We start from the raw sequence: 273,642 nt of genomic DNA, 5'->3' as shown, positions 1-273,642 counted from the left end.
CGGTATTGTTTCCTAGCCTAATCTTTATTGCCCTGCTTACAGAAACTGCCTCTCCGGCAGTGTGCCTAGACTTATCGTCGCTTACAGAGGTTCTCAGAGGGTTTTTTTTTTTCGCTTGACTTTCTTAAAGGGGAAGGGTTGTTTTAAGCTTTTTACACCGCTGTTAGGAGGAAATACTCCCCTGTTGGAGTTCTTCCAGCCAGGGTGCAATGATCAGCACTTTGAAGAAATAATTGAATAAGGAAGCAGAAGCTTTTAATGACAAGGAACCAAGATGAGTGACATTCAGCAAGGCTTCTTGGCTAGCTAGAAAGATTGACATTCAAACGTGAGTTTACATACCCTTTCTGACTTTTGGTCTAAAACTGTTTTTTGGTGAAGTTTAATTCTGTGCTTGGTGAAGTTTAATCCTGTGTTTAGTGATGAGATAATTTTCCCTATTCAGCTTTGTTTGGAAGGAAAAATGTTAATCTCTGTTCCTGAAAAGAAGCAGCTTCAGAAATCTGACTAGTTCTGTGTCTATTTGTTCTGGTAATTGGTTTAACAAGCAACAGATATTCTGTTTGCTCCTTTGCTTCATTCTGGAGAGTTTAAATGACCTCTCTGCTAAAAGGTTTCACTTGGCTGTTGATAGTTATCATTGCATTTTAACTATTTTAATTCCTCAAGGTACTCTGGCACCCTCCCTGATTTGTAACTCCAGTTTGCAGGAATTTCTAATGTAATAATTGGTATTTAGGGCAGCTTTTTGCAAGCAAAGAAGCTTTTTGTATTTTTAGAGAGGTAATCCTTGATTTACAACAGTTACAATGGCACTGGGAAAAGTAACTTATGACTGTTTTTCACACTTATGACCATTGCAGCAAACTGTCATTAGGGCAAAGAAGCGATGCCACATGACCACCTGGCCACAGCCACCCGGTCACATGAAGCACCGCAGTTGTGAAATGAGTGACACGGTTGTTAAGAATGCTGCAATGGGCATAAATGATGACTGGTCATAAGTGCGAGGACCGGTCAAAAGTGCAAGGAACTGTCAGAAATCACTTTTTTCAGCCCTCTGGATATGGACTACTCAGAGGGCTGAAAAAATTATTTTTGACCAGTCCTTGCACTTTTGACCAGTCCTCACACTTACGACTATCCTCACATTTTACATTTTTCACCCTATCTTGTCACCATGGTGAAGAGAAGCAGTTGTGAAATGAGTGACACAGTTGTTAAAGAATACTGCAACGGGCATAAATGTGAGAATGGTCATAAGTGTGAGGACCGGTCAGAAATGACTTTTTTCAGCCCTCTGAGTAGTCCCTATACACATAGCCACAGCCACCTGGTCACATGATCAGCTAGCCACGGCCACCCGGTCACATGACCACCAAGCCACAGCCACCCGGTCACATGACCATCAAGCCACATCCACCCAAATAACCCACACCCACAGAACCGGTTGTTAAAAAAATTGAATCCCACCACTGTGTAGGCTAGAGTCTCCTGCTTGGGTTGGACTAGATCAGGGGTCTCCAACCTTGGCAACTTTAAGACTTGTGGACTTCAACTCCCAGAGTTCTTCAGCCAGCAAAGCTGGGTGGGAGTTGAAGTCCACAAGTCTTAAAGTTGCCAAGGTTGGAGACCCCTGGGCTAGATGGGTCTACAAGATCCCTTCCAACTCTGTTAATCTAACTTGGAGTTCACCATGATTGACTCTTGATGTTCTGCGGGACTTTATTCTTGGAGGTTGTTTCCCTCCCCCTCCCCCGCATTGGCTTGTGTCTACATTGGCCAGTTGAGAATAAGGGGAAGGGGCTCTCCGTCTGCTTGCAAAGGCTTTATTATTTGTTGAGGGGAAGGTGGGGAGAGACAAAGGACTGCAGCTTCCACTGAAGGTAAAGAGAATGTTCTGTGGAAAGTTGCGGCATTTTAAGGACATTAGGAAGTTGCCTTGGAGAAAGTGTTCCCAACTCGGTGATGTCTGCTCTGCCAGAAGCTTCCTGGGAGACTTCTATATAGACTCTTTCCAACTTTCTTCCTATCTGATCTCTTGAACAGGAGGTGCTAGGATAAAGGATGGGAACTTCTGCAGGTAGAACCCAGTTCTGCCCCTAATTGGTGTTAGCATAATGACTGCTTTGAATGTTTCAGTGCTATTTGCTGTCGATCCTCAATGTCTTTTTTCTTGTTAAAGAGAGCTCCACTCCCAACACAAAGAGGTGTGAAGGGTGTCATGTTGACAATTGTTTTCTGTGCAAATTTTTTTAGAAGGCGCTTTCAGCAGGAACGTATCATAGCAGTGATTCATTTTCATACACACATTCAAGTCAAAGGACCCTATAACCTGAATCCAAGGCTCACACCTGCCCTGAAGACTCTCTGTGTTAATTTAACTCAGGGAGTCTTCTCGCCATCCATTTATTCCCCTGCATTTAATTGAATTGGGGAACCCCCATGGGAATTCTGTCAATGCACGACAGAGCAGTCTTAGTCGGGATGAGTCCATTAGCTGCAAAAAAACACAATCATTTCATCGTCATCAATGCGATTGGCAATAACGTGCTTGTCTATTTTACAGAGTGCTCTGCCGTGATAGCTTTGCAGCTTCGCAAAATTGGGGACAAATGGAATCTCCGGCAAAGAATCCTGAATCTGATTTCCAAAATCTTCTGCCCAGGAACTTGAAAGAGTCTTAAAGAAGCAGAGAAAAGGAAATTGAAAAACAACAACAGGAAAGGAAGAAGAAAAAAAAAATGTCTGTGAAGATGCAAACTTTTTCTACTCGGATTTATGAAAGAGAACCATCCTGAGGTGGAAGAGATGAAATGTTTAAAGGGTTTTGTTTGCTTGTTGCTTCCATCAACAACCACAAAAGCTCCTGTGTAATATTCTCAGCTACCATTTCGGGAAGTTTGTGGGTGAGTGCAAATGGAGCTACTGCGAGAGGAGAAAACTGGATGTTACAGTTGACTGACAGGGTGAATTGGTCCTGGAAGATGAAGGAGTCTAAAAGAGCCATTAGAACTGACATCCTATTCAGTGTTGGATATTAAGCAGTTTCATGCATAGGGAAAATGGTTTTTGTGTGTGACTTCTGATTTTCTTGAAAACTACAAATCAGTTCCTCAGCTCTTCTGTTCTTATTTTGGAGTTTCAAACGCTATCTGGAGAAAACCAGGAGAAGTATGTTTGTTACATATGAATTTGTTTTGTTGAAATGAATGTAATTTGTTAGAGCTTCATTGGTTTTATAATTAATTATATTGCAATGCCCTTAAATTATGAGTGAAGCTGGGAACAGCCAGAATACCAACTTTACAATATATGCCCTATGGGTAAGACGTTTTTGGTATATTTATTTTTGTGCGAACTTGTTTTCAGGTTATTAACCATGACTAAAGATTCAGGATGAATGTTCAAAACATTCTGCGTCAGAGTAGATTTTAACAGGTTGTCAAATGTTCTTCCGTGAAAGTAACAGTATTCTTGGCTTTACAGAATGAACCGGTACATGTTTAATTATGAGTTAAGAAAATAGAGTTCTGTTTATACATTACAGGTGATAGATTCCTAGCAGTGTTAGCTTAGAACTATATAAATAATATAAGCTTTAGAAAAGAAAATGCAGATCAAAAGTTACATTAAGATGACAACTTTGAGGATGAAACAATGTGTTGGTTTTTCACTAAGAAAACGAATTATTCAATGTATGTCAGCTGGATGAAAAATGTCAAACACTTTAAAAACATGCAAGAGTTACAGAGTCCTAGTCAGTCTAGAAACTCACATGGATCACATCTTGATATGGATCTGTTTTCATACACTAATTATTGTTTAAGAAGTTGAATTGCACACACACAAAAAAAGAATAACTACAAGGATCAAGTGCTAATTCTGAAATCAACCGCAAAGATTTTCAGCAGATTTGCTAAATTCCAATCACATGTCCGGAGTTGGGGCTCAACAATTTCAGTATTTATTCTGCAACATTCTTAACATAACCTCTAAATATATTTCAATTGCATTCATAAGTAACTTAGTAGTCTGACCATGGTTACACTAACATATATCAAAATCAGGCTATTTTCCCTAATCATTACCCAATATCGGTTGAATAAAAATGTAAATAACTAGAATTGTTGGATATATCATCTCAAAGTTGGCCTTCCTTTTTTGTAAATCTCTTCGACGGCTCATTTTTTTTTTAAAAAAAACCACCTGTCGTCTTAGCATTATTTTGATTGCAGGATTGTGAAGTCTCATTTGAAGGCGATGGTTCTTCAATAAACAGGCCTTGTATTTTTTTTTTATTGAGAACACCCAAGGGGAGTCAAAAAAAGTCAAGATGGCGGCTGTCAGAGCTGGGCCAAAACCATTTGTTTTGACTGAGAGATGGTAACATTTTTTTTCTTTGCATGTTTTTATATGGGAGTATTGCACAATATATTGTTTTGCTAAGCTTGGGTTAGGGTCAGGAGTATAGTTTACAGTAGAAGTCTTCAAACTTGGCAGCTTTAAGACTTGTGGACTTCAACTCCCAGAATTCTCTAGCCAGCTGGCTGGAGAATTCTGGGAGTTGAAGTCCACAAGTCTTAAAGCTGCCAAGTTTGAAGACCTCTGGTTTACAGCATCCAATCTGTCTCATCAAATACATTGAACTTTAATGCCAGAATTTTGACCGGTGGTCGTGCTACCTGTTAAATCTGGGCCTGGACGTTAATAACAGGAGTTCATCACATTGGTGAAGGTGTGTTTACAGCAACAGAACCCATTTGAAGTATTTAAGGAGCACATCCATAAGGTTACATTTCCATGCCAGCTTTCTTGCGAATGTCATACATAGTTTTCCATAAGAATCATTGTTTTTGTCTATGTCTTAAAAATTATTCCTTCTGTGTGGTGACTGTTAAGCTAATAAACTTGATTTGTTATTCAAAAAAAAAATGCTCCAGAATATAATTTCCATGGAATATGAACGTGCCCCCCTGCCTTTCTGTGATTGCTGATATTATACTCTTATTATATAGGGTTTTGGGTTTTTTTTTAAAGTTCTGCTTCCTAGGACATCTGCAGGGATTGAGTTGTCAAAAAAAGTCAGGGTGGTGGCTTTGATCACATCCACATGGCTAGCATTTTGCCTGGTTTAAGCCTCCTCAAGTAAAAGCCAGCTGCCAGTTTCCCATCGGAAGTGAGGGAGAAGTGTTCAATACAAGACAACGCCTGATACTTGCTTTTGGGGCAAATCTTCTTCCAATCAGAGCAATCTGGAAATGTTGAGATGCCACTGATGTTCCAGCAGATCTGGAAGGTGTACCCTGTTTCCCTAAAAACAAGACATCCCCTGATAATAATCCCAATCGGGCTTTTGAGTGCATGTGCTAAAATAAGCCTCCCCCTGAAAATAAGCCCTCCCTAAAAATATTTAAACGCAGAGCTGGAAATCAGGTAAGATGGCAAGAGGAGCCCCATCTTGTTCCACGCACCCCAAAATAATAAGACCTCCCTGAAAAGGCCAAGCGCTTATTTCTGGGTTCAAAAAAAATATAAGAACAGGGTCTTATTTTCAGGGAAACACGGTAGGTTCAGTTTGGTTCCCAAAGAGCTTAATTGTTCTTCAAACATTACCATAGCAGCTCGAATCACTTATACAAATTGTGGTTTACTTTACCCATCCAGGTAAACATTAATTGAGGCTAGAATCTCACAACCCCCTCCCCAGAACAGAACTCTTAAGGAAGGGAGATAACAAACATGACAAGAACATTTTGCTTGGGTGTTGTTATTGTTTGCAGAAGACAATACATCTCCTTAATTTCCACTAGGCCGCAAGGTAATTCCACTTCACAACATAATTCCTAAGAGGCAACAGCATCTGGTTGTGCTTGGTTGAGCTTGGGGGAAAAAAAGTAAGCAGGTTTAGACCCGGTTAGTGCTGGGAAACCACTGGGAGATCCAAAAAGATCAGTAAGTAGGGGAAAAGGTCCTAGTGAAGGCTGTTGCCAACCATTTCAATATTCAACAGTGTGGAGAGCCAGTTTGGTGTAGTGCCATGATGGCGAACCTATGGCACGCGTGTCACAGGTGACATGCAGAGCCATATCTGTGGGCACGTGAGCGTTGCCCTAGCTCAGCTCCAGCGTGCATGCGTATGCCAGCCAGCTGATTTTTGGGCCTTTCGGGCCCACCGGAAATTGGGAAATGGGCCATTTCTGGCCTCCGGGGGGTTGGGGAAGGCCGTTTTCCGCCCTCCCCAGGTTCCGAGAAAGCCTCTGGAGTCTGGGGAGGGCAAAAAACAGGCCTACTGGGCCCACCAGGCCAAAAGCAGTGGGAGCGCGGGGGGTTGTGTGTGCATGCATGGACGGCGGGGCACACTGAATTATGGATGTGGGCACGTGCGTGCTCAACCCCCCGCATTCCCCCCTGCTTTTGGCACACAACGGCACAAAGGTTAGCCATCACTGGTGTAGTAGTTAAGGTGGTAGTTTATAAACCAGGAGATCATGAGTTCTAGTTTCACCTCAGTCATGAAAGCAACCATTCACTCTCTTTCTCAGCCTAACCCACCTCACAGGGTTGTTGTTATGAAGAAAATAGGAGGAGAAAGGAATATTAGGTAGGTTAACCACCTTGAGTTATTTATCATGTAATGAAGGTGAGTTAAAGAGGTAGCAAATAAATAAAACTTTTTATTTTTGAGGGAGGATCAAAATCAACAAGATGGCAACCAAGAGCCACGATGCTGTTTTGTGTGCGCACCCGGACATGGTGCATCTCTTCAGAAAGGTTGCATAAAGACTTGGGTCACCATGCTTTGCCTCCATGCTTTGCCAATTGTGAAGACCACTCTCAGGATGGTTGCCAGGAAGACTACATGGCTGTATTCACGTAGTCAACTGAATTTGAGGGATGACACACAGAGCCTCTGCAGATACAGATAACAGCAGCCCCAGACGGCCAAAGACTGGAGAGGGAAGGGGTGCAAGCGGGGGTAGTATATTACTTTTATCACTCCAGAAACAGCTTTTCCTTGAACCTGAGGGTATGCCACAATAGAATTACTACACTCCCCCCTCCCTAAATGACAATGTTGGAACAAATAGTGGTGAAAGATAGGAGAGGCCTAGATTTGAACTAATCAAAGTTGAATGAACAGGTCAGGCTATCGTGCTTACTTCATCTGGATGCAATCATTTCCCCTACTCCGCCGTGTTAAAAATGTCGATCTGAGGCAACTTTTTGAGAGGGATCTGCCCTCAATTCTTCGGAGCCTCCCTCGGATGTCCTGCTTCACCTGGAGGTGGCAAGAGGAAGAGGAAGGAGCAGGGGAGTCAGGGAGTTCAGCAAAGGGGTGGGGAGGTAAGGCAACTTCTGCAAACTTGCTTTGAAGTCGCCATCAGCTACTTTGTGGGCAATAGTCTCCTTTATCCGGCTGGGTGGGTCAAACCACAGCAACCTGACGTACATTGTCTCACTGCTTTGAATCTTCTGGGGGGAACTGAGGAGAAGTCTACGCATCCCTCAGCCCTCCCTTCCCCTGCTGCCCAGCAGAACTTCAGGTAATCCTCGCCTTATAACCACAATTGAGCCCAACATATTTTTGCTAAGTGAAGCCGTCGTTAAGTGAATTTTGCCCCTTCACGACATTTCTTGTCACAGTTGTTAAGTAAATCACTGCGGTTGTTAAATTAGCAACACGGTTGTTAAATAAATCTGATTGATCATATGACCTCGGGACACTGCAGCCATCATAAATACATGCCAGTTGCCAAGTGTCTGGATTTTGATTACATGACCATGGGGATGCTGCAATGGTCATTAAGTGTGAAAAACGGCCATAAGTCACTTTTTTCCAACTTCAGTTACTCAATGAACTGCTGTAAGTCAACTTACTAGCTGTACAACGTTGCAAAAGATTGCAAACGTTGTCCTTGTTATTGCAGGGAAAGGCCGACCTCCATTTAAACATGAGTTTTTTTAAAAAAAACAAAACTTTCCAGTGAGGCCTGTGAAGAGATTTCAAAGGCTCACATCCCCATCAGGTCCTCAGTAGCTGAAGTGGCCAATGTATTGGCTCTCCAACAGAAGTTCTTAACGTTTTGGGTTTAAAGGATGAAATTTTTTGCCACACCTATTTCCTATCAACCCAGCTTGCTTGTGAAATGGCTCCAATTTTCCCCTGAATCCTCTCCCCCCACCCTCACTTTTATGAGTGCCAGGCAAGCTGGCAGCAGAGAAACAGATTCAAATTCGGGGAGATGAGTCACATCTGACACCTCCTGACTGCTGGGCATTTCCCGGTTCCCTGCCATCCAAACAACAAGTGACTCTTGCGGCTGAAGTCCAAAATCCAAACGAAGGAAGCAGCTCAGTGGCAGAGAGAGAGAAAGCTGAAGGGTCCCCTGGCCCAGACATCTTTCAGGAAGTCCCTCGGATGCCCAGTTCTGTCCATGCCACCCTGCAGTGTCCAGCTTTCCCCTTCCAGTACTTTCTCTCACTCTCCTCCTCACCAACAAAACCTCTTCCACACTCTTTCATGCCCATCGGGACACGGCATGTGTCAAAAAGGGATGGGGTCACATGCAGGGGTGGGTTCTAAAATTATTTACTACCGGTTCTGTGGGTGTGGCTTATTTTGTGGATGTGGCTTAATGGTCATGTGACAATTATTTAGGATTTAGCAGAGGTACTGGTCTACCAGGCTTTTAACTGCTTGCAGAGCTGTACTGATCTACCCATTTATTTTTTGCAGGCACTGGTCTACCCATGTATTTTTGCAGGCACTGATCTACTCATGTATTTTTGCAGGCACTGTCCTACTCATGTATTTTTGGAGGCACTGATCTACTCATGTATTTTTGCAGGCACCGATCTACTCTTGTATTTTCGCAGGCACTGATCTACTCATGTATTTTTGCAGGCACTGTTCTACTCATGTATTTTTGCAGGCACTGATCTACTCATGTATTTTTGGAGGCACCAGTCTACTTTTAACACTGATCAGCTGTAGGGCGGCCCTTTGAAGCCCCGCAGCAAGAGTTTAAACAGTTTTTTCCCTCTAGCCATCAGCTGGGACTCAGGAGGCAGCAATAGATTGGGGGTGGGGCCAAATAAAAGGTAAGAATAACGTGGGGGTGGGTGGGAGGGGGGTGGGGGGTGGGGGGGGTGGGGAGGTGGGGGAGGCAGAACCTGTTCGGTGACATATCGTCACCACTACTGGCTCGGGAGAACCGGGCCAAACCGGGAGGAATCCACCACTGGTCACATGGTTGGAGCAACCATCTTCACTTTTTGACACAAACACCTGGCAGGGACAGTAGGGAAGATCCTCAGGGCTGAAGTTAAGGTAAGGGGTAAAGAAGTCCACATGGATTTTATTCTCCTAACATAGAATCCCTAGTTTCGCATAACTGGGTGAGCTCCCATTACTTGTCCCAGTGGGAAGGTAACAGCGTTCTGTGCACCTTTGGCGTTTAGTCATGCCGGCCACATGACCACGGAGACGTCTTCAGACAGCACTGGCTCCTCGGCTTTGAAACGGAGATGAGCACCGCCCCCTAGATCCAGAAATAACTCGCACGCATGTGCGGGGCGAACCTTTACTTTTATTCATCGCCGCTTCAAGGACTTTGAGCCAGCTCAGTCTGAAGATATTTCTGTGGTCAAGTGGGCAGCATGACATTACTCTGCAGTGTAGAGTGTGTAGCAAAACACGGAATGCTATTACCTTCCCACTGAAGAGGTACCTGTTTATCTACTCACATTTGCATGCTTTCGAACTGCTAGATTGGCAGGAGCTGGGGAAAATAACGGGAGCACGGTGCAGTGCTCTAGTCTCAAACCTGCCTGTCAGTTTTCCAACTGACAAGCTCAGTTTCTTAACCACTGATTATTCAGAACAGCAGGCTCCTCGGGAATTATATTGGTCGTAACAGTGGTGGGTTGCCCCCGGTTCGGACCGGTTCGCAAAAACCGGTAGTAAAACCGGTGGGAGGCCCCACCCATCATCCCAGATGTTGTCATCAGCGATCCGCACGCACGATCCCATTGCAAACCGGTAGTAAAGGTAAGTAGAACCTACCCCTGGATCGTATCAAGCAGTGGTCATATTCCTCTTGGCAACTGTTTTTCAAATGCATGAGACACCGGATTACCCTTTTGTCAGAGCATCCAGAATCTATTCTCACAATCCCCTCCACTCAAGTTGCGGGTTTCTGCCTGGCCAAGCAGACTTATGTAATGGCATGTGGGAAAGACCTCGGGAGACTGGGCGAATGGTGGCTGCCTAGGGAACAATCAGATAAGAGACAGCATAGCCTGCAGCTGCATAGTGGGTGGGGAAGGGGAAGGCACAGAAGAGACCCTCCCTAGTTTCTCAGGCTGTATAGGAGACCGTGGGAGAGTTGTACTTTCAGGCTTGCAGGATTTTGTTAATGTAGCTTTACAAATGAGTAGACTGAGCTTATCTGGTAATGTTTCTTGTCTGGCCTACCTAGTAAGGTTGACACCTGAAGGTCCCAGCTCTAGCACAGGTGGAGATTCTCAGTGGGGCAAGTCCTGGTGTCAGCGTTCCAGAAAACCCCCGACTTTACTGGGAATCGGGGGTTTTCTGGAATGCTGACACCAGGACTTGCCCCACTGAGAATCTCCACCTGTGCTGGAGCTGGGACCTTCAGGTGTCAACCTTACTAGGTTGTCCTTCATTTATTTGTCCTTCAAATGCAATGCCCCTTAGAAGAGAATATTTGTAGCTTAGGGTTGAACTGTGGGATCCCTGGTGCTCTCTGAGCTCGGTTGTTTCCTTGTAGACATTTTATTACCAAACTAGGTAATATCATCAGTGCTAGAAGCGAGTTGGGTTTGGTCTCATTTTATATTCTAATGGCATGCCCTATTGATGCCCCTCCCCCTCTCTAAAGGGCCAAGCCCTTGTTATTGACTGGTCAGAAGAGACGGTGGGATGGTCCTTCCTTAATCTACCTGCCATTGTTTTCAAAGGAGTTCATTGACCTGTTGGGACAGCTATTATACTTTGGAGTTTCCTGTTTTCTGTGGTATCGGTTCAAACTGCAACCAATTCAGGCTATTTTCGCTTCCTGCTCTGGCACTCTGGTCGGTCTGTTTGCGCCTGGGGAATGCCCCCCCTCCCCAAGTCATTCAGGAGCAGCTGTTTTTCTGAGACACTTCTCCCTCCCTCCCTCCCTCCCTCCTCCCTCCCATCACTGAATAAACAGGAATTAACATGGAGATGACCCTTCAGCTAGCCACGCCTCCCTCAGAAACGGGTATAAATATTCCCTGTTGCTTTAATAGCCACATCGCGTCATGCTTCTCACAACTGTGAGCTCCCGTGCCTTAGATATGACTCAGTGCATAACCTGCTAGTTCACTTTTAAGCTTGGCATGGCAGAGTCCATCGGCAGGTGCCCTCAGGCAGGGCTTGAGAATCTGTGTCTCATTTTTGTGTCTCATTTCTGTGTCTGCGGCCCATATTCCTCATCTGCTGAGATAGAATGTGTTGCGGGAGTTAATGTGTTGAAATAGCACAATGTAGAGCAGGCAGTGGTGAGTTCCTCCCGGTTCGGCCCGGTTCCCCCGAGCCGGTAGCGGTGACGATATGATGTCACCGAACCGGTTCTGCCCCCCCACCCCCCCACATTATTCTTACCTTTTATTTGGCCCCACCCCCAATCTATTGCTGCCTCCTGAGTCCCAGCTGATCGGCTAGAAGAAAAAAAACTGTTTAAACTCTTGCTGCGGGACTTCAAAGGGCTGCCCTACAGCTGATCAGTGTTAAAAGGCAGTGTGCTGGTAGACCGGTGCCTCCAAAAACAAATGAGTAGACCGGTGCCTGCAAAAATAAATGGGTAGACCAGTGCCTCCAAAAACAAATGAGTAGACCGGTGCCTGCAAAAATAATTGAGTAGATCAGTACAGCTCTGCAAGCAGTTAAAAGCCTGGTAGACCCGTACCTCTGCTAAATCCTAAATAATTGTCACATGACCATCAAGCCACGCCCACAAAATAAGCCACGCCCACAGAACCGGTAGTAAAAAAATTTAGAACCCACCCCTGAGAGCAGGGGTATGGAACGATGGCCCTTTTATGACATGTGGACTTCAACTTTTGAAGTATTCCTAAGCCATCCATTCTGACTTGGGAATTCTGGCTAGGTGGCTCAGTGGCTAAGACGCTGAGCTTGTTGATCAGAAAAGTCGGCAGTTCGGCAGTTCGAATCCCTAGTATAGATCTCCTGTGTGAGCAGGGAGTTGGACTAGATGACCTCCAAGGTTCCTTCCAACTCTATTACTGTTAAAGTTTCTTTTCCTTCTCCTTTTTCAGTCTGTATGCCAACCATCTTCCTGGTTTGTTTGTGTTTTCAAAGAAATTTTGTTTAAAGCTTCTAATTTTTTGTGCTACCATGTTTCCCCAAAAATAAGACCCTGTCTTATATTTTTTGAACCCGGAAATAAGTACTTGGCCTTATTTTTGGGGAGGTCTTATTATTTTGGGGTGCATGGAGCAAGATGGGGATCCTCTTGCCATCTTACCTGATTTCCAGCTCTGTTTCCCTAACCCTAACCAGAGGACTGGCTGCACATGTGGTGAAATATTTTCGGGGAGGACTTATTTTCGGGGAGGGCTTATTTTCGGGGAGGGCTTATTTTCAGGGGGAGGGCTTATTATCCAGGGAGGTCTTATTTTCAGGGAAACACGGTAGTTCTTCTTTATCTATTAAATTCAGCTTATACTTTATTAAGTCCATCTGATTTTTTACATTCTTTTTTGTAATTCTGTCTCTAACTTCTTATACTCCTAGTTTCTTTCGAGCTTGTCTCTTTTTTTTATTCCTCTTTCCCACATACGTTATAGTTAGTCCTCTAATTTTAGTTGGTTAGACCACAGCTTTTGCTATGTCCCATACATTCTGTAATGAAGTTTCTTCTTTTCTATTCTCTTTAAAGAAAAAGTCCAACTCTCTTTCCATGGATTGTATAAATTCTTTGTCTTTTAAAATTGTTTGATTCATTGTCCATCTTACTTTCTTCTTTTGTTCCTTCCATATAGCTTCTATCGGGTTATGATCTGCCCAGGTATTTGTTTCAATATTTATATCTTGTATATTAGATATTAATTCGGTTGATATCCACATCATGTCTATTCTGGACCAAGACATATGTCTATTAAAGTAAAGAGTAAAGAGTAAAATGTATATTGACTTTTCTCAGGATGCGTTTCTCACCAAGCAACTTAGATATCTAATTCTTCCACCATTTTGAAAAAGGTTTTTGGGATCATTTTTCTAATTTTTTTGTTTATTTTTCTAGTCTTATAATCCAAATCTGCATCCACAATTTCATTAAAGTCACCTACAATGCATATATTTTCATACTCCAATTCTATTATTTTCTTCTGCAATTTACCAGAAATCTTCTTGGTTGTCATTTGGTGCATATATTGCCACTAAAAGCATTTATTTATAGTTCATTGTTATCTCCACCATTAGAATCCTACCTTCCTTATCCATAAAAATTTGTTTAGCCTCTAATGTCTCTTTAATGTAAAACGTTACACCCCTCTTGCTTTGTTGTGGGAGAGAGGCCGCTAAGTGAGGCACCTTGCTGGTTCTAATATTCTGAGGGAGGGGAGGGCGAAGTGAGCAGGAAGAAAATATCTGTGTTTTTTCCCCCCCAGGAGGAATGGAAAATGTACATTGTAATCTGAGAATCTGGGCTGATTAACTTTTTTTTAGGACCCTTTTTTTTCTAGAAAAAAAGAGGAAGAAGAGAGGATTGCAGCATTTGTAAAGGCCCTCTTGCATAATCCTGTTTTATTGTGTCCTACTAAGTTGCAGAAAAACCTCACAGCAAACATTTGAAACGCTTAGGTTTTTTTCCTGGGGGGTAATTATGGTTATCTTTGCATGTCATTAAAAAAAGAAGAGAGAGAGAGAGAGAGAGAGAGAGAGAGAGAGAGAGAGAGAGAGAGAGAGAAAGGGGAAGAAAGAGGGAAGAAAGAAAAAAGGAAGGAAGGAAGGAAGGGGAAGAAAGAGGGAAGAAAGAAAGAAAGAGGAAGAGGAAGAAAGAAAGAAAGGAAGGAAGGAAGGAAGGAAGGAAGGAAGAAAGGAAGGAAGGAAGGAAGGAAGAAAGAAAGAGGAAGAGAAAGAGAAAGGAAGGAAGGAAGGATAAAAAGAAAGAAAGAAACAAAGAAAGAGAGAGAGAAAGAAAGAAAGAGAGAGAGAGAGAATGAAAGAAAAATAAGAAGGAAGAAAGGAAGGGGAAAAAAGAAAGAGGGAGAGGGAGAGAGGGAGAGAAAGAAAGAAAGAAAGAAAGAAAGAAAGAAAGAAAGAAAGAAAGAAAGAAAGAAAGAAAGAAAGAAAGAAAGAAAGAAAGAGAAAGAAAGGCTATTTGTAGCCCCGGAGATATTTTAAAAAATGATTTTCCCAAAGGTCTCTGTACTGCATGTCTAAAAACAATATCAAAGTAGCAAAAGAAGATGGAGAATAATGACACATCATCCTAGCTAATTCAGGAGAGAAGACTTTCACCTGGGCCAGAGATATGACTGCTTGCAATACCGGTTTTTCCTCTCCGCTCAGCTTCACCCAGAGTGCAATTCTCAGCCGTTTTAGTCAGCAGAGCCCCAGCAGGGGGAAAAGCCTAATTGTCAGCGGTGTCTATGATCAAAAGTCAAGACGTTGGTGCAACCGAAGCTCCATTTTGTTTTTATGCATCTTGTATGTGTGTGATGCACATCAAATCCATGTAGAACTTTGATGGTAACATCACAACCACCTTCCTGATTTTTTTCTTACCATATCCTGCAGAAATCCTTACTGTCTGACTTAGTGTGTAGAACAGGGGTGAAATGTTCCCGGTTCGGACCGGATCGCCCGATTCGGTAGCGATGGCGGTGGGTGGTTTGGAGAACCGGTAGCAAAAATCCCTGCGCCCCCCCCACCATGCTCAGCTGAGTTGCACAATCATCAGAGGCTTTTTTTTTTTTTACTTTTAAAAGCATTTTTTCTACAACCTCTTCCGACCAAAAAACGCTTTTAAAAGTAAAAAAAAAAAAAAAGCCTCTGATGATTGCGTGGCTCAGCTGGGATCGTCAGAAGCTTTTTAAAGCATTTTTTTCTGCAACCTCTTGGCCGAAGAGGTGGTAAAAAATTGCTTTGAAAAGTCTCTGACGATCCCAGCTGAGTTGCCTAATGGTCAGAGGCTTTTCAAAGCATTAGAAAAAATGTTTTGAAAAGTTAAAAAAAGAAAAGAAAAGTTGGCCACGCCCACCCAGTCACATTACCCACCACCACCAAGCCACGCCCACAGAACCGGTAGTAACACATTTTACATTTCACCCCGGTGTGGAATGAATGAAGGATCCCTCATCAACCTACATCAGCCTTCTCTCAACACAGCACCTTCCAGAAAGTTTAGAATGATTTTTATTTAATTTTTATTCAACTGCAAGGGCATTTTCAGGATATGGTTTTTAAAAAAATCAAAATGGGAGCCACAAAGATCGGAAGGAAGGTCCACAACCAGATAAAAAAGCAGCCCAATCTTTGCACTGTTGTATTTGATTGCACTTGACTTTCACAACTATCCATGCAGACACTGCTGATGGTTTAATGAGAAGAAGGACTAGGGGTGACATGATAGCTGTGTTCCAATATCTCAGGGGCTGCCACAAAGAAGAGGGAATCAAGCTATTCTTCAAAGCACCTGAGGGCAGGACAAGAAGCAATGGGTGGAAACTAATCAAGGAGAGAAGCAACTTAGAACTAAGGAGAAATTTCCTGACAGTTAGGACAATTAATCAGTGGAACAACTTGCCTTCAGAAGTTGTGAGTGCTCCAACACTGGAAGTTTTTAAGATGTTGGATAACCATTTGTCTGAAGTGGTGTAGGGTTTCCTGCCTGAGCAGGGGGTTGGACTAGAAGACCTCCAAGGTCCCTTCCAACTGTCAACCCTGAAGTGAACCTTAAGGTGGGGTTTTGTAGCCGAAACATAAAAGTTTTCCTGTGGGAACCACGGACGTTTTCACAGGTGGTTGTGGCCAAAAATGGCCGGAAAAAAGGGTCTGAAAATGGCCTGAAAACAGCCTGAAAATGTCCCAAAAAACAGCCTGAAAACAGCCCCAAAAGGTTCAAAAATGGCCTGAAAACAGCCCCCAGAACAGCTAAACATGGCCCAACAAACAGGCCGAAAAATGGGCAGGGGACGGGCCAGCCAGTGGTGGGATTAGCCCCAACCGGCTGAATCCTACCTGTGCCTTTGAGGCTGGGTGTGATGAGTGACATCACCCACCCAGTCACCTGACCAACAGGCCATGCCTACTCAGCTAGAGAACCGGTGGTTAAGTTATTCAAGTCCCACCACTGCCTGTATCTGTCCTGTTGTTATTGCAGTTTCTGAAGTGTGGCTTGGTTAAAATATAGACAGAATACCAGAAGTTGCCTTTAAGCTTAACGTGTTTGTTCAGCTGAATAAAGACGGGCCCCTTTTACAGAAAGGAAGCCCCGAGCAACAAGAAATGCTTGTATTTATACTCTTTTATTACATAAGTAGTCCACCCAGCAAAGCTGGCAAACGGTAGATACAGAAGTCATCCAGGAAGGCTGGCGCACGATAGATAAGATAAGAAGAAGCAGAAATAGCTCAAATAGCTACCGGTAAGTACGTTCTTGGTACTTTTGGGTGGTCCCAGTGGTGGGATTCAACCGGTTCGCACCACTTTGGCCAAGTTGGTTGTTAAATTGCTGGCTGGTCCTTCCCCACCCTTCCTCTTCCAGAAGTGCCCATGTGCCCTGTTTTGGTCCCCAGATAACTGCAAAGAGGCCTACTAGGCCCAAAACGGCACATGGGGGGTGCAACACGCCCCCCCCGTGACCTGATTTTGCTCCCAGGGGGGTGCAGGAGGCAGAGTGCTGCCTGTCACACCCCTGGCCACGCCCACCATGGCCACGCCCACCCACCCGGTCATTTGGGCAGAGAACCGATTGTTTAATTATTTGAATCCTACCACTGGGTTGTCCCTTAAGGACAGTGGATGTTCTTGGGTGTCTTAGGACCCGGGGTTCTCACCCTGGCGATCTTTCATGGCCTTGAAGGTTTGCGGAGATAATGGAGCCTCAACTTAAGACCACAATTGAGCACAACATTTCTGTTGCTAAGTGAAACATCTGTTAAATGAATTTTGCCCCATTTTACAATGTTTCTTTTTTTTTTTTGCCACAGTTGTTAAGTGAATCACTGCAGTTATTAAGTTAGTATCATGGTTGTTAATGAATCGGGCTTCCCCATTGACTTTGCTTATCAGAAGGCTGCCAAAGGGGAATCACCTGATCCCTGGACTCTGTAACCATCATAAATTTGAGCCAGTTGCCATGCATCCAAACTTCGATCTCCTGACTATTGGAATGCTGCAGTGGTTGTAAGTGTGAAAAACGATCGTAAGCCACTTTTTTCAGTGCCGATGTAACTTTGAACCAGTGGTGGGTTGCCCCCCGGTTCGCATCGGTTCTATAGAACCGGTAGTAAAACCGACGGGAGGCTCCACCCACTGACCCCGACGTCATCAAAATGCTTCTGTGCTTGCACAGAAGAGCACGCAGCCCCGCTGCGAACCAGTAGTAAAGGTAAGTAGAACCCACCCCTGCTTTGAATGGTCACTAAATGAACTGTTGTAAGACAGGAACTACCTGCGTGTTTCTCCAGGAGGAGGAAAATCATGTCTCAGACAATAGTGGCAAACAGCTGATCAAAAAACAGTCATTTATTTTTTTCCCTCTGGCTGCCTAGGTTAATAGAGCTAAATTTTGAATTTCTGAGTGAAATTTCCACTAGTACAGGTAGTCCTCGACTTACGACCACAATTGAGACCTGCTGCTAAGTGAGACATTTGTTATGTGAGTTTTGCCCCATTTTACAACCTTTCTTGACCCAGTTGTTATGTGAATCCCTGCAGTGGATAAGTTAGTAACCCGGTTGTTAAGCGAATCTGGCTTGCCCATTGACTTTGCTGTCAGAAGGTCGCAAAAGGGAATCACGTGATCCCTGGATGCAGCAACGGTCATAAATGCGAACCAGCACTTGAATTTTGATCACATGATCATGGGGATGCCGCAAAGGTTGTAACTGTCACGTTTTTCAATGCCGTTGTAACTTTAAACGAACTGTTGTAAGTTGAGGTCTACCTATATTCTTTCACCTGGAGGCAAAGCCTGCAAGGCTATTAATACTGGTGACCTGTCCCTTGCTTTAAATTCTATTTTAAAACAAGTGGTTCACCTGTGCTTGTAACGCTTAAAATAATCTCGCTAATAGCAGCGAGTCTTATGGGTGTCTATCCAGAAGGAAGGCCCTCCGGCTCAGTTCCAGATAAAAAGTCCCAGATTACAGCTTTCAAGGCTGTTTCATTATGTTGGGATCAAATACTAAGGCTCTTTTCTCCAAGCGGTGAGATACTTATATCAAAGGCCAGCAGATAGAGATAAGGAAAGGGTAAGGCATTATTTTCTGCCGGCAATTAACCCACTTGTCTTGGGATTCCATCTTTATTTGTTCTAACTGTAATCCATCTTGCTTTTATAGACTGGAATGAAAGGTGGAATTTTCAGCAATCTGCTATTCAGATCTGCCTTCCAGGGGTGCTGAACTACAGCTCCTGCACAGGGGCAAGTGGTCAAAAAAGTCAAAATGGTACCCATAACCGGGCAGCGTGAAATAACTATACTAGTCTCCCTTTATTTCTTTGTCAGTAAATTTAAATTTAAACATAACTGGGTAATTAAAGCCATGCCTCTTATTTTTTTATATGTAGCAGACATGCAACGGACTTTAAAAGGTGCAGGGCGTTGATCACACCATTACAATCATAATCTTGCAAATGCTCAGATCAGGGGTGAAATTCACTTCCCTTCCCTATCAGTTCGCAAATGTGCACGCACCATTGTCAGCACATGCGTAAAGCCTTCTGCGCATGCGCAGAGGCTTAAAATCATTGCAAAAAAGCGATGTCATGACGTCCGCGCGGGTGGGCAGAGCCTTCCACAGCCGCCGCTACCAGTTTGTCCAAGTTGGATAGAACCGGTTGAATTTCACCCCTGGCTCAGATGCTCACAACCTCCACCTTGCAAATGCTCAGCTCCGTAATATTGCTTGAGACTGGCAGGGCTGGTTCAGACCTCTAGGAATTGTTCTGCAACACCTGAAGAGTGCCACAGGTGCCTCACTTGCAATGTTGAGGCTAATTTATTGGATGATGGCAATGATGGCGAACCTAGAGAGACGGCGTGACCAGCAGGAGAGGGCGTGGCCAGCATCAGGCGAGACGGTGTGGATTCTGGGTCTCCAGGAGAACACCGATATCCTAACCGATTTTGGGGATCCCCAGGGATCATAGCTGTCTTGTGGAGACAGGGAAGAAAGAAGACACTGGCTGGCATGGATAGGGAATGAGCAAGTTCCCTGAAGTGCCGGCTTTAGTCTTTGACCCTTCGGTGAAGGAAGGCAGCCAGACACCAGCTATTCAGCGGTGGGTTTCAAAATTTTTTACTACCGATTCTGTGGGTGTGACTTGGTGGGCGTGGCGTGGCTTGGTGGGCGTGGCAGGGGAAGGATACTATAAAATCTCCATTCCCACCCCATTCCAGGGGTAGGTTACTGCAAAATCCCCATTTCCTCCCGATCAGCTGGGACTTGGGAGGCAGAGAATAGGTAGGGGACGGGGCCAGTCAGAATTTTTAGTACCGGTTCTCCGAACTACTCAAAATTTCCGCTACCGGTTCTTCAGAACTGGTCAGAACCTGCCGAAACCCACCTCTGCAACTATTCCCAAAAACACACCTCATTCCTGTGTGATTTTCTGAGGCTGTGGAGGCCATGCGAGAATGGTGTGCGTTCTCACATGGCCTCCAGACCCTCTGAAATTTGGGAGGGAGGCCCATGCTTTCAAGTGGCCTCTGGAGCCTCTTAAAATGAGAATGGGATGTGTGTTTGCACCGTTTTTGCAAGCGGCAGAGACCGTGAAAGAGCATTCTCTGAAGCAGGGCTGCGTGCGACCCAGAGTAGTCTAGAGCAGGTGTCTCCAACCTTGGCAACTTTAAGACTTGTGGACTTCAATTCCCAGAATTCCTCAGCCAGCTTTGCTGGCTGAGGAACTCTGGGAGTTGAAGTCCACAAGTCTTAAAGTTGCTAAGGTTGGAGACACCTGCTCTAGAGCAGTGGTCCCCAACCTTTCTGGCTTGGCAGCCCAGTGGTGAGAGGGGAAAGATGGGACAGTTCTGTGTGAGTAGCAGGCGTGTACACTTGCACAAGCAACCACCGCTTGCATAAATGGAGCTTTTGCATGTGTGCTCGTCTGCCGCTCGCACGGCCTAGTTCAGAATGGGCTACGGCCTGGAAGTAGGCCACAGCCTGGAGGTTGAAAACCCCTGGTCAAGAATAGACTAGGGACCTTAGGGAACTGCCCTAATAGATCAAACTGTTAAAACTGTGGTAGAAAAATCATACTTTCCCTACTTGTAGGATTCTGTTAACGTAGCCTGACAATAAAGTAGAATTAGTTCATCTAGTCCAGAGATGGTATTCAGCCGGTTCGAACTGGTTCAGGCGAACCGGTAGTGGTGACCTGCAGGTGGGCCCAATGCACCCACCCACCCGGGCGCAAACCCGTCCTATGTTGCTGTGTTTTTGATGCCACACGCCTGTGCGGACAGCATGCGTGAATTGCCGTGTTGTTTGACATCGCACGCATGTGCAGACGGGACCCGCGAGTGAATTGCTGTGTTTTGTGATGCCGCACGCGCTCACATTTTCGGTGCTGGGCGAACCGGTTGCTACAGTACGTGAAGCCCATTTCTGATCTGTCTGATATATAGATAGCCCTGTGATTTACAACCACAACCGAGTCCGAAATTTTTGTCGCTAAGCAAGACGGTCGTTAAGTGAGTTTTGCCTAATTTTCCAGCCTTTCTTGCCTCGGTTGTTAAGTGAATCACTTACAGTTGTAAGTTAGTAACACAGTTGTTAAGTGAATCCGGCTTTCCCATTGACTTTGCTTGCCGGAAGGTCGCAAAAAGGGAATCGCGTGACCCAGAGTCACTGCAATCAGCATAAATCCATGCCAGGTGCCAAGCGGCCGAATTTTTGATCATGTGACCATGGCGATACTTCAACGGTCATTAAGTGCGAAAACGGTCGTAAGTCATTTTTTCAATGCTGTTCGAATGCTCACTAAACAAGTTGAGGACCAGATGTACCGGGGGAGGAGGGGGGCTGACCTATGTGCCCTGTAGCTCTGACTCTTTCCTAGGTAGAATTAGAATAACAGAATTGGAAGGGACCTTGGAGGTCTTCTAGTCCAACCCCCTGCTTAGGCAGGAAATCCTACACTACTTCGGACAAATGGTTATCCAATCTCTTCTTAAAAACTTCCGGTGTTGGAGCATTCACAACTTCTGGAGGCAAGTGGTTCCACTGATTAATTGTTCTAACTGTCAAGAAAATTCTCCTTAGTTCTAGGTTGCTTCTCTCGATTAGTTTCCACCCATTGCTTCTTGTTCTACCCTCAGGTGCTTTGGAGAATAGCTTGACTCCCTCTTCTTTGTGGCAGCCCCTGAGATATTGGAACATTGCTATCATGTCACCCCAGTCCTTCGTTTCATTAAACTAGACATACCCAGTTCCTGCAACTGTTCTTCATATGTTTTAGCCTCCAGTCCCCTAATCATCTTGGTTGCTCTTCTCTGCACTCTTTCTAGAGTCTCCACATCTTTTTTACATCGTGGTGACCAAAACCGAATGCAGTTATTCTTGTGAGCCATAGAACTGACTCAGAGGCCACATGAGCAGAATTGTGGTTGAATGGGAGCTTTGCACTGTGGCCACAGCAATGAATGACACAATAGCACAGAAAAAGAACTGGAAATCGAAACAGGCAACAAATAGGTTTTCTGTTATGAGCTCTGCTTCCTGCAGTTTGCCTAGGCCCAAAGTTAGGGTGAGAGAGGCGAAATTGCGTTGCTGTCTAAACCCAGCAATCTCTCTCACCTAACTAGAGGTTCTAATGCTGTGTTGTAATCATCTGCATAACCTCTTATGTTTTCATAATCTGTGGTTAGCTAACAGGAATACATCTAGTTTTGTAAATGTATCAGAAGCTGTTGTGATTCACCCCACCCTCAAAGAAAGCTGTGTCAAAAACCAAAGTGCATCTCAGTTAGTGAACGGATGTATGCCAATTTGGGGCTGCACAAAATCAGAAAATTGCCACCCTCCAGGGCTTGTAAAGTACTGTAAAATACTGAGAAAATATTACACAATTGCTGGTCCCCCCCCCTTCTATTGTCCAGCCTTCCGAAATGAGATCTCTGTGAACTTGCACATAAATAATATGCATGCCCTGAAATCTTAAATATACTGTTTAGAGAAATAACCAATACACAGAAAACCCCAAATAATGCTGCAATGTGAAATAACAAAACACAGCCCTCTCCAAAGAACAAGAAAATGTAAAGAAAAAGTTAACAAGTACTTAGTGTTAACAAAGAATTATTAGATGAATTCCACTGTTGGACGACCTGAAGGACCAAGTTAGGGACAGATCATTGTAGAGATAATTTATTTGTATGATATCTAGGAGTCGAAAACTAATTGATGGCACATAATCAATTAGCAGAATTGTTAATACTTAATTATCAACACTCTGGTTATGTTCATGAGCATAGATGAATGCAAATCTCCAACAGCGTACAATACATTAGAAAATAGTTGCAAAGCTGCTGTTAGCTTGAGAAAGTGTTTCTCTTTCAGAAAATGTTTGTTTCTGAAGTTTGAGATATACTATTAAATCAGAACTGCAAAACTGTGTCTATGGTTCCTTTACTATACCATTATACCTACCTATTGCTGTATCTGCTGCCACCTAGTGGGTAAACTATTTCTTTTTCTTCTCCCAAAGGTGCTTTTTCAAAGGGCTACTGGACTTCGTCTTGGATGAGAAGCAAAATATCTTCAAAGAAAAACAAAGTCCAGTTGTCTTTTGAAAAAGCACCTTTGGGACAACCATGACCCTGATGACTGAGAATCTCCATAGACATTCTTTTTCTTCTGTTCAATCATGTCTGATACTTGAACATCGCCTGGACAAGACCCTGCAGTTCTCTTGGCAAGTATATATATATATATATATATATATATTTAAACGTGACTTGGGATGAGTGACTGACTCAAAGTCACCAACCCTGTTTTCTTGCCTAAGGTTGGACTAAAACTCACAGTCTCCTAGTTTTCTTTAAACAAATTGAGAATATTGAATAGAGGGCTCTCAATTCTTGTTTGCTGTTCCGTAAAGGTAAAAGTATCCCTCGCACATATGTGCTAGTTGTTCTCGACTCTGGGGGGGGGGGGTGCTCATCTGTTTCAAAGCCGAAGAGCCAGCGCTGTCCAAAGACGTCTCCATGGTCATGTGGCCGGCATGACTAAACGCCAAAGGCGCATGGAACGCTGTTACCTTTTCACCAAAGGTGGTCCCTATTTTTCTACTTGCATTTTTTTACCTGCTTTCGAACTGCTAGGTTGGCAGAAGCTGGGGCAAGTAACAGGAGCTCACCCCGTTACACAGCACTAGGGATTCGAACTGCTGAACTGCCAACCTTTCGATCGACAAGCTCAGCATCTTAGCTACTGAGCCACCACCTCCCTTGTTTTCTATTCCCTAAAAATCTATTCCCTAGATTTTCTATATTGACTGATTTTTTTTAAAAAAATATTTTAATAAGAGGTAAACAAATTGGAAGCTAACATGTTTCAAAGCAAATATAATTTACTGTTTTGCAAGAATAATCTTGGGTCCCCTTAAAAGCACCATAAGACAGTAGAAATATCAGGAGGGTGGAGGAGGGGGAGTTAATTTCCAGGTAAAATACTGTGTTTCAGTGGATATGCCCTCCATGAGGGAAAAAGGCCATTTTTGTAAATAGAGAAAAAATCCATTTTGACACCTTGGTGAGGACACCCCTGCTAACACATGTATGTATGTATGTATGTATGTATGTATGTATGTATGTATGTATGTATTTAATATTTATGTCACCTATTTCTCCTATAAGGTAACTCTGGAAAGCTTACAAATTACACAAGTAGAAAAATAATTAAAATATTAAAACATTAAAACTACAAAGATTAAGATTTTAAAACTATACTGAAACCAGAACTAAGAGACAGATGGGGTGGGGATGAAGTCTTCTTAATCCATCAGGCACCTCCAGCACTGAGCACCTGTCTTGGGAGCCCTTTTTTAGGTATATCCTTTTGGGTATAATGTGGGCCTTTCAACCATCCTATAGTCCATGCTTGATAAGCTAGTACATTTTCCAAACCTAGCCCACTATGATTTAAACAAACCATAACTGAGCAAATTAAAGTTTAGCACAATGTGTCAACACTGTAAAATGAGTAACATGTTGGAAAATAAAAATGACGTTCAAGATTCCTGTATTTCAACACCAATAGTAACCCAATAAAGTAACATTATTATTTATTTTCAGAAGTCACTAAAAAAAAAAAACTGCAGTGAAACTTTTTTTTTTTTTTCAAAGAGATGCTCATTCAGACAATTGGAGTAAAGCACATTTGGAAAGGTACACAGTCTACGTCCTATTATTGCACTTATCTTTTTACAACAAGGCATTTAAAAATAATCTGAACACAAAGGACATATTTATAAAAACGACAGTGTTAATATACAACATCGTACTGGAAGTAATGTGTCGCAGTTTAAAAAAAAAAAAAATCCCACGCAGAATTGTGGCCTGTTTCATACAAAAGGGAAAGAGGCAGTGGTGTTGGCAGGAGAAGTAAAAAAAAGTCAAGATGGCAGCTGTAGCCCCACAAAGCCCCGCCCCCTTTTTTCATGCATTTTGATTGCTTGGTTGTGGAGGCCATTTTGACTCTTTTGACACACACCGCCACACTCCCTGGTTAAGAGGGAGTAGCAAACCCATGTTTGACTGTGGCTGACTGTCAGGTCATACATTGGGAGTCCCATAAATGTTCCAAAGGTAGAAATTAACCTGCTAAGCGTCTAAGTTTGCTTTGTATAATCCATGTTTACTGTCTCCTCAATTGTGGCTTGGTTCTGAGTTCTCCCAACTTTCCATTGTGTTCCTGTACAATTTGCTTTTTCAATTAATTCCTACAAGGTGCCACTTTCTATGACATGATAAATATATATTCCACCCAGCGTCTGCGATATGCTAATTTCAGATTCCACTAATCCAAAATTATGATTATCAAGATGACAGCTCATCAGTAACAGGGACTGATAATTGATGTCTAGAGCAAGGTAAAAAAAACCAACAGCATTAAAAATAAATTTAATCATAACTTTTAAACGATATTCATTTTTTCACATAATTAACTTTTGTGTCTGGCAAACAGATGGACTTACACAGTCTGAATACACTCAGAATACCCTTGTCATGATTCCAAATTAATATTTATAAAATTACAATACATTAAGTTCACTTTTCATGTATACATCAAGTGACTGATGGCGAATTCGTACACGAAGCGTCTTAATTTAAAGCTGTCTTTAGCCTAACAATTTAGGAAAAAAACAAGCATGCCCATAGTTCAATGGTAGACAACGTATCAGCCAGTGCTCAAATTTTAGCTGCCAGAGTGCTCTAACTTAATATTATATCAGAACTACAAAGTACCAGAGTACCTTTGGCCATATTAGGCTACAGAATTTTGGGATTTGTAGTTCCTATGCTTCTGCGTGGCACTAGCGTGAGATAGCTCACTCTTCTGACAGGAAAAAGAAAATGGAAATAGCAAGCTGAGGAAGATTTACAGACAGTGATTCAGAATCAGAATTTAAATGTAGCATTTCTGTATAAAGATACAGGTAGTCCTTGACTTACAACCGGTTGCTTAGCAACTGTTTGAAGTTCTGATGGACTACCTGGGGGGAGTACTTATGATCTGAATGCAAAGCTTTGATGGTCAGCACCCCCCCCTGGTCATATGACTTTTCAAGAACTCCACCACCGGGCCACATTTATGGCCATTTGTGACCATTTATGACCATCCTGAGGTCACGTGATTTGTGTTTTCTGATGGTTATTTTCTAAAAACCAGTGTTTACTTCTCTTTTTCGGCAAAACCGACCCATAGGAAGCCTTGGGTTCATTTAATGACCACACTGGTCACTTTACGACCATGGCATTTGGTCATGTGACCAATTCACTTTAGGACTGCTGGGGAAGGAGGCAGAAGTATTTTATGGAAGCTGGTCTTTTATACAAACATTAATATGGGAGCGGAAATGGATGTTTAAGCTCCCTTCAGCCTCAGATTACAAACTGCTCCAATCCTCTGAGAGGAAAAGAACTGAATAGAGAGTCTGAAAAAAAACAAACTTCGCCTTTGCAGAAAACTCCTCAACCATTGATTGGTTGCAGAGCCCCAAGCTCCACCCTCTGCTGCCTGCCTAACCAATAGGGAAGGGACTGATCGTATAATGAGGCCTGGCCTTGCCAACCTCATTATAGTGATTTGTGGCCTACTAAGACCTTTCCTGCAGAAAGGGAATAGGGCTGCGGAATACAATTGTGCTAACTGGTTGAAATGGTGATTTTTTTTTTTTGATAGAGCTAGCATGATGGTGAGCTGTCTAAGGTGCTGGAAAATATACGACTTGAGTTAGGGGCTAACTAGATTAAATACTGTATGTCATACCAACAGGATTGCAATCCATTTGCAATACATCTCCATTAAATGCATTTTTTTTCCTGAAAGCATTTCTTGTAAATGCCCATATGGATTGGGGTCATCGGTAGGGGGTTCCCCAAAAGCCATGACAGAGACTGTGCTCGTGCAAAGCCCCGCCTTTTTTTAGGTGCATCCTGATGCACATAAAAATGAGGTTTTGCTTGAATCCCATTGGTTGCAGCTGCCATTTTTTACTGTTTTCAGCCTCATCCTGTGAATATGTGGCTTCAAACAAATACACAAAATAAATCCACTCACCACAAGGGCGATATGGCTCGGTGTAGATGGGTCTGTCATAAATATAAATCTCATTTGGTGTTCAAAATCCGGAATTGAGGGTTTGATACTGACATAGGAATTTAAGGCAACAGGAACAAGATATATATTTAATTAATTTCCAGTATTTATCATTTCCTTAAAAATTAATTCCCCCCCCACAATTTATTTAAGGATTATCATACCGCTTTGTGCTGATACCTGCCTCTTCCCAACCACCTCCCCCCCCCCCCCCCCACACAATCATCCTGGTTTATTTAAAAACAAGACAAAATAAAACCAGGCCAACCGCCTTTACATTTAGCTCTCTGCCTAAAATAATTTCTCCACTAAAATGATTTGTCAGGCATGTGCTTTGACTATGTGAGAAGTATTCAGAAGTAGTGCATGTGATACTGTGATGAAGTGTGTACATAAAAGTAATTTTTGTTCATTTTGAGATGGTGAACTAACACACACATTTTCCACAATCTAGAGGGAACACGTACAATCACACAGGATCTTTAACCGTCTATTTAAGAAACTGCTACCACAGAGGCACAAAAAACTGCTAAAACCAACATTTTAGAATAGAATTGGAAGTTATGGCCATGTAGAATTGAAATCCAGAAAACCCACATTTTCAGGCCAGGATTTATAATTCTTCTCTTTGTTTTGAAAGCCGCAACAGGTGGCAGCACCTGGCAGATCTTCAAAAAAGCCATGCAGTTCAGATCTGGTGATCTCTTACATGAGGAACAATCTGGAAATACAAGCTCTAGACTAGAAGGACTATGAAGTAAAAATGAAGTGGGTGACAGCAAATGATTTCATATCATTGCAAAAAAAAAAAAAAAAAAAAACCCAAAAACAAACAAAAAACAATGGATACATGTATGTAGTAATCAGGAATAGAGCACAACTAAAATAATCTTCACTTTCATGACTGAAACCGTCTTATTCACTTGTTCCTTCCATTTCATCTCAGAAGTATTGAATGCGATTTTAGACAAATCAAGAGTACATTTCTTTAAAAATGCGATCTGGGTTTACTGCCTTATTTTAATAACGTGTATCTCCCTCAACATTAGGAAGATGCTAGACCCATTTTTCTAAAATTCCTCTAATTTAAATTCTAGAGGCCAATAACTGTGATTTTGAATGATAAACACTGAACATTATATTCCTACTAAACTGTCCTAGAAACACAACATTTGTTTCTAATTATATTTTCTCCCTGTATCTATTCTCCAATGTGCATATAGTGTCACATACAGATTTGGTGATTTAATGTTGACAGTTGAGACATTTTCATCAACATTCCCCAAGTCTTCAAAAAATTCTTACCTCCACAATAGAAAACACATATCCCCCCCCCCAGACATTCTCCTTTTTTTTTAAACTAAAAGCATGCTGGATCCACAAAAGCAGCTGAAGTCAAAACTACCTGGTATATCTAGAAAACCCTTGCAGTCATCCATATTGGACAATTTCATCACTCAGTTTGAGTTACAAAATGTAAAAATTTCAGACAGACACATTCAAATCATTCAGACATTTTAAAAGACACTCAGGTTTCCTAATACATAGTACGTTTCCCAATAAATAGTTATCGGTTTACAAAATTTACGGCAAATACTTCTCTTTGAGTGCTAAGAGTTTAAGAAGGACCATGAAAATGAGTTCATGGCTAAACCTGAGGTGTCCTTTGGGGGGGTGGGCAGTGGCTTCCAGATCAATATATGAAGCTGTCTTTCACCAAATCAGGCCACTGGTCCTTCTAAGCTAAGCATTTGTTGTTCAAGTTGGCAACAGCTCTTCTGGATCTTTGGCAAAATCCTTTTCCAGGTCTGCAGGTTCTGATATCCAAGACTGTTCAGTTGGAGATGCCCAGAACTGAATCTGAGAGCTTCATCTTCAGTGAGTTACAAATGCTGGGAACTATCACCCCGTGTGATGGAAATAAGATACCAAAACTCTTCATTGTAATAAGAAGAAACCAAATGAAATCCTATTTTGTTTGTTTGTTTGTTTCTTTGCCCCCTGTATTCTACCGAACCTTCCATAGAACCAATGCAAAATATTTTATTGTGCCGTCTTTGGCATTAAAAGCAAAAGACAGAAAGCCATTGATTTAATTTATAAAATGCAGGGATCTCCCCCACCCCCACCCCCACCCCTATTGCTCTGGATTTGTATAGTTGGTATCAGCTATTCAGGCTACATGGCAGGTGCATTTTGCATCCAATCCTTCGTAGCCTTTTCATATCCTATGTTTCCCGCACTCCCTGGGTGTACTGAAGAGGGAGCAGCAGACCATAAACACAAAGCATTTGCTTCTGAGTGCCTGTGGCAAAGACTGAGTAAGAATTCAGCAAGAAGGAAGAAATTATGCCACCTTCCGTGAGGGTGGAAAGAAAGATACCATTTGCAAAACAAGAACACATGAAATCGGTTCCTTGCTTAGGTCAGCTTTTATGAGCTGCTGCACCTCCTATCCTAGGGGTCTGCAACCTTAAACACTCAAAGAGCCATTTGGACCCGTTTCCCACAGAAAAGACAACACCGGGAGCCACAAAACCCTTCTCGTGCCTGACTATTTCTTGAGCGGCCACAAAACTAGCATATGTAGTTGAATTATAAATGTTCTGTTTTCTTCTGAAACTTTTCTTTCCTTGGATTTATCCATGGTTGGCCTACCAGGGGTTGAAAAGCTCAATAAATCGCGTGCTGGCGGGTGTTGCACATTGGCGGTTATGACGCATATTTTGAGTGACTGGGAGCCACAGCAGAGGGGTGAAAGAGCCACATGCGGCTCCAGAGCCACAGGTTGCTGACCCCTGTCCTATCCAGAGAGTCATTGCAGCCAGCAGCCACTGTGATGACTTGCGTTCCTGCTAAGTTCTGGTTTGTTTATCTTTTCTCCGTGAACAAATCGATTGCAATTAAGAGAACCAAACTGTGCCCATAGGCTCTCTAAGGAGGCCCAAACGTGGGGTAGCTGCCTGACCATATGCAAATGTATCGTGATGCTTCTCGGCTGATTAAACCATTCTGACCTAGGAGAATAACATCCCAGATACCACCATTCCGGCTCCTGGCAAACAAAACTGGTTAAGGTTGTGCTCAAAAGGGAAGCGGAACTCAGGGGTTGGGTTCCGTCATTCTGGCGGCCGATGCTTCCTGATTAGCAGGTGAATGGGCCCCTCTGGGACAGACTTGATGACGTTCCACGCATCGTAGTGCATGAGTCCAAGCAAGGATTTTCCTCCAATCGCAAGAATTTCATCACCCGCTTCCAGTTTTCCAGCTTGTTCAGCAGCACCACCTGTTGGCAGAAACATAACAGTGCAGATTGGTAGAAACACTGAAAAATATGCATTATTTCTAGAGTTAAAACACAGCTAGTTCCTCAACATACAACAGTTCATTTAGTGATCATTCAAAGTTACAACGGCACTGGAAAAAAGGTGAGTTATGACCGTTTTTCACAGTTACAACCTTTTCAGCATCCGTATGATCATGGAATCAAAATTCAGACGCTTGGAAAGCTGGTTCATATTTACGACCATTGCTGGGTCCCAGGGTCATGTGATACCCTTTTGTGACCTTCTGAAAAGCATAGTCAATGCAGAAGTCAGATTCACTTAACAACTGCATTATTAACTTATCAGCTGCAGGAATTCACTTAACAGCTGGGGTGAGAAAGGTCGTAAAATGAGGCAAAACTCACTTAACAAATGTCTGGCTTACCAACAGAAATGTTGGGCTCAATTGTGGTCGTAAGTCGAGGACTACCTGTACAGTACATTACAGTTCATGTACAAAAACCTCTATAGGCTATTTTCTTTGAAAGATGCACTGAGCATTTTGTTTTGACCCAGCCTTAGCAAGTAATGATAAGCCACTTACTCACGAGTAAAAACAAAGCCCTTTTCAAACAGGGTAGGGACAGTCTTTTATTCATGTGGATAAACAAAAAAGCCAAACATAACCCCTATTATTTATTTCCCAGCCAGGGAAGGGCTGGCTAGCATTCATGTCTGCCTCTCCCTGAGAGCCGGCTTATTGTTTTCCGTTGTTCTCCTCTCCTTTCCACTCTGCGCATACGCGCATCTCAGATGGGCCCCATCTGTTCCTCCCCCTCACTCAGCTCAGGCCCTGAAGACAGCTGTCTCTCCACCTGGAGGAGGAAGGAAGGCCCCAGCTCTGCCTCTGTCTCTGATGCTGTTTCCTTGTCAGAGCCTGTTGTGGTCTGCCAGCAGCCTGCGGAGCTGACAGCAGAGTCAGACAGTGAGGAGGCTGGGGAGGAACATGGGCCAATTCTGGAGTCTGGGGAAAGGCTCTGCGTTGGAGGCAGAGATGGGGCCAGGGCCATCTGGGAGTTATGCGTGGATTCCGGAGCCTCCAGAGTTGGACATCAGAGAGCCAGAGGAACAGGAGGAGCCTGTTCCTAGTGCGCGCATGCGCAGAGCTGCCAGCAGGCAAGAACAGTTAAAACTAAAGGGACGACTCGGGAGTAAGGCCTGGAGGTGATTGGCCCTTCTCATAAGGCTTAAAAGAGAAGCAAAGGCACGTGGGCCCTTTGCAGGAAAGCAACGTTGTTAATTCTGTTCCCAGTCGGCATCTCTGTTTGATTCTGGACTCTTGCCAAGTAGGTCTTTGGCAGCTTGTCAAGGGAGATAAAGGTTGGTGATTATCCCAAAGGACTTCTCCCAAAGGACTTTTTACAACTAATTGGGACAGCTGTGAATGAACGTAATTCACAGCTGTTGCAATAAAAGAGGTTTTTGGGACGACTCGTGTGTTTTAATGACTCAGGAAGCCTAGATCACAACAGAGCCTTCCAAAGGCTCCGAAGCTGGCCCAGGCTCTCCCTCAACTTCCTCCTTGTCTGACTCTGCTGCTAGCTCTGCTGGCAGCCGACAGGCCACAAAACAGGGTGACGATAATGACATAGAGAAAGCAGATTAGGAATTGGCTGGTCTGTTGAGTGAGATCTAACCAAGCTGGAATTTTGAACAGTACAACTATCAGGAAGTGATTCCAGAGTGCAATCCTTTTGTTAATGCTGACATCAATATTTTGTTTGGGTAGGGGGAGAGGTCTCCTTTTTTGATTCTGCAAAAGCTATGCAGGAAATTTGTGCCCTAAATAGGGCACGTTCAGACTTGCCAAGAGGGCAATGCATTTTCTTTAGTAGAGGAAAAAACAGGATTTTCAGAAAACTGTCCAAGTTACCTTTAAAAATTCTTTTGATGAGCAAAGGTCTGTCTCCAGATACTGAAGCTTTCCCACCATCCAGGCTGAAACCCAAGCCAGCAGAAGTCTTCAAAAGTTCAACACAAATGGCCCCATTCAGATCTCCGCTTGGATCTTTGGAGAGAGAAAGAAAAAAAAAATTCAGAAAAAAACCTCGCTCTTATGATCAAATATAGGTTAATCACCTATAAGAGGTCATACTACAGAGAGCAGAAAACAGACTTGACAGTACACCAGAGGCACGTCTGGTTTTACAAATCTTTGGAAAGTATAAATCGTATTTTGCAGTCATTCCTTCCTTATGTTATTTCTATTTTTGAAATGGAGAGCAGACCATCGGAGACTTCATTTTTAGCTGTGGCAGCAGGGCTCCAGCAATGCTGTTGGAATACTTGAACTTGGAATTATACGAACGCATATAAATCTAAATGTCTCTGGGAGTAAAATGTTCGTATTTATTATCTGATTTATAAACCAAAAGCTGAGAGCCACTGTCAGATGTCCAACGGCCCTGGGTGAAAATCTAGCAGTTCGGTTCTGGATTTGGCCTGAGAGATTTAAGCATCTTCCTATTTTTTCAAAGGATTATCTGGATACTAAAGGATTCCAATTGACAATTGAATGTATTTTCAAATTTTCACCTACTCCATCCAAAAGTTTATAACTGGAGTATGAGTCCTACGGGGGCAGCTCTCCCCACCACTGCTTAAGAGAGTAGAGGGGTCGGTGAATTCATTTCATACCCTACTTAACCAGGGGTGGGCTTCAAAAATTTTAGCAAGGGATTCTCTGCCTGGTTGGTGGGTGAGTGGGCATGGCCATGGTGGGCGTGGCCTAGTCAGCCTTCCTGCACCACGGCGGGGGGTGGGGGCGTTTTTGGCCTCCCCGGGCTCCGAAGGCTTTCCTTGAGCCTCTGGGAGGGCGAAAATGGCCTCCCCAGGCTCCGAAGGCCCTCCATTTCTGGCTTTCCTGAACTTCCGGTAGGCCCGTTTTTCACCCACCCCGAGCCGCCACGCATACCCTGCACTTACCTGCATCCAAAACAGGCCATGTGGGGACTCCTGAGAGGGGCGAGATGGGTGGGGAGGCTAGCCAGGAGTGGGATTTGGGGGTCCTCCGAACTGCACAGAATCTTAGCTAGAGGTTCTCCCGAACCCTTGCAAACCCCCAGCAGCCCACCCCTGTACTTAACCCATATTGTACAGTACCTGCTTCACTTCCTGTGGCTGTAGCCACCAAAGTTGGCCTATCCGAAGTAGGCATTTCATTGCTCCGAGGAGGCATCCTTCCTCTGTCTTTCTCCTTCTTGATGACCACGATGGCATATTTATGGAGCCTGGCCTGATGGAGCGCGTTGAGGACATCCCCATGGACAGAACCCGCCAAACAAGTGCCATTGATAGAAAGAATGAGGTCACCACGGTGAATTTTCCCTTCCTGGGAAGCCACCCCTTTGGAAAACACCCGATGGACCTTCAAGAAAACACATTAGGATGAAGATTGTCAATGGATCAAAGAACTGTTAGCAGATTTTAAAGCTTATCCTTTTCTCAGTTTAACTACCAGTAATTGATTTGTAAGTGCCTTCGAGTCAGTCTTGGCTCTTGGCAACTCTTGGACAAGACCCTGCAGCTTTCTTAGCAATATTTCAGAAGTGGTTTGCCATTGCCTGCTTTTTAGGGCTGAGAAACTGATTGGCCCGAAGTCACACAGCTGGCTTTATGCCCAAGGTGAGACTAGAACACTTGGCCTCCTGGTTTTCTAAAAATCTTCACGTGAACAGAAGTTCAGTAATGGTGCCTTTTGAACTCTTGGAAGAAATGTGAGATAATATCCAATTTAACAAAATCTGGCTCCTATTATTAAGAATCCCGGCTGTAGAATTTCATTTTGTCAATTTACTAAGAAATACAAAAGACCCAATCTAGAGCAAAGCAAATGTTAAAGAAACAATGGCATGTTGAATGATCAGCTGATTAAAAACGAAGGCCAATAAATCTAGTGAATATGTAAATTGGCAGCCCCATTTATTATGGGAAACTTCCCTGATACTGTTAGTTAGAGACATAGTTTTTGGAAGTTGACCATCATGTATTTCAGAAGGTTAAGAAAAGGTAAAGGTAAAAGTTTCCCCTGTCCAGTTGTGTCCAACTCTAGGGCATGGGGCTCATCTCCGTTTCTTCGTAAGGGAGCCAGAGTTGTGCGAAGACATTTTCTGTGGTCATGGGGCCAGTTTGGTTATATGCCAAAGCTGCACAGAATGCTGTTATCTTCCCACCAAAGTGGTACCTATTAATCTACTCTCATTTGCATGTTTTTGAACTGCTAGGTGGGCAGGAGCTGGGGCAAGGAACGGGAGCTCACCCTGTTGTGTGGTGCTCGGGCAGGAGTAGGCTCCTGGGGGTTCCGCAGGGTTCGGGCGATCCTCTAGCCAAGGATCGCCAGGGTTCAGCAAACCCCCAAATGCCATCCCTAGCCACGCCCACCCTGCCCCTCGCACTCCACCCCTCCCCTCCCAGGAGTCTCCAAGCGGCCTGTTCATATTCCAGGTAAGTGCAGGGGCTGCACGGTGGGGCTGGGAGGTCAAAAACTGGGCCTACCGGAGCGACCTTGTTTTCGCTCTCCCGGAGGCTCAAGGAAAGCCTCCGGAGCCTGGGGAGGGCGAAAAACGCCCACCCACCCCCCATGGCGCAGGTGGCCAACTAGGCCACGCCAGCCCAGCAATGGGGCAGCAAACCCATTGCTAAAGGATCGGTGCCTTTAACCTCTGAGCCATTGCACTCCTGTGGACTAAACAACTGGAGCTACCTAAGGGCCAATCTAGGCTAGCCTTCTGTCCTTGGAGAAGCTTCCAAGCCAGGCATAATACAGAGAGCAAAGGAATGCATCTCTTGCCCAAAGGGTACCAACTCATAGTGAAACAGATCAAACCACCTGCCCCATTCTCAAATAGCTACACAATGGAGATGAATTTGATCATGTGAGCCAAGTCTCCATGGAAGTGGATGGAAAGATAATATAGCACTCTGTAGGAATGTCAGCGAAACTCAGAACCCCTTTCCACTCAAAATCATCTTCCAAAAAAGTGTGTATCTGTCTCAGGAATTTGGCTCAAAAATATTACAAGAAGCATCTGTTTTAAACATTTAGAAGCATTTGGTTCTGAGTTACGGGGGGGGGGGGTGCATTTTGGGGTAACAAGATTCTTTGCTCCAGAAAAATGATGCTCTTTGCCTCGTTCAAGGGCAGAAATTATACAGTTTGCCTCCAGGCTGGTTTGAAGATTTCTCCATTTACTTCCAGCAAAGGGAAATACCAGAGGAAATCCCAAAATAATAAGCAAAATAACATGGCAGCTTCTTCACTTTGCTTGCAGCTTCAAAACAATTTCATCCGAAGCTTCACTGAAGCCAAACCCACCTTTGACACGATCCTAGTCTTAGTGTCCCAGCAGGTGGCAGCATTTAGCTGACCTTGTCTGACTTTGAGAAGCTAAGCAGGGTTCGACTTGTTTAGTACTTGGATGGGAGACACCTGGAAGTCCCAAAGCTGATGGGGAAAGTTGTAAAACACCAGAAAGGAGACAATAGCAAACCACTGGACTTAACTTAAGAAAGGCTTTGCCTTCAGTCTCAAGGGAATTCACCTCTACCATTGAAGAATTTCTGTAAAATGCATGGAATCATTCAGAAAAACACACAGAAATACTAATCAGCAAGTTGCACTGAACTTCCAGAATGGACTATAAATAAAAACAAAATAAATTCAAATCCACCCAAAACTATCTTGGGTCAAAAGGCTGTAGCTGAGCAAAAATAAAATCATTGAGGTATACACCTAGAAACAAATTTCAATTTCAAATCTTTATTGTCAGTGCACAACATATGTACAATGAGATTGTTTGAGCTCCCTTCAGTGCACTCCCCACCCCCAACACAATACAACTCACAGTGAAGACAGAAAATCCTTAACCCAAAAATCATATTAACAAAACACCCAGTCCTATTGCACCAGTGAACTTGTTACACGTTGCGCCGGCCCTGCAATCCATCATACTATGTAGTTATGATGTTATTTCTCATTCAGGAGTCTGACAGCCCACGGATAAAAACTGTTCTTCAGCCTGTTTGTGCAGCTGGCTATACTTCTATTATCTCCTTCTCGATGGTAGGAGGATAAAGAAGTGATGACCAGGGTGAGAGTTGTCCCTGAGAAATTTTCCTCACTCTTCCATTTATTGAAGCAAATTCAATAAATAAATTTGGATCACATGAGTAAGATTCCATTTGATATTGCCAAAAATCTAAACATTGCTGTACGTAGGTGGGTAGTTGCAGTTCATATAAGCCGCAAATGTTTAGTTAATGTAATTTCTTTCAGCCCTTTTAAAAGTTTTTTCCAGGTCCCAGTAGAAAGACCAAGTACAGTTTGGGAATCTTGGAATACAAAGCATATGATTGGAACTATGATAAGGCTTGGATGGAGCTAATGTTAAGGATTTCCAGTCTCCAAGATCTGTGTGAGCCTAACACAGAGACTTACCTTGGCAAACTTGTGTACATCAGAGTTTATCTGGCACGCAGGCCCACTCGCCTCTCTGATAGCATCAACAGATGGGATACAAAATGAAGCAAGCAAACGTCCACAATAGGATTGTACCGCTAACACATGACTTAAGAGTTCTCGATCTAATTTCCAGCTGGCTTTGCAACCCACTTAGAAGAAAGATGCAGTCACCACTTACGATGATTGATTTTTGTTCCAGGTCTATTCCTCCAGCGACGCTAAATCCCAGCCCAGAACCTTCCTCTTTATTCAAGACTACAAAGTAAATATCTTCTTTGCTCTGATCCCCCCCCAAAAAAGGGGGGAGGGGAAGGAAGAGAAGGGGGGAGGGGAGAGAAGGAGACAAGACAAAATATGCAAAGATTAAAAACCCTTGAAAGAACATACTCCACAATTTAAACAAAATGCCTGGAAAATGAATCTGGCATTTTATTTTTTTTTAAAGAAGAGTCTAAATCTTAAAATAACTTCAATTTCAGAAATTAAAGGGAAGACGCAAAGAAGAGATTTGAGTATATTTAATGTCACTAAAAAAAGTAATAAGAACCCAAGTAAACCACAGCTTTAGTTTAAACTGCCTCTTCCAGAGTTCAGGCCTGGAATTAATTTTCAGTGCCCAGACACAGACATCCATCCGTCAAGTCAGTAATAAAATGAAAAGCAGAAATGGACTGACAGGCACATGTGGACTACACAAAGCACATGAGCAAAACTTGTGTCCAGCCATTCAATTTTGAGTTGTGGAGGTGCCCCACATTGTACAACTTCACCCTGTGCACAAAGTCTTGGATTGGACTTGATGATGGGAACCCATCTCATTAGGAACTGAGCTACCTCTAAGCAATTTAAAGCACCTGACAGAGAAATCAAAATATTATTTGTTAGGGATTCCTATCTCCATCTCCCATTGGTGCTATGTGATGATATGTGATGATCAACAGAGGATCTTTTTCAGGTTTGTGAAAGGCAAAGTGAATAAGTGGTGACTAGGATCTTTTTTGGTTTAAAAGTTAACGGTAAAGGTTCCCTTCACACATATGTGCTATGAGCACTGCCCCCTGACTCTAGGGGGCGGTGCTCATCTCCGTTTCAAAGCCAAAGAGCCACCGCTGTCCGAAGACGTCTCCATGGTCATGTGGCCGGCATGATTCAACACCAAAGGAGCACGGAATGCTGTTACCTTCCCACCAAAGGTGGTCCCTATTTTTCTACTTGCATTTTTTACGTGCTTTCAAACTGCTAGGTTGGCAGAAGCTGGGACAAGTAACGGGAGCTCACCCCGTTATGTGGCACTAGGGATTCGAACCACTGAACTGCTGACCTTTCGATCGACAAGCTCAGTGTCTTAGCCACTGAGCCACCGCATCCCTTTGTTCTTTTTTGGTGACAGCACCCAATTTATGGAAACCTACGTCCAGGGAAATGCACCAGTTTTTGACTTCAGGTGAAGGCCTATACCTTCTCCCAGTCTTTTAATTTTAGGTTAATATTTGACTACTTTTTCATACTATTTGCTGAACGTTTTGCTGTGGTTTAAAAGAATGGGCTATACCCAAGAGCAGTTTCACCTTTCTGGAAAATATTTCTACTGGCAGGCAGTGCAACTTCTAATGTTTAGCATTTCCAAACCTGTGATACAGAAGAATTCAAAAAGGGGACAGGAACAATGAAAATATGACTTGACAAGTGACCTCTTTGCTTTTTATTGTTCTTTGTTTGTTATTTTAAGTCCAATCTAGAATACCCTATGTTCCACCATGGAGTATAAAAATGAAGTATAAAAATGCTAAAATTCAGGTACTAGTGTTGACATAGTCCAATATAAAGCAGCTGTTCTGACCCAGCTCCCCAAACACGACAAACCCTCTGACGTGAACTCAAAAGATTCCTTTATTAGGAATGCCGGCAGCCCCAGCAAAAAGTTTCTCTCACAGACTAACAAGTCCGTCCGTCCGTCCATCTGGAAGATGAATACTTGTCTGCCATATCTATTCATCTCCACCGCCTACTTTTTATCCGCATAGCTAGGGTGAGGCTTCACTAGCAGCAGTGGCTCTACCTTCCCCAGGATCAGCCCACAGCTTTCCACTGCTCTCCTCTCCTCTGCCTTCTGCGCAGTCATGCGTCACGCACTGGACCCAGCTGTTCCTTCTCCTCTTAATCAACCACCTGCAGACCTGGGGGCTGTTGACTCTCCATCTGAGGGCAGATGGCTGGCTCAGGCTCCGCTTCTGTCTCTCTATCTCTGGCAGTTCCATTCCCTCTTCCCCCTCGGAGCTCCCAGGTTTCCCTAATGCTGACCCTGACTCCCACACTTCCTCCTCCTCTGATTCAGCTGATGGAGGGGCCAGCGGCCAACAGGTCACAACAGCAGCAGCCTCCAATCTTTTGGGCACCAGGGACCGGTTCCCTGGAGAGGTTTTTCCACGGACCAGAGTGAGTTTGGTTGCGTGTGCTGCCTGCATCCCGCAGATGGGGCTTTACTTGTTTGCGCAGCCCTGTTTCTGGCACAGACCGGTGCCGGTCCCATCGGGGGTTGGGGATCCCTGATATAAAGATTTCTATTACAGAAGCAGTTCAGCCAGACCAGATAGGGTTTAACTTGAATCCTAATTGCCAGGAATGTGACCAAATCTGCTAAATAGGCAAACTTTTGTGGCCCAGAAGCCATGCATTTTTTTGGTAAGTTTTTTTTCCTGGTTGTTCAAAAATATATTAAGCAAGGTTGGCATTTTTCAGGTAATTAGCCTTTATTTCGCTGTTTCACTAAAAAAAATAATATTTTAAAAGTGTACTAAGATACTCTGATGCCTCATGCAATTACTTTATTTTGTTCCCAGTTCAAAATATTCATATTTTAACACACGTAAACCACTCAGAATCCGTGAGGATTGAGATGGTAGACAAATAAATAAATTGCACAAATAAAGTCTGTTGGAAACTTGTTGCTTGTTGGTAAATTTCAATGGTACCACGCAGAATTTTGAGAGAGCAAAAAAATGGTGCCAGCGAACCTTGAATGGGCAATTGGTCAGTTCCACATTTGGACATTTTCCTTAAAAACAAAAACAAAAATCTTGCAGTCTTGTACATATTTTGACAGATTCCAAACAAAATGTTCCATTTTTAATTTCTTTAAAAGCAGAGAATGAGCCAGATGACAACCTGGCTCAAGATTCCCGAGATGAAAGACAAGAGAGGATGAAAAATTAGACAACTTTTGAGAATTGTCTTGCTCTGTACTATAAAAGGACAAGTTCTGAATTGCATAATATTTTCCAGCTCCCGTGCCACTTTGGACTTAATAGCAGATGTGAGGAAATATGCAGACATGGCCCATTTTCCAAAAAGCATTGGATTTCATAAATATTTGAGTTCTTGGACTTTTACAAACTGGCATGAATAAACAATTTCTCTCGAGACCCATGTGAAAATACTTAGAATGACTCTGGATTATTCTTGACTGAGAACATAATCCAGTCTTGGTATTTTGGCATGATATGCCAAGCCCACCTGACTCAATTAAACTTGCTTTAATCAGGTCCTGGAATAAAACCAAGGGATTGTGGGAAGTCTCCTATTCGAGGAATTACTCATATATGAACCCTCAAGTTATGGTATGCAGAAATGTCATCAAACAGCTTGAGCATTTACTCTCCTATGAAGAGAGACTGAAGGAGCTGGACATCGTTAAGTGTGAGGGGGGAAAAAAGCCTGCGGAGTAATAATATTTCAGGGAAAAAAAACTTTTAAAAATATCACACAAAGATTAAAGCCTACTGTCTCTTGTTCCAGAGAGCAGAACGCAGAGCAATGAACTAATGTTACAAGAAGATAGACGGTGATTGAAGGCCAGAGAAAACCTTCTTAAAAGCTAAGAGCAGTCTGATAGGAAAACTAGTTATGAAAAGTTGTTGGATATCATCAAATGAAGACATTCAACTGATTCTTTCAGCAAAGGATGGTTTTTGATGGAACCCTAATTGCAACCTCTGAATTCTCAGATTCAATCAATTTGCACAGAGATATACTATCTCAGCGGGTGTTAAATCCAGTATCGGCAGACGGTGGCTTGGTTGAGTCCATAATCCATATTTTTTTGTATTTCTTTTTTTCTTTTCTCCTTTTGCAGAATCTACTCCCCACCCCCACCCATGGCAGAGAGGAAAGCTTACTGAAACAAGTTATCTTTTCCTGAACCTGCTTTCTGGTTAACAAGCTGTGACTTTTATTAGTTAATTAGCACTCTCATCTGGCTTGCACTATTCTGAAACTGGCAAGATCCTAATCAGTTTCACCCAGTGGTGAAATTCAAATTTTTTTACTACCGGTTCTGTGGGCGTGGCTTGGTGGGCATGGCAGGGGAAGGATACTGCAAAATCTCCATTCCCACCCCACTCCCAGGGGAAGGATATTGCAAAATCTCCATTCCCACCCCACTCTGGGGCCAGCCAGAGGTGGCATTTGCCGGTTCTCTGAACTACTCAAGATTTCTGCTACCGGTTCTCTAGAACCTGCTGGATTTCATCCCTGGTTTCACCCTAAAGCACAGGTGACAAACTCGCGGCATCACGTTGCCATCCCATGACGTATCGCAACGTTTTTTTAGACCAGTGCGCTCCAAAAACAAATGGGTAGACCGGAACACTCTAAAAACAAATAGGTAGACCGGTATGGCTCTGCAAGCAGTTAAAAGCCTGGTAGACCAGTACCTTCGCTAAATCCTAAAGAATTGTCACATGACCATCAAGCCACGCCCACAAAATAAGCCACGCCCACAGAACCGGTAGTAAAAAAAATTAGAACCCACCCCTGCCCCACTCCCCCTTAGGATAACTGCAGCTCCGCAGCCCTCCTGAACAGCTTCATCTTCTCCTTGGCAGCAATTCCTTCTTCAGATTCCCGGCTTCAATCCTTCACAGGGCCATCCCACCTCACTTACCACACAGTAATTCTGTGGCTTCTTCCTAAGCCGTGTCTCCTTCTGTATAAATGGTTTCAAATCCATCTTCTCCCAATCCACTTCTCCCATAGCAACATTTAAACAAGATCATTGCTACTAGTTTCAAAACTGTTTTCATTTCACCTTCACAGCTCACAAGGGGATTTAAATGCAATAATGGGATTGTAGAAAAAGGACTGCAAAGCCTCTGGGAGATATCAGTGCTTTTGTTGGTATATTTTTTTTGCAAACATAGCTTCCCAAACATAGCAACCCTACTGATTTTTTTTCCCCAGTTATAAAACACAGACAAATATATTTGATGACCCGGAGCGTGGCACAAAGGCAACACAGCCAGAGAACCAGTATGAGTCCCTTTATTGGCACCAATTTTGACCTCAAAGTCCCTTTTATTCTCTGGCCTGGAGAAAAGTTCTCCCATAAATCTGCAGATACTCCAGTCCAAAGGCTGTAAACAGAATGGCTACAATCAATCACTCCAACAGGGCAAGATAATGAGTTCCAGACTGGAAGAATAATTCCAGCAAGACAAGATAGGCACACAGTAGCATGGTAATAATTACAACAGTCAGGAGGAATGCCAGGAATGCAGGCCACAACTCTCAATGCCAGATTAATTCAGTGTTTGTTCCCAACAAACGGCCCTTCCAACTGCTTCTCCTTTAAACTCCATCCCCAGGTGTGCCTTGTGAAGGGAATCAGGGCTCTTTCCTTCCTCGTAAGCCACGCAACCCACATTGCTCTCTTCTGCGTTCTTCCCTGCGTGCCCTAGGACCGTGATGGCGAACCTATGGCATGCGTGCCACAGGTGGCACGCGGAGCCATATCAGTGGGCACGTGAGCTCAGCTCGCCAGCTGATTTTCAGGCCTTCTGGGCCCACTGGAAGTAGAGAAACAGGCTGTTTCCTGCCTCCAAAGGGCCTGAGGGGTGTGGGGATTGCCCGTTTTTCTCTCTCCCCAGGCTCCAGAGCCTTTCTAGGAGCCTGGGAAGGGTGAAAACAGCCTTCCCCACCCCCCCAGAGGCCCTCCGGAAACGGTCCGTTTGCCGGACGTTTGCAAACGGGCCTTTTCTGGCCTCCCAGGGGGTGGGGAAGGCCATTTTCACCCTCCCCACGCTCTTAGAAATGCTCTGGAGCCTGGGAAGGGTGATAAACAGGCCTACCAGGCCATCACATGCCAAAAGCAGGGGGAGCTCTGCGTGCATGCGCAGGGGGCGGGGCACATAGAATTATGGGTGTGGCCATGGGCACACATGACTCCCCCCCACTCCCCCCACTTTTGGCACATGATGGCAAAAAGGTTAGCCATCACTGCCCTAGGATGAGAAGGGGGTGGGCCTTGGTCTTCATCTGAACCCCCTCTCCTTTGTTCTATCTCTCCCCTGCTCTGCCCAGCCTGACTTTGCCCTTCCTCAGTTTCCTCCCCAGTCAACAAAGCCATTCTCCCACTCTCTGTCAGCTGTTCGTCTTCGGTCTCAGATTCAGACACGAAGGGGACATGACACATATCTACTGAAAACACGGATGTGGAGAAGACAATTTGATTTTAGTTTTGTGTCAATGGAAGAAAGTGTTTCTGTTACTACCATGTTTCCCCGAGAATAAGACCGTGTCGTATATTTTTTTGAACCCTGAAATAAGCGCTTGGCCTTATTTTCGGGGAGGTCTTATTATTTTGGGGTGCGTGGAGCAAGATGGGACTCCTCTTGCCGTCTTACCTGATTTCCAGCTCTGTGTTTAAATATTTTCGGGAAGGGTTTATTTTCAGGGTGAGGCTTATTTTAGCACAGGTGATCAAAAGCCCGATTGGGCTTATTATCAGTGGATGACTTATTTTTGGGGAAACAGGGTATGCAATGGATGATAGCTTGGGACAGGCCATTGATTGAATTATAGTCTTTACCCTCTCCTCTTGGTGAGATGAAGGGAAAGTTGAGGAACACACAATTGACTCATTGTGTTCTTTGCAACTTCTCTGTGTTGTGAGGCTAAAAAGAACTGAAGGTGTTCTCAAACTACTTTCCAACTGCTTTGCAAGGGATTGGAGGGGTGTGTACATACTCACCCCCCCCCAGAGTGGTGTGGTGGCCTAGAGGTGGAGTTCTTGCCTCACAATCAGGAGGTTGTGAGTTCCATCCTAGGTAGGGGCAGATATTTCTCTCTCTGGGAACACTGAGATTATATCTGCTGAATATAACTCCGCATTGGTGACAGGAAGGGCATCCGGCCAATAAACACTCAGCTCCATTCAGTTGCCCAGACTCCATTCCGCAAGGGATTATGGGGTCATTAAAAGACAATGATGATACACACTCACACACCCACACATAGATACCCATGTGCGTAGCTGTGTATCTAGGCTTACCTCTGCTTGTGCTTTGATTTCCTGAAGTAAAGAAGAAACATCGCTTTTTGTTGTCACCGAAGACAAAATGGACTGCAATTTCTGCTGATCCAGAGAGGAAACCAATAGTTCATCCAAGCTAAAATACAACGTATGCAAAATGACATTGGATGAGACTGAAGAAAGAAGATGTCTGGTTTAATATTAACAGATAATACAGCCGCGGTGGCGCAGTGGTTAGAATGTAGTACTGCAGGCTACTTCTGCTGATTGCTGGCTGACTGCAGTTCGGCAGTTCGAATGTCACCAGGCTCAAGGTTGACTCAGCCTTCCATCCTTTCGAAGTCGGTGAAATAAGGACCCAGATTGTTGGGGGCAAACAATCTGACTCTGTAAACTGCTTAGAGAGGGCTGTAAAGCACTGTGAAGTGGTATATAAATCTAAGTTCTATTGCTATAATATCTCGAATGGCTATTTCTAAATATGAAAAAGACCAGGAAGTATAATGGTAATACCGAACAAAATCTGGTTTTATAGAGAAAAACCTAAATTCTATTCACAAATATTAAGACTTTGATTCCCTTCATGGTGATATATACATTGTCAAAGAGAAGGCAAAACAACCAACCCATAAAAAGTGCTTTAACACAAAAAGTGAAAGAAATACAACAGCGATAAAAGAAAATATATGTCATTATAACAATAAGTTACGATTTTATATATAGGTAGTCTTCCAGCTACGTCCACAATTGAGCCCAAAATGTATGCTGCTAAGTGAAATATTTGTTAAGTGAGTTTGCCCCATTTTACGACTTTTCTTGCCACAGTTGTTAAGTGAATCATTGCATTTGTTAAGTTAGTAACATGGTTGTTAAGTGAATCTGGATTCCCCATTGATGTTGCTTGTCAGAAGGTCGCAAAAGCGGATCCCCTGACCCCGGGACACTGCAACTGTCATAAATATGAACCAGCTGCCAAGCATCCGAATTTTGATCATGTGACTGTAAGGATCGTGTGAAAAAAGTGTGAAAAACGGTCATAAGTGTGAAAAACGGTCATAAGGCACTTTTTTCAGAGCCGTTGTAACTTTGAACGGTCATTAAATGAACTATTGTAAATTGAGGATTACCTGTATACATTTCTAATGCAAATATTATTCAAGTATGTATATATTTCTAGTGCATTAAACAATTATCTTTTCATGTGTTCTATTTCTTCTCTTTGGCAATGCATTTTTCACCATCACTATTATTTTTGAAGTTTGCTGTTTTTCTTATTAATTAAAAAACAATAAAAAAATTAAAAAAGACTTTGCTTCCCTTTATATATTATTTTCTTACAAAAACAAGGACTCTCCTGAAATATTCCTGATCTAACAGATTTGGAAATGATTCTCCTTTTTTTTGCTTCTGCTAATTCTAAGAATGTGATTAAAAACAAAAGACAATCTTTTGAGGAATTAGGTAGAAAACTGAAGCCACAATTTCTTTTCTTTCCCTTCTATTCATGCATCTAGGAATGATGGCAACAATATGGTTTTGAACCTTAAAAAAATTGAATTAACAGACTATTAAAATCTGAAGTCAGAAACAAGAGTAAGGCCCATGGTGGAATTTGCTGCAATTCAATTTACAGGAAATGAGACTGGGAAATCAAGGAAAAAGAAAGAAGAAAACGGATAGGAAAATGGATAGAAAAGTACAGAAATGGTAAAGGTGCTTTTGGAGAGGAAAAAGTACAGGTAGTCCTTGACACGATCATTGGGATCAGAATTTCTGTTGCTGAGCAAGATAGTTGTTAAGTTAGCCATGCCTGATTTTAGGACCTTTTTGCAAATTATTAAGCAAACCACTGCAGTTGTTCAGTACATCATGTGCAGAGATGGGCGTCACAAACTGTATCAACCTGTTTGCCCCAGTGGTGAAATTCAAATTTTTTTACTACTGGTTCTGTGGGCGTGGCTTGGTGGGCGTGGTGTGGCTTGGTGAGCATGGCAGGGGAAGGATACTGCAAAATCTCCATTCCCACCCCACTCTGGGACCAGCCAGAGATGGTATTTGCCGGTTCTCCAAACTACTCAAAATTTCTGCTACCAGTTCTCCAGAACCTGTCAGAACCTGCTGGATTTCGAAAATGTGCACATGTGCTTTCTGTGCATGTGTGCAGAATTGAAAAAACGGCGATTATATAGGACGGGATAGCGCCAGGGAGGGTGGGTGGGCCCAGCCGCTGGTCGGAACAACCGGTTCGCCTGAACCGGTCTGAACCAGCAGCAGTCCACCTCTGATCAGGTGGTTGTTAAGCAAATATGGCTTCCCCCATTCACTTTACTTGCCAGAAGCCAGCTGGGAAGGTCACAAAGAGGGACCACGCGACCCTGGGATGCTGCACCCATCATAAATACATGCCCATTGCCAAGCATCCTAATTTTGGTGATGCAACTATGGCGATGCTGCAACGGTCATGAGTGCACGGACCAACCATAAGTCACTTTTCCCAGTGCTGTGTAACTTTGAGTGGTTGCTAAATGAATAGTTGTAAGTCAAGGACTACCTGTACTGGATGTCAATCAGGAGAAACTATGGCAACTCATTCTGCAAGAGTGAAAAAATATATATAATTGGGTACTGGGTGGAGAATACGGCTTCAAATAACCTTTACTTGTAGTTTCTTTAAGTATCTAAGTCTGTGATTCTTAGAGCTCTGAAATGCCCGAGCACTCCTAGTAAAATATTAGGAGCTGACAATTTGTTGACTCAGATCTTGGGGAGCTGGGGTGAGCATTCAATGCTTTGATCAAGTCCTTGGCTTTCACAGAGCTCTGACAGTAAGAATGAAACTATACACATGAAAAGAAAACATACAACTTGCCGACTGTTGCAATATCCCGTTTTTCTTGGTGCAAAACTCAAATAGGTTGGGTTCAGAATTTGTGTCATTTAATGCAAAGTACACAAACCAGGGCAAATCTTTTCGATTCTTTCCTCCACCCGTGAAATATTTGCTTTCGAGTTTTAAACCTTCGCCTTCTCCTACTACGAGAGCTAATATTAAGAAAACGTTAAAACTAACCTGATAGACCAGCTCTTCCCTAAGTTCACTTTATTCAGACCGCCATCATACTGTAGCCCTTCCTCGTCAGATGTTGATCCAGGAGTTCCAGAGCCACTGTTCCAAGGACTGGTTTCTTTGGAAGGTTGTCTGCTTGTCATCCCAGGACTGGATAATCCCGAACATTCATTCATCTTGGAAACATTTTCAATGGGAGCATCGAGGGATCTCACAACAGGGGGAAGATGCAACTCTGTTTTGATGGGTGAAGGTTGAGACTCCATAGAAAAGTCCTCACTGCAGAGCTTATCAAGATCTGGCATGCTCAGAGCTCTCAGCTCCCGGAGTTTGGAACGAGACAAGGGCATGTGTCTAATATGCCCACCTGAGGCTCTGCTTCTTCGGACACTGGTGGTAGATGGTGGTAAGCCAACTGGTTCTTCAAAAGCATGCCTTTCACTCTTCTCTAAGTGAACATCGTCTCTGCTGCTCTTGTGGAAATTCTGTTGCACGTTTGTTAATGTCGAGCTGGTTGAAGATCTGGTGACCCTTGGAGATGTTGGGGCTTCACCTCCACAGTACGAACTCAAGCTCCGTCGCAGGGCTTGGACCGCATCATTCACGCTGGTAGCTGACACTGCAGAAATGCCACTGGACAATCTTCGGCCAATGGGCAGTTTAGAGTTCAGGGTGGTGGAATGGAGGTCGATGGCTTTGACCGTCGGCCTATCGAAATTAGCCAGGTTCTCAAACGATTTGATTCGCTGCTTTACAGAAAAAGAAGAAACGGGATCATGTGGCCAATTGAGTTCGTAGTAGTAATAGTTCCTCCTGCCCTTTTTCAGTTTTTGTGCAGCGGGGCTGCCATCGTCACTGTTGGATTTCAGGACGCCAGCAGATGCGGCTTTCGCATCCTGATGGTTGAGACTGAGGTGGACCACTTTCAGCATGGCCAACTCCGCATCGGAAGGGTTTGCACTCGAAACGTTCCCTAAGATATCCTGGACGTGATGGGCCGGTTGATCCCTATCGTTGCTGTTTTCCCTTAAATGACTGGATAATTGTGCTGGCACCGAATAGGTCCTTGTCACAGGTTTTAATGCACCGAGAGCATCTTCCTTGTGGAAAGTGCTCTGCCGACAATCCAGTGCTTTGCTTCTGAGTTGATTGGCCTTATTGTCATCTTCTTTCTTCTCTAGGGGCAAGTCGGGGATGAAGGAGGAGGAAGACAACCTGACTTCAATGAAAGTGCGCTGAATTTCCTGGCTGGTCTGCTCTTGCCGAGCAGGGGGATAAATAAAGCAGGAGGACTCTTTTTTAAAAAGCCCTGCATTGTCAGATTTTAATGGCTTCATTTCCAATCCATCGTGATTCGAACTCATCCCCTTGTTTTCGGTTTTATCATTCGGACAATCAACCTTGGGTGTGGCTTCAGAAGGCGTATTTGACTTAGAAGGGCCGTCTCTTGGCTCCGTGTTAGCCCTCCCCCTTTTTTCGCTGTTCGTAACTTCCCACTTGGTGACTGGTGCTTCTTTTTCCATTTTAGGAGATCCTGATATTCCAGCCCTCCCAAGTTTTGGTTTGATGATGGATTTATCTTTATTTTTCATAACGTTGCTCTCGCCATTCAACACGGGCAGAGTGGCTGCCTGAGACTCAGACTGTCTGAGCACAGAAGACTGAACTTCCTCCTGCTGCTGAAATATCTTAGAACCCATGGAGAGGCTCCTGCTGGGTGGTTCCAGATGTGTGGCTAAGTTATGGAGTGAGGAACCTTTCTTTGAAAGGAGCCTGGGTGAACCTTGGGCAGGGAAGGTGATCTTTTTTTGATCGGTGCCCTCAGCTTTGGCAGGAGCAGTGCCAAGAGCATCAGAATGAGCCTTGGATTTATTTTTAATATTGGGAGCCTTTCCTTTAGGCCCTGCTTTGTTTTGTTGATTATTTGAAAGAGTTTCCACCGTACTCTTTGGTGGAGGAGCGCCTTTAGTTTCATGATGCAATTTAGGGGAAGAAGAGGGACTGTATGTAATACCAAAGCCCTTGCATTGCCCAGAATTCAGAGTTTTGGTATTTGAAGGTTTCGAGATAACAGCGTTTGCTTTTTCATTTTTTCCTAGTAAATTGTGAGCAGAAGAGACCTTGCCCAGATGTTTTGGTTTGGACAAAAGGGGAGATTTAGGGCTGTTTACTATTTTTTGTATTGTACTCTTCATAGTATAGCTGTCTGTTCTTCTTAACTGGGATGGATCACTGGTTCCTTTCCCTGTCACAGCAGAAGGACTACCAATTACATTACTTCCACAATCCATCACTAAATCATTTTCTACCTGCAACTCTTGGGTTTTCCCCAGTTCATGTTGGCCTAGCATGTTGCCATTCCAGCTATTGATATTTTCTGTCGGATAAGAATGTATATCTGGCGCAGGATATTTACATATTTCCATTAGATTTTCTTGTTTCTGCAGGCCATTTCCTCCTTCATCCCTTGAACAACCATTCTCAATGGAAGAGCAGACTGGCCTGCCTTGAGCCAAACTGTCTACAACTTGTGAAGAAACATCTGGAGAAGATTGAAAAGCTGTTGGTGGAACCATATGTTCTGCACTGGAGTTTTCTGATAAGTGCGATTTTTCGAATGTAAATTTTCCATCTGATGTTTCCAGTGAATCTATTTCTGTTTTGCTTTCTGCCTGCAAACAGTTGTTCAAAGAATGGTAAATTGGTGGATGATTAGATGGTTTTATGGGAGGCTGTTTTTGAAGACAATGTTGGTCGTAATTCAGACTGCAAATTTCTATTTGCTCCTCATCTGATTCAACTAGTTTATGGGTTGCCAAGGGATGATCACAAACTGATAGTAAGAGGGATGAACTGTCTCCAGGATTCTCGGCTAAGGATTCTGTGTCTGAACTGGAATCTTCTGCAGCAGCGTACATAGATTTTGGAATAGTATTGCTCTTAGTTTCAATTTCAGGCAAATGGTCATCATTAAGGCTGCTAAAATTCCTTGAATAGGTACTGAGACAGCTTTGGTTTACAGTTAAAATTTTCCTTGCGTTAATGGAATCCAGGGCAGAAAAACCCAAGGCCTCTTGTGTATTAGTAACAGAATTCGCAGCTCTTTCTACAAGATCATTTTTCATTACGTTTGATACAGAATTTGGCTGAGCTTCTTCTGCCATCCCAAAACTATTTTCCTTGGTATGTCTGTCCTTGATTAATAAACAGTCACCATCTTTTTCTTCTGGGGAATTTCTTTTGCCAGAGAAGTCATCCATCTCTTCTAATAGCACCACAGAAGGGTCTTGAATAGAGTGAATTTCTGAGGGATCTGCTGGTATCGCTTTAGTATTAGCGTCAGATACCAATCCTGTCCTTTCCGCCATGCAATCCAGAGGAGATTCCAAAGATTCTTTCTCATACGCAAAGCTGTTTTCTTCTTTGATCATAACAACATCGCTTGATTCTTTCGGAACCGCCTCGTCTGCCTCTGAAGACACAAAAGAGATGTGTAAATATGTTAAAAAGGCTGCATAAAGAATCAATGAAATAATTCCATCCTCTTAATTACACAGTTATTAAAACTTTACACCAGCTTGTAATTTTAGAGGTTCATCTGGATTCAGCAATGATTCAGATGTTGGAAAGTTGAGTTTTATTAATGATCTACTTATCGCCCTCTTTCCAGATACAATTCAGCATGCTGGTTAGGACCTTTAAAACTTTCTTTTTAAAAAAAAAAATAAAATTATTCATTTCTTATTAAAATATTGGACACAGTGCCACCATCCTGGTGTTATCTCTGCCACACACACTAAAATATAAAACAAATATTGTATATACTCTTCATACATTACTAATTATATATAATTATTCTGCCCAATGTACTCATTTATATTTACATATATTACATCACATTTTGGGTCTACAAATCCTGATTATTTCCTGTTCCAACCACCACCTCTCTGTTCCAACCATTGGTAAAATCTATTCCATATATCATGATATTCTGTCTCTCCTTTATTTTTTAATTCTAACGTCAATTTATCCATTTCTGCGCAAACCAATATTTTCTTTATTATCTCCCTTTCTAAAGGTATATTTTAATTTTTCCATTGTTGGGCATATACCATTCTCGCTGCTGTTATGATGTGTACTATTAAATATGTTGACCCTTTACTATGGGCCTCTGTTATAATTCCTAATAAGAATAATTCTGGTAATTAAATTCTAGTCTTTGTCCAGTGGTCTTATTATACGGGATATAGACATGAAACCCTTGTCATGGTCAGATCACTCACTCCTTCGTCTGGACCTTCGAACCGCTACACCCCGCCGCAGGGAGGCGGACCCAATTAGATGGATCCGCCCCAGGCGCCTGATGGATCCTGATAGGTTCCAGACGGAGCTTGGGCCAATTCCTGAAGATCTGGCACACGACTCGGCCGAGGACCTGGTAGCTGCCTGGGATCGGGCGGCTGGTGGGGCCTTGGATCGAGTTGTGCCTTTGCGGCCTCTGACCCGGTGTCGATCCCTCGCGGCTCCTTGGTTCACCGAGGAGCTGAGGGAGATGAAACGCCGGAAAAGACGCCTAGAGAGTGGTTGGAGGGCCAGTCTCGCTGAATCTGACCGAACACTGGTAAGGTCGCATATTAAGACCTACCTAGTGGCGATAAAGACGGCAAAGTTTAACTACTTTTCCGCCTCTATTGCGTCATCAGGGAATCGTCCGGCCGCCCTGTTCAGGGTAACCCGCTCCCTGCTCCATCCGGGAGCGCGGGAGGATCCCTTGGAAGGCAGGGCGGAGGATTTCGGACAATACCTGTATGACAAAATCGCTCAGATCCGGGGGGATTTGGACTCTGACTGGGTAGATCAGGGCAAGGTGACGAGGAATAGTCTTGAGAATGTTACCTGGGAGGAGTTTGATGCTGTGACTCCGGATGATGTGGACAGGATTCTGGGGAGACTTAGTGCGGCCACATGTTTACTGGACCCGTGTCCCTCCTGGTTGGTACTGGCCTCCCGGGAGGTTACACGAGGCTGGCTCCAGGGTGTTATCAACGCTTCGTTGAGTGAGGGTCACTTCCCCGCCGCTTTGAAAGAAGCGGTGGTGAGGCCCCTCCTCAAGAAGCCGTCCCTGGATCCGGCAATATTGGCCAACTATCGTCCTGTCTCCAACCTTCGCTTCCTGGCGAAGGTTGTTGAGAGTGTGGTCGCGCGACAGTTTCCACAATTCTTGGAGGAAACATCCTATCTAGATCCGTTCCAGTCGGGTTTCAGGCCTGGACACAGCACGGAAACGGCATTGGTCGCGTTGGTTGATGATCTCTGGAGGGCTCGGGACAGGGGTTGTTCCTCTGTTCTGGTCCTGTTAGACCTCTCAGCGGCTTTTGATACCATCGACCATGGTATCATGCTGCACCGGCTGGAAGAGTTGGGGATGGGGGGCACCGTATTACGGTGGTTCTCCTCCTTTCTCTCCGACCGGTCGCAGTTCGTGTTGGCAGGTAGGCAGAGGTCGACCTCAAGGCCTCTTATATGTGGAGTGCCTCAGGGGTCGGTCCTCTCGCCCCTCCTATTCAACATTTATGTGAAGCCGCTGGGCGAGATCATCCGTGGCTTTGGGGTGAGATACCACCAGTACGCTGATGACACCCAGCTGTACATCTCCACCCCAGGCCACCCCAACGATGCCCTTGAAGTGATGTCCCAGTGCCTGGAGGCTGTGCGGATCTGGATGGGGAGGAACAGGCTCAGGCTCAACCCTTCCAAGACTGAGTGGCTGTGGCTCCCGGCATCCCGATATAGTCAGTTGACTCCATCACTGACTATTGGGGGCGAGTCGTTGGCCCCCACAGAGAGGGCTCGCAATCTGGGAGTCCTCCTGGATAGGCAGCTGTCCTTGGAGGAACATCTGACAGCTGTAACCAGGGGGACCTTTTGTCAGGTTCGCCTGATCCGCCAGTTGCGGCCCTTTCTTGATCGGGATTCCCTGTGCACAGTCACTCATGCCCTCGTCACCTCTCGCCTTGACTACTGCAACGCTCTCTACATGGGGCTCCCCTTGAGGAGCACCCGGAGGCTCCAACTGGTCCAGAATGCAGCAGCGCGGGTAGTGACGGGAGCAGCCTGGCGCTCCCATGTAACACCGCTCCTGCGCGAGCTGCACTGGCTCCCAGTGGTCTTCCGGGTGCGCTTCAAGGTGTTGGTTATCACCTTTAAAGCGCTCCATGGCATAGGGCCTAGCTATCTTCGAGACCGCCTGCTGCCACCGACAATCTCCCATCGACCCGTGCGCTCCCACAGAGAGGGCCTCCTCGGGGTGCCATCAGCCAAACAGTGCAGGCTGGTGACCCCCAGGGGGAGGGCCTTCTCTGTGGGGGCACCTACCCTCTGGAATCAATTGCCTCCAGAGATAAGGAGAATCCAAGACCTCGGTGCCTTCCGCCGTGCCCTTAAAACCTTCCTTTTCCAGCAAGCCGGGCTGGCCTAATTTTTTTAAGTGTTTTTAAGTGTTTTGTTTATTGTTTTTAATTAATGGGGCCAAATTTATATATGTATATTTTAACTGTATTTTAATATTTGTACTTGATGTTTTTACTTGGCTGTTCACCGCCCTGAGTCCTCAGGGAGAAGGGCGGTATACAAATTCAAAATAAAATAAAAAATAAAAATAAAACCATTTTTTCTAACCACATCTGAATCCGTCGCTAACATTCTTTTGCTTTTTTGCATGCCCACCTCATGTGGTAATTCGTGCCTGGTACTGCCTCTTTCAGGACCTTTAAAACTTTCATGTTCTGACCTACGTGTGGGTAGTCCTTGATTTATAACCATTCGCTTAGCTGCTCAAAGTTACAATGGCACTAAAAAAAAGTGTCTTACATCACACTTGTGATGTTGCAGCATCCCCACCGTCATATGATAAACGTTTGGGTGCTTGGCAACTGGCATTTATTCAGTTGCACCATCCTGTGGTCCTGGGATTGTCATTTTTGATCTTCCCAGCTAGCTTCTGACAAGTTAGGTCAATGGGGGAAATTGGATTTGCTTAACAATTGTGTGATTCACTTAATAAACCGTCTTACGTAGCAACATAAATTCTGATCCAAATGTGGTCATAAGTTGAGGGCCACCTGAATATTCAACCAGTAAGACAGGTAAGCAAGGTTTCGTTATGAATCCTTCCTCTCCTGAAGCATCTTAAAATCCATACACAAACCACCTCAGAAACTATTTCCTACTACTTTTTCATCTGAGACTCTTTAGCCCAAATTTTCTCAGTTGGGAGACTTTTATTTTTCTGGTTTTTTTAGTGGATTTTAATATTTGGTAGATTTCAATTTTTCAGTAAATATTTTCTTTGTATATATTGAATCCTCCTCTTTGTTTTCAATTATTTCTAAGAAAAAAAAGTAGGATACACATATTTCAAATATAGCAAATCTCTCCCAGAATTTAAGGATATTAATTATCCTAGCAGTGAGAATGCATTTTGGTTGCATCTAGATTTTACTGTCTGCAAAAGGAAGTGCTATTTTCATCCACATACATCTGCCCATTGATCATAGAACAGGAAAAAAAAAGAGAGAAAATCTTACGCAAAACGGCTTTCTGGATATCCAGGGTAATGGATGTGGGAAGGCTTCTTACATATTGACAAGCTTCTTCATAAGAGAATCCATAGATGGGGATAGCATTGATAGAAAGGATCTCATCTCTTGGAAACAGCCTTCCCATGGATGCCTGTTGAGAATGCATTTATTAAAACAGTACTGTCAGAGTCTCACAATTTTAGGATGTGGAATAACATGAAGGTGAAGCTCAATTCCTTCACCAGGAAAAGGGAATGGATTCTATATTCAGGGTCCTTCCGGCAAGAGCACAGAGCGTTTTTGTCATTCTCTGAACCAGAGGAACCACTGACTCCTTAACCTGGCAAAAGTCTAAGAAGGCAAAATCAAGAGGAGCAGGGGTGAAATCCTAATGGTTCGGACTGGTTTGGGCGAACGGTAGTGATGATTGGTATCGGTTCACCGAACCGGTAGCAATCATCCCTGGTGGTCCACGCCCATCCACCCGGTTGCCCGCTCAAAAGGCGCGCTGGGGACACTTTGCCTGCTGCCTCCGTGCACTGCACTTGGAAGGGGCTGCCGCTCTCACCACCCTCCCTCCCTGCCTGGCTACAGACATCCGCCTGCCTTCCTGGAGCACTGCCGTGGGACCGCCATTCGCTTTCTTCCTTTTCCCACCGCAAAATGAAAGCAAACGGCGGTGGAGGTGCTTCGGGAGGGTAGGCGGACATATTCATTATACTTGTCAGCTGCAGACATCCGCCTGCCCTCCCGAAGCACCACTGCGGCGAACAAAACAACCCCATCTGAGGAGGCCGAGGATATACAGATCATTCTCTGCAACATTTTGTCAGGTCTTCTCAAACATTCACTAATGTCTCACATTTTACCCATGGAGTAAAACTCATTCTTATAATGCAAACAAGTGAATGGCCTTTACACCCAAACATAGTTGTTGGATTTTATGCAGTGTAATATTTAAGCACTGTACTGTACCATAATCCAAATACTGTATATATACTGTAATATAATCCAAATAATAGTAACTGCCTTGCTGAATCAGATTACAGCCAAAGGAGCTCAGATAAAGAAACGGGATTTTCCTATTTGTTCCCATTGCAGAAATTCCTTTCTGAAGCCATCACAGATACTTCAACATCATCTATGCTGTCACTAATAGAAATATTTTGACTTGACAAATTAAACTTGGCTTCCCAAAAGATGCTCATTTTGAAATAATCTGAAAATCCCCGAGTGGCAGTATAGTTGTTCAACAAGCTGCATACCTTTTAAAACGTAATACGTTCTGTTTCTAAACGAGTTAAGTTTTTGTAAAGTGAGCAATATTTACTAATGAAATGAACAATATGGTTCCTTTCACAACAGTATGATCTCCTTGCCCTGAGAATTTTAAGATGGTAGGAAGGGGAAGGATCAATTCATTCTCAATCAATTCATTAAGTGCCTATTTGACAAGGGTTATAGTAGAGATATTTTCCTGGGCTCCAAGATCACTATACATGGGGACTGCAGCCAAGAAATTAAAAGATGCTTGCTCCTGGGGAGGAAAGTTATGGCAAATCTAGACAGCATGCCGTGTTTCCCCGAAAATAAGACCCTGTCTTATATTTTTTTGAACCCTGAAATAAGTGCTTGGCCTTATTGCCATGCGCTCAAAAGCCAGATTGGGCTTATTATCAGGGGATGTCTTATTTTGGGGGAAACAGGGTACTAAAAAGCAGAGACCTCACCCTGCCAACAAAAGTGCGCGTAGTCAAGGCTATGGTTTTCCCAGTTGCAATGTATGGCTGTGAAAGTTGGACCATAAGAAAGACTGAGCGCCAAAGAATTGAGGCCTTTGAACTATGATGCTGGAGAAGACTCCTGCGAATGCCTTGGACTGCCAAGTGGATCAAACCGGTCAGTCCTAGAGGAGCTCAACCCTGATTGCTCTTTAAAAGGCCAGATCCTGAAGATGAAACTCAAATACTTTGGCCACCGAATGAGAAGGAAGGACTCACTGGAAGGCCTGGAGGAAAGCTGTCCATGGGGTCGTGATGGGTCGGACATAACTTTGCAACTAACAACAACAAATAGTAGAGACATGACGCAAGACTCACAAAATTCACATTTCTCCTGAGGTTACTATGTCCATTTGTTGCATGATCTCAACTTCCCTCTGAACTGAAATTCTATTAGGGATCATAAAGAGAAAGACATTTATTTTTTACCCTTTCAGCTGCTCCACCTGGTTGCAAGCCTGTTATGACGATGCGCAAAGGGTTGGCATGAATTTCGAGATCCAGGCCAAAGGACTCGTTTTCATTCCGAGATAAAGTAATGGATTCCACATGGCTCTGCTCCAGGGGAATCTCCTGAGCTTCATTCTTCTGGATGGATGGAAGGGCCTTCCCACTGCCTCTGCTGCAGGCACCATGCTCCTCGTTCTTGGGCCTTGGGATTCCGTGGTATTCAATACTCATCAGGCTTTTTACTCGGGTGACTGCTTTATGTTCCAATTTAGGAGACCTCTTAGTTTCTAGCAGTTCTTCCCGAAAGTCCTTCACATTCAAGTAGCCTGGATGAAGTTCTGGAAGATGATGAAGTTCTTTAGCTGGAAGAAAAGGGGTGTCTGATGCATGCTCCCCAATGCTCTCTGTCAGATTCCTAGAGCTGGTAGCAGCTAAGTCACTGCAGGTATTTGTCGCAGATTCCCTCTCTTGGCTGGTATCTCCATTTTGCGCAGAAGGAGCCGCAGGGGAAATATAACAGTCATTATTTCCTTTCCTTTGACCTTTCGACCTCGACCCTCTTTGGAATGAGTCTCCATCTTGTTTGGCAAAGTCATCCTCATCACTCACGTCTCCATCATAAAAAGCAATCCTTCTCTGCCGTTGGAAAGCAGACGGGGCCCCTTTGGGGCTGTCGCTGAAACTAACGTGCCGAGCAGCTGTCTCCCTTGGCTTGCTGAGAGGACCGGGCGAGCTATTGCCAGTAGCCGGTGAACTGCACAGACTGGATTCTTTGGTAGCTAAGAATAAACACATGATATATAATTTGGCAATATTATCCTACAACGTAATGACCTGACCTATTGCTATTTTCCATATATACCTCTCTGTTCTTACTATTCTCTCCTAAACAGCAATAAAAATGACTTTGTAAAAAGAAAAAAAGAAAAAGGGAAACCAGAGGGGAAGGCATCTTTTTAGCAGTAGTAATTGTACTCAAAGGGACGTGGTAGCTCAGTGGCTAAGATGCTGAGCTTGTCGATCGAAAGGTCGGCAGTACAGCGGTTCGAATCCCTAGTGCCACGTAACAGGGTGAGCTCCGGTTACTTGTCCCAGCTTCTGCCAACCTAGCAGTTCGAAAGCACGTAAAAAATGCAAGTAGAAAAATAGGGACCACCTTTGGTGGGAAGGTAACAGTGTTCTGTGAGCCTTTGGTGTTTAGTCATGCCGGCCACATGACCACGGAGACATGTTCGGACAGCGCTGGCTCTTCGGCTTTGAAACGGAGATGAGCACTGCCCCCTAGAGTCGGGAATGACTAGCACATATGTGCAAGGGGAACCTTTACCTTTAACTGTACTCAAGGCCTCAAAACAGGGAACCCCATTCAATTGTATGGTTCTATTTAAGGAGACAGTTCCATCTACCTTCTCAGGTAGGTATTCTTGGGGACTAGGGTAAAACACATTATAATTTGTATGACATTATTTTGATTTTATGCACCGCTTTGTGAGTACCTGCCTTCAAGTAGGTGTTGACATTTCTTTAGTTTTCTTTTTTGGAGGTGATTCGTCCTTGCCTTCTTCCTAGAGTAGAGAGAAAGGGACTGGCCCTAGGTCACCCAGCTGGCTTTGTGCTTAAGGCAGGACTAGAATTCATAAGTCTCCTGGTTTTTAGCCTAGTGCCTTAACCCAGGGGTCTCCAACCTTGGCAACTTTAAGACTTGTGGATTTCAACTCCCAGAATTCCTCAGCCAGCAAAGCTGGCTGAGGAATTCTTGGAGTTGAAGTCCACAAGTCTTAAAGTTGCCAAAGTTGGAGACCTCTGCCTTAACCAATACACCAAACTGTCTCTAACCTCCACCCTCTCTTGTTCTGTTTCTCTATATAAAATAGTTTTTATTCATTTTTATTTGCATGCATTTTCACATATTCTTCACGCTGCTGCCGGTTTTTTTTTTTTTTTTTAAATCTTGCAAATAATTCTGCAATCCACTCAGCAAATTCTAGTTACTGGGCAGATTAAGGCTAGGAAGCTACAGAGCAGGGATGGGGGAACGATGGTCCCTTTTATGATTTGTGGACTTCAACTCCCAGGATTCCTGAACCAGCATGGCTGGCTCAGGAATTCTGGGAGTTGAAGTCCACAAGTCATAAAGGGGGCCATCGTTCCCCACCTCTTCTATAGAGTGATATATTATTGCATTCTATGCAATAGAGAAGGACAATAAACTTGGAAGTATCACCATGCTTCCTGCAGCCTACCTGGAATGCCAGAAGAAAGAAAACTCTCTTCTAGGGAACTGCTCCTACTCTTGGGTCGAAACTGCTCTTCATCACTGGATCCAGTCACAGTAGTCTCTGAGAGAGACAATTGGCTCGCCCCATCTTGTAAGAAGTATTGGGAAAGCTCGGTTTCAGAATTGAGGGAACTCTGCTGAAATAAATACAGAAAAAGAAAATGGGATGTGGCAGCAATCATCAGTCCCCAAGACCAACGGACCCCAAACTTTCTGGCTTGGCAGCTCAGCAGGGGGGAGGAGGGAAAGAGGGGATGGTTTTGTGTGAGTGGCAGGGTATTCACAGCTCCATTTACACGAGAGTGGAGCTTTGCATGTGTGCACATGTGCCTGCTGCTTGCATAAGTGGAGCTAACTTGCATGGCTGGCTCTGAACAGGCCTTAGCCCAGTAGTGAGATGCAGCCCGGGAGTTTGAAGATTCCTGCCCAAGACAGAAGATCATCCATGCTAAAAGTTCTGCTCTCTTTCCTGTTGTTTTTCTTTCTCAAATGTTTCGTTCCTTTAGATCAGGGGTGTCAAACTCAAGGCAAGTGGGCCAGATCCGGCCTGCGGGGTGGTTGGAAACATCCAAGGATGGCCCACTGGCTGAAACGGGCCACATGCAGGCCCCCATACCTCGTTTTCACCCTCCATGGCCTCCTACAGCACTCTGCCGGCCAAAAACGGGCTGAAAAATGGGGCAAAAATGGGCAGAAAACGGGCCGAACTCTGGCTCAAAAACAGGCCGGAAAATGGGCCATAAATGGGCCACTCAGCCCATTCTCAGCCAGCAGAATGCTGCAGGAGGCCATGGAGGGCGAAAATGAGTCCCGCCCCATTTTGGCCAGCAGGGTGCTGCAGGAGGCATCCATCCCCCCTGCTCCCCCCCCCACTGCCCCGCGGAGAACTAGAATGCTGATCCGGCCCTCGAAGAAATCCAGTTTGAAACCCCTGCTTTAGATCAGTATTTCTCAACCTTGGCAACTTTAAGATGCATGAACTACAGCTCCCAGAATTCCTCTGGCTCTGTAGTTCATTCCATGCTGGCTGGGGAATTGACACTCACACATCTTAAAAGTTTACCAAGATTCAGAAACACCGATTTAAGATTCCGCCACTCTTTTTTACTACCATTTGATTTGTTTTCCAAATTTTTCAATTGTCTTTAACATACTACTGAATGCTGCTAGGATAAAAAATATTTTTTTTTTTTAGTCCTGGACATGGGCTAATTGTCCCAGGAAAAAGGAGACTCGCTCTAATTAGCAGCATGAAACAAAGAAAAGACTGGAAACCAAAATGAAGAACGATTGCTCCTTAATGTGGAAAAGTCTGGCTTCTCAACTGAATTCAACGCTTTGTCAGCCTTCTCCCTGAACACATGAAGGCTTTAAAAAAAAAAAAAAAATGAGGGCAGAGAGCAAGAATGAAAACGCAGGCTCTACAATCTCTGTTTCTGACCCTGATACATTTTGCAGAAAAGGACCTTGTGCATTTGCTGGAACGTGCCCAGAAACTTTTAAGACAGACAAGATGACCTTCAGGGACTTTACTATTTGATGTATTGAAGCTACGAATAGGAAGAGGGACTCGGTTCTGTCATGCATGGGAACTTCCTGGCAGGTGTTGTGTTCCTATGTGTACTTTTCTCTTGTGAGAGCATAACCTCTGCAACAGTCTTTTGACAAAAGAAATCCCTGGTGGGACAATACAACCAATGAGAAAAGCCACCCTCCCCCATATCTGTTCCCCTGCTTCTCCCCTCCCTACTCTTAGCTACAAGACAAGAAACAGAAGAATTACCGGACCTTCTTTGCCTTGAAGGACACCCATGGATGTTATGTGTGTGTGTATGCAAGGAAGTCCCAACTTTTTCTAAGCCACAGAAACTCCCCCTGCTTTAAAGTTTTGTGGTGGAATCTCAATAGGTTTTACCCGACTCGCTGGCTCCAAGAAACGCTTCATTGTCCAGCTCAAGGGTGAGGAGGCGTCTGTCTGTTTAGACTTCACGCTTGGAGATGGACTTTTTGGCAGGTTTCCTGTTAAAAAACAATTGGGTTCGACAGAAAAAAACGTTAGCTTGTGAAGTAACACGTCTACAGGCTTTCCGCATTTGACTTTACTCGGGAGGGAAGGCTGGCTTCTTATTGTCTTTCTAGAAATGACCGCACAATTAAGAGTTGTTAGCGTAATCTTGAGAAGCTTCTTCTCTGGTAATATTGTACTGAAAACTAGGGCATACAAAACCTTTGCTAGACCAATTCTCGAATACAGCTCATCTGCCTGGAACCTGCATTGTATATCAGACATTAATACAATTGAGTGAGTCCAGAGGTATTTCACTAGAAGAGTCCTCCACTCCTCTGCTCACAAAAGAATATCTTATGCCACCAGGCTTGAAATTTTGGGATTAGACAATTTAGAATTACCCTGCCTTCGGTCTGACCTAAGCGTAGTACACAAAATTATCTGCTACAACGTCCTACCTGTCAATGACTACCTCAGCTTCAACCGCAGCAATACACGAGCACACAATAGATACAAATTTAAGGTAAACCACTCCAAACTCAATTGCAGAAAATATGACTTCAGCAACAGTGGTCAATGCCTGAAATGCACTACCTGACTCTGTGGTTACATCCCCAAAACCCCACAACTTTAACCTTAGACTGTCTACTGTTGACCTCACCCCATTCCTAAGAGGTCTGTAAGGGGCGTGCATAAGCACACCAACGTACCTACCGTCCCTGTCCTACTGTCCCCATTTATTCGTATCCTTATCCTGTGTTCATAATCATGTTTATACTTATATCTGTTATCTTATACGTGTTTGACAAATAAATAAATTAAATAATGAATAAAAAATGAAACAATTCACATCGCTCGTTGACTTGCAGAGACTCAAAGGTGTTCTTTTTTTTCAAGAGGCAACTGGACTTTCTGGTTTTTCTTTGAAGACGTTTAGCTTCTCATCCAAGAAGCTTCTTCAGCTGACATTTGACTTGCAGAGAATAGCACACAGATCACAGCTAGCACAGCGTGAGTTTTGGGGCTGTTCGAACCCAAAGGAAAACTAGGCCCCTTTGAATTCTAACTCTACCCGAGAGTATTTCAGTGTTGGATCAGTTCTTCCAAAGAGTCTGATGATGCTGGCTAGCCAAGAAAGTTTTCTCCTCCAGGACAGCCACCGTCAACAGAGCCAACAGCGCAGAACAAAGGGAAGCCAGAGCTAAAGAGACAGATGAGACATTCCTTTTCTCCGTTTCCTATTGCTGCACTGACCACATCTTTCCCCTCTTGGCAGTAAGAACAGAAAGAGACAATATTGGCCATGAAAAGCTGGAGTACTCCAGCTACTGTCAGCCAGCCAGCTCTGTTGCTGTACCAGCGAACTGCTCTTTGATGAGTCCAAACTGAGCAGGCCTCTCAATTGTGCAGCATAAAAAGTGTCATAAAAATGCAGCATAAAAAGAAACGAATATGCTTTCTGTTAAGTTTGGAGGAAAATTCCTTTTTGCAGGAGGAGGAGAAGGAGGAAGAGGAGGAGAAGCAGAAGCAGAAGGAGGAGGAGGAGAAGGGGAAGGGGAAGGGGAAGGAGAAGCAGAAGGAGGAGGAGGAGGAAGAGAAGGGGAAGGGGAAGGGGAAGGGGAAGGGGAAGGGGAAGGGGAAGGAGAAGGAGAAGGAGAAGGAGAATCCACCATGAGTCATATTGAGCCGATCTAATTTTAGGAGACTTTGATCCACCGTGACAGGATCTTCATATTAACAAATAGGAGTATTGCCTTAATTCATGGATGCTCAATCTAAAATGTCAGGGTTACATGCAGCCTCCATCATCAGTCGTTCATCTTCATGTGACAATTTTTCATTTTTAATGTGACTAAAAAGGGGAAGCTACTGGAATCCACGTGGAATTATCGTGTTAACTGGATTTATTTATTTTTTTATTTTGTTATCCCTATCAATCAAAGAGAAATTCAAATATATGCAAGAGAAATAAAAGATCTGCAAACCTCGGAATTGACAAGCAGAGCAATAAAGAAAAAGTAGGGGTGGAAATTATGTTATAAAGAAGCCTTCCAGAATTTGTAGCCATATGTAATGTCAGTTAAATCAGATTTAGTTTTGTCCCTATTCACTTCCTCATCAGTTAAAGGGCAACTCTGCTCTCAGCCTGGACAAAGTTATATATCCCCTAACTAGTTCATCATTCTTTGCTGAATACTGATATGCGAATTGCTTTCTATTTTTTGATGAAAAAAGTTGGCACTAAACATTTGTGGACTAATAAATTAGTTCACCTTTTCAGCAAAGATGAAGCTGTTTATAATATAATAACATATGGAAAAGGTGGTCGCTAGGTTTTTAAAACAACCTCCTGTTGTTTTAGAGAATTAAGAGTAAATAAGAGCCAATTTTACAAGCTGTTGTGCTAAGGCAGGACCGTCTTAACAGCATTATGGGCCCCGGCAAAGCAGTGTACTGGGGCCCCTACAACTACTCACAGGAATAAAAATGTAAATGGTTGATAAAATAAAACATATATTTATTTTATTGGCACTTCCAACAAATAAATATGTTGCTGTATTTATATGATACAAGGTGCATTGAAGGGTTAATATGGGGCCCCTATGCTCTTGGGGCTCATAGGTAAGTGCCCATCAGGCCCATGCGTTAAGACAGCCCTGTGCTAAGGTAGAATTTAAGAGATCCAGAAGCTGCAGTTACAGTTACAACTGATCCCTGAAAATTTTCTTTTTCGCTGTGTGTGTGTGTGTGTGTGTGTGTGAGAGAGAGAGAGAGAAAGAAAGAGAAAGAGAGGGAGGGAGGGAGAGAAAGGGGGGGGAAGTAAAGAAATAGCTTCAGTGGAACGATTTGCCTCCTAGAGTTGTTGAAGACTTCATTGCTGGAAGTCTTCAAAAAAAGATTGGGCAGCCATTTGTCTGAGATGGTGACCTCCAAGGTCCGTTCCAGCCTTATGATTCTATGATTGCATAGCTATGGCTGCCATCTCTATTTTTTTTTTTTTTGCTCCCCCAGCAGATATTTCTGCTTATTTGTCCAATTAATTGAAAAACAAGATACTCTTTTGCACAAAAAGTGCGCAGAACAAACTTTCTAGAGATGTATCTATACTGTAAATCAAGAGTCAAATCTGATGCGATTTTAGAAACAGATGCATACCCGAGGAATGAGGAGAAGAGACGTCCCTGTTTTCTCGATGGGTGGTTCGTGTTATGGCTTCATCCATCTCCTGTTCAGAAACCTATTATTAAATTGGGGGGAAAAAAAGGATCTAAAGGTATATTCAGGAAATAACAAAATGTATTACTTCAAAGTTCATGTACAGTCTTTTAACATGGAAAATAGAAATCTTGAAAGTGCTGATGTAGGCTGTGTAACATGGATTTTTCTTTTCTTTTTTTCTTTTTTTTCCCTTTTTTCTTTTCTTTTCGTGATTTTGAAGTAAAGCTTCCCACTAATCACATTTTGAAATCTAGCACTGCATGGAGTGGCATTGGGAGCCAAAAAAAGCCCCTCTCTGAACTAGAAGACAAAAATGAACCCACCAAAGAACATCTTGGCCATCAAACATGTAGCAGCTCTGAGAACAATTCGTTCTGTAAACCATTTACTCATTTTGATGTTATTAATTGTATGGCCTTTGTTTTTCAATTAGAATGGGATGGCGGCACCACTAGTAGACATAAAGAATGCCTCTATAAGACATTCTGTTAAGGCTAGACACTAACGTGATGGTACATAATCAAATTAATCAATGGCCCTTGTTTGTTGTTATTGTCTACATGTTCTGAGGGTTGGATTTAATTACGGCCTCCATTTGAATAATGATGTACAAACTGTGGTATGTACCAGTTCTTTTATCCCTGTGCCATTTTCTAAATTTGCACAGCTGGGGGTGCAGCAAAGGTCCACGTTTTAGCAGTACAGTATTCACATCTTTTTACATGTAGAAATTTAAATGTAATAGGTTGAACTTTTCCTGGATAGCATGCTTTTATTTTGCCTTGGCTCCCCAGCATCAAAATATCAAAACAGAATAACAAAGTTAGAAGGGACTGTAGGAAGAAATATCCTTCTGGGTTCAGCTCCAAGTGGGGAAAAAGACACTGGAAACATGGAGACTGCTTGGAAAGATGGTTTAATGGTGGACAGGATCACATGGCTTGAGTTCCTGAACAGAAAAGGGCAGATACAGCGAGTCTCCGGGTTTTATGCTCTTTCTGGCTTTGAACTTCTTGGAGCCCAGAAAGAGTATCCTGATTGGTTGTCAGACTTCCAGGGGGTGGGGATCTTAGCTAGCTTGCTGGCTGATGTAATCTTCCCAGGTGCCATGTGGTGAGTTTCTGTCCTATAGATGGGTCCCATTGTCTTGCAGATGAGGTCCATTGACAAAGATTGAGTTTCTGCCTCTGGCCCATTAACAAAAGGTGGGGGGCAGGAAGGTGGGAGCTGCTTTGTCTTTAAAACATGCTTCTCCATTTCTCAACCAGGGGAACATAATATTCTGCCTTTTTAATATTTCCCAAAATATTTCATTCTTCTAGGAAAGGGGTAGATGCTAACTTCCTACAGGACCTTGGAGGTCTTGGACTAGAAGACCAAGGTCCCTTCCAACTCTGTTATTCTATTCTATCACTCCATGCCACTCCCCCAACCATCTCCCAAAAACCATCACATATCTTTTCTTGCATGTGTCTCCTAGATGCACAAAGATTGCCATCAAAACAGAGGCTGCTAATGGATCTTTCTCCTGCAGCCCCTTGCTCTCTCCCTCCCTGGATCTTCTCCAGGGAGTTAGTAGGCCTGGATCCTTGAGGAGGAAGGCGAGGAAGTAAATTCCCAGTAGAGAAAAGCAAGCACATCTGCATAATGTGGAACTTTGTAAAACTGTAGTAGAATTTGTGTATTTTTCAAAAAGGAAAGATCGTGAAGAATGGCTAAAGAATCTGGAGGTGTACAACCCACAGAAAAAATTATTGAGGAGGGAATTGCAGAATCTGATGCATAGTTGTATCAGAATATGATATCACAATGCAGATACAAAAGAGGAGGAGCTTGCATCACAATGGTGCAACACTGCTTTTGTCATTTGGACCCCCACCCTGGCTTCTTTGCAGACTCCTCTAGTCTTCTAATATCTGAAAGTTTTCAAAGAGAAGAAAGAATGGATTTAATGTTGAATTCTCCAGAAGGCAGAGCCTAACCCAATAGGTTACAATTATAAGGAAAGGGTATATATACGTCAAGGAGAATTTTCTGGCTCTATGAGCTGCCAATAGAATATAGACTATAGTATGCCCGCCTTTGCTGGAAGTAACAGAATAACACAGTTGGAAGGGACCTTGGAGATCTTCTAGTCCAATCCCCTGCTCTGGCAGGAAACGCTGTATCATTTCAGACAAATGGTTGTCCAATTTCTTCTTAAACACTTCCAGTGTTGGAGCATTCGCAACTTCTGGAGGCAAGTCATTCCACTGATTAATTGTTCTGTCAGGAAATTTCACTTTAGTTCTTGGTTGGTTCTCTCCCTAGATGGTAATTGTCTCCAAGTCAGAATGAAATTCGTGTGTATATATAAAATTCCATTTTTAGAGATCTTCTAATGGATTCTGCCAGTGGTGAAATTTAAAATTTGTTACTACTGGTTCTGTGAGCTTGGGGGGGTAATGTGACTGGGTGGGTGTGGCCATTTTTTTTTTTAACTTTTAAAACCATTTTTCCTTCAGTGAAGAGGTTGTAAAAAAATGCTTTCAAAAGGCTCTGGCGATCCCAGCTGAGTTGCCTGATCGTCAGAGGCTTTTTTTCTTGGATCGTCAGGCATCGTCTTGGATCGTCAGCTTGGATCGTCAAACTTAGCTTGACGATCCAAGCTGAGCTGCCAATCAGGCAACTCAGCTTGGATCGTCAGAGGCATTTAAAAGAAAAAAAGCCTCTGATGATCGCGCTTCTCAGCTGGGCATGGGGGGGGCAGGGATTTTTGCTACCAGTTCTCCGAACCACCCACCTTCATCGCTACCGGATTGGGCGATCCGGTCCGAACCGGGAGCATTTCACCCCTGGATTCTGCGCTAAGAAGAGAGTTAGGTTAGTGCCGTGATGGCGAATCTATAGCACACATGCCGGAAGTGGCACTCAGAGCCATCTCTCCGGGCACAACAGCTGTCACCCGTTGCTCTTATGGGTTCCAGTGCACCAGCCAGCTGATCTTCACATGTGGAAGCACCAGAAACTAGAAGAGCAGGTACCCAGTGTGCATGCGCACACCGGGAAGATGATCTTCCAGTTTCCGGAACGTGCATGTGCACTGGCTGGCTGGTCTTCGCACGTGCATACGTGCCAAAAACCAGAAGACCACGTGGCTGGTGTGCATGCATGTTCCAGAAACCGGAAGATGATCTTCTCAGCGCACACATGCGCACCTGGCAGCTGCACTTGGTGCCGAAAAGGTTCACCAACACTGGGTTAGTGGATTTTATTTTTATTTATTTTATTTTATTGAATTTATATACCGCCCTACTCCCGAAGGACTCAGGGCAGTGAACAGCCATAGAATAAAACATATAAATACAAAATTTAAAATAAAACGAATTAAATAATTTGGCTGAACAAATTTAAAACCCCAATAATTTAAAACCAAATTTAAAATTTCCATTTAAAAAGAGGAAAGACTTAGGTCAGGCCAGCTTGATGAAATAAAGTCTTGAGCGCGCAACGGAAGGTACGCAGATCCAGGATCCTCCGTAGCTCCGGGGGGAGCTCGTTTCAGATAGTAGGTACCCCCACAGAGAAGACTCTCCCCCTGGTGGCCGCCAGTCGACATTGTTTGGCCGACGGCACCCGGAGGAGCCCCTCTCTATGGGAGCGTACTCGTCGGTGGGAGAATATTGGTGGTAGCAGGCGGTCCAGTAAATAACCAGGTCCTAAGCCATGGAGCACTCTAAAGGTGATAACCAAAACCTTGAAGCGCACTTGGAAGACCACCGGGAGCCAGTGCAGCTCGCGCAGGAGAGGTGTTACATGGGAGCGCCACGTCACTCCCGTCACCACCTGCGCAGCCGCACTCTGCACCAGTTGGAGCCTCCGAGTGCTCCTCAAGGGGAGCCCCATGTAGAGAGAATTCCTAAAATACCTTACAAATCTATGGAATTCTTATTGAATTTATCTGCAAAGATCACATTTGTTGTAATAGTTTCCTTTTCCTTGCCCAGCTACTTTTAAAAAATGGAGGTGGGATACTTTAGCTTCCAACAAACCATCCGTAGCATTTTGATTTAAAGGTGGCAACTGCAAAGGAAAGGGTTGTATATGTAGTACCAGTCCTTTTTGTTTGACTTTGGTGTAACTCAAAACTCAAGGCACACTCCTGTAACTGAAAGGAACTGTATTCATTCCAAAGCAAACTTAGTAGCTTAAATCAGCTTTCAGCGCCACATTTACTCAAAAAACAAAGAAAGACAAATATATTCTGTGGCATTGGTTTTGGAAATACTTAAAAAAGAAGAACACCAGGTAATTTGGGAACAAAAACAATTCTGTCTGATGGAATGCAGATTAGCCATAAAAATATGTATATTTAAAGAAAGGGAGTTTGTGTCCATGAAATTGTCTATAAAATGAAATAGAAGAGGGTAAGAACAACACGCCAAATTTAATAAAGGAACAACTAAGAGATAGAATTTTATATATACAAACTAGAACAACTACAAAGTGCAAAATAGTAAAAAATAATCTCTATGAAAAATAGGGCAAATTAAAAACATTCAAATCTTTACTTATTAGCAGGACGTGCTTTGGAAATCAGCCTGACATAAATTTCCTTTGAAAATTCCTTTAAAGGTATGAAAAAAGGCCCAGGCACCCCTCAATTAATGTGTGATCTTTGTATTTAGTTGTTCTTTTTAAATATGTGCTTATATTAAAAAGTGCAGGACAATATCTATTTTTCTTATGATCTTCTATAGAAAAAAGTATCTTCATTTTCTACTGTAAAACATCAAAGGATACTAATCCTTGAACAGAATGAGCCATAGAAATTAGGGGTCTCCAACCTTGGTAACTTTAAGACTTGTGGATTTCAACTCAGACAACAAAGCTGGCTGAGGAATTCTGTGAATTGAAGCCCACAAATCTTAAAGTTGCCAAAGTTGGAGACCCCTGATATAAATAGAACGAGGGTGGAGAGAGGCTTCCCTCCCCTGTACTGAATAAATGGGCAAACTAGGTGCTATACAATTAAATTAACACAATACTAAATCAGATTTATTTTTTTTTAATCCAAGTTTTGTTCAACCTGAACAAGCAACAGATGTTTTCTGGAATCTTTGGAAAACGACAGACTATAAAATGAATATAAATGCCAGCAAATCAGCAAATAACCATGATAGGTTCATACTGTACATATGTTTTAGAGTTTCGTGTGAACCCAGCTGTGGAAGATATAACTTTTGATCCACAGAAACCTTGTAAGTCAGCTTTTGTATAAGAATGTAAATATGCAAATACAACTACAGAAAAAGCTTTTTTTTATAATTAATACAGAGGATAGAAATGGACTGTATAAGTCTTAGTCTGAGGTATATAAAGAGTATATAAGTTACCTTCTTCTACCTTAGGGGACCAGAAAAAATCATAAAATGAGTGGTGTATACAATTTACACAACAAAGAGCAAAAATGTTAAAAAGTATAAAACAGTAAAGTGGTTACTTTCTGAGATTTTACAGTGATCAGGCCAGTAGTGGGTTCCATTTATCTTCGCTACTGGTTCGGAACTGTGAGTGGGTGTGCGTGCTTGCTTCGCTTGCGGCGCTTCCGTGCATGCGCAGAACCTTTTGCGCATGCACAGAGCGTCCGTGATGATGTCTGGGCGGGTGGGCGGAGCCTCCCGCTGTTGCCACTACCGGTTTGCCCAAACTGGGTTGAACCGGTAGAAACCCACCACTGGATCAGGCTGCTTAGGCCCTGAAAATGCCTAATGTGTTTATTTCTAGATTGTGAGAAAAAATTAAAATATATTAACCCAGGCTTTCTAGGTGTCTTGGATGTCGATGATCAACCTCCATTGCCTCAGAGTCTTGCGGAAAAATCAGGTGGAACAATGGCTGATGACTTCATTCTACCAATCCACGATAGAAAGCGCCCTCACATATTGTGTCACGGTATGGTACGCTGGCTTAACAGCCTTGGACAGGAAGGCATTACAGAGGGTGAGGAGCCCAGCATAAAAAATCATGGGCTGCCCCCTAACCCCACTGGATGAAATCACCAGGTCCTGCTGTCTCAGCAGAGTGAGGAAAATCCTCAGGGATGATTCACACTCTGGACAGCATTTCTTTATTCTCCTACCATTGGGCAGGAGATATAGAAGTATAGCCAGCCGAACAAATAGGCTGAAAAAATCCATGGGCTGACAGACTTTTAAATGCAACATAACACCACAGTCAGGCTAATATAATAGACTTGCAGTGCCAGAGTAACGTGCAACATGTATATACTGGTGTAATACACTGCTCAAAAAAATAAAGGAAACACAAGCAGAAGACATCCAAGATCTGAATGAATGAAATAGCCTTATTAAATACTTCGTTTGTTACAGTAGTTTTGTGTTCCCTTTAGTTGTTTGAGCAGTGTATAAACTACTGTATGTAAAGAACAAAGTATTTAATAAGGCTATTTCATTCATTCAGATCTCGGATGTCTTCTGCTTGTGTTCCCTTTATTTTTTTAAGCAGGATATAATAGTGTGTGTGTGTGTGTGTGTGTGTGTGTGTGTGTGTGTGTGTATATATATATATATATATATATATATATATATATATATATATATGTATGTATATATATATGTATATATATATATATGTATGTATATATATATGTATGTATATGTATAAATATAAATATATGTATGTATGTATGTATGTATGTATGTACGTATGTATTAGTGTATTACTATTGGGTTTAGGGATTTCTTTTTACTTACTGATTTATTGAGATGTATTCTGTGTTCTTGGGTGTGCTGCACCAAGGGAGGCTCATTCAATTTCATTGTACACATGCTGTGCATTGACAATAAAGGTTTGATTGATTGATTGATTGATTGATTGATTGATTGATTGACAACCCCAGCCACTGTGGGTTTTGGCCATGCTAGCAGAGTGTTAAGGGGGTTGATCCATTCAGGTGTGTCCCAAATTGGGCAATCCTGCACTAATTTGTAATATCCACTCTGCTATTTTTTTTTAAACTCGAGTCATAAGGCACTTTGCTGAGAAACAAGCCCATGAACTGGAATTGTTAGGAATTCAGCTAAAGATGCATACGTGTCTTTTTGTTCTAATATACCTTTTCACATATAAAACCACTGTGCAAGGCTCAGGGGGAAAATGCTGCAGAGAAAAACTGAATATCTTCCATTCTGTTTCATACCTTTGGGTTAGGATGTCGGCTAACAATAAGGCTAACCGGGCCGGGTCCACATTCACTCAAGATGGCGTAAGCTTCACTCAGCGCTGCATGACGCAAACTGACCGAATCTGCTTCCAGGATCTGATCACCACGGCTAAGGAAAGACAGACATCAACTTTAATGGTGCCATTTCATAGACAGGATGTAGGAAAGAGGGAGACATCTCACCACAAAAAGTTCAGACAGAAAACAGTTACAACCTAACTATAAATCCAAAATGCAAAACAGGAAAACATGATTCAATATTAACAACAACAAAGAAAAAAATTGTGCACAAAAATGGGAAAAAATGATCCAAATATCAAATAAGTTTAACATTAAATATAAAAAAATCCACCCCAGCAGGATGCTTAAAATAAAATAAAAATAAATAAATAAATAAAACAACAACAATAATAATACCTGATAAATTCTCCTCCCCTTACATAACGGGTCTACAAATAGTTTTAAGCTTTCATCTTTATTTAACAAGAATAATATATTATATAAACAAAGTTCCAGATGATCCAGATCTTTATTTAATAATCAAATTGACCCAACATCTAATCATAATAAAAATCTCTATATAATAAAAACAAAGTCAACAGGTTAGGCCAAACATTACAACAGTTTTCAAATCCCTCTGATAACTATCTGTTATTGTATTTAACTTGTAGAAAAAGTCCATAAGCAGCTTCCAGTCCCTTATAAAGCTATCTAGTCCATTGTCTCTAATCAAACCAGTTAATTTCGTGATCTCTGCTAATTCAATCAAAAAAAAAAACAAAACCAACCAAATTCTAAAGATCTAATCAGAAGCAGAATTCCCCCTTAGGTGGGCTTTTCTAACAGCCAGCTAAGCTACAAGCCAAAATCCTTTAAAATCGGAGTTGAAACTCTAAAAATTGCATAACTAACTAGGACTCATTGGAGCTGTGAAATTACTTTTCTAGTTGTGAAATACATTGATCTAGTTGCTTCATAGGCTGTTCTGAGCTGTTAAGATCTTGTTTTGATTCTGTCAATGTGAACCTGTCTGAGAGAGCAACCAGCTCCTGCTTCAGGGGTGGGTTGCTCCCGGTCCGGTCCGGTTCTATAGAATCGGTAGAAATACTGGTGGGAGGTTCTGCATACCTGCCACAACATCATCATGGGTGATCTGCACGGTCCCATTGCGAACCAATAGTAAAGGTAAGTAGAACCCACCCCAGGGTGGGTTCCACTTACCTTTACTACCGGTTCGCAACGGGCGTGCGCGCGGTGCTTCTGCACATGTGCAGAAGCTTCTGCGCATGTGCAGAGCATCCATGATGACATCTGAGCGGGTGGGCTGAGCCTCCCGCCGCCATTACTACTGGTTCGCAAGATCCGGACCGAACGGGTAGCAACCCACCACTGTCCTGCTTCCAAATTAGTTCAGCTCTTCCTTATTTTCCTTTCTCCTTTGGTTCTCTTTTAACTCTATTTAATTTCTCAACCTTTATGTAGATAATAATGACTTGAATCTGACCTGAATTAATGAATCTGACCTGAAGTGATACATATCTAGTCTAAAATCCTTCAGCAGTTAAGTAACCCACTTATTCCGTAGGGCTGTAATGCACAAGTGTTTAATTTAGGAGCATAGAAACAGTGGCCCAAGGTCAGAAAGAAGTCTATAAAACTTTGGATGTGGCTCCCAATGTCCCTCTCAAGTTAATAATACAGCTAATCCTCATTTAATTACCATTTATTCAGCGACCATTCCAATTTATGGCAGTGCTGAACAAATGGAAGTTACAACCGGTCCTCATAATTACAGCTGGTGCAGCATCTTTGCATCTACATGACTGTGATTTGAGACTTGCCCTGCAGATTCCCACAAGACAAAGCAACAGGGCAGCAGACAGAAAGTCACAATTCATGGTCAAGTGAGGTCCTCACGGTCCTCGCTTAACGATGGTAACCAGCACTGCCAGAACTTCTGTCACTAAGTGATGCAATCATATGATTTTTTTTGTTTGACTTATGATTGTATTGCTCCCCAACAGTCCCAATTTCCAGTCCCAATTACCGTTGTTAAGCAAGAACTCTCTGAAATAATAATTAAATGTGTATGCCACTAGGCTTCCAGTGACAAGTTGTAGCCATCTTGTGTCTTAACGTGACAGAAAACAAAGCCTACAGAAAAAAGAACAAACTATCTAGAGATAATCGAGAACTACTATTAGATCGCAGTCATGGCCAAGCGCGCAGTGTCTTGGATTGCCACAAACTATAAGAAGTGCACTTTCTAAGGGTTCAGAAACATGAACTGGATTTCCAGTGGCTTTTTTGAGCATAAAAAAGCTCGACAGCTTCCCCAGTACCTGGATGAAGCTGTCTATTTGGATCCGCTCCAGTCCGGCTTCAGACCTGGGTACAGCACGGAAACGGCATTGGTCGTGTTGGTGGATGATCTCTGGAGAGCCCGGGATAGGGGTTATTTCTCTATCCTGGTCCTATTAGACCTCTCAGTGGCTTTTGATACCATTGACCATGGTATCATGTTGCGCCGGCTGGAGGGACTGGGAGTGGGGGCACCGTTTTGCGGTGGTTCTCCTCCTATCTCTCCGACTGGTCGCAATCTGTGTTGTCAGGGGGGCAGCGGTCGACCCCAAAGTGCCTTGTTTGTGGGGTGCCACAAGGGTCGGTCCTCTCGTCCCTCCTGTTCAACATTTATGTGAAGCCGCTGGGTGAGATCATCCGTGGTTTTGGGGTGGAGTTCCATCAGTACGCTGATGATACTCAGCTGTACATTTCCACCCCAGACCATCCCAATGATGCCTTGGAAGTGATGTCCCAGTGCCTGGAGGCCGTGCGGGTCTGGATGGGGAGAAACAGGCTTCGACTCAACCCTTCCAAGACCGAGTGGCTGTGGCTACCGGCGTCCCGGTATAGCCAGCTGACGCCATCGCTGGTTATTGGGGGCGAATCATTGGCCCCCACGGAGAGGGCCCGCAACTTGGGTGTCCTCCTGGATGCACAGCTGTCTTTAGAAGGGCATATGATGGCCATGGCCAGGGGGACTTTTTGTCAGGTTCGCCTGATACACCAGTTGCGCCCCTTTCTGGACCGGGACTCCCTACGCACAGTCACTCAAGCACTCGTCACCTCTCGTCTGGACTATTGTAATGCTCTCTACATGGGGCTCCCCTTGGGGTACACCCGGAGGCTCCAACTGGTGCAGAATGCAGCCGCGCAGGGGATTATGGGAGCCACGGGGCGCTCCCATGTGACTTCTCTCCTGCGCGAGCTGCATTGGCTTCCGGTGGACTTCCGGGTGCGCTTCAAGGTGTTGGTGATCACCTTTAAAGCGCTCCATGGCTTAGGGCCGGGGTACTTACGGGACCGCCTTCTGCCACCAATAGCCTCCCACCGGCCGGTTCGCTCCCACAGAGAGGGCCTCCTCAGGGTGCCGTCGGCCAGACAATGCCGGCTGGCGACCCCCAGGAGGAGAGCCTTCTCTTTGGTGGCACCTACCCTATGGAAAAATCTACCCCCAGAGATACAAGTGATCTTCGACCTCCGGACTTTTCGTTGGGCCCTAAAAACTTACTTTTTTCAATTAGCCGGTCTGTCTTGATTTTAGGGTTAGTTTTAAAATTTTGATATTGATTTTAAATTGACAAGTTTTAAATCACGGGCCAAATTTATTAACTATTTTAACTCTATTTTTAATTGTAATGTTATGTATAGATGTTTTTATTTTGGCTGTTTACCGCCCTGAGTCCGCAAGGAGAAGGGCGGTATAGAAATTTGAATAATAAAATAAATAAATAAATAAAAGGAATCTCACTGAGCCGCGGTGGTGCAGTGGTTAGAGTGCAATACTGCAGGCTACTTCCGCTGATCACCGGCTGCCAGCAGTTTGGCAGATCGAATCTCACCAGGCTCAAGGTTGACTCAGCCTTCCATCCTTTCCAGGTGGGTAAAAGGAGGACCCAGATTGTTGGGGGCAAGAGGCTGACTCTGTAAACTGCTTAGAGAGGGCTGTAAAGCACTATGAAGCGGTATATAAGTCTAAGTGGTAAGTGCTCACTGCAAACCCTTCCTACCACTGTGATAGCCCACAGGTAGACCAGATGAGGAAATCAACTCTGGGAAGGTACAATTACAATTGTGCTGTATCTCCTTCTTATAATTAGGAAGGCATCTACCTGAAATACTTCCAAACCATATCTCATAGTTAAGGTAAAGGTTTTCCCTGTCCAGTCGTGTCTGACTCTAGGGGGCAGTATTTATCTCCTTTTCCTAGCCAAGGAAACAAGCACTGTCCCAAGATGTATCCGTGGTCATGTGGCCAGCATGACTATTCGCCAAGATGGAACACTGTTACTTTCCCACCATAGTGGTACCTATCTACTTGCCTTTGCATGTTTTCAAATTGCTAGGTGGGGCAGGTACTGGAGCAAGAATGGGCATTCACCCTGTCATGTGGTGCTTGGGTCTCAAACAGCCGACCTTCCAATCAACTAGCCCAGCATCTTAACCATTAGGTCATCCCTATCTCATAGTTCTGAACTTAACTGTTTCAGCTCCTTTTGCTTAGGTAACGGTTCTTGCATATCTCCTCCAGAGCATCTTCCTTAGTCTCTACACCCTGCCAGATAAGAGTTTAAAAAAAGGAAGTGGCAGCAAATAGGTTTGGAGAAGATCATGTTGTGCTCCTAGGCATAAGAAGAGATACCCTACCAATTGACCCTATTACAGCAGAAGCAGGAAGGAGAGGGGCTTTCACTCAGAATAATGGGAACAAGTTTTGCCCTGCTGGCTATTGCTGTTCTGACCTAGGCTTCCTTAAAAAGCACAAGCAGAGTCTTGGTCCCGGCAAAACCCCTTTTATTTATACGACTGTGAATTCCTTTCATTCACAGTCAGCAAGGCTTACACAAACAGTCTTTCAGAGGAATGTTTATCAACACAAACCTTATCTTGCTTGGAAAGCTGCCAGATAACTAGTTTTTGAATGCAGAGTAAGGCAAAACTTGGCACAGAGTCTCTTAGGGTCACGAACAGAACTTTCCACTCTTGAAACGACCAACTGACCAAACAAATGGTTTCCTGCAAAAGCCCACTCCCCATTCGCTCCTCTTTTGTTTCCTATGGGAGGGGCCAATCACCTCCAAGGTGTGGCATTACACCGACGTCAACCCTGCTTTCTTAGTTGTTGTCTTCTGGAAATTCTGTGCATGCGCACATTGGGAACAGACTCCAGCAGTTCCTCTACCTCACTACTGTTTAGCTCCCTCTCTGCCTCTGACGCAGAGTCCTTGTCCGCGCTTTTCCCAGCCCCCAGGACTGGCCCATGTTCCTCTGCAACCTCCTCACTGTCCGACTCTGCTGCCAGCTCCGCTGGCTGGCAGTGGGCCACAACAGTTGCTCTGGTATCTGCCATTGATGCCATGGCTGCGCAGGTGAGGCAGGGAGGGGAAGTCTAAGGTATGTTCAAGTGCCCCACTTGCAGACATGTTCATTGCACTGAAAACAACAATGCAGGTGCCAGCAGAATTTTATCTAATGTAGTATCCTCTGGATGCATACTGTATAACCTTTGTTCCTGGTGCTTTACTGTTCTCTGCTTTTCATGTCATAAGCTACCCAGAGTCTTGTGGAGCTGGGTGACCTCTAAATTGAATGACCGAATGAACGATGCAGTGGGGGGAAAAAAAAACCTTTAAGAAAACAGTTCAGGACTAACCTTAATCTTCCATCCATTTTAGCCACAGATCCTGGAGCCAAGCTGTGAATATATATACCTGGAAGGCTGTTCTCCAAGGTGAGGCAACAAGCACCAATGCCCAAGCCAACCCCAGGTTCTGTGATGAAATAAAAACAAAGTTGAGAATAGTTTAACTTATTGTTCACTGTAACAGCCACAAGGCATAAAAGCACGATTGAGAGCATTTTAACAAACTGCATCACTGTTTGGTTTGGTGGTAGCAGTGCCTCAGATAGAAAGTCCATACAGAGAGTGGTAAGGACAACCGAGAAGATTATAGGAAGCTTGCTTCCTGTTATTCAGGGTACAGCTTATAAGCGCTATGTACTTAGAGCTCACAGCATTGTTAGAGACCCCACACACCCACTTCACAGTCTGTTACTGTTGCTCCCCTCTGGGAGGAGGTTTCAAACTATTTCTAGCAGGACTTCCAGATTCTGTAACAGCTTTGTTCCCTATGCCATCCATCTGGTAAACTCGCAAGATTCGTTTCTCTTGCCATGTACATGTATACATCCAAAATAGACTGTGTTGTTTCTCCGTGTCATATATGTGAGTACATGCATAATTTTGTATTTGTTTGTTTGTTTGTTTATCTCATCATGTTTATGTTTACATTAGAGGTGGAGACCCTTTGAGAGCTGTATGCAACATAATTTCATTTTAATGTATGCCGATTAGTGTACAAAGTGACAATAAATCCTGTTCTGTTCTGTTCTGTTCTGTTCTGTTCTGTTCTGTTCTATATTCTGTTGTTCCATAGATCTTGAAATGGCTACTAAGAGCCTTTGAACCAGATCCTAGTCACCCACTGCAATGAGTCAGGGTGGATCAGGGGAAGTTTCCTCCTTCTACTAAGGATTTTAAGGCTGACTTTAAAGCAGAGGTGGAAAACTATGGCCCCTTTATGACTTGTGGACTTCAACTCCCAGAATTCCTGAGCCAGCCATGCTTTAAAGCAATGAGAAGACTGTGCTCCTCTCAGTTGCTGTATTTTCTTCATTTGGCTTCGATTCTTCCCCCTCATCTCTCAGATCAAGACATCTTGATGAAAGCTGATAGGAAGTGAAACAAAACACAAGAAACATTTGATTCTGTGGTGATTCTTGACATCTCTCCACTCCCAAAGTGCTTACGCCCAAGAGCCAAATGTAATAAAAGAAGCCATTACAAACACTTTCCTTGTTTATTCCCTATATGAAATATACCCTTCTTATTCCTCAGGCTCGAAATCATGATGAAATATCTTTCCAAGGTCTAATTGTAAATTCTCCCAGTAAAAATTCTTTGCAAAAGCTGGCAAGGATTATGTATTATAAATTTAAAACAGATTTAACCTGATTTTCTACTCAACACTTGTTTATTAATCTGAGGTTTTTAATCCGCTGTTTTTCATCAGAGCACCTTTCCCTCCACAAGTCACAACATTAGTAAAAAATATAACATTTCGGCTAATGCCATTTGAAAGACTTGAAAGGACAAAGGAGCCCATGGAAAGGACTCACGGCGGGGGGCGGGGGGGGCAGAGAAGAAGGGAACAGGTTGAAAATCAATTATAAGATAGGAAACTCCAAGCAAGATAAATACCATAAAATTCTTCTAAATCTGAGAAGGATATAGAAGCAATTTTGAAATGATTTTAAGAAACAGGCACCTCATTTTAGCGGAGGCAGGCACTTTTCCTGCCTCTCTCCTCTGCCTACCCCATCATGACCCATTTGAAATTATTTGTCATAAAAATGAATATAAGTAGTCCTCGTCTTATGACTGCAATGGAGCCCAAAATTTCTGTCGCTGAGACAATTGTAAAATAAGTTTTGTCCCATTTTACAATCTTTCCTGCCACAATTGTTAAGCGAATCCCTGCATATGTTAAGTTAGTAACGTGGTTGTTAAGTGAACCTGGCTTCCCCATTGATTTTGCTTGCAAAGAAGGTCGCAAAAGGGGATCACACATGACCCTGGGACACGGCTTCCTTCATAAGTATGAGTCAGTTGCCAAATGCCTGAATTTTGATCACATGACCGTGGGGATGCTGCAATAGTCATAAGTGTGAAAAACAGTCATAAGGCGCTTTTTTTCAGTGCCGTTGTAACTTCAACAGTTGCTAAACGAACTGTTCTAAGTCACGGACTACTTGTAGATTGTTGGCCTTTTCAGTTTCCACGGATGGAAGAAGGTTGAAATCAGAATTTTCTAGCGAATATAAATCGCGCGGCACAGCTGATCATCGGAAATACCAACCAGTAGCTTTTTTTTACTACCGGTTCACCGAACCGGTAGATTTTATCACTACCAGTTCACCCGAACTGGTGCGAACCAGTAGGATTTCACCACTGGTTGAAATTCAGCTGATCCAAGAAAGTGGCTGTAAGAGGATAGTTTTCCTGTCCTGTCCTTCCCCCTCTCTGTTACATCTCTGGTGCTTTTTATTCATCAAAATCTTTGAACGTATATGTCACCTATTTCCCTAACGATTCCACATTTACAAGGAGAAATTTTTTAAAAAAAGAACTCCCAGTTCAATAAAAACCATCAAAAACCCTGAGGAAATAAACATGGCTTCAGCCATGGTTCATCTTTTCTGGGCTATTCTGGGAAGTCAAAATAAAAATTCCCAGGAGAGGCAAACCACTCCTGGAACTTTACCAGGAAAACTCAAGGATATCTGTGCCTTTTTAAATAAATATGCTCTTAGACTCCTTTTCAACTTTAATGATGGGGAGGATGGTTTCAACCTCAGTGGCAATTTATTCCATGACTAGATAAGTTTCTAAAAAAACTTGGACATGGTAAATCCTTGGATTAGAGCCATCAAGAAAACCTAGTGAATTTTTTAAAAAAAACACATTCTGCAAAAAGCAAAGACAAGCCATATTCATAACATAACATGCCAAGAAAACTGTATGGCTATGTCCATAAAAACACAAAGCATCAAGTTCAACTTGAAGGAGACTTTACATATTTAGGGCCAGGAAGTAACAACGTCCGGGTGGGTGGGCGGAGCTTCATGCTGCCTGATTCGCCAAACCATGCACCGCCACCGCTACTGTTTCACCCGAACTGGTGCAAACCGATAGCATTTTACCCCTGCTTCCACCTCAGGAATGACACCACAGGTCTTGTAAAACAGCAGCCCCCAACCTTTGGGGTACCTGGGACCAGTTCTGTGGAGAAAGGTTTTTCCGCGGACAGGAGGGGCCGTGGTTTTGCATACTGTCTGCATCCCGTGGATGGGGCTTCGTGGCCCAGTTGCTGGCAAGTTGCTGACCAGTGCTGGTCCACGGACTGGGGGGTGGTGGGTTGGGGACCCCTGTTGTAAAGGATCTTGAGCGCCAAACATAACTCCATACCAAATATATTGATTACCACAATTCGTCTTGGGGGTCACAAAGATTTCTTGAATTGGCTTCTATCCTACCCAACAGGAAGAAGTCCCATGTGTTTCATTTCAGTGCGGTTAGACAAATACTTCCAGTGGTGTGTTAAATCTACTCATGCAGAGTTCTTGGTATATTATCAGCTTCTATGTGACTATTTTAATATTTTGCATGGGGCAGCCAGAAGACAGCACGTGATTATTATTATTATTTTTTTACATATAATGTTGGAAGTTTCCCACCCACAAATTTCATTGGAATTTCAACAAAACCAATTTGCTTTTATAGCATAGTTTCCATTACCTGCTCCCAAAGCATTTCTTCCCCATTTCGGTTCCTTCTAGACACGCCAGACAAAAAAAATTTGATCACTAACCATCCCAGCTCAGATTTACAGGGAAAGGAGTCCAATAACTTATTAAAATCTTATTATTGTTTCTATTTCCCTCCCCTCTTCTAAAATCTTCCTTAGGAGATTTTCTCTGCCTTGCCAAAGCACTTTGGGCCATGGTTATTTTCACCAGAGTAAAAACAGTCGCATTTTCTCAAACCTTTATTTAGAGTGACTTCCATGACAATTCTGTCCTTTGGTCCAGGTCCTTTACGACTAGAAGAGGAAGTATCTCCGTCTTCACCACTGGGAAATGAGGCTCCTCCACTGGTATTGGAGCTGGGAGAACTGGACCGGCTCAGCAATATGGGAGTTGGGCACGGCGTAAGGCTTGGGCTGCGAAGTCTGGTTCGCACTGTGAGAGTCACCACACCTTTCTTCAGTTGCTAAAGAAGTAACAGAGTTGTTAGCTTTATAAGTTTAGTTTAGTTTAGTTTAGTTTTAGTTTTATTTGATTTGTATACCGCCCTACTCCCGAAGGACTCAGGGCGGTGAACAGCCACAGGATAAAAAACATAAATACAAAATTTAAAACTGAATAAAATAGAATTAAACAATTTGGCCGAAGACAGATTTAAAACACCCCAATAAATTAAAAACGAATTAAAATTTATGTTTTAAAAAGGGAAAAAAGGGAAACAGTTAGGCCAGGCCAGCCTGATGGAATAAAAAGGTCTTGAGAGCGTGGCGGAAGGTGCGTAGATCCGGGATCCTCTGTATCTCTGGGGGGAGCTCATTCCAGATAGTAGGTGCCCCCACAGAGAAGGCTCTCCCCCTGGGGAGAGTAAGTATCACCACTTTTCCTTTGTCTCAAAAACTAAGGCATGAATTACACATCCAGAACTTGGAATATGTCTGGAATCATTAATTGGAACATCTGCTCTTGAATAAAAAAAAATACAGTATGGTGGGAATTGATCACTACAGCGGATCATTCTGTACAATTTGATTTAGAGGTTCTGTTGCCTATGAGTGTACAGGAAGTCCTCGACTCATGACTACAATTGAGCCCAAAATTTTTCTTGCTAACATTTATTAAGCGAATTTTGCCTCATTCTACGACCTTTTGTGCCACAGCTGTTAAGTGAATCACTGCAATTGTTAAGCTAGTAACATGGTTGTTAAAGGAATCTGGCTTCCCCATTGGCTTTGCTTGTCAGAAGGTCGCAAAAGGTGATCATGTGACCCTGGGACACTGCAACCATCATAAATATGAGTCCATTGCCAATCATCTGAATTTTGATCATGTGACTATGGGGATACTGCAATGGTTCTAAGTGTGAAAAACAATCATAAGTCATTTTTTTTCGGTGCCATTGTAATTTTGGTCAGTAAATGAACTGTTGTAAGTCGAGGACTACCGGTACTACCTTATGAACATATTCCTTTACCTAAGCCCGTGATGGCGAACCTGTGGCACGCATGCCACAGATGGCACGCAGAGCCCTCTCTGTGGGCACACCAGCCGTCGCCTCTGCCCAGCTTCACTGTGCATGCGTGCATGCCTCCCGCAGGCCAGCTGGCCTTTGGGTCTCTGTTGTGCATGCATGGGGGGGGGGACCTTCCCCGATCTCCGCAGCTTCCCCCCCCCTCCAGCGTGTCCCTACCTTTCTACTCCATTTCTGCCACCCGAACCAACCTGGAAGCCAAAATAGGGCGTGGGGGTGCCACGCAAGGCCCCTTGCACCCTGTTTTGGGCCTGGAAAGCCTCGTGCACCAACCTGGAAGCCAAAATGGGGCACGGGGGGGGCGTATGCATGGAGGACCAGGGCACATGCACGGGGGCGAGCACATATGCATGGGGGCGGGGTGCAAGTGCGGAGGGCGCTCCCATTGCATTTGGGGGGTGTCGATTTGCGCACTTTGGGCACTCGGCACCAAAAAGGTTACCCATCACTGACCTAAGCAATATTTTTTACCAACCTTGCCTAAAATACCTTTATAGCTATAGATGCCAATGCAAATTATTTTCCTTTGTATTGACATTGCTTTGTCCAGGACCCATGAAAACCAACTCCAAAAAAGATGCTGGAACAAATAATTTTTTTGAACCCATCTTTCCCCATCGCCATGTGGCAATTTGTTTTTAAGACAAAACAAATATAGAAAATAAAAAAAGCTTTCCCCACCTGGATATACCATCCAGATGTGTTGTACCATAACTTCTATTTTTTCCCAGACAACAAGATCAGGCTGGTTCTGAACTTTTGAGAGTTTTGAAGGACATCAATCTACCTACTTTGAATGTTTGAATTGCCTCCTGATGAGTCAGCCCTTGTAATGATTCCCCGTTAACTTCCAGAAGTTCGTCTCCTGGAAATCCAAAGCAAAATGCGTTATCAGCATTTAGATAGGATGAAGAAATGCTGTTTTTAGAAATAAAAGTCATTCTAGTTCTTCCGGTATTATTAAATTACAAGATATTTGATCTCTTTCTATGCTTGGAGAAATTACATTTTAAAAAGTGACACGTTACTTTTGACCTGGAATTTTCATTAGACTGTACAAATTTGGAAGCATTTTGTAGTTTAGTTATCTTGTGCATTTGGAATTTTGGAAATCTAACAAGGAACCAAAAAAAATAAAAAAAAAATAAAAAAAGCTTAGCAGTCATTCTTATCCATTAATGGTAGCAAAAAGAGAATTTGCAGGGATGAATAATGGGCCAACAATACATGGGCCATAAGCAGAACAGCTGAATTTTGTTGGATGAAATCTCATCCAATTTCAGGATTCAGAATGGTTTATGGGTAGGAATGGGAGTCTGGATTACGGTTTCCACCCTTCTGGATCTTGGGTGAAGAACTGTTTGTCACCAAATGTGGTATAGCACAAACTATGGCTTCTAGATATGGTTTGTTACAAGATCATTACATTACACTGCATTACACAAACTGTGGAAAGACCTGTCCCCCTACTCTCCCTTGGCAAGAAAAAAATCTGGTTTATATTGTGTAAAAATAGCAATATTTCAGATGTCTCTCCTTGGAAACATCTGAAATATCGGAAGGAAGTATCTAGAAGGAATAAAACCATGGCTCCAAAGAGGACAGTTTATATTAAACCTTTTCTTTTGCTCTGGGCCACGAAGGAGTAGCACAGGGGTGGGCTGTTGGGGGTTCGGGAGAACCTCTAGCTAAGATATTGTGCAGTTCAGAGAACCCCGAAATCCCACTGCTGGCTGGCCCCACCCACCCCTCCCCTCCCGTTCCAGGAGTCCCCACACGGCCTGTTTTGGATGCAGGTAAGTATTTATTTATTTATTTATTTATTATATTTCTATACCGCCTTTCTCCCGTAGGACTCAAGGCGGTGTACAGTCAAGAAAAATATAGACACACAAACATCATATAATTGCTAATTAAAATTGTTACTTAGTTTGGTCAATTAAATAAAACCCAGAATTAGATAACATTTAAAAAATCATTCGCATGTTTGTATGTTTAGCCCTGCCTGTTGGAACATCAGGGTCTTGAGGGCACGGCGGAAAGCACGGAGATCAGGGATATTCCGTATCTCCGGGGGCAGTTCATTCCAAAGGGTTGGAGCCCCCACAGAGAAGGCCCTCCCCCTGGGAGTCACCAGTCGACATAATTTGACTGACGGTACCCTGAGTAGTCCCTCCCTGTGAGAACGAACTGGTCGGTGGGAGGCTATTGGTGGCAAAAGACGGTCTCGTAGGTACCCAGGTCCTAAGCCATGGAGCGCTTTAAAGGTGATAACTAACACCTTGAATCGCACCCGGAAGACCACCGGGAGCCAGTGCAGCTCGCGTAGGAGAGGTGTTACATGGGCGTAACGAGCTGCGCCCATAATCACCCGCGCGGCTACGTTCTGGACCAGTTGGAGCCTCCGGGTGCTTTTCAAGGGCAGCCCCATGTAGAGAGCATTACAGTAGTCCATACGGGAGGTAACTAGGGCATGAGTGACCGTGCGCAAGGCGTCCCGATCCAGAAAGGGACGCAACTGGCGGATCAGGCGAACCTGATAAAAGGCACCCCTGGCCACGGCCGTCAAATGATCTTCTAAAGATAACCGTGAATCCAGGAGGACACCCAAGTTGCGGGCCCTCTCTGTGGGGAGCAAGATCTCATCCCCTATTGTCAGTGATGGTACCAGCTGACTATACCGGGACGCCGGAAGCCACAGCCACTCGGTCTTGGAGGGGTTGAGTCTGAGCTTGTTTCTCCCCATCCAGATCCGCACGGCCTCCAGGCAACGGGACATCACAGCAAGGGCATCATTGGGGTGGTCTGGGGTGGAGATGTATAGTTGTGTGTCATCAGCATACTGATGAACACTCACCCCAAAACCACGGATGATCTCACCTAGCGGTTTTACATAAATGTTGAACAGAAGGGGTGAGAGGACTGACCCTTGCGGCACCCCACAAATAAGGTGCCTCGAGGTCGACCTCTGCCCCCCTGCCAACACAAACTGCGAACGGTCAGAGAGGAAGGAGGAGAACCACCGAAGTACGGTGCCCCCTATTCCTAACCTCTCCAGCCGGTGCAGTAAGATACCATGGTCGATGGTATCAAAAGCCGCTGAGAGATCCAATAGGACCAGGATAGAGGAGCAACCTCTGTCCCGAGCCCTCCAGAGATCATCCACCAATGCGACCAATGCCGTTTCTGTGCTGTATCGTGACCCGAAGCCCGACTGGAACGGATCCAGATAGACAACTTCATCCAGGTATCGGGGTAGTTGTCACGCCACCACACTCTCAACAACCTTCGCAACAAAGCGAAGATTGGAGACTGGACGATAATTTGATAATATAGCCGGGTCCAGGGAAGGCTTCTTGAGGAGGGGCTTCACAACCGCCTCTTTCAAGGCGGCGGGAAAAACACCCTCACTCAGAGAAGCATTTATAATCCTCTGGAGCCAGCCTCGTGTAACCTCCCGGGAGGCCAGTACCAACCAGGAGGGACACGGGTCCAATAAACATGTGGCAGCGTTAAGCTTGCCCAGAATCCTGTCCACGTCCTCAGGAGCCACAGAGTCAAACTCTTCCCAGATAACGCTCTCAAGACCTGCCCCCGTCTCCTCCCCTGGATCTACCCAATCGGAGTCCAGGCCTTCCCGAATCTGAGCGACTTTATCATGCAGGAATTGTACAAAATCCTCAGCTCGACCCTTTAAGGGATCTTCCCGTACCCCCACCTGAAGTAGGGAGCGGGTCACCCTAAACAGCGCAGCTGGGCGGTTCTCTGCAGATGCAATAAGAGCAGAGAAGTAGCTAGACTTCGCCGCTCTTATCGCCACTAGGTAGGTCTTAATATAAGATCTCACCTGTGTTCGGTCAGATTCAGATCGGCTTGTCCTCCAATCACCCTCCAGGCGTCTTTTCCGACGCTTCATCTCTCTCAGCTCCTCGGAAAACCAAGGAGCTTGACGAGATCGGCATCGGGTCAGAGGCCGCAAAGGCACGACGCGGTCCAAGGCCCCAGTAGCCGCCCTATCCCAGGCGACCACCAGGTCCTCAGTCGAGTCGTGAGCCAGAGTCTCAGGAAATGGCCCAAGCTCCATCAGGAACCTTTCGGGGTCCATCAGGCGCCTGGGACGGAACCATTTGGCTGGTTCCGTCTCCCTGCGGTGGGTGGAAGTGACTTGAAAGTCCATGTGAAGGAGAGAATGATCAGACCATGACAAGGGCTTGATGTCTATATCCCCTATTCTTAGATCATTCAGCCACTGATCAGAGACAAAAATCAAGTCCAGAGTGTGATTCAAGTGCAGGGTGTGCGCGGAGGCTCGGGGAGGGTGAAAAACGGGCCTACCAGAAATTATTGAAGGCTGGAAACAGGCCCGTTTCCAGCCTCCAGAGAGCCTCTGGAGCCTGAGGAAGCCATTTTCGCCCTCCCAGAAGCTTGAGAAATGCCTTTGAAGCCTGGGGAGGGCAAAAACATCCCCCCCGCCGCCATGGTGCAGGAGGCCAACTAGGTCACGCCCACCATGGCCACGCCCACCCAGCAACTGGGCAGAGAGCCCCTTGGTAAAATTTTGGAGTAGCACCTTGAAAACCAGATTCTGTTAACTCACTATTCAGCTTGGTCATGAGTTTCCTTTCTCCCACTTACATGTTTGGCAGGAGGAACAGGTAGGATAGGTAAATCTGGGCTTGGAAAATGGTTAATTTAAACAAGTTGTTAGGCTAACAGAAATCTGTTTTTTTGCAAACATACCTTCTTTTAACCTGCCATCAGCTGCTGCAGCCCCATTTGGAAAAATTGTCTTGACAAAAATGCCCATACGACCCCGGGCAGAATCTTGTCCCCCTACAATGCTGAATCCAAGACCCTGAAGCATAGGTACAAATTAAGGCAGAATAAATACCTCCGTAGACAAATACCCCATAACTTCCCACATCACAAACAACAGGCATCTGATCGAGCAAACAAAACTGGTTTCTTCATCTTTGTTCTTAAACAGTAAGGAAAAAAAAAGAAGTTTTAAAAGGAAGGGAGAATATACTATCTCAGCACAATGCTAGGTTTCAGAAGTAGCAGAAATGCCTTCATGCTATGTTTTCAATGACAGCCTAAGTTTTGGCAAAATATCTTACGATGTGGGCAGACTGCAAGAGGAAGGGACCTGAAATGAATAGGCAAATGCCCAATTAAAATTAGAGTTATGTGGGCAAACCTCGTTGAATTTGTTAAAATGCTGGCAATTAAGTTCTGAACTGAACTTCCTGACGCTTCTTTCAGAGGCAACCCAATTAGAACATTCCCAATAATCCAACAAGACAGCTTAACAGTGTTAATCACCTTGGCCAAATGATCCCCATCCAGGAATGGCCTGGCCAACAGCTGGCCATCCAGGAAAAAAAGTGATATAAGACATTTTGGGCTACTGAGGCTTTGTTTTATGTCTTCCGTTCAATCATGTCCGATTCTCAGAGACTGCCTAGACCAGTGATGGCTAACCCTTTTGCCATCGCATGCCAGGAGGGGGGGTTGGGGGGGTCACGTGCACATGTGCCTACACTCATAATTCTATGCGCCCCACCCCTGCCCATGTGCATGCGACACCCCCCACCCCCGGTCCTGGCACACGATGGCCCGGTAGGCCCGTTTCTCTCTCTCACCTGGCTCCAGAGCCTCTCTATGAGTCTGGGGAGGACGAAAACGGCCTTCCCCCCCCTCCCGGAAGCCAGAAACGGCCCATTTCCCAACTTCCGGTTGGACAGGAAGTGACGTTTTTTGCTGTCCCCAGCCTCCAGAGACTCCTAGAGAGCCAGAGCTGAGCTCGAGTGCCCACTGATATGGCCATAGGTTCGTGCCATACAATTGCCATAGGTTCGCCATCACAAATTCCTGAACTTTTCTTGGCAAGTTTTTTTTTTTCCAGAATCATTGGCCATCGCCTTCTTTCTAGGCAATGTCTAGAACTCATGGTCTCCTACTTTCTAGCCTGATGCTTAAACCACTAACCAAAGCAGCTCTCATCACTGATTAATTTCTAATCGCAAAGAGCGGGCTCTTCAGAGTAAAATAATCCTAAATTGGATATAGTATTTATAAATACCTGAGTCCTTCGGGAGAAGGGCGGTATAGAAATTTAATAAAATAAATAAAATAAATAAGTAAATAAAGACCCCAAACCAATGCTACCGGTTCACACGAACTGGTAGCGGCGTGAGCAGGTGGTTCGGTGAACCAGTAGTGGCGGCAGCGCGAGGCTCCACTCATCCGCCTGGATGTCATTACTTCCTGGTTTTAACCAGGAAGTAACCTGTTTTTGACCCTCTGCACATGGGCAAAAGGCTTTGCACATGCACAGAGGGTCTAAAATCGTACGTGACGCATGCACGCACTTTCGAACCAGGGAAGGTAAGTAGATTTCACCCCTGCCCCAAACCTTTTACCATCAGTGAACCCATATTTTCAAGAGGTGTGGATATCACTTTCCCCCCTATACTGTACCAACTATTATGTGCATCTAAATTCTGGAATAGCATTTATTTTGCTGAAATAGATTTTGGAACAGCCCTCTAACTTGGGTTCTCAAAAGAAGAGTTCTTGGCTTAGATTCCTAGACTTCCTAGACAGACACACAAATATTCAAATCTTTTTTTATTTTATTCAACTTTATTCTTACCTTGCCCTGCCCCTTCATCAGAACAATGTTGGAAATAATAGATGGCTGCGTCAATCGCCAGGGATACTCAACCTGAGCTGCACTCAACGAACGAGTGGATTTCTTAACAATGTGGTATTCCTTCAGAAATAAAACAATCACAATATTTGCAAAAGAACCAGAATGATTCTGTCTCAGTTACACCGCAGGTTGTCTAACTTTGGTTTCTGGTTAGTAAATAATCAATACATCACAGTTACATTTTTTTACATGTAAGTGCTTAAACACAAGTAGTCCTTAACTTACGACCACAATTGACCCCAAAATGTATGTTGTTAAATGAGAAATTTGTTAAGTGAGTTTTGCCCCATTTAACGACATTTCTCGCCACCTTTGTTAAGTGAATCACTGCAGTTCTCAAACTAGCAACATGGTTGTTAAGTGAATGTGGTTTCCCCATGGACTTTGCTTGTCAGAAGGTCGCATAAGGGGATCACATAACTCTGGGACACTGCAACGGTCATAAATGTGAGTCAGTTGTCAAGCAGCCTAATTGTAAATCACATGACCATGGGGATGCTGCAACGGTCATAAGTGTGAAAAATGGCCATAAGTCACTTTTTTCAGTGTCGGCGTGACTTCGAATGGTCACTAAGTGAACTGTTGTAAATCAAGGACTATCTACACACACACACACACACACACACACACACACACACCAAAGAAAACTGGGTAGAAAATAAATCAAGGTAAGTACCAGAGAGAACACAAGGAAGCATCTTCTAAAATTTTCTGCAATACATTATTTTTTTAATTCAAACTCAATAAATATTCTACCATATACAAATAATGCATCACAGTAAGCTTTGCTTGCATATGAATTACAAGTAGTCCTCAACTTAGAACCATTCATTTGGCAACTGTTCGAAGTTACAATAGCACTGCGAAACGACTTACGACCAGCCGTCCCAACATCCCCATGGTCACATGACTGAAATTCAGGGATTTGGCAACCGATATGTATTTACAATGGTTGCAATTTCCCAGCGTCACATGACCTCCATTTGAGGCTTCCCCAGCTGGCTTCCAACAAGCAGCATCAATGGGGAAAGCTGGATTCATTTAATAACTGCAAGATTCACTTAAGAACCGCAGTGATTCGTTTAACAACCATGGCAAAAAAAAAAAGGCTGTTAAATCAGATGCGACTTACTTAACAACCATGCTTGTTTAGCCACAGTTACGTTCCTAATGGTGACTGTAAATCAAGGACTACCTGTACAGCTTTTGCATTCTGGTTCATGATTGAGTTACATTTGTTTTAATCTTTGGTCCCTCCATCAATTACCAATAGTTAAAATGATGAATTATTTGGCTGTAATATCTCAAATGATGCCATATATTTGGTTGTTTTTTTTCTCTTCCTCACCTGTCTGGTTCCTGTGTCCAAATGCTGCGGCAAGGAATGCTTTCTACCTCCCCGGGAATATTTCATTGGTATTTCATAATTCAGGTCTCCATTTTCTACTGTCAACTCATCATCCTCTCCCACAGACTCTAAACGAGTTGCCGCCCCTAAAGAATAACCCAGAGATACAATTTATTATACATACATCAAAGCCTCTTTTAAGATTGTCAGTTCTAATGGAATTTAGAATGTCCATTGAGAAATGATGGATGGATGCATTTCTTAAAGCATCTAAACAACTGTAATAAATTTTATCTTTGCGTTTGTGTGTGCACATGCACGCATGTGGATATATGGGCAGGGATAATTTATTAAAGAAATGACAGAAGACACTTTTTTATCAAAATGCTTATTTAATCACAAACAAACAGCGCTTTTTACTGTTTTTTTAAAAAAAGACAGAATTCTTATTTTGTATCCGAGTTCCGGGTAAAAAGAAAAGAAAAAATAGTTTATGCTATCAAATCAAGTGCAGGTTCGTATTTTTTAAAACCCTCAAAGGATAGACAGTGAGAAACTTGGTGAATTACTTTCTCTCGTGATTTCCATCCTGTGCACTTCAATCAGCACCAATAATCCAATTCTAAATCCCGTTGCCAACCGGAGGACAGTGTGAAGATCACAGCCTTTCTTAATCACAGTCCTAAAATTGTGGAGGACCCACTTTGAAGACTGATACAGTCTTTGAGAGATGTCACTATTGATGGGTTTCTCTGTCCTCTCACAGAAGACCAGCCAGGCGGGTTTTTTTTTTCCTGATGGCTCTTTTTAGACAGCTTCCATAATTATCTTTGTGTTTCATCTTTTTAAAGGCTTTGATCCTTCTCATTATCATTTTATTAAAATCTTACTTGAGATACATGCTCTGACTGTTAAAGATCACAAATCCAGAGACCATAAATACCTCAAATCACTAAAGCAGATGGAAATACAGCTCAGCGAGGAACATATTAGTAACAAGGAAAAATGTAAGTCTTTTGGTCCAGGACTACTTTTAACTTTAAAAAATCTAATTTCATAAGATAAATGTAGAGCAGTGGTCTCCCACTTTTCTGGCTCGGCATATTAGTGGAGAAGGGAAAAAGAGAATGGTTTTGTGCACGTGTGTGCCGCTTTCACAAATGCAGCTTCATGTATGTCCGCGCATACATGCTCACACATCACTTCCGTGCCCAGGTTTCAAACGGGCTACGGCCCAACAGCAGGCCACGGACTGGGGGTTTGGGGACCTCTGGTACAGAGGAATTTGCTGTTGTATTGGAAATGAAATGATACACCTTTCTAGCTCAGTATGATTTAGCTCTAAGTGCCACCCAGAGAGGTGGTATTCAGCCAGTTCGCACCAATTCGAGCGAACCAGTTGTTAACTTTTTGCCCAGTTCAGAGAACCAGCTAATCCCACCCCTGGCTGGCCCCGCCCACTCCCAGGAGTCATCCCCCCCCCCACGCACCCCATTTTGGCTTCCAGATGGTGCAGGCCTTCCAGGCCCAAAATGGGGCGCAGGGGGCACTGTGCGCCCCCCCGCACCCCATTTTGGCTTCCAGGGTGGTGCAGGAGGCCTTCCAGGCCCAAAATCCCAGCTATAGGGTGAGTTGGGAATGGGGCTATTTTGTACCCCTCCCTCAAATGTTCTTTAAAATACAGAGTTTCCTAGCATTCTTTTAGGAACCTCCAACATGCAAACCAGAGGTGGGTTTCAGCAGGTACTGACCAGTTCTGGAGAACCGGTAGTGGAAATTTTGGGTAGTTCAGAGAACCGGTAGTAAAAATTAAGACTGGCCCCACCCCCATCTATTCTCTGCCTCCCAAGTCCCAGCTGATCGGGAGGAAATGGGGATTTTGCAGTAACCTTCCCCTGGATTGGGGACAGAATGGAGATTTTACAGTATCCTTCCCTGCCCACGCCCACCAAGCCACCCTCACCATGCCATGCTACGCCCACCAAGCCACACCCACAGAACCGGTAGTAAAAAAATTTGAAACCCACCACTGATGCAAACTGTGGTTACTCATTCTAAAATGAATCCTCTTTACCTGGAGTTTCAAAATTTGCTGATTGCTGGGTGTGGGGGGGAATGTGTAGCTAAAAGTCAGTCTATATTTAGTGTACATCTGACTTTGGGGATATTTCTTGACAACCAAACAAAAGTGTATTTTCTCTGCAGTTCACACCCCTTGCTCACTGGATCTGGATGTTACACATTTTGTAATTAACCCCTCCACCCCGTTTTGACTGGCAGAGTGCTGCAGGAGGCTGAGTACTGTCATGCCCCCTGGCCACGCCCACCCAGCCGGTCATTAGGGCAGAGAACCGGTTGTTAAATTAATTGAATCCCACCACTGGCCACACACTTTTAAGAACTCCAGCAGAAGTATTTCTCATGGATAATTTTTCTTTATTCTTCTTCTGTGCTATACCCTTTTCTCAAGGAGATACAGCACGCTGGCAAACCTAACTCAATAGTGTTCTAAATCAGGGGTCTCCAACCTTAGCAGCTTTAAACTTGGAGAACTTCAACCAGTGGTGGGATTCAGCCAGTTTGCACCACTTCGGGAGAACCGGTTGTTAACTTTCTGAGCAGTTTGGCAAACTGGTTTTTGGAAGAAATCATTAGGGCAGAGAACCGGTTGTTAAATTACTTGAATCCCACCACTGACTTAAATTCCCAGAATTCCCCAGCCAGCTCTTCTCTCAGAATTCTGGGAGTTGAAGTCCTCCAGGCTTAAAGTTGCCAAGGTTGGAGACCCCTGTTCTAAATCTTTCCATGTTTCTTCATCCAATAAAAAAGAGTAACTATACCTTGAGAACGGCTCCTGTACTTCAAAATACCACCTCCAAGAGTTGGACTCTGGCAGTTCTCTTTGGAGCTCTCTTCTTCTGTAGGATCTGAGGACCTGTCCATATCGGTCATGTGTGTCATCTGAAGAAGAAGGAGAAAGGGATATCTTTAAAAAAATCCAGCTAAATCTTCTAGGATGTGTCATCCTTAGCTAAATTATGTATTATCCCAAGGAAGCTATAAATGAGGATCTCAAGCAGAATTGTTGCAGCTTATTTGCACCGGTATTTGTAACCAGGAAAAACACAGCAGATTTTTCTCCTTGTCCTAGATTTTAGGAGACCGGAATCAACTGAAAGACACAGACGCTTCTGATTTTCTCAGATGGGAGAACTTCATAGGGAGAACATCAGTGCAAGGAAAGATCCACTTTTCTGAAATTTAGATTATTATATTACTACTGCATATCTTTCCTGTTTATTTTCTATTGGTCTGTTTTAACAAGGTGGTTTGGAATAGGATTTTTATTTCTTAGTTGCACACAGACATATTGATGCATATTTGTAAGCTGTTTTCAACATCGCAGATTAAAACTGAATAAATAAAATCAAGATAAATGGTGTCGAACCTGGCTCGTGTCTGGTCCTTAACATACCCCTGGTCTTCCATTCATTGATAAACCTTGATTTCATTCCCACCCCAAGGACTTAATTTCCTTTCCACAACACACTACATGACACTTCTAGCAGATGGAGGCCAGGGGTATGGAGTTTGTTGTCGGTTCCAATAGCTTGCTAAAAGTATACTTTTTAATGTTCCTTTTATTCAATTTGCTAAAAGGATCCTAAGATGAAAAACGGATCCTTCTAATATAAAGTAAAAAGGTATAATTTCTATTTTTTCAGCGCGAAGAAAGAATTTTGCATTTCCTTTTAGAATAAATTGCTTTGTAGAAAACATCAAGTCTGGCATGAGAAGGTGATCTGCAGCACCAAATAATGGACAGATTATTTATTTATTTATTTATTTGTTTGTTTAAATTTCTATACCGCCCTTCTCCAAATAGGACTCAGGGCGGTGCACAGCCTAAGTAAAAACAAAGCATACAAAATTTAAAAAACAGTATTAAAATAATTAGATATTACAGATTACAGTTGAGCGCCTATGGCAACAAATATAATATAGTCTATATAATAGGAAGCATTTTTTTTTTCAGAGTAAAGAACCAAATCTTGGAATAGGGCACTAGAACTGGAGAAGGTAAATGTTTCCCCTCTCTCAAATAAATGCCAATTTTCTGATTGAAATCACTTCATTGCAGGAACAAGTCAAGTGTGATATGAAGGGTTATAGGTCAGTGGCAAAATACATCCCTTACATACAAACAATTAGACTTTCCATTTCTGATATTTCTATCTTTTGTGTGTGTGTGTGTCCCTTTGAATCACCTTTGACATCTACTTACTTGCAGCTTTTTGGGTTGTCTCTTTCTTAGGACTGAGGAAGAATGACTGGCCAAAGGTTACCCAGTTGGCTTTGTGCCTAAGGTGGGACTAGAACTCATGGTCTCCTAGTTTCTAGCCTAGAACCTTAACTATTACACCAAACTAGCATTTGGGGGCAAAGGAAGAAAACCTGATAAGAAGCTATATAGTGACCATAACTTAGTAATCTAAAGCTTCCTAATTTCAAAATACTTCAGCAAATGATTAACTTCCTAAGCAATTTCTGGGGGGGGAAGGTAGAGGAGAAAAAAGGAATTTCAGAAAGAGAGAGAGAGAGAGAGAGAGAGAGAGAGAGAGGGAGGGAGGGAGGGAGGGAGGGAGGGAGGGAGGGAGAGAGAGAGAGAGAGAGAAGGGAAGGGAAGGGAGGAGAAGAGAAGAGAAGAGAAGAGAAGAGAAGAGAAGAGAAGAGAAGAGAAGAGAAGAGAAGAGAAGAGAAGAGGACAAAAAAGTGAAGGGGTGATGAGTGGCCCCATACATTTTGGACACTGGCCCCCCACCAGAGGTGGGCTTCAAAAATTTTAGCAAGTGGTTCTCTGCCAGGTTGAGTGCTGAGTGGATATGGCCATGGTGGGCGTGGCCTAGTCAGCCTCCTGCACCAGGGCAGGGGTGGCATTTTTGCCCTCTCTGGGCTCCAGTGGCTTTTTTTGAGCCTCCGGGAGGGTGAAAACGGCCTCCCCAGGCTCCGGAGGCCATATAGAGGCTGGAAATGGGCCTGTTTCCAGCCTTCCCAAATTTCTGGTAGGCCCATTTTTTGCCCTCCCTGAGCCTCCGTGAGCGCCCTGCACTTACCTGCATCCAAAAAGGACCACGTGGGGACTCCAGGGAGGGGTGGGGTGGGAGGGGGCCAGCCAGGAGTGGGATTTGGGGGTTCTCCGAACTGCACAGAATCTTAGCTAGAGGTTCTCCCGAACCGCTGAGAAGCCCCAGCAGTCCACCCCTGACCCCCACTGAACACCTGTTTTTTGCAACAGCAGGATCACCATATTTAAGGCTGCAAATTCCAGACAACCACTAAATGGTTAAAACTTTGCTACCATGTAATATTTGCCCAGATTTTGGCAGTCCAGATATGGAAAAATGCTAGAAAGTTAATTTTGAAAGAAAAGACCATCAATCTACTTTGAAAACAATACAGTATGGACAGCACAGATGTGGAAAAACTCATTCAGCTCATCTTTAAGTGCCATTTGATTTAATATATACATCTTGATTCAATGCGTAAACCGAAGCACAGTTGCCCTTTGAAATCAATATTTTCCTGATTTTGTTAATGCAATTTGCCAGTTTAAAAAAACCACACATGGAAAGAACCTACCCATAAATGGGGAAAAGTTTTCGGAAATATGTCAGGGAAAATTGGTGGGGAAAATGCATATATAAAGTACGCTTTTAACAGAAATTCATATTAAGTTTTTAAAGATTTTAGAAGACCAAAATGATGGAAACCCTGGTTTGCCTTGGAGAAATAAGAAAGTAGGCCGAATCATAACTGATATATTCATTACTCTCTAACTGAACTACAGAGACCAGAATAATATTAGAATTATTTGGGGGGGATTTAAAATAAGTGCCTATTTTTCCCACTGCCAGACAAGAACATACAAGTAGTCCTTGACTTACAACAGTTCATTTAGTGACAGTTCGAAGTTACAATGGCACAAGTGGTGGGATTCAGCTGGTTTGAGAAAACCAGTAGTTAAATTGCTGGGTGGCCCGCCTCTTCCAGGAGTCCCCACGTGCCCCATTTTGGCTCCCAGGTAAGTGCAGGGAGGCTTCCTAGGCCCAAAATGGGGCGCAGGGGTACGGCGTGTTACCCCCCCCCCCCCGGCCTGTTTTTTGCTCCCAGGTGGGTGCAGGAGGCCGAGTGCTGCCTGTTACACCCCCTGGCCACAGCCACCATGGCCACGCCCACCCAGCCGGTCATTAAGGCAGAGAACCGGTTGTTAAATTATTTGAATCCCACTACTGAGCGGCACTGAAAAAAAGAGAATCATGACCATTTTCCTCACAACTGTTGCAACATCCCCATGGTCACGTGACCAAAATTCAGATGCTTGGCAACTGACTCATATTTATGACGGTTGCAGTGTTGCAGAGTCATGTGATCACCTTTTGCCACTTTCTGACAAGCAAAGGCAATAGGAAAGCCAGATTCTGGCTTAACAACCGGGTTACTAACATCCTGGCAAGCCTTCCTGACATCATTAGCCTCCTGCTATTGGCCAGGTAAGCAGCGGTTGAAACCGCCTAGCCGGGTGAGCCAATCAACCCTGCAGAATTTTCTGGTTCCTATTCAACTAAGACTTTTTTTTCCTCAGCTCTTTTTCTTGGAGATCTAAATACACAAACAATTTAACGAGTTGAGTTTAAGTATTCCATCACCCAAATCAATGGGAGAGAACAAGTGTAACTTTCTATATGACAGGGTCTGTTTCGGATTAAATTTAACCTCCCCCCCCCCGGAGTTAGTTGACCATTAACCCTTTCTGGCATTCCCATGCCACGCTAATCCTCAACTGACCCAGTTAAGTAGGTTGTGGGAACACAGCCAGTTAGTAGCTCTGGATGTAAAGGCTTCCTTATGCAGCGTTTGTGTCTCAAACCAAACTTTCTTTGTGTCTGTTTACTTTATTTTTTTTAAAGACCCTAGGAAGTCAACTCATAGATGTCTTAAAATATATTCAGAAACTTATTCTTATAGGGGAAAACAATGCAAGCTCATCATAATTGAATTGAAATGTTTTAATTATGGGCCAAATTATTTAATTATTTTAAATCTATTTTAACTTTTGTATATAAAGTGTTTTACTGGGCTGTTCACCGCCCTGAGTCCGAAAGGAGAGGGGCGGTATAGAAATTTGAAAAATAAATAAATAAATAAATAAATAAATAAATAAATAAATAAATAAATAAGAGTTAGGGCGAGATTTGTTGACAAAATTATATTTTCGATGGTCTGGAGTGTAACTTAAACATGCATATTAATAATAGTGGTTTAACAAAAGACACATAATTATATTATAACCATTTAACTGGCGCACCTATTACTTGCTGATTTCAGAGCACTATAAAGGAGGAGGGGGGAGAAATGCATACAAAGAACTGAACAGAGTTTTGCCAGGAGAAAAATAACAACAAAGACTCAAAGAGAAAGCATTCTTGATTTCCCCACTCATGCCAAAAATGTACAATGTGTTGTATACACTGCAGCTTTTTTACTTCCCCCAAACCCCAGATATCATTCGGCTCTGAAAATAAACAGAAATCCTACCCGTTAAGCTTCTACGAGTTTCTCATGGGCCCCAGTTTGTAATCTTTGGCTGCCACAGTCCGCTGAAAATGCATGGGTTTTTTTATTTTTTTGCCTAGCCATCAGTGACCAAAGCCTTTTCACAAATTGCCCGTCTGCCAAGACAGTAACCGTGCCATAGGAGGTAACTGATTCTCCAGGAAATTATGCTTGTTCAGTTCTGAATGCATATTGCTAATTAAAAACAGGATTTTAAAGAATTCAGAAAACCTGGCTGATTTTTCTCAAGAGGCAACTTTTCCAAGAACATTTTTTTTTTGTTGTTCACAACAGGCAAGAAAGAAGCTCAAAAGGTTTAGCCTGGTACTTACAATAACTTCATATGTATCTCATCACACAAACACATACACAAACGCAAACACATACACAAACGCACAAAGAGCCCCCCCCACACACACACACAGATCACTGTCTCTGTGAGATTCAGAAGGCATTCGCTATGGTAGCTGAGTGTTACTCTGCATCTCTTCAGGATTTCTGTTACGTAAGGGGAGGAATGAGACTTAATCGGAGTTTACTTATTTTTCCTTGTGAAATGAAATATTGGGCTTCCTCTGCTTAAAGAAACAAAAAGACTATTGGTGTAGGATATGTACAATGATAATATTTATTTGGGAAAAAATAAGGAGAAACTTGAAAAAGGAGCAAGTCTGAAACAGGGCCATTGGGATAAAAAATATAATTGTTTATGGATATAACTTTGTCTTACAAAACAATTCAACAAGAGAGAAGCCAAAAAAAATAAGTAATTAAATTAAATAAATCTAAAGACAGCTGAAATGGACTGTCCTTTACAAAAAAGGAATGTATGGTTACTGAAGAATATGATAGATTTGTCTCTTATTATATCTGATGCATAGAACATAGATATGGATTTTTTAAAAAAAATTTGCTTCCCTGCGATATTAAAGTCTAAAGTTACCTTCTCTAAAGAAGCAGAATCTTCATAGATTCATGGTGGAAAACAGCATTTTACCCCAAAGAATTTACTCTAAAATGATATGGGGATAACTACAAACTGGGATGACATTTTCATCCCTGCCTCTTTTAGAGACAAGTCATTACCACTGTAGAGAGACCCTGTTGGGTGGCCCCCTGGACACAGAACATTGCTCATCTCTCGCCTGGCAGAAGATACAGCCACTTTCCCCCATTACTGATTAGTAAGTAAAATAGGTATCCTGAAAGCCAACTCTGTTGCATACTTCATTTTTCATTGCTGTATTGTATATGATACACTGGGGAAATGAAGGAGTCAAGTAGCCTCTAATTGCTTTTAAGAAGGGCTTTCAAAGTTTTGGTGTGCTTTTTTAGCATTTCCACCTATTCAAATTACAAGGGACTTTTGATGATTGAATCGTTAACTCACTTCCTGATTTTTTTTTTATATCTTTTAAAACAGGTTTAGGAATAATAGGTTCCCATATTTTCCTGTCCAAACAAGGACCTTTTCTCCTGCCAGAAATGTTTTAATTTCAGCTGTTAATTATGGTATTCCCCATTATTATATGTTACTTTTTTTATAGATTGTTGATTATTAGTACTTATACTATTTATGACAGCTGGTGGTGTTGTTAAAAACACCGGGCTAGAAGCTGAGAAAGTGTCAGTTCTTGTCTTGTCTTAGGCATGAAGCCAGCAGGGTAACCTTGGTCCAGTCATTGTCCTTCAGCCCTGGAAGAAGTAAATGGCAAACTATTTCTGAAAATGCTGCCAGGAAAACGTCATGAATTTGTCCAGACAATCACCAGGAGTCAAGTCACTGACTTGAAGGATATACTGTATTTTTCAGACTATAAGACGCACCGGAGTATAAGACGTACCTAGATTTCGAAGAGGAAAACAAGAAAAAAAAGTTTTTGGCTTCCATGCGTCTGGTATTTGCCCTCCCCGCCCCCCAGGAGCACTCCGCAGGCCTCCCAAACCCTCTGCACATCTCATTTTTGCCAAAAACAAGCCCGTTTTTCACCTCCTGAACTCCTCACGTGTCCCATTTTTGCCCTCCCCAGCCCCCAGGAGTACTCTGCAGGCCTCCTAAACCCTCTGCACACCCCGTTTTTGGTGAAAATGGTCCTGTTTTTGGCAAAAACGGGACACGTGGGATGGGCCCCACCCCAAGTAGAACTTGTGCATAATTTGGGGGGGGATGTCCTCTTGGACTCTTGGCTCCTCCTCAATGAAAAGTGGCAGCCATGGCCAAGAGGACTGTAGTCTAAATCAATTCTGGATATACACCAGAAGGTCCTTCTCACCTCACAATCACTAATGCCCTGTGATGGCCTCCTACACCTTCTATTGTAGAAGGACTACTTTTTTTGCTCCCTGGGTTGCAATGATACTAGATATGCAGGATCAATTCAAGGTTTTGATTGTCATCTATAAAGCCTTTCATAGTTTAGGTCTGTTGTGACGGAGGCCCACGTAGTGATTACCAAACAATTCAGTCCTGAACAAACTTATTTTATTAAAACAGATGAGAATTAATTCATTCTCAGCTTTAGTCCAAAACAAATCCTTCGGCCTTATTACCAACCTTTGATGCCTTTGGCAGGTTGCCAAAGGCTTTTCTTGGCAAAAAACCCACAAAGTACAAGAGACGCTGATAAGAAGCACTGGAATCAATGTTACTTTTCTACAAAGAACCCAACAGCTCGTTGCTGCTCTTTTAAGCCTTATGGGAGTGGCCAATCATCTTCTGGCCTTACTCCCAAGTCATCCTTTTTCCTTCAGCTGCTCTTGCCTTCTAGCAGCACTTCGCATGCGTGCACTAGGAACAGGCTCCTCCTGTTCCTCTGCCTCTCTGCTGTCTGCCTCTGGAGGCTCCGGAATCTGTGCATCGCTCCCAGATGGCCCTGGCCTCATCTTTGCCTCCAATGCAGAGCCCTCATCCGGGCCTTCCCCTGACTCCAAGACTGGCCCATTGTCCCCCCCAGCCTCCTCACTGTCTGACTCCACTGCCAGGTCCGCAGGCTGCTGGCGGATCACAACAGGGTCTTAGTCAGCTACAGGACTGCCTTTGCTCTATTGTTTCTGCGCAACCAATAAGAACTGGAAGAGCTGGTGCACTTCAGGTCCAGCTGTAAAGCATTAGGAGATGTCCCTTTCCAGTGGAACATGAAGGATCTGATCCCCAGTAGTAATTGCTGATGTTTGATATGTTTGGTTTTCATCTTCCCAGTGCATACCATTAAATCTTCTGATCCTATCTGGTTTTAGGTGTTACTTATCCAATGCTTTTAACAGTAAGCTGAAGCCACCCAGAATCACTCCATGATTGAATTATAACAAAAGGCAAGAAATGCATAAATAAATAAGCCTAGTAAAACATATAAACTCTGCACCGAAGGGTAAAACGTTCCAGGGAGTGAACGTACCAGTTTGCCTTTGGGTAAACTGTTATGGGGTGATTGGCTGCATTTATTCCGACAATTTTGCTCCCTTTTCATTCTTTAATAAAAAGAAGGACTAGGGGTCACACAATAGCAGTGTTCCGATATCTCAGGGGTTGCCACAAAGCAGAGAATCACTATATGATTGGATGCATTTAATAAAGAACCTAACTTCTGTACATTACACAAGAAAATTCCCATTGGGCATCTTTATTCGAAGTACAGCAATCTTATTTGCTAAAGGTTTGCCCTATGCATTACTCCACATAATTAATTCCATACATTCCGTACATGTATTTTTACAGTGGCAACTACCGTATTTTCCGGCGTATAAGACAACTGGGCGTATAAGACGACCCCAAACTTTTCCTGTTAAAATATAGGGTTTGAGCTATACTCACCGTATAAGACTACTCCTCTTCCAACGCACACCAAATAAAAATTAAAAAACATCAACTGGCTCACCCACAATGTAAAAGCAGCTGTGCTACACCCAAAATGACCCCTGCAACAAGCAGGAACCTCACACAGCCACAAAAAGTCCAAAAAAACAACTTTCACACTTTACACACACACAACACAACACAACTGGCTCACCCGCAATGTAAAAGCAGTTGTGCTAGACCCAAAATGGCCCCTGCAACAAGCAGGAACCTCACATAGCCACAAAAAGCCCAAAAACCCAACTTTCACACTTTACATACACAAAATTCCACATACAGCTTTGTGAGATTTTGTGTGTTTGTGTAGTTAGAGTGAAACACTACAGAAACACACTAAATCTCAGAAAGCTGCACAAATATTATTTTATTTTATTTTATTTTTATTTTTATATGAAAGCTAAATTTAAAACTTCCTAAACTTTAAATGACTAGGTCTAAAAAAGAACAACTAAAAAAAAACCCAATTAACTATTTTTTTTTAAAGATCCCAAAGGGGAAAAAAACTTACCCAATAGAACAGGGGTCTCCAACCTTGGCAACTTTAAGACTTGTAGACTTCAACTCCCAGAATTCCTCAGCAAGCTTTGCTTTGCTGGCTGAGGAATTCTGGGAGTTGAAGTCCATAACTTCCTGCCTGCTTGATTGCAGGCAGGGAGTTGCTTGCTGATGGAATGGATTCAGGCAAGCGAAGCAAGGCAAGCGTTGCGACTAGCAGCTAAGGTAAGCAAGCTGGAGGGGGAAAACTTTTTTCCTTTTACATGGCTCTGGCGATCCCAGCTGAGTTGTCTGATTAGCAGGCAACTCAACTGGGATTGTCAGAGCCTTTCGAGCTGGTCTGCCTGGTTACAGGAGAACAACACCCGGCGTATAAGACGACCCCCGATTTTTGAGAAGATTTTCATGTATTAAAAAGTCGTCTTATACGCCAGAAAATACGGGTATATCAGAAAGTAGGCAGTCAGAAAGAAATAATTTTGAAAAATGCATTCTATTCAGTGAAAATTAGCGGCCTGGGGAGAGTTAAGATAATACAACTGATCCCTTCGAATATAAAATACACAGCAAAATTCTTTGCCTTTTGTATAAATGAATGGTTGCTATTTTAAAACAGTGTTAAATGACACATGTATATCTTAGAATTTTCAACACCTGCAGAAACATTATACTGTATTTTTTTTGCAACTCCACATGGAAGGAAAATGTGGTTTTCCCACTATCATTTTGTGATCAGAGCTTTCTATGAGCAGATCTGAGTCTCAAGATTGATTATTCATATGATTAGTTTTGAAAATATCCCCTTATTATTTGCAAAGTTGTATTACAGTAACTGCACGGCTGAAGGCCATGATGGTTAAGAGTTACAGTAACTGAAGTCCAACACATTTGGAAGGTAAGAAAACCTCAAGGCATGGGGCCAGGCTAACCCAGAATAGCCAAATTAGAAAATCCCACAAGCAACTGATACTTAAAAATATAGTACACATTACATTAATAAGTTAAGATTTATTGATTTTTAAAGGCATCCAAAATTGGTTGCTTAATGGTAGAGACAGCATTATGAATAATCTACAATAAATTGGCATTGTATCTTAGTTGTTTAAATCAGTCTCCTGAAATAAAAATTGGGGAAAATCTGGACTCAATATTGCCATGTTTTGTGTTATTCCAAAGATGCCTTTTTAAAAGGCAATTGGACTTTCTCGTTTTTTCCTTGAAGACATTTCACTTCTCATCCAAGAAGCTTCTTCAATTCTGACTGAATGGTGGAGAATGGAAGGATTTATATTCCTTTTATATTCCTTCATCTGGTCTTTGCTTTCTTTCTCACTGCAGGGCCAGTGCAATGTGTAACATGTTCACACTGATACAATAGGACTGGGTGTTTTGTTAATATGATTTATTGGATTAGGGATTTTCTGTCTTCACTGTGAGTCATATTGTGTTGGGAGGGGTGCACAGAGGGAGCTCAACAAATCTCATTGTACATATGTTGTGCACTGCAGGGGTGGGTTCTAAATTTTTTTACTACCGGTTCTGTGGGCATAGTTTATTTTGTGGGTGTAGCTTGATGGTCATGTGACAATTCTTTAGGATTTAGCACAGGTACTGGTCTACCAGGCTTTTAACTACTTCCAGAGCTTTACCGGTCTACCCATTTATTTTTGCAGGCACTGGTATACCCATTTATTTTTGCAGGAACCGGTCTACTCATGTATTTTTGCAGGCACTGGTCTACTCATTTATTTTTGCAGGCACCGGTCTACTCATTTGTTTTTGGAGGCACCAGTCTACCACCAAACTGCCTTTTACCACTGATCAGCTGTAGGGCGGCTCTTTGAAGCCCCGCAGCAAGAGTTTAAACAGTTTTTCCTTATAACCCATCAGCTGGGACTCAGGAGGCAGCAATAGATTGGGGGTGGGGCCAAATAAAAGATAAGAATAACACGGGGGGGGGGGGCAGAACTGGTTCAGTGATGTCATATCATCACCGCTACCGGCTCCGTGGAACCGGGCTGAACCGGGAGGAACCCACCACTGGTGCACTGACAATAAAGATTTGAAATTGAACAAAGGCTGCTAATGACCAGAGGACTGCAAAGAATATAAATCCTTACATCCTTTCATTCTGCACCATTCAGTCAGAACTAAAGAAGCTTCTTGGATGAGAAGCAATACATTGTTCACATTTTCTGGGTGGTCATAGGGAATTCTTTTATCAGTTCTTATTCTTCCATTCAGCTCTAACTGACTCGGCTACAAAAAAGGCTGACCCACCTTAACCCTTGCCAGAGTTAGTGTGTTGTCTGAATGCAACTGAATGTGTGAAGCAGGTTCTTTAAATAAAACTTCAGGTAGTCCTCAATTTACAACAGTTCTCAACAGTTCATTTAGTGACCGTTCAAAGTTACCATGGCACTGAAAAAAAGTGACTTATGGCCATTTTTCACAGTTGCAACCTTTGTAGCATCCCCATGATCATGGGAATCAAAATTCAGATGCTTGGCAAAATGGTTCATACTTACAACTATTGCTAAGTCAAGAGATCAACTTTTGCAACCTTTCGACAAGCAGAATCAATGGGAAAGCCAGATTCATTTAACAACCAGGTTACTAACTTATCAACTGCAGTGATTCACTTAACAACAAGAAAGGTCATAAAATGGGGGGGGAAACCAAATGTCTCACTTAACAACAGAAATTTGGGGTTCAATTGTAGTAATAAGTCGAGGACTAGCTGCATTGTCTTAACATGTCTTTATTTATTTAGGTAGTTCTTTATTAAATCCATACGCTGCTCATCTCACTGCCAAGTGATTCTGTGTATGTACAAGTCAATCTACTGCACCACCAGTGACCTATTTTCTGGAAGTAGCGAAGAATAGGCAGGTGCTATTTAGCTGGGCATAAATCTATTCAATTACTCAATTATAAAATTTTAATGCTTGGACTTTAATATTTTATTGTAATTATAGACTTGCCTTTCAGATTCTGATTCAATTAGACAGTTAGATCCAATTTGTGCTTTCAAATATGTGCTTGCTCTATTGTGCCTCATTCTCTGAACTAACAGAGTGATTCCTGTAAACCCCTGTGGATTGATCTGTCTCCCTGGGCAGTCTCATTTCTACACAAAATGTGAAGAAAGTTGTCTTACGGGGTGAAACCACTAATCCCCTATCTCAACACTGTCAATACTGCAGTAGCTGACCAAGGTTTAAAATCCTAATAGCTGTTGACACTTTTTGGAGCTTTTTGTTCTACTTTGTTACGGAATGTGATTGAACCAGAATAGAGCTGGAAGAGACCTTGGAGATCTTCTAGTCCAACCCCCTGCTCAAACAGGGGACCCTATATCCGTGATGGCGAACTGAACCGGGGCGACGGCTCGCGTGCCCACAGAGAGGGCGCTGTGTGGCACACAGCGCCCTCTCTGTTGGCACGCGAGCTGTCGCCCCAATTCAGTTCCACCACGCATGCATGCGCACCTCCCGCCAGCCAGCTGGTTGTCGGGTCTCTGCCGCGCATGTGCGGGGGGGCACATGCATGTGGGGGGCACACATGTGTGAAGCGGTGCGTGTGCACGGGTGGTGAATGTGCGGGGTCGTGCAGGGGACCACGTGCGTATGCAGGAAGATGCATGCGGGGAGGCAGTGCAAACATTGCATTTTGGGGGTTCCGGCACGTGCTTGCGTGCTTTGGGCACTCGGTTTGGAAAAGGTTAGCCATCATTGCCTTATACCATTTCAGACTTGTGGCTGTTCAGATTTTTCTTAAAAACCTCCAATGATGAAGCACCTACTTCATCTGCCTAGTTATTCATTCACTCACTTAATTGTTCTAATCACAAGTCTCCTATCTTCAAACTCTTATACTAGTCACCTGATCTCTCCGAAATCTAACACATCATAACCTTTAAATACTTGTATATTCTGCACCAGAAACTGTACCACTGGAGGAAAAAAAACTATTAAGAAAATAAGATGACATTTTGCAAGGAGGCCAACTCTCTATTCCTCATTAAAGCAGCTGCCTCTTTTGCTCTGTACAAATGTAAAAATGATGCAGCTCCTTTAAAGGGGTGTTTCATCTGCATTTTTAACGCGATTCTTAAAGAAGCCTTTAAAAAGGTGTGGCTCTTTAATGCGTAGCAGAAAAATAATCGCACAAATACCCAAGCACTTCTTCTGATCATTTTCCAAGCATGCTTAGCCCTACAAATAGATGGCTAAAGTAGTTAATATAAATAAAGCTAGGTTCCTTATCTTAATTTATTCCTCTATGGTTAGATATGTTTTATCCTTATCCTCCAACTCTAACCCCTTCAATTACTCAAAGATATCCTGCTCTCTTTTGTATTTCTGCCCATAGTCCCTTGCTTGGAATTTGAAATGGCTACAAGCAATTACATATTATAAGGAAAGAGGATATTGGACCAGACAGGTCTCCAAACTGATCAAATGGGGGCTTCCATATCTTCCTAGGTCCAGCTTAATTCTTTGGAGCAGGGGTTTCTATAATATTTACCTCAAACTGAATAGCTCCAGATGGTAATTGATAAATAAATCACTAAAACAGCCATCAAGAGCAGATCCAGAATCAATATATTACACAAAGAATGAGGTAAGAAGAAGCTAAGAAAGAAACTGACTTATTTATACAAAGTACAATATCTTCTACAAAGGTCACAAGGAGTTCGTTGGGAGTTTGGCTAAAATGAAATATTAAATATGAAAATAATCCACAGTGACACACTGAAGTCCAATCACTGAAAGTCAATAAACGTTGGTTTAAGTGGACTGAAATGGAATTGTGCTTATCTGCTCCCTTCCTCTTCTAGTCAAATTAAACCAGTTTCTTTTGTGAGGGAGAATTGTGGTTGATGCTGGCCATTTTTCATTATGCTTTATAAAAGAACAAGAGCATAGTCAATCTTGATCTAATAAGCCATCATGGTTTATTTAGCAAAGAATCTTATGTCTGAATTATTTTTTTAGTAAATTGCAATGATAGTCTTTCTAAAGAAAGCAAAATATGATTCTCTGATAAACCTCTAAAGCAGCTGCAATTGCTAAAAGAAACGACCAACATGTTAATCAATATTTGTTCAAATAGTATTTCAGTGAAGTAATAAATGTCATTTGGTTTGCAATTTTAAGCAAGCTCACATCATTCACATTAATAAGCAAATTTATCTCAACTTTCTGATACAAGGCTCCATACAGTACATGGAGACAAAATACATACTGTACCTCCAAGAACATGTTAAAGGTAAAGGTTCCCCTCACACATATATGCTAATCGTTCCCGACTCTAGGGGGCAGTGCTCATTTCCGTTTCAAAGCCGAAGAGCCAGTGCTGCCCGAAGACATCTCTGTGGTCATGTGGCCGGCATGACTAAACACCAAAGGCGCATGGAACGCTGTTACCTTCCCACCAAAGGTGGTCCCTATTTTTCTACTTGCATTTTTTACGTGCTTTCGAACTGCTAGGTTGGCAGAAGCTGGGACAAGTAACGGGAGCTCACCCCGTTACACAGGTTATTACTAGGGATTTGAACCACTGAACTGCCGACCTTTCGATTGACAAGCTCAGCGTCTTAGCCACTGAGTCACCACGTCCCCTTAACCACGTCCCCAAGAATGTGTACATGTACATAAATAAAACTTGCCTGTTCTTTAAACAAAGAAGAATTTGAGTGGAATTGACTTGTAAAGAAAAGTATCTTTTCAATAGAAGTTGACTCCTCCTTATCATATTATGGAGACATCTATGTATGTACCTTTATTGACATCATTACAAAAGTGATTTGTCACTGCCTTCTTCCAGAGGGTTTTTCAATTTTCCAGATTAGCCTAGAAACCTGGCTTGCAATGATAGCCAAGTACTAACCATTTTCAATGTTTCGGTTTTGGAGACCAGCCCATTTAGCTTTTTGAGACCAACCCAAGTGAGATTTTTAGCTATGCAAAGCTGAGCTGGGCAGGGCATATCCCAATATATAAGTTTCCTGGGAAAGTTCATATTTACAGTCCCAAAGATGCTTTTTCCAAAAGGCAAAGTGGACTTTCTTGGTTTTTTTTTTCTTTGAAAAAGTTTCACTTCTCATCCAAGAAGCATCTTCAGTTCTTGGATGAGAAACAAAACATTTTCAAGGAAAAAAACCAAGAAAGTCCAGTTGTCTTTTGGAAAAGCACCTTTGGGACAACCATGACCTGGATGATTGAGCATCTTCATAAACATCATACTTACAGGTTCCAGGACTTCTGATTCTGGGGCCTTTCCATCCTCTTCTTCCGGTGCTTCATTCTCCTTATTGTCAATCCAGGTGGCCGTATCCTGAGCAGAACAAGTGCTAATTAAGTCTGGCAAACTTGTAGATGGATAATGAAGAACATCTTCTTCTGCTCCTTCCTACAAGGGAAGAACGATACATGCCATTATATATATATATATATTTATTATTTATTGGTTCGATTTATATGCTGCCCTTCTCCAGAGACTCAGGGCTGCTTACAATGCGTTAAGCAATAGCCTTCATACTTTTGTATATACCTGCTTAGTAGGGCTTTTGCCCCCCCCAAGCGGTGTTCTTTTTTATACAAAGTCAGCTTATTGCCCCCACAATCCGGGTCCTCATTTTATCTACCTTGAAAGGATGGAAGGCTGAGTCAACCTTGAGCCTGGTGAGTTTTGAACTTGCAGTAATTGCAGGCAGCTGGTGCTACTTAACAGCACTTTAGTCTGCTGCGCCACCAAGGCTCTTATGAGTATATTCATTCAATAGTTGGTACAGCAACCCTACAAAGTAAGCATCACACTATAGATAATGATCAGTTGCCAAGATTTCCCTTGGCTGCTACAGTAATACTGGAAAAAGGTTTTTTTAAAAAAAGTTAATTTCCATCTTTGATGTACTTGAGATCATTGGACATGTTGAAGAATGAATTAGCTCATTCAAACATAAAGTCCTTGTTTAAGTCCTTTGCAATTGTGATAAAAAAAATAATTTTGTGACAAATTCCTGCATTTACGTTTGCAAAGCAAAGCCAAACTAAGATCATAAACACAATCATGGTTTCACTTAGCGACCGCTTCACTTAATGATCAAATTGTCAGCCCCAGTTGTGGTCCTAAATAAGGACTCCCTATAATCCTTGCATACTTGTAGGCAACCTATTTCCATAATCTCAACACTTTGTTGTAAACTAGGTGAGATGGGCACCACATAAATTTCATAAATAAGCAGCAGCTTCCTATCAAAATAATTGCTTTTCATATAATTGCCATGTAGCAGGTTTCCAGCCACCCACTTTGCTATTTCTAAAGTATTTTAGCTGGTTTTATAAATAGTTTTTTTGGAAAGTTACTCTAGGATAAGGGAATTGAAAGACTGCCTTTGAAGGAGTGGATATCTTGACTAGAGGGAAACCACTGTTTCCAGCATTACTAGCCAAACATTCACAGCTCTTTTCCAATCAGTAAATTCACCAAAAGGTACAGCTAAGAATTGCCTTTTCCATGGACTCCATTTGACAAATGCCATTCAGAGTCAACAGTTGATTCTCCAAGTGATGGGAGATCAAGAACCAAACGTGTTTGGGCAAAATACTCCTTGGTTTCACTCGCAAAAATGGATGCCACACTGTTTTTAATTAGTTTAGTTAGCTTTGTGCTTTTATTGCACAACTGACATATAACTGATAAAATCCATATTGTTACCCACCCCAGTTGCAATAATAAAAGAAACGTATGCTTTTAGTTCACATAAAACATGTTTTGGCAGAGCTACTTCCTCCAAGATTTTAAGTCAGTTCCACAGAAGGTATAAGTGCAGGAAGAATTTATGGAAAGATGGAGCAATTTGGCAAGGAGCCAAACTCCATCAACTAAGAAAAAGCTTACTGACAGCCATTCTAAATGGCTTTAACTGATACCAATCAGAGAGAAAAACAAGGTGTTGCCAAATATGTTGGATAGTTAATAACTCCAACTGTTGCTGAAGTCACTTTAGTGTTGCACACCTTAAGACTTGTTCCACTAAACATGAACGCAATTGGATAGTTGTTCAATTATAGGACTAGAATTTAAATTTATACCAAGTCATCTATAGAGGGTCTCCAACCTTGACAACTTAAAGTTGCCAAGGTTGGAAATCCCTGACCTACAATACATATTAAGTCTGAAAATGTACTTGAACAACTGAAATTATTTTTATTATTCACTTCAAGGATTGGGAATCTTTGATCTTCTAGCTGTTTTTGGACTACAGTTACCATCATTTCTGATAATCAGCCAACCTGATGTGAGAGGTCAACAATAGCTATCTGCTGATTTCCCATTCCCTGAGTTATCTCATCACAAGATAGTAAGTACCTTCTCAGAAAGTCACAGTAGGATTCAATCAATCTTACATATGGTATGATATAGTTGATTAAGACGCCTGCAGAACAGGGAAATGGAGCTTCAACCTGGCTAAAGATTGAACCAGATTTCTATACCATGTTGAAGATGAACTCAAAATGCCTCCACTTATTGGAAGTTTCAGAAATTTTAAAAAATAAAATGGATGCTTTAAACATCTGCAAGGTTTTAAAGCTTCCATTTTACTCTACAGTATAACATCCTGATTTTAAAAAGTGGTCTTATTCCACCTGCTGTCAACTCCAATTCCCAGTTGATTCTCTCCATGGTTTTAATGGCCCTTCATAGAAAAATAAAGTTTTCCAAGTCCTGAACTAATTGATCAAATCTTCTCATAAGGTAGATTTGTAACGTTGATGTCCATCCATTCATTCTTTTCTTCTTAGTCAGTTTTGCATTTTCAACTCTAAACTAAAGGTGGTGATCACATTTTATGAAAAGAACCTTGTAATCTTCTATGCTTTCTTCAACATATGAAATAATATAAATAAAATTACTTACCCTGCTTGCCACTACTAGGTACACAAGGCCTTCAGCTGACCGAAGTAGAGCAACGGCATCTTGATGGGAGAGACCAACCAAAGACTGGCCATTGATCATTAGAAGCTCATCACCCACCTTCAGCCTGCCATCTCTAAGTAAATAAAGAATAAAACAGGCTTTATACCATTCAAAAAGCCCTACCTCATGTGCTTAGCTTCTTCAGACTTAAAAAGAGGACTTGACAAGCTGGAAAACTCATGATGATATCAGAGGTCAAAGGCTGTAGCTAAAATATTCCTTAGTAAATGTTTATCTCCATCCCAAGATTAAGAAATGGACAAATAAGTGGCCATGCTTGATCTGGAAAACATGACTCCATCCCATCCTCTTCAGAGGGAAATTTCAAGGTGAACATCAGAGGCTGTGTCTGCATTTTGTTAATAATGAATATTCAACTCCATGTTTACTTAACACTTTCCTCTGGAGAGTCTCAGAGTGCTTTATAAACTCGAACAGCATCACTAGTAAGTAGGTCAGCTCTACTACTGAATTTTCACTCATTTGTTCTGGAGTAGTTAACTCTGCATGGACTCATTCTGGTCCTGGCCCTCAATCCTTCCCAGCATTAGGTATTGAGATGCTATTCTTAATGGTCAAGTCCCTTTAAGCAATTTTTTTTTAAGTCATTAGAAATGTCCACTCCACGCTAAGGCTCCTAGGCTTGAGAATTTGGTCTAATTTCTCATTTGGGAAAGGAAATCCCACAATTCACTGCCAGAAACTGATGTCAGAAACACAAACAAACAAAAACTTCTTCCCAAGAGAATTCTCAAAGACAAGAATTGTCACGTATCACTTTTCTTTTAAGAATTTGCCTTTAAGGTTTAGTACTTAAAAGTTAGATTGCACCCCACCCAACATGGATTGTATTTTCAATACTTTGATGGGCTGCACCTAGGTTGGCTAATGCCAAGACATTTTTTTTTTCCTGGACAAGGGCAGTCTACAACTCCCAAAAGCTACAACTTTGTAAAATGTCAGCAATTTTTTCTTTCTTTCTTTCTTGCATGGTTTTGGGCTTGGATGCAGAACTAGGTAATGACCTTGAAATCTAAGTTAGGTCATATTAAGTTAAGCCTGGAAAAAATTTTCATAGCCCCTATATAACTATCTACTTTATATTAGACCTACTGGTGCTCGTACAGATAACACATACAATACTCCCTGGTGATCTATATTCCTTTTTCAGTACTAATGAAAGTTTTATCGCAGGCCAGACAGATTACATGCAGTAAATTGTGCTATAAAAGATTGGCTTTCTTTTTTTTTTTTAATCTTACAAATTCTTCCATTCTGCAGAAAGAGGCAGAATGCTGATTCCTAATGCTGAGAGTGAGATTCTATTTGCCCCAAGACAAATTGAGTTGAAGAAGGAAACACTTAGTTACTGTAGTTGTAGTAGTATTTTGGCTTTAGATTTGCAGAAGGTCCTGGACTAGGTGCCTACAGCTGCCTTTCCCAACTTGGCTTGGAATTATGGGAATTATAGTCTAGCAGTGTGAAACTGGCATGCCTCATGCGTAGGCCACACCCACCCCAGCTCCGCAAAGGGAAAAAACATTGTGATACGTCATGTGACAGCAACGCTATGATGCACGTTTGACACCCGTGGTCTAGTGCAATGGGAGGATAAGAAATTGGTGAAGGCAGGCTGGCTTAGTTGTTGAAAAACACCAGTGAGGTATCTAATTCGTGCAATCACAACAGAGAATTTTTTTCTGTGAAATAAGTTGCCTCTGTCCTTCATTCAATTGACAGATCTCCAAAACAGCTTTTTCTTTCATTCCTCTAATCAAAATAACTCTGCTGAGAAATAAAAAGATCCAGTTACCCCACAGATACCTTGGTTCCACCCATGTTCAGGAATGCATAGATTTTAAAACAAGTATGTACAATTTATCTGTGGCAGGTTAAAAAAAAATGAATACAGATAGTCCTCAACTTACAACCATTCATTTAGTAACCGTTCAAAGTTATAATGGCAGTAGGAAAAAAATTAATGTTTTTCACAGTATTATAGCATCCCCATGGTCAATGATCAAAGTTTGGACACTTGGCAGCAGGCATGTACTTATGACGGTTGCAGGATCCCAGGGCCATGGGATCACTTTTTGTGATCTTCTGACAAGCAAATTCAACGAGAAGCCAGATTCATTTAACAACCACGTTAATCACAGAACAACTGTACTGATTCACTTAGCAAACTGTGGTTTTAAAAAAAGATCATAAGGGGGGGGGCAAAATGTGCTTAGCAATGTCTTAATTAGCAATGGAAATTTTGGGCTATGGGGTAGTTGTAAGTCGAGGATTAGTCATATGTACCGATTAGCGTTGTCCTTTTAATATATTTGATATATTTTAATATATTTGAAATATATTTGAAGTCTTAAACTTTTCAGAAGCAGCTCATTCAAAACTGTTCAGTTTTCTCTACCTTTAAATGTCACTAGTAAAACAATCTATGTAGAGGATTCAAGAACCTAAGTGTGTGTGTGTGGGGGGGGGGGGGGTTTGAGAAGGATCATTTACCTTGAATCTGCCACAGGCAGGAGGACACCCCATCAAAAGGATTTTATCCCTTAGCAGGTTTTGTTTTGAGAACAAAGCACGTTCATAATTTTTCTTCCTTATTTTTCAAGTCTTACATTTAGTATTCTTGCTAAATCTCTAGATACAGAGATCTGTTTCTCGGAGGGTATAACAACAAGAAACATGCATGCTTTTCCCCCCTCTACCAATAAGCTACTCGGGGTTACTGGGGCACCTTAGAAAAAAATATTTCTGAGAGGAAAAGCTTAGGAAATATTTTTAGCAAGGAGTTCTTGTGGGAATGCAAAAACAAAAACAAATGCAACATGATAAATCCAGAAGATTTGAGCAAAGCAGTGGTGAAATCCAATTTTTTTACTACCGGTTCTCTGGGTGTGGCTTGGTGGGCGTAGTGTGGCTTGGTGGGCGTGGCAGGGGAAGGATACTGCAAAATCTCCATTCCCACCCTTCTCCAGGGGAAGGATACTGCAAAATCCTCATTCCCTCCCCACTCCTGGGGGGAGGATATTGCAAAATCTCCATTCCCATCCCACTCTGGGGCCAGCCAGAGATGGTATTTGCCAGTTCTCCAAACTACTCAAAATTTCTGCTACCAGTTCTCCAGAACCTGTCAGAACCTGCTAGATTTCACTCCTGCCACCAAGCACAGCAAACGTTTTTGCAACAAGGGGGAGAGGACATTGTTGTCAGTAAAATGTAATGATAATAAAATTATAACAATAAATCACCCCTTCTTTCTGTAGAGATCCTCAGTCATCCAGGTCATGGTTATCCCAAAGGTGCTTTTTCAGAAAGCAACTGGACTTTCTTATTGTTTGTTTGTTTGTTTGTTTTCTTTCGAAGACGTTTCGCTTTTCGTCCAAGAAGCTTCTGCATCTCTGACAGGATTCACTCCCCATTCCCCACTATCCTGTCAGAGATGAAGAAGCTTCTTGGATGAGAAGCAAAATGTCTTCAAAAGAAAAAAAAACCAAGAAACTCAAAGTGCTGAAAAAGCACTTTTGGGATTTTTCCCAAAAAAAGCACTTTTCCCTCCCTTCTTCCCTCCTTCCCTCTCATCAGTTTTCTCAGCAAGATTTTGGAAGTGGCCCGCCATTGCCTTCTTTCTTAGGTTGAGAGAAAATGGCTGGCTCAAAGTCTTCTAACTGGTTTTGATGCCTAAGGCCAGACTAGAACTCAAAGTCTCCCAGTTTATTGATTGCTGTTGTTATATGTTGGATTTTAATACTGAAAGTTACTTTGAGAACCAATCCCGGCCAACAAGCAAGTATAAATCAGATAATGTACACATGATATCTGGTTTTGTTGTCCTTGAACTTTTGATCCCCAGGTGTAATTAAAAGTTGGGACAGACAGATTTGCATTAAAAAACCCACACAAGTGCTACCTGTGAGCTGATCCACCTTCTTCCACTCGGGCAATTATGATGGCATGAGGGGAGCGTTTGGATCCACGGCCTCCAGTGATCTGGATTCCCAGCCCGTCTGTTCCCTTCATCATGGTCATCTTCCATATCCGACAGCCTTCTCTCTGGGAGGAGACATTGAAGAGAGTCCCTGTAGTGTTATTGGGAGTAATTTGGTGGGAAATCCTTCTAACTGCATTTATCTATGGAGATGCTCAGTCATCCAGGTCATGATGGACCCAAAGGTGCTTTTTCAAAAGGCAACTGGACTTTCTTTGGTTTTTCCTTGAAGGCATTTCGCTTCTCATCCAAGAAGCTTCTTCAGCTCTGACTGGAATTTCAGTCAGAACTGAAAAAGCTTCTTGGATGAGAAGCAAAACGTCTTCAAGGAAAAAAACAAAGAAAGCCCAGTTGCCTCTTGAAAAAAGCACCTTTGGATCTAACTGCATCTCTTTTCTTCTGGTTGAGGGTAACTTTTGCAACAAGGAAGGTCACAAAGATGCAGAAAGTTTAACTTCCTCCTTGTCAGCCAAGGAAAGCTATGTGTTGGCACAACGAGAAAGCACCATTAAAGCCAATAAATCTGATGAAAACTGCTCAATGTCTGCTACCTAAAAAAATAAAAAAAATCACGAAACAGCAGCAATTTGTTTTCTCTGAGAGTCTTAACTAACTTTTTAGGTCAAAAGTTGTGTTTCCTTGGTTTACAGCAACCCTGGGAATTCCAAAGAAAGTATTAAAGTATCTGATGTGGGAGCTTTCCAATTCACGAAGTTAGCATTTCGTTTTTTTCTGTCTGTCTGCTATCTTCATTCAAAAGTGATTGATATTAGCTGGGCCTGGAGCCATAAAGGGACCTACCACAGTCAGGCATAATACAACACAGCTTCTTCCGTGAATGCAGTGGTGGGTTGCTCCCAGTTCAGGCCGGTTCGGGAGAGTCGGTAGTGGTGATGATATGACGTCAGCGAACCAGTTCTCTATGATTGTGAGCTGGGACCTCCCGCCCGCCCTCGCGTTATACCTACCTTTATTTGTCGTTTCTTAGGCCAGCTGAAAGGTGTGGCAGAGTGGATTGCCGCACCTCAACTGGGCAGAAATCTAATGCGCTTGCATGGGGCGATTGCACGCAAAGCCCGTGCGCGAAGAGAACCGGTGGTTGAACGGTTGAACCACTGCTTGAACAGTAGTGGAAACAACACTCTTTACTCACAAATATACAGATAATCCTTGACTTACAACCACAACTGGGACTGACACTCCTGTCAGTAAGCGATGGATTCATTAAGTGAGTTGCCTCCGATTTTATGACCGTTTTGCTGTGGTCATTAAGTGAGCCACATCATCATTAAGCGAATCTGACTTTCCCCATTGACTTTCCTTGTCAAAAGCCTCCTAGGAAGTCACATATGGTGATCATGTGACTCCAGGGCACAGCAATCATAGTAAATACTTGCCAGTTGTCAAACTCCCAAATTTTGATTCTGTGACCACAGGGGACACTGTAATTGAAGTAGGACAACTCAACCTGCCGCAGTCAACTCGCAGCAGGACAATTTGCCATGGCCGACTCACCGCTGGACAATCCAAGACAGAATAGCTCAAGAGAGGGGCAAGCAGAACTGCAGATCACCTAGCCTAATTTGAAGAGATTCATACTTACAGTAGTGGCCAAAATTGTGGAAACCTTTTGGGAAAAGTGTATTTTCTAAAACTAGCTAATAACACCACTTTTTTTTGGGAGTAGTACCATAAAATTATATATCAATGGAAAGATAATTTAATCAAGAATGTAATGCAATAACTTTTATGAAGGATTGCTGTTAGAATAGCAGTTACAGTATAAAGAAGAAAAGTGAAACACATAGAAAAAAACGAGACATACAAAAATTATCACATCAGTTAATACTTAGTTGGGTAACCTTTAGCATGAATTACGGCCTTAAAACATCTTCCCATGGAGTGAACCAAGTCTTTTAGTTCCACAGCTGTTATAATGTGAAACCAAGATTGAATGATTGCCTCTATTAACTGGGTTTTATTGCTGGGTCGCTTCTGACTAACAGGTTTCTTTAGTCGACTCCATAGATTTTCAATTGGGTTAAGGTCTGGGCTATTCCTGGGCCATCCCAGCAGTGGAATATGGTTATCTTGAAACTCCCCCCAAAAAAGTGGTGTTATTAGCCATCAAACCTCAAAAATATACTTTTCCCATAAGGTTTCCACAATTTTGGCAAGACAAGGCCCACTGCAATTCATATCTCTCTCTGTTTCTCTCTGTCTCTTTCTGTGTGTGTGTGTGTGTGTGTGTCTCTCCCTCTCTCCCTCTCTCCCTCTCTCTCCTGAATTGAATTGTCCCATGGCAAGTTAGCTGGGATGAGTTGGACGGGACAAGGTATAAGTGCGAGGACTAGTTTTACGTCACTTTTTTCAGGATCGTCATAACTTCAAATAGTTATTAAACAAACCACTGTACGTCATGGACTACCTGTTTAACAATGGCATGAAGGATTTTTCCTAATGGCTCAACAAAGGAAGAAAACAATTTACAAAGATGCAGCCCTGCATACATTAAAAAAAAAAAAAAAACTCTCTCCACCAACACACACCTGAGAGATTTACTACAAAAATATGTGCGCAAACTTTCCAAACTGAATACAGCAGGAAACCCGTGTAGGAAGTTAGCACCCACCCCTTTCCTGAAAGAATGAAATATTTTAGGAAATATTAAAAAAGCAGAATATTATGTTTCCTTGCATGAGAAATGGAGAAGCATGTTTTAAAGACAAAGCAGCTCCCACCTTCCTGCCTCCCCCCTTTTGTCAATGGGCCAGAGGCAGAAACTCAATCTTTCAATCTTTGAACCTCATCTGCAACACAATAGGGCCCATTTAGCAACAGAAACTAACACAATGGGACCCATCTAGCAGCAGAAACTCACCACATGGCACCTGGGAAGATTACATCAGCCAGCAAGGCTAGCTAAGACCCCCACCCCCTAGGAGTCTGACAACCAATCAGGATACTCTTTCTGGGCCCCAGGCCCGAGAGAGCATAAAACCCAGGGACTTGCTCTGTCTCGACCCCGTTTTCTGTTCAGGAACTCAAACTATGTGATCCTGTCCATCTTTCCAAGCAGTCTCCATGTTTCCAGTGTTTTTTTCCCCACTTGGAGCTGAACCCAGAAGGATGTTTCTTCCAACACCCGTATTACACCCTGAATGTTCTGAAGTGATCCACTTTAGGCCTTAGAAATCCCCACAATTTCCTGGCGCTAAGCCCAGTATGCACTGGTGAAAAGAAGCACACCTTGATTCCTGATTTCGCTTTTTTCTTGGTATTTCCTTTTGTGTTGAAAAAGAGACTACAATATGCTTGGAATGCTTGAAAGAGGGTGGGTTATTGGTGGGAAGAGAGGTTGTTTTTCCTACATCCGGCAGAGGGTTTTTCTCAGTAACAGCACAACAGTTGCTTCATAACTTCCTTGTTAGCAATATTTTGCCGGCAACGGGCCCCAAGGACTTAGCCTAATATTGTTTTAGGAGGAAGAGCGATACGTTTGCGGTAATTGTACAGATCAGCTTGCAGATGATAAAGATGTCATTCTAGGGCTAGAAAGCCTTTTCTTCCCCTTTTTAAAGGTTTTCTACTATTCAGGGCAAATTAATCAAAATGCTGATGCTTATTATATTGCATTCCAGCTCCTTTTATCCTCTCCCACTGATATTCATACACTTTACTGAACCAAACAGACATAACAGAATTACAGTACTATTAATGATAAGTGTCATTAATCACACGCCACACTGTTTCTATATTACATCTGCTTCATAGAACACATTATTATGTAAATCAAGAAATTGGCATGGGTGGAAGAGAATATTTTGAGCTCAGGGTTGAATTGTAGAGTCCTTGGTACTTTCTGAGGTTGGCTGTTTTCTTGCAGAAATTTCATTACCAAACTACGCCACATCATCAATGGAGGAGGAGAGCAGGGTTTGTTAGGCTGTTGTTTACCGTTATCTAATTTGGCTTTTGTAGCAAAATAAAGCTATTTTTTCCAATGCCATTCGTCTTCTTCACTGGGTGGAAAAGAACGTAGGAAGCTAGCACCCACCTCTCTCCTAGAAGAATGAAATATTCTAGGAAATATTAAAAAGGCAGAATATTATCCCTCCCTGGATGAGAAATGGAGAAACATAGGCAAGAAGCAGACTCACTCTTAATAGCCCCCACCCTCCTCAATAGTACACAGCAGATGTCAGCACTTAAGAGATACAGAGATAGCTAAAGTAAGTCTATTCGTAAGCAAATGCCCTCACCCAAGATCCAACAAAGGCAGGATTAGCCCTCTACTCATCTAACAACAGAACTCGCCACATGGCACCTGGGGAGATTGCATCACCCAGCAAGACTCAACCAAGCCGGGGACTCAGAAGACAACCTACAAAGTTATCCCTGCATGGCCCCATGGGAGTCTGACAACCAATCAGAATACAAGCTCAAATTCAAAGCCCAACAGAGGAAATAAATCTCTCTCTCTCTCTCTCTCCCGTGTGTTTTTTTGCCCAGGACCTCAAAACCATGTGATCCTGTCCACCATTAAACCAGCTTTTCAAGCAGTCTCCATGTTTCCAGTGTCTTTCTCCCCACTTGGAACTGAGCCCAGATGCCCATTTCTTCCAACAAGAAGATTAGAGAAATAGAGAGTATGAAAATGCTACCCTTTTTATCCTTTCCAGTTCAATAGAAAGTTTGAAAGAAATTATACAAAGGAGAGCTCAGAAGTCTATTAGTCCCTTGGCACAGGGTGTCAAATTCGTGACACATGGACTGAATGTGTCATGCGCTGGCTACGCCCACCCCTGGTTTAGCAAAGGGGGGGAAAGTTGTGATACGCCACGTGACATATCGTCACGAGTTTGACACCCCTGCCTTGGCAGGATAATTCTTGCCAAACTGAACAGAGCAGGATCAAATGTGATACAGTAAGAGAAATTGGGAAAAGTTGAGGAATTGGAGAGAGGCTGTAAAGAAAATACAGATTTCTTGATGATCTGCAGCAGAGCTAGGCTGAGGATGGTAGCTCCATCCTATTGCTCCTTGATCGCTCATTGGTTTTCAAGACCATCAACCAAGGTATCCTTTTAAACTGCTTTTGGTGGCAGTGGATGGGAGGCACTTTTATAGGTTCTCTTCTTCCTCTAGCTGGTTTCAATTGAAGTTCACAGGCAGGGGGAGATTTCACCCATGGCCCCTTTTTTGTGGAGTGCTACAGAATTTGACACTCTCTCCCTGTCTATGTGCAATTTATGACCATTCATTTAAAAGCCATTCAAAAATTCGTAGCTCCTTTGAACAAATATGCAAATGTATCACTTTCCTGCTTTCAGAAGTATGAGAAATTGTTACTAGCACGGAACAAGCCAGGATATGAAGCCATAGATTGAGCTTTGCATAATATCCTGGTTTATGCACCAAGCATATGCACCAAGACAAATTCCTTGTGTGTCCAATCACACTTGGCCAATAAAGAATTCTATTCTATATTTACTTAGTAATATACTACTAATATACTATATATAATATACTTGTATATACTTAGTCTGGGGGAAATGAAAGAAAAAAAGGGGGGGATAAAAGAAAACTGAACAATGGTTTAATTAAGTGGAGAAATATGTAAACAAATGGAAAGATATAAATTGTGGAAAGGAAACTAGGTACCTGTTTATGTTAAATGTAAATAAAATATTTAGATTAAGAGAATATATATGATATACTGGAAATATATGTATAAAAGATAGATTAAGATAAGAAAGACAAAATGTATAAATATAGATTACTGATGCGAAGATGTTGAAAAGAAGATGTAAATATCTGTTTTTTGTTGGTTTATTTGCTTGTATGTTTGTTTGTTTTTTAAATGTTCAATAAAATTTTTTTTTTAAAAAAAAGAATTCTATTCTATTATTCTGAGTGACTGCTGCAACTCAACAGAGGCAGTACTGAACTATCTGAATCAATAGCCCCCATTCAGTCTAGGGCAAATGCTTAACTTTGGATGGGTGACCCTAAGTGTTTCTGAACTTCCCTTCTGTTTGCATCACTTAAAGAGATCTAGATGAAATTTGCATTTAAAAGAGGCATAAATGTCTCTATGCATATGCTACAAAGACAATTAGGTTGGAGCTGGAATGTAATTTTCTGTCTCATTATGTGTGAAAAATGGGTTATCTATCTTATACAACAGGCCCCAAATGAGAATAGCATTTTAGAAAAAAAAAAATCATGTTGCTTCTAGGAGTTATCTGCCTGTGTCAGGAAAGCTATGAAAAAAGATGCATTTATATTGGGAGCAATCTATATCCTGAACTGCAACTCTATGACGCAACTTTTGAGAGACAGATCAAGATTGTGCCCCAAAAAAAACACCAAAAACCAAAAAAAAACCTGGGTTGTAACCTGGATCGGACAGGATGCTTAAATTCTTTTGCTTTTCGTACATACTCCAGCTTCATCATTAATGAATCAAAAAGGAAGGTTGTTTGCTTATTTCCACAAGCAAAATCAGAGCTTATGCTGTTATTTGCAATTCAATAAGGTCCAAAAAAAAAAAAAAACCCTCTAGAGAAGCAATGGGAATTGATTTGAAGAAATCCTTGCAACATAAAATTGACAGCATGTAAAGTTTATTCATTTGGGCAGCCTTCATTAAGCTTCCCCCCTCCATCCCCCCATTTTGTGGATATTGTGTATTTTGTAAGAGAAGTCTGAACAGTATTTAAATTGTAAAGATGGCATATTTTGAATGAATGAATGAATGAATGAATGAATGAATGAATGAATGACAGTTTTTGTTGAAAGTGCAGAGATGCCCAATGTAACATCTGGAATTTACATAAATTGTGCCTTATCTATGGAGCTTTGGGTAGGAGCTCTGCGTTAATTGGAGCAAATTTTAACTATGGTTTATAAAAGTGAGTTGCTGCAACAACTTTCAGTCAAGATTGATCACATTTTAGGGTGCAGCTATAACAATAAACTATGGTTAACCGAAACAGAAATGAAAGCTTTCAATTTCTTCTTCTGGCCATGTCAGAAGGTAGTGGAACTGTTTGGGGAAAATTAAGCTGATCCCCATCCTGACCATACATGTTTTCTTTTGAAAGGAAGAATTCAGCAAAAACCAGTCATGAAGCTGGTTAGACCAGGGTCCCTTCCCACACTGGACAACTGACAATAACTATCTAGCAAGGAGAACCTCAAGAAGAATGGCTGCTGGTTTTGAGTATGGTTAGTCTAAAGAAAAGAAGAATTAGGGGTGACATGATAGCAGTAATCCACTTTTTAGGGGCTGCCACAAAGAAGTGGTGATCAAATTATTTTCCAAAGCTCTGGAAGGCAGGACAAGAAAAAAATGGTTGGAAACTAATCAAAGAGAGAAGCAATCTGGAATTCCTAACAGTGAAGACAATGAACCAATGGAACAGCTCGCCTCCAGAAATCGTGGACACTCCATCACTGGAGGTTTTTAAGAAGAGACTAGACCAGTGATGGCTAACCTTTTCAGTTGGCATATGTGCGAATGCATACACGTGCGCCTGAACCCCCCAAATGCAAGGCGTGCAGGGCCCCTGCACATGTGCCCTGCCCCCACATGTGCGTACCCCCCATGCATGTGCCCCACCCCCCATGCACCTGCACATGCTCCCTGAACGCCCCCCACCCCCGCACATGCACAGCAGAGAACCGAAGACCAACTGGCCGGTGGGAGACTCGCATGCATGCATGGCGGAGCTGAACTGGGGCGATGGCTCGCGTGCCCACAGAGAGGGCACTCCGTGCCACGTCTGGCACGCGTGCCATAGGTTCGTCATCATCATTGAGCAGGGGGCTGCATTAGAAAGTCCTCCAAAGTTCTCTTCTCTTCTCTTCTCTTCTCTTCTCTTCTCTTCTCTTCTCTTCTCTTCTCTTCTCTTCTCTTCTTCTCTTCTTCTATTCTATCCTATTCCTTCTTGCCAAATATGACTCTCCTCGTCCAGTCCAATCTTTGCAAGAGGACCTGATGAAGATCTCACTCAGGATAAATAGCTGGTCTTTTCAGAAAACTCTCATCTGGAGATACAATTGTCTTCTGATCCTCTTTGCATTTCACAAGGCATTAAATACCATATTGGTCATTAATGCCTTTAAGTTGTGATGATTACCAGCAATCACTTCTGTAATCTTTTTCATTATTTTATTTGTGCAGCACCTGACTTTTATGTACACTACTTAGAATTGGTTATGATTATAGCCATTTAAAATATTATAAATCAATGATATAAATCAACACAATGGGAAAGAAATGGCTGAAGAATAGCGCTACCTCTTGACCTAGTTAACTCTTTACACAGAGACTGGATTGGCATAATGTGTAAATATCATGTGTTTCTTGTCACTTGGTTAATCCAGCATTTGTGGTTACTAAACTGTGTTTTATGTAATAATGTGTTGCGTGAAGCCAATTATAACTTGTTAAGCAAATCTTGGTTTAGTGAGAAATGTAATCCCAATCAATGATGGATCAATTGTAACCGCTATAAATTACACTCTGTTTCATTTGGACTCTGTATATTTGTAAACCCAATTATAAGGAGCTTATAAATGAAGTTTTTATGGTTTAGTGTATACTTAGCCAAGTGTAGTTTATTCAGGAAAGCACAATTAAATAAACCATGGCTTAGAATACTATATGAATCCAGTCAGACTGCTAGAATATTCAGCCCAATTTATCTGCTGACAAGCTTGTTGCCAAGATCTCTCTAAAGCAGATAGCTTACAAACATGATACGGAGATGAGATTTTCCCTCTGTTGAAGCAGATACAGCCTCGTAAATGACATGGAAAGGAGTCAGATTTTATTCCCTTTGCAGAGGAAAAGCAAAATACAAGTAATCTTTGGCTTACGACAATTGGGACCAGTACTGCCATCACAATATCATGTAACCACGTCGCTTAGCAATGGCAATTCTATAAATCCCCAGTTCTCATCATTAAGCAAGGACTGCTGCACACGTTGTTAAGTGAGGACCTCATATGACCGCTGTTTCCAACATTCCCTGCAGGTTTCCCTATTGACTTTGCTTGTAGGAAGCTGACAGAAATCACAATTTGGGGACTGTGGGGATACTGCCATGGCTGGAATTATGAGGCCCCATTATAAACACCATTTTTTCAGCACTGAGGTAACAAAGAACTTCAAACTTGGCTGAACAAATGTTCGTAACCCGAGAAGTTTCCTGTATTATTTCTCTGTTATAAAACAATCTAAAAAGGTTGCTTTATATATTTTTTATTTATCATTTATTTACATCTCGCCTTTATTTTTATAGATAACTCAATGCGTCAAACATATCAAACACACCTTCCACTTATTATATACCTTGTATTCAAGTTGCGAGTTAAAATAATGCAATATTTGATTTAGTGTGAATTGTAAATTGATACCAGATAAAGTTTAATTGACTAAAAATGCAGTTAATAAGATGCACACAGTTGTGGTTGGGATTTCAGATGCTGCTAGTCTTCATGTGTGGAAAATGGAGGGAAAAAATCAGAGGAAAACAATCAAAATTTTAAAAAGTTCATTATAACATTAGAGCAAAAATTTGATACAACTGAACAACATGAATATGGTCAAAGCATCACTAAATTACGGCAAGATGTTGGAATAACATGAATTTACAGTAGGATTTTTTTCATTTTTATTTTGCTTTACTCTCTGACATTATTAATCATAAATTTAAACTATAACTACATTCTTTTTGTCCTTAACTGTAATGTTTCATTAATATAGATATAAAAATTACGTTTACATTTTTTTATTGCCTATTTCCATGAAACTGGAACCAATTACTCTATTTTCCATGGAAATGTCACTTCAGGTGTTTTGAATTCAAATATTGTGGCCATTTCATAGGATTCATAAAATACACAAATTGAGACTTATCTGTGGTGACCATAGTAGAGCTGGATGCGATTGTGATTTTAGCACAAAACTGAGAAGGAGGAATGTGAACTATTTTACAGTTGCATATAAAACAAGAGCTTAGCTAATTTGTAATATGGGGCACCAAAAAACAATTAGATGATAAATAACTCGGCAGCTTCAAATCTTCAGATTTGCTAGAGGCATCTGCAATTATTCTGGGAACGAAAAGTATGAATTTAGCCTTTAAGTTCAATCAATCCATTATTCATTCCAGAATATAGGAATAATAAGGAAATAAATCGATTGTGGCTACAACACAATTTGGGGCGATCATTAAAAGGATCTCAATTTTACACAAGTGCTCAGATCCATGATTGGTGTTATTGCTTCCCTTCTTTTCTGAAAAAGATATTAAAAGATTTTTAATGCGATGGTATACTTTTCAATATACTTTTACAGAAACCACTCTGAACACCGGGGGAAAAAATGAAGCGGGCATGAGAATAAAGTTTATTTTCTTATAGTTATTACAATTCCTGCCAAAAACTATAATTAGTTCCAAGTGACTAGTGCAACTATTAGAGAAGTGTTTGATTAAATTCTTAACTTCAGGGTAATTTCATATCAATAAATAGATGAGTCTGCGGGGGGGGGGAGTCAAAATAAAAAGGGTGGAGCTTTGATCATACAATTATGGCCACAATCCTGATTTTTTTACCCCTCTCACTCACACAGAAAGCTCCTCAATAAATATTACTAGACAATTCACATGTTCCCTTCTTAGTGCATTAGTGTTTTAAGCATACAGATAGTCCTTGACTTAAAACAGTTCGTTTAGTGACCCTTCAAAGTTACAACAGCACTGAAAAAGTGACTTATGACTGTTTTTCATGCTTATGACCCAGGGTGAAATCTACTTACCTTCCCTATCGGTTTGGAAGTGCGCGCATCATCATGTCCAATTTTTGACCCTCTGTGCATGCGCAGAAGGCTTTGCGCATGCACAGAGGGTTAAAAACCAGGAAGTAACAACATCCGTGCAGGTGGGTGGAGCCTCACACTGCCGCCGCTACCAGTTCGCAGAACCACGCGCCACTGCTGCTACCAACTCGTGCCAGCCGGACAGAACCGGCAGGATTTCACCACTGTTATGACCATTGCAGTATCCTTATGGTCACCTGATCAAAATTTGGATGCTTGGCAATTGGCTCCTATTTATGTCAATCACAGTGTCCAGGGCAGGGGTGAAATGCTCCCGGTTCGGACCGGATCGCCTGATCCAGTAGCGATGGAGGCGGGTGGTTCGGAGAACCGGTACCAAAATCCCTGCCCCCCCTCCCATTGCCCAGCTGAGCTGCGCAATCATCAGAGGCTTTTTTTTTATTTTTAAAAGCATTTTTTTCTACAACCTCTTCAACCGTTTTTAAAAGGAAAAAAAAGCCTCTGCCGATCAGGCAAGTCAGCTGAAGAGCTTGTAGAAAAAATACTTTTAAAAGTAAAAAATAAATAAATAAATAAGTTAGCCACGCCCACTCAGTCATATCCCCCCTCCCAAGCTACGCTCACAGAACTGGTAGTAACAAATTTTACATTTCACCACTGGTCCACGGGTCATGTGATCACCTTTTGCGACCTTCTGACAAGCAAAGTCAATGGGGAAGCCAGTTTCACTTAACAACCGTGTTACTAATTTAACAATAGCAGTGACTCACTTAACAACTGTGGTAAGGAAGCTCATAAAATGGGTCAAAACTCACGTAACAAATGTTTCACTTAGCAACCTAAATTTTGAGCTCAATTGTGGTCATAAGCCAAGGACTACCTGCATTCCTATAAAAGTAAAACATGAGTGCAATGAGGATATATATATGTACTCATTAGAGACTCGTCCCTGTCCCCAAACCCAAATGATTCCAAAATGACTGTATGCAATGGTCATAACTGCGATGGGTCAGTCATGCAACCAACTGCATTTTGCAATCTTTCTCGTGTCCCAAGGGGGCTTTTCAGGAGACAACTGGACTTTGCTTTTTCTTTTGAAAGACTTTTCGCTTCTCATCCAAGAAACTTCTTCAGCTCTGACAGGATAATGGGGAATGGAAAGAAAAAACCAAGAAACTCCAATTGCCTCCTGAAAAAGCACCTTTGGGACAACTATGACCTGGATGACTGAGAATCTCTACGGAATCTTTCTGGTGGCAAACACAGTAGTCATAAAGCAGCTGCCATAATCATAAAATGAACACCATGGTCATTAAGCAACCCCATGGGCCAGTTTTGCTAAAAACTGAAAGTAAATGAGGGTGAAGGTTCATTCTCCGAGCTTATGGGTCGGTTTCTGAACATTTTGTTACCATTCCTGGTAACATCTTCAGCGGCATTTAGGGGAAGTCAGTGTTCTTCTGTTTATAAGGGCTTCAGGTGTGGGTATGTCAAGTGAGGGTCTTGTGATGGGTCAGCTGTGAGTCCTCAGTGAGTCTTATGATGGGTCTTGTGATAGGGAGGTTACATCAGGTTAGGGCAGTGGTGAAATCTGAACCGGTTTGCTACCCGTTTGAGGGCCACGCATGCGCGCTGCACACCGAGCATGCATGCACAATGCACGCCAAAGGTGCAGTGTGCGCAAGCGCAGTGTGCACCAAAGGTGCAGTGTGCGCAAGTGCAGTGTGCGCCAAACACGTGCTGCATGTGCGCATGCACAGTACGCACCAAAAGGAGGCTTGGGAAGGTAAGTAGAACAGTGAGGGGGGGGGAATCAGCTGTTCCGCGCGATTTAGCTTCGCTAGAAAGCAGGATTTCCTGCTTTCTAGCAAAGCTAAACCATGCAGCACAGCTGATCATCAGAAATACCAGTTTGGAGGAACCGGTAGCTTTTTTTAACTACCGATTCGACTGAGCCAGTAGCTAACTATCGGTTCGACCAAACTGGTAGCTTTTTAAACTACTGATTCGCCCAAACTGGTAGCTTTTTTTTTACTACCGGTTCACCCAAACCGGTAGTTTTTACCACTACTGATTTGCCCGAACCGGAGCGAACCGGTAGCATTTCACCCCTGGGTTAGGGTCATTGGGAGGTGAACTGTTGATGGTTTTTCGTGGATTCGTAACCAGCAGTTACCAACCCACCAGCAGTTCACCTCCCAATGATGCTGGCCTGATGTAATTTCCTTATCACAAAACCTATCACAAGACTCACTGATGACTCACAGCTGACCCATCACAAGACACCCCGACACCTGAAGTCCTTATAAACAGAAGAACACTGACATCCCCTAAACTCCACTGAAGATGTTACCTAACCTGGTAATGAAACGTTCGAAACCCCAATCCACAAGCTCGGAGAATGAACCTTCCCCCTCATCCTACAGATATCGCCACTATTGCAAACCTCAAGTAAATACTAGAATTTAGCAAAAAATGCTGTAAAACTGCAGGATATGATTAACGGCCCTAAATGCAGAATTGGAGCCTGGTTGCTGAGCGCCCAAAGTGCAGTCACATGACTACAGGGAGAGGGGCATGATCATTGGAACTTTGAATCCAGACTGTAAGTATCCCCCGCCCCCCGAAAGAGGCTCCTTCAAAACTTGGAACCTGTAAGTGACTATTCCTAAATTGAGGACTACTTGTATGAACTTGTCCACATTATCCTAGAAGTTAACATAGTTGTATTGCATGTCATTTGCCCTCTTCCCCATTCAACCCTCACGCAAATGCACATAGGGAGGCATGACTATCAATAGCTTCTTACTCAACTGCATTCAATCGTAAATCTAAACCTTTCTTTTTGTAGAATGTGCAAGATCAGCTCTTCAATGTTTGAGCAGGAAGTAATATCAGTCTACGCTTTATCTGCAGTGAATTAATTCTACTGCTGGTAATCTATGGGAAGAAAAGAATTCCCGCAGCTTTCTTCAATGTAGTAAGATAAGCTTTCAAAATTAGGTTGAATGTAATGAGTTGTTGGAGCAGAAAATGACAGGAATAAGGAAAACCATAATGGGGGAGCCAGAGAAGGCATCCAAGACCCTTGGAAACAGACCATGCCACAATAAATCTTGGTTAGGAATATACTGTCATTCTAAATCATGGTTTGGGTTAACCACAGTAGTTTGGTTCACATATAACATAAAGCAGGGGGTATAATTTGTTCCAGGATAAGGATTATATTTGGCCTTTGAGTAGCATCCTGGGACTTATATTCAAAAGAGAGAAAATACTTGGAACAGGGCCATCCCCTAAACAGGATTTCCATTCATTATGAGAAACTAGGTTCGAATGAAAGTTCATCTCAAGAGGAACATTTCCTTTCAAATTAGAAGAATGAAGATTCATTCACAAAGGAAAGTCCCAGGAATTTGGGAGTTAACTTTAACTATTCTATAATTGTAAATTGAGCACTGGACTCTTACTATCCCACCTGTGTAGGCTTAGGGAAAATAGCAAAACTGCCATGTTATAGTCCAAAGCTAAATTCCAAAAAGTTATTTATAGCCAAAGAAACAGAGGAAGAATCAAGTAAGCTGGTCTAGAAGTCAAAAGCCAAACCAGTTTGAATCCAGGTTGTACTTTCAGAGAAAATGAAAACTAGAGAGCAAAGATCAGTCTCTAGGCCAGTGTTTCTCAATCTTGACAACTTTAAGACCTGTGGACTTCAACTCCCAGAATTCCCCAGCCAGCCAGCATGGGAATTCTGGGAGTTGAAGTCCACAAGTCTTAAAGTTGTCAAGATTGAGAAACGCTGCTCTAGGTAGTTCAATCATTACACCTAAGAGAGTTGTCCATTGTACATCTCTGCCAAACGTGGTATTCAGCCAGTTCGGGCAAACCGGTAGTGGAAATCACAGGTAGGCCTGCCCACCTGCCCACCAGTCCCGGCTCTATGCTGTCCTATTTAGGCACATTTTTGAGGCTGGGCGCATGCACGGAAGGCGCGCACGTGAGCAAAGCACCTGCACAGAAGGCCAGACGATGCATGGAGGTGGCGCGTGTGAGTGACGCTCACATTTTCGGTGCTGGGTGAACCGGTAGGTAAATCATGTAAGTAAGGTTCTGGGGGAATGAAACAGGGCCAGGAAGGGGTGCAATGGGCACACAAGACAAAATTGTGCAAAGATCCTTTAGCCACAACTGCTAAATAGTCCTCAAGTAGGGAGGGTTTTGGGTCTGGAAGTCAGTGTTGGCTACGATGGAGTTGGACTTAGAATGTTGTGCTTAATAAATGGGAGTTTTTTTCATCAAAGACTTTGTTTGAAATGCAATTTATCTGAGACGACCTCGAAACCTGACACATGCACTGTCACGCGCACTTTCGGCACGATGAAAAAAAGGTTAGCCATCACTGATCTAGTATATAGGATTACCAGCAAAAGGAGAACATGTCCTCCTTTTTGTCCTTATGTCCTCTCTCTGGGAGGCATAGTGTTAAAATCAAGCATTGTCTGTTTTTTGGGGTTTTTTTTAAATATCTACAAGCTATCTCTTCCTCAAAAGATTTAATCAGTGACACGCTGAAAGCTTTTGCCTCCTAACCAGCTCTAGCACATTCCTGGGATTGAAAAACTAGTCTGACGCCAGCAAATCATTTCATATACATGTAGACCTCTCTATTTTTTTGTTGTTGCAGTTTTCCCCTGTAATTTTTCTTGCAGGTGCCAACATAGTTAAAAAGTTAATGTGTTCTCTTCTCCCCGCCTCCATTTGTCCTTCTTTCTAAAAGTCCCCATCTTCCTTTGTTGATTCAGATATCCAGTAATTCTAATCTGATAGATCTCAGGAAGTATCCAGAGCTCCTGAAGGCAGGACAAGGAGCAATGGGTAGAAACTAATCAAGGAGAGAAGCAACCTAGAACTAAGGAGAAATTTCCTGACAGAACAATTAATTGGATGTTGACATTATTTCTATTAGGATCACCATTTTATCTTTTTATTGTTTTATTATTGTTTGTAGAATTGTGGCTTTGTATTCTTTTGTCTGGTGGGTTTTGTTGGATTTTTTGTGACCCATCCAGAGTTATCTTGGTTGAATTGGGCAGCTCTAAAAGAATAACTAGAATACATATGTGGTTCTACGTTAGGCGTATATATGAAAAGGCACTTATAAAAGACAGGTTATATAAGCCCATCTAAAGCAGCGCAAAAAGCAGGAAGCAAGATTTCAGCTTACATACCATATACCAGTGATGGCTAACCTTTTCCAGACCAAGTGCCCAAAGTATGTGCCTGAACCCCCAAAATGCAAAGCGTGTGTGGCCCCTGCGCATGCTCCTTGCCCCCCACACAGGGGTGGTATTCACTTACCTTCGCTACTGGTTCGCAAATGTGAGCGCGGGCCTTCCATGCATGCGCAGAGTGTCAAAAACAGGATGTAATGATGTCCGGGCGAGTGGGCAGAGCCTCCCGCAGCTGCCCCTACCGGTTCGCCCAAACCGGATAGAACCGGCTGAATACCACCACTGCCCCCACGCATGCGCATGCCCACTGCATGCCCCTTGCACCCCCACACATGCACGTGATCCCTGCAACACCCTGCCCCCCACATGCGCCCCCACATGCACCCCAAACATGTGCACGCCCCTGCATGCGCCACACCCCCTACATGCACACGCCCTCCCACGCATGCATGGCAGGGACCCGAAGACCAGCTTGCCAGTAGGAGGCATGCACGCATGAGTGGCAGAGTTGAACTGGGGTGACGGCTCGCATCCCACAGAGAAGGCGCTGCGTACCACCTCTAGCACGCCTGCCATAGGTTTGCCATCATGGCCATATAGAGAACGTTGACTTTGGAGAAGACACAAAAAGGTTTTGAAAATAAAACATGGCTTCAAAACAACTAAAAGCCCTCTTCTAAACTGAATAAGTTAATGATGTTCTAGTGCATGGGTGTCAAATTTGCCGTGTCACGTTGCCATCACGTGATATATTGCAACTTTTTTTCCCTTCGCAGAGCTGGGGTGGGCGTGGCCTGTGTATGACGCATCCGGCCTGCGGGCCCCCAGTTTGACACCCCTGTTCTAGTGGAAAGAAGCAGGAGAGGGAAGAAAATTCTGAAGGTGACACTTGACAATGTTTGAGGGACCAATCACTGGAAAGTTAAAAAAAAAATGTATGGGAATTGTAGTATTTTCCAGCCATCATATAAAACAAGGCAGGGTGGATAAAAATCAATGATTTTTTTTTAAAAAATCAAAAAAATCAGATTTTTTTAATTTAAATCGGATTTTTTTTATTTTTATTGAATTTATTTTAATAAAAAACTTTTGGGGTAAAAATCTATCATAAGATAGTTTTCTATTTAAGATACATAAATAATTTAGTTTATTCAGCATGAAATGGAGCTTAGTTATGTAGCACGAGGCTGTATATTCTGCAACACTGGGACTATCCGTGAGTCAACAGTGGGTCAAAGGAGTAGCAGAGATGACAGTTGCTCTTTAAAAATTATGATTTAAATCGAGTTGATTTAAATCAAGCCTTTTTACTAGTGATTTAAATCATGATTTAAATTGTGATTTAAATCAACTCGATTTAAATCAAACCCACCCTGAAACAAGGTATCATAGATGATGGACAATTTGATTCTTCTAACCCAGCCTAGTCAATAAGACTAGGTGGAACAGATATGAACATGTGAGTAAAACTTTTAATTCAGAAGATGAATAAGGACAATAAACCTATTTTTATTTCTACGGGTTTGTACCTTTAGATAAACTAGTATTCCTGGAGGTGCTTTCTGACACAGGAAAAGGTATTTTATAAATACTAAGATGTGCTGTTCCTTGTCGGTCTGCTCCATGTAGTACCTACGGTTGAGTGCTTATACATTAATAAGGTCACAGGCTTGAGGTAAACTTTAGCTTAGATGAAGGCAAAGAGAAGGTATGAGCAAGTGAAGAGAACCAGCTTTTAGGGAAAAAAAGAAAATCAGTCCAGGCAAATCGTGTTTCTAAATAATTTTAAAAACAAAGGGTGATTATATTTGTTCAGGTGGTTGCGATAACCCTGAAGAAAGTTTAAAGGTCTTGCCAAGGAAATTATGTGAGGAGCTTGAGTGCTGATGGAAGACTATTCCCTGGAGCTCATTTGGTTTGCAAACAGCTATGCCAACATTTTCAACTCTTGGTTTGCAAGATCTCTCCTCTGTAATCATGAAGATTCATCAGGTTTTGTGGTCTCAGCAGGTGTCCCTCCATCCCTCTTACACATGGAAAACAAATAAAGTCCACTCGCTTTTGTTAAGGAAAACTAATGAGAATTGCAGCATGAAGCTAGTGTTCCAGTGAAGATCTGAAAATATTCATAAATACCTAATTCAGAGGTCTTCAAACTTGGCAGCTTTAAGACTTGTGGATTTCAACTCCCAGAATTCTCCAGCCAGCTAAGTCTACAAGTCTTAAAGCTGCCAAGTTTGAAGACCTCTGACCTAATTGAACTGCTCTATCGGTGTTTCTAGTCCCTGCACTGCAGATCTGCAAAATGGGCCCGGAGTTGCACATGTACTGTATTTTTCGGAGTATAAGATGTACCTTTTTCCCCCTCTAAAAGGGGGTGAAAATTTAGGTGTGTCTTATACACCGAATTTAGCCCCGCCCACCCACTGGCCCCCACCCTTTGGCCTCTGCCTCCCAGCAGTTACCTCCTTGCAGTAAACAGCAAGAAGAAACAGCCCATTTCAGCTGCAGCACAGCCTAATTAGCACAAGTTGATTGGATCGGCCTCCCGGCTCTCAGCTGTTTTGCTCGGGCCTCTGCTGCTTGCTGCAAGGAGGTAAATTGCTGGGAGCAGATTTTTTTTTTCTTGTGCTAATCAAGCTATGCTGAAAATGAAAATGAAAGTAAAGCAGGCTATTTGCTGTTTGCTGCAATGAGGCAAAATTGCTGGGAGGCAGAGGCAGATTTCTTTTTCTTGTTTTCCTCACCAAAAAAGGTAGGTGCATCTTATAGTCCGGAGCGTCTTATACTTCAAAAAATACGGTAGTTACATTCTGATCAGCTGGAATTGTCCTATATGCTTAACATATTTTCTGGAGTCGCATGATACAATGAGTGTTTATACATCAAGTTAAGCCACACAAAAAAAACCTAACCTCAAGACACTGTGAAAATGCAACTCGGTTTTCGCATATTTGTAAACAGTCTGCAGAATTGTGGCGGGAATTCTTTCCGTGCTCTCAGTTCCGTTTTGTCTGAGCTGAAAGCTTTCATATTTAGCATTCAACATTTCAATATTCAATATTTTGCCTCAAACACACAATACTTCAGCTCTTAGCGCAACAGCTTGCCTCTTATTGCCACCAACTTGACACTAATGATGGACATTAAACACACAAGTTTATACAATGATTAAGTCTAGGAAATGGCCTCCTGCCTTGCTCATTCTGCCAAAAATTATTTTTCAAATAACAGGCTTGAATTTTTAGTGTTTACTTGTGGAGGGGCAATTCTGAAGCTCCAGTCCAGAATACAATAGGCAGTGCATTTGCACTTTATGAAGTGCCCTAGTACAAGCAAAGCCCCTAATCTTAAAGCAGCCACGTTCTCCAGAAGGTTCCCGGTACCTACTTTAAAACAATACTTCCATAGTGTATATATATATACATGATGCACAGAGCACATTTCCACTGGAACCATCAGCAATGTGAAATATCTATATAGACATACATGCAGAAATAAACTCAGTCTTACTGAGAAGATGTGGTTGCTTTAACTCAAGTATCCTGTCCTTGAACTGATTCATTTGAGTAGAGTTTCCCAACCTTGGCAGTTTAAGATGTGTGGACTTCAACTCCCAGAACTCCCAGGCCAGAATAGCAATAGCACTTAGATTTATATGCTGCTTTACAGTGCTTTACAGCCCTCTCTAAGCAGTTTACAGAGTCAGCATATTGCCCCCAACAATCTGAGTCCTCATTTTGCCCACCTTGGAAGGATGGAAGGCTGAGTCAACTTTGGGCCTGGCGAGATTTGAACTGCCAAATTGCAGGCAGCCGGCAGTCAGCAGAAGTAGCCTGCAATACTGCACTCTAACCACTGCGCCACCGTGGCTCAATGGACCATTTTAATCTTTTCCTGCATTGCACACAACTAAATATTCAAGGAAAGTTAAAATATTGAAGGAAAGCTACCTCTTTTTTTTTTTTTTTTTAAGAAATATTTCTGGTACCCAAGTACTGAAAGTTCTCAAAGTCTTTACCTGCAAGGATACTTCGCTGGAGTTCAGGTCTAGAATGCCTCCCTCTGAAAGACGGGAGCGGTAATGGTCTGCTGGAAAAGGGAAGTCTGCCGTGAGAAGCTGATCGTCTGCTTGGTTCTCTGTTTTGGATGCCTCTGAATGCAACCCATCCAGGGCACAATGTCCGTTCTCCTGATCTGTTCTAGAGGTGCTCTTGCTGTCCTTACCACCCGGAACAGTTCTGGTAATGACCCCAAACTTTCTCGTCCTTTTGCCATTTTGAGTGGTTTTCCCACTGGGCTCGGAGGTAGGCCTGGCTTTGGGTTCGGTGCTCTTACTGTTGTTGCCATTTGACGGAGGAAGTGGGGCCTTGCGCTTGATTCGGCGTAACATGATCAAGTAGATGAAGCCGCCATTCCAGCACTGATCAGCCAAGTAACTGCGGGGGGGGGGGGGGGAGGGGGGAGGGGAGGGGAGAAAAAGAAAAATGCAAGATTTTATATATTTGCATGGGAAAGGTAGACATCAGAAGTGGGTTTCAGCAGGTTATGACCAGTTCTGGAGAACCGGTAGCGGAAATTTTGAGTAGTTCGGAGAACCGGTAAATACCACCTCTGACTGGCCCCGCCCCCATCTATTCTCTGCCTCCCAAGTCCCAGCTGATCGGGAGGAAATGGGGATTTTACAGCAACCTTCCCTTGGAGTGGGGTAGGAATGGAGATTTTACAGTATCCTTCCCCTGGAGTGGGGTGGGAATGGAGATTTTACAGTATTCTTCCCCTGCCATGCCCACCAAGCCATGCCATTGCCCACCAAGCCACACCCACAGAACCCATAGTAAAAAATTGTGAAACCCACCACTGGTAGACATGGACCTAAATCAATAAGCACCCTGGATCTTAAATGTCCCAAAGGTGCTTTTTCAGGAGGCAACTGGACTTCCTTGGTTTTTTTTCTTTTTTCTTTTGAAGACGTTTTGCTTCTCATCCAAAAAGCTTCTTCAGCTCTGCCAGAATAGTAAGGAATGGATCCTGTCAGAGCTGAAGAAGCTTCTTGGATGAGAAGCGAAACGTCTTCAAAAGAAAAAAACAAAAAAGTCCAGTTGCCTCCTGAAAAAGCACCTTTGGGACAACCATGACCTGGATGGCTGAGAATCTCTACAGACTGAATCTTGAATCTGTGTTAGAAACGGAGCTTAGAATTTTCATTTGGATTATGTCAAGCATTCCCCATGAATTTTTTTGTCTTCCATATAGAATCAACTCTTCAGAGACCCGTTCTGGATTCCATAAAGGTTGCGCCAATGCACTTTTTATGGTTCCAAGCGTGGTAAAGAACAACCTGTACCTTCTGCTCCATTTGGAATGGAGCATTTCTTGGGGTTTAAGGGACACTGACTGGCGTGAAGCCCTTCCAAATCCCTCATGGAAAGTTGCCAAACAAGCTTCCCAAAGATAAGCATAAGAACAAATACAGATAGTCCTTGACTTACGACAAGTCACTTAGCGACTGTTCAAACTTACAACCTACTTGGAAAAAGGAAGTTATAACCCGGTTCTGAAGGTCACAACACACACACACACACACACACACACACTTTGGGTGCTCAGCAATCCCAGCTGCATTTACATCTGTTTGCAGCACCCCGTGGTCACATGACCACGGTTTGCGATGGTTTTGCCGAAAACCAGCACTTACTTAAATGTTTTCAGTAAAACCACACCATATCAAATAATGAGTTCACTTAATGTTCCCTGTGTTCACTTTATGACTGCCGTGTACATCTGCTGCATAAACGGTCATAAACTCATTTTACAATTATCACATAAATGGCAGGCTCCAATACGCTTGTGTGTTAAAGGATTTCCTGTATAGATAGTACGATCACGATCGAGCCCAAGATTCATATTGCTAAGTGAGAAATTTGTTAAGCGAGCCTTGCCCCATTTTACGACTTTTCTTGCCACATTTGTTAAGCGAATCGCCGCAGTTGTTAAATTACTAACATGATTGTTAAGTGAATCTGGTCCCCCCCCCCCCATATTGACTTGGCTTGTCAGAAGGTTGCAAAAGAGGATCACGTGACTCGGGGGCCCTGCAACCGTCATAAATGTAAGTCAGTTGCCAAGCATCTGAATGTAAACCACATGAGACCATGGGGATACTACAATGGTCGTAAGTGTGAAAAAATGGTCATAAGTCACTTTTTTCAGTGCCATTGTAACTTCAGACAGTGTTGTGGTCCGCCAGCAGACTGCAGAGCTGGCAGCAGAGTCAGACAGTGAGTAGGCTGGGGAGGAACATGGGCCAGTCCTGGAGTCAGGGGAAGGCACGGACAAGCGCTCTGCGTCAGAGGCAGAGATGGGGCCAGGGCCATCTGGGAGTGATGCACGGACTCCAGAGCCTCCAGAGTCGGGCAGCAAAGAGGCAGAGGAACAGGAGGAGCCTGTTCCCAGTGCGTGCATGTGCAGAGCTGTCAGAAGGCAAGAACAGCTAAAACAAAAGGGACGACTCGGCAGTAAGGCCTGGAGATGACTGGCCCCTCCCATATGGCTTAAAAGAGGAGCAAAGGCATGTGGGCCCTTTGCAGGAAAGCAATGTTGTTAATTCTGTTCCCAGTCAGCATCTCTGTTTGATTCTGGACTCTGTGTGACTTAGCCAAGTAAGTCTTTGGCAGCATGTCAAGGGAGATAAAGGTTGGTGATTATCCCGAAGGACTTTTTGCAACTAATTGGGACTCAGCTGTGAATGAAAGTAATTCACAGCTGTTGCAATAAAAGAGGTTTTTGCGACTACTCGTGTGTTTTAATGACTCAGTAAGCCTAGGTCACAACAGACAGTCACTAAACAAATGGCTGTAAATTGAGAACTACCGGTACCGTATTGCAATGAATGCAGGAATGGATTGCCTCTGCATAGACTTTTGCATCTGATACCCAGGATCTACAATAGTCCGAGATTTTTAGCTTGATGTGGAAGGATCAAAAATATTCCAACTGCTTACTGATCAAAACACAGAAACTTCACAGGAGTCATATTAAAAATCCTGATTGTTTGGATACTACATTTACTGCCAGAAACAGCTAGTTAAAGAAGAACACAGAAATGCCTTTCAAACAGGAATAGGCAATTTGGTGTACTCTTGATGCTTGACTTAATAATTCCCATTTTCCATTAGAACACTTCTTTCCTCCTCAGCCGCTCCCATTTATAATAAGGTGCTGCCCTACAATAACATATAACAAAGTTTTATCAGGTCTGCTGAGCTAACATAAGTGAAATATGAGAACAGTGTGTACAAATGTAAATTTAATTTCTAAAGAAAAAATGAATTTGAAATGCAGTGGTTCTAAGGAAAATTGGAACAGTTATTAGTATGGAATTTCTCATGAGGAAAGCATTTCAATTATTTCCTCACAGAATTTAAAACTTGTGTGGAATCGGGAGCTCTCAGTCTACCTATGGAAGATCAAATTTGCATTCTATTCACTCAACCTACAGGGTTAAAGAGCTTTGTGAATAACTTCAGGGATGTGTCTATGCTCACAACTGACTCTGATTGAAGATTTAATCAGAGTAGTTACACCAAGTAGGAAACCTTCAACAAATAAGACCAGGAGAGAAGCCCAGAGAATGGAGATCTTGACAGATCTTAAGTGAGAAAATGAGGGAAGCAGAGCTGCAGGGAGAAAATAGATGGTAGATCTTCTTGAAAGCCATTCTACAGAGTTAAGAGGTTTGCTGATATCCAAAGCTATGCTACCCTGTATCAAATCTTTCCCCATCTAGCCTACTTGGTATTTGTTGTTGTCGTTCAATCACTAAGTTGAGTCTAGGGCGTATAGTCAAGGCTATGGTTTTCCCAGTTGCAATGTATGGTTGTGAAAGTTGGACCATAAGGAAGGCTGAGCATCAAAGAATTGAGGCCTTTGAACTATGGTGCTGGAGAAGACTCCTGCGAGTCCCTTGGACTGCAAGGCAATCAAACAGGTCAGTCCTAGAGGAGATCAACCCTGACTGCTCTTTAGAAGACCAGATCCTGAAGGTGAAACTCAAGTACTTTGGCCACCTAATGAGAAGGAAAGACTCACTGGAGAAGAGCCTAATGGAAGAGGACAGGAAAGCCTGGAGGAAAGTTATCCATGGGGTCATGATGGGTTGGACATGACTTCACAATTAACAACAACAAAGTTGCATCCAATTCTTCACAACCCCATGGATCATAGCACGCAAGGGGGCCCTGTCGTCCACTGTCTCCTGGAGTTTGCCCAAATGGATGTTCATTGTGTCAATGACCATCTAACCATCTCATCCACTGCTGTCCCTTTCTTCTTTTGCCTTCAATCTTTTCCAAATATCAATTGTCTTTTCCAATGAGTCCTCTCTTCTCATTAGGTGGCTAAAGTATTTGAGCATGGCAGAGTGGTTAGAATGGAGTTTTGCAGGCTAACTCTGCCTGTAGCCAAGAATTTGAACCTGAGCAGTTCAAGGTCGACTCAGCCTTCCATCTTTCTGAGGTCGGTAAAAGAGGACCCAGATTGTTGGGGGCAATATGCTGACTGTAAACTGCTCAGAGAGGTCTGTGAAGCACTGTGAAGCAGTATATAAGTCTAAGTGCTATTTCTATTGCGATATTTAAAGTATTTTTCACTTCCAACAGTACCACCTCTGCATGACAATTAAAGACCCAAAGATTTCCAGGTTGAGAAATATGATCTGGCTGAAAAGCAATGTCTCAGGTAAGGTCCAGATTTTGAGAGAGGAGTTTCAATAGGATGTGTTGTGGCCTGTTGGCCACTGGCCCCTCCAGCAGCTGAAACAGAGGACGAGGAGGCGTGGGAGTCAGGGTCAGCATCAAGGCAACCTGAGAGCATTGAGGGGGAAGAGAGAATGGAGCTGGCAGAGAGAGAGAGACAGACAGACAGACAGAGGCGGATCCTGGGCCATCCGTCAGCCCTCAGATGGAGAGTCAATAGCCCCCAGGTCTGGAGGTGGCTGATGAGGAAGAGGAGGAACAGCTGGGTCCAGTGCCTGACACATGGATGTGCAGAAGGCAGAGGAGAGGAGAGCAGCAGAAATCCATGGGCCGATCCTTGGGACAGAAGAGCCACCACTGCTAGTGAAGCCCCATCCTAGCTCTGGGGATAAAAGGCAGGGGGTGGAGATGAATAGATGTGACAGACAACTATTCATCTCCCTGCCGGACAGACTTGTTAGCCTGCTGTAAGAGAGAAACTTTTTGCTGGGGCTGCTGGCGCTCCTAATGAAGGAATCATTGCTTCAACTACAGAGGGTTTGTTGTGTTTGGGGAGCTGGGTCAGAACAAAATGTCTTCAAATGTTAAAACCTACAAGGACTATAAAACTTTGTGAGGTGTCCAGGCTGAGCCATTGCAGCCACCCTGGAGATATGAGAAGACTGAGAAGGTTCCTTTTCTCATAAAGACCATGCATTGCAGATAGGAGTTTCTCCATGCTAAGGTGAATCCTGGTTAAACTGGTTCCTTCTAAGCACTGCAGAAGAACCCTATGGCCAAACCAGAACTTGATTCACTTGCTAGTGGGATGGCTGAGCTAGGAGGCCATTATGGGCTTGCTTAACCAACCATAATTTTAAAAAAATCAGATCTAGCATTATTTGTGAATGACGCCTGTGTGTCTGTATTCATATGCCTTCTTTGCAGTTGCTGAATCCACACTAACCGTCTTTGAAATCGTCTGCACAACTTGGTGGAGAGTGCTGCTGTTACTGCTGGTGAGATCTGTTACCTCTTCCTGGAGCCCTCTCTCCCAGTGGTGGGCTTCAAAAATTTTAGCAAGGGGTTCTCTACCCGGTTATCTATTTATTTATTTATTGGTTCGATTTATATGCCGCCCTTTTCCAGAGACTCGGGGCGGCTTACAATATGTTAAGCAATAGCCTTCATACTTTTGTATATACCTGCTTAGTAGGGCTTTTGCCCCCCCGCCCCCCAGCGGTGTTCTTTTTTATATAAAGTCAGCTTATTGCCCGCACAATCCGGGTCCTCATTTTACCTACCTCGAAAGGATGGAAGGCTGAGTCAACCTTGAGCCTGGTGAGATTCGAACTTGCAGTAATTGCAGGCAGCTGGTGTTACTTAACAGTGCTTTAGTCTGCTGTGCTACCAAGGCTCTTTGCTGGGTGGGCATGGCCATGGTGGGCGTGGCCTAGTCAGCCTCCTGCACCATGGCGGGAGTGTGTGTTTTTGTCCTCCCCAGACTCTGGAGCCTTTCCTTGAGCCTCTGGGAGGGCGAAAACGGCCTCCCCAGGCTCCGGAGGCCCTCTGGAAGCCGTTTCTGAACTTCTGGTAGGCCCGTTTTTCGCCCTCCCTGAGCCTCCGTGCACGCCCTGCACTTAGCTGCATCCAAAACGGGCTGCTTGGGGAGTCCTGAGAGGGGAGGGGAGGAGTGGGCCAGCCAAGAGTGGGATTTGGGGGTTCTCCGAACTGCACAGAATCTTAGCTGAACCCCTGTGAACCCCCAGCAGCCCACCCCTGCTCTCTCCTATCTTGTGGACTTCTCAGATTGGACACAGATCGCCATGCCTCCTCACTCAAGGCAAAAAACAGAGACTGTAGGCTATAACATCCTGCCAATAAAGACTGGATTCTATCAAATCTCTGTTTGGTTCTGGCAGCCAGCAGGATAAATAGGACCCCAAACCCCACTTTTGGCAGCTTGTAGAGTGCTTGAAACCAGCCAAGCTTTCAATAGATTTGGCCTCCGAGCATTCAGGAGGTTTTGTATTTTATTTTCAGCATTTAAACTCCATATGCCTTAAGGATTTCAATCCAGCTTATATTCAAATTTGCCACACCGTTCTAATGCTGGTTGTGTTGTTCCTCTCATTTTCAGCTTGGAAGCCTCAGGCTCTCGTGGAAAACGATTGCTTTCATATTTGAAGCTTTCCTTCAAAAAAGGAAAGGAAAGGAAGAGTATATTGCTAACCAAATTTCAGTGGAGCTCTGATATTGAAAACAGAAACGGCAGTAATCGCTGTTGTGTAACAGGAATGTTCGCTCTGGCAAAGGGAGGATTCCACTCGTTGAAAGTGGATTCAATTAAAACCCTTCACATTAAGAAGCTGGTAACAAGAGTCCACTTAACTCATTCATTCACAGCGCTTCAAATCTCGGCGATAATTATTTTACCATGGAGTTTGAATATTTCCACTCACTGACACAAAGCCATCAGTGCTAAATTTCTTTACTTGTTGTGAGAAGGTCTCTTGGGAAGCAGAAGTCAATTGAGCTGTCAAAAGAGACCCTGATGCTTCTTGAAGAGTCGTACATAGCATTAACTTCCCGCCGGCACTGGCATTTGCAACAAAACGTGGGTCACAATTTTAGTAATGGCTGGATTAGACTTAAGTTCTTGATTGCTCTGCATCAAAATTTTGAGCCTGAAGAGCAAGTTGTGTGGGTGCAAATCAGAAGGATAAATATTTGTGCAGAAGAGCAGAAGCTGAGATAGGTATCTTGGAAGCCATTCAAGGTGTGATAAGGCAATCAACTGAATAAGATGGATGGGTGGAGTGAAGTTGTGTAGAAGATTTAGCACGCTGAAGAATGGGGCTTGATCGTGATTTGAGTAGGGAACAAGGGTCCAATGAAGAGGGGAGATGAAACAAAGTGGATGGATTAGGCTATAAATATATACAAAATAACGGGGATAGTGGAATTTTCTTTCTTTTATTGTGTTAAGCCAATTTCAAATGTTTTCTGCCTTCAAATGCCATGAAAGTAACATTTTCTTGTTGATCCTGTTGGCTTCAACCCAGTATTCCAGATTTCTTTGATGTTTTTGCTCCAGAAACTAGCATAATTATTACTCTCTCTCTACTTGCTGCCAGTTCTACACTTTTCCAAGCTTCCAATTGTGTGTGTGTGTGTGTGTGTGTGTGTGTGTGTGTGTGTGTGTGTGTGTGTTTAAATCAGTTTTTGAATCCTGGCAACTGCTGAACTAGTTCCCTGTCCTTCCCTATTATTAACAGCATATTATATTTCAAATTTTACTAGATAATTTCCTTGAGTAATATCCCTCTTTATTCCATGCCTACCTCCCCATATCTCCAAAATCACCAAAATCATTGGGGCAGGCACATCACAGTCTTCCAATGCAGCAAACAAGAAGTGGGAAATATGTGACTAAAGTTCTGAGATGACATAAGAAACTCTGCAACTCCCAATAGCCGGTACTGACTGTCTTTTTGAACCATTTCAGCATAAAAATATAATTCTATTAAAATAAAATTCAAAGTCACCATCATTAAGAATTCTAAATCAAACAACAGAATACAGGTAGTCCTCGACTTATGACCACAACTGAACCCAAAATTTCTGTGGTTAAGTGAGACATTTGTTAAGTGAATTTTGTCCATTTAACAAACTTTCTTGTCATAGTTGTTAAGTGAATCACTGCAGTTATTAAATTAGGTTGTTAAGTGAATCTGGCTTCCCCGTTTGCTTGTCAAAAGGTTGGAAAAAGTGATCATAGGTCACCATGACACTGTGACCGTCATAAATATGAATCAGTTGCCAAGCGTCTGAATTTTGATCAGACGACCATGGGGATGCTGCAACAGTCGTAAGTGTGAAAAATGGTCATAAGTCATTTTTTTCAGCGCCATTGTAACTTTGAATGATCATTAAGTAAACTGTTGTAAGTCAAGGACTACATGTACAGTAAGAGGAAACAGGCAGCTAGGCTTTTAAAAAGGGAGAGATTGATTGATGTCGTCTTATGTGTCCATCTTCTTCTAAGACCTTAGTCATGGCTTTAGTCTTAAACCAAGTAAGTCTGAAACACAGGCCAAGCTGGAAATTCAATCTCTATTTTAGCCATTCAAAGTCATTTTATGAAACGTCTTCAAAGAAAAACCAGAAAGTTCAGTTGCCTCTTGAAAAAGCATCTTTGGGGCAACCATGACCTGGATGACTAAGAACTGCAAAAAAAACAAAAAAACAATTACTACCAACCTGCCTTCCATTGAGGACCTGTATACTAGATGAGTCAAAAAGAGGGCTGTGAAAATATTTACAGACCCCTCACATCCTGGACATAAACTGTTTCAACTTCTACCCTCAAAACAACGCTATAAAGCACTGCACACCAGAACACCAGAACAACTAGACACAAGTTTTTCCCCAAACGCCATCACTCTGCTAAGCATTAGGCTTCATTACTATTAATCTTCTCATCATTCCTGTCACCCATCTCCTCCCACTTATGACTGTATGACTGTAACTTATTGCTGTATCCTTACGATTTATATTTATTGTTTCCTAGTATGATTCGATTGCTTATTTGTACCCTATGACCATCATTAACTGCTGTGCCTTATGATTCTTGACAAATGTATCTTTTTTTGTTTTTAATTTTGATTGATATGCTGCCCTTCTGCAGAGACTCAGGGCGGCTTACAATGCGTTAAGCAATAGCCTTCATACTTTTGTATATTTATACAAAGTCAGCTTATTGCCCCCACAGACTGGGTCCTCATTTTACCTACCTTAGAAAGGATGGAAGGCTGAGTCGACCTTGAGTCTGGTGAGATTTGAACTTGCAGTAATTGCAGACAGCTGGTACACTGTAACAGTGCTTAATCAGCTACGCCACCAGGCTCCTCATTATGTCTCCTTTTCTTTTTATGTGCATCAAAGACAAATTCCTTGTGTGTTTAATCACACTTGGCCAATAAAGAATTCTATTCTATTCTATTCTATTCTATTCTATTCTATTCTATTCTATTCTATTCTATTCTATTCTATTCTATTCTATTCTATTTCCATAAACATATAAAAAGGAAAATTCTTGACTCCTACCTGAACTGCATCTTTTGGCCCCTTTCAGCTTAAGTCTTAACTATAGCATCAGTTATGATTGTGTTTCTTTGATTAATATAAGATGTTGCCACTCCCCGATTCATGGCACCGTGGTTAACAAAAACTTTTGGAAAAACAAATCTTAAAAAGTGCCCTAAATAAATCCCACTCTGTCCTTTCAGACAAAGTGAGATTTATTTAGAAAGCGAGAAAGGATATATAGCAAGCTGCTTTTTAGAGTTATGTCTCACAACAGGAACATCAATTGACGGAATCAATCAAGTAGAACGAGAAAACACATATAATTGTCGCTGTCCTCATCTCACTGTCCTCATTTAAGTGAAGTTATTCTGGTTTTTTTTTCATATTGAAGCTTTCGTTGGCAGGCAGCAGAGTGATTTAATTAGTCATTTACTTTGAAACACTCCTGCTTTCTCTTTCAGCTGTAAACTGACCTCAAACAAGATGGACAGGGGGAAAAAATGACAGCACTGCATCTTGGAACAGCCTTTCTAAACCTGATACCTTCCTGTGCATTGGGACTACACCTCCCAAAATTCTTAGCTAGCATGAACCATGGTGAATTTGGGAGGAATTCAGTTATGGAAGGTGGATGTCTCAAGAAAGATGCATTTATTTGACAAAGTTCTGGTGTGAAATCTTCCTTGGCATACATAAAAACTTACAGAAATTTAATCAAGATTTCCCCCCCCCCTTTGAAAACTATCTATTAGCTTTCCTTTAGAGAATTACAGTTTCCATATCCATCTTCTAAATCAGATAAATATTTTAAAATGGTAAATGTGAGACATGTAATCACCACATCACTGCTGTGACAATAAAATGAGGCAGGGTTCTTATGTGCACAATTTTGAGGTCTCAGAACGAAAGCTGAATATAAATTGGATGGATGGATTGACAGATGCAAAATTGGAAAAATGTATTTAAGAATCTGGATCCCTTTCTTTCCCTGCCATTATCCCAGTCTAAATTGCCCCTAATCCTTAAAACAGAAATGAAGAACTTTCGTGCAACCGTTCCTACGGAAGAAAAAAGTGAAAACAGACAAAAAATATTTTGATTGTAGGACTGTCATTTCAGATGGTTTGCATTTTAAAATTGTAAATTTCGTCTCCTCTACCACATTATACTATGTGCATTGTGTAACATGCATCCTTCTCAGAAATGTCTAGATTTGTAGACATCCAAGGTGTAAGACCTTTTTCCAGTCTAGGTTCTTTAAATATGCTGCATTGGGTTTCAATTTCTACAATTCTCTAGTAAAAGTCCAACATAGAGAGCATACAGCTGGCGAAAGCTGCATTACATCACTAACCATCATTGTGTACCCACAAGGCATACCATGAGCACACATCCTTTCAGTTAAGGTGAATATTTTACACACAGGCCAATAACACTGCAATAAAGGAAGCTGCTATGGTATGTGGTAGACTTCCTCTGCTTTCCAGATGTTTTGGATTACAGCCCCATCATTGGCATGCTGGCCGGGGCGATGAGATTTATTGTCTAACACATCTGGAAGGTAAAGAATGCAGGAAAGACCGAACAAACATCACTGACACTCCATGTGGACAACATCTGTGTTGGCAGTTTGGAAATTAAGAGAACCGTGTGTAACAGATTACTGTCATTTATCTTTCCCAAAATTCTCTTTGTTTCCTCAAAGCAAGGCTTTTACTGCAGAGGTGAACTTCACAATTCAGATGCCAACACGAGTCCCCTTGTCTCTTTGGGGTTAGTAACTGTATGTAGGCCAAACCGGGAATAAAAAAACCCATTCTGAAGTTAGAGAGTGCCATTCACGCTGTGCCAAGAAAACTGGGTGAAGCCACCAAGAGGTAGGCTCAACTTAAAGAGAATGCTCCTTTTTATTGTGCCATAAATTTACTGCAGGACACGGTGGCTCAGTAGCTAAGACGCTGAGCTTGTTGATCGAAAGGTTGGCAGTTCAGCGGTTTGAATCCCTAGTGCCGCGTAACGGGGTGAGCTCCTGTTACTTGTCCCAGCTTCTGCCAACCTAGCAGTTCGAAAGCACGTAAAAAATGCAAGTAGAAAAATAGGGACCACCTTTGGTGGGAAGGTAACAGCGTTCCGTGTGCCTTTGGCGTTTAGTCATGCCGGCCACATGACCACGGAGACGTCTTCGGACAGCGCTGGCTCTTCGGCTTTGAAACGGAGATGAGCACTGCCCCCTAGAGTCGGGAACGACATATGTGCGAGGGGAACCTTTACATTTACATAGGCCACCTCTAGCATATTTTACTAATCATCATTAAGTATGTTAATCCTGAAACTTCCACAGTTTGCCATACAGGTAGTCCTCACTTACAACAGTTCATTTAGTGACCATTCAAAGTTACAACATCACTGAAAAAAGTGACTTATGACCATTTTACACGCTTACGACTGTTGCAGGACTGTTGCATGGTCATGTGATCAAAACTGAGACATTTGGCAACTGACTCATACTTATGACCTTTGCCCCATGACCTCCTAGGATCATGTGATTCCCCCTTTTATGACCTTCTGACAAGCAAAGTCAATGGGGAAGACAGATTCAAATAACAACCGTGCTGTTAGCTTAACAACTGCAGTGATTCACTTAGCAACTGTGGCAAGAAAGGTCGTAAACTGGGGCAAAACTCAACAAATGTCTCACTTAGCAACACAAATTTTGGGCTCAATTGTGGGTAGTAAGTCAAGGACTACCTGTATTTGTTCCTCCCAACAGCTAATTTCCTATGAGAAGAATAGTAGGTACAACATTCTATTTCATATAACATTGATCTTAGTGAAATAGAACTTGATTTTACACAAGAAGATCCTACAGCTCTACAATATGGAAGAAATTCTATAGAGCAAGGGTGTCAAACTCGATTTCATTGAGGGCCAATAAAGCTCAATAAATCGCGTGCTGGCAGGTGTCGCACATTGGCGGTAGTGACACATATATTGAATGACAGGGAGCCACAGCAAAGGGGTGAAAGAGCCACATGTGGCTCCAGAGCCGCAGGTTGCTGACTCCTGGCATAGAAGTTGAACTATCCATGCCAAAAAATAAATGGCTTGCCACAAATGAACTCTGCATACCAGGATAAGGCAGAAGACGATGTTGCCTGCCATTCAATGTATAAAGCTAACCATGGCACTGAGCGTTCAATGTTTCTTCAAAATTGAGCAGTATCCTTCAGGCCAACCCAAGGCCACAAACTTAGCTTAGGGCAGGTCTGTCAAACTCCCAGCCCATGGGCCAGATGCGTCATGTGCTGGTCACACCCATGCCCGGTTTAGCAAAGAGGGGAAAAGTCCCAATACATCATGTGACGCTGCCATGATGATGTGAGTTTGACATCCCTGGCTTAGGGGATGGGTCACATCAAATCCATAGGGTCAGCATTGCTACCTGACCCTATTCAGTGACAAGGCCAGTTCTGCTCAACCCAAAGAAGAAAATGCAGGTTGACTAAAATAATTTATAAAAATGACTACTAGACATCAAAACATCAACCCAAGCGTTGGAACCTTTGCAAGCCTAGGCTTAGAATCCTGCCATTAATGCAAATTGGCAGTAGCTCAGGCATCACCTAAAACATCCAGTTCTGATGTAAAAAGACCAAGATAAGAATAATCTAGACCAAAACATGCTGGACAAGTCACTCAAAATTGACATTTTTTTTGTATCAGATTGGCTTGAAGGTTTAACTGATGTTACACAATGGAAAGACAAAGTACTTGTTATTAAGTACTGTGAGACACCAAAATATCTTGTTTCCAACCCACTGGCAGAACGATAATTCATGCTTGTTGCTAGTCATCAATCATTAATCCAACCCCTTTTGGCTTTCTAAACTAGAACAGAGAGTTGTTTACTTTTAATGGCGTTTCAGCAATTCATTCATTCTGTCCAAATTCTGGTTCTCAAGCTTGCAAGAACTGGGCAAGCCAGCAACACCTGTTTGGAAAGATAATATGAACACGCTCCAAAATAACAAACCACCAGCTAGTACCTAAGCTGCCACAATAATTACTTCTAATGAGTGAGTCACATTACAGAGCCAAATGCAAATACCATTCCTGTTTGGCCATGTTGACAGATGCCTTTCAACATATGTGAATGCCTTCTGAAAGTTGAAGCCTCCAGGTGTGTTGGGACATGAACTCTCAAGATTCCCCCCATGGGAGATTCCCCATCATTACTGAAGTGGTCAAGCCTGAGGAGATCCAGATTCAAGTCCTTTCTTAGCCACAGAAGCTCGTGGGTGACTTTGAGTCAGCCATTCCCTCACGGCCCAAACTACACCCCACAGTTGTGGTGGTGATGGAGATAATATAGCAAATCATATGTTACCCATATATCATGGGTCCCTCGTAGCCTGAGTCCGCAGAGGACAAGCGGGAGCTGGGGCCGATGGAGGTCGAGGGAGCGGCCTTCTTGGCTTTGGAGGAACATGGGGAGAAGCAAGATGAAGCAGCCCCAGGTCCCTTGGGACGGCTGACCAGCAGGGAAGAATGGGGGCAGGATGACCAAGAGAGGGGGGAAGAGAGGGCAGGCAGTGGAGATGAGCGACAGAGCTCAGGGGATGAGCAAGGACTGCCGTCTCCTGATCCCCGAGCATGGAGAGTGGAGAGAGGTGGGAACAGTGCAGGCTGACTTGATGACTCAGGAGGAGAGTACCTTGCCCTTCTTCACAAGGCACACCTGGGGACTGAGACTTAAGGAGATGATGTGGGGAGGAGTGCTTGTTGGGAACAAGCACTGAATTTGTGGAGTTTTGTGTGCCATTGCCGATGTCTGGAGTTTGCTGGACTTCTTGCCTTATAATTGACTTGTTCCTTTGCTTCATGGACTTGTTGCCTTGTTCTTTTGCTTTGTTGGACTCATTGCGTTGTTCCTTTGCTTTGTTGAACTCATGGCCTTGTTCCCTTGCCCCGCTGGACTTCTTGCCTTGAAGCCATTGTGCTAACAGTGTTTTGCTGGACTACTCGCAGCCAGAGGCTGCTGGAGGTGTGGGTGTGAGCACTTTGCTCCGGGACTTGCCCTAAACATGGGAGCATTTGGGGAGAAAGTTGGAGCAATAAAGGGGAGTTTGCACTATCAGCTGACTGTATCGCCTCCGTGCCTTGCCCCAGGTCATCACACTGTATGAGAAAAGGCAGAATATAAAACGATCAGATCAATTAAAGAAAATACAAACCAATGGATGAAACTGAAAAGTTTGGGCAGATCTTCAGAAGCAGACCCATGCCCATCACCAGGGTGCTTATAGGGCAGACCTAAAGCCATTTTTATAAAATAAACAGTAAACAAGTTTTTTCTTCACATCCACCATTGTAGCCACGACACTGCTGATTCTGCAATATAAAACTGGGCGAATACTCCGGCTGCATTCAAAAAACTGTAAGCGGATTTGAAATTCATGACAGCAGTATAGGATTTCCTGAGCTCCATGGTAATTTCTTCTTATGCAAATATTTATGAATCGCATCCACTGCTTCTCATGGCTTCTTTCATCAAGGATTTTCATAAGAAATTCTGCCAGGCCGAGTGGCTTTCATAGAGCATGTTTTTTTGCACCAAGGAAGAAAGCCCGTCTTATTTCCGCCAGAGCGACATCAAACAGCCAATGAAATATTCTCTGCCTCTTTAATTTCTGTTTGGATTTGATCAGTCTATTATCTCATTATGAGTTCCCTCGTGCAATTCAAGCCTTCAGTTCCTTTCTCTTTCTTTTCTTTGGTTTTGTAAAGAATATTGGGGGGGGCGGGGGGTTGTGAGTGAACTATTCTTTTTTTTAAAAAAAGACTTATTAACTGATATAAGAAAGAGTGAATGCACCAGTTGTTTAAATAACTTGACAGCATAACTAGGATCAATGAAACTGGAAGACAGCCGAAGCCAGGGAAAGAAACTTTCATTTCTAACATGTTGAATCGTGCCTTGTTATGAGTTGGGACAAGCTCTACTTTGATTCATTGAGTGCATTATGCTGCCTCTTCCCAGCATAGAAACCAACCAAGGACATCTATAGTTGAGCATAAACCTGCTATCCTGAATCCTAATTTATCTGGGACTTCAGAAGATGCAGTCCCAAAATATTAGAGAACTTGTTTAAACAGTGAGGTCCTAACGTTAATTCAGAATTTAAATCAATGAAAGCTTAGTCCCTAGGAAATGCAGCTTTGATCAGTACCCTCAGTTCTAATGTCTCCAGTTGAAGAGAGAGAAATATGTGTTTGAAAACAATGACATTTTAGAATATTTCTGGGAGAAGCTCCTTTGAAAGGATCTACAGTACACATCAAGAATACTACTATTTATCCATTCATTGACAGCCATGCAAGTAACTTCTAAATTAATCAAAGCAGCCAAACCAACTAGATACACACTCCCTGAAGCTTCTATGCAGCTTCCTGAAAACAGATTTTAGTTCTCTGAATGTCAGGGAGGCTCAGAGCTATGAACAGATTTTGATGAATGAAAAACTATATAGATACAAATAAAGTTAAGCTTCCTAAATATTTTGGACTGGATTCGTTCATCTTCGAAATTGCATTTTTTTTTCTTTTCTTTTGAAAGCTCTTCTGGATGGAATGGTTTTGCTTGTAAATGCACGCACACAAGTGTGTACATCAGTGGTGAAATCCAATTTTTTTTTACTACTGGTTCTGTGGGCGTGGTTTGGTGGGCGTGGTGTGGCTTGGTGAGCATGGCTTGGTGGGCGTGGCAGGGGAAGGATACTACAAAATCTCCATTCCCACCCCACTCCAGGGGAAGGATACTGCAAAATCTCTATTCCCACTCCACTCCAGGGGAAGGATACTGCAAAATCCCCATTCTTCCCCACTCCTGGGGAAAGGATATTGCAAAATCTCCATTCCCAACCCACTCTAGGGCCAGCCAGAGGTGGTATTTGCCGGTTCTCCGAACTGCTACCGGTTCTCCAGAACCTGTCAGAACCTGCTGGATTTCATCCCTGGTGTATATGTGAAAATTAAAAAGAGTTGACCTGTAATTTGAAGTGAAAAGCAGCACTGCTAGCAGATATAAGCATACACGCATGCACACATATACACGTGTGTGTGCACTCACGTGCATATGTGTAGGTGTGTCTCGATATGAAAAGAATTTGCTTTCTGCCTCCAAAGATGTTCATGCTGTTCTGCAGGAAAGAACTGCAACTGTCTGGCTCCTACTCTTAAATTATTTATGTCCTTATTGTATTAAATATATATAGCATGCTCTTTTTTTCTTTTTTTTTTAATCTTGAACTACCCGTTTTCTTCTTTTAGCTCCACCTTTATTTTCCCGGACTGACCTATTTTTTGAAAATAACCTTTGGAATGTCACCCTACATTCAGTGCATCTCAATCTAAACAGCATCCCTAGACAAAACCCTACACACCCAAAGTAGGTGGATATTATCTTTGCTTCTAGCACGAGAGAAGCCATCACACCCCTTCCCATCAAGGGCTTGTCCCCAGAACAAGCCAGTTTTCAAGACTGCAGTGACTTTTTCAGACTGCCAGCAGCTTTAAAGCACCACTTTCATCTTTGGTATGCTTTATCAGCTTTTTAAAGCAGTCTGACAGCAAACATCTTATTTCTACTATTGGAAAAACTGTGGGTCCCGGCAACTCTCATCTTTGAAGGTGTAACGCTCCAGTCTGCTCTTCAAGCCCTTGAAACCGAAGCAGCCAAGATCTCGGCAAAAACAGCACAGAAGGGCCCTTGTGTGTTGTTAAACATTTAAATTTGTTTACATTTTTTTAAGCAGCAGGAATGTCGTAGTTCAAGTCCCTTCGTTTCCTATGGAACACTGGCCTCAGTTGAAGAAACTCCTCGTTTCTGTGCCAGAAGCCCCTACTTTTGCTGAGATGGTAGGCACAATTTGATGGAACACATTTGGGGTTTACTTGCAGAATTGCTACAGAGGTTGGTTTTGCATACAGGTAATCTTCGACCATACAACAGTTCATTTAGTGACCTTTCAAAGTTACAATGGCACTGAAAAAAAGTGAACTTATTATCACCATTTTTTTCACACTTACAACCTTTGTAGCATCCCTATGATCGTGTGGTCGAAATTCAGATGCTTGCCAATCTATATATATATAAAAGCAAAAACCACTCACGCCGTAATCATGAAATCTCCAGAACCGTAAAGCCTACAAACTTGAAATTTGCCATGTATGTTCCTCTTGGCTTCTAGGTGCTCACTAAGAAAGGATTTTTCGAAATGACCATCAGAGCATTAGTATTTCCTATATTATGATTAACACGCTCTGATGCTAAGGAGTTCTACTCCCCTCCCCACCTGAAAAGAAATCTGTTCCAAATGCAAAATACAAGCAGAGGAGAGGAGTTTCAGTTTTAGTTTTACTTTCACAGTAGCAAGCAGGAGATAGGATAGGGGAGGCTTCTGTGGGCAAGCCTGAGGGAGAGAAGAGGCTGATCTTAACTACTCATTAATTTTCAAGCTTTAAGTGTCAATTTATCAAGCCCCATCACATAGTTTCGTAGCGAAGCACGGGTATCCAGCTAGTTGGTTCATACTTATGACCATTGCTGTGTGCCAAGGTCATGTGATCCCTTTGGCACTCTTTTGACAAGCAAAATCAATAGGGGAGCCAGATTCACTTAACAACTAAATTATCAATTGCCGTGATTCACTTAACAACTGTGGCAGGAAAGATTGTAAAATGGGGCAAAACTCCCTTAACAAATGTCTCATTTAACAACAGAAATGTTGGGTCGTAAGTCAAAGACCAACTGTACTATGTCTCGGATAGGGAAATGGGCTCCATTATTTGCTGTTCCAGCTCAGGTTTTTAATAATGTTGATGAAGATTGCATAAAAATCAGTGTTAGGAGAAAGTCTTATGTCCAAAAATCAGACGATTTTTGTCAAGTCTTCCTGACCTGCATTCGGTAGTAAACCATCAATCTCCCGAGACTTCATGGTTTATTGTAATTGGACTTCTCCGCTAAGGGATTTACAGACATGGCTTTTCTAGATTACAACCTTTATAGCAGACAAGAATGAAGCTATAATTGATTGCCAACAATGGATAAAAAGATATAAATGACATTTATGACCTCAGGGCCTTAAATTCCTGGATTCTTCTTTTTCTTCCTGGCATTGCGACTGAATGGATCTTTGGCATGGAAAAGATGGCCTTGAATCCAAACATTTAATGTATGGTGATGATGATGATGATGATGATGATGATGATGATGATGATGACGCCACCTCTCTCAACATAGGGCTACTCTAGGCAGTGGATGTCATAGTTAACAAAATAATAGAATAACAGAGTTGGAAGGGAACTTGGAGGTCTTCTAATCCAACCGCCTGCTCAGGCAGGAAGCCCTATACTATTTCAGACAAATGTTTGTCCTCTTCTTAAAAACTTCCAGTGTTGGACCATCCACAGCTTCTGGAGGCACTGATTAACTGTTCTAACTGTCAGGAAATTTCTCCTTAGTTCTAGGTTGCTTCTCTCTAGCTTCTCTCTAGCTTCCATCCATTGCTTTTTATCTCTGGGTTCCTGTCTCAAATCTCAGAAAAGGTAAGATATAGACAGACAGGTCAGTCTTTTGGATTGATTGGGCTACATGAGATGCTGACCAAAATTTTGCATATGCCTACCCCAAGCTTCATGTAAATGTCTGCAATGTCCCTACATCCCCTGCATTCCAGAATACCACTGTTTTCCTTCCTATCTTGAATCAGGATGGGAAGTGAGCCTAGTTGTGTGTATTGTTGAGAGCAGTATTATGATGTTGGTGGATAAGAGTTTCTTTTTTTTAACTTGTATATTTTATTATTTGTAAATCTGTTTGCTAGCTTTCTAGCAAAGAGGGCTATTATAAGGCTGTTGGGTAGCCACATAATTTTTGTCTAATAAATGAATAAACACGCACACAATTTCTACACACACCAATACAGGAAATCCTCAATTTACGAGCATAATTGAGCCCAAAATGTAGGTTGCACAAATGAGAAATTTGTTAAGTGAGTTTCCTCATTCACTTTGCTTGTCAAAAGGTCTCAAAAGGGGATGACATGACACTGGAACATTGCAACCATCATAAATATGAGTCAACTATCAAGCATCCATATGTAAATTATGTATGGGGATGCTGCAATGGTCATAAGTGTGAAAAATGGTCCTAAGACACTTTTTTTCAGCGCTGTTGTAACTTTGAATGGTCACTAAATGAACTGTTGTAACTTGATGACTACCTATACTGGCTTCTTGGCAGAAGACAAGAAACCTCATGAGGCTTCCCTTTTCCTCCCCCAGGAAAGAAATTTCCCCTTTCATGGGTAGAAACAAAGAAGGCAAGAAGTAACAAAGGTCAGAGATCTTCAACCCTTTCTTTTCTTGCCAAATGATTTATGCTGGACCATTGGTCTCCAGGACCTGCAAATAAGAGCCTTGGTAGTACAGTGTTCTAAGGCACCCTGTTATTAAGCTGGTTATTAAGACCAGCTGCCTGCAATTACTGCAGGTTCGAATCTCGCCAAAGCTCAAGGTTGACTCAGCCTTCCATCCTTTCTAAGGTAGGTAAATTGAGGACCCAGTTTGTGGGGGCAATAAGCTGACTTTGTATAAATATACAAAAAGGATGAAGGCTATTGCTGAGCACATTGTAAGCCGCCCTGAGTCTCCGGAGAAGGGCAGCATATAAATCAAATTTAAAAAAAAAATAAAATAAATGATGGTCTTTCTGGCTATTGGGCTAGCCAATATCAGGAACAGGTTGCTATATGTAATGATATCTTGGCCAAGCCATGCCAAGTTTGTTTTCAATCTAGATCAGTGGTGGGTTGCCCCCGGTTTGGACCGGTTCGCAAGTAAAACCATGGGAGGTTCCGCCCACTGACCCGGACGTCATCATAGGTGATCTGCACATGTGCAGAAGCTTCTGCGCATGCACAGAAGAGTGTGCGCGTGCGGCCGCGATGCGAACCGGTAGTAAAGTTTAGTAGAACCCACCCTTGATCTAGATGGCTTTCTTCTTCATTTCTGGACTATATACAACTCTCTACAAAGAAAATAGATCAACCTATTCTCCAAAGCACCTGAGGGCAGGACAAGAAGCAATGGGTGGAAACTAATCAAGGAGAGAAGCAACCTAGAACGAAGGAGAAATTCCCTGACAGTTAGAACAATTAATCAGTGGAATGGCTCACCCCCCAGAAGTTGTGGGTGCTCCAACACTGGAGGCTTTTAAGAAGTGATTGGACAACCATTTGTCTGAAACGGTGTAGGGTTTCCTGCCTGAGCAGTGGGGTTGGACTAGAAGACCTCCAAGGTCCCTTGCAATTCTGTTATTCTGTATAAGGAGGAAATGAAGAATGCCAGGAAGGAGATTTCAACCATCAGCGTGGTCCATGAGAGTGAATAAAAGGAGGCTAATTTGAACAGAGATGGAACTCAGTGATTAACATCCTATGAGCCATTTTTAAGGAAGTCCTATAAAATCCTGCATTCCCTGAAATCAGCTGCTTTCATCAAATGCAGCTTATGTAGCAGGTTCTACCAGGGACACCTCATACCTTTCTTAACCACAGCATTTTTCCCGTGTTCGAAGGCACAAACCTTACGAGAGGCCTCTGCAGGCAACCAAATCTCAAGCTTAAGACAGAATGATCTGAGTCACAAGAGGATGAGAAATCGGCTGAACTATTCATACAGGAGTGTCTTGGCGCCATGCGCGAAAAAACATACTGCAACACATAATGTACTAATCCCCAAAACTGCATGGGTCTGACATGAGGCATTGCTGGAAATTCCAGCACAAAAGTAGAAATTTGCTTACAGAAGATGGTAGGTTGAGCAGATCTTACGGAAGAAAGATAAATGAAGTATTGTCCAAATGATAACATCTGAATATACGTACAGTAAATATTCGAACTAGGGATGCGGTGGCTCAGTGGCTAAGACACTGAGTTTGTGGATGGAAAGGTTGGCAGTTCAGCGGTTCGAATCCCTAGTGCCGCTTAATGGGGTGAGCTCCCGTTACTTGTCCCAGTTTCTGCCAACCTAGCAGTTCAAAAGCACGTAAAAAGTGCAACTAGAAAAATAGGGACCACCTTTGGTGGGAAGGTAACAACATTCCGTGCGCCTTTGGCATTGAGTCATGCCAGCCACATGACCACGGAGACGTCTTCAGACAGCGCTGACTCTTCGGCTTTGAAACGGAGATGAGCACCGCCCCCTAGAGTCGGGAACAACTAGCACATATGTGCGAGGGGAACCTTTACCTTTAAATGTAGAACTAAGCAGTTTCTGGATTCACTGATAATAACAGTGTGTGTATATGTGGGTTTCCTGTGGCACACCAGTAAACAGTAGTTTGTGAAATCAGGTTTAAAATGAATTAGGATTGATCTGAGAACATTAGAGTATGCTGGAGTGCACAATGCGATTGCCTATGTTGTTAACGGTGTTACTTTTTCTTGCCGCGAGGCGAGCTTTGACAGAGCTTAAAAAGTAGGGCAGGAACTTTCACCCATGATTTACCAGCATCAAAAGGTGAATAAATACCCCCATTTTTCCTGCCGCAAAGGGGATCAATGTGCGTAGTGAGAAAATCCTGCCTTGAATGGCTCTATTTGTCTTCAATGATGTCATCACATTTGCTAAACAATCCTAGATTGACAGGTGAAAGAAGCCTGAATGGAGAAAAGAAGGACAAAGCAAGGCCCACATCTGCCATGAACAGCTCTGGGGGTAAGAATCAATGATCAAGCAAAAATGGGTGGTTTTCCTTTGTGTGAAATATTTCTACTACTCCTCCTGCACACCTTCTTTAAAAGCACAAGTTGTGAACCAAAAACTGAAGCACTACACACTACAAAGCCCAGGCAGTAAAACATACACAGAAATTGATATGTTAGATAGGTGGTGATAAAGATAGACAGACAGACAAACAGACAGACAGACAGACAGATAGATAATAGGCAGATAATAGGCAGGGGTGGGCTTCAAAAATTTTAGCAAGGGGTTCTCTGCCCGGTTGCTGGGTGGGTGTGGCCATGGTAAGCATGGCCTAGTTGGCCTCCTGCACCATCCCCGGGCTCCAGGGGCTTTGCTCGAGCCTCCAGAAGGGCAAAAATGGCCTCCCCAGGCTCTGGAGCTTCCTGAACTTCCGGTAGACCCATTTTTTGCCCTCTCCGAGCCTGTCAAGTTTCCGAAAGATGCCCTAATTAATTCATGAGCCATGATCCAAACTTCAAAGGAAATATAGTGATTTATTAGGAGCACCATTCCGGCAATACTCAGATGCAGTCAGGACTGATCCCACGTAGATTTACGTTCCCCTATGACCATGTCTCTCCCCTCCCCCCTGGCCATGTCATAAATCACATTCTCCAATCAACTACTTTGGCTGGCTGTGAAACCTAATACCCTCCTTCTGATTGCGGTCAGAAAAATGTATGGAATTCACTTCAGTTCTCCCTCCTGCTCATGGCAACTTGAAAGCTTTGCAAGTTGACAGAGCTTCCACACACATCCTACACTTACCCACATCCAAAATGGGCTGTGTGGGGACTCCTGGGAGGGGCGGGGCGGGATGGGAGGGGCCAGTCAGGAGTGGGATTTGGGGGTTCTCCGAACTGCACAGAATCTTAGCTAGAGGTTCTCCCGAACCCCTGCGAACCCCCAGGAGCCCACCCCTGATAATAAGTAGATAGGTAGATGGATGGATGGATGGGGACGGACATGCGGGGGGACGGACGGACGGACAGACGGACAGACAGATAAATGTTTCATTTTATTCATGGATAAATTGGACCCAAAATGGCATCTTTGATTGGTTGATTTGTTTTGATGTAGAAGCTGCCCAATTCAACAATGACTTTGAACAGCTTTCATTTAAAATATCTTTTTTTCTTAAGCAGATGATCTGGTGGAATATATACACAGTTTATTCAAAAGCATTCCAGCACAAAACATCCTTTTTTATTGTTGTTGAAAGCATGCATGCCAAAATTTGAGAATAGGAGGAAGGAGAGTAGAGAGAAATCTGTATCGCTGAATTAGCCAGGACTATGACACAACAATTAGCTCAGTAAGACTAAAGATTCATTTTGGCTACTTTAGATGCAGTTAAATGCAAACATGCAACATTAAAGAGGCTGGAATTTCACAAGCTACTAATGTGCTAATGGACAGCCTCCAATGTATGCCAAATGAAAATATAGGTCCACTTATCAACTGCAAAGAAATAGGGAGCATGAAGTTTGGAAAAAAAAAATTCTTTATGAGCTTTGCTAGTGAATGTAATCTATTGAGATTATTCTCAAAGGCAAGCATTTTTCTACAAGTTAGATTCTTGTAGATGGATGCCAGGACTCCATACTTTTAGTATTTGTGAACATATGAATCAGGTGTGGGCTGCTGTGGGTTTGCAGGGGTTCGGAAGAACCTCTAGCTACGATTCTGTGCAGTTTGGAGAACTCCCAAGTCCCACTCCTGGCTAGCCCCGCCCACCCCACCCCACCCCACCCCTCCCCTCCCAGGAGTCCCCACACAGCCCGTTTTGGATGCAGCTAAGTGCAGGGTGTGCGCGGAGGCTCGGTGGTGGTGGTGAAAAACGGGCCTACTGGAAATTAGCCTCCAGACAGCCTCCAGAGCCTGGGGTGACTGTTTTCGCCCTCCCAGAGGCTTGAGGAAAGACTTCAGAGCTTGGGGAGGGCAGAAATGCCCCCCCCCCACCATGGTGCAGGCGACTGACTGGGCCATGCCCACTGTAGGAAGTTAGCACCCACCCCTTTCCTGGAAGAGTGAAATATTTTAGGAAATATGAAAAAGGCAGAATATTATATTTCCCTGGATGAGAAATATGAGAAGCATATTTCACAGACAAAGCAGCTCCCACCTTCCTGCCCCCCACCCTTTGTCAATGGACCATTAAGGCCTGGGCCAGTCTATTCTACATAACAAAGATCTGCCTCCTTCAGGCAGAGCCATAGTAGGAATTGCCAAAGATAGAATTAGCCCTCTACACAATAGCAGCAGAAACTCACATGTGACCTGGGAAGCACATGTGACCATCAACCAGCAAGGCCCCCACCCCCTGGGAGTCTGACAACCAATCAGGATACTCTTTCGGGGCCCCAAGAAATGCAGAGCCAGAGAGAGCATAAAAACCCGAGGATTTACTGTATCTGCCCTTTTCTGTTCAGGAACTCAAGCCATGTGATCCTGTCCACCATTAAACCATCTTTCCAAGCAGTCTCCATGTTTCCAGTGTCTTTTTCCCCACTTGGAGCAGAACCTAGAAGGATGTTTCTTCCAACACCACCATGGCCATGCCTACCCAGCAACCAGGCAGAGAACCCCAGCCCACCCCTGATATGAATGCTAAAATCCATTTCACAAATGGAAAGATTATGGGAACCCAAATATATTGGAAAGGGCGGATGTGCCTCTACCTCTTCTTCGGTGTTTAGCTTTAAACGGCCCTCCTGCCCACTTAAAAAGGCAGCTCCACCTTGAAAAGTATGTCGAATAACAACTAAAACCCCAGGAGTTCTTGGGAACTCAAGAGTAGTTAATTAAACAATTCAACCAAACAAAGACAAGAGCAGTTGTTTGCAGCTTTCCCTGAGTGTGAGGTCAACATTTTCACGGCTTTTTGTTCATACTTGAAGGACAGCCAACCTGCTCCTGTGGAAAAATCCCCCCCACCAAGTGCATCTTTTCTGCAACCTCAAAAAAGAAAAAGGAAAAAGGAAAAGAAACCTGTAGAATATGTTATCTTGGAGATTCATGACCCCCATATCCAAAATCAGCATGGCGGTGCCGGAATCGGTCCTTATTTGCGAGCTACAGAAGGATTCGTGCACGTGTACATATGTGTGTTGCCTTCCACGGATTTGGCTACGGCACTGAATGAAGCCTACAATCCATATCTGTGTCTTATGCATTACCCTGCTGTGCGGCCCACAATTTAATGTGGGAAGGAGAAAAGGTTACACTAGTAACACAGCATGCAACATTATTCCTGTCAACACTCTCATGACAGCAACTTCGCAAAATGAGAACACCCTTGCAAAATACAGCACATATGCCAGTAGATTTATTGTATTCAGTGGCGCAGTGGTTAGAGTGCAGTACTGCAGGCTACTTCTGCTGACTGCCGGCTGCCTGCAATTTGGCAGTTCAAATCTCACCAGGCTCACGGTTGACTCAGTCTTCCTTCCTTCTGAGATAAAATGATGACCCAGATTGTTGGGGGAAATAGGCTGACTCTGTAAACTGCTTAGAGAGGGGCTATAAAGCACTGTGAAGCGGTATATAAGTCTAAGTGCTATTGCTATTGCTATACGATATTTTTTTCTGTATAATGATAAGTGTCAGAAAAATAGAGCATTACAAGGCATATACACATGCATTCAACAGCTGTAACTGAATATGTTGTTATTAACACAACAATGTACAGGTAGTCCTCCACTGACGACTACAATTCAGCCCCAAATGTATGTTGCTAAGTGAATTTTGCCCCATTTTACGACCGTTCTTGCCGCAATTATTAAGTGAATCGCCGCAGTCATTAAGTTAGTGACATGGTTGTTAAGTGAATCTGGCTTTCCCACTGACTTTGCTTGTCACAAAAAGGGATCACGTGACATCCCCCCCCGAGATACTACAACCATCATAAATACGAGTCAGTTGCCAAGCGTCTGAATTTTGATCATATGAGCATGGGGATGCTGCAATGGTCATAAGTCACTTTTTTAGAGCTGTTGTAACTTTGAATGGTCACTAAAGGAACTGTTGTAAGTCAAGGACTACCTGTATTACTATACACCCAAAAAGCTAAAAAGGCCCTGATGCGTGAAACCAACTATCTTTTTGCAGGTCTTATTTTCACAATCACTTCAGTAGTGGGTTCTTCCTGGTTCCGCCGAGCTGGTAGCAGTGACGATATGATGTCACCGAACCAGCTCTGCCCCCCCACCCCTCCCACCCATCCCCCGCATTATTCTTACCTTTTATTTGGCCCCACCCCCAATCTATTGCTGCCTCCTGAGTCCCAGCTGATGGCTAGAGGGGAAAAAACCTGTTTACACTCTTGCCACGGGGCTTCAAAGGGCTGCCCTACAGCTGATCAGTGTTAAAAGAAAACAAATGAGTAGACCGGTGCCTGCAAAAATAAATGGGTAGACCAGTGCCTGCAAAAATACATGAGTAGATCAGTGCCTGCAAAAATAAATGGGTAGACCAGTGCCTGCAAAAATACATGAGTAGACCAGTGGCTGCAAAAATAAATGGGTAGATCGGTACAGCTCTGCAAGCAGTTAAAAGCCTGGTAGATCAGTACCTCTGCTAAATCCTAAATTGTCACATGACCATCAAGCCATGCCCACAAAATAAGCCACGCCCACAGAACCGGTAGTAAAAAAATTTAGAACCCACCCCTGAATCACTTGATTGTTGCTCAGCATTAGCAGGCAGTTTTATTGAGCAGTGAAGGTGAGTCAATCGTGCACGCGTTACCCAACTTCAAATTAAATTACACAGCCTCACCATTTTCCACAGTAAGCTCTTAAGAGTGGATGAATCACACATCCTCTGATTTATAAGCCAGGCCACCCCAAAGTATTTTTATCCCACCAAATAATGGACTAGTGTCCTCTGAATTACTGTAATGCACAGGATGGTTGCAATTTCCCTCCGTATCCAGTCCATAGTACAAATAAAAACTATTATTTCAAGTGTTTTCTATCTACTTCCCCCTAGGTGTTTTGGAATTGCAATCTATCTGGAAAGCAACTTGTTGGAGAAAAAAAAAATATTTTCTCTCTATAAAATTATAGGTTTTCCGGGGTACTGTATGCCCTTTTTTTCTGCACTACGAAAGTCAAAAGTACATTTTTCATATGCAATAATGACGAAGGAAAAGCATTTTTAAAATAAGGAATGAACACAAGATACAGAGGGAATTCCACTCTGCCCAGTCTGTCCCATACGCAATCTCTCTTGTTTCAGCAGAAACAAGCCAACTACAGTCTAACTTTGGTAGAAACGAAATCTTTTCCTAATGCACAGTTTTTCAAGCTGTCCATAAATTAAACTCTAAGAAGGAACTGTCTGAGTACATGTTTCGTAAAATTCATGGGAACCTTTTACAAGTTGTAACACACCTGAGACTTAGCACGGTGAGAGTAAAACCCGCCTCCCCTTACCTGCAAAACTCTATTCTGGCAATTTCTGTAGTGTGAAATCCAACCAGTTCGCAACGAAATGAATTTGTCTTCCCTTTTTCTTACTGTTCCACCTGCTGTTTCCCACGATGGCTTTCTGTAGAGAACGCAAAACAGCTCAGAGCCCTGCCTTAGACTTCCTGCTGATGGACCCGTGCTTCAAACATGTCCCACGTTTGATTCCGCCTCTCTATTCTCCACCTTCTACTTCACCTCCTTGGGCACAAGTGGGCCCCACCCAAATCCACTCTGTGTATTTTCATTTCAAAATGCTCCCAGCTAAATGGAGCCCTTAAGAGAATTATCTATTGCTTTGGCTGGGCTACAAGACAAGACATTTGTTTCCAACTATTATTTGGCATGAGTGCAGCAGACATTTTTCAGAAATGCAAACGGAGTTGAGAAGTACAGGGGAAGGAACAGAAAAATAAACACCTGTAGACAATTTAGTCTAGACACAAGGCAAGGAGATATTAATGCCCAATGAAGTGGGGAAAGTAGAGTTGTACCTGAAATTATTTGACCGATTGCATATTGTCGGGTCCTGTTTCATATCATGGAAACAAACCAAACTACCCCTCCACATAAAAAACTAACAGGCTTAATTTTATACGTTTTCTCCAGAATAAACATTTATTTCAGAATAAATGTTCTATCTAAAACAGGGGTCTCCAACCTTGGCAACTTTACAACTTGTAGACTTCAACTCCCAGAATTCCTCAGCCAGCATGCACTGACTGAGGAATTCTGGGAGTTGAAGTCCACAAGTCGTAAAGTTGCCAAGGTTGGAGACCCCTGATCTAGAAGATCCATTCTTCCCAAAGTCAAGAGACTGAGGTCCTTGATTTTGGAACCGACGCAAAAGATCCCAAGGATCTAAAGTCCCCAGGTCTGTCTCCAGATGTCCTGGAGAAACTCTTGGGATGAATTCCAAGTCAAAGGGGAAGCCAAACCACTTTCCAACCTTCTGGCAAAGTAAACACTTTAAGAGCTCAATGTAATTTATGAATCATGGATTCCTAATCACTTTCAGCAAGATCAGGGCAGCTTCCTTAGTATGGTCTGGCAGCAAATAAATTAAAATACATTTCCAATCTCAAGTTCTTGTAGTTTAGTTCTAGAGTTAAAAAAAGACCACAAAATATCAAGATCTGAAAATAATAACTGAAAGGTTATGGCCGAAGCCAGCTGTGATGGTCTCTGGTTATTGGCATATAGGATGCCCTACGCAGAAAATCTTGGATACTACATAGAAAATGTACTCACTGATGAAAAGTCCATTAGTCCATTACAAAAGGCTATGCTGCTTGGATTCACACGTATACTATGTTGATACATTACAACATCCTAGGCTCTTCAATGTATATGAAGGCAAACACCAACTAAAGTACTGGCAGTTGTGATTTCACACTATTGAGATATAATAATATTAATATTTAAATGCTTATACCTCAATTCCCAGCAACTGGGCAGTTAAAAATGTTCTACAGATTTTTTTCTAACTGCACAATAATCAGAATTAACACATGGATAGAAAAGACTCATTCCCTTGGGAGGAATCTGTTGGAGGCCATTATTAATTGTAGATGAAGCCAAATTCAAGGGGGGTTGGACCCTTTCATTTCTCCATCCTTCTCCCCAAGCTTCAGAATACACGTTGTCCTTGATTTCCGACCACAACTGAGCCCACATTTTTTGTTGTTCGTTGAGACATTTGTTGATGAATGAATCACGCCCCATTTTACGACCTTCCTTGCCACAGTTGTTAAGTGAATCACTGCAGTTGTTAAATTAGTAACACCATTGTTCAGTGAATCTGGCTTCCCGCGTGGACTTTGCTTGTCAGAAGGTCAGAAATGGGGATCACATGACCCCAGGATTATGCAACTGTCATAAACACGAGTCAGTTGCCAAGAGTATGAATTTTGATCACATGACCATGGGGATGCTGCAATGGCCATAAGCATGAAAAATGGCCATTAGTCACTTTTTTCAGTGCCGTTGTAACTTTGAACGGTCACTAAATGAACTGTAGTAAGTCGAGGACTACCTGTACCAGAAGAAAATGATATTGTTCTTGCTAGAAGTTCAAAAGTGAGCTGTTGAAGTTAAGGCAAATGCCACAGATATCCCTGAAGCCATAACGGTCTACTCCTAATTTAACATCGTAAGAACAAGGCTAGAAGTGAATGCTTCCCTCTTTCTGAGGCAGCCCTGAGGAAATCTGAAACTAATTCCACTTTTGGACCAACCCTACCTCAGCATGTTAAATCTCCCACCCGTAAACTGCGATTTATCTTAACTACAGCTAGTTGAGACAATTCAGCTGGTGTTGGCTTCTTTTAATATACTGTAGTTAAGATTAAACACCTTTACCCAAGGATAGACAACATGCTAAATATGGCTGACTTGAAATCGAAGCAAACACTTGCGTAAATTCTTGCTGTTATACGAGGAGACCTCTGAGAATCCAAACGAGAGACCCGCAATGGCTTTGGATCATTTTTGTAATGCTAGGTGAGTTTTCCATTTTTGTTACACTAGAATGGAAGGAAAGAGAGGAAGAGGATAAGCTGCAACAAGGTGAATGGACTCAGTTACAGTGGTGATGGATGCACTGTTGGAAGTCCTAAGGGACTAAGTTGGGGACAGATCTTCCCGGAGAAAATCTATCAATGGTTGCTAACTATCAACAGCAACTTGATAGCATATAATGAATTTAAAAAATGGCATTGGCCGAGCCAATCTATCACTAAAATAGATGGTATCAACAGAAAGCCCAAAATAAATATAGGTAGTCCTTCCTTCACACCCATTCATGTAGTGACTATTTGAAAAAAAGTTATTAATAACCAGTTCTGTCACTTATGACCATTGCAATATCCTTGTAGTGAGATGATCATGATTTGACGAAGGTCATAGCATCTTGCAGTCACATAATCCAACCAGCAAAGATCAATGGGGAAGCCAGCAGGAGGTCTCAAGTCACAGCCAAGTGATGTCTCACTTAACAGTCGCAGGTGATTCACTTAAGAACTACAACTAGGGATGCTGGAACTGCCATTGTAAATTGACATGGCCATGTGGTGTTTCATTTAATGGCTGCTTTGCTTAGTGACAGAGTTACTAGTTCCAATTAAGGTTAAATAAGGACTATCTGGATCAGAATATGAATTACTGTCTCAAAGGTGTTTTTTCAAAAGGCAACTGGACTGTTTTTTCCAAGAGGGAGGAGGAAGAGGAAGGAGGAGAAGGAGAAGGAGAAGTTTCTTCTTGGATGAGAAGCAAAACGCCTTCTTTTTCTCCCTCAAGGAAAAAACAATCCAAACAATTGCCTTTTGAAAAAGCACCTTTGGGACAACTTTGACTGGATGACTGAGAATCTCCACAGACAGTAATATCACTAATTCACAATATCTAAACAATGAGATCAGCAACATAAGATCAAAATAATGCAATAATCAATGTACCAGTAAAATACTTTGTTTCAGTAATATCCATCCTATGTAGATTCAAATATTCAGTTCAAAGTACAATCTGCAGCTCATGGGAATAATCACTGCCCTTCATAAAAAAAACTAAGAGAGTTTGTGTTTGAAATAGCTGAAATTGCCGCAACTCTCTGGATTTTTAAAGACTATAAGGACTAGCAGAACCTCATGGGAAAATCATGAGAGCATTGAGACAGCTTCATAGATTCCCCAACCAAGCTTTTTGGTGATAGCCTCATTGAGAGCAGATGTTGCCCATACTTAATCCCCAAGGAGAGAAAACAATTGCTCTGAATTGATACCATGCTGAGAAGGAAAAGTACTGTAATATTCACCTCTACTCTCCATGACCATGTAACTCAAGTGAAAAAAAATCTGCCTGTGAAAAGAAAACGCATTCAATACAGCATTGTTTCTCAACCTTGGCTACTTAAAGTTGTGTGGACTTCAATTCCCACAATTCCACAGCCTGCTAGCTATGGAATTCTGGGAATTGAAGTCCACACATCTTCAAGTAGCCAAGGTTGAGAAACACTAAACTACAGGTACCAATCCAGGAGGTATTTGCACTCTTTCCCAATGGCATATATTAAAGAAAATTCTTTTGAATCAAGCTCAGTGACTTCATAAAATTTTCTTGGCAACAGTGTGAAGGGATTAATCATTGCTTTCTTTGCGGCATGTCCTATCTCAGATACAATCACAGTATTTCTTGGAGATCTCCTAGGTAAATATTTATCAGGATCAACCCTTCTCGGTTTGCAAGGTTGGCCAAGACCCTTTATGTGCTGCCATCGAGCCAGGCAATATTTTTGTATTAAGGTTATAATATTAATTCATCACAGGTTTATTTTAGTAAATCCTCAAACTGAGTCCATCATTACATATATGATCATAGCTTCCAGAGACCCAGATAAATCCATATATTTGTGGCAAAAATTGTATCCAAAAACAATGTATTTGCAGAAGCTGCATAGACAAAATAGCATGCAAGGATTGGTTATAACTAGGTTACTTTTTCATCACCGTTATAGCTGCAAACAGTCTAGAAATGAAAATCACTAAACAAGGATTAACTGTAACCAGCAGTTTCATTTATTCCTGAAACCAAATTGGTAATTGTCGCAGCAATTTAGCATAGGGCTATGTCACAAGGCTGAATCTGCTCTCATCTTGGTGGCCCATCCATAAATTCATAAGGATTCCTTGCTTTGTGGACTCATTGTTTGTTCTTTGCTTCGTGGACTCATTCCCCTGTTCCAAGGGTGAAATCCAGCAAGTTCTGACAGGTTCTGGAGAACCGGTAGCGGAAATTTTGAGCAGTTCAGAAAACCGGCAAATACCACCTCTGGCTGGCCCCAGAGTGGGTGGGAATGGAGATTTTGCAATATCCTTCCCCCAGGAGTGAGGAGAGAATGGGGATTTTGCAATATCCTTCCCCTGCCACGCCCACCAAGCCACGCCCACCAAGCCATGCCCACAGAACTGGTAGTAAAAAAATGTGGATTTCACCACTGCCCTATTCCCTTGTTTTGCTGGACTGTGTGCAGCCAGAGGCTGCCATGTGTGTCCGTGCGCTTTGGTTTGGGACTTGCCAAGAACATGGGAGTGTTTGGGGAAATTTGGAGCATTAAAGAGGAGTTTGAACTCTCAGCTGGCTGTGTGGCCTTCGTGCCTTGACTCGAATCATCACAAATCTGGTCAACTAATGGTCAGCACTATATTGGCACTACATCAGAGTGAACAGAATTCAAGAAGGAGAGGACTTAGATCTCTTATGGCAGCGCAAGAAGTCGAAACTGATGATATGGGTTGGATATGCAGGTTGGACATGCCTCATTGATACCCTTAACATGGTTTCCCAAAGCATCAATTTCAAGCTTTCCAAGGGAAACAGCAGTTCCTTATTGCTGGATCTGTCAACTGCCATTTTATATTCAGCCACAGCTGGTCAAATAGAAACCCAACATTTCTAGCAATAGGCTAGAAATCAACTAGCCCACAACAGTTGGTATTTTTCAGATGTTTAAATCTAGCAACTAGCAGAAATGTTCAGCAACAGAGACTGATAACCCTAAAAAAATTGACAGGGATGCCAGAAAAACATTACATTGACATTCTTCATTGCACAGAACATTCTTGGTTAATGAATATTCAGCAAGATAAGAAAGCCGCTCTCTCTCCCCCATCAGAATGTAAACAGGAAATATTTTTTAGATGCTCGCTTTGCAATCCTGTAATCAAATGAGTGAAATTTCTGCCCTGTTTGCATCTATCTTGAGCTCCACCTTATGGAAATTCAGAAGTTCAAAGCTTGTCTTGATGATGAACGCTGTACAGAGAGCAACTACTGACAGTGAAAAACTAAGTGGATGCTATAGTCCACAGCAACAGGAATATTCAGATAAGCAAAAGCACATATGCACATAAGGACATATGCATCCGCGTGGGCAATCAACTGTTTTCATTTTCTTCACATTTTGCTTTAGTCATGTATTCCTCTATGGAATGGTATGTGCTTATTAAAACAAGGCTGAAGCAAAGTTTATACTAGCTATAGTACTATGGCTTCAAATAGTTATTTATCAGATGCTCTTACTTATTAGGATAAAGTGCTAATAATTTTGGAGCTGTGTTTGCATACCATTCTTAACTTAGTTGCTACATTAACAATTGTCTGAGTTTATACAATACACTGAAGTCTAAACGAATCAAAAGAGCTATTGCATACCAAGCCAGAAAATCTATCCAAGGTTAACATTAAGCTATGTAAGTCCATTCAGGTAGTCCTTGAGTAATGACCCCAATAGAGACCAGAACTTCTGTGGCTAAGCGAGGAAATTGTTAAGTGAGTCATGCCCAATTTTATGACCTGTTTTCCATGGCTGTTAAGTGAATCGCTGCAGTTGTTAAGTGAATCAGTGCGGTTGTTAAGCAAAACCAGCTTCCCCATTGACTTTGCTTCTCAGAAGCTGCCTGAGAAGGTTACAAATGGCAGTCACATGACCCTGTAAAGATACGCTGGTTGCCAAGAGTCCAAATTCTGATCATGTGACCATAAGGATGCTGCCACAGTCATAAGTGTGAGGATCCGTTGTAAGTCACTTTTTTCAGTATGGTTGTAACTTTAAACAAATGGTTGCACGTATGTAGGTCTTTCTCTGACCTGTTACACATGTTGTGTGCACCACAGGCTAAAGCACCTTAAGACCTGTGGTGGCGCAGTGGTTAGAATGCAGTACTTCTGCTGACGCTACTTCTGCTGACTGCCGGCTGCCAGCAGTTCGGCAGTTCAATTCTCACCGGTTCAAGGTTGACTCAGCCTTCCATCCTTCTGAAGTGGATAAAATGTGGACCCAGATTATTGGGGGCAATGTGCTGACTCTGTAAACCGCTTAGAGAGGGCTGTAAAACATTGTGAAGCAATGTATAAAGCTAAGTGCTATTGCTATTTTGCCAATCAGGCTCTTCCTGCCCCCAGCTTTCCAAAAACAGCAATTTTTGTCAGACGACTACCTCAAAGAACATTTTATTAGAACATATCAAATTGGCATATTCCTGGGGGAAACCCAGCTCTAGGTTGCCGCCAGTTTTTCACCCAATTAAAAGTAAAACTTTTGTCACTTCCCCCCAGAGTCTCCAGTCACATGGTCCAATCAGCATTCAGCCCAGTTGCTAGGTGACCTCAGACTCCACCTTTCGAACACCTGCACCAGTGGTGAAATGTAAAATTTGTTACTACTGGTTCTGTGGGCGTGACTTGGTGTGTATGTGTGGGGGGGGGTTGTAATGTGACTGGGTGGGTGTGGCCAACTTTTTTTTTTTACTTTTAAAAGCATTTTTTCTATAACCTTAAGAGGTTGCAGAAAAAAATGCTTTTAAAAGCCTCTGATGATCAGGCAACTCATCTGGATCGCCAGAGGCTTTTAAAGGCATTTTTTTTTCTACAACCTCTTCGGCCGAAGAGGTGGAAGAAAAAAATGCTTTTAAAAGCCTTTGACGATCCCAGCTGAGCCGCGCAATCATTAGAGGCTTTTTTAAAAAAACTTTTAAAAGCATTTTTTTGGCCGAAGAGGTTGTAGAAAAAAATGCTTTTAAAAGTAAAATAAAAAGCCTCTGATGATTGCGCAGCTCAGCTGGACATGGGGGGGGGCAGGGATCTTTGCTACCGGTTCTCCGAACCACCCGCCGCCATCACTACCGGTTCAGGCGATCCGGTCTGAACCGGGGGCATTTCACCCCTGACCTGCACCAACGATTCCCAGGGGAAATAATTTTATTTAGTCTACAACACCCCAGCTATCTCTACACCCTCCCTCCCTGGCCCCTTCGCTCCAAGCTGTGTCGGCCCTGAAGCAGTGAGAAGAGAAACCTCCCTATAGAAAACTACAAAAAGAAAATGGCCACAGTTCGGCCAACTTCAGGGTTGACACAGATGACATTGCTGGAGTATGGTCTTATTCTTTTAAGGCAGCTACAGGTAGTCCTCGACTTACAACAGTTCATTTAGTGACCGTTCAAAGTTACAATGACATTGGAAAAAGTGACTTATGACCAATTGTCACAGTTACAACCTTTGCAGCATCCCCATGGCGATGTGACAAAAATTCGGATGTTTGGCAACCAGTTCATATTTTGCTGTGATCTCCTTTTTCAATCCTCTGACAAACAAAGTCAATGGAGAAGCCAGTTTCACTTAACAACCGGGATACTAATTTAACAACTGCAGTGATTTGCTTAATAACTGTGGCTTGAGAGGGGCAAAATTCATTTCACAAATGTTTCCCTTACCGACAGAAATTTTGGGCTCGATTGTGGTCGTAAGTCGAGGACTACCTGTGTATATCACTTATGATCAAAAATCGTCTCATCAGCTTGGTCGTCTCCCCTATTCGCTCTATCAGCATTTTTCCTTCTTCTTGCCCTCCATCCCATAATTTACAAAGCTGCAAAGGCTCCTTCTTGCAGATGATGGCAAGGACGCACAGCCAGAAAGGTCAGCGGTATTACATGCTTAATAACAGCCACTTCTTAATCATTGCTCCTTAATTACATTATAGGCATGTTTATACTCTGGAGCTTTTTCTACCAAAATAGAAGTTCCTCCCTTTTCTATATAATGTGGAAGAATGTAAACAGAAGGCAGAAAACCAAAGAAACCTTTTTCCCAGCGTTTCCTACACAATATTTCTATTTTAAACTTTCTTTCCTCCCTCCTGATTTCTCTGAATGGTAAAATCACTGTTTAAAAACAGAGTATTTTACTCATGCTTCTTTTTATAAAAGTTTTTATTTTATTTTATAGCATAGAAAAATTCCATTTTCAGTTAAGCAGTGTGTTTTACTCATACTTCTATGTGTAGTCCTCAACGTACGGCCACAATTGAGCTCAAAATTTCTGCTGCTAAGGAAGACAGTTGCTAAGTGAGTTTTGCCCCATTTAATGACCTTTCTTACCACAATTGTTAAGTGGATCACTGCAGTTGTTAAATGAGTAGCACGGTTGTTAAGTGAATCTGGCTTCCACATTGATTTTGCTTGTTAGAAGATCACAAATGGTAATCACATGACTCTGGGACACTGCAACCGTCATAAATATGAGTCAGTTGCCAAAGCGTCTGAATTTTGATCATGTGACCATGGGAATGCAGCAATGGTCGTTAAGTGTGAAAAATGATCGTAAGTAACTTTTTTCGGTGCTGTTGTAACTTTGAAGAGTCACTGAATAAGTTGAGGACTAACTGAACACTGCATTATGTGTTTGTCAGCTGAGCATCCATTCTGAGTGTTACGGTAAGGTGACCAGACGTCCCGCTTTTGGCGGGACAGTCCCGCTTTTGAGCAATTTGTCCCGCGTCCCGCGGCGTTTCAAAAAAGTCCCGATTTTTCTTGAGCCCCAGCTGATGGCTAGAAGAAAAAAAAACTGTTTAAACTCTTGCCCGGGGCTTCAAAGGGCCGCCCTACAGGCAATCAGTGTAAAGCAGTTTTTTTTCCCCCTAGCTAAGCTTCAGAAACGAAACCGAAACCAGGGTCTTTGGTGCAGCGTGACAAAATGAGGCAGAGAGAGATTTATTTTTATTTTTATTTTTCCTCCCCAAAAAAGGTAGGTGAAAAACTGCAAACAATGGGAAATTTAGGAGGAGAGTTCAAGATTTTAAAACCCAAAGGAAAAAAAGCTGTATTTAACTAGGGAATTGTAATAATTGAGATACTATTAATTGTATATTGTGTTGAAAGCAGAAATGGTTAAGTTGTGGTTCGGAGGAATATATGGGAGAAATTATTTGGTTTATTATTATTGGTAAATATAATTAATTGATTTGTAAGAAATTGGATTGCATGGAAATAATTGGAATATTCATGTTCATATTGATTAATATACAAAAAAGATAGTTTTATAACTAATTGATTTATATTAAAATGTTGAATTTGTATTAAACAACTGTATTACATAATTACATAATTAAACAATGTGAGGATGGATATAAAAATAGATGACAATGGGAAGGGGTATAATATAGAATAGAAGGGAAAAATTGAATTTGATTAAGATTAGAGATGAGGATGAAGGGTAATATTGGTTTTTTTAAAAAATAGATGAGGAATAAATATGGCAAAAAGGAAATATAGAAATTGTAAATTAAATTGAAATGACTAAACGCTGTTTAAATTTGTGAACCAGCCAAATATTCTGTTCAAAGAAAATACATTGTATGTTTGTATGTGTGTTTCTAATTATTGCTATTTATTCATATTTGTTCTCTTTTATTCTTTAAAGTTTAACAATTCATTCTTTATCTTAATATCTTTATATTTGCTTGGGGTTGGCTTTCTTCCCTTTCATCTTTTTTATTGTACAGCAATCTTTCTCCTCAAACCTACCACCTCTCTCTTTTCTTTCCTTCTTACTTTCTCTTCCCCCCACCCTCTTTTTCTCCTCCCTACTTCCTCTTTCTTTCTCCTTCTCCTCCTCTCTTCCTCCCTCTCTTACCTTCACTCCTATTCTAATTTCCCTTCCCTTCCTTCATCCCTCTCTATTGCTGTAATCCTTTAATGCATATGGACTACTCAGAGGGCTGAAAAAGTTATTTTTGACTGGTCCTCACACTTTTGACCAGTCCTCGAACTTATGACTGTCCTCACATTTTACATTTTTGCCCTATCTTGTCATCATGGTGAAGAGAAGCAGTTGTGAAATGAGTGACATGGTTGTTAAGAATGCTGCATGGGCATAAATGTGAGGATGGTCATAAGTGTGAGGACCAGTCAAAAGTGCGAGGACCTGTCAGAAATGACTTTTTTCAGCTCTCTGGTTAGTCCTTTTGTGCATATGGACTACTCAGAGGGCTGAAAAAGTTATTTTTGACTGGTCCTCACACTTTTGACCAGTCCTCGAACTTACGACTGTCCTCACATTTTACATTTTTGCCCTATCTTGTCACCATGTTGAAGAGAAGCAGTTGTGAAATGAGTGACATGGTTGTTAAGAATGCTGCACGGGCATAAATGTGAGGATGGTCATAAGTGTGAGGATCAGTCAAAAGTGCGAGGACCTGTCAGAAATGACTTTTTTCAGCCCTCTGGTTAGTCCTTTTGTGCATATGGACTACTCAGAGGGCTGAAAAAGTTATTTTTGACTGGTCCTCACACTTTTGACCAGTCCTCGAACTTACGACTGTCCTCACATTTTACATTTTTGCCCTATCTTGTCACCTTGTTGAAGAGAAGCAGTTGTGAAATGAGTGACATGGTTGTTAAGAATGCTGCACAGGCATAAATGTGAGGATGGTCATAAGTGTGAGGACCAGTCAAAAGTGTGAGGACCTGTCAGAAATGACTTTTCAGCCCTCTGAGTAGTCCCTATACACATAGCCATGGCCACCCGGTCACATGACCAGGTAGCCACGCCCACCCAGTCACATGGCCTCCAAGCCACGCCCACACAATAAGCCACGCCCACAATGGTGTCCTTCTTACCAATGTTAAAATCTGTTCACCTTACCCTATAGACATAGCCATGGCCACCCGGTCACATGACCAGCTAGCCACGCCCATCCAGTCACATGACCAGCTAGCCACGCCCACAAAATAAGCCACGCCCACAATGTCCCTCTTTACCAATGTTAAAATCTGGTCACCTTATGTTACGGTAGCCTGCCAGAGAACGTTATCACGTATCTATAGCAATAGAGATAAGACTAGTCTTGTGACATTTTGAGCTACTGCGCATGTCTACATTTTTTTCTTTTCTAACTTCCTGATATATACTTCCTTTATTCGTCTGTGTGATAAGCTGCCGGTAAAGATGTAGTTAGCTAGTTTTTCTATTTTTATAATAAAATCCTTATTAAAATATATATATTTCAGTTTTTCTTTCTTTAAAGTATACAGCATGGAAAACAAGATCCATCCGTCTCTAATTAGGTACAATTACCCCAGGGGGAAAACAAGGCTGATTTACGCTTCGACACTTTCAGATCCAGAACTTAGTATATTTGTAATTGCTGGATAAATAAGTTTGATTATTAATATGTTGTAAGTATACACATACTGGATTTACAGACAACTATTACATATAAGTTGGGTTGACAAAATCAGAAATGAGGAAGTGACAAGCCGCCTGGGAAAGCAAAGGGAAATAATCAAAGCCGTTAAAAAGCGAAAGTTAGAATATTTTGGACATGTAATGCGACACCCAGAAAAATACGGCATCCTTCATTTAATCCTCCAGGGAAAGATTGAAGGCAAACGAGGTCCAGGCAGAAGAAGAACATCATGGCTTCAAAACCTAAGGGACTGGTTTGGACAAAACTCAGCAGCACTTTTTCATGCGGCTGTTGACAAAAATAGGATTGCCAACATGATTGCCAATGTCCAATGACGGATATGGCACAACAAGAAGAAGAAGTATACACATAAGAAGAGATATTACTTTGACAGTTAACATTCTTAGCTCTTGGGCTCCCATTGGGACTGCAATTATTTACATAACTGCTGAATGGGAGCAAAACACCAGTGTCTGTCATAGCTTACATATGGTAGCCCCATTATATTAGCCTATCTCAACCTGGGAACATTAGTCAGCATACTAAATAGTAGTTGGGAATTCTGGGAATTATAGTCCTAAACATAGTAGGTTCCAAGTTGTGTATGGAATTTTTGTTTATCATTACTATTTGACAATCCCAATCATCACTTCTTCTTTGTCACATTGGTAAATTTGATAAGACTGCAAGGGGCAAGATAAAACTGCCTAGTGGGCCACAGGCAGAACAGAAAAAAAAGGAGTTGGGTGTTTTTGAGGTTGATCCCAGAATTTAACCGATGAACAGAGCTGGAAGGGACCTTGTAGCTCATCTAGTCCAGTCCCCCACCCAAGCAGGAGACCCTACACCATTTCTGACAGATGGCACTCCAGTCTCTTCTTCAAAACGTCCAGTGATGAAGCTCCCACTCTCATGGTCTATACTTAGCAACTTGCGAAAGCTAAAATACCATGCATTTCCTTAAGGACATCTACCTGTCCTACCAGATCAGATAGGGAGGATAAACTCCTGATTCCTTCCCCCAAATATTGTGATCTAAGGGGAGCTAGGAAGCATGACTTTTCCATGATAGCCCCTGCCCTATGGAATATCCTGCCCCCTGAGGTTCAGCCATCTCTTTTAGCCTTCCATAAAGCTTTAAAGACCTAATGTTTTTAACCCAAGTGTTGGGAGAAGATTAGATGATAGCACATTAGCTGTGTTTGGCATCACGTTTTTGTCAGTTCTAATGTTTCATGTTTTACCTGGTTGCATTTTATAGCTTTTTAAATGATTTTATATGTTTTGTGCCATGGTGGTGCAAGTACCACGATGGCGCAGTGGTTAGAGTGCAGTACTGCAGGTTATTTCTGCTGACTGCCGGCTGCCTGCAATTTGGCAATTCAAATCCCACCAGGCTCAAGGTTGACACAGCCTTCCATCCTTCTGAGGTGGGTAAAAGTGGTTAGAGTGCAGTACTGCAGGCTACTTCTGCTGGCTGCCGGCTGACTGCAATTTGGCAGTTCAGATCTCACCAGGCTCAATGTTGACTCAGCCTTCCATCCTCCCGAGGGGGGGAAAATGAGGACCTAGATTATTGGGGCAATATGCTGGCTCTGTAAACCGCTTAGAGAGGGCTGGAAAGCACTGTAAAGCAGTATATAAGTCTAAGTGCTATTGCTATTTGTAATCTTTAATGGGGAGCCGTCCAGAATCGGCCAAAAGATGGGCAGCTATATAAATGTTTTAAATAAATAAATAAATGTGGAAAAGGATTAGATTGTACTTCAGTTTGTGGATGAGTCAGACCTACGTATCTCAGTGAGCAGACTTCCACATCACAGTGAGTGAGAGTGTAGTTTGTTTGCTACGAAGTGATTCAAAATAAATCCACCCAGTTTGACTCTGAATTATAAGTAAACCAGCCAGTCTAGCTTTTAAAAAGTGACCTAGTTTCCATCTGAATGCAATGAATAAATGATTTCAGTAGGAAAGGTAGAAGTAGATGTGCAATGTAGCTGGTCTGATTCATAAGACAGGACCAGCTTTCCTGGTATGGCCTAAGGGACGATCTCCATTCAAAAATTTCAAGGAAGTTGAAAATAATGCTTTAATACTTTAAATGTAATCAACATGTATTAAATGTAATCAAAGCTTAATCAAGGAAGTGAATTTATTATCTATATTTATCATTCATCTTAATAGAGACATAGTCAAATGTCTATATATCTACTGTATATATCTACCCTGTTTCCCCGAAAATAAGACCCAACCGGAAAATAAGTCCTAACATGATTTTTCAGGATGTTCGTAATGTAAGCCCTACCCCCAAAATAAGCCACAGTTAAGATTGTCAGCCAGATGGATGCATTTAGTATCGTATTTCCCCCAAAATAAGACCTAACCAGAAAATAAGCCCCAATGTGCCTTTTGGAGCAAAAATTAATATAAGACCCAGTCTTATTTTCGGGGAAACACAGTATCTACACACACACACACACACACATTCCTTCCATCCTCATCTTTTCCATCTAAAACAACTCAGGAGCAACAGACCCTTTTCCGCCATCAGCCACCAGCATGTAAATATCTTACTTCCTCCTTGAGTGTGAGAACTTTTTTTCCCTTTGTTACCACAGAGATTAAATCGAATACAGTACCCATTGATTTTCTTTCTTTCTAAAGTAATTACCAACTTGCAGCACAGTTTAGTCCACTTTTCTGTTTTGATGCAATGTAAATTAAGATCCCTTTAGCCTGCATTTCCCGCACATTGATCTGGGCTTTTGTGAGGGTTTTTTTTTTGAAGCACTTTTCCCCACTAGAATATATTCACAATATATATATATATTCACAATAGAATACCTTAGGCCACCAGGCTTGAAATCTTGGGATTAGACAATTTAGAACTACGCCGCCTTCGGTCTGACCTAAGCGTAATACACAAAATTATCTGCTACAACATCCTATCTGTCAACGACTACTTCAGCTTCAACCGCAATAATACATGAGCACACAATAGATACAAACTCAAGGTAAACCGCTCCAACCTTGATTGCAGAAAATAACTGACTTCAGCAACAGAGTGGTCAATGCCTGGAATGCACTACCTGACTCTGTGGTTTCATCCCCATAACTTTAACCTTAGACTGTCTACTGTTGACCTCACCCCATTTCTAAGAGGTCTGTAAGGGGCGTGCATAAGCACACCAATGTGCCTACCGTCCCTGTCTTACTATCCCCATTTATTCGTATCCATTTCATGTATTGATAATCTTGTTTATACTTATATCTGTTATCTTATATGTATTTTACAAATAAATTAAATAAATAAATAAACTCTATCTTGGAATATGCAGTCTATTGGTCTTTTCTGGATGCCAATGAGTGGCTTAAACCCTCTCTCCTTAATATATCAGCCTAACACAGCACCCAAACCAACACACAGCGAGTATTTTGAATGGCACAAAAATACCATGAATTGTGCAGGCTTCTCATTTATTTTAACTTAACCTCCACATCGTTCCCTCCTGCTGGTCCCCGTGACTTCCTTTCCTACAAATCCATACTTTCTAGGACAAAACTTGCCTTGACGTAAAAGGAAGCATCTTTCCTGACAGCAGGCTAGTTTTGTCTATAAACAAGATACCGCAATCAGGTCAAACAAACTTAAAAATATCTTCCTCTGTGCAGATTTTCTTATCTTCCCCAGCCCGGGTGCTTTGCTTTCTCCCCGAATTCTCATTTGGCGTGTTCAAAGCTGAAGCCCAATTGCTTTGCCTTTCGTTTCATTCACAACACTGAGCAAGCTAGTGACTCAGAAATTCTAAATGAGGTGCAAAGACCAATTCTTCCCCACCCCGTTATTCGGACTTACCAACAAACATGTAAATCTACAGATAGTCCTCGGTTAACAATGGTAATTGGGATCCTAATTTCCATTGCTAAGCAATGAGGTTATAAAGTGCGATGCCACGTGACAGCATCTTTTAGTGACAATCTTTGCAAAACCTATTGCTGTCATTAAGCAAAAATCCCTTGTTAGGCAAGAACCCAACCCAATTGCTTTTGGTCCCTCCGAGACCCGAGATTCCATAAGGCAGCGATGGCGAACCCATGGCACTTGTGCCCGAAGTGAAGCTATGTCGCCTGGCACGCGTGGCGTCGCCTGTTCCTCTTCCGAGTTTCTGGTGCACATGCGCGCACGATGATCAGCTGGCTTTTTTGCATGTGGGAGTGCCAGAAACTAGAAGAGCTGGTCTTCCGTTTTCCTGCGTGAGCATGCACGCCAGCCAGCTGATTGTCATGAGCGCATGCACGCCAGAAACACAGAAAAGTAGCTGGCTGAAATTGGAAGTTCAGTAGCTGAAACCGGAAGTTCATTTTCAGGTGTGCGCATGCGCCCTGGGCAGCGCCTCTTCCAGGGTTGTGGCCCTGACAAGTGTGCATGCGTACACACGCACATGCTCCCTTTTCGGCACTTGGTGCCTAAAAGGTTCACCATCACTGCCATAAGGTAAGGGACAGATTCCTCTTTAACTTGGTCCCCCCCCCATCTATCTCACACACAGAGACACAATCTCTTTATTTAATTTTGATAGCCACTTATCTCAAACAAGTGCTGGCTGCCCTGCATAGTGGCACTCCTCAGCAGTGGCACCAGAGGTGGGTTTCAGCAGGTTCTGACCAGTTCTGGAGAATCGGTAGCGGAAATTTTGAGTAGTTTGGAGAACCTGTAGTAAAAATTCTGACTGGCCCCTCCCACATCTATTCTCTGCCTCTCAAGTCCCAGCTGATCGGGAGGAAATGGGGATTTTGCAGTAACCTTCCCCTGGAGTGGGGTGGAAATGGAGATTTTACAGTATTCTTCCCCTGGAGTGGGGTGGGAATTTTACAGTATCCTTCCCCTGCCACGCCCACCAAGCCATGCCCACCAAGCCACACCCACAGAACCAGTAGTAAAAAATTTTGAAACCCACCACTGAGTGGCACCTGTGGTAAATAGAGCCTTCTGTTTCAACCCTGGCAACACCACCACTGCTGAGGAATGCCACTACAAGCCCTCTGCCATGGCCAGCCACCCTGGCACCCAAGCACGAAGCCCTAGCCCCAGACCTGATCCACACAAACCCTGGGTTTTGCTGGTCCTGTCATTCTCAGCTGACTTCCCACAGCTGTTGAGCTGCGTCTCTCCCGGCTCTTTGCGAGAGAGCTGATGGCTGCACAAAGACTTCCTGTAAATTTTTAGAAGGAAACTTTACAAGAAGGAGGTGCATAAGTGAAGAAGGCTGCACACAGCCTCAGGAAGAAGGGGTTGTGTGGCCAGTCCCATGAAGGCCAAAGTGCATTTCGTCAACTGCGGGAGGACAGTGAGGATCAACAGGGCCAGCAGAGGACAAGGTAGCAGGACTGGCAAAAGCAGCATGGAAGAGGAGTGGAAAAAAAACACTGCAAATACATGTGGTTGGGCTGCCAAGGACCTGAATTTTGGTCCAGATGTCCATGTGGGCGCCACTGTACCCGTAACTTCAGAGACTGGGTATTAATACTGTTAAGGATATTGGCGTTGTGTTACCAACCAGCAGAGTAAATGCACAAGGAAACGTTGCTGAGAGCAATGAATAAGAGTTATGCAAACTGGTTTATCAAAAGATTACTTTATAGTAGAAAAACAGTCTCATAGTCTTTAAACAAATTCCAAGTCTTTGCCAGTTAAATCAGTCCAGTAGTTACAGATATCTTCTTACCAAACAAACATTAGTTGGTTAGAATAACAAACTCACTCTGGTTCACAAACCACGATGGTAGCATCCATCCAACGATGATTAGCAGAATGTTAGCAACTCCTCTCAATGGTAGCATATCATATCAGCTCCATACACAATGGCAGCATATCATAGCAGCAACTGAACACATTACAATACCTTGCTTAAATAAGTTCACAACCAATCATTACCTAATTACAGCATGACTCAGCATTATAATGATTTAGCAGTAAAGCCTTAAAGTCACACAATACATATTCATATTAAAGTCACAGAACACATATATTGCCTGGACAACTTGTTAGGCTCAAACCATATCCTAACATATACTATTCATTAAGCACCGCTGTAACTTGGGACAGTTGCTGAATGAATGATCATTGACTCTGCATCTGAAAGGCTACCAATCAATCAGAATAGAGCTGGAAAAGGGACCTTGGAGGTCTTCTAGTCCAACCCCCTGCTCAAGCAAGAGACCCTATGCCATTTCAGATAGGTGGTTGTCCAGTCTTTTGTTAAAAACCTCCAGTGATGAAGCTCCCACAACTTCTGAAGGCAAAGTTGTTCCACTGGTTAATTGTCCTCACCGTTAGGAAGTTTCTCCTTAGTTCTAGGTTGCTTCTCTCCTTGATTAGGTTCCATCCATTGTTTCTTGTAGTACCTTCTGGTGCTTTGGAAAATAAGTTGATCCCCCTCTTCTTTGTGGCAGCCCCTCAAATACTGCAATACTGCTATCATGTCACCAACCTGCATATTCTACTCCATAGACATGCAGTACTTGCAGGAGCCTTGAATCGAGTTATGGTTTTTCCCCCCCTAACAACTGAGACCTAATTTGGGGTTTCTCTTGAAAATGGTCGTTGCTTACCTGAACGACCCTTTTATACTCGACGTTCAGACACTCCTCAGTCTGGGTTACGATCACTCCTATTTGCACAGCTGAGTGTCAATCAAATCCCTCTGGAGCTGCATCCTCCTCACTTCCTGCTTCCTCCTCAGACTTTTCACGAAGACAACTTGGCTCAATAGCAGCAGGATCGACCATTAGAAACTCCATCAGGTAGACACACAGGAAGCAGACAGCTACAGAGGGAGAAAAAGCAAACCTCCACCAAAGCCAGGCACGGCCAAGAAAGGGAGGGACGGAGTGTCTGAACGTCGAGTATAAAAGGGTCGTTCAGGTAAGCAACGACCATTTTCCTACTCGCCGTTCAGACACTCCTCAGTCTGGGATATACCCAAGTTAGAAAGAAAAGGGAGGGAATTAAGCCGTAGACTGGCCCTGTGGAGAGATTACAGCCTGTAATACCCTTCTGCCAAAGGCAGCATCTGCAGAAGCAAACTTATCCCGCCTATAGTGACTTACAAAGGATGAAAGGGAAGACCATGTGGCCGCCCGGCAAATATCATCTACCGAAGCCTGGGTAGCCCAAGCCGCAGAGGTTGCGGTGCTACGGGTAGAATGGGGCAATATACCACCCGGGACAGGGGCCTCTCTTAATTCATATGCCTTAGAAATACAGGCTTTGAGCCACCTTCCTACTGTGGTTGAAGAAACCTTCTGAGCCAGGGAAGAGGGAAGGAAGGACACCAACAGAGCCTCAGTCTTTCGAAAAGGGGCAGTCCTTTTAAGATATCCTCTCAATGCCCGTCTCACATCTAGAGTATGCCACCGCTTCTCAGCAGGATGACGCGGGTTCGGGCAAAAGTTAGGCAAGACGAGTTCTTGGGCTCGATGAAAACGAGTATTCACTTTGGGAACGAAAGCCGGGTCGAGGCGTAGAACAACCCGGTCAGGATAGAAGACGCAGAGATCACTTCTCATGGACAAGGCAGCAATTTCGGATACTCTGCGCGCCGAAGTTATTGCTGACAAAAAGGCCATTTTTAAAGACAAGTAGCGTAGACTGGACGAAGCGATGGGTTCGAACGGTGGACCCGTCAAGGCCTGCAACACCAAGGTAAGGTCCCAAGTGGGGTAGCGATGAATCGGTGGAGGCCGCAAGTTTGAGACCCCTTGGAGGAAAGAACGGATCCTGGGGTCCTGAGACAGAGGAACACGAGATTCTCCTGACAGGACAGTGGCTAGAGTCGCCACCTGTCGGCGTAGAGTCGCAGGGGCCAAGCCCTTGGAGAAACCCGCATGCAGAAAACACAGAATGTCCGGAACAGAAGCAGTTGTGGGGTTTACGTGATGATCTCCGCACCAACTCGTGAAGGCAGTCCATGAGACGTTATAAATACGAATCGTTGATGGTCTTCGAGCTGCCTGAATAATGGAGATAACGTCGTCAGACAGATTGTCCTTGATGAGCTTTATGCGCTCAAGTGCCACACGGCTAATCGAAGCCATTCTGGTTCCGGATGACGGATGGCTCGAGTTAGTACTATTTTGTCGGGTGGAATCCTCCACGGCGGCTCGACCAATAAGTTCTTGAGGTCGGTGAACCACTCTCGACGGGGCCAATATGGTGCTACTAGTAGAAGGTTCGCCCATTCGTGAATGACCTTCCGCACTACCTTGGAGATGACAGGAAGGGGAGGGAAGGCATAAAGAAGGCCCCGGGGCCACTGACTCCGAAGAGCATCCAGCCCCTCCGCTGCTGGGCATGGATAGCGGGAAAGGAATCTCGGCAATTGGGTGTTCTTTGCCGTCGCAAACAGGTCCACTAGAGGAAGGCCGAACCTCCTGGACAGGTCCTGGAACAAGCCGGGGTCCAACCTCCACTCGGCATGATCTATTTGGTCTCTGCTGAGCCAATCTGCTTCTCGATTGAGAGTCCCCGAGATGTGTTCGGCTTTTATCGACGAGAGGTGGAGCTCCGCCCATGACAGAAGACGCTCCGTCTCCTGCATCAGTGTCCAGGAGCGGGTCCCCCCTTGTTTGTTGATATGGGCCTTGGTGGCCACATTGTCCGTTAGAATTAGAAGGTCCTGGCGATATACCAGGCGTTTGAAGTGTATCAGGGCGAGACGGACCGCTCTGAGCTCTAGCCAATTTATATTGTGCAGCTTTTCCGCCGATGACCAGGCACCTTGGGCTAGCTGACGGTCGAGGTGAGCCCCCCAGCCTCGCAGACTTGCGTCCGTGGTCAACACCATCCGAGCTGGTTCGAGAAGGGAGAACCCTTGTTGAGGGCCGGAGACAGCCACCACCTCAGGGAAAGGCGAACTGGAGCTGGAACCTTTACCTTGAGAAGAGACTCCGCTCGACCTTGTCTCTGGTAAGGGAGCAGGCACCATTGGAGGCGACGAAGATGGAAACGCGCCCACGGAACAATGTCTATGCAAGATATCAACTTCCCCAGAAGCTGGGAGAGAGACAGTAAGGTCACAGTCCGGTGTAGTAAGACTTGAGATGTCAGTTCCCGAATGCTGGCTTGTCTGTTGGGAGATAGGGAGACCACACACAGTGTCGAATGTATTGTTGCTCCGAGATGCAGGATACTCGATGTGGGAATAAGATGGCTTTTGGCAAGATTCAAAGTGAACCCGTGGTTTTGGAGGGACTGAAGTACTAGCTCCCGGTCCTGGGTCGCCTGTTCGGGAGAAGACGACAGGATCAAAATGTCGTCGAGGTAGCACGCCAGACGAACAGGAACCTTTCTGAGCGACGCCGCTACTGCCGCTAACAACTTTGTAAACGTCCTCGGAGCGGCCGAAAGGCCGAAAGGCATCGCCCGATATTGAAAATGGTGGTCTCCAAACGCAAACCGGAGGAACTTCCTGTGCGACTGATGAATAGGGACGTGCAGGTACGCTTCCTTTAGATCTACAGATTGCATCAGATCTCCCCGACGAATGCAGCCCAGCAGAGACTTGAGGGAATGCATTTTGAACCGACGGTACAAAATGTGTTGATTGAGACGTCGAAGGTTCAAAATACCTCTCCAATCGCCCGAGGATTTCGGTACCAGGAATAGTGTTGAATAAAAGCCGGTTTTGAGTTGATCCAATGGAACCTGTTCTATGGCCTGGATTTGCAACAGATGGTGAATTTCGAGTAACAGAAGAGATCGCTTCTCCGGCTGAAGTGGCCAAGGGCATTGAAGGTAAAAGTCCTGTGGTATGTTGGTGAATTCCAAACGTAACCCTTCAGTGACAGTTTGGACAATCCAGGCATCCGAGGTGGTAGATGGCCACAGGTGAGAGAATGCCTGGAGCCTGCCCCCGATTGGGACCAGAGGCGGTGAGTCACTTACCACGCCTGGAAAAGCGGCCCGCCGACTGTCTGAAAGGTCGCCTGAAGTTGGATTGTCGGCGACCGCGGTCACGAAAGGGCGCCCTGTCCGAAGTTGACTGGTACTGGGACTGCGAAGATCTGTAGTAAGAGGCGCCCCCGGCGCCTTGGTCTTGTCGAAAGGGCTGTCGATTATAAGGAACATAGCACCTGTCCTGACGTCGGAAAGACGTGGGTAACACCTTCTTCTTATCCCTATTCTCGACCAGCACAGAGTCCAGGGATGAGCCAAATAAGGCAGAGCCCTTGTAAGGGGCAGCAGTCAAGCGCCATTTGGACTTGGCGTCAGCTCTCCAGTTACGGAGCCACAAGAGGCGTCTTGAAGATACAGTCGAAGCTAAGGCCCTGGAAGCGAACTTAGCTGCGTCTAAAGACGCGTCAGCCGAATATTCAGCAGCTGCGACCAGTTTGGCCAGGTCCTGCTGTAATCGTGCGTCCTCCGGGGGAAGCCTGTCCTTCAATTGACGCCACCACACCAGCGATGCCCGATTAAAGAATGATGAGGAGGTTGCAGCACGAATGGCCCAAGCCGCCGCTTGGTGTGTTTTGCGAAACCCCATTTCGGCTCGTTTGTCCTCAAACTTGAGGCCATCCCCCGCCTCACCTACCAGGATGGAAGACGATGTAAGACTCGCTACCGGATCATCAATTGAAGGTAGCTGCAGGAGGGCATCCAGCGCAGGAGCCGAGGCATAGAGCTTTCGATCAAATGAATTCGGACCCGACAACGAGGCGGGGCGGTCCCAAGGCTTTTGAACAACCTGGCAGAAAAGATCCGGACAGGGAACAAAGTCCTCATCAGGTTGAGGTAGATTGAACAAGTTACTGTTGGGGCCAGATGGAGTAGAAGAAAAGGAGCCCTGAAGAGGTGTGGAATCCATATTAGTGGCAGCTTTTGCCTTGCGTAGGAGAGAGCGAAACAAGGAAGGCTTAAATAGACCCGGAAAAGCCGGCTTGTCCTGAATCTCTTCATCATCCTCTGACATCTCAAAATCTTCTAGGAAATCATCCTCCCGGGCTGATTCAGGCACAAGGCTACAGGCAACAGATTGCTGCTGAAGTTGTGCACCAGGGGGATGCATGGAAAAGGCAGAAGTAGTGGGGCACGTAGGAGCAGAGAAGGCACCAGAGGCTTCTGCAACCCCATTTGATACATATGGGACATTGCCTGGGTAAAAAAGGACTGAAAATCCACAGGCTGAGGGAACCCTGGGCCCGCTTCAGGGCGGAGGCCGGCTGCAGTGGGTGTAAAGGCAGCTTCAGGACCTGGCCTAGAAGCTTGAGAAAATTGGCTTGCAAAACTAGAGGAACGGGACCTTACACTGGTCCTTGACTGATTAGTCGCAGGCCTTGGAGCCTCCTGAGAGGTTGATGGGCCATCTTCCCTCAGACCACTGGCCAACAATTCTACATTATGAGAGGCCGAGGGCTCACAGGTCACCTCATGGCTCAAGCCTTCAGGAATTGGCCCTTGACCAGGGTCCTGGGCCCGTTGCCTAGCCTTATCAAACTGCTTTTCTAATGCTTTATGCCTCCTTTGGGCATCTTTATCTACTGGCAGATTTGGAGGACTTTGCCTGCCTGGAAGCCTTACATTTCTTCCCCCTGAGCTGTTTAGGGGAAGGTACTGGGGAGGGGGAGGGACTCCTGTCCATATCAGAAGAAAGAGCACCTTCCTCCCTGTCATCCATGATCAATCACCCCAATGAATTATTAATGAATTAATGAATTAATTGTAAATAGAACTTATCAATTCTATATATATGATTGTATATTGGTAATATAAATTGTAATATATATATCTATATGCTCTTTATAATTATTATTATTATATATATAATATATAATATATATTTATTTTTATCTTTTAATTGTAATAAATGCAAGAAAAACTACAAGCACAACCAGTTTATCAAGATAGCAAGGCAGCAGCCCCCTTTTTTTTTTTTTTTTTTTTTTTTTTTTAAATAAGAATGTAAATTAATTTAAGCAATGTGTACTTCCCTGAACTTGCAGGCACCCCTCTGCAGGCCGTTGTGAATTGCAGGTACGATCAGGACAGCGTCCTCACCTGCCAGCCACCTAGCGACCCTGGAAACCAAAGCCCAGGTCGCTATGGCCACGGAGATCCAAAACGTTGCCGATGATCACGGCTCAAAATGGCGGCCCGCGAGGGGAAATTCCAGAAGTCCTAAGCCAGGCGAAACACAGCGCCTGCGGCCGGACTGAAGCTGCAGCCAAAGAGCAGTCACAATTTTCAAAGGCAGCTGATGAGTATGCCAGCCGGCAGGGACTCAAGCCGCTCGATCCAATGGCCACAAAGGCAAACCGGAGCCTCGCAAAGTGACTGGCAGCAAAATGGCGGCAATGGCGGCAATGGCGGGAAAACCGTTAGAAATAAAGCGCCAGCCAAGCCAAGCCGCAAGCGGCGGCCGGAGCCCCGAACCGCCGCTACGCGCTTTAACCTTCTCCAAACGAAGGCAAATGAAGCGCAGCACTTTTAGACAATAAATAAATAATATTTAGCCAATTCAGAAAGAAATAACTAAATTAAGAACGTAATGTAATCAAGAGAACAGACACTCGATGCTATTGCAATGGCTGAGTGAAAAAGTCTGAGGAGGAAGCAGGAAGTGAGGAGGATGCAGCTCCAGAGGGATTTGATTGACACTCAGCTGTGCAAATAGGAGTGATCGTAACCCAGACTGAGGAGTGTCTGAACGGCGAGTAGGAAAAGGGAATACTTTATCACTGAGTGAATTATATTGATTTTTGAGCATTCTCAGTAGAACTGACCATTCCTGGTTAATGCATCTGAGCTAGTAGACAGGATCCCATCATGTTGTGGCAGAGAAGTAAAGGAAGGCAGGCAGTTATGTAGCTTTACCACTTTCATTAATCTGCCCTTAACAGGCAGTAAAATTAATCTTCATTTGCAGGCACATATTAAATCTACTTCTCCAATTCAGTTTGAATGAAAGATGCATAAACTAATTGCCTGGAAATTTCTCTTCTCTTATTTCTTTTAATTTTTGAATCTGCAGGAATACGGAGCTTGGTTACTCTACAATCCAATCCATTATATGAGAACAGGCATGCACTCTTGATACCTACCAAATGCTTTCTCCTTATTTTCAGCAGTTCTAAGCATCAGTGGTGGGTTCCTCCCGGTTCGGCCTGGTTCTCCCGAGCCGGTAGTGGTGATGATATGACGTCACCGAACCGGTTCTGCCCTCACCCACCCACGCCACGCGCCCCACCCCCACCCTGCACGCCCCCCCACCCAACTCACACGTTATTCTTACCTTTTATTTGGCCCCACCCCCAATCTATTGCTGCCTCCTGAGTCCCAGCTGACGGCTAGAGGGAAAAAACCTGTTTAAACTCTTGCCGCAGGACTTCAAAGGGCCGCCCTACAGCTGATCAGTGTTATAAGAAAACAAATGAGTAGACCAGTACCTGCAAAAATACATGAGTAGACCAGTGCCTGCAAAAATACATGAGTAGATCAGTGCCTGCAAAAATACATGAGTAGATCAGTGCCTGCAAAAATACATGAGTAGATCAGTGCCTGCAAAAATAAATGGGTAGACCAGTGCCTGCAAAAAATAAATGGGTAGATCGGTACAGCTCTGCAAACAGTTAAAAGTCTGGTAGACCAGTACCTCTGCTAAATCCTAAATAATTGTCATATGACCATCAAGCCACACCCACAAAATAAGCCACACCCACAGAACCAGTAGTAAAAAAATTTAGAACCCACCCCTGCTAAGCATCCACAATAGTGGTGCATGTATGGGAATCCAGAAGTTGAGATATGAAACGCTCTGTGTATTGTGACATCATTGCACAAACAACATGAGTTAATCCTGTGTACTGCATTTGCATCATGAAAGGACAGGCACAAATTACATCATGCATGAGTTGTAAGATGATTCATCTGACGTCACCTGGACTGGGAACCTATTGCTACATGCACAACGAAATACATGCTTAGACATATACAGTCTAACTCATATAGGTAAAACTATCTATTTGGATCTGGTCTATGAACAGTAGAATTTACCCATGAAACTAATAATCAAATTTGCATTGAGATGGAAACAACGATACACAGTTGGCATACTGTTCCCCTCAATTGGCAGTACAGAAATTTTAAAATAATGTTATCAAATTTATGTATGTCACCCAACAGCTTGGGATGGCTGGCTCAAGAACAGCAGATCAAAGCAAGGGCAAAGCAAGGGACTTTGTTGCTTGCCCCAAAGGTCTGGCTCAAAAGTCAGGTTTTCAAAGTCCTTCTAACAACAGAAGGGTGGAGCCATTCCGGTCTCAGGGGGAACCTCATTCCAGAAAGTACGTGTTGCAACAGAGAAGGTGCACTTCTAAATATTTTGAGCCCCAGACTATGTATGGCAATCGCTTCCACTGAAGTGACTTAAATAATATTAACCTTGGACAATTTAGAATTCAGAATAGAGTTTGAAAGGACCTTGGAGGTCCTCTAGTCCAACCCCCTGCTCAAGCAGAAGACCCTCTACCATTCCAGATGAGTGGCTGTCCAGCCTTAAAAGACTCCTGTGATGAAGCACCCACAATTTCTGCAGAAAGCTGCTCCACTGGTTAATTGTTCTTGGTGTTAGGAAGTTTCTCCTTAGTTTTAAGTTGCTTCTCTCCTTGATTAGTTTCAATCCATTGTTGGAAATAATATGACTTCAGTAACAGAGTGGTCAATGCCTGGAATGCACTACCTGACTCTGTAGTTTCTTCCCCAACCCCCCAAAACTTTAACCTTAAACTGTCTACTGTTGATCTCACCCTATTCCTAAGAGGTCTGTAAGGGGCGTGCATAAGTGCACCAGTTTGCCTACCGTCCCTGTCCTAATATTCCTTTTTACTTACTCTTTTCATGTATTCAAATTATGTTTATACTTTTACCTGTTATCTTATATATGCTTGACAAATAAACTTACGATTATGATTATGTTAACTGTGAGAACAATTAATTTGCCTTCAGAAATTGTGGCTGCTTTATCACTGGGGACTTTAACTCAATCTTAACTCAAAAACATTGCTCAATTTTAAAATCTTTTACGTAGGGCATGACTTTATTTTATTCATAAGTCATCCTGTCTGATTCCTTCTCAATGAGAGGAACTCCCTAAATGTAAATAATCGTAGATCCAAAGGCCCAGCATCTTCTCTGCTTAGAGAATGGCAGTGGTTTTCAATTGATGCAAACTCTAGAGTTTCATGCTTAACATAGTTTGGAAATTATGCTTGATAGAATTCCTGTGAGATTCAATTACCCTTGTAAGAAAAATCCCTTTTACCACCCCTTGATTAAATCCGAGAAAGGCCATCAGGAGTCAAATAAAATGATTTTGCCAATTGTCCTTTGCCTAGATAGTTGAAGCCTTTATAAAAAAAGGTTATTTCTTTCCCAAAATGAACAAAGTGACAACAGTATTAGTAAGACCGAGCTTTTATGAAATACATTAATGAGTTCAAAAACGTCATGATACCTACGGTAATCAGGATTTTGCTTTCTTTACCTACCAGACTCACAGCCAGCTTCAGCCTTCAAGTATCTTATGGATTTTGACAGCTGCAGTCCCTTGTTGTCTTATTTAGCTTTATTTTCCCATAGCCTTCTCCAACAATGAATTGTGTGTGATTTCCGTTTGCCTCAACCAGCTTGTGAGCTTGATGAACTCGCAGTGACCTCAGGAACAAACAGCCTCTTTGCCAAATGAGGAACTGCTGAAACAAGCAAAACTGTGAACTGAATTCTAGCATGGAAAAGTGCAGGGAGGTATCCCTGAGCAGGTTGCATTTGGTACAGCTGGGATGCTACAAAAGGAAAGGTAGGTTGTACAGGATGCAATTTTCTGCAAAGTGTGATTTTTTTTTAACACTGGAACCTGGAACTTGCTAAACACAGGCCTTGCAGTGTGATTCATTGTTCAAACTGCTCTTCCTGAAATTAACATTACAGGTAGTTCTCAACTTACAATCTTTTGCGATAATGGAGAATATCTGTAGCTCAGGTGTTAGGATGAGGGTGGAGGTTCAGTCTTCGAGCTTGTAGGTTGGTTTCCAAATAATTCCCCTAAATTCCTGAAGATGAAGATGTAACCTAGCTGTCAGGTTTCCAGGTAACACCCCCAACAAAAGAAGACTCCGAGGCTAGAAGTTCCTCAAAGTTCCATTTTATTAGAGATGTCATATTGGCACATCTGGGAAAACCCGAATCTGAAAGCTTCCAGGTTTTCCCCACCCAAAAGAAAGTCCAAGTCCCTTCTCCTGCACCCACATGTCCATCACATGGTCCAATCAATGCATCATCCCAACTGGAGATGCCACCCAGTCACGCCACTCCAGGTGCAGGCTGAATGTCCTTGACTCCCAGAGAAAAGAATGTTATTATGGCTAGATATCTCTACAACTCCATGCAATCCCCCCTCCCAGTTTCCCACAGCACTAAATATGGCAGCCCTGAAGATCCAAAGAAAAAGATGGCCTCCAGGGCTGACACTAGCCTGGTAATGAAATGTTCGGAAACCAACCCACAACCTCGGAGAATTAACCCCCACCCTTACAGTCTTTGGTTTAACCATGGTTTGGAACGATGACAGCCTCTGAAAAAGTAACTTAGGACCTAAATTTTCACTTAAGACTGTTGCAAAATTGCCCCCTTTCCTGTGGTCATGCAATCATAATTCACTGCCGTGCACTTACAAATGGTTGCAGTATCCTGCAGTCACATGATTGTGATTCGTGGTGCCTAGGGTTAGGGATGCTGTGTACCCAAAGCCATCAGAAAAGCTGGATTCATTTAACAACTACATGATATACTTAACGACGGCTGTGACTCGCTTTACAACCACCACCATAAAATGGTGGTAAAATCCAGTCCGATCACATCGTGACTTAATTTATGACAGCAATGACTTATGGCAGAAATTCTGGTCCCAATTGCAGTTGTAAGTTGAGGAATACCTGTAATATAACTTGAGGAAATGCTCAGATATCGCTTTTCTCCAGAGTTCTGGAAAAAGTGGGAAGGTGAGTAGGAAGAGGCATTAATAGCCTTCATTATCCTTCTCAATAAAAAAAAACATATTTTCCTTTCTCAGAATTAGGGAGATCCTTAAAAAAACATATTTTCCCTTCTCAGAATTAGGGAGTTCCTCTTTGACTCAATACATCTCCAGAGTGAAAGAAGAAAGGGAAATAACCAGACAAGGTTGGCCAAATCTACTGTATTGCCTACACTTGATCTTCTTCCAGTATAAATCTGAATAAGGAGAACTAACTAATGTTTGCTTTATGACTGTAGTACTACAACTATATTCATTAAATATGGGTAAGAGTACCCATATTTTAAAGATCAACAGAGGTCCCTTAAGGATAACTTTCCTACACAAAAGACAGCTATCTCCTGCACTAGACCTTGTCTACTAATTAGGGTCTTTCTCTATAGTTTTATGAACAAGAGACCTAGTAGTGGCACTGTGGCTGGAGGCAGATCTTTTTATACTGACAGGCAGGGGAAACATCTTTCACTGTAAATTCTGGAGCTTAACTCAGTCAGGACCTTTAGTCAATATTACCAAAGTCAGAGGCACATGCACTCTGCTTTCTGCCCCTTTTCATCCACCAAAGAGCTGGCCTGACTTGTTAAATTTCAACAGTCCTTCAAGTTATCTGCCAGAACTTGAGCTATCTGCCTATGGTAAAACCCTGTCCTTGGACATGTACTATGACTAAGCCAATAAGATCCAAACTCTGCAACATAACCTTTACCAGCTCATTAGATAATAAATGTCAGAAAACGTTATTTATTCAAATTTATTTATTTATTCAAATTTCTATACCGCCCTTCTCCTTTCGGACTCAGGGCGGTGAACAGCCAAGATAAAAACATCTATACAAAACATCACAGTTAAAAGATAAAGTTAAAATAATTTATAAATTTGGCCCATAATTTAAAACTTGTCAATTAAAATCAATATTAAAATTTTAAAACTAACCCTAAAATCAAGACAGACCGGCTAACTGGAAAAAATGAGTTTTTAGGGCCCGACGAAAAATCCGAAGGTCGGAGATCACTCGTATCTCTGGGGGTAGATTGTTCCATAGGGTAGGTGCCACCACAGAGAAGGCTCTCCTCCTGGGGGTCGTCAGCCGGCATTGTCTGGCCGATGGCACCCTGAGGAGGCCCTCTCTGTGGGAGCGAACCGGCCGGTGGGAGGCTATTGGTGGCAGAAGGCGGTCCCGTAAGTACCCTGGCCCTAAGCCATGGAGCGCTTTAAAGGTGATCACCAACACCTTGAAGCGCACCCGGAAGTCCACCGGAAGCCAATGCAGCTCGCGCAGGAGAGGAGTCACATGGGAGCGCCCCGTCGCTCCCATAATCCCCCACGCAGCCGCATTCTGCACCAGTTGGAGCCTCCGGGTGTACCCCAAGGGGAGCCCCATGTAGAGAGCGTTACAATAGTCCAGACGAGAAGTGACGAGTGCTTGAGTGACCGTGCGTAGGGAGTCCCGGTCCAGAAAGGGGCGCAACTGGCGTATCAGGCGAACCTGACAAAAAGCCCCCCTGGCCACGGCTGTCATATGCCCTTCTAAAGACAGCCGCGCATCCAGGAGGACACCCAAGTTGCGGGCCCTCTCCGTGGGGGCCAATGATTCGCCCCCAATAACCAGCGATGGCGTCAGCTGGCTATACCGGGACGCCGGCAGCCACAGCCACTCGGTCTTGGAAGGGTTGAGTCGAAGCCTGTTTCTCCCCATCCAGACCCGCACGGCCTCCAGGCACTGGGACATCACTTCCAAGGCATCATTGGGATGGTCTGGGGTGGAAATGTACAGCTGAGTATCATCAGCGTACTGATGGAACTCCACCCCAAAACCACGGATGATCTCACCCAGCAGCTTCACATAAATGTTGAACAGGAGGGGCGAGAGGACCGACCCTTGCGGCACCCCACAAACAAGGCGCCTTGGGGTCGACCGCTGCCCCCCTGTCAACACGGATTGCGACCGGTCGGAGAGATAGGAGGAGAACCACCGCAAAACGGTGCCCCCCACTCCCAGTCCCTCCAGCCGGCGCAACATGATACCATGGTCGATGGTATCAAAAGCCGCTGAGAGGTCTAATAGGACCAGGATAGAGGAAGAACCCCTATCCCGGGCCCTCCAGAGATCATCCACCAACGCGACCAATGCCGTTTCCGTGCTGTACCCAGGTCTGAAGCCGGACTGGAGCGGATCCAGATAGACAGCTTCATCCAGGTACTGGGGAAGCTGTCGCGCCACCACACTCTCAACAACCTTCGCAATAAAGCGAAGGTTGGAGACTGGACGATAGTTAGCCAAAACAGCCGGATCCAGGGATGGCTTCTTGAGGAGAGGCCTCACCACCGCCTCTTTCAAGGCGGCCGGCAGGACACCCTCGCTCAAAGAAGCGTTAATAATCCCCTGGAGCCAGCCTCGTGTAACCTCCCGGGAAGCCAGCACCAACCAGGAGGGACCAATAAACGGGTCCAATAAACATGTGGTTGCGTTCAGCCGCCCCAAGATCCTGTCCACGTCCTCGGGAGCCACAGGATCGAACTCCTCCCAGATAACACTCTCAAGGCCTGCCTCAGTCATCTCGTCTGAACTAACCCAGTCGGCGGCCAAGTCTTCCCGAATCTGAGTTATTTTATCATCCAGATACTGTACAAAATCCTCAGCTCGGCCCTGTTATGTATTTCCATCCGAACTCTGTCAACCCTTTTACAAAATTGTATATATGTTGTATGTAATAAAGAGAGTTGTACCCATGTGATGTCCTACCAACACTTTGCAACATACCAGCTATAATATTTTTTTAATTAAAAGACTAAAAGGAAGTAAAAAATGGAGGAGAGTGCAAATGTAGCAGATTACCTACTTTGGATATAAATATTTTAGACCAACAGAGTATTGTTTTACCAAATTGATCTGCTCAGTTGTCTTCTCAAACAATTTATTCTTCCTCCTTGTATGATGTCACCTTTAACTTTTTTCAAGCATGCTGGCTGGGGAATTCTGGGAAATGAAGTCCACAAGTGCCATGATTGAGAAATACTGGATTACTGTAGAGATGTATAAGGACCTGCCTTTTAAAATAATCTGAGAAACTTCAACCAATCCAGAGCAGCAAGACAACCAGGGCTGAACTAAGATCAGCGTTTTGTCATCTCTGTTGGCGTATGCTTTGTTTCTAGACTCTATTCAGAATGTTGATGTTCAAACTCTGTCTGCTCTGGCATGGCAACCTTAATTTTGCATGTCTTGTAAAACCTAGGAGGACTCCATAAACTCCCGTTTTCACGAGGGATTGGAGGATTAAGTAATTAACATTCACACTCTGCTGTGTTTCTAGATCTGTAAACATATTGCAGATGGAGAGGTAATGAGCGTAGCCATATTTTTATTTGCAAGCGGTGAGTTATATATATATATATAAATTTCAGAGAAACAAAATAGGAATGCATCTGCTTTAATAAAATGCTACACCTGACTGGTTTCTTAGGTTAGTATAAGTGGCTAGAAGGGAATAGTTTGTGGTTGCCTTGAAAGCCGTAATAGGGATGCCAAGCCATTCCAATTCTCATTTAGCTAAGTTCCTAGAGACTGCATATGGGCAGACAAGCTGGCTAAGCTTAGCTGAGTTTGAGCATGGGAGGCATCCCATTCCTGAAAATTAAAAAGGCAATTAGTACATATTGGGGAAAGTAATATTCTTCTTGTTTCACTAAAACAGAGAAAAGATAAATGGATTCTGGCGGAGGAGCCTAGGAGACGTTTCGCCCGTGACACACACACATAAATCGAAGTGTTCCACCAAGTGCCTTGTTGGCAGGACTTTCTCATGAGTGTCCTAATGGAGCATGGAAGCTGCCATTTGCTGATGAGAGCTTGTGCTCCGCATGTAGAAAGCCTCTTCCTCCTGATCAGCCTCTGGCACCTCCTCATAAAAAGCAATCTGAAATAATGGGTGATAGAAAGGAATGGATTCTGCTCAACTTCTTGGAGAGAGATGTTATCAAGGGCAGTTTTTAATGGACTAGCTATGATGGACTGCACAGTATCAACAGCCCAAAGCACACACTCTTCTAGAGAGAAGTTCCCTGAAGATGGGCTCCAGCACGAGTCCAAAAACTCAGACAACAAAACCTCTGGTTTGCAGATTGGATCCTGCAGTATCATAGTTGTCTACCCTTTTCAACTTCTCTCAGTTTTGAGGTTAGAGTTTTAAAAATTGTGTTGACTTTAGAGTGAAAATGTGGGCCAGGGTTCCATGGAATTTTACAAGAACTTGATGGGCTTCTAAGAGAAGTTAAGGAGCAGGAGAAGTTTACTCAAACCACACTTGAACACAACCAGTTATTTATCCCTAGAGCATTGTTTCTCAACCTTGGAAATTTTCGTTTACAGATACCAGAAACACAGCAGACACTGAACGTTGATTATTTAATCCTCCAAGCTCTCCTGAAAAGTGGGTCTATGGAGTCCTCCTAGTTTTACAAAACATGCAAAATTAAATTTGCCATGCTAGAGTACATAAACTGTGTGTCGTTCTGATCAGACCATGTAATTCAATCCTAATTGTCTTGCTGCTCTATTCTAGATTGGTTGACTTTTCTCAGGTTATTTTAAAAGGCAGGTCCTTATACATCTCCTTGCAGTAACCCAGTATTTCTCAACCTTGGCACTTGTGGACTTCAACTTCCAGAATTTCCCAGCCAGTAAGTTTAAAAAAAGTTAAAAGTGACATCATATAAGGAGAAGGAATAAATTGTTTGAGAAGACAGGAAACCTTCAGCAGATAAGTGTGGTGGGTGAGATCTGAGTGACGTGTAAGCAGGGATAAGCAGGTAAAGACGAGAACCCAAAATATTACACAGCCCTTCCAAAAATGAATAAAGGGCCATCAATTCTAGTGCCATCTTTACTATCATGACCAATTTGATGTCTACATGAAAACTTCATGCAGGACCTAAACGAACAGCATCATTCTACATATTATTCGGAGATCAATCATACAGAAGAAAATAAGCAGCAACTTGATTTCTGTGAATCAATCAAATTCCCTTTAAAACCATCCCAAATGGTCACTTCTATGTTTAGAAGGGAATTCCACCATTCAGATATGCTAGGAAATTCTTCCTTGGATCTAATTTAGCTCTCTGATTGTTCAACTTCATTGGGAAGTCCAAAGTTTGATATGATGAAGGGCTCAAATCTCCATATTTTCTCCATTACCCTGCCTAATTACATTCACTTTTTACCATGTGGACCAATTCATTTTCCTTCCTAAACTATAAGGCTCTAACTGTATTAAAATGAGTTTTTCATTGCATATGGAAGCAGACAAAAAGCAAGTGCCAAGTTTTAATATATATATGTTGGTACGGTTCATTTTGGATAGCAATGCTGTAGTGGAAGATCAGAAAGGAAGAAATTACCTGATCAAGGTGAGAGATGACCAGGATCTTTGCAGTCAGTTAAGAATCAGATTTTACAGATGTTTACAGATTTATTATTTGCAACGTTGCAAAGAGAGATGTGACAGGTAAAATAGAAATAGGCATAAATGAGGGGATCATCAACAAGATCAAACCAAGAGGTAAGTATCCAGAAGATTAACTACCTGAAGGAAGCTCTCTTACAGGAGCATAGTTATTTACAGATAGTCCTTGACATATGACCACAATTGAGCCCAATATTTCTGTTGCTAAGCAAGACATTTGTTAAGTGAATTACGACTTTCCTCGCCTTAGTTGTTAAGTGAATCACTGTTGAGTTACCGTAGTAACACGGTTGTTAAGTGAATCTGGCTTCCCCATTGACTTTGCTTGTCAGGAGGTTGCAAAAGGGGATTATATCAGAGGTGGGTTTCATCAGGTTCTGACCAGTTCTGGAAAACCGGTAGCGGACATTTTGAGTAGTTCGGAGAACCGGTAGTAAAAAATCTGACTGGCCCCACCCCCATCTATTCTCTGCCTCCCAAGTCCTAGCTGATTGGGAGGAAATGGGATTTTGCAGTAACCTTCCCCTGGAGTGGAGAGGAAATGGAGATTTTACAGTATCCTTCCCCTGGATTGGGGAGGGAATGGAGATTTTACAGTACCCTTCCCCTGCCATGCCCACCAAGCCATGCCACACCCACCAAGCCACACCCACAGAACCAGTACTAAAAAATTTTGAAGCCCACCACTGGATTATATGACCCCAGGACACCGCAACCGTCATAAATATGAATCAGCTGTCAAGTGTCTGAATTTTGATCAAGTGACCATGGGAATGCCGTAACAGTTGTAAGTGTGAAAAACGATCATAACTCACTTTTTTCAGTGTTGTTGTAACTTCGGTCACTAAATTAACTGTCGTAAGTCGAGGACTACCTGTATTGATATTTCAACTGTTGCGGGGAATATTGTCTCTTTTAATTTTCAACGTAAAGATGTTCTTGGATGTGGAAGACATGACATCTACTTTTCTAGGTGAGTCATCAAGTTACCAGAGAACGTACTTGAATAATGTACCTCCGAAAAGTGAAAACCTAACTTGCAACATACTTCACTTTAGCAAACAGGTTCCAGCTTGTGATAGGGAAAAGTGATATCACTCATGTTACAAGCCCTAATTTATCAGGAGGATCCTAGCCAGTTCTTGTGTTAGCAAGGAAGGATTGGTGATTCCTGAGTATGTAGTAAGAGCAGATGAAAAATCGGAATCAACAAAAGGCTCTCATTTCTAAAATTGTTAGCCAAGATTTTCTCCCAGGGATGAGCCAACCCCAACGCCTGCACTTAATTAAGCAAGTCTGTCTTTGCCAGGGATGAGAATGCAATAATTTTGACAAATATAGGACAATGAGAAAAGTGTAAGTGTGTGTGTGTGTGTGTGTGTGAGTGAGTGAGTGAGTGGAAGGAAGGAATGAGATATATTTGTGCAGACCTCTAATTATGGCACAGTCTAGGTCAGGGATGTCAAACTCACGTCATCACAGCAGCATCATGTGACGTTTGGGACTTTTCCCCCCTTCACTAAACTGGGCGTGAGCGTGGCCAGTGTGTGACGCATCCGGCCTATGGGCCAGGAGATTGACAGCCCTGGTTTAGGTTATAGCCTTTAGCAATAGCAATAGCACTTAGACTTATATACCACTTTACAGCCCTCTCTAAGAGGTTTACAGAGTCAGCCTATTGCCCCCAACTGTTGTGGCCCGTCAGAGGCCTGTGCAGCTAGTAGCTGATTCCGACAGTGAGGAGGCTGGTGTGCTGCTGCGCCAGCAGCCTGTGCAGCTGGCACACGAGTTGGACAATGAGGAGGCTGGAGAAGATGTGGTGCCAGAGGCGGGGATTCAGCCAGGGTCTTCACAACCTCCAGAAACTCCCATAAGTGAAGAGGAAGAAGAGGGGGGGCCTCTTCTCGATGCATGGGCGCACAGAGCTGCCAAAAGGCAGGAGTGGCTCCTCAGGAGGAGGTCTCCTTGAGAGTAATGCTTGGGGCTAATTGGCCACTCCCTTAGCCTATTTAAGGACGGATGACGACTGAGGCAATTTGCAGGGAACAACTTCGTGCACTCTCCTTCGTGTCTGGATCTTAGTTCTTTTATCAGTGTCCTGCAAATTGCTTCTGGGCTTTCTGCCAATCCTAGTAAGATTACGATTATTTATTCTTTGGATTCTTGTAGGCTGTTAAGAAAGTTAATTAATAGCCTTTGTTTGAAAAAAAAACTGATTTAATTTAGTAAACTAAGGTTTGTACAGACTTTGTGTGTGCTGCATTTTTTGGGGTCCGTAGCTGGGGCAGAACACCAACAATCTGGGTCCTCTTTTTACCCACCTTGGAAGGATGGAAGGCTGAGTCAACCATGAACCTGGTGAGATTTGAACTGCCAAATTACAGGCAACCAGCAGTCAGCAGAAGTAGCCTGCAGTACTGCACTTTAACCACTGCGCCACCACGGCTTATGCCTATAAATAAGGAGCGGAAACTATAAACTAGCAAAAACTTACAGCACTCTCTGAGTGATTTACAGCATCAGCATATTCTCTCCCCCCAGCCCCCCCCCCCCCAAAAAAAATCTGGCTTCTCATTTTACCAACCTCAGAAGGATGGACGGCTGAGTCAACCTTGAACCAGTCAGGATCGAACTCCTGGCAGTGGGCAGAGTCAGCCTGCATTCTAACCACTGCGCCACCATGGCTCATTGGTGGTATAAACAGCACTTTACCCCCGAGGTACTTCCATCTTCCATGTCCAATACAGGTAATCCTCGACTTACAGTCATTGGTTTAGTGACTGTTTCCATGTTACAACAGCGCTGAATAAAAGTGACTTATGACAAGTCCTCACATTTACAACTGTTGCAGCATCCCTGTGGTCATGTGATTGCAATTCAAGTGCTTGGTACCCAACATGTATTTACAGTGGTTGCAGCATCATAGGGTCATATGATCCTCATTTGCGACCTTCCCAGCTGGGTTCCAACAAGTAAATTCAATGGCGAAAGCCAGATTCACTTAACAGGCATATGATTAACCAGTCAAGGACTTTTTTATATTAAATATATATATATATCCCAACTTTCATTCAAGAACTGATGGAATTATGCATAGCACTTCCTTCTATTTTGTTTTCCTAGAACTACCTTGTCAGGTAGGGAAGAGAAAGAGCAACCGGGGACAAATCACCTTGCAAACATCTATGACTGAGGTGGGTTTCCCTACTCCAAATCCAATATCTTAACTACTGTATCACATTGGCACCGTTTTGCAGTAGAATAGAATAGAATAGAATAGAATAGAATAGAATAGAATAGAATAGAATAGAATAGAATAGAATAGAATAGAATAGAATAGAATTTTTTATTGGCCAAGTGTGACTGGACACACAAGGAATTTGTCTCTGGTGCATATGCTCTCAGTGTACATAAAAGAAAAGATACGTTCATCAAGAATCATAAGGTACAACACTTAATGATAGTCATAGGTTACAAATAAGCAATCAGGAAATAACATCAATATAAATCATAAGGATACCAGCAACAGGATTACAGTCATACAGTCATAAGTGGGAGGAGATGGGTGGTGGGAACGATGAGAAGGGAGGGAATAGGGAGACATAGTAAGAAAAGCAGTGATAGAATAACAGAGTTGGAAGGGACCTTGGAGATCTTCTAGTCCAGTGCTAGCGAACCTTTTTGGCACCGAGTGCCGAAATGTGTGTGTGTGCTGGCGTGCATGTGCACACATGCCAAAAACGAGAAGAGCAGCCGCCCAGTGCACATGCGCACCGGCCACCTGGTCTTCCGGTTTCTGGTATGCGTGCATGCACAAAGATCGGCTGGCTGGTGCGCATGCGGTCGCCAGAAACCGGAAGATCATCTTCCCGGCACGCACATGTGCACCGGGCAGCTGCTCTTCCAGTTTCCGGCGCTCCCACACACATGAAGACTAGCTGGCTGGCGTGCCGGAACCCGGAAGAGCAACGGGTGACGGCTCACATGCCCGGAGAGATGGCTCTGTGTGCCACTTCCGGCATGCGTGCCATAGGTTCGCCATCATGGTTCTAGTCCAATGCCCTGCTTAGGCAGGAAACAGAGTTGGAAGGGACCTTGGAGGTCTTCTAGTACAAACCCCTACTCAGGCAAGAAACCCTACACCACTTCAGACAAATGGTTATTCAGTCTCTTCTTAAAAACTTCCAGTGTTGGAGCATTTACAACTTCTGGAGGCAAGTTGTTCCACTGATTAATTGTTCTAGCTGTTAGGAAATTTTTCCTTAGCTCTAGGTTGCTTCTCTGCTTGATTAGTTTCCACCCATTGCTTCTTGTCCTGCCCTCAGGTGCTTTGGAGAATAGCTTGACTCCCTCTTCTCTGTGGCAGCCCTTCAGCTATTGGAACACTGCCTAGTCACCCCTAGTCCTTCTTTTCATCAAACTAGACATACCCATGATAATGGGCGATAGTAAGGCTCGAAGCTGCACACAACAGATACAATGGGATGGACCAGATGTTTTGTTAAGCCAGTTTGCTCTAGGGATTAAAGCACCAGGCTAGAACTAGGAGACTATGAGTTCTAGTCTGCCTTAGACATGAAAGGCAGATGAATGACTTTGGGCCAATCACTAGAAGACTGTGAGTTCTACTGACGCCTTCGGCATGAAAGACAGCTGGATCAACTTGGGCCAGTCACTCTCTCTCAGCCCAACCTACCTCACAGAAAAAATAGAAGAGGAAGGAATATTGTGTATGTTCACCGTCTTAACTTATTTACAAAAATAATAAAGATGGGAAATAAGTATCCTTGAAGACTGCTCCCCTCCTTCCTCCCAAAAGCACAAATGTGAGAATCTAGTTCTTCCAGAAGGTCTTTGGTCTTCAAGCAGCTAGAGGAAGATCCATGCCATCATTACTTACAGTTGTATATTTTTTAATTACACTGTTCTTTAGTGAGACAATAAATGAATAAAGCTAACAGTATTCTATAACTTCTTAAAGAAGTGGATTCTGCACGTTTTTCTAGCAGAAGGACAGTAAAATCAAGATGGTGCAAGGATTTTCTGACCTTTTACCTCCAGGAGTTCTTAAGTCAATGACTAAGAAGCAAGCATTGAAGAAAAAAGTAAGTAAGAAAAGTAAATCCTACTTGTGCAATATTTTACATTTTCACGTGCAACCAACAATTCAAAGACAGATATCTAGCAATACACTGCTGAAATCACAATGGCCAACTACTAAATGTTATTTTCCTTTTTAGTAAAATATATGCTTTTATGTTAAGGATTTATATTATCAGCTTTTTGAGTCAGAGATAGGAGTATTATAAAATCAAAGAAAAGTAGGTCAGGTAAATGTACTTCCTAACCTGATCAAACCTACAATCCTCCTTGGGGAGACTTTTAAAAAGAGTTAGGCAAGTCCATCAAAGGGCAGAACTAGGAAAATAAAATCCCAAGAAAGAAAGCTGGTACTTATACAATATCAAGGTTTTCTTAAAAAAAGCAATCTAGACCAGGGGTCTCCAACCTTGGCCACTTTAAGCCTGGAGGACTTCAACTCCCAGAATTCCACCGCTTTTGCTGGCTGGGGAATTCTGGGAGTTGAAGTCCTCCAGGCTTAAAGTGGCCAAGGTTGGAGACCCCTGGTCTAGACCAGAGGTGTCCATGGTTGGCTGAGGAATTCTGGGAGTTGAAGTCCACAAGTCTTAAAGTTGCCAAGGTTAGACAGTCCTGAAGTAGAATGTAACCCAGAATTTAGCACAAGCCTCTCTCTAAAGGTGAATTTATATTAAAAAAAAAAAATCAGTAGGGAACTTCAGGGAAAGAATTTGCCAAGAGGAGAACATTGATTAGTTTCTCCTCAATTAAAAGGACGATACATACATTTTGTGAGATGGGGAGGAGATAAATAAATACCTGTGACCGTTTAAAAAGCGGATGCTTGCTTAGCAGAGGTGGTATTCAGCAGGTTCTGACCAGTTCTGGAGAACCAGTAGTGGAAATTTTGAGTAGTTCGGAGAACCGGTAAACACCATCTCTGACTGGCCCCATTCCCATCTATTCTCTGCCTCCCAAGTCCCAGCTGATTGGGATGAAATGGGGATTTTGCAGTAACCTTCCCCTGGAATGGGGTGGGAATGGAGATTTTACAGTATCCTTCCCCTGCCATGTCACCAAGCCACACCCACCAAGCCACGCCCACAGAACCGGTAGTAAAAAATTTTGAATCGTAGGATCCTGAATTCCAGGACTAAAATAATTCAAGAACATATTTGGTCTCATCACAGCCAATACGAGAGTCTCATTTTATGTCCTGGGATGAACTATTTCTGCAAGTTTCTACTTTACACACTTTCCGGGGGGAGGGGGGACTGCTTCGGAGGGCACCATTTAAGTAACTGTCACCACCTCAGCAACTTTTAAATCTTTAATGCCACTTTCAAACTTTTTTTCCTTTAGAAGGGGAAGGCTATAAGAGTACTTTCAGCCTCTGGCACACAGCAAGATAGAGATAAATGTGATTTTAAGAATAAATCAATTCTGCAGTGACCTAAAAGCTGGCTCGGTAAAGGCACCACTGAGCCGGATAGTCTTCTAAAGAAAGCTAACTTAAGCAGAAAGGGTAACAGTCCAATTTTCTCATTCCTTAGGCTGAAGCCAAAAGTTGGGTTTCAAACAATGTCTGGGCTGGATCAGGAGATGGAAGATGATGGACAACTCAGAGGAGATGATCCAACTCAGAGGAGATGATCAATGAACTTCTTCCCTCCATCGAGCAGGTATAAGCTGATGTGATCATTCTGTGCCAGCTGACATCTCTGCATTTCACTTATTCCTTTTGCAACTGACAGTGATTATGATATGGCAAACTTAGAATTGGGTAGCAAGTGCCAATCAATGCATTTGCACATTTTTTTCCTGGTCCTGATTAACTTACCCTCTCCTGGTAACGCAGTGACAGTTGAAGGGGCTTTGAATATAATCCTTCCAAGAGCATGGTAGGCCAGCAATCCCTAAACCCCTGGAGTTCCTTGCCTTACCATCTTCTTTAGACTCTAAAAATTTGATCTCCTGCCTTCAGAATCTCAATATTGGCTGGATTTATCTCAAAGTCAAGGTTGTTGTACAAAGCTCTGTTTTCACTGTGGCTGTTCATGTACTTCTATGAAACCCAACAGAAGAACCTAGAGGCAATTTTAGTTTAGGTTATCCTGAGAAAAGCATCCTAAAAAGCAGAGACATCACCCTGCCATCAAAAGTGCGTATAGTCAAGGCTATGGTGTTCTCAGTTGCAATGTATGGCTGTGAAAGTTGGACCATAGGAAAGGCTGAGCGGCAAAGAATTGAGGCCTTTGAACTATGGTGCTGGAGAAGACTCCTGCGAGTCCCTTGGACTGCAAGGTGATCAAACCAGTCAGTCCTAGAGGAGATCAGCCCTGACTGCTCTTTAGAAGGCCAGATCCTGAAGATGAAACTCAAATACTTTGGCCACCTAATGAGAAGGAAAGACTCACTGGAGAAGAGCCTAATGCTGGGAATGATTGAGGGCAAAAGAAGAATGGGACAACAGAGAATGAGGTGGCTGGATGGAGTCAGTGAAGCAGCAGGCGTGAGCTTAAATGGACTCCAGAGGATGGTACAGGACAGGAAGGCCTGGAGGAACGCTGTCCATGGGGTCACGATGGAATTGGACATGACTTCGCAACTAACAACAACAATCCTGAGAAGGTAACAACCATTGTCTTTTGAATAAAAGCCAGACAAGAAGACAGTTGTTAGTGGCCCATCACTTCCTGAGACAACCTGTGGAGTGTCCTGAAAAGACTGTTTCATGGGCTGTCTGCCTCCTCCATCCCTCTTGTTTCATCGGTAAGGTTCCTGCTCTTCCAGCTGCACTTTTAAAAGCCTTAAAATCAAAAGCAGATGGGCTGTCCGAGTTCTCTTGCCAGGATTTGAGGATGCTATGATTAAAGTTGAAGAACATCCACACTTCCAAAGCTTTATAGCACAGAGGAATGAGGGTGTAAAAAAAAACAGGAGGCACCAGAACAAGTTTGATTTCTCAAGGAAGATGAGACATGACTGCAAAATATCCCAGATAAGGCATTTATTATGTATTCATGCATTCCACCTATGAACAGGATATGCTTGAACACAGCAGAACATCTTTTTTAGTTCTACCAGTTTCCTGCCCCAAGTCTACTCTCTTTGGCTTATATCTAACACAGGAGACCACCTCCTGATTTGTAAGCCCAGTTACTGAGATTTCAAATTCATATAAAGACACTCTGTGACTGGGTTAACACATATACTATATGCTTTACCTGAACTACAGCTGATTGAAGCTATAGTGGTAAGGAGGACATCAAACCATCAACTATAGTTTGGGTTGGGTTCTGTAACCCAACAAGACAGACACAGACTTCAGAGGATAATTAGAACTGCAGAAAAAACAATTGCTACCAACCTGCCTTCCATTGAGGACCTGTATACTGCACAAGTCAAAAAGAGGGCTGTGAAAATATTTACAGACCCCTCACATCCTGGACATAAATTGTTTCAACTCCTACCCTCAAAACAACGCTTTAGAGCACTGCACATCAGAACAACTAGACACAAGGACAGTTTTTTCCCGAACGCCATCACTCTGTAAACAAATAATTCCCTCAACACTGTCAAACTAATTACTAAGGCTGCATTACTATTCCTATTGGTCTTCTCATCGTTACTGTCACCATTCTCCTCCCACTTGTGACTGCATGACTGCAACTTTGTTACTTGTATGCTTGCGATTTATATTTATATTGATTATTTCCTAGTATGATTAGATTGCTTATTGTACCAATGACTGTCACTGGGTGTTGTGCCTTGTGATTCTTGACAAGTGTATCTTGCCTTTTTATGTACACTGAAAGCATATGCACCAAAGACAAATTCCTTGTGTGTCCAATCACACTTGACCAATAAAGAATTCTATTCTATTCTATTCTATTCTATTCTATTCTATTCTATTCTATTCTATTCTATTCTATTCTATTCTATTATGTCAGGTTTCGATGCATTTACTCTAGTGCTGACATTCTGTTCTGTTCTGTTCTGTTCTGTTCTGTTCTGTTCTATTCTATTCTATTCTATTCTATTCTATTCTATTCTATTCTATTCTATTCTATTCTATTCTATTCTACTCTACTCTACTCTACTCTACTCTACTCTAGAACAATAGTGATAGTGTTCACACAATATACTAAGTCAAAATTAAACATTAGGCCAGGGGTGTCCAACTCAAGGCCTGCGGGCCAGATCCGGCCTGTGGGGTACTTAGATCTAGCCTATGGGGCCGCCCTGGAAACAGCGAAGGATCGGCCCTCCCGAGCTCAGTTTTGGCTGGCAGAGGGTTGCAGGAGACCATCACAGCTCAAAACAGAGCTTGTGGGGGCCACACCTGGCCCTCCCAAGCTCCATTTTAGCTCGTAGAGGGTTGCAGGAGCTCATCCGCAGCGGAAAATAGAGCTCAGGAGCCCATTTTCGCTGGCAGAGCACTCGGGCCCCCACAGGCACCTCTCCACACGAGTGCCATCAAGCTGGCCACACCCGAACTGGCCATCCCCCCCCCCAATGTGGCCCTCAATGAAATCAAGTTTGACACCCCTGCATTAGACTTTAATGCACAGTGGAAATCCAGCCAATGAATTCCAGGGGCTTATAACTTTAGACCAAACATGGCAGAGTTACAGTCAATAGCCAATAAATGATCTAAGACTAGACCTGTAACATTGCTAATTCTTTTACTGCCCTTTTGGTATTTATTTAATGAAGGTTGTTAACAGGACTCCTCTCTCTGTTCTAATTCTGAAGAAGGAAAGGACGTTGCTTATATATCTTATAGCGCAAATGCTCATATTAAATCACTATCATGGTCCACGTAGCTGAGACTGAATCAGAACTCATGAGCACCAGCTAGGGGGGGAAAAAACCCAAAGGAAGATATACAGACATAGCAATATTCACAGGTCACTAGATCCCAAGAACACTGTATTGATTTGACTGGGGTAGGTTGCAACTTTGTCATTGGATTAGGTGAAATTGTAAGGGGGGGATTAAAAATATTAAATATACTGAGCGTTTACCACTTGTGTCCCGTCCCCCTGTCCCCCCCCCGGTATCTTGTCCTTTTCTGTCTCTTTGGGTTTCCAGCTTCCCAAATAGAAATAACTACAAACTCACACAGGCAAGAATTTACATGACCAAAATATCATCAAAGCACTACCAGATTAATGTTTAAATTAATGTCTAGAGGAGTGTTTTACTACTGCAGCAGAAAAAAAACTCAAAAAAAAAAAAAACCTTTGGCATCTTGAAAATAAGCCAATGTACACCTATATAAATATACAGGCATATTAAAGGTGCCACCAGATTCTTGCCTATTTTTTGCCATGAAAAGAGAAAGCAATGCTAAATCATCTGCATAATCAGCGTGACAATGAAGTTCTGCTAGATACAATACTGGGAGGTTCCCGACATCCACGGAGTTATTCTGCAGCCAGAAGCAATAATTCCTAACTTTAAACTCAGGCAAGGAACACCCCGCTAAGGGGTTTCATTGCCATCGTACGACAAGGTGACCCCAGATAAAAGAAAATTATCACAGGGTAATCAAGGACTGTGTCATGCTTGGAGAAAGAACTGTGAAGCGTGAGATCTGCAAAGTCGACATAATTGATTTCTTTTGAAAAGGCAAAAATTCGTTCCCCATCCTGGTTGGAAATCAGTAACACTTTTAGACCTACATCTCACCCACCAGTACCAAATTATACCCAGGCATTAATAGTGGATATTGAGTGTTGAGATAGAAGGAAGGGATGGATGGATAACCAAAAAAGGCAGGGGTAAACTTTTTTAACTTCTAACCCGAGAGCAAATTATTTAAGCCCTGGAGGCCCCTAATCTATTTTTTTTATTTTGTTGATTTATTTTATTTTATTAATATTTATTTAATAATTTAAACATGCTTATTTTGATTTTGAATAAATACATAACGTGATTTACTGGTAATGTAAAGGTAAAGGTTCCCCTCGCACATATGTGCTAGTCATTCCTGATTCTAGGGGTTGGTGCTCATCTCCGTTTCAAAGCCAAAGAGCCAACGCTGTCCACATGGTCATGTGGCCAGTATGACTCAATGCCAAAGGCACACAGAACGCTGTTACCTTCCCACCAAAGGTCCCTATTTTTCTCCTTGCACTTTTTACGTGCTTTCGAACTGCTAGGTTGGCAGAAGCTGGGACAAGTAATGGGAGCTCATCCCGTTACACGGCACTAGGGATTCGAACCGCTGAACTGCCGACCTTTCGATCGACAAGCTCAGCATCTTAGCCACTGAGCCATCGCATCCCTTACTATTATTAAATTATTATTTACGGGTAGATGTCACCAAACTGAAGGTCTGGGTTCACACATGCACAGTGCGCACCAAACATGTGCTATGTATGCATGCACAGTGCGTACCAAACCCATGCTTCGCGCGGAGAAAGGAGTCATTTAAAGGTAAGTAGAACAGCGAGGGAAGGAACAGCTGTGCTGCGCGATTTAGATTCGCTAGAAAGCAGGATTTATTAGCGAATATAAATCATGCGGCACAGCTGATCATTGGAAATACCTATTGGCCTTCCGAAAAGCGGTGAAGACCTGGCTTTTCTGGCAGGCCTGGGGCCGTTGATCTCGCTCTTGCGATCTGGCGAGATCCGGCCATGAATGATGTGAATGAGTTTTAATGTTTTTAATGTTTTTAATTTTTAAATGTTTTTTATAATGATTTTAAATGCATTGTCAGCCGCCCTGAGTCTTCGGAGAGGGGCGGCATACAAATTGAATGAATGAATGAATGAATGAATGAATGAATGAATAAATAAATAAATAAATAAATAAATAAATAAATAAATAAATAAATAAATAAATAAATAAATAAATAAATAAATAAATAAATACTGGTTCGCCCAAACTGGTGCGAATCGGTAGGATTTCATCCCTGGTGAGGACCATGTTTTCTTTCTAGACCCTGAAGGTCACTGCAGTGGCCCACTGCTATAATTGCAACAAGCAGGGTTGGTTGGAGATAGGAGGGAGGGAAAGATCTGAAGGGGAAAAAACAAATATTTGTTCATCTCAAATAATTGTTTATCAACCCACAGTTGGGTTTTGTGGGAGAAAGGGGAATAAGGGAGTGATTCTTGCACATCTTGTCTAGTGTCTGGAAGTTGTTGTTCAACAACAAGCAAATGGCATTTTTGCAGTCCAATTTCAATATGATCTCAGGACTGCAAAAGCTAGATAGTAAAAACTAAACACCATGTAGTAGTAAAAACTAGGCATTATTATAGTGTCCCCAAATCAGACACCTGGAGAATGATTTTACTACAGGCAAGTGGATCCGACAACAATAATGGCTTGTTGGATCTGAAAACTCCTGTATTAGACAGGTGAAGAAGAAACAAAATAAGGCATTAACGTATCACCTATTATAACTACAGGTAATCCTTGAGTTACAATCACAACTGGGACCAGAATTCCCATTACTAAACAGATGGTTGTGGAATCATGCCTGATTTTATGACCTGTTTTCCATGGTTCTTAAGCAAATCACTGCACTGTTAAGGGAATTACAGTTATTAAACAAATTTAGCTTCCCCCATTGACTTCGTCAACTGGGACGGTTGCAAGTAGAAATCATGTGACCCCAGAATGCTGCAACCATTATAAATATATGCCAGTTGCCAAGCACCTGAATTTTAATCACATGACATGGGGATTCTGTGAATATTGTAAAAGTGCAAGAATTGGTCTGCAGGCTAATTCTGCTAATTGCTGACTCCCCGCAGATTGGCAACCTTCCATCTTTCCGAGGTGGGTAAAATGAGGGCCCAGATTGTTGGGGGCAATAGGCTGACTCTGTAAACCGCTTAGAGAGGGCTGTAAAAGCACTATGAAGTGGTATATAAGTCTAAGTGCTATTGCTATAAGTCACTTTTTCAGTGCTGCTGTAACTTTGAATGGTTGCTAAACTAATAATGGTAAGTTGAAGACTACCTGTATTGTATTTGTGTCCTTACTTCCTCCCTTCTGTACAGTACCTTCTACTACCAATTCTTTCATCAGGATGCTATTTATGCTGTTATGCTCTATGGATTAACAGAATGAGGGAGGGGGGAATTACAGTATCATATTCAGAATTTTCATTTGAGCATCTCATAACCAGGGGTGAAATCCAGCAGGTTCTGACAGGTTCTGGAAAACCGGTAGCGGAAATTTTGAGCAGTTCGGAGAACCAGCAAATACCACCTCTGGCTGGCCTCAGAGTGGGGTGGGAATGGGGATTTTGCAATATTCTTCCCTCAGGAGTGGGGAGGGAATGGGGATTTTGCAGTATCCTTCCCTTGCCACGCCCACCAAGCCACACCATGCCCACCAAACCACACCCACAGAACCAGTAGTAAAAAAAATTTGGATTTCACCACTGCTCATAACGGTTCCATGTATTCTTTGCCCATTCTCTCCGTCCATTTGGAAGTTGGAACAAGGGGCTAGAAGTGCGATCCGTGCCTTTTACACTAGGCTAACATGTTAAGAGACACCTTGAGGTTTTCCCTGGTATTCATACACTTACTGGACATTTGTGGAGATTCCAGAACTACACATCTCCTCTTTGGAAATTCAGCAAATATGCTTGCTGGAAACTCTAGGTCCGTGATGGCGAACCTATGGCATGCGTACCAGAGGTGGCACACAGCGCCCTCTCTGATGGCACACGAGCTGTTGCCCCAGTTCAGTTCTGCTGCACATAAGCGTGCACCTCCTGCCAGCCAACTAGTCTTTTGGTCTCTGCTGTGCATGCACGGGGCGCATGCAGGGGGGGGTCATGCATGCATGAGTGGGGGGCGTGCAGGGGGCCACTGCATGCACGCGCATGCCTGGGGGGAGGGGCACATGCATGGGGCCGCACACGCATTGAATTTTGGAGGTTTGGGCGCACACACGTGCATTCACACGCGCACACACATGCTTTCGGCACTCGGTCTGGAAACGGTTAGCCATGACTGCTCTAGGTATTATAATTCAAATATATCTGAATGCCAGATATTAGAGATTCATAAGGAGGTCCGTGCTATTGGGAACAGAATGATAGATTGTGAACCTCAGCAGATCTAGAAAGGTACTTGGTATTTTTTTTGTATTGGATTTTGGCTGAAACGATCGGGACTCCTTACGCACAGTCACTCAGGCGCTCGTCACTTCCCGCATGGACTACTGCAATGCTCTCTACATGGGGCTCCCCTTGAGGAGCACCCGGAGGCTCCAACTGGTGCAGAATGCGGCTGCGCGGGGGAATATGGGAGCAAGAGGGTGCTCCCATGTGATGCCTCTCCTGCGCGAGCTGCATTGGCTTCCAGTGGTCTTCCGGGTGCGCTTCAAGGTGTTGGTTACCACCTTTAAAGTGCTCCATGGCATCGGACCTGGGTATTTGCGAGACCGCCTTCTGCCACCGATAGCCTCCCACCGACCAGTATGCTCCCACAGAGAGGGACTCCTCAGGGTGCTGTCAGCTAGGCAATGTCGGCTTGCGACCCCCAGGGGGAGGGCCTTCTCTGTGGCAGCACCTGCCCTCTGGAACGATTTGTCCCCGGAGATACGAAGGATACCTGATCTCCGGGCCTTTCGTCATGCCCTAAAAACTTTTCTTTTCCATCAAGCAGGGCTGGCGTGAACCCACCCACCCCCTTTTTGCTCTTTTTAGCTTTTTAAGTGTAAATTGGGTTTTAATTGGATTGTTTTAAATTGTGGGCCAAAGCTGTATAATTCTTTTAATTGATTTTAAATTTTGTATTGGTATGTTTTTTATCCTTGGCTGTGCACCCCTCTGAGTCCAAATAGGAGAAGGGCGGTATATAAATTGAATAAATAATAATAATAATAATAATAATAATAATAATAATAATAATAATAACAACAACAACAACAACAACAACAACAACAACAACTTCCCAAATACCATTTTTTGGGGGGTGGGGGGGGTAAAAGATTATAATTTTCAAACCAAGCATTAAAAGCATTCCTAAAATAGAGAAACAAATTAATTCTCCATTTTTTTTCCCTTCTCCTATGCAATCTGTTTCTCATCTGTCCCAAAGTACCCTGGTTCTACCTTTGAGTCAACCTAACTATCGTTGCCAAAGAAAGACATGAGACAAAACAGTTATAAATATATTTGACTGCAAAGCTCTGGCAGCAACAAAGTTTTGGTTTAATGTCAGGATTTCATTACCACAGATGTTACAAAAACGATCGCTGAATTGTTTCTGTTTTAAAAACAGAAAAAACTAAAAAAACATGTTCATATAAATTATTATGCAGGTAGTCCTGTGTAAGTGACTTTCAACGGCTCACTTAGTGACCGTTCGAAGTTACAACGGCACTGATATTTATGTCCATTTTTCACACTTATGACCGTTGCAGCACCCCTATGGTCACGTGATTTACATTTGGATGCTTGACAAATGATTCACATTTATGACGGTCACGTGACCCGGAGTCATGTAATCCCCTTTTGCAACCTTTGACAAGCAAAGTCAACGGGGAAACCAGATTCACTTAACAACCCTGTTACTGATTTAAGAACTGTAGTGGTTCACCTAACACAGGGGTCGGCAACCTTAAACACTCGAAGAGCCACAAAGGTCCTAACCAGAAGTCCCTGTTCAATTCTGGAGCCGACCGGAAGTCCCGTTCCCCCATCATAGAGTCTCCTCCTAGTGCGGTGTCCTTTTTCCTCTGCCAACCGGAAGTCCCGTTCCCCCATCATAGAGTCTCCTCCTAGTGCGGTGTCCTTTTTCCTCTGCCAACCGGAAGTCCCGTTCCCCCATCATAGAGTCTCCTCCTAGCACGGCGTCATTTTTCTTCTGCCGACTGGAAGTCAGTTCCCCCACCATAGTCTCCTCCTAGCACAGCGTCCTTTTTCCCCTACTTGTCCTAACCGAAAGTCCTATCAATTGTGGAGCCAACCAGAAACAGAGAGCCGCAGTAGAGGGATGAAAGAGCCACATGCGGCTCCAGAGCCACAGGTTGCTGACCCCTGACCTAACAAATGTGGCAAAACTCACTTAACAAATTTCTCACTTAACAACATAAATTTTGGGCTCAATTGCGGTTGTAAGTTGAGGACTACCTATAGTTATTATTACTATTACTTTTAGTGGTGATAGTAGTAGTGCAGGCATTCCTCAACTTACAACCATGGTTGTGAATTTCCATTGCTAAGCATGGCAATTAAGTAAGTCACATCTGATTTTATGCCTTTTGCCACAATTGTTAAGCGAATCACTGCAGTTCGGTGAATCACACAATCTTTAAGGGAATCTGGCTTTCCCCCATTGACTTTGCTTGTTGGAATCCAGAAGGGAAGATCACAAATGGTGAACATGTGGCCCCAGGACACTGCAACCAATATATCAATTGCCAAGTGCCCAAATTTTGATCAGATGACTGTAAATGTTAAACAGGAAGGGTAAGAGTGCCAAACTCTGTGGTACCACAAAGATCATAAGGCTCCATTTCTTCCCTCCAATCAACACCAACTCGACCCAGCCACAGAAAGAAGCAAGAAGGAGAACCTCTGCAGACGGTGCCCCCAACTACCAACTCTCTAAGGCAGGGGTGTCAAACTCAGGGCCCAGGGACCTCATCTGGCCTGCGGGGCTGCCCTGGAAACAGCAAAGGACCAGCCCGTGGTGCCTCTGCCAGCAAAAACTGAGCTCGGCCCTCCCGACCTCCGTTTTCACTGGCAGAGGGTTGCAGGAGGCCCTCGTAGCCAAAAATGGAGCATGCAAGGGTCGCGGGCGGCCCTCCCGAGCTCTGCTTTTGCTGCCAGAGGGTTGCAGGAGGCCATCACAGCCAAATACGGAGCTCGGGAACCCGTTTTCACTGTCAAAGCGCTCGGGCCACCACAGGCACCAACATGAGTGACATCGATCTGGCCGTGCCCATCCTGGCCATGCCCACCCCAGCCCCCTAAGGTCAAACACAACCCTGATGCGGCCCTCAATGAAATCGAGTTTGACACTTGTCAGGCTTGCCTCCATTCAAAACTCAAGAAAGAAAAACCCCGACTCCATGTTTGTAGAGAAAGGTACTTTTACTGAGTATGAACTTAATGCAGTGAAAGAAAAGCAAAGTCTGAGGCAATAGGTGCGAAAATTACATATTGAAAGCATCCCCCAAATCTCCCCCCCCCACAGTCCCAGGTTGAATGTCCAATCCACATCTCCCCAAGGTATCATGTGGGGTACTTCTTTAGGCGGCCCCATCTATCTGGTATGCCAGGACGGTTGAACTTGACAGTTATCAGCTTTCTCCGCAGCTGCTAAAAAGACAGTGAGAATTTTCCTCCCTTTTCCGAGACATCTCCACCAGCTCACTTCCTCCCCTCCCAAATACCTACAATCATGCCTCCCCCCTCCCGTTACAATGGCAGCCGAAAGCAAGCAAGCATCATGAGGCTGACAACACCCCTGCTCTAAGGCAGTCCATAAGGATACAACGGTTAACGGTACTGAATAGAGGTTTCACATGCGCCAAATAATTAGCTCCATTTACACCCATGCTCCCTCATTCTGCTTCCAAATGTTCTTCAAGGAAAAGCCCCACGTAGAGTGCTTTTCAATGGTCTAGATGGGGAATCATGAGGGCAGGAGAGACAATGAGCAGGGCCTCTTGGTCCATTGAGGGTGTTAAGGATATTGTTGTTGTGTTACCAACCAGCAGAGTGTAGAGCACAGAGAAACGTTGCTGGGAGCAATGAATAAGAGATGTGCAAACTGGTTTATCAAAAGTTTACTTTATAGTGGAAAAACAATCTCATAGTCTTTAAATCAATCAAGTCTTTGCCAGTTAAATCAGTCCAGTGATACAAGAACTCTTCTTACCACACAAACAGTAGTTGGTTAGAATAACAAACTCACTCTGGTTCACAAACCACAATGGTAGAAGATCCATCCAACGATGATAGCACAATGATAGCAACTCCTCACGCAATGGTAGCATATCATCAACTGAATACATTACAGTACCTTTCTTAAATACGTTTACAACCAGTGATTATCTACTTACAGCATGACTCAGCATTACAATGAATCAGCAGGAAAACTTTAAAGTCACACAATACATATTCATTTTAAAGTCACAGAACACATATATTGCCTGGACAAGTTAGGCTCAAACCGTACCCTAACAGAGGGCACAACTGGTGCACAACTTGAGGGTGTGCTAAGATCATCCTAGCCATGGCTGTCACCTGCTCGTTCAACAGGAGCTGGTAATAAAGAAAGACTGCACACTGAGTCTGGCTGAGGCAGGTCACTCTTCCAAGACCAACAATAGAAAGTTCTTGCCATCAGAGGTTCCAGATACCTAAAGCTGTTCAGTTTTTCTTGGATTGAGCTGAACTCTGTTGCACCCCATCTGGGCCACCACAACTTCCATACACTGGACAGGATGTTCAAGAATCACTCGCTTATTCCCCTTTCTCCTATAAAACCCATCTGTGGGTGGATAAACAATTATCAAGATGAAGTCCAATGGTTCTAGAAGGCACCAAATTGAATATGACTCTACTAAGATCTGAAGCGCTTATATTACTCTCAGGATTTCCGCCATCTATCAAGAGTGGACCAAATACATCTTTTTATTCAATTGAGATTTCAGTTTCATATCCAGTACAATGAGACTGTCAATCAGGATTTTCAACCTCAAAGGTAGTGCTTACTTGTGAAATTGCGGCTTATACAATATTTTTTTTTAAAGGCCTTTGAAGTTTTTCCTCCTTTCCTCCTTTCTTCTTTTTGGAGAAAATGTTTAGCTTACAGCATTTCCAAGATTCAAACGTATGGATTCAGAAAGTACCAATTAAGAATAAACAATTTTCCAGGATGGCCAGAGTTACAAGTGACCAAGGCTGTGTCAAATGCAAAAATTTAGCGGCAGCATAAAATTTGATAAGCTCGGAAGCTCTTCTGAGGAGAGAAGCAAGTTTGCACGTTTCTGGATGAGTCTTTTTTAAGAAATTTCACGCTCTCTGCCAAATTATTCTCTGGGTTCTCAAGCTAAGAACAAAACCACCATTGACGTCTATCAGAATGAAAATTTCAACCCACCTACAAGAAGAATGAAGCTCACATACATCCTGCCAAGATTCCTACAGAGAACTTTGTGGCTCGTTTTTTAAGAAAACAGTGAGCAATTGTGAACACCAGACTGTCAAAGCTAGGGAATTCAGCGCATGGTCATAGGGCTCACTAATGCTGGAGACCACGAGGAATTCTCCCACCACCTCACCCATCAGGGACGTCTGCAACCCAACTGGCACCAATAAAATCTCTGCCTGACAGACTGTGCATGGGCACAGACATCAAGAGAATATTTTTCCATTGAGGCAGTGTTCAGGCTCGATAGAAGGCTGGGCTGAAATTCTCAATGGATTTCTACTTGTGAATCTCTTGTCTTAAGATAAAATGGGCTATTCACCACAGACAGCTTGATATACAGGTAGTCCTCGGCTTCCGACCGCAATTGAGCCCAAAATTACTGTGGCTAAGCAAGACAAAATCACAAATGAGGAGGTGATAAGCTGCCTGGGAAAGCAAAGGGAAATAATCAAAGCCATTAAAAAGCGAAAGTTAGAGTATTTTGGACATGTGATGCGACACCCAGAAAAATACAGCATCCTTCACTTAATCCTCCAGGGAAAAATGGAAGGCAAACGAGGCCCAGGCAGAAGAAGAACATCATGGCTTCAAAACCTAAGGAACTGGTTTGGACAAAACTCGGCAGCATTTTTTCATACGGCTGTTGACAAAAATAGGATTGCCAACAGGATCGCCAACATCCAATGACGGACATGACACAAAAAGAAGAAGAAGAAGAAGCAAGACAAGTGTTAAGTGAATTTTGCCCCATTTTATGACCTTTCTTGCCATCATCGTTAAGCGAATCGCTGCAGTTGTTAAGTTAGTAACACGGTTGTTAAGTGAATCCGGCTTCCCCACTGACGTTGCCTGCCAGAAGATCACAAAAAGGGATCATGTGATCCCGGGACACTGCAACAGTCATAAATATGAGTCAGTTGCCAAGTGTCTGGATTTTGATCACGTGTCCATGGACCTGCCGCAGGGGTCATAAGTGTGAAAAATGGTCAGAAGTTACTTTTTTCTTTGCCGTTGTAACTTCGCAAAGTCCCTAAACGAACTGTTGTAAGTGGAGGACTGCCTGTATTTCACAGTATTCTGTTCTTGACCTGCCACCATTTTCAGGGGATTGCCTTTTCTCTAAAAGCTTTGCAAATGTAATGAAATAAAGCTTAGTCTGCACAGATAGGCGCCGAAAGAAATGTCTCATTATTCTATAAGTTGTCATTGCAAGAAAGCGCAAGCATTCATTCCTCTGAAAAATGACGAAAGATCAGCTGTTTGGGGTGGCACTGTTTTTTCTTCTGCAAAAACACCCTTGTCTGGAATACAGGTAGTTCTTGTTTAGCAACCACAATTGGCACCAGGCAACTCAGTCATTAAGCAAAACAGCTGCTACTGGAAGTGAAACCACATCTATGCTCGTGATCCTACATCAGGTTTGCTTTGCTTTATACATCTACGAAGCTCATCAATGTGAGGGTTAGTCACAAACTTCCTTTTTCATCAGTGTCATAACTGTGAATGGTTGCTAAATGAGGCAGTTGCTAAACGAGGACCACCAGTATTATTTTCAGTTCTTGATCGAACAGAAAGCTTTTCATTTGAAGCAAATATAAAAAGTCTATTGAAAGCTTCCTTCTTACCAATCTGGAATGAAAATAGTTAATCCAAAGAACAAGGGCCTCTTAGAGATCTGATCAATATAGGTCAGTGGTTCTCAACCTGTGGGTCGCGACCCCTTTGGGGGGTCGAACGACCCTTTCACAGGGGTCGCCTAAGACCATCGGAAAACACATATTTTCAATGGTTTTAGGAATAATTTTATGGTTGGGGGTCACCACAACATGAGGAACTGTATTAAAGGGTCACGGCATTAGGAAGGTTGAGAACCACTGATATAGGTAGTCCTCAATTTAGGATCACAATGGAGCCCAAAATTTCGGTCGTAAGTCACTGTGGTCGTACATTGTGTCATCACGTGACCAAACTCAATTTTACAACCATTTTTATGACAGTCATAAAGCGAGTCATTTTGGTTAAGCAATTCATGCGATCATGAAGCAAACCACGTTAAACGAATCCAGAATTATCCAATGGGTGTTTTTTGCCATTTTCTCCTGAAAAATCACGGTTACATGACCATGGGATTTTATTTATTTATTTATTTATTTTATTTATTTATTTGTTTCCATTTCTATACCGCCCTTCTCCAAATAGGACTCAGGGCGGTGAACAGCCAAAGTAAAAAAAAAACAACAGAACATACAAAATTTAAAAAACAGTTTAAAATAATTAAATATTTTGGCCGTAAATTAAAACAATCCGATTTAAAATCAATTTAAAATTTAACTCAAGACAGCCCAGCTAGTTGAAATAAATAGGTTTTCAGGGCCCGACGAAAAATCCGGAGGTCTGTTATTGTACGTATCTCTGGGGGGAGGTTGTTCCAGAGGGTGGGCGCCGCCACAGAGAAGGCTCTCCCCCTGTGGGTCGCCAGCCAACATTGTCTGGCGGACGGCACCCGGAGGAGGCCCACTCTGTGCAAGCGTACTGGCCGGTGGGAGGCTATTGATGGCAGAAGGCGGTCTCGTAAATACCCCGGCCCTAAGCCATGGAGCGCTTTAAAGGTGGTCACCAACACCTTGAAGCGCACCCGGAAGACCACCAGGAGCCAGTGCAGCTCGCGCAGGAGAGGTGTCACATGGGAGCGCCTCGTCGCCCCCATAATCCCCCACGCGGCTGCGTTCTGGACCAGTTGGAGCCTCCGGGTGCACCCCAGGGGGAGCCCCATGTAGAGAGCATTGCAGTAGTCCAGGCGGGAAGTGACGAGTGCCTGAGTGACTGTGCGTAGGGAGTCCTGATCTAGAAAGGGGCGTAACTGGCGTATCAGGCGAACCTGATAAAAAGCCCCCCTGGCCACGGCCGTCAAATGATCTTCTAAAGACAGCCGTGCATCCAGGAGGACGCCCAAGTTACGAGCCCTCTCCGTGGGGGCGAGTGATTCGCCCCCAATAGCCAGCGATGGCATCAGCTGGCTATATCGGGACGCCGGAAGCCACAGCCACTCGGTCTTGGAGGGGTTGAGTCAGAGCCTGTTTCTCCCCATCCAGGCCCGCACGGCCTCCAGGCACTGGGACATCACTTCAAGGGCATCGTTGGGATGCTACAACCCATGCGTAAATGCGAGCCAGTTGACAAGTGCCCCAAATTCAGTTTACAAGATTGGGGAGGGTGAGGGGAGTAGTAGTAATCGTAACTTTGAAGTTGTAAAGTAGCTTTTTTTTTTAAGTCCATTGTAATTTGAACACTCGTTAAGTGACTATTCATAAACTGAGGACAACTTGTAACTAGAATAGAATAGAATAGAATAGAATAGAATAGAATAGAATAGAATAGAATAGAATAGAATAGAATAGAATAGAATTTTTTATTGGCCAAGTGTGATTGGACACACAAGGAATTTGTCTTGGTGCATATGCTCTCAGTGTACATAAAAGAAAAGATACGTTCATCAAGAATCATAAGGTACAACACTTAATGATAGTCATAGGGTACAAATAAGCAACCAGGAAACAATCAATATCAATATAAATCATAAGGATATAAGCAACAAAGTTACAGTCATACAGTCATAAGTGGAAGGAGATGGGTGGTGAGAACGATGAGAAGGAATCTGAAGGAATCAGAAGGAATCATCAGAAGGAATGTTATGATTACAGTTCAAGAATAAATGCAAGTATTCTACTTCCAAATGAGAAATATCTCTCCTCTCCTCCTTCCTTCCCTCCCTCCCTCTCTCCCCCCTCTGTCTCCCTCTCTCTCTCTCTCTCTCTCTCTGCCTCTCCCTCTCTCTCTCTTTCTCTCTCTCTCTCCCTCCCTCTCTCTCTCTTTCTCCCTCTCTCTCTCCCTCCCTCCCTTACTGTCTTCTGATTTCTCACATCTTTCCAGTGCAGAGGGAAAGGGGCTTACCTCTTTTGTTCACTGGATTATAACTGTTACTGGATTTCCTATTAGAGTGAGGAATTACCCCCCCCCCCAAAATGGATTAAGATAATGCATATTTTAAATGCCTCTGCCTAGGGAATCCCAAATGCACAGCTGGAGGAACCCTGCACAAATTTAGTAGCTCGTCTGTCGTACCGCAATGAGCAATCTTTCCATCTCAACCAATAAAAATCGTGAAAGGGGGAAATTAAAAGTGAAATCCCCCCCCATCCTCCTTTTAACACACCAGGGGTTAATTAAACCCATTGACGTGCCAGTTCATGTCAGTTTATAGCCATCAAGCAAAAAATTGACATCTTGCTAATATACCCCCCCAGCATAAGGCATGTATTTCTATTTTGTCTAGTTCCATGGCTTTCCTGTTGAATCTGAGTTGGCCAATACTCTACTTACCACTACTTTGAAGTCTATGAGACACATCCTGCAGGCAACACCCATCACTAACCTGCCAATTTGTATGGCACTAAGGACAAAACTTTTAGATTATAAGTATGACTGCAGCTACAACTGCAGAGCATGGCCAATTACTTTTTTCATGGGGTTGTCACAAAACAGCTTCTGGCTACCAGGAAATATCTCCAACGGAGCTATGGTTAATTTACATATTCATGCATCTTACTTGCTTCTTCTACAGCCAACTTGATGGCTGAAGGCTAAATGGATAAGTGAAAGGAAAACAGTGCTGTGAACTAATATGAAATGAACACCGCACTTGGCCATGGCTGCTTCTCTAGGTTGCTTCACTGCTACTCCTTTCCAAATAAAGCATGTAGGTAATCCTCCAAAACCATGGAAAGACCCTAGGACCCTATGGTAGGGGGCTGCAGTACAACGAGGCAATAGAAGAAATCAGATAGAAAGCAGAACATTGAGTTAGACAGGCCAACACAGTCCGCCTTTCCCTGGTTGACCTTTTCCTTGTGGCGAGGCACTGGGGAAAAATACATTTACATAAACATTTCCAACATTGTCATTTTAAATAAGTACATAAATTTGGAATTTATGCCAAATTTTGCAATGCCCCTGAGATTTCTTTTTTTTAAAAAAAATGGAAAAGACGCATCTATTCATGAGAATAATGTATGAACATGTATTACAAGTGTGTGTAAACCGGGCAAAATTACACGGAACGATACGTACTTCTGAAGAAGTATGGAACAATACGTATTTTAATGTGGGCTTATTCAAAGTAAATTTTCCATTTGACAAAACTACACTTCATTCTCAAAGAGATGGGAAACTGAGAAAAGAGTGAAGTTGAGATAGGATAGCAGAGGATAGGATAGGAGGAAGAGGAGAAAGAAGAAAAAGAGGGGGGGAAATTCCTCAATTCTAACAACAGCCTCTTATTCTATATCTTAAACATCTGGACATTGATCAATTCCTACTTAGGTCTGATGGTTGAATCCTTAACTTACGACTGTAATTGAGCCCAAAATTATGGTCGAAATTTGTTAAGCAAGGCATCACATGAACAAACCTGATTTTTCAACATTTTTTTCTAGTGCTCATTAAGCAAATACCACTGTCAAGCAAATACAGCAGCTGTTATGTGAACACACTGTGGTTGTAAGCAGGGTGGATAAAAATCAATGATTTTTTAAAAAAAATAAAAAAAATCAGATTTTTTTGATTTAAATCGGATTTTTTTTATTTTTATCGAATTTATTTTAATAAAAAACTTTTGGGGTAAAAATCTATCGTAAGATAGTTTTCTATTTAAGATACATAAATAATTTAGTTTATTCAGCATGAAATGGAGCTTAGTTATGTAGCATGAGGCTGTATATTCTGCAACACTGGGACTATCGGTGAGTCAACAGTAGGTCAAAGGAGTAGCAGAGATGACAGCTGCTCTTTAAAAATTATGATTTAAATCGAGTTGATTTAAATCAAGCCTTTTTACTAGTGATTTAAATCATGACTTAAATTGTGATTTAAATCAACTCGATTTAAATCAAATCCACCCTGGTTGTTAGCACAATTTTCCCCAATGGGTGTTTTTTTTTTTTATCAGAAACCAGAAGTAAACACTGGAAACCAGCCAAAAATCTACGTATCATGGTCACATGACTGTGGAATGCCGTAAAGTACACCCGTTTGCCAAGAAGTGCTCGAAATGTAATAATGTGACTGGGGTAGGAGGTGACCATTGTAACTTCAAAAATGAGTCGTAAGAAGCACGGGGGAGGTCCCTCATAACTTTGAATGGTGTTAAGCAACAGTTGTAAGTTGAGGACTACCTTTAAAGCTCCAATTCTATCAGTCCTCACATCTTTGGATACCACTCCTTTTCAACTCTTTTATGGGCTTCTCTTAGGCATTCGGTGGACTGCTAGATTGACTGATTATGGCAGAATTTCTCCACCTTAGCAACCGTGATGGCCTCCTGCAGCCCTCTGCCAGCAAAAATGGAGCTCGGCTGGGGGGGGGCATGTGCTGGTAGAGGGCTGTAGGAGGCCATCACGGCTAAAAATGAAGCCTGCAACGGCTGTGTGTGGCCCTCATGAGCTCCATTTTCACTGGAATAGGCACCACGGACCAGTCCTTTGCTGTTTCAAGGGTGGCCCTGTGGGCCAGATCTAAGCACCCCATGGGCCGGTTTGGCCCGCAGGTCTTGAGTTTGACACCCCTGGTCTAGAAAATCATCATTTGTGAAATGTGCCATTAAAAAAAAGATTTTAGGCACTCTTAGGGCCCTTGTTTGTGGGGTTCCATGGATGCTGTCTAAATGGGTCAAGCATGCTATGGCTTCCATGGACATTATCAAGGATGATTAGATATAGAAAGACCCAGATTGGGAAGTGCTGGGAGGAAAAACCGGCTATCAGTCTGACAGATACATAAAAATTTGGGCTTCGCCAAGCAGTCAAAAGGACACGTTGATACATGGGGGCCAGTGGTGGGTTGCTCCCGGTTCGGTCCGGTTCTATGAACCGATAGTAAAGGTAAGGTTGCTCAAAATACACGGCCTGATGGGGTCCGTGTATCTTGAGCAACCTCCTCTGCTGAAAAACTGGGCATCAGGCACATTGATAGCGAACTGAAGCAGATACGGCTTCCCTTGTCTTCACTTGCACAAGCATCTGCTCCGTTCACCATTAATCCTAGAGGAACTGGTTGGGGAGGAGGGGAGAGTTATGGTTGCACATTGATCTGCAATCTGAGTGGGCCTTTGAAGTAGCACAGATGCCTTTTTAGGGGCTGCAAAAAGAAAAAAAAAAGAGGGATCCTTGCTCATGCCAACAAATTTTGCAAAGTGCCCCTTGGAGCTCTAACATAAATAAAACAATCTATCCGAATAGATCTAGAGATACGGGCAGAGCAAAATAAGGTGCATTCATAATCTAAGACCAAAGGCCCCACTTCTTTTTCCTTTCTTGAAGCCTCTGCCCTTGATCTCTTTTGCTTCCTGCATTTGAACTTAGTTCCTTACTGGCCACCCAAAACTCTCCACATAACGTGACTTGGCTCCCCCTTCACTTCTCTTATGGAGCAATCGCTTTCATATAGGAATAAGTATCCGATTACAGAGCTGTAAAGCCTCCTTTAGCCAAATATAATACTCAATACAGAGACTCTCTGCACATTAGATGTTGAACTCTCCGAGAATAAGGAATTTGGCAGATGCTCCTGAAGCCAAACAAAACGTCTTCTTCCCTCCTGTGATTCATCCATTCACAAATATTGTCACTAGGGCAGCCATTTATCATAGATAGTTTGACATAACAGGCAGAGGGAAGCTTTTCTTTCTTTCTTTCTTTCTTTCTTTCTTTCTTTCTTTTTTGAGCAAATTAATGGAGCCGTGAAAGAAGCCATGTGTTCAGAACAACCACAGCCCAAATCAGAAGGCCCAGATAACCCATTTCACCAGCAAGGAAAACTGAGTCCAAAGGAATGACTGTCTATAGTATAGACAGATGCATGAATGATAATGATGTTTTCCGTATAGACTCTATACGGAAACCATCATTATCATTCATGCATCTGTTTCAACCCATTTACTGTAATGGTATGTGGGAATGACCTTGGCAGACCAGGTAAAGAGATAGGAACAACCAAGAGAAGAAGAGAAGAGAAGAGAAGAGAAGAGAAGAGAAGAGAAGAGAAGAGAAGAGAAGAGAAGAGAAGAGAAGAGAAGAGAAGAGAAGAGAAGAGAAGAGAAGAGAAGAACATGCCCCACAGGTACACATTGGGTGAAGAAGAGGCTCAAGAGGAACCCTTCCTAAGTTATGGGGATGTAAAGGAAACTGTGGGACAATTATACTTTCAGACTTACAAGATTGATGTCAACTTTACCAAGTAGACCAGACAGGAATCACAGCCAGATAAGCTAATTCTACTTTATTATATAGCTACACTGACAGAATCTTGCATGTCTGAATGTATAATTTTTCTGCAGTCCCCATTGTTGTTGTTAGTTGCGAAGTCATGTCCGACCCATCGCGACCCCATGGACAACATTCCTCCAGGCCTTCCTGTCTTCTACCATCCTCTAGAGTCCATTTAAGCTCACGCCAACTGCTTCAGTGATTCCATCCAGCCCCTCGTTCTCTGTCATCCCCTTCTTCTTTTGCCCTCAGTCTTTCCCAGCATTAGGCTCTTCTCCAGTGAGTCCTTCCTTCTCATTAGGTGGCCAAATTATTTCATCTTCAGGATCTGGCCTTCTAAAGAGCAGTCAGGGTTGATTTTCTCTAGGACTGACCTGTTTGATCATCCTGCAGTCCAAGGGACTCGCAGTCCCCATTACAGCCTGAGAAACTGGGGTGGGTTCCTTCTGAGCCTGTAAGCTATGCTCCCTCTTATCTGATCGTTCCCTAGGCAACATGTCTTCTTCCCCCCCCCCAAGGTCATTTCCACATATTATTACATCTACCAATTAATTTCTATCTCCAATTAACACCAATAATCCAGAGCTCAAAATAGATGAGAGTGTTTAAAGACAGTTGAAGGAAACATGATGAATCATAGAAACACAGAGTTGGATAGGACCTTGGAAGTCTTTTAGTCTAACCCCTTGCCAGGACAAGAATCCAACTTTGTTTGTGTGGCTGTCCAACTTTTGTTTGAAGCCTCCAGTGAGTGACAGACACTAATGATGCTATCTATTTATTCTACTGCTATTTCATTGCTTAATAGTTGTGACGGGCAGGAAATTCCTCCTTATTTTGAAAGTGGAAAGCTTCCATCCACAGGTTTTTGTCCTTTCCATTACAGAGTATAAACTCACATCCTTTTTTTCCTCTCTCTGACAGTCCTTCAAATATTGGGAGATTGCTATCGTATCTCCCCTTAGCCTTCTCTTCTCTAGGCTAAAGTTATCCAGCTCTTTTAATGGGATTTAGCCCCCAATTCTCTCAACGTCTTTTTTATTCTTCTCTGAACTCTTTCCAGTTTCTTAGCATCCTTTTTGACACAGTATTCTAGGTGTGGTCCTACCTCTACAGCAGAACTATCAAGTCCTGTAATCTTGAAATTATCCTTCTGTGGATGTAGCCAAAGATTGCATTGGTTCTTTAAAAGCTGCTGTACACTGTAGCCCACGCTCAATCTGTACTGTAGTCTATTAAGGCACCCAAATCCTTCTCACAAATACTGCTGCTGAGCCAGTTATCACCTCTCTTATACCTTATGTCAATGTTTCTTAAAGTCTGGTCTGAGGACCACTGGACCACCAGATCCATTCACAAAATCAAAATGATGTGCTAGGATTGAAGATATTGGCAAAAATTTAAAACAGTGTTACTCTTCTCATTATTTGTTTTTGTTTTTTTTATTTTTTTAAAAATCTTTTGAGGAAAAATACTTTATTTAAGTTAATATCTAATGTTTTAATATTGTCATTTTTATACAATTCAATAAATATTCTATCACTTAACTTTTAATAGGGTAAATGTTGATAAATATGACCCATGTAAGCAAACGCTCTTTGGGGTCCTTCATAATTATTAAAAATGGGAAGGAGTCCCGAGAACAAAATAGTTTAGGAAACACTGCCTTATACAGACAGTCCTTGATTTATGACGGTAATTGAGCCTGGATTCACGGTGGTAAACCATTGTAATCATAAGTTGAGGCATTACATGACCGGAAACATTTTTTGCGATGGTTATTAAGAGAATGTCACAGTCGTTAAGCAAATCCATTTTCTCCAATGGCCGTTTTTTGCCGGAACAAGAAGTGAATACTGAAAACCAGGAAAAAACATTGCAAATGGCCACAGGCTAGGAGCCATAAAGGTGAGCCAGTTGCCAAGTGCTCAAAACTGCTCAAAATGTGACTCTCCCCCCCCACCCGCTCTTTCTGTGGACATTGTATTTTTGAAACCAGACCATAAGTAGCTGTGGAGGGTTAGGGAAAATAATGTCTGTTCGATATTTTCATCAAGGTCATCTTTCTTACTCTCTGATTCCATGGCATTAAAACAGGGGTGGGCAAATATGGCCCCTTTATGACCTGTGGACTTCAACTCCCAGAATTCCTGAGCCAGCTTGGCTGTCTCAGGAATTCTGGGAGTTGAAGTCCACAGGTTGTAAAAGGGCCACAGTTGCCCACCCCTGCATTAAAAGACTTCTCTCAGTGGCTTCAGATAGGCATGAATTAGGAAGGACCAGAGGGTTGGTCCAGTGGTGAAATCCACATTTTTTTACTACTGGTTCTGTGGGTGTGGCTTGGTGGGCGAGGTGTGGCTTGGTGGGCGTGGCAGGGGAAGGATACTGCAAAATCTCCATTCCCACCCCACTCCTGGGGGGAGGATACTGCAAAATCTCCATTTCCCACCCCACTCTGGGGCCAGCCAGAGGTGGTATTTGCCAGTTCTCCGAACTGCTCAAAATGTCCGCTATTGGTTCTCCAGAACCTGTCAGAACCTGCTGGATTTCACCCCTGGGCTGATCCGTGCAACACCCACAACAGAGAGCCATAGGTTTCTATCCTTCTGCCACCACCACTAAACAAAGCCATGCCTGAAAGAAGGACAAGTTCTCTACAGAACAGAACCCCTCTCCCAACCCCTGGAGATGGCCAGAAGGATAGCACAATCCATGCTACTGAAGCCAGCTGAATAAAGTGGCTTAGGATCGTGTTTGAATCAAAAGGTTGCTTCTTCCTAGGAGCAAATTTATCAAAGTTAACAATCTATTCTTTTTATTCATTTATTTATTTGCAAAAAGAGCCAACCAGATTAATTGCGTCCTGTTCAGCACTGTACCATGTCTTTCTGCAAAAGGAAAGCCAAACCTGAGGTCAGAATTCATAGAATGAAATGCATAGAGAGCTAGCATCTCTCTTTTCATTAGCTTTTGGAAAACACTGCCTTAAAACCCCCCCGTTCTCTTAACATCCTTCTTTCTATAATCAAGAAACTGTGCTTGGTGTCTGACACATTCAGGCATGCAATCCTTTCCTATAAATTTAAAATAATCCAAATATTTCTGCAGAGTAGCTCTCATACAAATTTCTGCAAGAGAATTTTGCCATGCGTATTAGGATCTTGCTTAAGTGGATTCCGCTGCTCTCCTTTAAAAGCAGCTGGGTTTTCTTAAATGCATGATCTTTAGTTGAGAAAATTGAATTTGCAGCTGTGAATGGCATTTGGAAGTTTCTAACAACCGCTTCTGGAAAATAAACCAGAACAGGCAATAAGAATGTCTTTTGAAGTCTTCCAGTGGGAATAATTACAGATAACCCTTGCTTGTCCTAAACTTTTGACTTCAGATCTGGATAAAGAGAATTTCATGCCTCCTCCTTTTTCTTTTTTTTCCCATTAGCTTTTGGGGCTCCAAAAACAATTTAAAGATTAGCAAATGGAGGCTCTGTCTTTTTCCGAGTGAGTTTAGAAATGGGTGGGCAAGAAAAAAAGTTGCTTTTATTACTTTTTATTAACCGTTTCTGACACTTCCTTTGTCTTTTTGACTTTCTCCAAAATGCAGGGGCTACAGATCACTGCGGGTTAGTTCAGGAATGTCTTCCAGCTACAAAATACTAAACAGAAGGGTGGGGGGAAAACCCTTGAATTTTAAAGGAAGTTGCAACAACTAGCCACAAGATTAAAATTCTGAATGAATGGTGTTTGATAAGGAATTGCTGGCACAATCCACTGGTCGCTGAAAGGTCATTCCAAGAGCGGCAGGATTTTCCCTGTTTTTCTCTCTCTACACACAAATGTCTCTTTACCATCATCACTATCCTTCCATTGGTGCTCTGATGGCTGAGCAAAAGGTGTTTTTTTTTTGTTTTGTTTTGTGTTTTGCAGTCCTGGATCCTACAATCCAACACAAACACGCATACTCCAAGAGGAAGAATAGAAGCAGGGGGAAAAAAATCAGAGTAGGCGTATTGTAGGAGATGACCAGGCTGAGACTGAGGGTGGGGTCAAACATATCATCAGTTTGGAGTCACTACGCCCCCACAAGAGACCTAAATCTCAATAGCTGTGGTTCAGTTCACGTAACTTCAGGGCAAACTTCATTATGTGATAGATAGCATCCACGGGGTTTTGCAATATCTGTTTCTGTATAAATATGCAATTAAGAATTGGCAGACACATGGACGAATAATGTTAACCCCAAGAAATCACAGCAACCATTTGTCAACTGATTCAAAGAATTATCTCTTTTTTTAGCTATTTTAATATATGTGGTTAATTCCTGTATCCAAAGCTGATATAAATCAATATATACATAGAGCATGTGTATTATGGTTGCTGTTTCTGGTAAAATAACTTCCAGGTAGCAATAGTAATAGCATTTAGACTTATATACCGCTTCACAGTGCTTTACAGCCCTCTCTAAGCGGTTTGGAACATCAGCATATTGCCCGCAACAATCTGAGTCCTCATTTTACACCCCTATGAAAAGAGACCTAAGTCCAGTGGTGAAATCCAAATTTTTCTACTACCGGTTCTGTGGGTGTGGCTTGGTGGGCATGGTGTGGCTTGATGGGTGTGGCTTGGTAGGTGTGGCAGGGAAGGATACTGCAAAATCTCCATTCCTTCCCCACTCCAGGGGACGGATACTGCAAAATCCCCATTCCCTCCCCACTCCAGGGGAAGGATACTACAAAATCTCCATTCCCACCCCACTCCAAGGGAAGGATACTGCAAAATTCCCATTCCCTCCCCACTCCAGGGGAAGAATACTGCAAAATCTCCATTCCCAACCCGCTCTGGGGCCCGCCAGAGATGGTATTTGCCGGTTCTCTGAACTACTCAAAATTTCCACTACCGGTTCTCCAGAACCTGCTGGATTTAACCACTGCCTAAGTCCAACTGCCCCTTGAACTCTGTTGATTGTTATCTGGCGCCAATTTGCCTTTACCTTTAATAGATCAGATTCTTGTGTATAGGTAGCATGGAATAAAATCGTCATGCTTTTGAACACTATCCTGTGTCCTGATTTCTTGCACCTGACACATATGTATTTCCTCTCCAGAATATACTTAGAGCAACTAACAATGTAGTGTGACAATGAGGCCGCTGGACTACAAACCAAGAGATCTAGATTCTTCTCCACCTTTCAATCATAGAGGCTCATTGGGTAACTTGAGGCTTGACAGTATCTCTCAGGTTAGCCTTTCTTCCAGGATTGTTGTTGCAAGGGGAAAAATTAGATCTTGAACCACATTTAGATGTAAGCACAAACCGGTAGCAACCCACCACCTCTTCTTTGTGGCAGCCCCTGAAATATTGGAACACTGCTATCATGTCTCCCCTAGTCCTTCTTTTCATTAAACTAGACATACCCAGTTCCTGCAGCCGTTCTTCTTGGGATGTCTCTGCTTGAACTTCTGTAGTGTAAAGCTGTAACCTGGTTGAGGACATTTATCACCCTGCCAATTAAATATCTTTCCATAACACAATCTGACACAACCAAACTTGTTTGACAACACTGTGGTTCGCAGCTGAAAAACACACACCTACACAAAACTGTTTTTATGGTGCTAGTTCCTGAAATCTTTTAGGAAGGGGAACCTATGAATGCCAAGTTCTAGCATCCTTAACTATGGGGGAGGAGAATGAAAGTTCAGCAAGAAACAGAGGGCGAGGTTTTCTGCACCTCTATCTTAATGTATTTTGAGTTGGGAGATTTCACTAACCAGGTTCATCAGCTCATCTGTACGATTCCATCCAATCAACTGATAAGACAGTAAATTTGCAATAGTTTGCTTAATGACCATTCAAATTTACAACCACACTAAAAAAAAGTGACTTATGACAATTTTTCACACTTATGACTGTTGTAGCAGCCCCATGGTCACGTGATTTACATTCGGTTGCTTGACAACTGACTCACATTTATGACGGTTGCAGTGTGCCGGAGTCACGTGAGCCCCTTTTGCAAACTTCTGATAAGCAAATTCAAGTTCACTTAACAACCATGTTACTCATTTAACCTCTGCAGTGATTCATTTAATAAATGTGGCAAAAAAAGTCATAAAATGGGGCAAAACTCATTTAACGAATTTCCCACTTAACAACATAAATTTGGGGCTCAGTTGTGGTTGTAAGTTGAGGAATACCTATAGTCATTATTTTATCTTCTAAACTGAGATACAGACTCAAATTTACTACATTAAAATGAAGACAAATTCTCGTAACTAATTATATGCTTTACTAATAAGGTTCAGTTCAAAAGGATATATTCAAATGCAATTCAGATTTTTAACTCCGCCTATAAAATTGTACACAGTATTCCACCAGGAAGTACATTACATCCGATGTGAACAAAAATACTGGAAGTTTTCTAATTTAAATGTGCATTTTAGGAAGCTTAATTCTGTAGAGAATTAAGTGTTTGTATATAGTAAAATTACTGGTCCTAAAACCTTAAATTTACCCTTCATTAAAACAAACACTTGGTTTTGGAGATGTTCCTTAACACAATTGTGTCCTCTGACTTTGTTTCGCCTTGGAAACTAAGCAAGGATCTAGTTAGAACTAGATGGAAGCCCTCCAGGGAACACCTGTACAGTATTTAAGAAAAGACCTTGAAAGATGGACAAAGAAATGCTACCTAGGGAACGGTCAGGTGACAGAGGGCATAGCCCACAGCTGCAAAATGAGTGGATCAAGAGACTCAAAAGAGACCATCCCTAGCTTCTCAGACTATAAAGGAGACTGCAAGATAGATGTACTTTCAGGTTTGCAAGATTCTGTTAATGTAGAATTAGCTCTTCTGGTCGTGTTCTCTATCTGTTCTACCTGGGAAGGTAATACTAGAGCTGTATTCCTTGGAGGAGGGCTTCCATTCAAGTTCCTTTCCATTCAAGTTCTAACAATAAATCCAAACACATCCCAGGAGACAACTCAGGAGTTTGAGTTCAATTTGTTCTCTTCATCTTCATGGGGATGCAGTTAGATGAATGTAATATTCACATTTGAATTTACTGCTTTGGTCATCATTGGCATCCTTCAGTCTCAAGAGACTATGGTATCGTGCTCTGGAAAGAGGCCCTAAAACAGCATCTGGTGTGACTAAAAAAGGCCAATTCGAGAGTGGCAATCTCTTCCACACTGAGGGCAGATACATTCTGTCCCCTGTCCAGCCCCCAGATTTTGCTGGTTCCGGGACTGCCTCTTTGCCTCAGCCTGCCGAACAAGTATCTCTTCAAATTGGAGAAGGCCATGCTGCGTCTTTAGCCTCCAACCTTGATTGGAGGTCAAGGTTTCCCAGTTGTTAATGTCCATTCTCAGGGCCTTTAGGTGCCTCTTGCAGATATCCTTATGTGGTCTCCCTCTGAGGCCCTTTCCCTGCACTAATTCTCCAGATCTTTCGGAATCCTGCTTTGGTAGAACCTTAAGATTATCAATCAATACTCAAGTTCTGAAAATCTAAATACACACAACAAACCTGTTGTTGGATGAAGAAGAAGAAGAAGAAGAAGAAGAAGAAGAAGAAGAAGAAGAAGAAGAAGAAGAAGAAGAAGAAGAAGAAGAAACATAGTTGAGTAATGAAACCTCAGCAAGTGAACAGTTCAGGAAGCACCAAAGACTCTACAGTTTTACCCTGAGCTATATATATTTTCTTATACTGAGCTATCTTTATCGCAATAAATCTTTAAGGATCTCAAGAGGTTTGAAGTCTAATTATGATATAGTGTTTTACTGGAGTATTCTAAATCTATTCAATATCTATATTCCCATTTTTCTTTCACTCCTTTATCAAGTTAATGTCACTTAGCTAAACAAACATAACTGGCTGATAATACTGTATATAAAGCAAACTTAGAAATCCAAGAACCCTTTTCTGTCTGTCACTGTAATTTAATTATCTAGCAGCGATTCTCATTTAACCAAAATAATCTAACCCAGCCTTTACCCCACAATTACTCTTCAGATGTGAAATTAGAAATTTCAGCTCCTAATATCCTTAATCAATAGGAACACAGTCATAATGCATCTGAAGAATGCTAGGGTTTCAAACCCCTCTTAAGTTTTACTGTGTCTTTTTGCATCTTCCCTCTTAAGCTACGGTAGTTGATGCTAACAGACCTTAAATCAGATACCAGACTAATAAGAATAAATCACAATGGGACGGATTGGCACAATATGCCAATTCACAAACAATGGTTTAAAAGTCCAATTGGCTGTCCTAACATAGCAAATATATAAATTTTTAATTTAAATTTTTTTATAATAAATATAAATAAATACGGATAAATAAGGAATACTGAGTGTCAAAGAATTGAGGCCTTTGAACATTTTCATATCCTGAAAATGAAACTCAAATACTTTGGCCACCTAATGAGAAGGAAGGACTCACTGGAGAAGAGCCTAATGCTGGGAACGATTGAGGGCAAAAGAAGAAGGGGATGACAGAGAATGAGGTGGCTGGATGGAGTCACTGTAGCAGTCGGCGTGAGCTTAAATGGACTCCAGGGGATGGTAGAGGACAGAAAGACCTGGAGGAACATTGTCTAAGGGGTCTTGATGGGTTGGACACGACTTCGCAACTAACAACAACAACATAGCAAAAAGGTCAAAATCAAAGTTTTATTAGTTACTACAACATATCAATACAAAGGTAGTCCTTGACATACGACCATTATTTAGCCAGGCAATTACAGTTATAAATCACGACGGCAGGACATTGTGCAAGCAACCCATTTTTTATTCTTGTTACATCATCGTGAGACACTGTAAATGGCCATAAATGTGGGCTGTTTGCCGAGCACCCAAAATGCACTCAATGTAACTGGGGTTAGGGGGAATTGGAACTTCAGAACCATAAGTAGTTTTTGGAGGGTCCGCTGTAACTTTAAACAGTGGCTAAGAGACCAGTCATAAATTGAGGATTACATATAACCTCCACCTAACAGAGCTTTTATCCAAATCCTGAAGAAAAAGCAAGATTTTAAGGCAAGATTCCAAAAATGTTTAGCCTATTCCTAAATAGAAAAATTATTCACACTTATTTTGGGATCAACTGATGTCAACAGCACAGAAACTAGGAAACTGTCATAGTCTAAATAAATAATTTCACGGAATGATTAAAGTGGGAAACAGTCCAAGAGTTGGGTCCCAGAATAACTATACTTGGAACCAGTTCCGAAGTCATCCCAAGGACTGAAATATGGAATCTTGTTAATGCTAATAATTCAGTAATTCTTCATTCATGCACTGAAAAGGATATATGCTCTCCATGCTGCTGTGCAACAATTGTCACTTTGGCAGCAGACGAATGAGAGTCTTTAATCTGTTCCCTTGTCTGTCGGGCTGAAATCTGAGCACAGCATAAACTGTGGTGCTCACAAATTGCCTGTAATTAAAGATGATCAATGAAGGCTTCACTTCCACCCCATTTACTGCTAAACTCAACACATTTCAATGAAATTCAGTGGTGAAAAAAGGAAGGTTCTACATTTAGGCAAGAAAAACAAAATGCACAGGTACAGTATAGGTGGTACCTTGCTCAATAGTAGGAACTGTGAGAGGGAAGTTGGAGTCCTAGTAGACAACCATTTAAATATGAGCCAGCAGTGTGCTGCAGCTGCCAAAGAAGCCAACACAGTTCTAGGCTGCATAAACAGAGGGATAGAATCAAGATCACATGAAGTCTTCTAGTCCAACCAGCTGCTGAGGCAGGAAACCCTATACCATTTCAGAGAAATCATTGACTAATCTTGCCTTAAAAACCTCCATTGTTGGAGCACCCACAACTTCTGGAGGCAAGTCATTCCACTGGTTAATTGTTGTCACTGATAGGAAATTTCACCTTAGTTCTAGGTTGCTTCTCTCCTTGATTAGTTTCCATCCACTGGACAAGAGTTGGACAAGATCTTTTCTGGAATCATGGAAATCTACTGCTGCCATCAACACAGATATAGGCATAGGCAGGGAGCAAGATTGTTAGGAAATGAGTATTATCTACCTTGTTGGGTTGGCAATATATAAACCATCTATATAGCTTTAAGACTGCTATATTGCATCATACTGTGTTCTGATTGGTTAGCTCTGTAGCCAATCTCCTTAACAGGGAGCTTGAAACATGGTTTGTTTTCTCTTTGCTGTTCTTGCTCTCTGATATCTCTGTATGCTACTGTTTGCAAATCCAGAAGAACTGTTTATTGTGAATGACTACGACGACTGGTAAGAAGACTTTGTTACTGGATTATCCCTGGACTGTCGTTTTGCTATCTCCTGCTTTATATGTGTCTGACCTGGACTGTTTATTGGACTGTGCCTTACTATTTCCTGAAAGTAAACACAACTCAGTGTATGTGTGTGTGTGTTGACTGTGTTTATTCGTACCTACTCTCAATCGCTTTCATGTGTACACCCTTGCTATTCAAGGGTTACTCTGCGAATTCCTTAACAAAATGGTCAAGCAAATGAAACATCTGTTATGACATTACAATGCATCTTATGAAGTTGTGTGTGACATTGCAACACAAGTATGAATGGACTGAGCACACAGGATACCACAAAAACTCAGTGCCCTCTAGATGTCTTGCGCTTCATCCTCCATAATCCCTACCCTGCATGATCAAAATTGTGGTAGCAGAGAATTATGGTCATAGAAACAGATCAAGACGGTACCAATTTGAGAAAGACAGCTATAAATAAATGATTTGAGCTTGAATCCTTTAACATATGCCACTATCTTGACAAAAAACCAAAATATTGAGCTATTGCCATTTTCCAGGATGCTACTGTACCCGTGGCCCTGGACTAGTCTTTTCAAAATTAAATGGTTTAGTGATCTAATTCAGTGATCCAGTAAGTCATTGTATAAAAACAGCTTGAATAAATGAATAAATAAATTGCAAAGCCGTAAACAGTGGGCATATAAACTTCAGCGGTTGGATGGATTCACAAACACAGTAAATCTAAAATGAACAAAGCTCAATATAACTCAGCTTGTTGTGTGATCCAAGCCACTTATGTTCCTGTTTATTACTTGGACTATGATGATTTTGGCTGAACCAGGTTCTACATTCTGTGCCAAGTGCCTAAGGTAACATCAAACCAATGAACACCGGTTCTATGGTTTATTCATTCATTTTTTCTTACTGCCGGCTTTGTTGGTAGGAGTGACACGGTAAAAATTAGGTTACAAGCATTTTTGGACAGAATGTTCTTCTTGAGGTTGACTGAATGCAGCAGTCTTCCCTAAACTGGTGCCATGGGGGCTATGGATCCCAAGTGCTTATACTTAACCCTTTTTGATGGTGACAGTTTGGATGAGGCTAAGCTTGGATAAAGAAAAGTTAAATTGTTAGCATATTGCTGGAAAGGTGCAGTTTATAAAGATACAAATGCCTACAGATCAAATATAGAAAAGAAGCGATATGACAGTAACCACTAGCGCCAAAGCTCAAGTCAGAGATGAATTGGAGATTTTAAAGAAGAGACTGAACAACCATTTATCCAGAATGGTATAGGGCAGCGGTGTCAAACTGAAGGCCCGCAGGTCGGATTCAGCCCACAGGGTGATTAGATCTGGCCGGCAGGGCTGCCCTGGAAACAGCGAAGAAGTGGCCCGCAGTGCCTCTCCCAGCCAAAAACACAGGCTCTCCTGAGCTCCGTTTTCACTAGCAGAGTGTCAGACTTCGATGCTATCTCAAAATAAATGAATTTCCAAACTGCCAATCTTTAAGGAAATCTTCTCTTTATTTGAGCACAGCAACCGGATCATGACTCGATGCGGACAAGACTGACCTTTTGCCCCCCAATCCCTCCCTTTCCGATCCCCAATTATCTGCTTCTCATTGGCTATCTTCCAAGTCACTCTACTGACTTCTTGTCTTGTCATTTCATAGGAATGTCCCTCTTCCCTTCATTTCCACGACGACCCAGCTTCAAAGGGATTTAGCAGGCAAAAGTTCAGGGCTTATCTCTCTCCTCTCTATGCCAGCGGTGAGACACTGACACAGAGGTTTACAGGAGGCCATCCCAGCCAAAAACAGAGATTGGGAGACCGTTTTCGCTGGCAGAGCGCTCGGGGCACCACAGGCTTCCCCGACAAGAGTGACGTCAAGCTGGCCATGCTCACCCTGGCCACACCCACCCTGCCCCCCACCCCCAAAGTCAAACATAATGCAGTCCTCAATGAAATCAAGTTTGACACTCTTGGTATAAGGCCGTGATGGCGAACCTGTGGCACGCGTGCCACAGGTGGCACGTGGAGCCATATCGGTGGGCACGTGAGCTCAGCTTCGGTGCACATGCATGCACCGGCCAACTGATTTTTGGGCTTTCTGGGCCCACTGCAAGTCAGGAAACAGGCTGTTTTCGGCCTCGGGGGGGAGGCCGTTTTCACCCTCCCCAGGCTCCTAGAAAGCCTTGGGAGCCTGGGGAGGGTGAAAAATGGGCCTACCAGGCCCACCGTGCCATCACGTGCCAAAAGTGGGGAGAGCGTGAGGGGGTCACATGCATATGCGTGAGGGGGCGGGTTGCATAGAATTATGGGTGTGAGCACACATGCGCACAACACCCCCGTGCTCCCCTCACTTTTGGCACGCGATAGCAAAAAGGTTAGCCATGTCTGGTATAAGGTTTCCTGTTTTGTAGGGGGTTGGATTAGAAGATCTCCAAAGTCCCTTCCAGCTCTCTTATTTTGCAATCTGTACATCTGGAAGGATGCTCTTGACTGAACGACTGTCCCCGTTTCAAAATAGGACAGGTCTTTCTGACTGTGTAACTTTACCCAGGATTCATAAGAAACTTTTTTTTCCCCATCAAATTTCTTTGTGCTATCCAATCAATTGATGTCAGCAACTCTCCCCCATGTCCAGCGAAGATCTTTCCATCGAGACTGAGTCTGTACAGGAAAAATATGAACTCCCCATTAAGCTATCCAGCATAATATCAGGATTTCTGGGCTTCATAATTCAATAAATTTGGGAGGAGGCAGAATGAGCAAGCTTCACTCAGCTTCCCAGCTTATGATCTTTTATAAAGGGAATCCTTGACACAAATGTATTTAAGGAGACACTACTGTCCATCACAGAGATAGATGCTAAACAGCCCTGAGGTCATCTCGTCATACTTTATTTATGCATTTGTTTATTTGAAGCAGCAGCATGCATACTAATAACTTGAACTGTAGAGTTGCTCGTACCATTCCGAAAATAAGACTCCAAGACTTGAAACGGATTTGGCAAAATGCTGCTCTTAACAGTAAGAATACTTTTGAATAACCGATCTTTTAAAGAATCCCTGCTACCTTTTATACCTAATCCACATTTTACTTATAGATAGTCCTCACTTAACAGCACTGACTGGGGCTGGCAATTCTGTCACTAAGTGAAGTGTTTGTTAAAAAAACATCACATGACTGCCCTCCTTAGCAAGAGCAGTTCCAGCAGCCTCAGTTATGGTCATTAAGTGAATCATCTGCAGTCATTAAGTGAAATATCACATGACTGTTACTTGTGACCTCCTGCTGGCTTCCCCATTGACTTTGCATTTTGGAAGCCAGTGGAAAGGTCACAAATGACGATCATGTGACTGCGGGATGCTGTGACAGTCATAAATGTGCAACAGTTGTCAAGCATCCAAACTTCAATTATGTGGCCACAGGGGCTTAAGTGCAATACTAGTCGTAAGCCTCTCTTTTTCAGCACTGTTGTAACTTTGAACAGTCACTAAGCAAATGTTTGTTAAGTGAGAACTATCTTGTATTTGTTTCATACACAATTCTTCTGCCCACCCACTCCCTCTTGTGGTCTCACTGTGAGCCAAAGCCATACCAAAGCATAGAACTAATAGCAAGCATGCTTATAAAGTTTATTTTAATCAAGCCAATCCCTGCAAACTCAAGGTTATCTATGGTATAAAAATATAGTCTTCACGTTTTATAGCAAAATTCACACTAATTGAAGCACTGAATAGAAATCTCCTCTTCCTACAGGATCAATCCCCACCCATTTCATTCCGTAGAATACATCCATATAAACCCACAAGCACATACAACAAGGTAAGCCTCATTAAAGCAAACATCTCACTTTCTGCACTACATTTTATCACTATTACTGTTAAGGTCCGTGTGAGATAAGAACCATCTGGTGAATCTTTGGGCATTAGCATATACAATTTTTGGTAAAATAATTGCTGATTGCAATCATAAAACATTCTCAGTGAAATGTTCACCTCTTAGGGCCAATAGTCTCGGTCTGTCTAGATTTACATTCTTGAAAATTTAAAACCAGCAAGGGACAGGGAAGGATTCCCCAAGCGGTGTTTGTTCTGATTTATTGAGGATTCCAACATCCAATTTCTCCAAAATCCCTGATTTTCCTTGAGGCTGCTACCACAGCGCTTGCCCTGTCCCCGCTCAGCTCTGGCACCACGGAGCCCTTCACGAGTTCTGATGCACCTTCTCCATTTAATCAAAACAGACCCAATCTGATCGAAAACGTTCCTTGCAAAGCCACGACCAAAGCAAAAAAAAAAAAGGCATTGGTAGGCACTATCGCTCAAACGCACAGCTGTGGCATGATTTCACAAACCCAAGTCATTTTAAACAAGGTTCTTAAAAGAGCGTGCAAACCGGACTTTTCCCCCCAAGCCATAAACAATTCCTAGCCACAATGAAAGGACTGAATATTATCTATTTCAGCAGCGTTTACCTTTCCGAGGAAAAGCACCACTGGCGTGGGAGCTGTCATTTTAGTTACATAACTTTTTCTTTTTTTCTGTTTTAGCTTCCCAGTTCCGTTTACGCAAGAAGCGACCAAATACTTGCCCATTTCTCTGAGAGACTTTCACCGTCCGTCCGTTACTCCTACCTCTTCTCCTTTTTAGATCCCCCTGGAGGGTTTTTTTTTTTTTTTCCTTCTCTCTTCCTCCTCCTCCTCCTCTTTCAAAGCCTTGCTTTCTGTGGAATTTCTTTAAGGAGCAGCTGGCATCTCTGGGTTAATCGGTGAGCCGGTGGCTTAGAATCCTGTTAAGTCTATTAATTAGTTTAATCGCTGGCTGGCACCCGCTCAAGCATTTCCTTTCCACCTTCCCTGCGCGCAGTTCCTTCCTCCCTCCCACTCTTTCGTTTGCTTCGGCTAACTTCAGCCGGCAGGATCCGTCCCCGTCCCCCCCCCCCCCGGGAGGGGAACAGCCTTTTTTTTTTTTTACCGCTTCTTTCTCTCCTCCCGCCCCCCCCCCTCCCCCTCCCCGGGCTGCAAAGTGATTAAGAAGCGCGACCCGAGGCAGCTCCTCCGCAGGGCTTCCCGCCTTGACGCAAGAAGCGGCAATGCTTTTGTTGCCTTGAGGTTTACTAACTACACGGTCCTGTGGTGGGGCTGGCAAAGGCGGCTCTCTCTCCCCTGCCACTTTGTTTTTCAGGGCTGTGAGGGATCTGGGCAACGAATGGCCGGGACCAGGTCCTCCTGGCCAAAGAAGACCTGAGCGTCGCAAGCTCTCTCCTCACGTTCCTCACTCCTAATGGCTGGATTTTTGTCTGGAGGGAACCAAATTCCCCCAAATGGAGAGGACTGGGGAAGGGATAAAACTTCTGATTTTAATTGTTTTTCTCCCGCCTTTATTATTATTATTATTTATTATTATTATTATTATTATTATTATTATTATTATTATTATTATTATTATTATTATTACTACTACTACTACTACTACTACTACTACTACTACTACTACATAACTCAAGGCTCTAGAGCAGGGGTCTCCAAACTTGGCAGCTTTAAGACTTGTGGACTTCAACTCCCAGAATTCCCCAGCCAGCCAGCATGGCTGGCTGGGGAATTCTGGGAGTTTAAGTCCACAGGTCTTAAAGTTGCTAAGGTTGAGAAAGGCTGCTCTAGGTAGTGCAATCATTACTCCTAAGAGAGTTGCCCATTGGGGGTGGAATTCTGGGAGTTGAAGTCCACAAGTCTTAAAGTTGCCAAGTTTGGAGACCCCTGCTCTAGATAGCGAGATACAGATACAGATAAACAGAGTCGGGAGGGACCTTGTAGGTCATCCAGTCCAACCCGCCGCCCAAGCAGGAGACCCTATTGCACCATTTCTAACAGTCCAGTCTCTTCTTTAAAGCTTCCAGGGATTAAGCTCCCATAACTTCCGAAGGCAAGCTGTTCCATTGGTTGACTGTTCTCTCAGAAAATTTTCCTTCCTCCTTCTGTTTACTCCAGAACAACAACCCTGTGATGTGGGTTGGGCTGAGAGAGGGTCACTGGCCACCCACATGGCTTTTAAACCTAAGGGGGCAATTAGAACTCACGATCTCCTGGTGATCGGGCCAAAGTCACCCAAGCAGCTTTCATGCCTAAGGTGGAACTATAACTCACCGTCTTCAGGTTTCTAGGCTGATGCCTTAACCCAGGGGTCCCCAATGCCCCCGTCGGTGGACCGGAATCGTGTCGGCAACTAAGCCACGCAAACAAGTGAAGCCCCATCCGTGGGATACAGGCAGCATGTAAAACCATGCCCCCTCCAGTCCGTGGAAAAACCTTTCTCCACACAACCGGTTCCTGGTACCCAAAAGATTGGGGGCCGCTGCCTTAACCATTAAACCAAACTGGCTTTGGGCCTCTTGCAATCATTTAAAAGCCACGCTGTGTTTTTTAAAAAGCACTACTCTGTTTTGAACTTCCTGTGACTGAGCTACGTGAGCAAGCCTATAGGCCAGTGATGGCTAACCTTTTCGGCACCCAGTGCCAAAAGCGTACATGCGCACCCACAATGCAATGTGTGCACGACACACCCCGCACACCCCACATGCATGCATGACCCCCACATGTACCCCACCCCATGCATGCGCACACAACTCTGCACATGCACATGTAAACCCCCGTGTTCACCTCACCCCACGCATGCATGCGCATCTCACGTGCGTGGGGGCCCCTGCACATGCGTGGCAGAGACCCGAAAACCAGCTGGCTGGCAGGAGGCACACACGCATGAGCAGCAGAGTCGAGCTAGGGCGACGGCTCAAGTGCCCACAGAGAGGGCCTTCCGTGCCACCTGTGGCACGTGTGCCATAGGTTCGCCATCACGGCTATAGGTTGGATTCACATTTGGGATTAATCTATGGTTTGTTTAATCATGGTTTACTCAATCTGTTCAAACAGCTTGGATCTGTCCAAAATGCCAGGTGGTAAAAGCATGATTTATAATTATTGCATTCCTATACCACCCTAAGCAATGCATAAACATACATACATACATACATAGATACATACACAAGGCACATGATCACACTGTTTACTTATTTATCACATTTTTGAACTGCCCATTTTCCTCACAGAGGGACTTTGAGCGATGTCAATAAAATATTAAAATATATTTAAAAAACATTTAAACATCTAAAAAGGCAAAGGATGATTAAAACTCTGTTAAAAAAATAATGTAAAGGCAATGGGAGGGCTTTCAGGATACTAACTGTGCACTGAGCAAGCCCATTTATGACCTTGTGAAAATAGCCAAGAGCACAAAATCCCTATGTGTAATTAGAATGCAGCCAGAAACTAAACACTGCCTTCAACATATCCTTAAACTACACAGTGCGTTTAATTCTGGACATTGCACTTCAAGGAAGATGTCAGTCAACGGAGGATAAAAATGGCCAAGGCTACGAAAACAAGATCTGTGAAGAAAAACAGACGTGTTTGTCTCAAGAAGACCAGAGATAGGGGAGCATCTCAGGGTGGGTTTGTCTCAAGTAAAATTGATCTAAGACTCTGAAATGCAAATTTACCAAACATTTGGATGATAGTTGCAGCAGGAGTGAGTTGCTGTTTGGTGTGCCTTTCAGATTGGTTGATGTAACTGAGACTATAAAAAAAAAAAAAACCCTCCTGTCTTTTAAGATAGCTGGTTTAGGGAATTGTTTGTAGACGGATAGTTTTTAAGACTGTTTTATTTGTTCTTTTGTAAACTATTCTGAGACCCTCCAGAAAAATATCACAGCATCAGCACTGGCCAAGAACTTTCCAACATGTAGGATTTCTAGTCTAGAAACTGATCATCTGGTGAAAAGAAAGATAAATTGCAGGGTTGTTTAAAACCAACCAATTTTAGATGTATAGGGCCACTATCCGCAACTGAACTAAATCATATCCAAGGTGACAACTAGCAGCATCTGAGTCCATTCCCTTTTGGCAAAGATTTCTGTCACACCTGTCTCAGCTTGAACCTCTAAGTAAGAACGATCCTTAACTCCATTTATTGAGAAAGGTATAGTTTACTAGAAGTCAAGTGAATTACAATAATGCATAGCCAAAACTGAGAATCACGTGCCAAAATACCCAAGTCTAACTTTTCCCTCTCTTAATCGCCTTCCATTACTGGGTCCTCATGTCCAATCAAATTCAAACAAGATGTCACAGCGGTCATTTCAGGCATAGGTGTCAGGGTTCCAAGTAACATACCCCACCCCCAGCAAACAAAACTCTGAGGCAGGTAGATTCCTCAAACGATAGTTTTATTGGATATGTCATATTGGCACCGGCTGGTGAAAACCAACTCTAAATGTTCCTGCGGTTTTCACCTAATTAAAAGGTTTTCACTTTCTCAAAACAATCAGTCACATGGTCCAATCAGGACACAGTCCAGTTGCTAGGTAACTTCACTCCCCTCCTTCTAAGCACCTGCTGGAATGTCCTTGGTTCCCAAGAGAAAGTACTTTGTTTTGGCTACAAACCCCAACTATCTCTATTCCACCCTCCTATCCCTTAGCTCCAGCTGTGGCAGCACTGAAGCCTCAAAATGGCCTCAGTCAGGTCAACTTCAGGTTTGACAGTAGGTTTAGTATGTAACTGCGTTCCATTCCCTCCTCTGACATCTATTGGGCTCCATTTCCTACTTTACTTCATTTTATTATAAATTTTTTTTAATTTTTTTTTTAATTTTAAAAAAGTAGAAATCAATGCCCTGCAAAAGCAAAGGTTTGGTATCATTATTTCATATCATTATTTACAAGAATACAACTGGGCCCTGTAGGCATTCTTCAAAAATAAAGGAAATTAAAATTTCTTGAAAATGTTGTGTCCATATGTCTCAAAAGAAAAAAAAACACAACAATAAAGTTTTACAAGCCATTTCTTGGAGCGATGAAGCTTATTTGGGTTTCTTTTATTTTTTCATGTTGTAACGTATTTTTCACCTGTGGCCACCTTTAAATACTTTAGCCCCACCCTGGTTGAGGTTTACTGACTTAGATTATCGTTCTCGGATTTGTTATTTCTTGGAAATGCTGGGCTGAAAATCTTACAATCTCCAACCACGAGGCTTTCTGAAGATGATGAGATTTGTCACAGGATTGAGAAAGGCTGGCATAATAAATATTTTCAGAAGTCCAAAAACAGCTGCAAAATCTTTAGTAGTGGGCAGACTGTGGTATGAAATACTATTGTTATCTATGCAATTTCCTTAAGTATCACCAATTAAACATTCTTAGTTATTAAACATTAACTGTAAATGTCACAGAATTTCAAACACGGGTAACTTATGACTTACTTTCTTACTTATGACTACCATTGGAATCAGAATTGGCACTGCTAAGGAAGGTAGTTGTTACGTAAGTCACATCCGAGACCCGAGGGCTACTATGTGATGGGGCGAAGTCCCCCAACCTTGCAATTTGAAAATGTCTGATTGCAAGTAGATAAGATAGGTGCCACTTCAGCAGGTACATTAATGGGGACATGAAAAGAGCCCTCAAGCGGACATCCACTGGACAATGGTGTGTCAACCCTGAAGCTGACCTGACCTGGTCTATTACTTGGAACCAGTGGTGGAATTCAAATTTTTTTACTACCAGTTCTGTGGGCGTGGCTTGGTGGGCGTGATTTGGTGGGCGTGGAAGAGGAAGGAGCCTGCAAAATCCCCATTCCCACCCCACTCCAGGGGAAGGATACTGCAAAATCCCCATTCCCATCCCACTCTGGGGCCAGCCAGAGGTGGTATTTGCAGGATCTCCGAACTACTCAAAATTTCCGCTACCGGTTCTCCAGAACCTGTCAGAACCTGCTGAATTTCATCCCTGCTTAGAACCCTGACATGGTGATGTCACTGCCTAATCCTTTTAACCCAGAAGTGCTCATGTGACCTCAGGACATTGCAACCATCGTAAATATATACTGGTTGCCAAGCACCCAAATTTTAATCATGTGATTGCAGGGTTATTCTGACAGTCATTATTGTGAGGATTGGTCGTAAGTCACTTTGTTCAGTGTTATTGTAACTTTGGTCACTAAACAAATGGTTGTAATTTGAGGACTACATGTACTGAATTATATACATTTTCAAACATCAGTCCAATTTATGTAGAATAATTTTCAAGATAATGCATCTAGCAATTTTTTTTTTTAGCCTACAAGTTTATCGTACCATTCTCACAGCACATGAAACTATATTGCATTCTCCCTCCATTGTTATTTAAACATGGTGGAAACCTGTTTGCTTGCATTAGACCTAAAAGAGAAAAACATGAAACCAGCTTCAGAACTGGAATGCATAATGGGAGAGAAGAAAGAAAGAGACGTACAGAACATTCCCATGGTGCAACATAAATAATGCATTATTGCACGTGAATTCTTTGAAAGATCTATTGCCAACGAAGGCTGACAAGAAACAGACATGCAGAAACTTCCTCTTATCTGGACCTCCTGCATCTGGAATTCACTACTTAAAGAGTCCATGATTCATGTGTCCCGTGAGAAGGAGCCAAAGACTATGCATGCAAATTCTGGACATCTCCAAAAGAAAACTCAGTCTCCATTTTTATTTATTTATTCATTTGTATCCCACTTTTATTATTTCTTACAAGTAACTCAAGATGGCGAACATATCCAACATAAGCATAAGCGCACCAGCGTGCCTACCGTCCCTGTCCTAATCTTTTCTTTTATTCGTATCCTTTTCATGTATTTATAATTACGTTTACACTTGTATCTGTCATAAAATACATGCTTGACGAAAATAAAAATAAATAAAACAAATCTTCCTCCTCCTATAGCTGTGAACAACGTCCTTGACTTAAACCCCTGAAGAATCTTCTCCAACCTGGTGCCCTTCAGATGCGTTAGTCTTCTATTATCCTCAACTAGTATCTTGAAAGGTAGTTGAAAGAGTCAATTAATCATTAGACTCATATAAGGTTGGGCCATACAAAGTTTGCTTGTACATTATGACAAGCAAAGGATGGATACGGGGGGTGGGGAATGCCTCTTCTGGGTTTGGAGGGCTATGGTGTACTCAAATGTCATTTTTAGTAATTTAATGTTCCACAGATTTGAACATGTAGGCCTGGTGGCTCAGCAGACTGATAGCATTGTGATTAACACCAGCTGTCTGCGATTACTGTAAGTTCGAATCTCACCAGGCTCAAGGTTGACTCAGCCTTCCATCCTTTCAAAGGTAGGTAAAATGAGGACCCAGATTGTGGGGGCAATAAGCTGACTTTGTATAAATATACAAAAGTATGAAGGCTATTGCTTAACTCATTGTAAGCCGCCCTGAGTCTCCGGAGAAGGGCGGCATATAAATCAAATTTAAAAAAAAAAAACATGTAACGCCTATTCCAGTAAGTGTACTTCTATTCCTTAGAATACATAGGAAATAAAGGAGAAAGTACTAGTTAACGTGACTCCGACATTCTCTGATGCGGGGGTCTCCAACCCATGGTCCACAGCCCGGATCCAGTGAGTTGCCCATTGGGAACTGGCGCAGTGGTGAGATTCAAATTTTTTACTACCGGTTCTGTGGGCATGGCTTGGTGGGCGTGGCGGGGCAGGGGAAGGATACTGTAGAATCTCCATTCCCACCCCAGTCCAGGGGAAGGTTACTGCAAAATCCCCATTTCCTCCTAATCAACTGGGACTTGGGAAGCAGAGAATAGATGGGGGCAGGGCCAGTCAGAGGTGGTATTTACCAGTTCTCCGAACTACACAAAATTTCCACTACCGGTTCTCCAGAACTGGTCAGAACCTGCTGAATTTCACCTCTGGAACTTGGGCATGCATGCGAAACCATCCTCTCTACCCCACTACTGCCACCGTCCACAGAGCCAGAAAGGTTGGGGATCACAGCCTAACAATTCAGCTTTTACCCCAAGCTCTGGAATATTCCAGCAATATGCTCATTTGATGTATTTGATGGTTCAATAAGTGTTTCTTCCAATACAAGATGTACTTTCTGTTGTTTTAGATACTGTACCTATCAATTATCTTGAGTTGAAATGACAGATAGGACTTGGAGGCCTTGAGGGTTTTTAGCCAGAGGTTCATCACCTCTATATTAAACCATAAACTAAACCTACCAACTGAGTTTACACAAGACACCAGACAAATATGTGACTGGCTAATTACTGGCGTAGCATGCCATGCGAACACAACCAATAATTTATTTGTGTTCGTTTCTGTTTTGCTACTTAAAAAAAACAAAACACTTTGTTCCATCATTTCTTTAATTTCTTCCTAATATTTGTGTCCCTGAGAGTATGTCTTTTATTCAGTAAAAAACATGCACATCACATTCTTTTTTCATCTCATGCAAAGGTCAGGATTGCAAAAAAATAACCCACAGACATTTATTCTCCAAAGGGTAATTCAACACACACAGAAACACTATTTTTAACTCAAGTTCTGTTTCATGTCAGAAGTTGCCTACAGAGCGCATATAACCAAAGAGATCACAGCTATCAAAAGGTTATTTGCGTTTTTCCTTTTCCATTATAGAAAATAGTAATTTATGCTTTTCAAGAAAATTCCTTCAGACCACACACAGGCTCTGCTCTTAAATTTCTGCCTTATATTTATCATCGCCAAGCAATGTTTTAACTTGAAGACTGCAAACATCCTAGGATTCATGGGACAAGCCTTGGTCATTTCCATCAAGTAAACATGAGAAAACAAGGTATTCAATATTCAGTACCGTTGGCCAAGTACCCCATTGCATGGTAGAGCATCCCCAGATGGCTTCTCACCTGTTTCTGGGCAAAACTGCATTATTTGGGTACCAACTTGCCTGTCCCATCCCAATCTGGTCCTCATCGATCTGCTATGAATTTCTCCCATCCCTGCACTAAGAGACCCCCGTCTCCAAAGCTTTCACATAGAAGTGATGGTAAGTTCAAAAGTTCTTATGTTACAACAACCATTCTCACCCTGATGCCTTACCTACCTGCTAGGACTACAAGTCTCAAGGTTCCTAACACCCATGGTCATTTTTCAGCCTATTCTCAGGCTCAGTGAATAGTACAAAACCTTAAAGGGCCACTGGATTTAGTATTTCTACTCATCTGACCCTCAATTCCTGCCCTGTACAATGCACGTCCTGATCAGTGAGAGCTAGAATGGAAAAAAGAACATCTGCAAATATACAGCAAACCATGCTAATTTAAAGCAGGGACAGAAGTAGTTTTCAAGTTTTCTTTTTTGAACACTTTGAGTGTATGATGTGTTAAAACCCTCTGCCTAATTCTGGAGGTCTTGCCATCTGAATACCATAATTCTTTGGCATCAGCTCTAATTTTTTTTTAACTATCACTTTCACTGCAACGTAACGAGCGATTTTAATTCCACAGCCCTCTAACCACATTATCCAGTTTTATTGTATGATGAATTTATGATTCAGAGTTTCCTGCTTTCCCTGAGCAATGTGCTCCTTTCCTAAACCTTCAATTCCACTCTATCAAAAGGAAACATGTGCCAAACACATTCGCTTCCTCCCACCCCCCAAGCTGTAAAGTCCAACTGCTGTGATGAAATTCAGTTGTACGAAGTTCCACCAGCCATCGAGGGTCAAGATACAAGATAAAGGCCAGATATGAGTCAAGCAGGGGTGGGATTCAGCTGGTTCACACAAACCGGATGTTAATTTTAACCTGGTTCGTTGAACCGGTTGCTCCAAGGACCAGCTGATGCCGCCCACCCTGCCCCTCCCAGGAGTCTCCACGCAGCCCGTTTTGGATGCCAGGTAAGTGCAGGGCACGCGGGGAGGCTCTGGGAGGGTGAAAAACGGGCCTACCGGAAGTCCGGAAATGGGCCTGTTTCCAGCCTCTGGTGCCCGGGGAAGGCCGTTTTCGCCCTCCTGGAGGCTCCAGGAAATCCTCTGGAGCCTGTGGAGAGTGAAAATGCCCTCCCACCCGGCCGTGGTGCAGGAGGCCAAGTAGGCCACGCTCCCATGGCCACGCCCACGCAGCAACTGGGCAGCGAGCCAGTTGCTGAATTTTTAAAATCCCACCCCTGGTGGGATAAAAATCTACAGGTTACTTCTGCTGCCTGGCGGCTGCCTGCAATTTAGCAGTTCAAATCTCACCAGGCTCAAGGTTGACTCAGCCTTCCATCCTTCTGGGGTGGGTAAAATGAGGAGCCAGATTGTTGGGGGCAATATGAGGACTCTGTAAACTGCTTAGCGAGGGCTTTAAAGCATTATGAAGCGGTATATAAGTCTACCTGCTATTGCTAATAAACCATATAAATATGCATCATAAAAAAGTCATAAAAATCTTCAAAATAGAGGGTACAGGTAGCCTCGACTTACAACCACAACTGAACCCAAAATTTCCATTGTCATTTGTTAAGTAAGTTTTGTTTAATTTATGACCACAGACCAATTGCCACGGAGGTTAAGTGAATCACTGCAGTTGTTAAATTAGCAACGTGGTTGTTAAGTGAATCCGGCTTCCCCATTGACCTTGCCTGTCAGAAGTTTGTGACAGTTGATCACATGATCCCAGGACAACTGCAATCGTTATAAATGCATGCCAAGCATCCAAATTTTGATCACGTGACTGAGTGGTTTCTGCAACCATCGTGAAAACCGGTCGTAAGTCACTTTTTTCAGTGCTGTTGTAACTTCGAACTAAATGAATGGTTGTCAGCTGGTTACTAAAATGAATGGTTTTAAGTTGAGGACTACCTGTAAAGTGAAGCATTCCTTAAGTCAGGCTTTTCAGTTTTAGGAAAAAGAGACCAACATTGTCTGCATCCACAAATAAATTGTGCTACATTATGATAATCAGATAATCCCACCTTCTAGGGTAATCAGGTAATTCTACCTTTTTATCTCATTTGACGGAAATCTGCCTTTCTCTCTTGCTTGTGTTAATATGACTCACTCAAATGTTTACAATAGAAAGATTAAAACAGAAAGATTAAAACCGTTTGTTGGCCTAGTTGCGAATCAGAGAAACTGGCCAAGCCTGGCGCCCTCCTGGTATTTTAATCCAGTAAGTGAGAGCATTGCATGTATCCCATCCAACTCTATATATTTTACAAATAGTGTGGTCTTTAGATAGATGGAGCTGCAAATGTGATTGGCGTTACTGGAAAGATTAGAATAAATGAACCCATGAGTCATTCTTCTGAAACCCATGTTTTTTTGGCTCAACAAAGACAGAAACGACAAAGCACACACCCTTTTACTCCCAAGCGCCATTTCCCATTAATTTCAGGGTTACAACCAACCCTAAAATCTAAGGAAATTACGCGTGGAAATATCCCTCTCAACTGAAGTGGAAGGAAATACTTCTGAATGGGAGAAGCTCTAAGAAACATCAAAGCATTTACCACTGTAAGTGGCTTTGGGTCACCCTGACGGAACGTTTTCCAAAGCAAGGAGGCTTCAAATCAGGATGTTTTACATTTGTGTGTGTGTTCCATGCGGTCTGGTGTGCAGTTGTTCTCTGTGTGGAAGGTCTTCTAGTCCAACTCCCTGTTTCAGCAGGAGAACCTATACAATTTCAGACAAATGGTTGTCTGGTCTCTTTTTGAAAGCCTCTAGTGATGGAGCAGGGATGCAGTGGCTCAGTGGCTAAGATGCTGAGCTTGTCACTCAAAAGGTCGGCAGTTCAGCGGTTCAAATCCCTAGTGCCGCGTATTAGGGTGAGCTCCCGTTACTTGTCCCAGCTTCTGCCAACCTAGCAGTTCGAAAGCACGTAAAAAATGCAAGTAGAAAAATAGGGACCGCCGTTGGTGGGAAGGTAACAGCGTTCCGTGCGCCTTTGGCGTTTAGTCTTTCTGGCCACATGACCACGGAGACGTCTTCAGACAGCGCTGGCTCTTCGGCTTTGAAACGGAGATGAGCACCGCCCCCTAGAGTCGGGAATGACTAGCACATATGTGCGAGGGGAACCTTTACCTTAGTGATGAAGCACCTACAACTTCTGAAGGCAAGCTATTCCACTGATTGCTCTCTCTGTTAGGAATTTTCTCCTTAGTTCTAGGTTGCTTCTCTCCTTGGTTAGTTTCCATCCATTGTTTCTTGTCTTGCCTTCTGTTGCTTTGGAGAATAAGATTGATCCCCTTATCTTTGTAGGAGCCCCTCAAATATTGGATCATTGCTATCATGTCTCCTCCAGTCCTTCTTTTCATTAGGCTAGACGTACTCAATTCTGCAACCGTTCTTCATATGTTTTAGCCCCCAATAATCATTCTTGTTGCTCTTCTCTGCACTCTTTTTAGAATCTCAAGATCTTTTTTATATTGTGACCACCAGACATGGAAGCAGTATTCAAGTGTGGTCTTGCTTGAACTTAATGTGTTGAAGTCTCATACAAACATTCTCACCCAAGGTGATCACTAAACTGTTTCCTATTTCAGTCAAGCCTTAACCCAGCAATTAATATTCTCACATTCTGGTATTCTTCTGCATTCTTTGATTCCTCTCCAGTTTTGACCATTTCCATCTTGATTCATTAATCCTTTCTAGACTACTGATATATTTCCTGGTTCCTGGGGCTTATTTGTATCCACGGCTCAACCCAGCTAAACTTAAAAAAATATTGAGAGGAAATGGATAACAAAGCTTTCTACTACTCTATTGTATTCTTTCAAAGAGGCACTGTAAAGGGGACAGGAAATTATTCTACACAAGATCAAACTTCTACTCTGAGTGAGAGATCCCAGAAGGTCCTCTGAAGCCACTAGAGGGAGACGTAGTCACAGAGACTACCAGCTTCTTAAATCAGATCCTGCTTATTCCTTCATAAGGCTGAATGAATTTAAATTCTCTCTCTCTCTCTCTCTCTCTCTCTCTCTCTCTCTCTCTGTGTGTGTGTGTGTGTGTGTGTGTGTGTGTGTGTGTGTGTGTGTGTATACATGACCGTGAATGAGTAGATAAGGGCAGGTAGAACCTTAACTCAATTCTGCATGGAGATTTCCAAAAACTTAAGCTCTTCCTTCCCCTACAAATCAGAACTACAAGGGGTCATATTTAAGTCTACATTCTGAGTAAAGTACAGGTAGTCCTTGAGTTACAACCACAATTGAGCCTAACATTTCTGTCACTAAGTGAGACATTTGTTAAGTGACTTTTGCCCCATGTTACGACCCTTCTTGCCACAGTTGTTAAATGAATTACTGCAATTGTTAAGTTAGTAACATGGTTGTAAAGTGAATTTGGTTTTCCCATTGACTTTGCTTGTCAGAAGGTTGCAAAACGTGACCACATGACCCCGGGATACTGCAACCGTCATAAATATGAGTCAGTTTCAAGCATCTGAATTTTGATCATGTGACCATGGGGATGTCACCACAGTCATAAGCGTGGAAAATGGTCCTAAACAGTGGTGGAATTCAATTTTTTTTACTACCGGTTCTGTGGGCCTGGCTTGGTGGGCGTGGTGTGGTGTGGCTTGATGGGCGTGGCAGGGGAAGGATACTGCAAAATCTCCATTCCCACGCCACTCCCAGGGGAAGGATACTGCAAAATCCCCATTCCCTCCCCACTCCTGGGGGAAAGGATATTGCAAAATCTCCATTCCCACTCCACTCTGGGGCCAGCCAGAGGTGGTATTTGGCGGTTCTCCGAACTACTCAAAATTTCCGCTACCGGTTCTCCGGAACCTGTCAGAACCTGCTGAAATTTCAGCCCTGGTCCTAAGTCACTTTTTTCAGTGCCATTGTAACTTTGAACAGTCACTAAATGCAAAGTTGATGATACTACCTGTATCAGCTTAGGAAGGAAGGGACAACTTTTTGCAAACCTGTTTGTTATCAGTGATACCATTTTAACAATTCAATGTGAGTTGAAGCGTATTCCTGCCATTCTGGCAACCCATCCATAAAACTTTTGTATTGCCACAGGCATAAATCTCTTTTGAAATATATGCTATTTGCAATTGTTTAACATTCATACCTGGCAACGGCAGGGTACCAGGTGCTTTAGAAAACACCCAAGCAAGAGAGTTCCCATCTGAAAGATATTGCCAAATAACACTCTCCAAACAGCAATCAATTGCCATCCAGCTGGAAACAATTAGAAATTGTTGTTGCATATAGCTTAAGTCATCACATTGCAAGAGTCTAATCCATACAGATGTGTCAACCTAATCATAAAGGCTGCCTTCGTATCCATTTGTTTACAGAAAAGTGCCCAACCAAGCCGTTTTAATAGTAGCGAAACAATCAGAGAAACCAAGTTATTCAATGGCTCCAACTGAGACACGGTCATCTTTAGCATTCCCTACGTAGCGCAATTGCTATTATCTCATTCATTCATTCAACTAACTTGTATACTATAAATCAACATGGACTCACACTGGTTTACAAAACAGTCAGGGACAACAGAATACAATGGCAGAAATTGAATTCTATAAATTAAATTAGGGGAAAATAAGCTGTAGGAATTTCGACTCGGTCAATACTCTATTTAGAAAAAATGTATTGTATGTTTGTTTTAAAAAATAATAAACTTTTTACAAAAAAAAGGACAACAGTTAAAAAGTTGAAATAAATGTAAATAATAGCAACCGATAACTAGTGAAAGTGACAACATACAAGGATGAATTATAATAATGAAATTGAAAATGAACTTTAAAAAATTATAAGAAAACAAAAGATCAAGAAATCATAGAATAATAGGGCACCTTGGAGATCTTCTAGACAATGGGTGTCAAACTCGTTGTGTCATATGACTGTCACATGATGTCTCACTATGTTTCCCCCTTTGCGGAGCTGGGGTGGGCGTGGCCTGCGTGTGACACATCAGGCCCACAGGCCACCAGTTTGACACCTCTATTCCAGACCAGTGGTTCTCAACCTTTTCTTCACACTGACCCCCTTTATATACCTTTTGTGGCCACGGACCACCAAGACTTAATTCAATATTTAAATCATAACATTTCTTCAAGACTTCACGGACACCCTGTGATAAAATTGCGGCCTCCCAGGAGTCCACAGACTACAGGTTGGGAACTACTGTTCTAGACCAGTTCCTTCCCTGGGGTAGAAATCCTCATACAGTCCAGGCAAATGGGCTAACCAGTCTTTGCTGGAAAATCACCAGTGATAGAGCATCTATAACTCCAGGAAGCAAGCGATTAGTTGGTTTACTTTATTGTCATTGCACCTGGTACAACGAAATTAAATGCCATCTTCAGTGTACCTTATATATCAAAAAATAAAATAAAAACACACATCCTTCACATTCTATACAATTGTATTGAAAACCCCTGATATTGCATTAATATTACACTATACAGTAGTGCACTATTCCACTGCTTAAGAATTTTTATGGCCAGGAAAGTCTTTATTTTAAATTTAGATCTCCTGTAAATCATCCACTGATTCTTGTTCTGCCTTCATCACTTATAGAAAATAAATCTATATACTCTTCAAGTTTTTGAATACTGCTATCATGCTTCTCCTTAGCTTTCCCTTCTTTAGGCTAAATACACCCACTTCTTTTAAACCAGGGGTGTCAAACTCAAGGCCCATGGGCCGCATCTGGCCTGTGAGATGCCTAAATCTGGCCCATGGGGCCACCCTGGAAACAGCGAAGGACCGGCCTGCAAAAACGGCTGTTGCAGCCAAAAATGGAGCTTGGGGGGGGGCACACACTATAGGCACACCCAACACAAGAGATATTGAGTTGGCCATGTCCACCCCAGCCACACCCACTCGGGCCGCCGAGGTCAAACCCAACCCTGATGCGGCCCTCAATGAAATTGAGTTTCACACCCCTGTTTTAAATATTCCTCATAAGATTTAACCTCAAGTCTCCATTTTCAGTGCTCTTTTCTGCACTCTTTCAAGCTCCGCAACTGGAACACGCTAGAAGCATCACTCCTTTAATTATTGTGATCCGAAACTGTCAGAATAGTGTAAGTTAGTACCATTTTGAAATGAACAAACTGGGAGTCTGTGACTATCATATAAGACCGAAGTAAACCCCAGTTATGGTCAGTGGTTCTTGCTGCAATTTTTTTCAGACTATCTGAAGTGTCTGGTCTCACATCAATGCCTTCCTATGCATTATGCATTCCTGTATTCCAACAGCATAACAGAAAATGATGCCATGGGATGGATAAAGAGGCTATTTCTACTGAAGTAAGGGCACAACTGGCACAAAGACTAAAGTGGAAAAGGTTCTGTTTGATGCAGATAACACCTCTGCCTCTAATGGCAAATATTATTCAGACACTCTCCACCCCCCAGAAGCTATGACCTTGATCTTTATTTTAAGGACATCTTATTTTGAACAGGTTGAATGCTACAGACAGATTAAACCATCCACTATCAACCACTAAGAGCCAGTTTGGTGTAATGCAGGGGTGTCAAAACTCAATTTCGTTGAGGGCCGCGTCAGGGTTGTGTTTGACCTCAGGTGGGGATGGGCATGGCCAGGGTGGGCATGGCTAGCTTGACATCATTGTGTCAGGGGCGCCTGTGGTAGTCTGAGCACTTTGTCAGCGAAAAAGGGCTCCCAAGCTCTGCTTCCAGCTGTGATGGCCTCCTGCAACCCTCTGCCAGTGAAAACGGAGCCCGGGAGAGTTGGGGACAGCCCTCCCGAGTTCTGTTTTCACTGGCAGAGGCACAGCGGGCCAGTCCTTCGTTATTTCCAGGGCAGCCCCATGGGCCGGATCTGGTGCCAGGCCTTGAGTTTGACACCCTTGGTGTCGTGGTTAAGGCACCAGGCTAGAAATCAGGAGATTATTAGTTCTAATTCCACCTGAGGCAGAAAAGCAGTTGGATGACTGGGCAAAAGTCCCCCTTTCTCAACCTTAGGAAGGAGACAGTGGCAAACCACTTCCTAAATTGTTACCAAGAAAATTGCATGGACTAGTCCAGGAAGTCACCAGACGTCAACATTTATGAGTCAAAGGCATTTTTAAAAAACCACCAATGATATCTCTTAGTTGAAGTGTCAGTGTTTTGGCTTCGTCTAGTTCATTAATACAGTCAAGCACTGATTTAGACTCTGATGCTGCCTCATCCTGATCTGATAAAAAGGACCTATAGAGTTGTATATCATCAGCATATTATATTGATAACATTTCAGTTTAAATCACCGGATGGTTTGACATAATGGTGCCATATAATCACTGAACAGCCTAGGGAGAACCTCACAAGAACTCACAATGAAAGTATCCAGAAGCACCACTTGAGATGGCTATCTAGATATAGTCAGAACCTCTCATATCCAATAAGCTCTCCAGAAATATATCACAGAGAGCTAGTTTGGCCTACTGGTTAAGACACCAAACTAGAAAAGGGGAGACTATGCGTTCAAGTCCCGCAATAGCCATGAAAGCCAGGTGGGTGACTTTGGGCCAGTCATTCTCTCTTAGTCGAACCGCCTTACAGGATTATTGTTGTTGTGGAGAAAATAGAAAGAAGAAGATTATTTGCAAAAATAATTAAGGCTGGATACAAATAGATAAAGAATCATAGTTAATGGTATTACTAAGCCACAAAAACGCTGAGGAGAATTTCACAATCTCACTCTCCCAGCAAAGATTATCCCTAGTGCAATCTAGTTTCCAGGGCTCCGGCCAGCACACATGCGTGCACTGGAAACCAGAAGACCAGGTGGCCAGCACGCGCATGTACTCCGGCCAGCTGGTCTCCGGTTTCTGGGGCTCCAGTGCGCGCATGCGCACATGCGCATTCTGGTTTGGGCACGCGGTGCCAAAAAGGTTCGCCATCACTGTTCTAGATCATGAGTATCCAAGCATTTGGTTTGCCTGGGCTGTATATAAAGTATGTACCGTAATATAGTCAATGTATATAAATATCTGTACAAATCACATAACAATGTTAAAAGTTTGTGATCTTATGGGGGACATATTACTAGCTGTCCAGGGCTGCCTGTAGCCCATGGGCCATGATTTGGGCACACCTCTTCTAGAGCATCGTGTCCATTCAACAGTGTCTGAATCTCACCAGTACGCACTCTCTTGAACACCCTGTCCGTATTGTATTTATGCAGAACTTTGGGGTTGTTGAGATTGGAAGACTCTTTCAAATAACTTCCTAGCCTTAGTTGAACAATTCTTCCTAACAGAAGCAATAAAATCAAGTGTCAAGCAAACAGGCGATCAGCTGAACTATTTGAGTATCTTATCTTCTAATCAGGCATTAGAACCTGGAAGCATCTGACTAGACATTGTCCTCACCATTTTTGAAGAATGATTAGCCAAAGCTCCAGAGCCTGCTCTTGGATATGATATGAACGTTTTTACATTGATGAACTGATTAACACAGGAGTGTCAAACTCAAGGCCCGAGGGACGGATCCGGCATGTGGGGTACTTAGATCCGGCCCACGGGGCTGCCCTGGAAAAAGTGAAGGACCAGCCCGCAGTGCTTCAGCCAGCGAAAATGGGCTCCCAAGCTCCATTTTCAGCCGCCACGGCCTCCTGCAACCCTCTGCCACTGAAAATAGACCCCAGGAGGGCCACAAGAGGCCATGGCAGCCAAAAATTGAGCTCAGGAACCTGTTTTTGCTGCTAGAGCACTTGGGCCACCACAGGCGCTCCCAACACGAGTGATGTCAAGCTAGCCTTGCCTACTCTGGCCACGCCCCCCACTCCCCCGAGGTCAAACACAACTGTGATGCGATCCTTAGTGAAATCGAGTTTGACACCCCTGGATTAACACATGCTAAATGGGGTTACACTATTGCTGGGCCTTAAAACTTGCTCATAGGTCACATTAACTTGCAATTCGTTAGTTTGGGGTAAAAAATTTTAAAGGAAGTCTTGCATGAATAAAGTCATAATATGACAAGACATCTGATTGCATTCAATTAGCATAGGTATTCCTTTGCAACGTTTCATTTGGAATAGCACCTGGTGAATTAAGTCATGTGAAATCACAATCAATTTTTAAAGTGACTTAATCACTTTACATCACTGCAGATCCATTATTTTTTCAACACCGTACAATTCTTTGCAATAGGGGTAAAACAGCAAGATCTGGCTCTGATGGATACCACTGTCTATGATGATATACAAAAAAATATTTTGCACCTGAATGCATTCGCAAAAACTTCCAGATCTTCTGTTTATTGAAAACTAACTGAAGTACTTTATGAGTAATCCCACAAAACCTCAGAAGGAACATTGATTGCCCAACTCATAACCTTACACTTTCAAAATATGACATTTCTGGGAACAGAAATGTCCAAAATTGAATTAACTGCTTTTTCCTGTTTCTGAACAGAATAGTTTTCAGCCAGAACCTTTGGCATCTAAATTAGAAAAAAAAATGCACATTTACACACATTTTGCAAAGCACATGGTTGGTATATGTCAAAGTTGCCCAGTTCTTCATGAAAGTATGCCTCCGACTTTTAAACTGAATTTCTGGTCTATAAATAAGATCCAATTTTATATAGCAAGAGAGATAATAAAAGGCTATTCAACCAAGAGCCTTAGAAGATGCTAATCTACCCAGTAGTCAATATTTTTGAGTTCAGCAAAAGTTAATTTAAAACCAGCAGGTGTAACATTCCAATCTAAGAATTCCCCTATGCGCAAGATTCTTTCAGTAAAGTTTCAAAAAATTCAAGAAGCAATTCACGAATGAGATGTCCATTTTCTAGAGGGATCATCAAAGCATCCTCATTTTAGAGTAATGGCATGTTAGCTAGGGCTAACCATGAGTCACATTTTTGAGAGATGGATGCTCATACTAGAAAGAGAGGGAGGGAGGGAGGCGGGGTAGCTTCTATAGGGAAGTTTCCAAATGGCATGGGTAATGAAGTGAACCTGAGACTTGGTTCATACAATGCTCTTCCTTAGTGGCTTGTTTTTGGCTTAGCACAGGAGTCGGCAACCTTAAACACTCAAAGAGCCACAAAGATCCTAACCAGAAACCCCCATTCAATTCTGGAGCCGACCAGAAGTCGTCTCCCCCATCATAGTCTCCTCCTAGCGCAGCGTCCTTTTTCCTCTGCTGACCGAAAGTCCGGTTCCCCCACCATAGAGTCTCCTCCTAGCATGGCGTCCTTTTTCCTTTGCCTGTCCTAACCAAAAGCTCTATCAATTGTGGAACCGACCAGCAACAGGGAGCCGCAGCAGAGGGATGAAAGAGCCACATGCGGCTCCAGAGCCACAGGTTGCTGACCCCTGGCTTAGTGTGATCCCAGCTACTATGATTTGTAAACCATGGTTTGAGTTAATATGCTGGGCCATCAACTCTAATTTATTTAATTAATTATGACTACACAATGGCCATCTATTAATACAATGTGTAAACCATACCTTAGAGTTCTGCTGCTGTCTCCTTTCTTGCTGTCTGCCTTCCCAGGTAGACCAGACAGGAAACACAACCAGATGAGCTCATTCTACTTTATTTCAAAACTACATCAACAGAACCTTGCAATTCTGAGAGTACAAATCTCAGGCTTATAGCCTGAGAAGCTAGGAAGATGCCCTTCGGAGCCTCTTTTTCTCCACTCATTATGAAGTTATGGGCTATGCTCTGTCTCTGCTACCTGAGCATTCACTAAACCAGGGGTCTCCAACCTTGGCAACTTTAAGCCTGGAGGACTTCAACTCCTAGAATTCTGGGAGTTGAAGTCCTCCAGGCTTAAAGTTGCCAAGGTTGGAGACCCCTGCGCTAGACATTCTCTTTACTCCATCTCTCAAAGTCATTTTCACATACCATTAGATTTGCTTACAGTTCTCCCAGTGGCACTGGTAGGTACAGAGCAGATTTAGATGACTCTTTAGTATGATCCAGAAGTAGCATCTTTAAAGTAGCCGCAGGTTACGATGAAAAGATGCAGCTGCTTTAACAAGACTGATGCTACGTTCAGGCTCAAAAGCACTTTTTTTGGATCTCAATCTGAAAAATAACAGAATAACAGAGTTGGGGAGGGACCTTAGAAGTCTTCTAGACCAACTCTCTGCTCAAGCAGGAAACCCTATACCATTTCAGACAAATGGTTGTCCAATCTCTTCTTAAAAACCTCCAGTGTTGGGAGCACCCACAACTTCTGGAGGCAAGTTGTTCCACTGGTTAATTCTTCTAACTGTCAGGAAATGTCTCCTTAGTTCTAGGACGGTTCTCTCCTTGATTAGTTTCCATCCCTTGCTTCTTGTCCTGCTTTGGAGAATAGGTTGACCCCTCTTCTTTGTGGCAGCCCCTTAGATATCGGAACATTGCTATCATGTCTCCCCTAGTCCTTCTTTTCATTAAACTAGACATATCCAATTCCTGCAACCGTTCTTCGTATGTTTTAGCCTCCAGTCCCCTAATCATCCTTGTTGCTCTTCTCTGCACTTCTTTCTAGAGTCTCAACATCTCCTTTTATATCATGGCGACCAAAACTGGATGCAGTATTCCAAGTGTGGTCTCATCAAGGCATTATAAAATGGCACTAGCACTTCACATGATCTTGATTCTGTTTATACAGTCTAGAACTGTGTTGGCTTTTTTTGGCAGCTACAGCACACCGCTAGCTCATATTTAAGTGATTGTCCACTAGGACTCCAAGATCCCTCTCAGAGTTATTATTATTCCACAGCCCTAGTCAAATTCTCTGTTTTATCTGTTTTATCTGATTTATCTTCTTGCCCTTTAAATACTCTATCATTTCTTCTTGCTCCTTGTCCGAATGTAAGCTGCAGGGATTTTTCTCTTACTGAGATCACTCTGAAAATAATAAGCTAAACTTGGCTTGCCTACTCTAGGATGCTCTAGATATCTTGGGACTATAACTCCCAGAATTCCCAGCCAAAAACTAATAGCATCAAGATGGAGAAGGCAGACATCAGGGATGGAGATCAGCATTAAATGCAAAAAGACTTACCTGTTCTTTTAGTTAACAGTAATTTAAAGAATGCAGTAAGTTCTAGTTTGAAGATTTGGGTTACTGTTGAAGATTTTGTGGGAAAAATCACTCACTTTCCTCTCTCAATTAAAGAAATACAAACCTTTCTCTAAACAGAATTTTATTAAAACTTGATTCAACCGCCATGAAACTGAAAGTAATTTTAATAATGTGTTTGACGGGAATTCTTTAAAACTACAAGGAAAACCTTAAATTGCTGCTGTCCCATTTAACCAAGAAATTAAAGTGTGTTAAGACAGCGCCCTCCTAAGGCCAAGAAGTGTCAATATATCTATAAAAGACTCGGGCCAAATAGACTGCAGTCTCAGAGAAGTTTATGATTTTAAAAAATGGCCTGATAGAAGGCAACAGTAATGAGATGCCACAGGATAGCAAACATATTGCATTTCTTACTTCATTCCCTTGCTACACTCATTTTTAAAAGGGGGAGGAACAGGAGGGGGGGGACATAAGACACCCACAGCAGTGGCTCTAAGCCTAGAAGAAAAGTGCCAAATCAAATAATTAGAAAGCAAAGCTGTTCAAACAGGAAGGACTTTATCCCATAAGCATACAAGCAATCCCTTCTTTCAAACTGCTTACACTCTTTTCCCCCATTCCCTGCACCTGAAGCAAGCCAAAGAAAGGACCAAAAAAAATGAGACAGAAAGAAGATGATAAAAGAGCCACAGGTTTCCTGATAGAGGAAGAGGTTGAATTAGAAGACCTCCAAGATTCCTTCCAACTCTGTTATTCTGTTAGGCCTAACATGAAGAGAGCCTCCCTCTTTTCTGCCTGCATTTCATCTATGGGTTGTTATTATTTGGACCTCCTGCCGACAGAGGATGTTTTCCTCAGCAAACGTAAAGCAATATTCTCCATTCCACCACATGCTGGCAATTATTGACAGAAAAACCATGTTTCTTTCTTAAATATAGTATTCCCATACTTATATTCTTCAGTGGAGTTAATGTGTGCCATCAAGAGATGTCCACTAGAATAACAGTCTTCTCCATCCAGCCCTTCAGTTGTGAGAGTTTCTGCAGCAACATTTTTGACAGTAAGAGCTGTCACAAGTTCTCAACTGAAGCACTAATGCATCTAAGACATTATTGTTGCTATATAAATCTGAGAAGCAATCCAAAAGAAAGATGCCACTTGGATTCAGAAGAATTCTTTCCACAAGTATTCCAAGTTCTCTTGAACATTCTTCTTCTTCTTCAAGAAACAAATATGAACACTTTGTTTTCAAAGCAATCATACCAGTTTCTGGTTAAGCTAAGGATTGAATGCAGGTTTTCTTCATATAGATATCTCACTGTTAGCTATTAGAGTAACCCTTCTGAAACCTGAGTTTGTCAGATGAGCCTGTGGATACACTCCACATTCAATTAGTTATTCCCAAGACAGCAAGCACACATTTATTGTGATAAATTATGATGTGTGATCAGTTTAGTTAGGGCTTAATGTCAATCTAGCCATTGCATTTGGTAAGCCATGGTACAAAGTGTAACTCCAAACATTAGACACCTCAAAGAAAGCTATGATTGCGTGAATATATCACATTAAAGAATGTATTGCATTAATTATGATTTATTCAACCAACCAACCAATCCAACTCATACATAATGCTAATCCATAAATCACAATTTACAGACTGTAAAGTGGCTGGAATCACAAATTAAACTAATGTGTTTATTGTAATGTACTGTTTGAAGTAGCTTAATTGCTAACACCTCATGGAGAGGGGAAGGGAGGTATCTTTTCACTGAAAATGAAATATGCCTTGATTCAGAGACACCATGAATTCATGAAATTGGATGGGCTTTATCCTGTTGACTAATAGCAATAGCACTTAGACTTATATACCGCTTTACAGTGCTTTACAGCTCTCTCTAAGCAGTTTACAGAGTCAGCCTATTGCCCCCAACAATCTGGGTCCTCATTTTACCCCCCTCGGAAGGATGGAAGACTGAGTCAACATTGAGCCTGGTGAGATTTGAACTGCCAAATTGCAGTCAGCCGGCAGCCAGCAGAAGTAGCCTGCAGTACTGCACTCTAACCACTGTGTCACTGTGGCTCTTCCCTAATATTTGGCTATCTGTCCATTCCATTCCTCCTTCTGCAACAAGGTGGTTATATGCCGTGTTCCTGCTGGATTAAGTTACATTTTCCCAAATTGGATAATCCTGAAATGGGTTGGATTCTCAAATTCCTAGTTATTGTGCCATGGCTGGCTAAGAATTCTGGATACCATGACTCCAATACATTGCTGTATTAGGCTGGGAAAGATTACTTTAAGCTAGGTTTGTGTTTGGTTTATTGAGTGACTAATAATTAATTACAACCAACTAGCCAAAATCCATCAAATCACACTTCAGCTTGGGTTGATGTATAAACTTCATTCTGCATACACATGTCCTCTTCACCTCTTCAAATCTCAAAGAAAAATAATCTTTTCAGCAATCAAAACATTGCTGAAAAATATCCAAATACATTTGGACCCTTCAAGCAATCAAAACATTGCTGAAAAAAATCCAGATAAATTTCCAACCCCTTCAACTTTGGGAGAGGCAAACCCCCACTGACTCCATCATTAATGGGAACAGAAGCAGGAGTCCAAAACAAGCAAGCAGAGAAGAATGGGAATTATTCTATTGCTTTGGGGGATTTGATACTCTTCACTGCGCATCTTTTCTTCTTGCAAACCAACAGGACAGACTGGACAGCTGTAGGGAATCCCATTTTCCCGAGCAATTTCTCTCTGTGCAACATTTGGCTTGGCAGCCAACGTTTAAAATCCCACCAACAAAACTGTGTTAATCCTACCCTGATTCTTAGTGGGCTTAATACCAGCCAGAAGAGAGATTCTTGGAAGCCAAATTGACTGCACACTCCCTATTCCTGGTATTTGGCAAGTTCAAACTCCTGTTAAATTCCTGTAGGAGACTTAGTTTTCAGCAAACACCTGCACCAACTGTTTATTCCAATATAATAGCTCAATACTAAAGGCAATCTTATGGAAGTGGATTGAATCAAGAGAAGCTGAAAGGTGATTTTTGTGAACGTGTCTGACAACACACTCTGCAAGCAGGGTTAGTCCAATAAACTCGGCAATACAGTAAAAACACATATCCGCTGCTTATCTCTTCTTTTAAAGTCTGCTCCAAAAAAAGATAAATCCCCTGGCTCCATACGTTACGTATTTACGTTGCTCCTTTCCTTTTTCTTTAAACAACACTGTGATTTGTGTCCTTCTGCACAATTTACTCCAGCTTCTACTCATTAGCCAAGAAGTACATAAGCCTTGACCAGAGGTAAGTGACAGTGGGCCAGAAAAGCTCTTAAGACTCACTTCAAATGTTGGCAGAACAAACAGGCAACATTTTCTGACCAAAGAAGATATAAAATCAGCGCAGTAAGTCCCTGATAAGTTTTATACATCTATTTTAGTCAGGCCACAGCTACCATAAAAATGATAAAGCACTCACCCGCCCCCAAAAAACTAGCTCTCCGCAGAGGCACCACTGTTTCAGTATTCTCAGGGATTTTATTTATTTATTTATTTATTTATTTATTTGTTTATTTATTTATTTATTCGATTTATATGCCACCCTTCTCCGGAGACTCAGGGTGGCTTACAATGCGTTAAGCAAGAGCCTTCATACTTTTGTATATACCTGCTTAGTATGGCTTTTGCCCCTCCCCCCATGCAGTTTCAGTATTCTCAGGAGTTACAGTGTGGTTTTAAAGAAGGAAAAGGGACATTGAATTTTCCCTGTATCTAAAAATCCATCTGGGATTCCAGTAGTCTGACATTAGGCAGGTAATGCAGACTTTGCCTTTAACTCCGTGATGGAGAACCTATGGCTCGAGGTGGCACCCAGAGCCATCTTTCTGGGCACGCGAGCCGTTGCCCAACCCACCTGCAGCTCTGCATGCGCGTGCGCCCCAGCTGGGTTTTGGGCCTCCGGTGTACATGCGCACAATTTGGGGGACTCAGCTGGTATTCGGAGCTCTCCTGTGCATGCGTGCACATTTCCGCATGCCCACAAGAGTCCTTGTGTGCAGCATGCGCAGACGGCATTCATGCATGTGCATTGTGCGCACAAAAAACACGTGCATGCGCAGATGGTGCGATTGCACATGCAGCACATGGGGGGAGCAAATGTCGTGTGCATGCACAGATGGTGTGGTTGTACATGCAGTGCATGGGGGCATGCGCAAAAGCCATGCACATGCGCAGATGGTGCAGTTGTGTGCGCAGTGCACGGGGAGGAGCCGCGTGTTAGCGGGAGCGCACACATGCGGGCAAAGCGCGTGAAGCGCATACCTGTTCGGCACTCGGTGTGTAAAAGGTTCGCCACCACTGCCTTAACTGCTATCTTCCATATTGCTGGATTGCACTTCCCATCATCTCCACGCAGAGACACGTGGTCTAAAGAATTCCCCCGAGATCTCATTAACGTGAAACCAAAATAGCAATGATTTATTCTTATACAGGTAGTCCTCAAGTTACAACCACAACCGAGACCAAAATTTCCATTGCTGAGGAAGACGGTGATTAAGTGAATTTTGCCCCATTTTACAATTCTGTGTCTTTCTTGACACAATTGTTAGGTGAATCTGGCTTCCCTGTTTGATTTTGCTTGCCAGAAGATCGCAAAAGGTGATCACATGTCCCCAGGAAACTACAACCGTCATAAATATCAACCAGTTGCCGAGCATCCAAATTTTGATCACATGACCATGGGGATGCTGCAACGGCCATAAGTGTGAAAAATGGTCTTAAATCACTTTTTTCAGTGCCGTTGTAACTTCAAACAGTCACTAAATGAATGGCTGTAAGTGGAGGACTACCTGTATCTTCCATATTGCTGGACTACATTTCCCATCATCCCAGCGCAGAAAAACATGATCTAAAGCAGGGGTGTCAAACTCACATCATCACGGCGGCATCACATGACATATCGGGACTTTCCCCCCCCCTTCGCTAAACCGGGCGTGGGTGTGGTCAGCGCATGACGCATCCAGCTCACGGGCTGGGAGTTTGACAGCCCTGATCTAAAGAATCCCACTGAGATCCCATTAAAGCCAAAGATTTAGTCTTATATTTTTCTGTAAACACCAGAAGAGTTTGATTGTCAAGTCTTGGGCTGTTTCTGAATCAGTTGCATTTCCAATTATGCAATCTGAATTGCTCTTATTTACATTAGATGTCTTACAGAACACATAGTATGGATTCTGTGCATGAACTCAGGTTTCCTTACAACCATAAGTGCGATTAAATTTTGGATTAGAAAATTAGATGAATTTTGCTCACTATGAAAGAATACAGAGAATCAAATCAATCCATTTCCAAGCATTAGAAGCTACATTGTCAATCAAATGACTAGAAGAGTTTCAAGACAAACAGAACGAAGCACGGTAAAACTGCTGGGAGCCGTAATTTACCAACATCTGGAAGGTTTCACTATGAGCATCCATATCACCCATATCAATCCTGAAGTATCCTTCATCACATCTTACCTTGCACCACCAATATCCACTCCAACCATTAGCTGGCCATTCAGCGAAAGGATCTCGTCTCGCAAGCGAACTTTTCCACATTTCCCTGCCGGACTATTTTTCTTCAAATCAGTGACCCAAATGCTTCCAACATCAAGGACTGGGCCTTTATGTCCCCTTTTTCTTCTCCCCATTCTCCGTTTTTCACCATAATCCCCAAAAGCAGGGATATTGCCAAAACTTAGGCCGAGAGGCTCCGTCGTTTCTGGATCCTTGGTTAAGTAAACCGTACAGATTTCCATATCCACTGGACTGGGGCTGTAATGTAGCTTGACTTCTTCCACTGGGAAGTTCAACTGGATGTACTCTCTCAGCTTCTTAATGGCTGAATGACAAAGGCTCTGCTCAGGTTCCTCGGCTTCCTGTTTCAGATGGCCCTGCAACCACCGATAAAGGATGGGAAGAAAAAGCATCGCGTTTTCTGGAGTGATGGGCATTGTGGTCGTGCCAGGATTCCATTATGTCAAGAAATGATTCTTCTTCAACTGAGTCAAATCAATGTTCCTTTCCAAGCCAAGATTGTCGTGTGGTTCATTCACAGCCATCTTGATAGGACCAAGAAAATGCAGGAAAAAGACACACAAGGACAGCCAAAACTAAGTAATAATAATAATGGCCTCTTCTTCCACTCCCAATTTGGCCAGGACAACAGAAGGCCTTTATGAAAAAGAAGGAAGACTGTTGCTCTGGAATCCACAGGAAGAGAACAAAGGAAGAGACCAGAATTCCATGCTTGTCTCCTTTCACAGCTGTCCACACAGAAATGTATGATCACCAGCCTGGAATTTCTCCTCCGCACTCATCAACACCTGCTTGACCTAGAAAAAGGGAAACGGCCCAATTAAAACCATAAATCTGTTTCAGATGCAGGATTAGAAGCTTATCTGCCGTGCTTAATAATGAGAAGATTTTTTGCCTAAGATTATTTTGTTTATTGGTTAATTCTATAATCTGTTCATTTTGCTTTCTGTTAATTTATGTGGGTTATTCATTATTTACTACAAGGACTGCGGACAGAAAGAAGAGAAGGCATCAAAGACAAATTTCTAATTATGCAGATAGTTTCGTAGCAGAGGCACATTTTAGAGTTAACCTCTTCATCTACATAGAAAAAAGGGAGGGAGGGAGGAAGGAAGGAAGGAAGGAAGGAAGGAAGGAAGGAAGGAAGGAAGGAAGGAAGGAAGGGTCTTGTATGTCTTTTAATCTTGACTATTTATGCTGATGAGAAGCTCAAATTGCCCTTGTTTTTTATTTGGTACAGTGGTTAAGATGCTGGCCCAGAAACCAGGAGTCTGTGAGTTCTAGTCTTGCCTTAGACATGAATGCCAGCTTGGGTGACCTTGGGCCAGTTCTTCTCTCTCAGCCCTACCCACCTCATGGGATAGTTACTATGGGGAATAGGAGATGGAAAGAGTATTATATATGTTTGCTGCCTTGAATAGCATGTAATCTAATAAAAGTGAGATAAAATCTAGTAAGTAAAAATATTCTTTAAAAAACTAAAACTAAGTTTAGATACCAACAAATGTTAACATTTTGTCCAAGAATCAAAGTTTTTAAAAGTTTTTAAAAGAGCTACCAGAGCATCTCAAGGAAATGCTGCCTTTTGCCAGGTTCATCCATTGTACTGAATCACAAAAAAAACTTCGTTTCACTTCGGTTCAATGTGTGGTTGAACCCAGACATTCTGATTTTCAGGCAATTGATTATGGATTAGTGTGATGTGCAAACCAAGCCATTCACACATTTCACTATGCTATGATTTGAGAATTTCTGCCCTAGACAAGAGGCTGAATTAGAAGACCTCCATGGTCTTTTCTATGATTGCATGATCAATCATGGTTTATTGAGAGGCTACAATTGGGTTTGAACCAGTGGTGGGTTTCAAAATTTACCACCAGTTCTGTGGGCGTGGCTTGGTGGGCGTGGCAGGAGAAGGAAACTGTAAAATCTCCATTCCCTCCCCACTCCAGAGGAAGGATACTGTAAAATCTCCATTCCCACCCCACTCCAGGGGAAGGTTACAGCAAAATCCCCATTTCCTCCCGATCAGCTGGGACTCGGGAGGCAGAGAATAGATGGGGGCGGGGACAGTCAGCATTTTTACTACCGGTTCTCCAAACTATTCAAAATTTCCGCTACTGGTTCTCCAGAACTGGTCAGAACCTGCTGAAATCCAGCTCTGGTTTGAACATACAATACTCTAAGTCATATGTCATGACAGACAAACTGTATTGCTTAGATTTGCATTATAAATTAAGCCAAAAGGCAAAAATGCTACATTACAGGTTGGCTTGGTTCACTGTACAAACTCAGTTATTTAATAATGACAGTTTTCAAGTCATACTTGTTCTCTTTTTTCATTATTATTAATTAACATGCCATTCAACTCTCAGTAATTCTTAATTATTGTTAATGTTAATGACTGAACAGTTTCATAAAAGTATATGATTTTCTTCCAAGTCTCTAATTGTTCTATTCTGTGGCTAGATTCCTAATCCAGTGTCTGTAAAAATAATGAATGGCCTAAAAAAATCTACTCAGTTGGTTTTGAGTCTGAAAAATGATGTTCTATATAGATATCTTATGAAGTCAGAATTGTCATCAAATCTATCTTAAAATGGTTTCTTAAGAAGGGTGGAGTGAAATACTCAAACAACAATATTATACAAATATTTTTCCGGATTCACTTATCAAACCTGTCCTACAACATTTTGGGATATCCTGATTACATGCTAACTTTTGTTTCATTCCCTAACAAATTGTGCTTTTCCTTCCTTATATGTCCTTCCCAATGGAATTTCTAAAAAGCCCTCAAGACCCATTTCCTGACTTCTACAAAAAGAAATAAAAGGGTAATTAAAAGAACTCCATTTGAAACTTTCAGATGTGGTTTTCCATTATCTTCTTTAGACGCTGTTTTTAAAGGCCTCACGCTAGACATTCTCCAGTCCCATCCAAACAGTGTTTTATGACTTTCCATTTGCTCAAAAAAGCATATCATATTTTTATTTGTCTTCAATGTGAGTGGAAATAGAGCATTATCAAAACATTTTTATCCAGTTTATTTTAATAAGTGTTTTTTTAAAAAAAATCCTCATTAAAATGAGACAAGATTTTGGCATTTCGTAGCTTTAAAAAGTCTAACGAATTGAACTAGATAACAGCTGGCCCATCTCAACGTCAGGTTCATAGATGGCCCACAATGAACAAACATCTGAAGTTGAATGAGGTTGTTATTGTGAGAAGGCAAGACCCTCATATCATTCTTGTCACCAAGACCACTCACCAATCCTGATCATTGCTTACCCAACAGTGAACCCCAATCTGTAAAACCAGAGACTGCTTAAGCTTTTCCGCTTATATCAGGGGTGTCAAACTCAAGGCCCATGGTCCAGATCTGGCCTCTAGGGTGCTTAAATCTGGCCCAGGGGGCTGGCCTGGAAATAGCAAAGGACCAACCCCGATTCTTCTGGCAGCCAAAACGGGGCACATGGGGGCCGTGTGCAGCTCCCCTGTGCCCCATTTTCAGCCTGGACAGCCTCCTGCAGCACTCTGCCAGCCAAAACACACCCCGTTTTGGCCAGCAAAATGCTGCAAGCCGTCCAAGCTGAAAACGGGGCATGGGGAGGCCATGCATGGGGGCCCCCCTCACCCTATTTTGGCCAGCAGGGTGCTGCAGGAGGCTTTCGTTTAATCTGCCCCCCCCCTCGGCTGGCCCGTAGAGGAGAGCTACAATGCTGATCCAGCCCTCGAAGAAATCCAGGGGTTTGACACCCCTGGCCTATATTGACACTTGGGCTAAAACTGAGTATTTAATCTCTCTCTAGGAAATTGGCAAATATCCTGAACAATTGAATCAAAACCATAAAAAATCCCCTCAAGATATGAAAATCCTTTATGTATACAATAAGATTCCTCAGACCTGGAGCTATCACTCTGGGTCAACATCTCGGCACACAGAGGTGAAGTTTTATTCACCTCTCAGGGTGAGAAAACTTCATTTTCTCCTTACTGGACCCAGCAAAACAAGACTGGACTTTCCTATAAAGATTTCTAGCCTGCCCTCCAATCTGTGACCAACTTTGAATGCTAAGCAGTCTGTTTTGCTTTCAATTAAATTCTACCTCCATTTCGAACAGTTGCCCTGTGCTCTTTAACCTGGCCCAGAAGAAACCAGGATTTTTTCTAACATTACCATTAATCCCTCCTGCCAAACTAGCAGTTCGAAAGCACGCAAATGTGAGTAGAGAAATAGGTACCACTTCGGTGAGAAAGTAACAGCATTCAGTGTAACAGTATGCGTAAATAAGTAAGTAAGTAAGTAAGTAAGTAAGTAAGTAAGTAAGTAATCAGCTAATCCCCTACTTTGGACACCCGACCAGTGAGAAAGTTTTCTGATCTGGATCAAGCTGTTTTCTGAATAAGGAAATCTGGAGACAGAAGGAAAAGGCAAAACCAAATTAACTGTGCTCATGTAATTCCTAAGCCAAAACGGAACAAATATTATGACTTACCCAATGTATATAAGCCAAGCTAAAAGGATCTGATGCCATACGTGCATTTTTAAAACACAGAATATCTGAAGACTTGTTTGTAATCTCAACATGTTTACATGTATTGTAGCTTTTCAGATATAGACTCCTTTATCCATTGAAGTAGAGCATTTACATCTGACTATTCCCAGCTCCTCATGAGAAATCAGGAAATCGAAGACATTCAGCAAGATGCTGGCCCATCTGAAAATGCGATTAATTTGCTTCCCTAGTTCCTCCTATGGGAAATTTCTTTGATAAGAGAGCTGGTCAGAAAGCAACAAGAATCTCATTGTGGCCTGACAAATCTCTTCCAGGGGCCAGGAATTCCAAACACAAAACACATCTTGGGGGGGCGCATGGGGGGGGGGCGCACGCATACATCTTTCTGTCTGTCTGTCTATCATCTATCTATCTACAGTATCTATCATCTAGCTAGCTCGCTATCATCTATCATTTATCATCTCTGGAATCAGCTCCCCTTGGAGCCCCGGGTGCCCCCCGACCTTCGCTCTTTCCGCTGTGACCTTAAAACATGGTTGTTTTGCCAGGCCGGCCTGGACTGAATGGGGTTTTAATGGGAATTTTAGTTTCTTTTATTGTTTGAATTTTAATCTGGACTTGCTGTCGCTTGCTGTGAGCCGCCCTGAGTCCCTGTGGAGAAGGGCGGCATATAAGTCCGATAAAATAAAATAAATAAATAAATCTATCATCTATCATCTATCATCTATCATCTCTATTATCTATCATCTATCTATCTCTATCATCTATCTATAATCTATCTATCTATCTATCTATCTATCTATCTATCTATCTATCTATCTATCATCTATCTATCATCTATCTACCGTATTTTTCAGAGTATAAGACGCACCGGAGTATAAGATGCACCTATCTTTTTTGGTGAGGAAAAGAAGAAAAAGAAATCTCCCTCTGCCTCTGAGCAATTTTGCCTCCTTGTAGCAAACAGCAAACAGCATGCTTTGCTTTCATTTTCATTTTCATCATAGCTTGAAGGAAGGAAAAAAAAACAACCCTGCTGCCAGCAATTTACCTCCTTGCAGCAAGCAGCAGAGCCCTGCGCAAAACAGCTGAGAGCAAATCAGTTGAGAGACTGGAGGCTGATCCAATCAACTTGTGCTAATCAGCTAATTAGGCTGTGCTGAAGCTGAAAGGAGCTGTTTTTTCTTGCTGTTTGCTTGCAAGGAGGTAACTGCTGCGAGGCAGAGGCCAAAGGGTGGGGGCCAGTGGGTGGGCGGGGCTACATTCAGTGTATAAGATGCACCTAAATTTTCACCCCCTTTTAGGGGGGAAAAAGGTGTATTTTATACTCCGAAAAATACGGTATATATCATC

The 273,642-nt window shown here is 42.8% G+C and overlaps 1 protein-coding gene across 1 annotated transcript; it reads right to left on the bottom strand.

The window, feature by feature from the left end:
* Nucleotides 1-30,188: 30,188 nt before the first annotated feature.
* On the bottom strand, nt 30,189-268,188 carry PDZD2 (PDZ domain containing 2). Its single transcript, XM_070935965.1, has 24 exons — nt 267,713-268,188; nt 135,847-136,264; nt 115,662-115,804; nt 111,683-111,815; nt 109,010-109,171; nt 93,633-93,753; nt 90,793-90,938; nt 89,385-89,504; nt 87,467-87,581; nt 83,518-83,591; nt 81,439-81,664; nt 77,486-77,603; nt 71,749-71,881; nt 64,485-64,566; nt 61,236-61,339; nt 59,286-59,457; nt 57,022-57,821; nt 54,818-54,962; nt 47,235-50,703; nt 44,183-44,300; nt 37,034-37,135; nt 33,498-33,762; nt 32,269-32,403; nt 30,189-30,355 (listed from the first exon to the last, which is right to left on the bottom strand). The coding sequence occupies exons 1-24, from the start codon at nt 268,186-268,188 to the stop codon at nt 30,189-30,191; spliced, it is 7,944 nt and encodes a 2,647-aa protein (XP_070792066.1).
* Nucleotides 268,189-273,642: the final 5,454 nt, after the last annotated feature.

The sequence above is a fragment of the Pituophis catenifer genome, unplaced genomic scaffold, assembly GCF_029215685.1.
Source record: "Pituophis catenifer annectens isolate HBS135680 unplaced genomic scaffold, rPitCat1.0.hap2 SCAF_2, whole genome shotgun sequence".
Classification (NCBI taxonomy): Eukaryota; Metazoa; Chordata; class Lepidosauria; order Squamata; family Colubridae; genus Pituophis; species Pituophis catenifer.
The sequence above is the reverse complement of the archived record's forward strand: the minus strand, read 5'-3'. Positions and strand labels throughout refer to the sequence as shown.

What these genes read in the sequence shown, in the direction of transcription:
- PDZD2 (XM_070935965.1), bottom strand. Translation starts at nt 268,188, where the DNA reads ATGCCCATCACTCCAGAAAACGCGATGCTTTTTCTTCCCATCCTTTAT. An exon ending in TCTTGGAGCCAGCGAGTCGG is followed by an intron (nt 59,458 to 61,235) that starts GTAAAACCTATT and finishes TATTTATTTCAG; the next exon opens with CAGAGTTCCCTCAATTCTGA. An exon ending in TCTTTCTTCTGGCATTCCAG is followed by an intron (nt 57,822 to 59,285) that starts GTAGGCTGCAGG and finishes GTTTATTCTTAG; the next exon opens with CTACCAAAGAATCCAGTCTG.